Genomic DNA, 288,358 nt, shown 5'->3' with positions numbered 1-288,358 from the left:
TTCCTTGTCTTTGTGAATGATATTCCATCAATTGTAAATTCTAGAAACATTTGTTTGTTTGCTGATGACACGTCGCTCTCGGTTTCTGATCAAAATTTCGATGAACTCGAAATAAAGGCCTTTTTGCAAGCGAGCTCCATGATGCAGTGGTTCGAGGACAACTCATTAAGTCTAAATGCCATGAAAACTTAATTTGTAAATTTTTCTATAAGTTCAGCTGGGAAAAACAAAAACAATTTCCTTTTGAATGATGTTGAGCTCGAGGCAACTGATGAGGTTAAGTTCTTGGGATTGGTGCTCGATAGAAACCTGCGCTTTCATTCCCATATTGACACTGTGTGTAGAAGGATTTCTTCGGGAATCTTTCTTCTCCGCCAACTTTCTAAGTTTGCAAAATGTGATGTTCTAATTACTGCATATTATGGAGTGATTTTCCCGCACCTGATATACGCAGTGCCGGTGTGGGGGTGTGAGTGTGGGAAAACGTATTACCTTTTCCGACTCCAGAAGAGGGCAGTTAGGGCAGTCTTTGGTTTGAAAAGAAGAACATCTTGCAGGCAATACTTTATTTCATCACAAATTTTAACATTTCCCTTAATATACATTTTGGAAACTTTGATTCTCATTAAAAAAAACTTACACCAATACCAATCTTCACTTACACATTCCTATTCACTACGTAACAATTCTCATCTTAAATTGCCATCTCATTCAACTACATTTTTCAAGAGACACTTTCATTACAATGGCATTACACTTTTCGATCTCCTCCCTACCCTCCTTCCGCTGGAGTCGGACTTGAACAGCTTTAAAAAGCAAATCAAAAAAATACTCTTGGCCAAGGGTTACTACAGTGTTCGAGATTGTGTCGCTGATGGGTTTAGTTAGTTAGTTTTTGTTGTTGTAAGAAGTAATTGGTATTGTTTTATTGAAGCAACATTGCCTATGGTTTATTTTAATTTTAGTTCTATTAATTGACATGACCAATGCAAATTTTGTATTTGTTATTTTGGTTCAATAAATGAGTTATGAGTTATTTCGTGAAATTGGTACGTAAAAGAGTTTTAGTAGTAAGATAGGGACTATATGGTGTTGGCGGAGTGATACATACCGGCATTGCATCTAATAACATCAATAGTTCTTTGAATATAATAGTACGGAGGAACATATTTTTGGAGCTAATTTAAATCATATACCAACAAACAATGTACTAAGTTATAATTTGTGAAATATGTGACAGAAAAACCGCCTTCGAATCGGTCATTAAATTTGAGCACGAGCCGAAAAATCTTTTTAGGCCCTACCACTAATACTAGAAAAGACCCGGTATGGATCATAAACGTAAACAAATGACGTTTTTGGCCCGAAAGTAAACAAACCCATATGTTAGTTAATGCTATTAGTAAAGGGGTTTTGTTTACTTTCGGGCCAAAAAGGTCAATTGTTTATGTTTATGATCCATACCGGCATTTTTTTGTATTCATGGGTCCTACTGACGAAACATACTAATCGTTAGTAAGTGTAGGTCAGTAACTATTCTATTCCAGGTCAGTAACTGAATACAAGTGACACACGCTATATGGGATGCTTGAAGGAAACGCGTTGTGAGTTCAATCAGAAGTTATTGCTGAATCTTATAACTCATAACCCTGATTGAGACATTAGGTCAAGATTGGAACAATGTTTATTATACAAGCAATCTGGTCCGTCCAGTAATAACTGTCTTAGATGTGGAATCGTTTGGAAAATATTTACACGGGTTTTCCTTCTACTACTTAAGTGTAGATATAATTGAATTAACAAGAAGTCACAAATTAATAATGAATACTCTCGTTGTAGCAAAACAGCAGACTAACCGAATTTCCAGTTATAGTTTCTTCAAGAATTTTAGTGGAAACGGGGTATTAATGACATAAGGAGCAAGCTAGTCTAGTGGTAGAGCAAAGGGCTTCGGTCCCCGAGGTGCAAGGTTCAAATCCCACGTATCACCAATTGTTCTTCACTCTGTGACAATGCTGCAACACTGACTCAGGCTTAGCGTAAAGTAGTTCGTAAAAATATTCCTAACTAGAACCTAAGCATGTGATGGTATGACAAGTTAAAAAAAAAAAAACTAATAAAGGGGAATTTAAACTAAGAATTTAATAGTGCATTCAGTAAAAACAGGTTAAACATTAAGAGTAATTTAGGACAAACTAAACTAACAACTAGTTCTGGTTATTTTCATATTAGGACCTACAAAGTTATATATTGCTTGTTCTTTTTTAAATTTTAAATTCCCTGATGATGTTTATCGTCAAATTTCGCAAACTTACGTAACTTATTGGAAGGAATTAAAATAATGCATAAATCAAAATTTTAAGAGATCCTTGGAGGGAATTAGCCTTTTATCAGGTAATCGTTACCTCATAACAATTCTACAAGTCGACGACCTCTACAGTACCTTTAGTCAATTTAATTACTAATTATTTTTATATAAACGCTCAACGTTAAAAACCTTCAACATTTCCCTTCAATTATTACAAAGCATCGATTCTCCTGGCCCGAAGCAGCAAATTTATATTCCGTTTTTGAGAGTAATATTTAAAATCGACCCTGCGATCCTCGTGGGCATCATGGGAAGAGCTTTGCTGTCATGCTGTCTAACGGTTTGCTTTTTTAAGCAGCTGTCAATTCTTCCACCTTCATCACAATGTGAAATCGCCAGTGTAGAATCAGATATGAGCCTGGTTTATGTATGATTTCTTTGTAGTGGATGTGAAACACTAGGGGCCTGCTTTTGCATCAATATCCAGAGTGTTTTGTAGGCAAAAAGTGAGGATTACCTTTTTATGCTGCTACCACAAAATTTCAACGTTGTGGAGTTAAAGTAGCTACGTTTGTATAGTAGCTTTGACCATTAATAAACTAATGCGAAGGGAATATTCCATTTTTAAAGTTTGTGAATTTCTCTGAAAATCTAAAACGCTATGCTCTAGCCCGGAATAGTTTCAAACATCTTTTCAAGCTTGGTCTAGCTAGATGGTCGCGTCGTAGACCACCATGCACATCAACTAATAGGATACAAAACACGCTACAATTTGCATGCTAAAAGAAGACAACAAGGAACTAAAAGCTTTTTAATATCACTGGCGTTGATGGAGAAATAACACTAGGTTAGTAGGGGACCTTGGCTGGGTGTGGTCCCTTGGTGGAAAAACTCGTCTTTTAATTTGATTGAACATATGCATGATAAGTCGAGAACATTTTCAAAGCAATTTTTTTTTCCCTTGGAGAATTTATATCAGTACTATTTCACAACAAATTTATAAATTGTTTGCTAAGATCGTTAGCGATTTGCTGTAGTTTACAACCCTGATAAATGTTAATAGTATAAAGAATCAATACAATCGATTCTACACTATTAATTCTATCAGTATAAATCACAAACATTAAATTTAATAACAATAATTTATACTTCATGTTAAACTGTTTGTCTAAAACACTCGTCATTTCTGGAAGGTGCTGGGCTTGGTATAAGTACCAGGTGGATATGTTAATATTCGTTGTAAAACATCTAGTCGTTTGGAAAAGTATTTTTCAAAAGTAATGAAACTACATTAAAATGTGTTAACTCATCTTGATCAACTTCACTATGATAAAGCGGAATTTTAGTCATTTAAGATATGAAATAGTACTGAAAAACTTATAGCTCTAAAGCCAGGTTTGGATGTGGTCTAAATAATTAGATTTATCAAAAGTTATCATATAGGGATTATTTGTAAGGCTTAGGCTACTTACGGTGTCCATTTTAGATTTGAACTTTAATTAAAGCATATAAGAAAAATACCCCCGCCTCAGGAAACTGCAACTAAGCGAATTTCCATTTGCCTGATTGCCATAAAAATAATGTGCGAAATTCTAATTTACACGTTTTTTTTTTTTTTTTTTGGTTCTAGGAAAACATTAAGAGCACGACAACGCTTCAGCATACTAAATTATTTGTTTTTAAGCCCTACAAATGATTTATAGAGAAATTTCAACACGTTTTACACCTACACGAAAGTCCTTATAGTTGTTTATGTATGATTAAACGTCAACCAAACAATTATTCAAATTCTTCACCCACTAACGCAAAAAAGCAGCATGTTTCACCTAACTAAATTACCACGAAGTGTCCCTCTCCTATATCTTATTCACAGCTCCATGAACGGTGAGTAGCCTGTATTGAAATTTTGATGTTCAACACAAATTACTCACCGAGGGGAGATTTATGCAGGGTTTTATGACCACTTCCAAATATGAATCGCGAATGTCCCAAGCCCAGGGAAGACAAGGAGTGGGGAATGGAGATTATGTTCTGGAATGGTGCTGTAAAGATGCTTCGGGATTTATTGGCACTAAGTCAGAAGCTGAATTTCAAGTATTTACCAAGTGTTGTATCTTCTCAATTCGTTGGTAAAGTTTTCAATTCCACGTTTAAAAATCTAAAGTTTGATTGGTTGATTTTGTTATAATGCAAACCATCACTCATTTGATAAAGATCGGCAATCGACAATTTTTAGTATTGTAAATTTTTAGTTTTATTCATCTAATAGCTGTCTTAAACAAACATTCATATTTCTTTCTTTTTTTTATTTAAAATTCCACACAGGTTTCCTCATCTCTCTTGATCCTACACTCACTCTCCTAAAACTTGAAATACACAATACTGAGTCATATTTTTCATAAAATTATAAAATCTGTTAGACCAATTAATCGCCAACCCCCCCATTCACCGATAATCTGCATAATACGCCAGTATCGTCTCAAGTTGACCATTAGACTTATGTTTGGCTGGTCGGACAATGGTTCACTAGGGGGTGATACACCATCCCCTGTACACGGACATGCAGTACAGTGGTCAGTGGGTGTACTTGTAGCTGATGATTACTGGACTCGCGACTGACCAATGGTGAATTATCATCGATACTTGAGGTGAAACATGACCTGTGAAGTGTGGTACTTACAAACATTGATAGATTGTTGAATTGTTTCGATAAGAGGGTATTTCAAAGAAAACCTAGTATAATGGGTGTATGTAAATTTAAAGTTACAACTGAGTGTGATATAATTGCTATAATAATTTTGTAGTACTTATTATGAATATATTACCTGCGTTTCTTCTGTTTGAAAGATACTTATTATCATAGATAAAACATCTTAGTCTATGTTATTATTTACATCCTTCTGTGTTTCTTAAAAGTGCTTAAACTACCTTTCCTTTTTTTACTCCTTGTTATTGTGTTCCTAATTGTGTTCTTTCAAAATATGGCTTACAATATAGGCTTAAATTTAAACAAATTGTAATTTCCGTTTTCCAACCTTTCACTGTCATTTTGTAAACGCTGCAATATAGCTCGTTTCCTATTAATCCTCCTTTCCTGTTTGCAAACGTTTCTCCAACGTCAAAAATCAGCACAAAAACGTATACTGTAGAATCAGAGGTTAGTTCAACATTTAAATCCAAACCAATCAAAAAAGACACTAACTTTTAAGTTTTTTTCTGAATTCATTACAGCCCAATATTTAGTCTTGACCATTGCAGATGGTTCGTAAGTAATTCAACAATGTGTTGCCAGCGTCTGCACAGTGCACAGTCTGGTCTGTTTTATTCGAGGGACAAAGAGTGTTTAGCACTGATGAAAGCAGATAAAACCAGTGGAGCTTGATGGAGCGTAAAGTGAAATGTAAACAGTAAAAGAGATGTTAACTCGGCTTCATCAGGGGTTGTTTGGGAAATTACCGAGTTTCTAGGAACAGACTCCGCAGTGGGGCTGGTGTGAACTGCCTTTGTGGAATAATAAGTTATGAAGGATAAGTAAATTAGTTTGGACATGTTTAGTGTACAATAAGAACAGCGAATATGGAGTAAAAAATTTACGAGTGGTGCTGAAAATTGAAACGATCACGACGATTTTTGTTTAAGTTTCAATCTATCTTGTCTTGTTATAATTGTTTTAAATCTACCTAAAATCGAAATACAGTAGGTTTTAATAACTTAAATGATCGCTATGCTTCCTAATAAGATTAAGCATTATTTCCACCGATGAACAAATAAATAAAGTTTCTGTAATGTCTATATTATTATTAACAGAGCAAAAAAACGTGTTTAAGTATTTGAAAACCAATGTATAATTACATTATTAATTATTATTAGTTTCTTGAATACCTAATAAAGGAAGGAGATGAATTTTTGCATTTATCATGAGAATTTCCAAAATATAGTAGGCCTATTATAGGTTGAGGAATTTTACAAAATGGAGAGAGATCTATTTTGTTTGGTGACCTTGCTTGTTCTGTATTCTATATAGGTTGAGTCTACTGCTAGGACGAGGCAAGTCCACAGTGTTAAGGTTTAATACTTAAATGTTTGGTGATAAGTGGTATTTGAATTCAATTTTTCAGACCAGAAGTGCAACGTTCTCACTACAGTCACGCACCAATACAATAGTTAAAATGATCTAGGAAAACATGTGTATATGAAAAGCAGATATTCAGCTATGTTTTGGTAAATTAAAAACCAACAGGTAATCTTATTAAACGTTTGAACAGGAAGGATCAGGGGCGATAGAACAAAAAGTGTCTCTCTGCCTTTTATAAAACCATGCAGGCTACTTAAAGCCCACTAAATATCCTTTGTCATAAATTGTTCCATATAATATGTAGCATCAGTTATTTTAAAGTAGTTAAGTAAGAGCCTACATGACTAATGTAGTAGTTTCAGTAAAACACTCATATTTGCAATGTGTGATAAGCATTGATCCAGAAATCCTTTACGAATACTGTTTAAAAATTTAAAAATACCAATTTGTGTAAATTTGTTAACCAATCTTTACCAACACGTGACCAAAACACTGCTTTAATATCTTCAAAAGATTTTCTCCGGTAAATCAACGAAGCAGTGCCATCATTTCCAATACAGCTTGTGATCTGTAACGCTGGGACGGTCAGTTATATCGGTCTCTTTGAAGTGACCTCCGCGGATTTGGGATCTCAGCAGCCCCTGATTGAAAAATAATCTGGTCAAGCTTCGCCGGACTTGGGCTCTGGATGTTTCAAAATATAACTAACTGGTGGGGGTGTATGCTATATACTAAACGGAACCCTCAGTTGTATTCATACAAGATCGAAACTCAAATCCAAATATGGCACTATACCATTATTTTTGATAACGTACAAAAAATGTACGTAACTGATTGTATAATCTGTTATGGCGAATGGCTTGGACTTCTGTGTGTAGATCCACATCGGTGTGAAATAGTTTTGACGTATTTGTATAGCTTTCCATCAATAAATCTTTCGTTCTATCATATGATTATAATAATAAGCTCTCATATTGGACACGCGTGGACAAGAACAAATAAATGAATAACTTATTTGCAGCTCCTAGAACTAACATAATAAATTGTTCCAACGATTTGATTTAATACGTGTCTTTAAGCCTTAAACATACTTTTGATGGGACAGCAGAACAATCTTAAATTTGAAGATCAAGAAGATAATACGCTTTTGTAGGTAGGGTACTTAATGTTACTCTATATTTTCAGTGGTCCTGTGTGAGTAGCGTAACACAGGAATTGTATTTTGACTAATTGACGTTTAGTGCCCAGATTCCAGTATAATTTATCAAAGATTTCTTTTAAAGTCAAACCTTTTAGAGTATTACAGGAATTAAAATGCGTTTACTCTATTCTCATTTACTTCTAGCGAGCTAACTTACAACCCCTCCCCCCTCTGAAAATAATTGGGTGTACAGTATTATTTAAAGCAAACCAACAATGTCGTTTTTTTATAGTAAAGAATCATTTTCAAGATGTAATAGAGTGTTCAAAATTACCATTTGACATCATCATTACTATATCACAAACCTGAGGACGCAATCGAATCCCAGTACCCGAAACAGGGAAACTCGGATGATACTAATCTGGGGCAAACATCCGCAAAACTATTAAGGATACGGACACAGTATTATCGTACTAATAAATTACCAATAAGTTGAATGTTGTAGTCGTCCAAAGTCCTCCAATGTTGGAGGGTGGCTTTACCCCAGAGACCTCGAGAAGGCAGAAGCGATGTAGATCATGGACCACTTCAGATATGCAACGACATCAAGACATCCCATCTCACCCTTGGGCCCACAAATGCTATTTTGGATCATGGACTTCTCAAAACATCCCTAATTCTATATATTCACCCCGGTCGCTTCTTTATTGCTTCTGACCGCTCGGCTATCAGCGACATAACTTGTAATATGTGACATAAGTGTAAAGGGAAGAAGTACTAGAATTATTCATTCGAGGCCATTATTTGTGGCGGTAACTTTGCGTCATTTGAAGTATGTATTCCGGATATTTTCCAAAAGTGATTAATTTTTTTCAATTTAGGTTGTTTCTTTAACTTTCTTGAGGTTATTAGGGATCTAAGATATGACAAAAATCTACCTAGAAGTGCCAGGAAATGCAATAGAAGACAGCATGCGTTTAAAGAAATCGTTTGTTTGAGATAAGGAGAAAAAAATATTATTAGCCAAAAAAGGACCAATTATCACACTGCAATTGACACAATTACAACAACCTTGTCTATATAGTTGAACAATTAGACATTTTTAGTACATTCGTTCAACGCTTCAAACACTCTCATCTAGTAAAAAAAAGTGTATAGCCTATATATTTTTTTATTCTAGAAGGCTCAATATCCGAGTATTTAGGATTAAGCTCACTTCCCCTCTAATATGTCCAGCTTTGATAAATCTTCCCATTAATTCACTTCAACCCCCTTAAATTTGCCAGCGTTTGCCAAATTGCTCTTTTATTACATAGTTATAACTTACATGCCTCATCTCTTGAATAAAGAGTACGGGTAATATTGGAAATAGATTATAGTTTTTTCCATTTTCCGGATTATACCGGTTTAGATATCTACATATACCTGAACTTTATGAGTTTTTAATGTTAATGGGGATAATAGCGAGGTTTTGGCGTTTAGTTTTAGAAGGTGACATTTAATACATGGATTTGTTTTACTTAAACGATTTGAAATGTCTCACTACAGCCATAGAATTCACCGGTAAAATTTAATAATACAATTTAGGTTAATTTTACGAATAATTTCGACGTATGTATTTCCACTGCCTTAAATGATGATACACTAATGCCATCGACTTTTAATGCCTTACAGAAAGGATATATTATTTACACAGTCAATTTCTTAAAATATCAACAGATTAGCCAGAAATCGGTTAAAGAATCGTTTGGTGAGAGGTTGATTTTCACCATATTGAAATAATTTTAAGCTTAAGCTCCTAAGCTCCTTGACAAACGTAATATTTTGTTTAACCCGAAGCTACAGTTATTTTTTTAAGAACCCACAATTTTTTTATTATTCTTTTATGTGACGGTACTCATAATTGTCATAACATTAGACATAATTAAGTTTTGATATTCAGATTATAGACAATAAGAGATATATAATCAATTAATTCTATAATGAAAAATGTTATACCTAATCAAATTAATCAATTGATACGTCATCAAGTGCTTCTACGTAGCAAGATATACCAAAAGTTGTTAAGTATATACAATATTCCCCTTAAAGATCTCCTAAGTGATATTCAAAATTAAATAAATCACCAATGAACAAATGTAGTTCTAAAATAATAATTAAATGCAGATTTAAAATCTCATTTAAGTAATGAATCAGACCTCACCCTTATTATACACGCAAAGTTGTGTGAAGCTTTATTGTTTAATTCTACTCACTTTAGAGTGACACGAATATATACTTTAAATAACATATACCGGTACTTTTAATCAGCTACTAATTATTTGAATTGTACAGTATATTGTGTATATTAATTGTGTTTGGTTTTTACCATTGGAGTTTTAGCATTTCAAAAAAATGTCTTATATAGATAACTTTTCCTTAGAAAAACATAGTTTATGTTTTATGTTGATCCAAATTAACTTTTCAAACTGAATATAAGCAATTCTGAAAAATCTATGATTCTTTTCAAAGGTAAATCTACTTATATAATATTAATTTCGATAAACAAAAACTAAATGAACTCATGTGCAATGTGATTTTGGAAGACAGAGAAGCAAATCTTAGACAATGTTGTTGAGACCGAGGTTTAATTTAGAAGGAAGTGATTTGTGAAGAAACATTCCGTAGGATATTGAGGCCAGAGACGCCACCTTGTGTGGATGCCGCACTAGCAGCAAATAGGGGCTCTGTCCCTTAGCACACTGAAACACCTCACAATAACCAATCATTATAGTCGTCAGTGTTCTGCCACTTGATTACATTCCGCATTATATTCCCATTGATTTGACTTTGATTCGTCGTTATCGTCATTCAATTTTAAATCACTGTCGGATTTAATTAGAGGTTTATCACAGTCGCGTTAAAGTTAATAAATAAGTAATGACTAGTAATGTTCTTTTTGGCCTTTGTTGAATATAATTATAGCAATATGAGAGCTATTTCTCCGAATTGTCCCGACTAAATCAACTCGTCACACCAATGTGACAGAAGTGCGACCTAAACACTCCTCTTCCTAGTCGACCCGTATCCTGAGAGACATCGAGTACATATTTAAGACGTCAGAATATATCGAGTAATATAATCGCATCCACCGGACACCGGACATGTCACGTGACTGACTTGGCCGTCGTAAAAATTTTACGTCCATACACGGGGGGAAGTGGATTTGCACAGAAATATAAAACCCGATGGTCCTTGACAGCGGTGTGGTCTTGACGTTATTGGTGTACGAAATTGTCACCTGTGTCGAATTGGTACATGCCGCAATTGTGTGAAACAAGAGCAAAGTGTTGTGTTCTTTGTTGTTGTTTGCAATATCCTCGCTCAAGTACTAAATGTTGATGAAGTTACAGTTTTGGCTTGACGATTCGACAAAACAAATCGAACGACACTGAAATGATTAAACTTTGTTGGTTGTTTTTGTTGAAAACCAACTTGTAAGAGTTTGGTGTTATAAGTATTAGAATTATTCCATGTTCATATTACTGAAGTTACTGCCAGGACCGTGTTTTACTTCGTGTTAAATGTAATTATTTATTGTTCCTCGTATGTTTAACGAGTTACAAGTTTTTCCAATGCTGCACTTTCAACAGAACTTAACAGTACCAATTTGTTGACAAAACTAAAACAGCAGACGGAGTTAAGGAAGAGAAATTTGTCATAAATGTTATAAATTGGTGCTAAAGATTTCTATTTTTTTCAGATTGGATTTCTTACTTTTTCCTATTGAAAACTGTAATAAGAGCTAAATTTTACAAAAAACATACTGAAATAGTTGTACAAAACATACTCTCTTGTACATTATTATCTTTAGCAATCAATATAAGTTAATTTGACCGTATTTCATTGCCGTTATGTAAAATTATTTGATTACTATATTTTGAAATTCTACTAACTTAAACGAGACTATCCAAATTCAACTATTTATTTAGAGACTTTATATGATGACCGTAAAATAAGACAGTACAATCACTATTAAAGCCCCCTACCAAAACTCCAAATTTACGATAGCATGTCTACTTGGCAGTACTAAAAATCGATGTATGAATAAAATGCAATATAATAGTTCTATTGTGAATAAAACCTCACACCTCCTGGTTTTCTACTTTGAATTTCCAGTCTTTCACCAAAGCTCTGACTCATATTTTAACTTCTTTAGGTTTTAATTTTCATCCCACGAATTTGATACTCCAACATGACCAACACGGCACAGCATAATGTAATGGCCTCACGGCATGTTTCGCTGTAGACGCTCCGCAGTATGGACAATGTATATAGATGTGTCGGTATAATGTGTACATGAGGGCAGTATTGGTCACCAGGGGGTAGTGTAGTGACCACAGCCATAGTCCGGCACAAGGTGTAGTGGCGGGGGGGGGGGGGGAGTGAAGAACCTGGAGTATGGTAACATTTACAGTAATCAATCAAAATGCGATATGCTAAAACTAGCACTAACTAAGTCTAACTAGTCTAATCGGACAAAAGTATAGAAATTATATGATTATGTGTAATTCTGAACGGATGATTATATATCTTTCATTTTTTAATTCCAGCTATCAATTCATTCCTTAAACCAAAATAATACCATAATCTAAACCATTCTGGTATCATACAGCCATAAAACGGTACCGTAATGCTAAAAAAAATCACGAAGGAGAATTTCTACATGGATAGTATTCCGAGAAAAGACTGAACACTTTTCACGCAGATATTACTGCAAAATACACACTTTTATTTTAGTTTCATTATTCGTTTGGCGGAATAAGAAAGTGTTTTCTCATAAAACTTTTTTTACTACTAATTTCTCCTTACCACCGAACTGATTTCATAAAGAAAATAAGATAGAAGTGCTGTCGTAAAACTTAAACCTCATTTCCTTCTACAACGGGTCTATTAACAACATGAGTGGTATCAAATCTCACCTGTTATTAGAAGGTCACCTGTTCAAATCCATATCAAGTTGATTCTTTACGGAACTGTATATACAAGTCCTTGAGCATTGGTTATTTAAATATCGTCATGGATAAAGACACGGCTAATTAGTCAGTAACAAAACAGCACAGGCCATTCCCACTTTTTGTTAACCTACCTTGTATTGATTCCAGCTTGACATTGGTACACAAAGAACGAAGCGGTCTTATGATTAAGTATATTCAAAGTAAAATAGTGATAATATTTTCAAATGAGACAATAAAAAAAAAAGTGAGTCTTAACCCAAGGGGTTTTAAATATTGTTCTAATTAAAACTAAAGAACTATAAAACACAAACATTGATCTTTCCTGTACACCAATCGCTAGTAAACTCAAGTTTGTACTATCTTTTATTCGTCAATAAACCAAGACTCGTCCGAGTTTTGAACGAACAATTATAATGACTCATATAACTGAGGAGACTTCTTTAACATCGAACGTCGGCGAAGTCAAACACATTCACTGTAGTTATTGCTTTTACCGGGCGAAGGGTTGATAGTCTGCAAACACATATAAACTATGGACACTATCTCGCCCCCGTAAAACACATTATGACTGTTACTTGGTTTACGGTCAGTCACTACTGCGGTGTAAAAAATGAATGAGGTTTCTTGTATTCGGCATTTCAAATATTTGTGGGATTCAAATAAAGTCATATGTACGCTCAATAGACTGAGAATACATATAAATTGTATTATATAAGAATCACACACTCCGCTATCTTACACTTTAAAAGCAATCATTTAGTTAAATTTTATCTTACCTAATATTTAATTAGGTACTCGTTTGAAGTAATTTAGGTAACAACATAATTTCTTGCAAAAATGGGAATTTTAAAGACTAAAGGCAGTTTTCTCCAACAATTGTTAAAATATCATAAAAGGTCTACATCATTAGCTAGGGAATAAATAATTTATTAATAAAAAACTTTTTAAAACAAAACGTTTTTAAATGCACTAAAAAGTAAAAAATTATTTATAAATATGTGGAGAGTATAAGTTCTTGTAAGATTTAAAACGAAAAACGTGGTGTACATGCAATAGATAATTTAAAATTACCTTCACCTATTGAACTAATGTATTATTATCAATTGCATGCACCCCACGTTTTTCGTTTTAAATCTTACAAGTATTTATACTCTCCACATATTTATAAATAATTGTTTACTTTTTAGTGCATTTAAAAACGTTTTGTTTTAAAAAGTTTTTTATTTGTAAATTATTTTCTACTTTTTAGTCTTTAATGTGTGAGGATGATAAATCTATTTCATGCATCTATATCAGATTAAGATAGAAGCATGTGGGAAATCTAAGGTTTATTTGAGTTTCTTTTCATATAATTATGTATTAGATTGAATGTATGGCCTACCTAGTAACTATAAATATATCAATCTATTTAAATTATTGTTTGCTTTATAGAATCTATCTATACTATTATAAAAAAGAGGTGGTTGCTGTATGTGTGTATGGGAAAAGTAAACTCGAAAAATACTGGTCGGATTGGGCTGAAATTTGGCATGATGATAGCTCACATTCCCGATTAACATGTAGGCATATTCTTATTTCAAAAATCCTTTCGGGCTCCGCCCCAGTGGCTCTGGAGTTTCCCATGTTAACCTTATGAGAAACTAGCAGAGTACCCGTCCTTCGTACGGGGTTGGCATATAAGTATCAAATGCTTATAGCAGTTATGAGTGAGGACATGGTTTAAGAAATTTCGGTTCTTTTTGAAGTTCGTTCGCTACGCTCACTCACCTTTAGGTTGGAGCTCGTTCGCTGCGCTCACTTTCCTTCAGGTTAGCTCGTTCGCTACGCTCACTTGCCTTCAGGTTAGCTCGTTCGCTACGCTCACTCGCCTCCAGGTTGAAGTTTGTTCGCTACGCTCACTCACCTTTTGCTGTTGTCATAAATGTAAAAGAAATAATAGTGCTAGTGCTGCACCCTGTTGGTAATCCTTGTAACTTTAATGCTATTGAACATCACAGAACAGAACCAACTTGTTTAATTGAAACAGCTGTTAAGATTCAATAATTTCATTTCTCATAAGGTTAACATGGGAAACTCCAGAGCCACTGGGGCGGAGCCCGAAAGGATTTTTGGGATAAAAATATGCCTATATGTTAATCGGGAATGTGAGCTATCATCATGCCAAATTTCAGCCCGATCCGACCAGTAGTTTTCGCGTTTACTTTTCCCATACACACACACAGACACCACCTCTTTTTTATAATAGTATAGATGGAATTATTGAATCTTAACAGCTGTTTCAATTAAACAAGTTGGTTCTGTTCTATGATGTTCAATAGCATTAAAGTTACAAGGATTACCAACAGGGTGCAGCACTATTATTTCTTTTACATTTATGACAACAGCTAATTTGCAACCAAAAGGTGAGTGAGCGTAGCGAACGAACTTCAACCTGGAGGCGAGTTAGCGTAGCGAACGAGCTAACCTGAAGGCAAGTGAGCGCAGCGAACGAGCTCCAACCTAAAGGTGAGTGAGCGTAGCGAACGAGCTCCAACCTAAAGGTGAGTGAGCGTAGCGAACAAACTTCAACCAGGACGTGATTGAGCCATGCGAACGAGATAATCTTGAAAATTAAGAAGTTAAACGGGGCAAAGCCCGCGGGTTACAGCTAGTACTAAATAAATAACAAATGACATTATTAACAAAACACCTTTATGTCTGCAATCAGATTGTTTATCTTTATTTTGAAATGTTTGTTTGCATAAAGAATCTCTTGGGAGCAGAACCTGTACCTCTTAACCTCTGCTTTTTGAACTGTCAAATTTAAGTATTTACAGCTGACTTTAATTAATTGATATATTTACATTCTTTCAAAATGTAAACATGGAAAATTTGGAAGCCAGTGGGGCATAGCCCAAGGGAAATATGAAAATTAAATGCTATAATATTGCAGTGTCGTCCACTTGTGAGCTATGTTTCAAATTTCAAGCCTCTAGCTCATCGGGAACTTAGTTTAAAATTGATCAAAATTTGTAGGAGAGTGAGCTAATAAAAACAAGCCCATGGGGCATAGCCCAAGGGAAATATGAAATTTAGATGATATAATATTGTATAGTTATCCATTTGTGAGCTATGTTTCAAGTTTTAAGTCTCTAGCTCATCGGGAAGTATAAAAGTTTTCAAGAAAGCGAGTTAATAAAAACAAGCCCGTGGGGCGTAGCCCAAGGGAAATATGGAAATTAAATCATATAATATTGCATTGTCTTCCATTTTTGAGCTATGTTTCAAGTTTCAAGTCTCTATTTCATCGGGAAGTTAGTATAAAATTGATTGCAAAATTTGTACCGGACAAGAAAGCGAGCTAATAAAAACGTTTTAATAAAAAGATCTCGAACATATGGTGCTACAGTACAAAGACGTATTGTAAAATGTATCTGTCTGTATCCATGCAATCGATATTTTCACACAGTGACACAGAAAAACTAAATAAATCTATCATCATAAGTAAGTTGTTTTAAAACCAAAATATAATGTATTATATTTAGAATCAATAACTAAATAAATTCGTTTTTTCAAATTATATAGATTATTCAATTTATTTAATTTGCTCAAATTATTAAATGCATTCAGTTATTTACCGTCCAACAAATATCATCAACAACAATTTTTTTTACTGGAACTATAAATTCTCTTCCCATTGTGACTACCGAAAAGTAATGAAAACTATTCAAAAACGATAGTTACAATGGTGAAATAAATTCCAACTTAAACATTTAATGGGAATATTTAAATATCGCGAACGTCTTACTGCAAGCACTATTTAATTACCGATAACAAAGATTTATGAGGAAGCACATTGCGGGATGACTGTCCGCGATAATGACCGTCAAGGGTATATTAGGGGCGAGGCTGTATTTATGGCGGGAAAGTATGCAATAATCTGGCGGGATTTGTCCGGCGCGCCCCGCCGCATACTCTCGCTTTATTGTCTAGATTTATCGCTGTCAAATAATCTTTGACAGATTACCGCAGTTAGATTAAACCCTGAGAGGCCAAAGGGTACAAACTATGTGAGGATTCTTAACTGACGGTTTATTTGTAGATATATATTTAATTAGAAAATATACATTAGAGAGAACGATCTGCAGAAAATAAGTAATACTAGTGTACCTGTTGCTCAAAATCGAGCAATTGTCAAGTACCGGTATTATACAGAAGTTATTTTAAAACTACATTAATAACAGTCATAATTTTCGATGAGTATGAAAGACCCAACTAAATACTTTTGTAACTAATTGAAATAGTCACAATATTTAATAGCTCTTTGAAATAATAAACGCTTCTTGTAAATATATTTTAGCATTTTTTGGACCCGGCCTTATTTTTTAATCTTTTCTAAAAATGTTTCCCAAATTGAAGCTGTTACCAGTAAACATTTCTTGCATGTATTTATTTGATCTGACTTTAGGTAGGTTTACTTTACCACTGTTACAACATGATGTGTATATTCTTCATGTTTTTTCTTTTACTTCCAAAATAAGCTGCTTAGCATAACTGGCAAAAATGATTCATCTGTCCAAGTGATTGTGTACCTGGATTCCTTACTGTGAGACCAGGCCTCTCCTCTACTCTTCTCATACGTATAAGATTTCCTATTAATCGTCTTCTCCTCCTGTTTTCAATATTTCTCCTTTAAACTCAAGAAACTTTCTTTTCTAACAAAACTGATTGTCTGTATAGATTTGTCTATAACCTCTTAAATGTTACAAACATCAATATTTACTCCCATCAAGCTGGTGAGTTTATTTATATATATATACAGCTGTTTTTGTTTTTAAATTTGTTTTCAATGTAATTCTTATGGGGAAAATGAGACCTTTGAGAGCGTCTCGTGCCATTTAGGGTAAAAGTTTTAAAATTCTAAAACCTTTATGCAAAACTATGAATTGAGACGAATTATTTGGCACCTCAAACGTTAAAATTGGTCCAGAAATAACGGAGGAGTTTTGTTCACAAAAAACAGCCCTCACTTATTAATATAAGAGATAATTTTAATATTGAAAAATATTTTCAAACCTTTAACTAGTAGTTCAAAAACTGTCTTTAAAGTTCAAATAGTTTTTTATTATTCCCTTAATCAACCTATATGACAACGATGTACTTTTTGTACGTATTTTAAGCTGAAAATTAATGTGAATGCAAGATTTTTGAAAGGGTGATATTTAGGAGACATTTAGTATGATCAATGCAGCTTCCTTACTGACTAATATCTGTTTTTTTTTTATCCAGGACCATTTTTAAAGTCCAAAGATGAAGGACACTTGGGTCCAGTTTCGAACCATGAAAAAGCTTCTGATGTACGCTGTACGTTGTAGGTACGATGTGTAAAGCTAAGGAGTACTCCATATATTTAGCAAACCGGCGAACCTTAGATGGTTGGATAACCCGTAAAACCACACAGCTATCCACCCAGCTGTGCTAACCCTTGGTTTGAAACTGAACCAAACTGTCCTTGGTCATTGGGATTTGAATAATTAATTCTTGTTTAAAAATCTGCTTACTTTATTACTAGCCATTTGGTGTCTTTAGCATACTATAGCTTAGAAATTTCTTATTTCTACCCTAGTCCTTATCTCTCTCCGCAATTTCGATAACTAATATGCAATTTCATATCCCTCTCGTGTTAGGTTTGATATATTAGTTTCACCTACACAAAAAGGATATTCGATACGAGCTTAGGAGTAAAAAAATTGATGTACCTAAATAATTATAACACTAATGTACATATAATTTTATGTTTAAACTCACAAACATTTATTTATTTCCTTAAACTACACGATCAATTGAAGATTTCAAAATAAGTCATTTAAACCTTCCAAGGTTAATATGAAATTCACCCCTGCTTCCGTGGAATGTCCCAGCCCCAACGATGATGGGCTCATTCTACAGACTGATTTATTAAGGGTTGGTATCCTTTATTGAAATAGCCAATGGAGGGTTGCTGCATGTGGGGGCATCCTGTGTGCTATAGTTTGGAAGTATAGAAAATGTCATTTGACAGTGGAAATAGATGGAAAATTCTTTAACGAATCTATGTAAAGTCATTGTTTGACGTAGCATCAAAGTATTCCTCGTCATAATTGTGATAAATTTATACGGTACGTTTGAAATATATCTAGAGCTCAATCGTTCGAAAATTCAATCATTCTTGTTAGTAAAATTAACGTAATATTAGAAAAAACCGAACGTTATTAAATAAAATGTAATATTTGAATGGGCATATTCAAAGATTCTCTTTAATTATATGACTTTAATTTGTAATCATGTTAAAACTAATGGCATGTATATTCTTACTGCACCTGCAACGAATACCAATTCTGAAATATTGTATTTCCACTATTCTGGACTAAAAACAGGTCATATACTAATTTGTCAATGGTTTAGCAAGTTTTATAAATACATTAAGCTTCAACGGATGATTCTATATACTTAAAATATTTTATGTGAAAAAACCATCCATCTTTTACCTTCCACAATTCCTTGTATAAAACATTGCAAAATACATACACGAACACAATTTGAATCCAACACCTTGATTGAGATTTGTAACTTTTTCACCTCGGTGTAATGTTTAAGTAATGAGAGGACTATTGCGTGATTTCTGATCAACCAATTCCCCGAATGAAGTCACCACTCGGGTGATCTGCGGGTTTATTTATTATGCGATGATGGTTGATTCTCGTGCGGGATTGAGCCGTCTCATACAACAAGTTAATGTCATTTTAGTTGGCAATTGAGTTGTGTAATTTCAACGAAACATTTTAGTAGCGAGAAACAAATTTAAAAAGTGATTCGTGCGAACTAAGTGACATTTTAGAACCGGGTTAAATTGAAACTAAGTTTTGTTGTATGGGTTTCCTTTTCATTTCGTGTAACTAGCTGACCTTATTATTGACCTTTGATAGTGTAGAATATAATTGTAAATCTAATCAATTCAAAATATCAGGTCAATACTTCAACGAATATTTCACCGTGAAATAAATATAGCTGCCGTCGTAGCAGCAATTTTACCTAACAATACGATGCTAAACATAATGAGTGGTACATTATATTGTGTCGTGGGCTACGCTATTTTAGGCCATTTAATTAGATTAAACTCTAATTTGTATGACCTGATATAAATAGAGCCAACTTCCACCAACAAAATTTCGAAGGGTTTCAATCTTCCTCTTACTGCATGCATTTAGAGTTTCTCTTTACAAAATTCTTCTTCCGCAGGAAATGTATTATTATTAATCCTCCCTTATGAAGAGTAACAACCAATTGTTTAACAAAACACAATCCCTTATGAAATTATCAGAGATAAGCAGCTACAGTAGCACCGTAGTTACAACCAGGGCAATTGCATGTTATTATCAACGTTTCTAGCTTATCATACCATCGTCCTCAGGGTGTGGCGCTCGCGAAAATTTCCCTCTTTTAATTTAATTGGTCGCACATTCTGGCATCAAACCTCCCTAGGGATTGTATCGCGTGAGTCGGGACACATAAACACAGACCTCCAGCACTGGCCTGGTCAGCATACGACTTGGTCACTGAATTAGGTTGTAACTACTGAACGTGCAAGATTTGCCTTTTGAGGTTCAACCCAAATGTTCTGCATGATTTTAAGACTCAAGTCGTAGTAACGCATGATTTTGGCGTACGTTATATTTCCGTTAAATCGGTGATTTGGTTTTATTTCCTTACAATTATACACGTGCTATTGTTGAAAATTCTATTATCTACTTTACTTTTGTTTGCTGACACAGTTGATGAGTCATCAGTTGCTCACAAGTCGCTCAATCAGTTTGACTCGGTGAAAAAGTTGGTGTATTCGATAGAAATCAGTAATTTACACCCACTCAATCTGTCGGTGGCTCACATCAACTACGAAAATGTTGATTCAAAAACTGACAACCTCTTTAATATGGGAATGGAATGCTCATATCAAAATGCGTATATAAAACCTATTGAATCTCAAAATGGAATCTTCAACTCAGTTAACGATTCAAACTCGGGAGGGTTGGGGCGACTTTAATAGATGAGTGAACGAAGTGAACGAATCTATGTATCGTGTATAGCGGAGTCGGAGAAAAGTTGTCCGCTGGAGTATGTGTGTGTGTGTGTGTGTGTTCGCACCTAAAACTCAAGAACCGTTGCACTTATAGCGTTCAAATTTTGCACAAATAGTTATGACACCAGTGTAAAGACACCATTAAAATTCTAGACGATTCCGCTCAGTAGTAATTATAAAATACTTAAAAAACATTTTTAAATTTGTCCCATAAGAATAACATTAGGAGCTACCTTCTTCTTCTTTTTATTTGTTTACGTTTTGCAACCAACAATTTTGTTGTCTACTTAAGACAGAGAGAACGAATTTTACTCTAAGCTCTTTCATTCATGGAGTAAACAGTTTGGCGTCTATGAATATATATCATTATAATTTCACAGCTTTCAGAATAATGTTATTTAAGCTAATTAAATCTCACAACTTTCATAATAATAAATTGAACTTAACAATATTAGTCGGCAGTTATATACCGTTTATGTTCAGTATTAAAATTTCGCCTTTTAATTAAAAGTATATAGGTATGTATGTATTTAGAACAAAGCAGCTTTTTACATTATTCAATTTAATGTTGGCATTGTATATTAAATATTCAAAAATGTTGGTATATTTTTATACTAAAATGCTATGCGAAGGGGGGGGGGGACAGGTCCCCGACGTTGAGAGTAGTAAAGAAAGCGGAAAGGTGAGCAGTGAAAAGAAAGGAGTACGGAAACCCTTTATGACTGTTAAATTAACGTATCTGTAATACTTAAATGCTATGGAAAGATAGGGAAACAGGTCTACGATGTAGGAAGTAGTGAAGGAAATAGTGAAGGAAGTAGTCAAGGCGAGCGCTGCGGAGTGTATGGGGCCTTTATGACAGTTAGAATAATGTATCTGCAATTCTATAAATGCTATGAGAAGGGAGAGAAACAGGTCCACGATGTAGGAAGTGGTGAAGGAAGTAGACAAAGTGAGCAGTCCGGAGTGTGGGAAGCCTTTGTGACAATTAGAATAATGTATCCGCAATTCTAAAAATGCTATGGGAAGGGAGGGAAACAGGTTCACGACACTTAGGAAGTGGTGAAGGAAGTAGTCAAGGCGAGCATTCCGGAGTGTGGGAACCCTTTGTGGCAGTTAGATTAATGTATCTACCATAATAAAATGCTATAGGAAGGGAGGGAAACAGGTCCAAGACGTAAGAAGCGGTAAAGGAAGTAGTCAAAGCGAGCAGTCCGGAGTATAGAAACCCTTTGTGGCAGTTAGATTAATATAACTGCAATTCTAAATTCCAATAGGAAGGGAAGGAAACAGGTCCACGACGTCGGAAGCGGTGATGGAAGTAGTCAAGGCGAGCAGTCTGGAGTGTAGAAACCCTTTGTGACAGTTAGATTAATATACCTGCAATACTAAAATGCTATAGGAAGGGAGGGAAACAGGTCCACGACGTTGGAAGTGGTAATGGAAGTAGTCGAGGTGAGCATTCTGGAGTGTAGAAACCCTTTGCGACAGTTAGATTAGTGTAACTGCAATTCGAAAATGCTATCGAAAGGGAGGGAAACAGGTCCAAGACGTAAGAAGCGGTAAAGGAAGTAGTCAAAGCGAGCAGTCCGGAGTATAGAAACCCTTTGTGGCAGTTAGATTAATATAACTGCAATTCTAAATTCCAATAGGAAGGGAAGGAAACAGGTCCACGACGTCGGAAGCGGTGATGGAAGTAGTCAAGGCGAGTAGTCCGGAGAGTAGAAACCCTTTGTGACAGTTAGATTAATATACCTGCAATACTAAAATGCTATAGGAAGGGAGGGAAACAGGTCCACGACGTAGGAAGTGGTGCAGGAAGTAGTCAATGTGAGCAGTCCGGAGTGTCGGAAGCCTTTGTGACAATTAGAATAATGTATCTGCAATTCTAAAAATGCTATTGGAAGGGAGGGAAACAGGTTCACGATGTAGGAAGTAGTCAAGGAAGTAGTCAAGACAAGCATTCCGGAGTGTGGGAACCCTTTGTGTCAGTTAGATTAATGTATCTGCCATAATGAAATGCTATAGGAAGGGAGGGAAACAGGTCCACGACGTAGGAAGCGGTAAAGGAAGTAGTCAAGGCGAGCAGTTTGGAGTGTAGAAACCCTTTGTGACAGTTAGATTAATATACCTGCAATACTAAAATGCTATAGGAAGGGAAGGAAACAGGTCCACGACGTAGGAAGCGGTGATGGAAGTAGTCAAGGCGAGCAGTCCAGAGTGTAGAAACCCTTTGTGACAGTTAGATTAATATACCTGCAATACTAAAATGCTATAGGAAGGGAGGGAAACAGGTCCACGATGTAGGAAGTGGTAATGGAAGTAGTCGAGGCGAGCAGTCCGGAGTGTAGAAACCCTTTTGACAGTTAGATTAATATACCTGCAATACTAAAATGCTATTGGAAGGGGGGGGGAAACAGGTCCACGACGTAGGAAGTGGTAATGGAAGTAGTCGAGGCGAGCATTCTGGAGCGTAAAAACCCTTTGTGATAGTTAGATTAATGTAACTGCAATTCTAAAATGCTATGGGAAGGGAGGGAAACAGGTCCACGACGTAGGAAGCGGTGAAGGATGTAGTCAAGGTGAGCAGTCCGGAGTGTGGGAACCCTTTGTGAAAGTTAAATTAATCTATTTGAAATTCTAAAATGCTGTAGGAAGGGAGGGAAATAGGTCCACGACGTAGGAAGTGGTGAAGGATGTAGTCAAGTTGAACAGTCCGGAGTGTGGGAACCCTTTGTGAAAGTTAAATTAATCTATTTGAAATTCTAAAATGCTATAGGAAGGGAGGGAAACAGGTCTACGACGTAGGAAGTGGTGAAGGAAATAGTTGAGGCGAGCATTCCGGAGTGTAGAAACCCTTTGTGATAATTAGAATAATGTACAGTATCTGCAATTCTAAAAATGCTATGGGAAGGGAGGAAAACAGGTCCACGACGTAGGAAGTGGTGAACGGAGTAGTCGAGGCGAGGAGTCCGGAGTGTGGGAACCCTTTGTGACAGTTAGATTAATGTACAGTATCTGCAATAATAAAATGCTATGGGAAGAGAGGGAAACAGGTCCACGACGTAGGAAGTGGTAAAGGAAGTAGTCAAGGTGAACAGTCCAGAGTGTGGGAACTATTTGTGACAGTTAGATTAACGTATCTGCAATAATAAAATGCTATGAGAAGAGAGGGAAACAGGAAATACGTTACGTATATTACCAATGACTTTGGTTAATTAATGGACTAGAAGTTAGGATTGTTGTTGACTGAGATTTGGTTTTTTTAAGAGGTTGGTCCAGGCTCTTTTAACCTCGCCCGTGCGTGGATCGTTTACAGCAAAGCAATTGGTGAGCCGGTACAGTACAAAGGTGAACTGTACTGATAAAATTTAGTGGCAGTGACCAGGATCCGAACTCACGACATCGCTGCCTTGGGCCCGAAGTTCGCGTGACGCTACCGACTTGAGTCGCCGACTCGCCATTATATTATTTGCCCCGACTCACGGGTCGATTTGCCCATACAAATAACGTTATTGTGTACACCAGTGACACCGGTAAGTGTGCTAGGTGTGGGTAAACTCTTTCATTATTGCGCTCATGTTCACTCATCCTGTTACGTGCAGAATAAGCGTACTACTAGTTTGCACAGAATGGCTGCCGGGGATTGGATTATCGCTATAAACATATTCACCCGAGGTTACCAATCGCATCATATCGCCACCTTCTGCCGTAATATGTGAATACGGCGCACCGCCTTAATATCATCTGCATTGATATGCGGCATTCCTACACGGTGTAGAGAAACCTGGGCTGACTACAAAGTACAGTCATATGTCGAGGATTACGTGTGAGATGACTTTAAGCTATATGTGGGTGATAGTAAATAGTTAGAATTATTCAAACACTAGCATAGGTTTTAACATTGAAAAGTATTTCAGCATTTTTTGCCTGCTGCAGGCCGAACCCACATTCGATTTTTTTACGCCACACTACATTGTTTTAATGAACAAGGATTTAGTCCAGAAAACAGCTGTTTGCCACCACCTTAATCAGATGGGGTTTCATTACGTACTACTGCTGTACTGTAATGAGTTTTTACCGGACACCAATCAGATGATTATATTTGGCAATGAGTGGTTATAAAAAAAAAACATAATCTCTCTTACAGGTTATGAGTAGTGATTGTTAGTCCTTTAGTCGGTGGGAATATATAAGGATTAGAAACGATTTGTTTATTGTTAAGCCAGCTTAGAGTAGTATGGCGTAAAATATCGTACGTCCCTCTTCCAAAATGTGTTAACCGAACTAGTAACGTAATATACTATTACACAATGGTAACTTTGTTACAAATTCTCTTCGGTTCAATTCATTAGATGTGGTAATAACAATATATACCTTTATTGGAATGTAAACTATGTAAATAGTACAAATGTAAACATTGTAGGATTTATATTAATTACCATGTTCCATGATGTCTAATCAATGACCATTAACAAACGCTCCACTCTGAGACATGACGGAAATTCACAGGGTTGGGGAACATGTCTAGACTCGGCCTACACATTGGTTTAGTTCCTCTACCTTGGTGTAGAAAGTAAGGCAAGTTGGTTCAGCAGTTTTCGCGTTCATCAACACACAGACATACAGATACCACCTCTCCATCATAGCATAACACGTCATCATCTACATAAATCCATCACTGTTACATCAAATCTCCAAATCCCTTCAAACAGCTATCAGAAGACGCGGAACCAGATGGAGACACCAGAGTATTTTAGAGCTGCCAATAAACCGACAGTAATTGTGTTTGTAACAGCATCTTCCCGCCGGAATCAGATTTGGCGGGAGCGTGTCGGATGTTTTTTGTCAGATTGGCGCGTGGCTAGGTCATTACATAGGATTTTTAATACCACTAATGTCCGAAGCCACTTCCCCCCAGGAAGTAGCGACCCTAACTGTTCCTACGACATTCGATCAGCCAATTATATGGGGAGAAAAATGGAGGCCATTATTTTAATTGTTTTAGAGAAATTAACTGTATTTTTCTTCTGTCAGTCTGTTGGTGAGACACGTTTGCCGAAGGTGGCGCTTCGAGTTTTTAATAGATTGGGCTGCCTTACGTTTCAGGGGTTGTTATTGGTCATTTGTGTGAGATGTCAGGTTTTTCCCAACTAAATTTTAATGAATGACTTTTGTTGTACATGTTACAGAACAAAACAATGTAGTTACAATTTTCCTAAACAGTTCTGCATCCTGCAGCAGAATATACGAGGCGGAAGATTTAATAAGTAAAGAAGAATATTTTCTCTAGAGATAAATTCAATACAAGTTTTAATACTGTTCTCGTTAATGAACACTTTTTTTAAATTATAGGCTGGTAAAACTTAAACGGCCGAATAATAAAACTATAAAGTTATGTGGGGAAATGCCTGCAATTTGATATTACTCGTCTGAAAATTTACAAACTTCCTTTCCCCCATTATGGGTAGCCTAAATAATATGCAAGGGTATTTTATTCGATTTGCCAAAGGAGTTTGTCGTTTTTAAATGTACATAAACATATTCAAGCTGAAATAAAGTACACGTGTTTTGGGGGGTCTTAGACATAAAATGTATGTGTCCAAGTACTTCAATGAAAACTTGAGGAAACCTTTAATAGTTAATAATCTAATAGCTCTATTTTGCATACTTATTTCCAATTACCTTTTATAACCACCATTGAACCATGCTAACAAACAACATTATGCTCTAATTTTAATATCACTACAGCAAACATTTTTGCATCGATCGTTTATAATATAGATTGGACAACATAAGCTATCTCACGTGAAAACGTTTCAACGGTTGAAAAGATTGGAAGCGATGTAAAACGGACGGTTTTACATAACAAAACAAATTACAGACAACAGGAACGGTGTGATAACGACAGTGATAGTTAAATGCAGATTTGGAAACATTTAAGTAATGAATCTGGCCTCGCCCATAGGCTACTCACGCAACTTGAACTGTTTATGAAGGGGTGATAACGGGGTGGTCTGACTGAAAATGAAAGTTTATTTAAACTATTAGCGCAGTTAGGATCAAACTATATATAATATTTTATTTTAGAAAAAAACTGCGGACTTTTTCGATCACGATTAGTAAAATACAAATATTTCACGACGTTCCGAAATCTGGAATCTGATCCCGTTCTCATGTGAAAAATACCTAAAATATAATAAGATTACTACACAGTCACAGCTAAAGCTATAAAATCGCATTACATAACTACTTAACATACATCGGTCATTGATATTTTAATGGTACTGTATTACCAAAGTTGCACCAGTCATATTAGTAACTAAGTAAGCTACAGAAAGCAACACTAATTTATCCCAAACCCATCTCTTAACACTCCTAAAGTACGCTCTCATCTCTACCAAATATTTAGTGGTCTTTTATCACTTTTATTTCAACATTAACAAGCCTTGCATCAGGGCTTAGGCTGAACTGTTTTGAGACAGAATTGATGCATTCTAGCCCCTACATGTTGACAAAAATTCATATCACTATTAGAAGATGACGCACATCACAACATACTTAAGTGAAACCTAACGAATCAAACTCACGGAAAGATGTGGTAGTTTGAAGAAAAGAAATCTACAATTTTGTGTGACTTTGGACCTCAAAATTCCTTCAAAAATGTACTTTAAATATCCTCTATTCTGACGTCTCCTCAGAACAACGTAACATTCTGTCACGACTTAACTTCCTTCCCCGAGAAAGACATATATCGCAAGTTTACCAATCAACTAGTCACATCAACAATGGGGTGTGACTTAGCAAACAATATGACACGCTCACCTGTCTTGTACAATGTACACCCCTAGGAAAAACAAAAACAAAAAACAAGTGGTTAATTACTCAGGAACAATTAAAGTAATTCATCTCGTGCTCCCCTTCCCCTCCCCCGTGGAAATTGGCTGATCAAGTGACGAGCGTTAAGTGTTGGGGTGATTTCCGATGGCTGTTAGGGGATTGTATCACCGGGGCATCTGTTGAACTTGCCGTGGGGTCAAGTCTATGTCATGTTGAGCTACCGATATACTGCAATAACGTTTCGAATAGTAAATGAATACTCGTAGTTTATCGTAAACAACGAGTTAATTGAGTGGGGTTCAAAGAATAAATTTACTTAGTTTATAGTAATTAAATTGAAATAGTGGACTTACTATTATTTTTTTTTTATTCAGTGGACAGAAAGCTCCTTTAATCTATATATATAAAATCCCATGTATGTTTGTTTGTCCTTTATGGACTCCGAAACCGCCCGACAGATTGTAATGAAACTTTCAGGCATTATTAAGCATTATTCAAGGATGGTTTGTGTGAAGTTTGGTGCAGATCCGTCAAAAGGGCTCCACCCCAGTGGCTCTGGAGTTTCCCATGTTAACCTTATTAGTACTCATACTTAAATGGAATTAAATGACCACAACAGCTGGCTCAACTAAACAATTTGATTCAGTGATGTTCAAAAGCACTAAAAAGCTTATAGGTTTTTCCAGCAGGGCGCAGCACTATTATTTTTTTTAATTTATGATAAAAGCTAATTTGCAACCAAAAGCCAGGAGGCGAGTTAGCGTAGTGAACGAGCTAACCTGAAGGCAAGTGAGCGCAGCGAACGAGCTCCAACCTAAAGGTGAGTAAGCGTAGCGAACAAACTTCAACCAGGTCGTGATTTGAGCCAAGCGAACGAGCTCATCTTGAAAAAAACGAGCCTTTGACATAAACCAAATTAGGACAGGACGAAGTCTGTTGGGCCAGCTAGCTATAAATATTTTTATACAGAAGAGTATCATGTTTATCCAAATTTTAAAACGTATCATACATACATACAGCAGCCCTAGAGATCTTTCTTCGTTACAGCTGTTGTTTTGTACAATTTGCAATTAGATAGACTCGATAGGGGATGAATATTTATTCCATTATTCAACTCTTTTACGCCCAGCCGTCACACTCCTCTGTAAGTAGGCTATGGTCTAGTAGATCTAGCCGGTAGTGAGTGTTAAATTGGTCTTATTGGTTTGTATAGTTATATTATTTATTTACTTTTTGGAACATCATAATTTTAATAAATTACAAATGTACTAACAGAAAGTAAAAAAACATCCTTATATATAATACGTGAAGGCGATTTCTACGAAACACTACTCTTCCATTAATAATGGACGGATTTTTACAAACGATGTGTCAAAATTAAGCATTTTTTGTGTAGACGCCCCCTTTCACCAATTCACGTAATAAAAGTCCTCGAGCTGTGCCCCACAGGCCATCAAAATAACAATGTATTTCTTATGAAGAAAATATTTTGTTTACTTAAGCAGACAAATAATTTGTATTAATTACAGCCTACAGCTGTTCTTAGTAAACACGTGATACACACAAGAGCGTTCGTTTCAGTTTCGATAACTGTAGTGGAGTGATTGATTACACATTATCTTTGAGTTGACCCTTTTAAGTGATCGAAAGTTATGATTGATATTAGTTTTGAAATAACGCCTGTAACACTTTGCAGTTGTTCGAATTCGAGCAACAGGTACACTAGTATAATACATTGTTGGTTTTTTAACTCTACAAAATATTTTGGAAAGAAATAGCCAAATGTTGTGTTTTAGGGGTAAAAAATGGGTAGAACCAATTTTTACTCCAGAATAAATGTAGCCTTACACATATGTATTAAATTTTATCAGAATCATAAAATCGGTCCCGGCCCCGTATGTCTTACCATGAGACCTACGGTAATGGATTATTCACTTTTTAAGAAATTTTCTAAAACATATTTTTTTAAATTTGCATATAAATACAAGTAATTTAAAATCACTGCTAATGAATCGCAATAAAAATTGAAAACATTGATTGTTTGGAATTCTACTCCCAGACATGACTGTGAGATACATGACTGCATTCTTGGAGATACAAATTTAATCCCTTAACTCTCTTTGTAACATGCGGTGCAACACAATTAAAAATTGTATTTCAAATTTAATATCAAAGTTATATACTTTCAAACTTTATTAAAAAGTTGAAACATAAATTAAATTTTATTAATTAATCTTTTTTATCCTTAACAGAGAAAAATTTTAAAAGTATAATGCTTAACATCACTAACACTTTACTATAGACTTGAGTTAAAAAAATGCAATGTATTTGTATGTTTTTTTCGTAAATGTTTCCATAGAAACATTAAATCACTTCATTGAAAACTCTCAAACAATCAACAGCACGAACAATTATCTTAGTAAGTCTTCATTTTTTTTTTTCAATTAGAAAGCCATGAGTCGCATTCGTAAGGTGGTGGTAGGTGTGGGCGTAGGGATCGCTGTAGGCTGGGTAGTGAGGAAAGTATTCGGGGGGCCGCCTCCGCCACCTCTTGGAGGTGTCGGGGTGATGGTTCCGCGAGTACTTGAACCTTCCGACAGTTTCCCTACTCCTGCACCTCCAGCATCCTGGGGGTGGGGCTCTTGGTAGGAAGTAAGGAACGTGCTAGATGGGGACTAACCACAGAGAAGAGAATAATAAGGACAAACACAAATGAAAAACAGAAGGAGGCTGCAAACATCCAAAGCCAGGCAGAGGATACGACCCTGAACCCATCACAAGCTCTAATAACGATGGGATAAAATTATCATGACTTAGGGTAACTGAAACACCCTCTAGGAGTCGAAACAAAAATGAGATATACTAGCGGCAAAACAGTTCGGCTAGCAACAAACCAGATAGGCTAGCAGCAAACCAGATAGTCCAACGTCAAACCAGATAGGCTAGCGGCAAACCAGATAGCTAGCAGCAAACCAGAGTCTAGCAACAAGATAGGCTAGCAGCAAACTATACCATGGGATTGCACCTTTACTATGGACTGGTCAAGACCAACTCGATTAGGGAAATCAAGTGCGGGATGTTGAACAGAAGAAACCAAGACTACAAGGTTGGAATTTAAATACCTAAAGGAGGCTCTGGTGGAGGTTCTTAGCTTTGCTGTAGGGTAACCAATAAATACTCCCTTCAATGAACTACATATTTTATTTTTATTTTTGAAGTAGACATAAGGGCTTCTTTAAAAAAGGTAATAGAATATTTTGTTGATTATCTGAGCATCGTCAACACTTTTAAAATGTGTTTTATGACAAGCTGTAAATATTGAATTATGACCATAATATACTGTTCTTAAAATAAATTAATAGCACTAGTTTAAATATAAATTTTGATTACATACCCATGTAATCAAAATTTACATGACATAGATTGGATAATGATTAAACTCAATATATTACCTTAGTGGAGATATTGCATAACAATAATTTTAGTTGAGTGCGGTACCAAAAATCACCATTTTTAATAAAAAATACATATAGAATAGAAATTGAGAACTATCTTCAATGAAGAATTCCCAAAAGCCATATAACCTATAAACACATGTATAGGTTATTTTCCCACTACTGTATATTGAATATTTTAAATTATGTACTGTTTTAAATAAACTATTACCTGTTCAATATCCTTTGATTTTTTTATATCCTTTATCAAAGGATATTGAACAGGTAACAGTTTATTTAATAACACATTTATAATGTATAGCCTTTAAGATATCGCGGTTTAAGTGTAAAAACATTCCCTATCAGATTTTGAGTTAACTTAAACTAGTGGTATTGTATCCCAACATATTTAACGCCAGGTGATAAGTAAACGTAAACCAACAGTAACAGTATGGAATCACAATATTTCAAAATGTACACTAAGTGTAAACGTTCACCAACTACTATCTCCAATACTGTACATCAAAGATTCAACACCTCGTGCCAAGTGAACATGAACCAACAGTACTCTACAATACACCACGTGCCAACTAAACATGGACCAACAGTATTTTATCACAATATCACAATCAGTCTGACTGTTGTAGACAATTAAAAGCCTTGCCGAAGCTGAAGAAGCCCCCACCCAGTTGTACGTGATCCAACTAACTGGATATTGCAGTTTTTACCTCCGTACTGAGAGTATTTACGATTAATCAAATCTAATGGAAGTTTCGGGTCAAGAGGTTCTATATTTAAAATAAACGTTTGTTAAGTAATTTTAATTTCTCATTATCTCAATAGGTAAACTGTTGGATACAATTTTTAGACATTTAGCTCATAAGAGTTAGGTTTTAACCCTCCTAACATGAGGTAAATTTTTAAGTTGTTTTACTTACAGCAACAACACAAATTTTATCCTTATTGCACTTTCCTTTTACCCATTAATGGAATATTTTAACATAACCCCCATAGTCTAATCATCCTCATATAGTATATGAAAAAGCACTTAAAGATGTAATTGATCAGTTTTTTGAGGAGTGTGTTATGATTGTGACTATTTCTTCAACAACCAATTTTTTAACGAGTCTAAAAGTATCCCCGGCCTAAAACTCTCTTTTATCATAAGGAAATATTATATCGGGGACAACTAATTTAGAATACCTTTCTGAAACCACGAAAATACGTCAAATAACACTTGTAATGATATATTTACACTTATACCGTTTTCTCACAAGACGGTTATTAAATATTAAAGATGGTAAGTGGTGACCGATTTCGATTGGACACTCCAATCATCATCAGACCCACTTAGGCGAATTTTGGGCCTGACCCATTCGCCTATTGGGTCTGATAATCGATCACCAATTACCATCTTTTACATGTATTAACCATCTTGCGAGTAAACAGTATAAGTGTAAATATATCATTACAAGTGTTACATGACTATGTTTTGTGCTTTCAGGTAATTTAATAACACGTACTATGCTAATCAAGAAGTTATTTAATACTTTTCTTGAACTGCAGAATAAAACGCTTCAAATAAAGGGAAATATGATTCGCCATTTTCAAATCTCCATCTAAAATTAAGTATTCGCATGTGAGGTGTATGTGTGTGTGTGTGTGTGTTGTGTGGGGGGGAGGGGTGACTGAGGTGTGGGACTCATATCAATGCTGATGATATTAAAGGGCTTGTAATATTCCCGCATGTGCTAACCTCGTATTGAATTTGCGCTCTGAATATTTGCATGGCTATAGTCCAATCCTGTGGAGCAATTCGAGGAAATGAAAATCAACCTTCGCAATCTTTCTATTTGCCTTTTGGCTTTTAACCTATCCATCCTAAACAGTAAGTGTTTTCTTTGCGTAGTTGACGAATGGTAATAAGTTATTTCTTACTGTGATTATTGTTGTTGTAGAAAATAAATGACTAGTCTATTTCAGCAATCCTTGAGTACTGCTGCATTGTAACATTGCACGTTACTTCTTAATTTCGTGTATGTATTGTCAATTTGACGTAGGGAATCGATAAGTGAATATCACAAGTAAATGCATCGCTCTGTTTTAATCCCAAAAGATTTATAAGTTTGTTTTATTTTTGGACTGTATCACCTCTTTGTGCCTTTGTTTAGTTTAAAATAAGTCCCACGTTAAAAGTACTGAGACCTATGTGGACTGGCAAAGTAAAAATACTCCCAATCACAATAAAATTAATGTTTAGATAGCCAAGATAATATATCTTTTTGTGATGTTATTTACCATCATTTCGCCCTAAACTACTTCGTGTCAACAATATCCTCCAAGGTGCAATTTTCATCACGTGAAATGAAGACTGAGCTTGACTGCCTTACGAGAGGACACGCCGGTTATTTGCTTTCCTCCCCTCACTTCACCATCCTGCATCATCCCCTTTGTCGCGTGAGTCCCAGCGCACCGACGGGGCGAGGTCAGATTCATAACCCCTCATTGGCGCGTGTTTTTGAATCAGATCACTCACATTAATGAGTGGACACCCTAGGGACTAACTATGGATGGCCTACTTAGCCCGTCAGTCTTGGTTACTGTCCTACTGTTGGTTACACGTTCAGTAGAAACTACTGTAGGTGTCAGGTTTAGATTACAGTATAATGAATCAGACTCACATTCTAGGGACTAACTATGGATGGTCTACTTAGCCCGTCAGTCTTGGTTACTGTCCTACTGTTGGTTACACGTTCAGTAGACACTACTGTAGGTGTCAGGTTTAGATTACAGTAATGAATCAGATCACTCACATTAATGAGTGGACACCCTAGGGACTAACTATGGATGGCCTACTTAGCCCCTCAGTCTTGGTTACTGTCCTACTGTTGGTTACACGTTCAGTAGAAACTACTGTAGGTGTCAGGTTTAGATTACAGTATAATGAATCAGACTCACATTCTAGGGACTAACTATGGATGGTCTACTTAGCCCGTCAGTCTTGGTTACTGTCCTACTGTTGGTTACACGTTCAGTAGAAACTACTGTAGGTGTCAGGTTTAGATTACAGTATAATGAATCAGATCACTCACATTCTAGGGACTAGGATAGTCTCTGGATAGTCTACTCAGCCTGTCAGTCGTGGATATAGTACCGACAGTTCATGTCCGACTGTTGGATACACGTTCAGTAGACACTACTGTAGGTGTCAGGTTTAGATCACAGTATAATAAATCAGATCACTCACATTCTAGGGACTAGGATAGTCTCTGGATAGTCTACTCAGCCTGTCAGTCGTGGATATAGTACCGACAGTTCATGTCCGACTGTTGGATACACGTTCAGTAGACACTACTGTAGGTGTCAGGTTTAGATCACAGTATAATAAGATCACTCATATCAATAATTTGAGAACCAAGAGACTAACTATGGATGGTATTTAGCAACAGAGGAATAACCCTTGCAAATGTATCGTTCAACTCTTCTTTCACTTTTCGGCCACCTCGCCTCTTGGTGTTGACGGATAGAACCGTTGATTATAGAACCCCCAAGTGAATATAGATCAGTCAGAGACAAAGTGTCCCGTGGTCTAAATGATGGCCGCCACTTGTTCACTCACTTATTGTCTACAGTTATATTTCACCGCAGTTTCTAACAAACGGGAGAAACCGCTCAGCTTGTACCGAATAAACTTCAGAACACTGTTCGTATTTGAAAAGCGAGAGAGAAATAATTATAAGTGCGCTATTTATTAATAGTTCCGTTTACCAATTAATTTAGTTTTTTATCAATAAAATGTTTTCAATATACTAATATTTTTGTGGGTCTAACATTCTTGGACATTACTTCCACCTGTTGTTAACGAAATGATGAAACTAAGTGACGTCAATTACTAGAAGCATGTGTTAAAATGACGTCACAAGAGTTGTCATGTGACGTCAACTTCAGACAGGTCCACTCAGCAGAACCAGAGTATTAGGGTATCAGAAAATGAGAAGAGTCGGTTATGTGATCGTCACACCACCCCAAGATGGGGGATATTTTCGACTACATCATCGGAACGTATTCTACGTATTTATGGCGGTAAAATATGTATTTTTTTGTTTCCAAAATCAAAAGTTCGAAACTGTTTGTAAAATTATGTAAAATAAGTCATTGCTGGTGTAGCTTTTACAAAAAAATTCATTTAACGTAATATCAAACTGTATGAGAAAACTTAATAAATATTAATCGTCAGCTTATTAAATTGAACAAATTCGCTAACCCATTTTAAAAATACATTTACGATGGCAGGTCGCTGGAATAATTTCACTGTGAAGAATAAAACAAACTATCGAGGTACCAATAACATCACATATTTTCTACTTTAATTAAACACTCACTTAGGTTGACGTGCGTGACATTGCCTTTCTGTACAGCTAATTTGTAGTCGAGTTCGTCTATATACTTGATACAAGAAGGGTCTTCTCTGCAGAATCCCTTTTTTACCCGTCCTATAAAACCAATTGTCATGATTTAGATGTAATTTATAAAGTGATTGATCTATTGCTAGCCTAATGAAACTCTAGAAAAGAGGAACCGTTGTCAACACCGTGACATTAAAGAACCTAACCTAACCTAACCCAACCTCACTTAGCACACAAAATTGGAAAATAGCAAACTCACGCATGAAACTACGGGTGATGGAAGTTGAAAACAATATCCTCGCATCGACAAACTAACCACAACCAATAAAAGGGCGGACTTGCGATAACGCGGCTCATGTAACGGCTAAAAGCTTCGAAGAGGGAACGTGAATAAGAAATGACTAGCAAATCGAATAACCCCTACTTGCAAATTCCGCGGGCGCGGCGAATAAAGTCGAAACTCAAAATGGATTTGGAGCGATGGCTCGGTTCGATTTGTTCCCCGGACGACATTTTGCGTTCGAAGACGTGCTTTGGGCGCCAAAATGGCATCGCGGGGCTACATGGCATAAATCATGTATTGCCGTCTTGAGGCATATTTGTTTTGTAATATTGGATCTCCCTAATCTATGAATCCATCAAATCAGGTTGATCAACCTTGGAAATTATTGTTCCACACATTGTGTAATTATGTATTGTACAATTATTGGGTATACAGTATTATATTTAAATCGATATAGAGTGTTTGTGAAAATTAATAAAATAATTACGGGGAGCAAACTAGTGTAAGTGCGTGGGTTTTCTGTCCCTGGTTTCCCGATTCAAACCTTTCCAGTCACCGATTACTTTCAGAGCCTAGCGTTCTAGGATTTGACGGCACAAGGAATATAGTTTTGCATGTGCATTGCATTATACCATAAGGTGTTATGTTATGTTTACGTTTCGTGGCCTAAGAAAGACGAAACGAGATATCAATTTCTGTTTATTGGTGTCTCTGTTAGTGGCACTCAAAATAATAATTTACGCTGCCTTCCTCCAGAAAACTAGAGCCCAAATCACAGTCACACTCGTGATATAAATTAAAACACAGTTCCGTCTGTACGTTGTGTATAAGGGGTGTAGTAAAGTGAACGATTGTGTGATTGTAGGAGTTCATGAGATTTGGTATTAAATGGTAGTTCAATCAAACTGAATTTCTGTCAAGAGATCTAGCATCGCACATTGCCGTTCAGAACCTCCGGAACATTGACAAACCAAATCTGCCACGCCACGTCTCAGGGCAAGAGGGTGGAGTTTTAAGGTTTTGATGTTCAATACGCACTTGTAGCAGAGATGAGCCCCGACTGGGACTATACAAGAAAAGCACCGTTGTGGAGACTCCTATATGTTTTTGGCCAAGACAACTCGCACGAAGCAGCACTAACTTAGACCAGAGAAATTGGTTTAGCTTTTTTTACAGTACAGTACCGATATTGCAGTGCAGTACATCTGTTTGTATAATAAAATAAATTTCATGATTGGACACTGTGCATTTGGTAACATACATTTGGTCACATACATTAAAACCACAACTCGCACCATACACATAATTGAATGTCAGGAATTTGTTTAAATAACTTTTTGATCAAGTAGCTTCTTGATCAGCAATGTACGTGTTATTAAATGTACAGAAAGTAAAAATAAAATACATCTAATAACACCCATGAAACAACGGATGTTACGTGATATTACATGTACAGTATTTTATTTACTTTCTGTGGAGGTATTTTATATTCCGAATGGTATTATTAGTTCAGTTTTTCAAGCAATGACTCATAAAGAAATAAATGATTAGATCACCTTTAAAAATTCACCTTTTACGAATAAAACATTAAAACTGCACTAATTAAAACATGATTAACCAACAATAATTCCCACGTGTTTTAAAACGCCAAAAACATCAAAAACTCAATTCTGGCCACAATTGAAAATGCAACTCATCCGACCGTGACAATCAAAATTAATTTTGTCAAAACTCGCGAATTGAGCGAAGAACAAATTAAAAAATAATTTCGCATAACTGCCACTATCGCTAACGGTTTGTGACAAGCGATCGTGTTTAGTTGGAAAACACGGGGTGGAAACCAATTTACAAACAAATACTATTAAAAGATCAACCGGTCTAGGGCAAACAGCTAACAGGGTTAAATGAAAGCGAAAAATAATTAGCCTGCGATGCATGGAACAAAATTACTCTGCAGCGGGGATCAAAAACTGAATCTAGTTTGCGCTTTTACGTGTCATCATCGCGGGCGTTTTTGAAACGAAATTATTTTCATAATCGAGCGCTAATTTGGTCCAGGATTAGTCCGGATCGCGAGTTGCATTTTTCATCGGATTTCGACGAGCTTTTATCACTTCGGTCAGTAACGCGTTTTGTTGATTACTTTTTAACAGTAGTAATAGAAACGCTATAATAACTTTGCAGTCCTTGTGACAACTGGTCGGTTGAAAATTATTGACACATAAGTGATATAGACAAGATGACAAATTACGGGTGATCTTATTATAAATAAATTCAAAATTAAAATATACTCTCAGTCATTGTGGAGGATGTAAAAGATTACGAAAGTAATATATCCCGCCCTCCATTTTAAGCTCGACCTTGCATGTAACATATATTACTTGATTAATGGATAATATTTGCAAGTAGGCTATATTTGAACTGATTTCCATGGACACTTAAGAGGCAGGATAGATATCTTCGGTTCATGGTTTCTTCCCTCACTATATTTCACCTTGAATACTTCATTCCAAGCTTGTCTTGCAACTGTATCCCGATGCTATCGATTAATCCTTCATCTTGTCAACTGTGTCTAACAAGTTCTTGATGGGTTCTTCTAACCTCAAATCTGCATTTGACAGGACATTGGGCCACTTTAATTTCTTATGTATCGGGTACTAATTGTTCGGAAAGGTTTTTTAGTTTAGGCTGTAGTTATTAATGCCACGTCTGTCACCCCTAAGGAGGGCATAGAACTGTTCTTTAGTGTCTATGAAAATGTTTTTTTTACATTTTACAAACTGCGGACGACCCAACATTATTTCCCTCCATTTACCACACACCACAGAAAAATACAATGTAATCTATACAAACCACAACATTTTTTTAAATTAAAAGTTCTTAAAAAATGTTTTGAATTGATGCCTAATTTTTGTTTAGTCGCACTCATTTACTTATTCCTTTGGGTGTTTGTTGTAACAACAATTATTACTTCATGATGATATTATAGTCTCTGGACTAACATTAAATATAGACAATTGTGCTAATAACTGTTCATGGTAATATACAGTTTGTACCCTAAGGACTTTGGTTCAATTTGTATTAATAAAAGGCAGGTATGTACACAATTAACAAAAGCTATAAATTTATTTATCAGGATGTTTTGCATACACACCTGTTTACTACGTATCTATTATTTTCCTCAGTTTGCTAACGAGCTGAGTGTAAAACGGCAGAGCGATAACCTTCAAACAAAGACACGGCTAGAAGTAACTATTGCGAGGATAACAATTCGTATTTTCCACCAGGCGGAACGCTTAGCTTACGTGTAGGTCTGGAACCAATAAGGATTTACGCTCGCCTGTTTGCTGTGTGAGCCCAACGACCGTCTAGGGACCTGGCGTGAGGACGGGCAGTACGTTGCGTCTAGTCAAAAATTCAATTAAAACCCTGGAAATCATCGCCCCCCGAGCCCAGGCCTCGTCACTCTCTATTTACTGGGGATTTTATCGGTCCGTGACACAGCTACATTCGCCAAACCGTCGCCATCTTTTATTCAGGTCGGCGCAATAAGACGTTTTCCTTCTGTTTAGAACCACCAGAAGTTATGCGTGAGTTTGGCACGCAATGGATGGTTTGGAAGAATGTTTACGGAGATTGTACTGGTTTTAAAGTATGATTAAATTGAATATAGAGTGGCAAAACATAAATTGACCGTCAATATTAACTACTGAACTGCACGGAGAGATTAAGACAATGAAATAACATTACAGTTAAGTATAAGACATTGGTAGTTGCATTATCAACCACGCAACCACTTAAGCCTCCAAGTCGGTTTAGATTCGCATTTTGAATATTCAAAAAATGCTCTCGCAGAATATGAATAACCAATACTTTCGACCCACAAATTTGGTTCTTCCAACGTCTTTATCAAGATGAATAAAATTTTTTTCCTCCTTGATTTTCTTAAGTATTTCCATTCTACGTAAAATTTTAATCTTTGCTAAAAAAATAAAGGTTATCAGTTATCGAGCAAATGAACACCAAGCATCCCGTTCAAAAACACCCTAAAATGTTAAAAATCTATTATTTTTTGTTAAGCATTTAAAACATGTATCGATCTTTGGCCAAAATACATACAACCGATCTTGACATGGTAAACTAGAAATAATAGTCTGGAAACAAAAGACAATAATACAAAATTAAACAATTTGTTAATTTACCTAAAATAGTTTAAATGTCGAATAAACGAATCACTAACCAACTCATGGGCATTACTAAAATATGAAGACACCAAATATTGCTTGCAAAGTCTTCTGAATACACTGCTCAGTTGTGTGGTATACTTGACTTCCTTATACCCGAAAACAAATCGCACTTTCACTTTAAACTGGCGAAAAAGACTTCGGAATGAAAAATCTCCCGCTAGGGGACTTTGGGGCGGAATTATTTTTCACAAAAACTCATTCACGCCCGAGTTGTCTTATTTATTCATATCCCGGAGCCCCCAGTGTCAGCCGAAAAGATTTATTCGCCGTCGGAAAATATTCACTTTGCCGTATGCTGGTTGCTGTGTTAAGTGGAAATGGAGTTTCGCAGCGCTGGGACGGTGAATCTTACGTGACGTTATATACGCGTGTGGTTTACATTATCCGAAAACAGTGAGTTTAACGTCTTTAGATTGCAAACGCGCTTTGAGGTGTTAGTTTGGCAGATATTTTGGTACATGCAAATCGTGAAAGTAAATAGTTTTCAACTTTGTGTTAATTACATAGGGGCTAAACGGTTTCCTGTAGTACAAAACTGAACGAAAAAGTTGAAAAAATTCAACACAAAACTAGACCTACTACCAACCGTTAAAAAAATTGCTTTCTTCACGTTTCGGTGTGTAAAAAAAATGCATAGGTGCTTCACAATATTATCGGGATTAACAAAACTAGCTTTTGCCCGTCGGCTTCACCCGAAATACTAGTTGGGTTTTTTACTACTATGAACCCGCTGAAGTTGTGACTGCGCTACTGAACTAGGCTACCGATACTACATTTGAATTGTTTTACCTTGAGTTCATAGCAGGCAGTTCTGGAAAACTATTCTCGTCAAGCTGTAGCACATTACTAGAAGTTTTTGAAGATACTGTAGTAAAAGGTTGCACAACATCATTGCGAAGATAAATAAATATACCGTAATAGTGTTGACTATTGGATACTGAAGGTATTAATACTGTTGTATTAATAGTCAAAAGCTTATAGTTTGTTTTGACATTAGCAAAATATAAACAAAACATCTGATTTTATCTTAGTCAAAATATGGTGGGAATTGGATTAAGGGAAAGTACCACCATTTTACAACAAACGTTTTCAACGGTTTGGCTAATTGTATTAGTAACAGCTAATACTAAAAGAAAGTTTTAGAATAAAAATTGTCAAATGGTTTGTGAGGTTATTGGTTTTATTCGGTTATTTAATATGTATTTCAGAAAAAGTAGCAAGAGAAATAACCCCTAAAATGTAATAAAGTGCATACTTTAAGCACTTGTATACATATAAGTAAGCATTTTATACTTATATGTCAACCCGTGTCAACCCCGTACGAAGGACGGGTACTCTGCTAGTATGTTCATAAACAAGCAAACTACAACAGATTACTTGTTCTCCATAAAAATAACATGGGAATTTTAAATTTAATTTTTTTTTCTCCGCAACCATTAGGCGCATAATAACGCTTGAATATACTAAATTATTTGTTATTTTAAGCTCTACAAAATTGTTTGGAAAGAAATTGCTAAATTTATGTTTTTTGGTCAAAGTGGGAAAAACCTACTGTATTCTTACCCCATAAAACCCCCCGTAAACCCCCGTTCCCATAGTCCGATCATGCTGGTTCGCAAACTTGTTCGAATAAATGTAAGTTTAGACGTTTATACCAAATTTTATAAAAATCGGATCATTTTGCTAGAGTTGTAGATAATTTAATTCTGAAACAACGATTTTACAAAGTCATTATTATTGCTTGGAGTAAACAACGCACGCAATGATATTCTAAGCAATAAAATAACCAAATGATGCAAGTTAGATGGGCTGTGTAGCTTTTATACTACACATAATCACAAGTTTCTTTAGTTGGGGCGATTTATAAAAAAACCTAATAATAATCTAGAAAACTCGATCCAGAAAGGACTTTGAATCAAAATACAGGAGGCACGCTTTTATTTATTTATTTCCATGTCTTAAGTGTTTTGTTCCCTAGTTTTCTCTGATTAACTATTTCCTGTTGTCGAACATATTTTATCGCGTTAAATTGCTGTATAATTTATAATTAACCGGTAATGTTATATTCATAACGTCGTAAGGAAACCGGGAAATTTAGTTTATTTTAGTTTATTATAATTTGAGCCCATAATAATAGAATTTAACACTTTATAGGTCTGTAATTCAGTATCTTTAAGATAATGCATAGTAAGTATTCCACTACCTAAGGTAGCAGGGTTTCAAACTTTAAAATAAGTTATTTTTTAGAAATCGTGTGCATTTTCCTTTAGCTTTTTAATTACTGTGTTGATTACGCCCTTATTTTGTTCGAAAGAATAAATTAACATATTGTTATGTTTCTCAAATACAAAACAAAAACCACACACACCACAGTAATCAGTACAGTGTAACATTAAATAATTGTGTTGATAATTTTCTTGCAGTTCATAATTCCCTATCCAACCAACATCTCCGGGAGCGTTTCGTAAACTCCAAATTTCACAAACTCCAACGCTTAAAATATTAAATGAACAGCGTGTTTCATAATGTCCAAATTTCATAAGCTCCAAAACTATAACATTCAAATACTCACTGTCTCACAATGTCCAAGTTTCACAAACTCCAACGTTTAGATACCAAATAAGCAGAGCGGTTCATAATGTCCAAATTTCATAACCTCCAACGGTACAGTCTGGGCCAGACAGAAGTCTCTCTAGTGGTTGCCACAGTCAGATAGCAGGCACAACAATAGTCCATCTGCAGCGACTTCTGGCAGAGACTGTACCGTTGGAGCTTATGAAACTTGGAGGTTATGAACCGCTCTGTTTATTTGATAATTAAACGTCGGAGTTTGTGAAATTTGGACATTGTGAATCGGTGATTATTTAAAAGTTATAGTTTTGGAGTTTATGAAATTTGGAGGTTATGAAACTCACTGTTTATTTAATATATTAACGTTGGAGTTTGTGAAATTACTGAAATTTGGACATTGTGAAACGGTGCTTATTTGAAAGTTATAGTTTTGGAGTTTATGAAGTTTGGACATTATGAAACGCACTGTTTATTTAATATTTTAGACGTTGGAGTTTGTGAAATTTGGACATTATGAACCTCACCCACATCTCCCATGCCGAAAATTAATTTTCATGTCAGTGCTGCGCTCTGTGACCAGACGCGCCAACTACTGTTAGTTCCTGAATAGTCTGCTAGGTAGCAGTAGGTCCCAGCATAGTCAATGGTCCCAGTCATCTTCATTACCATTGAAGTATGTCCGTAACAGTACAAGTATACAGCCAAATATTTGTGTTTATTTATTATTTGGCACAGTATTAATTCATTACCTTATTAATATTCAGTTCATAAATATTCTTGTAATAAATTTTTCCATACTGCAATTCACACCTTGGTGCTTATTTCAGTCTAAGCATAGTGAATGAAATCGGTCAAATTGTTATTATGCAGCCTTTTTTAAATGCTTTTAAACTAAATTTTAGAATGATGCTTTATTGAAATATGTTCGTTTATTGAAACCTACCCGCAAATTTTTAAGTTGACTACAGTGTTGCATGGATCCATACGATTAGCAGATGTAATGTTTTAATGACTTGCCTGCTTTGAGAGAATTGCACAAATGGTTGTCACCATACTTTATGAGATTTGCTTTCTTATATGTTGTACATTTAACCATAGATAAAACATACTCCCTTGTGTTGGTTGATCTATGACTTAGGGAACATAATTATGAAAAACAATTGTTTTCAAGCAAGTGTTCTACATTCAACTATCTCAAAACATTGCCAGAAGTAGTTGTTCGTGCGTCTCGGGCGTTTATTGCTCGTCTTCATTTTCTACAAATATCAGGCAGTTTTTGAGAATGAATTCTAAAATTTTTGTAAATATGACATTTTTATGCGAATTAGGTAGCCTATTTCCTTGTAAAACGAAAACGCAAAAATACGTTAACCTTCATGGGCAATAATATACCCCAAGTCGTTGCCAACACAACAATCAATACAACAAGTGTGTTGCCAACACGATGATCAAAAATATTTCAAAGTAAATAATAAGAAAGCATGTTCGTAATAGCCTATTTAGATAAAAATGTTTCTTTGAGAATACCTAGTTATTTAAACTGCAAAATCGTGCAATCGTTTAAATTCCCAATAGCATAAGATAAAGGTTACCTATTTGTTATAACCTTATTTAGCTACGTAAATCAAATTTGTAAAATACTGTACCCATTCGATCAGTGGTCGTTTCCAAATTGCGACCTATATGTAAACTTAAGACTTTCTCTGTATTATTTGATCAGTGGTCATCATCCGATTTTTTCTTTTGTTATTGTGTCTATATTATTTTAACATATGCTAAAATATTCTTGGTTTTAGCGAATTTCCCATATAGGGAATAAGCTATTACCGTAGTACTCATGGTAAGACCCATGGTGGAAGGAAAAAACATAGGTGTGCTATTCCCACATATTCTGACGTCACTCGGATTGCAAACAAAAGATCATCTGATTGTAACTGTCAAATTTAGTATGTATTTGTTTTTATTTGATTGTTATTGTTTTCATAATAATAAAAACAATAACAGCCAAATCAAAACAAATACATATACTGATTTGACAGTTATAATCAGATGATCTTTTGTTTGCAATCCGAGTGACGTCAGAATATGTGGGAATAGCACACCTATGTTTTTTCCTTCCACCATGGGTAAGACCTGGACGCGGGACCGATTTTTTTTTCATTTTGAGGTCCCTAGAGGCCAAAAACACCATCCGTTCAAATTCATATATATATATATATATATATATATATATATATGTCCGTCAGCACGATAACTCGAGCAAAAATGATCCGATTTTGATGAAATTTGGTACAAACGTGTAAACGTACGTTTATTCAAACGAGTTCGCGATCCAGCGTGATCGGACCATGGGAACGGGGGTTTACGGGGGGTTTAATGGGGTAAAAATAGGTTTTTCCCATTTTTGACCCAAAAAACATAAAATTTCGCAATTTCTTTCCAAAACCATTTTGTAGAGCTTAAAAAAAACAAATAATTTAGAATATTGAAGCGTTATTATGCGCCTAATGGTTACGGAGAAAATTCCAAAAAATTGTAAATTAAAAATTCCCATGTTATTCTTATGGAGAATAACTAAACTGTTGTAGTTTGCTTGTTTGTGAACATATTTTGATCAAATTTTGAAAATGTTTTTATTTCTTACTAACTATTCACATTTTACAAAAAAAAAAAACAGTTTTACCCTCCCTGATGCAGCAAACCTAAGTACTTGTTAAACTAATTCTATTTAAATCAAGAATAAATGTTATATTTTTAAGTAGACATTTCAGTGTAAATCCAATCAGTCAAATGGAAATTCGCTTAGTCTGCAGGTTTGCTGCGGCGGGGGTATTGTTTACATTTACGTCGTTATTTTGTAACCATCAGTAACCCATAAAGACAATGTTAAAATTTTAAAAATTTGATTTACTTTTGTGAATTATATAGGCATTATCAAAAATTGAAATTAGTTTCGTCTAAACCTTCCAAACATTTGACAAAACAACCTGTAAGTTTGGCTAAAATATGCTCAGCCGTTATTGAGTAATGTGTTGGAAAGTTTCCATTGAATTCGATCCCAAAGAGCTTCGCTTCACTCCGCTCAAAAAATTGTAATCACAATACCACAGACAATATAATACTTTAATGACAATACTTTACTTTAATACTTTACTTTGAAATGGTGACCGTGTGGGCCAAGCTAGAATATTATCAGTTAACAACCATTAAGAGCATAATCAACTTTTGTTCTAACAAAAAGTAGGCTTGGTTAATAAAGATAAGTAATTGAAAATACTCAACAGAATACTGCGCAGTGAATATGAGAACAAAGATGCATTTCGTCACAGGAAAATCAGCCTTGAGAATATCACCGAATAAGTCACTTGACACCAAAACTTTTAAACAAATTTCTACAAAAACACACTAATTCACATCACGCAATAGATACTAACACCAAGTAAATGGACACGCAAAGCCACTCTACGCGTAGTAACATGAAATACATCATACCGTTCAACGCCACGAACAACGAACAAGACTACAATGAAAATAAACTAATGAAATAAGCATCATGCGAGTAGACGACTCGCTAATCAGCTGTTTAAAGGAAAAGGTTTTGTTTAGTATCCTAACTAGCATTTGAATACACTACAATATACTGTATCAATCAATATACAGTATCATGGATATAGGTAAATAACTCATTAGCAAAAATATTTTCGTTATTATTGAAAAACTTGAATAATTTTTAGTAGTATTTACAATATTGAACGTATATGGTATAGTGTATTTTCGGCTCAGGCTCTAACGCTGTGAATTCTATTATTGCATTGTGCTGTACTTTGATGTAATTGTAATAAATTGTATTGTATAGGTTATAAATAATACTACCAAGTCACTGATAAAAATCGGGCAAACATTCATATTTGTCCTATGGTACCTCACTGTGGGCCAACAGTTTTTATGCTAACAGGTTGCTCTTTACTTTACAAAAGAAGGCGGTGAGGTTAATTTGTAGTGTGAATAGAAGAACACATTGTAAGCCCCTTTTTGTGGGTCTTAACATTCTCACATTTCCATCTTTGTATGTTTTGGCAAGTTTATTGTATGTAAAAGAAAACATTTCTCACTTTGAAAAGATATCTGATGTGCACAACTACTGTACTAGATCAAAAGATAATCGGTCTACACTAAGGCATAAGTATACAGCCACTCAAAATAGTTTTGAGTACCAAGGTGTTAAAAAGTACAATTTCTTGCCTGCATCCATAAAAAACCTGTGTGTTTTAAAATTCAAACATGTTTTAAAAACTACTCTAACCCAGGCTTGCCTGTATAAACATGAAGAGTACTTTGGTTTAGAGTTTTAGATATTTTAGTTGCCAGAGCCATCTTGATTGTTTTGTTTTTATTTTGACGATTGTCATGAACTTTGTAAATAGTTTTAACGACAATAAATCATTTCATTTCATTTCAAGTTAACAGATTGGTAAATGTTAAACAAATGTCAATTTTATAACTGGTACCGCTAAAGAGTTCTTTATTTTTTTAGAAGAACTACGCTGTACAGCACTAACTTGACAATTTGAGTACCTTTTACTTTTACTGTATATCTGTAATCTTTGACCGACTCTGCCGGATAGATTGCGTCATATAATTTTACTAGAAACCTTACATGAATCATATAACTACTATTTAGTCATCATAATGTAGACTAAACTAAGACAATGGTTCTAAGATAACAACAATTATTAACTGGAGAATAGTAAAAAAGTTGGGAAGATGTTTACGGAAGTACTCGAGAAATTTCCAGAGGATTATTATAAACTGCTGTAATAGAATTGAGTAAACAAGGGAATATAAAGGAAGGTAGGTGGGCGAAAGGCAAAGGAGTCATAAAAGAAATAGTAAAGGCATTTTTGTTTAGAGCATGAATAATGTATAGTAAAAACTAAAATAAAGCATGAAATGTATAATAAAAATAAGCCATCGTAGATGATTTTTTAGTAAAGAAGTGAACAGGGAAGGTACGAGATAGGGGATCTATGAAGCAAGTCACATTGGAAGTAGCGCAGTTTGCCTCTGAGTAGGCCTACTCATTAATTTGGTTTACATTGTTGCATGCAATGTTGCCACTGCAAGTGCCACTCTGTACTCTGACTGTTACACATCCCTGCTCTCCTGATACTTAGCCCATGTAGTCGTCGACCTGTGCGACGCTCGGGCCTCGGGGTCAACACCCCTGCCCCCCTCTGACCCCCTAGTACCATCCCCCAGGTGACGTCATACCGTTCACCTGTTAGGTTGTGTATCTTTAACAGCATGTGATATTGTTGCATCCCTCTTCCCAAACTCACCCGAATTGGACTGGTAAGCTTAAAAACCCACTTTTTTCTATATTTTTTTCAGTTTGATAAAATGGAGATTAAAAATGGAAACCCCTGGTGGATCAAACTTGCAAAGTGGTTACTCATTTTAATGTATAGTGCAGGTGGGCTGGGCGACTGAGCCTTGCTCGGTTGTAGTTAATTGAATAGTTAAAATTAAAAAAATATTATAAACAAACATTTTATAATTTACGAAAAAACATTTTTATTACAAACCATTAGACCTAGACCCTAGACATTTGATCACTGAAATAATAGCAACTCTGTAATCCTGTAATGTAAAAATCATACAATTAAACAAAAATAAGATGCATTTTTAGCGAATTTCCCATATATGTGGAATATAGGGAATAAGCTATTACCGTATGTTTCATGGTAAGAACCCCCGGTTAAGGCCCGGACCGGGACCGATTTAATTTTTTGTTTTCCTCGGCTTCGCCTCGATCGTAAAGCTTGACCTCGGGTAAAAAAGAGTCACTTTAGGCCCTAGTGATGAAATATTCTATTTCCTGAAGATGATCTTAGAGAATATGTGGTGTTATAGAATATGATAGGATTGAATAAATTATTAGATAGCCGTGAAAGGGACACTGGCGATTGTCGGTTGTCGTAGAGCAATGGCTGAATGAAACTTCATTATCATTGAAGATGGTATCAAATAAAAATAGCGGTCGTCAAAAATTTTAACAAATTATTTAAAAATATATAAATAAGGCATGGTTTTCAGTTTTAATGTGAATTTCAAAACAACATTCTTAAGAGCGCGATTGCACGGATTAAATAATAATAGTTTATGGTTTGATTCTAAAAACAGAATTTTAAACATAAAAAACCTACAACTATGATGTAAAATTAAGAGGCTACATATTTTTGTATTTTTTGTAAACAAATCAAATTAAAAACAATAAATTTAAATTGCAAAAAATGAATAAGTTTTTGTCAAGACAATCTAGAGAGATTGTATAACAACAGTTTTAGTTTAAATTTTCAACATTTCCCGGGGGCCCCTCCCTATTTCATCCAGAGTCAATGGCATACACACATTCACTACTACATCTACCGGTTGATTGATTAGATGTGATGTACCATTGACTAGTCAATGGATGTACAGTACCAATGAGCGTCTTTGGCGCGTTGTCACCGGATAACACGCCTCCTTGTAAGCTCTGGTCTCCTGATCCTCGGCGACACTGAGGCGCGCAACCAGGGCCACGTTTGGCAAACGGCAACATCGCGCCGCGCCGCGTCATCAGGTCAAACCGCCAACAACAAAAAAAAACTTGGTGGGCCTACTTTATACATTGTTTGCCTAAATAGAAAACTGATTAGGTTTTAATCGATCTCTGATAAATTCTAATTTTGTACTATTGTCTTGTAGCCTAAGAATTTTTCATTTTTAGATTTTCAACAAAAAGCATTTATAAAGTCCTTGATGTTGATAATAAGCGTCATGCGTTTTCATGGTACTGAAGTCACTCGACGGCCACATTCCAAGCGTCATTCCAGAGGTGGCGAGAGTCGCGGGGGATTAGGGCGTCAGAATGTTGTAGGAGACTAGACACACTCTCCACTGGGGGGAACGGAGGCGGACTAGAATACGAGAATTTATTGGAAGCGTTGGGAAATTACCTTTTCCTCAGGGCCGGATTTCCCAATAGGCCCGGTAGGCCCGGGCCTATGGGCGCAAGCTCCCAGAGGGCGCACGGCCGAGAGGAAAAATATTTTTTTAATATCTAAAAATAAAGTAAATAGCCATAGCTTAAAATATTTTGCAAGTTGATAAAAAAAACTCTTGTTAATAAAGCATTATAATTTTGAAACTCATCGGGAGAAATAATTGTTAGAATATTTAAACTATTTTTCAACATTACGCATCTATTTCGTTACAACATTTGTAACGAACATTGGTTATGGCGTAGGCTGTATAGGGATGTTGTCGAGCGCCCGAGCGGTACGCTTCGTATTGCCACTACACTGCCACTATGCTGGAGGGTCAAATTAAAATATATAAAACGTTTTGTTGAATATTAAAAATACGATAAGTTTACCTTTAAAATTCAATAACGAAAAAATATTTATCTGAGTTTTAAACAGGCTTTCGAAAAATTTAATCCCCTCCAAAGCACCAATAATGGTGTCATTTTCTCCTCAGCTCAGACCAGTGAGGATAATTATGGTTGGCCGGACTATTGCTTTGTTTTGCTATGCAAATATAATCTGGATGCAGTACCACCATAGATTAAATATAAACTCAAGTCGCCTTCTTACCATATTGTTAATTCTAAATATTTTTGTTTTCATGTCTAGTTGATGTTGGTAACACTGGAAGTTAGTTTTGACGTAATCTTGTTTCTATTATTTTAGGGATAGTTCTATGTTGTGTGTTTTAATTTCTTTTGATATAACCAGGGTATAACCTATTGTTTATGTTTAGATCGTTTTATTTTGGACAAACTAGGTTTTAAAAATAACCTCAATAAAAAGAATTGATTCAGCTAATCCCTAAGGATGACAAATCTACTAAAGGAGTATGTTTAATCTATGGTATCACATACTGTTATGGAGTTCATGTTTTGGGGCCTGAAATTGGAATCAATGGACACGCTTTTTTGTAGGAATGCTCTGTGTGTTGGTTTTTTTTTTGTTTCGGTCCCACAAGCGTGAGCAATTGCTAAAAGCATAAAATTGCCAAAAGTGTTTAAGACGGCATTTTGTTAAGGCTAACCAAGACAATTCTTCAAAAAACTTGAAATGATAAAATTCTGACGATGAGTGGTGTTCAAGCAATTAACATAGGCCTATGCATGATATAGTTTTTAATAAAGGTTTGTAGAAAAGAAAATGTGACCAGAATAGGGGGTGGAAAAACTATTGGGCCTAGGGGCGCCAAAATGCTAAATCCGGCCCTGCTTTTCCTACAGTCACCCGACAAAGTTGGCTTCCTTGTACTGTTTATAATACAGAAAGCTGCTAATTGCTGCATATTTATACTTTGCCGTACGGTTTATACTTTGCCGCACATCAGGATTCCAACGAAACAACACAAACAGCGTGGTTCCATTATGCACGTAATCCGTGTACGCTTGGAAATAGGTTGGCAACACTTAAAGATAATTATACTATGAGCAGCTGATTGACTATTATAACTACGATTTAACCTGTCATTTCATGTTTATAGTTTCGGTATTTCTGAACTTTCTGGACTTTTCTTTTAAACGTTTTTAAAACCTTCCTACGATCTTAATAAACAAGAAAATACCTTGAAAATTACCTACCATTTACACAAAATTAGTAGTAAGCCAACCTAATTATTTATTTTTATTTTTATTTAATAAACAGAATTATTTTTTCTGTTACTAAACTTTTGTTATATTATTTAATTATCAGCAAGTTTGTTTCGGTTAGGTTATGTTAGTTTTTATTATACAAAAACAATGAAATTGAATTTGAGGCATTTATATTTTTATTTATAACTATTTTTATAACTATTTTTTTATACAAGTATAACTATTTTTCCTAACCACAAACTGTAGGAAAACCTACATTGCTACTTAGAAAAAAGCACTAAAGAACCTTAGGTGAAAATGAGGCGGAGTCTATACAAAATAGTTTACTAATAGACAACTAATAATTACCTGTCTGTACTTACCTAGCAGTTTATGTAGATCTCTATATTTTAGCAATGTTTTAGGCTACTCAGCCAGTTAGCTGTAAAGTGGCTATAATATCAATGAATTTATGCTTACTGTGATCTTTACTCACACTTTCCTCATACAGCAGTAGTAGGAATAAAAAAAAACCTGTAGGCCTATCCTTACTTGATTGTAGTAGCCTACCCCAGTACCAACAAATAAGTAATAAGTAATATTTGGGTATTTAATTCTACAATAATATTATGTACTTCTAACTTAAATAAATCTCATCATACGTTACCTATTCTCGTCCTTATTTTTCTGTAATTCCCGCCAACGATGTAAACTTTCACTCCCCTTGTTCTTCAACCTTCTGGCACTTAAATTAAGTTTTTTCTTTTTTCTTGTCCTAGGATTGGGCATCTTGAAGCACACGAGAAATGACAATAAAGACCAAAACACTCAAAACACGGTGAAAATCAGTGCAAGTGTGCAAGCGAGTGAGAAACACGTGGTCGTGGTAGTCGCCTAGGTAGTCGCCTCAGTTGTCATCTTCCCGCGCGCGCGCATGCGCAGACGGCTCTGCGCCATGGTTTTGGGGATGGGGATGGGATTTTGAGGTTGTAGCCTAGTAGAGCAGTATAAGGCCTTAGCCACTTAAAACCCCTCGGTGCAGAGTAATTTAGTATATTGAAGCGCTGTTGTATGCCTACGGTCAGGAAGAAAATTGAAAAAAGTGTTGTTAAAAATTACCATGTTATTCTTATGGAGAAAATTATAACCGTTTTAATTTACTTGTTTATGGATACACTGTATGTTGATAAAATTTGGCAAATTCATTAATTTCAGTATACTGACGTATGGTCAAGAAACACTTTTTACCTTCCCCGTAGCAGCACACCTAAGCACTCGTTAAATCTAATGTTATTTAAATAGGAATAAGTTTGTCTTATTTCTGGAAGTATTTTAGTAAAAATACTTTAATCATACAAGTTGAAATTTGCTTTGTGAATAGTTTTGCTGCGACAGGGTATTTTATTTGTAGATCCGAGTTATGACTTGTAGTGGTTTTTAACTTGAAGTTGAATGGCTGAGTGGTCAATAGTCTAGCTAGAACATTTGAGGTATCAGATTCAAGTCCCCAACTTGGAGGGGTTAATTACAAAAATTTAAAAATGCTGTTTTAATAAAACAGTACTATTGAGTACTGGGCCCTGTTTCATAAAAATACTAGTCTAGTAATTACTAGTCTAGTAAATACTAGTCCCGTATTTACCTGTCCTACTAATTTGTGTTCCATAAACGTTTTTATACCGCTAGTAAATACTAGTGTATTTTACTAGTCACGTGAACAAACTACTAGTCACGTGACCAACTTTACAAGGTAAACTTTCAAAACAAATTTCTAACCTCAATCACGGGTTTTCAAATCCTTTATAAAGGGTTTTAATTTTGTTTTCATTTGATAGAAAAAGTAAATAGTTGTAGAAACGCAGTGTTTTCTTTTAATTAACAACTATATAGACACATAGGTAACACAATCACACATTATTGATCAAAACGCTCTTATTTATGTTCATCAATGAGCTCGCCGACACGCCGACGCCGGCGCGGCGTCGCGTCGCTGCAATCAACACGGTGGTTGTAGTAGCCAGTTGTAGGCCTAGTTGTGGCTCTCAACAGTTGGGCGGAAGTTGATCTGTTGCTGCCGCATTCGCTGTGATTTGTATAGTTTTTGTTTTATTCTGACATATAAAATTAAGCTTGCTATGAGTGAAGAAAATAAGGCTCAAATTTTGAATGTAATTAAATCGTCTAAGGACATTTTGTTTATTGGAACGATTTCAAGTACCCTTACCAATGTTTTCAAATATTCGAATGCATAAGGATATTTGGGTTGAAAACCATTTAGTGATATTCTAATTTTGAGTCTACAAACCATGAATAATAATCCTAAACGTTTATTGATGTAACAAATAATTGTAACACCGCTACAAGCAATGGAGAAGTAGGTTTTCAAGTATAGTAAAAAATGGCATCGTTGCTACGGCAGGGCGTAGCTCAGAGGTAGATTTCTCGCTAGTCATGTGGTGGGTCCCTGGTTGAAATCCGCGCCACTCATTTTACTTTTTATTCCATTAATTAAACTTTTACATGTTTTACATTAAAATAACAGCTCTAATCAACATCTATTTTTTTTATTACTTTGAATAACAAATTCAGAATACCAAAATGATAAAAGTAATGTTTTTTATGATAACAGTTCATTTCACCGCCCAAAAATCAAATATAGGCCTACACAATTGTTAGTACATCACAAGGTTTTAGCTATTTAGGGAAGCAAATAATAAGCACCTCAAAAAATACAATGCAACTCCTCTTTAAAATTGTCTTACTATTATTAAAATTTAGTACCTATTAAAATACAAGTACCTATATTAACGGTACCTATTAAAATGTCTTTAATAAAACCAAGAGCCTTGGGTGTAAAATAATCTGATGAATGTTGCAATGTAGGATACATTTGTTACATCTTTGTATGCAATACAGTATGCGGTTTTTATTTGGTTTCTCTCAAAGCTTAAAATCTTTTCTCTGTGATAGCTAAATATTTGATATAACCATGAAATTTAACTCAAGTACAATTAGACTAAAATTTCACAGAAATTGATAACTTATAATTATAATTAATTCTAATAGGGCGATTGTACATACATTATAAAATTCTATTTCTCTCATTTTGTACTACGCCACATTTATTGATTCTAATTTTATCTAATAATTATCATTTTAGCGCTCACAGATCTATTTTTATCTTAAATTGCAAACGTGATCCAATTCGCACTTGCAAAAAGAATTTAATAATTCATTTTTTTTATAATTTGAGTAATGAAATAACTCTCTTACCAAAAATACTAGTCTACTTCAAATAATACGGGTGTAGAGAGGTTGTTAGAAATTGGCAAGTATTTACCAGTGTAATTTACAAGAGTAAAACTTTATGAAACACATGGCTGTCTACACTAGTAAAAACCACTAGTAATACTAGTCCCTACACTAGTAACTAGTATTTTACACTAGTAGGTTTTTGAAACGTAGACTTGTAAAATACACTAGTATTACTAGTCCATGGACTAGTAAATACTAGACTAGTAGTTTTATGAAACAGGGCCCTGGTTTTCTAAAAAAAACTCTTTATTATGGTTGTTATTAGAGCAATCTCATACCCGACGTTAATAAACAAACTTATATTTTGGTAAAGTATTAAAGCTGAATCTGTGCAAGCAAGTTGCGTTGGCTGAGTATAACTGTTTACAAAGAGGACAGTATACTCATCTATTTACTTATTTAATACGCAAGCAGGTTTTTTGTGACAATTAATCCGAGCAGCAGGGACACTAGTATGCGTAAAAACGGCGACGACGCAAAGATAGAATAGAATCAACCGAGAGGAGGGGAAATATCGATCGATGGCTGTGGTGGGAGAGCCGACGACAGGTTGAGCCGTTGGCCGCATGGCCGCGCCACTGCACGGCGCCTTGAAGAGCGCTTGCAAGCCTTTCGAGTCTGCTTGATTACATAGTTAGCATTCAACTTTTTAGTAAACTAATTCCAGATTCTTGTTTTTAAGAATCTATTGCACGTCTCCCGTTTTTTATTTTTTCTCTAAAAATTATTTTTATGTATTAAAACTCATGATAAAGAACGCCTCTTTTTACATTTTTCACCAACCTTTGAGCCCAAAATTTTTTAAATTATCAAAATTTTAAAAAACGGGAAACCTACAATAACATTTGACGGAAAATATGACACCAAGATCTTTTAAATCGGTTCACAATTGGGGCTACAATCAGGAAGAACTAAAACCCTTACATTTGCGCGCGCCAGACGGGTAGAGCGCACCCTTAAGCATTGTTTTTTAGGCACGGAAACCACTTCAAATTACAAAAACATACGGAACTATATTCTCAAAACGCGGAGCACATTTCTTGCCGAGGAAAAATAGCGGAGTGATATGGACCGCGGGTACTACTTTCTCTAGGGCACCATTTGTGTTGCCAGCTGAACCTAAAAACGTGTTGCATAGTGTTTGAAAGACTAATTATTTATATGCTTTATAGTGACTGTAGGAAAAATATAATGTGTAACACGAGTGAAAAAGGCCTTTGCTGCACTCGAGATCATTCCACACTCGCCTGCGGCTCGTGCGTAAACATTGCTCTCGTGTGCAGCAAAGTGCCACTTTCACCACTAGTTACACAAATAACTATTTTTGAGAGCAAATTTACTACTCTCGGGTATTTTAAGGGTATTATGAGCGATTAATATTATTATTTTAGTAAAGTTCAAACCGAGGCTTATTTAAAGTATAAAATATCAAAAACTTGTCAGATTGTCCTCTTGGCCATTTTCCAAGTACCGGCACACAAAAAAGTAAAAAAGGTAAATAAATAAAAAATATGGTAATATTTTTATAACTTGTTTTAAACATTTAAGGTCTCAATTAAATTAGCTCTTAAGTTTTCGCAAGCTCTATTTGAACAAAAAAATTATCAATAACACTACATCAGAGAAAACTTGCAATTTTTGCATATTAGCTAATCGACAATGAAGTAAAGAAGACATGGATACTAGCATTATTATGACGTTTTCATGTTAAAAAACATCCTGTAGGCCTAGTGTATTTTGCTTCTATTTACGGCATACTGTATTGACTGGAAATTGAGTACGAGCAAAACTGCGACAATCATTTTAGGTGCGAATACTGGAACAGACATGGTATGGATCATAAACATAAACAAATTATGTTACTGGCCCGAAAGTAAACATTAATAATAATTAGCATTGCTTAAATGGAACTGTAAATAAATCCCAAAGTACCCATGAACTTTTGAGAAAACTCCAAGTCACACCCTCATAAACCATATACTTGAAATGTTTGTCATGACGAGAAACCTTTAAGGTCGTAATTCCTTTTTAAAGGGAACTTTCCATATACCTAATGTAAAAAATACCCCAGCTATACTTATTTGTTTGTTATTCTTTCAATTTATTAGCCTACCTTTTAAATCAGGAGTGATTATTTGTTTGTATTACTGTATTCTGTTTTGTTTATTTTAACTTAACCCACGATTACTAGAAAAGTATTTTTGTATTTACTTATAACAACAACAACAAGTATTTTTCTAGTAATCGTGACTTAACCAATCACTTATGAAAGAGGGTGAAGCCCGTGGGTAACAGCATTGGCTATATAGGCCCTACCATAACCGTTAATGGTAATATAGTCAATGGTAACAGATTCAGGCCCATATTCGGGCCATTTACGTCATTTATTTGTTAATTGTTTATGTTTACAAATACTAGTCTAGTATTGGAGGTTTAGGGTGTCCAAAACGGGGAGCGGAGAAAGTCAGAAATGCATTTTCTTGTGATTGAGAAGGTGATGTAACGTATTAAAAATCTGTAATCCATTTAACATTCCTTATCCTTTTCCTCTTTCTTTTGATTATTTCCTCCCTTTAGCCATACTCACGCATACGCCTCCCCACACTGTTCAGATCCACCCCAACAATCTAAGTTGATTTTCATTGGCCAGTAACAACCTACCCACAATGCCCTGTAACTCTCTGCTCCCCTGATACTCAGCCTGCAAAGCGAGGACCTGTGTGTCGCGTCGCTGGTTGCGAGTGTGGTGCCGTCTGTGGTCCGTGGTCGGACGCTGTACGGTGTCTCCGTCTCCACGACAGGCGATGGTACGTACGCTGCACGCTGCTACTACTACACTACATAAGGCCCGTTTTGCCAGAAGCGTCTCGTGCGTCGGACGCTCAGCGTCTATCGCTCCGCGTCAATCGCTGCCCACTGCTTTGCATTGTTTTAGGTTAGTCTATTTTGCCAGAAGCGTCTATCGCTACAGCCGCCAGCGTCTGTAACTGAGACGCAAGCGTCTGACGCGGACCACTGCTCCTGGAGCAGACGGAGACGCAGTCGCTAGCGATTATTACTGGAATAAGCACGTGTTTAGTTGTTGACTTAACTTTTGTTACCTTAAATAAGTTGTGTTTTCAAGTTTAGTGACATGTCACAAACAAAGTGGGGATTCAATAGTGAAGAAGATGAAAAACCGATTGAAGCCATTTCAGCACACGACTGTTAAGTCAATTGTTAATTGATTTTCAATTAAAATATTAAAATATCCCTCTTCAGGCCTCTTTAAAAACATAGTACGCACTTCTTCCCTAGGTTTGCACAACATTTCTAATATCTCACCATCGTCTAATTCCTCAGCTAACCAATACTTTACTATTTGCTTTTTACAGGTCATTTTCAGAAACACTCCTTTTTCCACCAAAGTAAACCACTTACTGATCAAATAATCGCAAGGAACAGACGCTTCTGGCAAAATAGGCCCGAGCGATAGACGCTGAGCGATTATCGCTCTAGCGATCATCGCTGAGCGTCGGACGCACCAGACGCTTCTGGCAAAACGGGCCTATACAGTGTAGATGGTGTTGACCGACGCGCTGTTGCCGCAAAGCTGTCTGGATGGGTCGCGCTGCGGCGATGTGCCCGCTCAAGTATCAGGGTGGCAGAGTAAAGTAGGAGGCATTATCTAGTTCGCGTCGGTCGGGAGTTTGGTACTGGAGTAGGCTACCGTTACAATTTTACCAATAAATACTTTGCAGAAAAAAAATCGTTGCCCCTTTACAATTCACTTTTTTATGATCTTGCAATACAGTTAAGCTAGGTTTTTCTTTTGTTAAAGTAAAGTCTGCATATCATTAGTTTTCGAGTTAGGCCTGGCGCACTCGGCCAAAAATAAATCGCCCTTGATTTATGTATAGGCGCACACGTGGCGATTTTTTAGTCAAGAAATGGATTTTTTGAGTGCGTTTAAGCAATCCTAAAATGGACTTTGTTGAATTAACCTGTGTTTGTGCTCTTCTAATTAGACCTAAGAAAAAAAGAAGACAACTTAAATATTATGAGTTTATCCGATAGTAAGTCAGAGACTTTTAAATCGACAGTTTTATAAACTCAACACTTTACGTGATGACAGTAAAAAGTTCTTTAATTACTATAGAATGTCTGTTGAAAGTTTTAGTTTTTATTATAACAGCTTAGGCATTTTTTAGCAAAGAAAACAACACAACTCACACTGACGTTCACTGACTCCTGTGGAGAACAACAAGCGACTGGCCGATTTTTTAGTCGACCGTGTGAGCGGACTGATAACAATCTGTACGTTACAGATTTTCGGGCGACAATCGCCTCGCCTACAAATCTGTGGCAAAACCCAGATTTTAAAATCGGCGCAATTCTCGATCGCCTGTGTGGGCGCTTCCATTCAAATACATGATGCACAGATCGGCCGATGAAATAGTCGCCTCAAAATAATCGCTCGTGTGCGCCTAGCCTTATTAAAAAAAAAAAAATGGTGATTTTTAAGATAAATAACGGATATTATTTTTTCACTTTAAGCAAATTTGTTTTTGTACTTTAAGCTGCTTAAATACTCAGAACAGAACGATTATAAGGACATAAATAAAGTGAAAAGTAAAGCCAAAGTGACGATTTTTTTTATAGAGCACGAGAGGTGAGATTTACAATATTTTTTCCAACAAAAAAACAGGAAACCGGAATCAACAATATTCTCATCATAACTAGCTTAGTTTTTATGCAAGAAACTTTGATAAAAATGAAAAATAAAGCCTTTTTAAAAGAATTAAAAAAAAATTGAGTTAAAAATTGAGTTTTCTCTGAAAAATGCATCTCTATTTGGTCATCAACAAGCAATAATTCCGTTTGAATTGAGTCTGCATATATCATAAATTCAGTACCTATATGAAATTTGTTTTTTTACAAACCATAATTTAGCCCTTTTCAAATTGTTTAACTGAAATATATTATAGTTATTGGTAAAAAGTTGTCTGAAAACGTATATATTTATTTTCTTTTCCTGAAAATCAGACAAAATGTACAAACGCCATCGCTTGAATTTAATCAGTTTATTGATTTCGGCACTTCTTTTCAATGAAAAATTGTTCACCTTCAATAAGAGGGGGCATGCACCCTCCATGAGTACGGCACAGGTTAGACTTCAAAATAGAGGACAAGCAGAACCAAATTCCAAATCTTTATGAAAATCGGTGCTGTATGGGATAAATACATGGAAAAATGGTCATGACTGGACTAAGTGTATGTTCTATATCATTGACTAATCATTGTAATAAGCCTATACAATAAATATGGTACTATAAACATACCGTAGTCAATTGTTTTATTTTATTTTAGGAAATATCACCGGAATTCTTTGATGGTAAACTCAAATTATCCATCTTAAAACGATACTACTCTATGCAAATTGTCCTGCTGGCAGATTTACATTAATCAGTAGTAATCAAATTACTTGTGGTTTGTTGAAGCCGCTAAACACCTCTTATATTAATGAATTACCCTTCAGTATGCTCGAAGCCATGGTTGGGACAGCTAGGGACATATTCCTAATTCTCAAACCTTTTTACTATATTTCATGTACGATTGGACTAACTCTATTTTCCATCAAAACACTTAAATTCCACCCTCTTGCATTTGTATACAATATTCTGCTGTCCGTCCCAGTTGGTTACAATATTTGGCTGCTGTTTCAGTGGATTTCCAACCCATCGGATATGCGGAAAACTGCTGTGTTTTTCATAACCGCCAATGATTTGTTCAGTTACAGTCTAGCATTGTTGATTCGCTTGAAAATTTGCATTGATCACAAAAGTTTTGTCAAAACCATTCAAGACATTCGGGCCATCCAATCTCATATGGGAAAAATTGGAATCAAACTTTCTGTAAAGGATATTTTAAATCGCCAAAATGTCTATTTGATCGTGCTGCTGCCACTTTTGACTGTAAAGTTGTTGTTGGACTTCAATGTGGAAAATGGGAACAGCCACTGGGTCGGGTTTTACATCGCTGACTTCGCTAACAACATCATTATCGCTCAATTCATCAGTCTTTTGTGGATATTAAAAAAGTACTTTTACTGCATTAACGAAAGACTGAGTAGTTTTGTATCCGAAGGACTTTCCGATTTGGAATCCAATTCTAATAGATTTGCATACAACACTCCTACACCTACTAGAAGTTACCCGAGGCAAAATTATATCTCTGTTTTGCAGACCTTGAACGGGACAGAGACAAAAATACGAGACATACGAAGTGTGCTGGATTCTGTTTATTTACTCAGTAGGCTGGTAAACAGTCTTTTCTCTTTACAATTGCTCCTTTACCTCGCAAATTTCGTGATTGAGATCACAGTTTCACTCTACCTTCTCTACTCCAGGGGAGTTTATAGCTTTGCTGATAAAGATTTGTTTGATCCAGTTTTCTGGGTGCACATATTCTCCCAGATATTTGTTATTCTCTCAGATTCATTCCAGATAGTTATGATGATTAACTCCAGTGAAAATGTAATTAACGAGGTAAGTAGTCATTTGTCATTTGTGACAAATAGTTTGCAAGAGGCTATGTATATTTGTACAGTGCAACAGCAATTGTTCATCAGTTTGTACAAAGACAAGTTGAATATTTGCTTGCTGATCAATGTGTTTACAGGTAAGACTTCCAACGTTAATCCATGTACTTAATAGTCTTCTGAGACGTCCCATATCAGTTCCACAATTCTTTGGTCAGTCACATCAACATTTTTATGCACAGTGCACAATTTCTTTTACATTGGTCACTGCCTCAAAAACAAGGGCACGGCGCATATTGAGACGCAGTCGGAGCAGTGCAGCACAGCACAGGACAGGGCATTTTTTTGTAAACCTCGTTTTTGCTAGGGCGCGCGCCTATTGTTGTGGCGCAGCGTAGGGCAGGGCAGTGCAGTACGTGGACTGCGCGCACTTGTGGCCGAGACACAAGTGCCTGCGTCGCATGGCTCACCTGCGCCGTGTTGTGTGATGGATTTAGAGGAGAATTAATAGAAGTTGTACGTTTTTATCCATTTTTTATGTTACCAGTTATAGTAAATATATAAAGAGTAATTACAAGAATGAAATCTGGGAGAAAATACGAAAATCACTAAACATTGCAAATTTTTTCGCCCTTTCTTTCTTGTTCTTTGTTGAAGTAACAATAAATCTAGATCAGCACCTGAATCTGACTCAGAACTCAAAACCTAATATTTAACAACATGATCACACAAGAAACTGTAACACTCGTATACGAGAACTGTACAACACTGCTTCCCAATCCGATGTCAACTGTGCAACGCTTTTTTCCCAATGCTGCCCTGTGCTGTGCTGCACTGCCCGGACTCTGCCGCACAGCTCAATATGCGCCTGGGCTAAAGAACGACTACAACCGGCCTAAGCTGTGCAAAACATTTTCAGCATCGAAAAAACGTTTACGATCTCCTTTCATCTTCAATTGCTTTACTTCAATCTCCTCCATTACTTGCGATCCGATGACGAACATTTGACGACATAGAAGATCTAATCACAAAAAGCAATTTATAATTGGCGAAGCATCGATTTTCCTTCACAACATTTTCAGCTTCTATGTTCAGACTAAACTGTTGCATATGGATAGAAACCAGCTAGTATATTAGTAGATGAAATAGAGAACTTATATAGTTGGTTTAAGATTTGAACTACATTGTCTAGTTGCGACAATGGGAGACATCAATTGGCACAAAACTCTTGTATTTATGATGACTACATAATTTTCATAACTTATACTTATTATTTGATTGCAAATAGCTTCAAGTGTTGTACCTCGCTGTATACTATGTGTTTCACAAATTTATCAATATTGATCAAATTGATGGCCAATTTATGAAAATAAATCAAATAACGTCAACAATTATTGGTTCTTAAAAATATTTTCTAATTATTACAAGTGAAAACTATCAATCAACTAAATTTATTTTTACTTAATTAACTGTAAGCTAAAAGAATAATAAAACATTTTACTGCACAATGAACCATTGTAAAAATCAATCAAATCCTTTTAATGTTTACTTTAGACAATCAAAAAGCACAAATATTTACAGAAAATTAGCGTTTAATTGGTCAATTTCAATCAATCCACAATCACTTAGTCAGAATGCTTAATGGTTTTCATTCGTATTTCATCAGTTGTTCACAATGTTGAGGTTTCTTAAACCAACTTTGTATTTATGTTTCATCGTAGGTTTAGTACCTTACTCTCCACACGGGAAGTCCCTTTACATACCCACTACACTGTACTCTCTTTCTCTCATACTTCTCATGTGGCAATCCAGTTTAAAATCCCTATCAATAGCATTCAATGAAACTGTGGCTGATTTTTACCAGTACGGACATTTACTTCCTTTGCAAATCTCATTCAACTTCTTGATGACTTTTTGCTCACTTATCATGGTGCTTTGTCGACACCAAATGTGGATTGAACTCTTCCAAAAACTCGATAAAGTTGAAATTTCCAAGGGAATTTTCGAATCCAGGATTTCTTACCGTGGAACATCTACTATACAGCTCGTCGGAGTTATTTTCCTAGTTTTGTATCAATGTTTTTATTACTTATCCTTCTATTACAGGATGACAGATATAAGTTTGTTGGTCGTTTCTGGCCAGTTGGTGTCAATGGGTGTTAACATCACACTTCTTATTGAGTTTAGCTCTTACATATCTGTTTTAAAAACGGATTTCACACTCATAAATGAAAAGTTGTCATCTCTAGTAGGAAATTTTCTAGCTTTTGATGATCTCAAAACACACCCGACAAGATATAAGGTTTCACACTTAGTAAAATCATCGAGGGAAATTTATCGACAACTGTGTGACATTTGTAGGCTCGTTAATAAGTGTTTTAGTCTCCAATTACTTATTTCGATTGGAAAATCTATTGTTTTGATCACTGTTATTTTGTACACAATATCCCTAACGTTCCTTGGAAAGAGGGTTGTTTCAGGGGAGCCGTTTTGGATGTATTTCACCGCAATGAGTTTGATTTTGGTCCAAAACGCTGCTGAACTCTTGGCTCTGGTGTTTATTTGTTCTTCTCTGTGTAATCAGGTAAAATGACATTGCAAAATGCAATTTAATTTAAATATCATACGACTGCCTGGCACGGATATTTTGTTTTAGCTATCTTTTAAAATTTCCCAATTGTTGAAAGTCGGTTAATATTAAATGATTTTTCAGGCAAATCAAACTTCAGTATTGGTGCACAAACTAATAAATGCGGATCTATCTCCAAATACCAGAGAAGAGGTAAGTTTAATTCCTCTTTTGCAGCAAACCTGCGCTCTTAGTCGGAACTTTGCACTTAAGATCCAATCCCCAATTGATAAACCATTGAAATAACATAAGTACTTAGGTTTACTATTTCCATGCATATAGGCCTACTAAATAGAATTATATTAGTAAACATTTGAATCCCAAAGAAAAGAATAGCCATCCGTAACATGTTGAATGTTAACACTTTTAATTATGTGAGAGAAAACAGCTGAAAACATGAAATGGCATTCCTGTAACATGGTTTAAAAGCTTGGAAATATTATCCTAGGGCATTCACCAGTATTATTAGCGGGTAGACAATATGAGGGGAGGGGGCGGTGTTGGACTTTGCCCTAGACACCACTTAAGCAGGGCCATGGTGTGGATGGGTTGACCATTCTGGGCAGGGGGTTGCCTCGGGAGCAGCGGCTTTGGGGGAAGTCACAGATGCCACAGCAAATGTAGTACTGTGCATAAATTTTGAAAATATGTCCTCTTTACCTTACTTATCTGTGACCACACCCAGTGTTTATTGTTGATATCTAATCAAATGTTATGGCAAGATTTTATTTCAGTTGCAGCTTTTTTCATACCAGTTACTTCACCAGAAAGTATATTTTTCAGTTTGTGGATTTTTCAATTTGGATTTTACACTCTTAAATGGGGTGAGTATATTTTTCTTTGGTATAAGCATAGCCTGCTCTAACACAAGGCTGAGGTGTGTGGAAACGCCATGCTTATTGTCATGGTAATAAAAGAAGTAACAAAAGTGTAAACATAAACATTTCTTACTGTACTGTAGATTATAAATTAGAGCAATAGCTGTTTCAGTTTGACGGGACAGCGGTGTTGCCACTTTTGTCTTGCGCGGCCTTATGTAAGAGGAGGCTATGGTGTTAGTTAAATTAACACAAAAATCATATGTACAGTAGGGCCTACATATTTTTGAACATGAAAAAGATTTTTGCCATTTGAGATTAATATATTATAGTATCTTTGACTATTGAGTATTAAACTAGACATTCCATCCCATGTTAAATTTGTAGCCAGTTTTTTAACCAAAATCGTAGTAGTTGATGTGAGCCACCGACAGATTGTGCTGATCTAAATTAATAACTTTAGTTGAATACACAAAACTTTAAGTCAAACTAACTGATAGATATACAGTAGACTCCCTCTTATCCGGACACCTTTTAACCGGACTACACTCGGCAGAAATGACATCTCTTTAACCGCACAATTTTTATCAGCACATCAGTTTAACCGGAGTAGATCGGCAGGAAGTGGGCGGTACTGAAACGACCGTTCTCGTGAGAAAGATTTGAGACCAGTAATCATGTGTCTAAATACAATGCTCTCCTAAATTTGAGTCAAATACTGTATACAGTATGCATTCAAACGGTATGTTTTAACGAGTTTTTGGGGACATCAGTTTAACCGGAAAACCCATTATCCGGACTGGCCTCGGTCCCGAGGAGTCCGGATAAGAGGGAGTCTACTGTATTGTGATCTATAGCAACTGTTATGACTTCTCAACTGTCAGCAACAAAAAATAAGGTAGCAAATAGCATCTCGGACACTAGTGTATCCTGTGACTCGCCACACAACTATATTCTTTTTTTATAAAAAATTTGCAACAGCTGGTCCATATTAATGGGATGTCTACTTAAGTATCCAATATTCAATGATACCCTAGTATTAATATTGGGATGACAGTATTATATACTATAGTATTATCTTACTACAGTAGTATTATACTACCGGAGATAGTAAAATACCATCCCTGGGCTGATAGTATTAATTTGTTTACAGATGAATAATTCATACTGAGAAAATGCAGACTGAGTTTTTATTTCAGGTTCATGCTATAGTTTTAATGTGGGATTTTGTAGAGTCAAACTTAATCTGATAAGGTCAAATTAATTTTATGGTAAAATATTAGAGTAGTTTTTAAACCATTCTAAAGCCAAACAACCTTTTTAGTGACACATATTCAAATGATTATAAATGCTTTTTTTTATAATCATGAGCTGATTGCAGCTTTGTTTTCAGGTGATAGCATCGGTTGCCACATACCTAGTGATTTTGATCCAGTTTCAGATGTAGGAAACTTCATATTTTTTTTTGTATGGGAGATGCTTAGTACTTTCTTTCCAGTTTGTAGTAGTTGACATAGTAATTGATATTTTGTATGTATTTCTTCAATATATCAATATTAAAATTCTGAAATACTGTTTTTATTTTACCTCATTACAACACAAAGGCCCTTGTTCTATAATGTTCGGTACGATGACGGAAGATTTGACATTAGTGCAATAAGCTTGAAGTTGAAACTATGGTCAAATAAAAACTATACGGATTGGCTTTGGCAGCATTAAAACATTCAATAACTAAGACTTTAATACTTTTACATTTACTTTGGATAAATAATTTGATTTACTTGTACAAATATATAATATGTTTGCACAAAGAATGCAGAGGCAGCCCCATTACTGTGAAATAATCTCCGTCTATTTTCTCAACGATAGATCCTCCATAGCCCTGGATCCCATAGGCTCCTGCCTTGTCCCTGGAACATACAAATATGAACTCAGTGGCTGATCCAGAGGGGGGGAGCGAAGGGGGCGACCACCCCCCTTGGGCATACATATACATATATTTTTTACTGCATGTAATACAGTAGTGTATACAAATTGCGTACAATAATTTGTCACACTAACTTTAGACAAATAAATTGGTATAAAACTGCCATTTTGGAGACTTAGTTTACACAAAATTTTGGGGGGGAGGGGTACCCCAGAACCCCCCAGACCCCCTGGTTCGCCCCCTCCCCTTGTGGCTGTTCTAGATTTGCCACTGTATGAACTATTGTTTGAATTTATGAAAATTAGCTAAAAATTTACTTATAGGCAATGATCTATAAGTACCTGAGCTAAAAAACATATAATAACAGAAAAGAATAAATGTTTTTATCCTCTTATAAAGACTGGTCAAAAACCTGTTTCTATACTGTTTTTATGTTTAGGCAGTTGACTATTGTAACAATTTAGAACTCAGCTGATGCCATTTCATTATAATAATGGGGTGCTTTTTTTAAATAGTCATTGGCTCCAATGCAACGGTTATTATGTAGTTCCTCCTCAAAGTGCTGTTCCTTAGGAATTCTGTAAATATGGGTAAAATGTTTGTGACATAGGCAGTGGCGGTCCAAGGGGGGGGGGCTACATGGGCAAGAGCCCCCCCCCCCCCTAGACCCTGGGGAAAAAAATTTAATGTAAATTTCGTCCTTAAAAAACGCATTGTCACTAAACAGACATCAATGTAGTTTTTATTAAACTTAATAAGCGATGGCAAGAATGGTATTAAGTTTCACATGATAAACTTTGTGGAAAATAGCACAACAAATAAAATACAATATTACGCTATGGAAAGTTGTAAGGTTGTACGCATCATCCAATTTTTACAGCAGTCAGCTGTTGACATGCTTGGGCAAAGGCGAGCGCCGAGCGTGCAAGCGAGGACGGAGAAACAGCTGCCTGATGTACCATAGTTAGTTGTCAAATTGTCTGCTAGCCACTAACTTTACACAGGCATCTATCAGCAATCAGCGGTAGCACCAGTAGCCTATTACGATTGACTATATAAACACTAGTGTAAAATTTTATATAGACAATGCTATTACTGAATTTGATACTATACACATTGTGACAGATCTATGAAATTGGACAGTTAGACACAGATATAGACATTAATAATGGCTTTAGAAAGTCAGGAAACCGCTTTTAAGAGGATATGGCCGTAGCCTACAATATGTTTTGAGATTTATGAATGCAATCGTCATAGTTAGTTTTTAAAATGTCTACTTATTCATGACAAATAAATGGGGAAATGGGAGGTTTTTGCACACAGTTCTTGACGTTAAAACTGGCTGTAAAAAGTCACCCAACGGCTTTTAGAGGATATGGCCGTAGTTTACAGTTTGTTTTGAAATTCATGAATGGAATCGTCATAGTATGATTTTTTAATTGTATATTTGCTCATGCACGGTTTTAGGTGTTAAAAATGGCTTTAGAAAGTCACCAAACGGCTTTGAAAATTCCAAATTTTCCCGGGGACCCCCCTGGTTTATTGGGGGATGCACCCCCAAAGCCCCCCCCCCCCTTGACAAGGTCCTAGAACCGCCATTGGACATAGGTAGGCCTAATGCTATTACATTAAGTGAAACCAACTTGTAGGCCCTTACGTTCTCCGAAATTTGCTAAAAAACGAGTGCTGAGTTTCATTCCTGAGCTACGTCACCCAAAGTAACAGTGGGTATTTCAAGTAAAAGTACCTATTGTTACAGTTATGTTCCATCAATCACAAAATCATAGCTGGTATGTACAGTATATAGGATACTTGGACCACTTTTATTAATTGTAAGTATTATCAAAAAGAACTAGCCTAATTAAAAATTGACAGTTTTTTAGGCTATCCTTTACAAAGATCAAGAAATATCCCTTGCACCATAAATATTGTACTTACATGGGTTCTTCTGTGGCAATGTAAGCTCTTATTGTCTTCTCATCAAGCTCGGCCACAAACACTTTGGTGCTTTCATAAAACTTCCTGAGCGCTGTCGGCGTTTTGATGACTACGCCAGTAAACACTGTATGTTGTTTCCCACTCAACCTAATATACACATGGTTTTAATATGATTGGCCAATGGCCATTGGTTTTAAAGATTTTGATTACCTTTATTGAATCATAGAAAAACAAGTACCAGATATATACCAGGCCATATTGGGCAGTAGGCGAGTAAAATAAAATAGCCTACTTTAAAACCAAAAACCTACATAAAGGACAATGTGCAGGTAACTCCCTCCCTCTTATCTGGACATCTTTTAACCGGACAATTTTTTTTCAGCACATTGGTTTAAACAGACTGGATCGGCAAGATATGGCCCGGTACTGAAACGACATTTCTCATAGAAAAGATTAGAGACCAGAGATAATGTGTCTGACAAACTACAAGCGAAATTATAGTAATATACAAAATGAAAGCTTATTAAATTGCCAGCAAGTTTTTAATTTACTATTTTTCAATATCTTGTATGATATTCATAAAAATAATATATATGACTTTCCTAGTTTACCAGATTGGAAAACAAATTAACCGTCAGTATGAAAAAAAAAATTAAAATCTAGTGTTGAGCAAGGAATTTGAAATCTTACGATAGCTGTTGACTACCTACTGAATATTTCAATTGATCACCCTACTTAGTCAACTAATTGGTTGAAAAATCAACCATTAAGTAGATTAAGTGAGTACTGGGCGTCTAAAAATAGCACAGATACCCATTATAAAAATTATATACTTGTGGGCTGCCTAACCAGCTTCCTCACACTTGATGACTATTGTAATGGGAATTATGTTGTTATAACCATGTTTATTCATATAAGAGTTTCAGTGTCTATATGGCAGTGGAAACCAATCACAACCATTAAATTGAAACAAAGATAAATGATATATTTAAGTGAATTAAAATAAAACATTACATCAGTGAGTAGCATACTACAGTATTGAGTCAATCCCTTGCTATCTTAGTTTGGAAAGGACTACTATCCTCATATTCATTTTTATCCTTTTTTCTCCATCGGACCACTTTTGGGAATAGGTAAGTGTATACAACTGTTTCTTCATCTTCGCAGTCATCATTCCCAGGGACAACATCCTGGTAATTTTGGCATACTTATTGTAGGCTTGCTTTTTTGCCACCGGATTTTGCACTAGCAAAGTTTAATGTGCATAGGCAGAAAACAATTTTCAGAATATCCTCCAGTTAAGTTTCATACTGACTGTACTCTGGGATCACAGAGTTTTTCTTGTTCTTTCCACTCTTAAATCATAGAAGGCAGGTTATTTCTCTGCCACAGCTGAACTTTTGGAATGTACATAGGAGACGATGTTTTAAAGCACCATCGGTCGGAGGAAGACCAGAGATATCAGGCTTCATGGAGACCATAGATTTAAAAATTGACTTGTGGGCCACTGGGGAGTTCAGCTTCAACTCCTCATTTTCTAAGCAACCTTGCTTTTGTTAAACGTTGAAGATATTTTGTCGCATTCTGTAGAGGTGTTCAAAAATATCATCTAATCCTTGTTGAGATAGTTTATGGTGAGAGAAAAAGATGTCCCTTACCTTATTTCTTAGAGACAGGGCCGTCCGAAGGGGGGGGGGGTGGGGCAACCGGGACAAGCTGCCCCGGGCGCCGTGGCTGAGGGGGCGCTGCGAAGCGTCTATTACTGTATTAACATAGTATTAAAATATGCCAATGCAACTTTTGCTGGGGGGAGGGGGCGCCACGACCACGTTTGCTCCGGGCGCCGCCAACCCTAGGGACTTAGAGAAAAAGAGGATGAAAACGAATATGAAGATGGTAGCCCTTTAAGATAGCAAGGGATATTGATTCGATAGTAGGCTACTCACTGGCATAATGTTTTATTTTAATTAACATAAATATGTAATTTCTTTGTTTCAACTTAATGGTAGTGTGATTTGTTTCCAGTGCCATATATATGTACTTATATGCATAAACATGGTTATAATATAAAACATATTTTCCCATTAAAATAGTCTAGTTAGATCAACAAGTGTAAGGAAGCTGGTTAGGCAGCCCACAAGTATTTACTATAATGGGTATCTGTGCTTATTTTAGACGCCAGTGCTCACTTTATATACTTGATGGTGAATGTTCCAACCAATTAGTTGACTGGGTAAGGTGATAAATTAAAATATTCAGTAGTCAACAGCTGCCAAAAGACTTCAAATTCCTGGTTGAACACTAGATTTTAATCTTCTTAAACTTTTTGCTTTAAAATTTGAACAGAAGAAGATAAACTAGAAAGGTCATATATATTTGAGGGGAATTTGATTTTCTATAACTCTATGCCCAGCATTTAGTTTTAGGGTGAACGGTTAAGGAGTAAACTTGTCAAAAAGAACAAAAAACACGAACAAAAATGTATTTTTCTAAATTTTTAAATGTTTGATAATAAAAATGCAAAAAGCATAAAAGATATTTAAAAATAGTAAGTTACAAACTTGCTGGCAATTTAATAAGCTTTCATTTGCTATATTACCACAATTTCGCTTGGACGCATGATTTCCGAGATATCCGCAAAAAAACTTAAAAATGGTACCTTCAGGCCCCCCCTCCCCTACAGCACAAGCTCTAGAGGCGGGGAATTTTGGTATGTTTACCTCCTAACTATACTCAAAAATGTTACGAAGACAGAAATTGTGTTCCAAACATTTCCCTCTATACCCTTTTTTGAGCATTCGTTGCCTAGCCTCATTCAACGTTGTGAATTTATTCACAAACGTACCCATTGATGAAACCATCAACATACTTGAATCTAATCTAGATAAAAATCTATAGGCCTATAGCTAGATAAAAACTCGTCCTTATCAACTGAGGCTAAAAAATAACTTGGTTAATTTCGCTAAAAACGTCTTCAAACAAAATTATTTCACGTTTGAAAATAAATACTACACACAAAATGAAGGTAAATGGGCTCTCCACTTTCAAGCGTCCTTTCAGAATTGTTTGTAAACAACATTGGAAATAAACTTTTATGGTCAGATTCCAACAAACAAAAAGATAAAATAGTTCACTATAGCCAATATGTGGACAACACATTAATTTTATTCAATGGTGATGAAAGGCAAATCAAGATCACGGAAATAATCTGAACAACGTCCACCATAGATTAAAATTCACTCTCGAAACCTAAGCTAACAAATCAATTAATTACTTAGACATCACAATCACAAGAACTAACCACAACCTGGAATTAAAAATCCACAGAAAACTTACGACAACTGACCAGGCCATCCATTCATCACACACCATCCTTTCTACTACAAGACAGCTGCTTACAATAGTTTCGTTCACAGACTACTATTATGCATACCACTTACCACAGAAAACTACAACAATGAAATAAACATTTTGAAACACAGTTTCCAATGGATATAAAAGCTCTCTCATTTATAAACTCATTTGAAAACAGAAAAATAAAACATAAGAGATTCCAGAACCCAGAAACAAAAAATATGTCTCTGCTGAATTTGGAGTAGTACTCAATAACACCTTGAGAAAAGAAATGACAAAGAACAATGTACAAGTTGCATACAAAACATCCAACAAATTATCTTGTATACTCAAATAAAAGAAAAAGACACCTTCCGATAAAGTAAACAACACATTTACAAAATAAAATGCAACGATTGCCCAAACTTTTACATCGGTCAAACTGCTCGTTCTTTAGCCACTAGATTTAAAGAACATCTACCCAAAAAGAACTTGAAATCAGTATTCAATTTACGATCCAGAGGCTTACCCACCATGAAATTAATAGTGTGTATTGTCCAGTATACTGTTGTGTGGATTCGCTTTTCTGTATTTTTTTTTATTGTGACTCCCCATTTAGTGTGCATTCTTTTTTATGAGTGACGAATGAAGGAGTCTAGTTGCGCCAATTGAACAAAAGCTTAATGCTCTTGATAAAGGTGAATCAGTAAATATAAGGAGTCTGGATAAGAGGGAGTCTACTGTACTTTGAAGTAAACAAAATGATCTTGTTTCACAATTAAGAACTCTTAAAATTACTTTTTAAAAGTGAAGTTTAATAGTATAGTATAGTATAGTCATTAATATAAAATGTAGGTTAAAAGAGCCGCATACAACTTGAAAGAAAAAATTCTCCTACAACCTGAATTTATGTAATAAACAAAATTTAAACACACAATGTACTCAGACAAATATATCTGAGGACACCTGGTGAGAAAGATTAAATTAGCCTACTTTGAACTTGGCACTGTGTGAGTAAAGGTGAAGAGCCAGTGACAATGATACATTTTTAATCAACTATTTTCAAGTTACAGGTTATAATATAAGTCAAATGAAGATAACTTTACTTACGACTTACGCTTGTAAATGTGAGTAAGCTTCTGCTTTGTCTTTTGGTTTTCCATAGATCTTTCCATTTAATGACACTACTGTATCAGCCCCAATAATCAAGTCAGGTTTAATGGGATCTCTTGAGAGTCTTTTCTCAACTTCTTCAACTTTATTAAATGCAGTAGCAACCGCAAACTCTCCATGATTTGTAAATTTTTCTGGGGTAAGATTCTCTTCATACGTCGAAGGAATTATTTCAAATTTCAGTCCCTGGAAAGAATATTACTGTATTTGTTGTATTTTCGCTTCCTAGAATTGACAAAGTTAGGTATGACAACAGATTGGCATATTACGGTGTTGGTTATTTTTACTTTCTCCCCCTATACCCTCGTAGCCTATATGGAGAAAGTATTGTTTTCGTCAAAATTTTCGAGTTTGAGTTTTGAGTGGATATATTCGTTTTGGGTCCCCCTGGACCCCAAAAAGTGGTTTTCGAAGTGATGTCTGTGTGTGTGTGTGTCTGGATGTGTACAGAGCTAGAGACTACACCTGTGGTCTGATTTCGATGAAATATGGTATGTAGGTTCTAATCCATGGTATCTTCAAGCGTTTTTTTTCATTTTAATGAAATTTTGATTTTTAATGGGGATTTTCCCATAAAAACCCACAGAAAAACGGAAAAATTGAATTTTCTCAAAAATAGCCCGAACGATTTTTCTTAAAATTTAATATGTTGTAGCCCTTTAAATTCTGAACAAAATGGTACAAATCCCATTTCTCTAAAAATTACGGTTCGAAAGTTATGGTAAATTATGTTATTTTCCTATAAAAACCCCATAAAATAACGAAAAATAGGATTTTAGAAAAAAAAATCCGGGTTTTATTTAACATAGTATGTTATGGTCCTTACAATTTTGATAGTTTGTTTCAATTTTTTAGAAATTTTGATTTTTAATGGGGATTTTCCCATAAAACCCCATAAAATAATGGAAATATAGGATTTTCCCAAAAACGGCCTGATCGATTTTGATAAAAATTTAGTATGGTATAGTCCATACTAAATTTTTATCAAAATCGATCGGGTCGTTTTTGGGAAAATCCTATATTTTAGTTATTTTATTGGGTTTTATGGGAAAATCCCCATTAAAAAACATCCTTAATATCCCTTTATATTCTGAACAAAACGGTACAAATCCCATTTCTGTAAACATTACAGTTCAAAAGTTATTGTAAATTATGTTATTTTCCCATAAAAACCTCATAAAATAACGGAAAAATCGGATTTTCACAAATGTAATGGCCTGAACGATTTTGATAAAAATTTAGTATGTTATAGTCCTTTAAATTCTTATCAAAATTGTACTAATACCATTTCCGTATATTTACTCTCACCGCTTACACATGATAAAGGTTGTTGACAAACTTATGGGAGAAAGTATGTGTCAGAATGCTGATACCGTTTATTTAAATTATAGTAACTAGTAAAACGAAAGACCCAGTGAAACTTTGAGCTTCTTGATGGACCCAAATTTGCCATAAACTCTCCAGAGAATGTACTGAATATAGGCCTACACTCAAGTAAGTGCAATTTCTCTCCTCTTCAGGAAGTGACATGATGAAGTAGGCCTAATTATAAACTTTGATGCTGGGTGACTTTCTAATAACTGTCTACTTTGCACTGCCTTAGTACCTTATAAGCTACCTAGTGTTATGGGGTTTAAGCACCTGAAACCCCCAAAATCAAGGAAGTGTTGACGCTACTAAAGAACGCTGTCAAGTTGAGAGATAGGATTTACAGTAAACCTTGGTTATTGTGTACGAGACTCAAGTCAACTTAAACGTTCTTAACTTACTTAACTTACATCTTAAATGACTAATTATAAATATACCGTAGCCTAAAAAGCAAAACTCTCAACCAACTAGGGGATGCAATGGAAATCTGAGTTTGGGTAAGCTAAGAGGAGATCTACGATGAAACTTGGTTAAATTTAGCAGTCATTAGGAGAAAGGGTAATTGGCCGGGGGAAAGTTAGTTTATTTGAATACGAGGTAATTATTGATGGAAATTGGGTTATTTCCCAGAAATACACCAAACTTGCTACAGCATATTTTGTATAGCTTACATACAGTACTTCAAAATTCTGTTTTATGACAGAAAAGGCATGTGGGGAAGGCAGGTCAAACTCAGACTTTGTGCTAATTCTTGACTGCTTAAGTCCTTTTAAAGGTAGGTTCAGGTTGGACTAATTGGTAATTAGTCAAGTTAAAGTGTAGGTTATAACTTAGTGAACCGAGTTGTTAGTCAATGTTACATCCAGACTGTTTATGTGCTATTGAAACAGTAGGTTAAAAGTGTAATAATACTAACTTAATATAGATTTTAAAAATGCCACACATCAGCTCAATAAGTTATGGGAGGAGCAAGTTTTAACTTAGTCTGAGTTAATATTAGATAGATACAGATCTATATCTAGTATGATAAATCATAGGCCATAGTCCGCTCTTACAAAATTTAGGCGTTAAGGAAAAGGTTTCCTAGGTCCCCCCCCCCCCCCCCCCGCTATTTTTTAGCTTAAAAAGTTAATGCAAGCTTATTGATCTGCTGTCAGCTGTCGGCTGTTGTTTCTTAGTCTTAGTTAAGTGATGTGGAGGGGATTGATTGAACCGCAACCGCCTAAATTTTGTGAATGGACTGTAACTTTAAGTAACCTACTAAAAGACGATTTATACTTCTTACAATATTGTGAAGAATTTCTGATCTTCTAGGGGATGAACTGGCTAAAATTATACGTTTTCCTTGTAACACAGAACTCCTTAAGGGTTCAAGCATTTTGACTTGAGATGCTTGAAAACTGAAAGTCAAGTGTTAAAGTTAGGCCTAAACTTATTATGACTATGAAAAAGAAAGTGTTGTGAGCACGACCGCCTTTAACTCCAGGCCGCGGCGAAGTGGCAACGTCGCAAGTGGGGTTGTAACAGCTGTTTTGTTTATTTACTTATTTTATTTAAAAAAAGAGGTTGGCGGCCTCTTTTAACCTTGCATTTGCCAGACCACATAGACTACAGATCTGTGCGTGGAACGTATCCAGCAAAGCAAGGGGTGAGCCGGTACAGTATGAAGGTGAACTGTAGGCCTACTGATAAATTTTAGTGGCAGTGACCAGGATACGAACCCATGACATCGCTGCCTTTGGCCCAAAGTCCGTGACGCTACCAACACCAACTGAGCCACCGACTCACCACATTGGAAGCAGCTTAAAATGGTATTTGTGTTGGCCTATTTACAAAAGATTGGTTACTGGACTATGACAATATTAACTCCGCTTAAAATGTACAGACATAGATTTTTAATTTATATCGTTTCGTTTTTCAATTCTGTGTGTTTTATTTTCAATATTTTAATAAATTTATGTTCATAAATTTAAATCAATAAAGTGTGAATTTGAGCTGATGTCACCTGTTTCCCATGTTATCTTATGGGACGTCTGTCACTAAACAACACCCTTGCAACGTTGCCAATTCTAACAGGCCATGGCCTGTAGTTAAAGGTGGCCGTGGTTGTGAGTGTGTTGGAAGCTTATAAATAGATTTTAAGTTTTAACTTATTTCGGCTGCACTTTAGTTTAAGTTACGTCCTACACTCATCCGAATGAAAATATCGATATATAGATTATTCGACATATCGATTGATGTATGATGACTTGATATTTCGAATGAAGTAATCTATGGATATACAATCGATATAAGTTTATATTCATTCGAATAAGTGTAGGACGTAAACTAAGTTAAAGTGCAGCCCTTATTTCAAAGGCAATAACAGATCTAAACTCAACTGAAAGGTCCAAACTAACTCAAAGTTGGGCCCACACCTCGCTCATATCAAATAAACCTAGACCTAGACCTACCAAAACTGTAATCTCGCACACAGCTCAACCTAACCTAACCTAGGCATTTATTAACAATCACTCTTTCTTGAGGAATCCGAAAAAATAGCCTAAATGAACATTTAAAACTTCATAAATAGTTCATGCACACACAACATTTATTCGTCAATACTTAATAACAAATCACTTCAGCTTCAGCACACTCAAAACACTTTCATTTCCATAATCATAATAAATTTAAATTAATTTAATTTATGAACTTGACTTTCAGTGTTTCAGTTTTCATTTCTTTCTAGCAGCTCAGCTCAGCGGCTCAGCGCTCAGCTGGCTCAACGGACCGTCGGCGTCGTGAAGTTAGTGGCTCTTTTCATCGGCGCTTTTTCGGATTGTAATAGATATGGGTTCGTACGCCTGCGGTCGCCACAAACGTGTTTTGCAGAGATGTCGGAAACGCAATTCAATGACAATACGGTGCGAAATGATGTTTTTACATTTATATAATGTCAATTATACCTTGATAAAACGTGTGTACACGTTAAAACTAATTAATTGGCGTATTTTAAAAGGCATATTTGAGACCGTACTGTACATTATACGTAGCTATGGCTAAACATAACGCGATCAATTAACACTCCGAACATAAAAAAGTGCATAATCTTTTTCCTAAGCCCATCACACCAACTTTGAGCTATTCTAATGGTAATATACAATGTGTAGAATACTCAGTAATATGATTGAGGCAGTCCAGTAAATTACGAAGTTATAAGGCAAAATCTGTATGGTTGATAGGAATTTGTGTCAGGAAAAAGTGCAAAATCTTTTTCCTAAGTCCATCACATCAACTTTGAGGTATTATAATGGTAATATACAATGTGTAGAATAATCAGTATAAGTATGATTGAGGCAGTCCCCTAAATTACGAAGTTATAAGGCAAAATCTATATGGTTGATAGGAACTCGCATCAGGAAAAAGTGCACAATCTTTTTTCTAAGTCCATCACATCAACTTTGATGTATTCTAATGGTAAAATACAATGTGTAGAATACTCAGTGTAAATATGATTGAGGCAGTCCAGTAAATTACGAAGCTATAAGGCAAAATGTATATGGTTGATAGGAACTTGCATCAGGAAAAAGTGCACAATGCATGTTGACCCTAAGTCCATCACATCAAATTTGAGGTATTATAATGGTAATATACAATGTGTAGAATAATCAGTATGAGTATGATTGAGGCAGTCCCCTAAATTACCAATTTATATGGCAAAATCTATATGGTTGATAGGAATTTGTGTCAGGAAAAAGTGCACAATCTTTTTCCTAAGTCCATTACATCAACTTTGAGCAATTATACTCATACTGATTATTCTACACGTTGTATATTACCATTAAAATGCCTCAAAATTGATGTGATGGGCTCAGGAAAAAGGTTGTGCACTTTTTCCTGACGCAAATTCCTATCAACCATATACATTTTGCCTTATAACTTGGTAATTTAGGGGACTGCCTCAATCATACTCATACTGATTATTCTACACATTGTATATTACCATTAGAATACATCAAAGTTGATGTGATGGACTAAGGAAAAAGATTGTGCACTTTTTCCTTATGCGAGTTCCTAACAACCATATACATTTTGCCTTATAGCTTCGTAATTTACTGGACTGCCTCAATCATATTTATACTGAGTATTCTACACATTGTATATTACCATTAGAATAGCTCAAAGTTGGTGTGATGGGCTTAGGAAAAAGATTATGCACTTTTTTATGTTCGGAGTGTTAATTGATCGCGTTATGTTTAGCCATAGCTACGTATAATGTTCAGTACGGTCTCAAATATGCCTTTTAAAATACGCCAATTAATTAGTTTTAACGTGTACACACGTTTTATCAAGGTATAATTGACATGATATAAATGTAAAAACATTATTTCGCACCGTATTGTCATTGAATTGCGTTTCCGACATCCCTGCAAAACATGTTTGTGGCGCCCGCAGGCGTACGAACCCATATCTATTACAATCCGAAAAAGCGCCGATGAAAAGAGCCGCTAACTTCACGACGGTCCTGATTGGCATTGGCGCCAAAATGTAAGTCGAATCGAATCGAGGATGGTATTTAGATTTTAGATGGATGGAGTTTTTGTGTATTGTTGATGGGTGGCCGTGGGTGGAGTGGAGGGAAGGAAAGGAGTTTAGTTTTCTTTCAAAACTGAAACTTGTCTGTCTGTCGTCCGTCAGTGTCAGTGTCAGTACGTCAGTTCAGTAGTTCAGTTTGAGTTCCATGTTGTTGTTTTGTTTCTGTCTGTTAGTTGAGGAAATTATTTTCACAACAGCCAGCACTCACTCTCAATCCAACAGAAAGAAAAAGAAGCTTGTTCCAGTTTTATGTTAAAGCATTAGAAGCAATTCGAACACCGTTTGAAAATTCAGCTAAGTTATAGACTAGGCCTAAGTATGAACATGGAACATATCAACATAGCCTAATGAGAAAGTTAACTATCCAAGCCAAGCTGGACACACAGCTTGAACTTTCAGACTGAACTATAACCAATAATACTAAACCAAATTGGGATAGACCTATGTTTTTTGCATTATTTGTTAGGCCTATCAAGATCAAAAATGATATCTGAAGAAACAATGGGTAAGTTATATTTTTTTGCTAAAAGGTTAGTAGGCCTATTTATTTTTCATTATTGGTGTTTAAGCTTTTGAAGGTTAACCTTTAGCATTAGGCCTAGCTTTTGGGTAGACTTCCGTAAGATTTTCTATCCGTCTTTTCAGTCTGTCCCAGGTTTTAGTCAGGATATCCTGGGTTACAGACGCTACAGAATTTCTGAATCTCTCCCGCAGTGTGTGTAAACTAGGAACCGGGGAAGAATAGACAGTGTCCTTGACAAATCCCCACAAAAAGAAATCCACGGGGGTTACATCGGGGGAACGAGGTGGCCATTTCGTCGGGACATCACGCCCGATCCAGCGTCCGGGGAAGTGGAGATTAAAAAAAATCCCTCACACATTTAGCCCAATGAGGCGGAGCACCGTCTTGCTGGAAAATTATCATAGGTTGCAGTTCTTCTAATTGAGGAACTACGTACAACTCCAACATAGCCAAGTAAACAAACCTATTCAAATTTTCTTCCGCAAAGATTAAGTTTTGGGCTGGACCTTGACCATTTTCAACCACGATCCCGGGATTTTCACTCCCCCCAAATTCTACAATTATTGTGTCTGTTAACCTTCCCACTTAAATGAAAGGTCCTCGAACTGCTATAGGGGATTGGGTTTCGTAAATCAACAAAACAAACTGTGAATTCTCAAGTAAACTCACAATTTCTAATTTGTTATTGTATTGAATAATAACTAGCCTATATTGTTGTCAATCAGCTGTGTTAAGGTTTTTTTCCAATTTCATCAAATAAAACTTGATTAAATTTCCTTCAAAACAAGGCATTCAAGTCAAGTGTGGCTCTAATGGTTTTCGTACAGCAATGCTATTAAATCAGGCCAAGACTTTGTGGACAACCGGTATAACGAAAATACCTAAGTACAAAAATAATTATTTTTATTTCATTCACTGTATCCTAGAACTGTATTTTTAATATTGTAGGCCAAATTATGTGTCTATTAGGCATTTCTAGGCTATGATTGAAAATCCGAATAAATTGGTAATCTGAACTACCTACGGTCCCAATATGGTTCGGATTTTTGACTCTCTACTGTATCAGTATTTAATCTGTTAATATACTTATCGTAGGTTCTCTGCGGAACTGTTTTCCAATTTATTACTATCGTTTGGATTTAGACCACAACTCAATTTGATGTACATCGTGAAAAAAATGTTGAAGTGATACATCAAACCGAATTGTAATCACTAGGCCTAATATTTAAATCGATAATATATTAGATTAACAGAGATTTTATATTAGAACCCAATAAAAAGTTTTAACAAATGAAACATTTTAAGGCCTAATCGATACGACTTAAGTACTTAAAATATTTCATTCTCAATATTAAATTTAAATACTGATTTTCTGTTATGTGTCTTTTCTAGAAGAGAGCTGCCCACCACTATTTTACATTGTGCACACTGTAATGTTTATAGGTTTGGCTTGGTTAGTTTAGTTCGGTTTAGTTTATGATGATGAAAAACAAGGTACGGTACCATTAAACTCATCTGAACTTATGAAAAAGAGCACTTTAGACAAATTAGACGTCTTTGTTAATTTTTCTCTTAAAAAAATTAGACAAAAGGCTCTCCACTTTTGTTGTTACAAAAGTTACCTTGTTTGTTATAATCATAAACTAAACTAGGCTTATACTAAACTGAACTAAATTAAAATAACCTAACCACCTCAGCACCGTGTGGTTAAGTCCTAACTTTAAAAGACCCTTTGCCTTAAAATATTCTCATTTAATACATTTATTATAATTAATTTCCATTCCAGCTCCTGAGCTGTTATATTCAATGTGATAAATAGGTTTACATACCTTATAATCCGACAAACAGCTCAATTTATGACACAGTTGTTTACATGTTTCGGCTTGTATCCTCCATTGTCAAAACGTTGCAGATGGATGAAGAAAAACGTTTTGACAATGGTGAACACATGTAGCCAAAACATTTAAACAACTGTGTCATAAATTAAGCTGTTTGTTGTATTATGAGATATGTAGGCCTAAACCTTATACCATTCAATACATATATATTGATCTTTTTTATAGAGGGCCAGGCTAACAAGTAACCATGGGATTGCAGTGCAGCTGGAACAGCTTATTGTGCACCCTCATTCACAGGTCCTCATTCTTTGTCAAATCCCAGGTCCTTTGTGAACCATGAGATCCTTTTGACTATGGTGACCCGTTCTTCGCTTTGATCTCCAGTCGATAGACCAAGGGGATCTCATGCGCAGACCTTGTAGGGCTGGGCACATAAATATCACGTCAAATGCTGTCTCCTCCTCCTCTTCTCATTTCCTACATAAGAGACTTTCAACTTGAATTCCCATCTTGTGTAAATGTCCACGGAATACCCAATGGCCGCTAATAAAGCCAACCACCTTCCGCAGGGTCTTCCTACTCAGCCCAAGGGCATCTGCCGCTATCGCACCCGTAGGTGCCTGCAGCATTCTCTTTGACTGTACATTTCCTTCTGTTCTTTCCCAGCTCCTCCGATGTTCTATGCCCATCCACTGGCCAACAGCTCTCCGTGCTGTGCTGTAAGCAATGCCACACGTCAGCTCTGGACCCATGAGCGGGCTTTCAGCTCCTTTGTTTGCCCAATTGTCAGCTCCCTCATTGCCAGCAATACCTTTGTGCTCAGGAACCCAATTAAGGATGATGCTGTTGTTCTTTCCCAGGGCTTTCATGGCCTGATGACAGTCCCATACAGCCTTGGAGATAAAGTCAAAACTGTAAAGTGTCATTAGTGCTGCTTTGCTGTCCGAGTTCATGTATTACAGTGTGGCCTATAAGACCGCGCTTCAAACACACTCTTGCACACTCGGACAGAGCAACAACTTCTGCCAAGAATACAGTGGCCATTTTACCCAGGCTTACGCAGAACTGCACCTTGGGTCTGGCTCTATATATTCCAGCCCCCATGCCTGTTGGCTTTTTCGAGCCATCCGTATACCAAGTGATCCCCCTTTTCATGTATTCAGGTTCACCATTGTCCCAGGCATCCCTGTCAACAATGTTGACATTGTATGGTTTTTCTATATCTGTGATCTTCACCATCCTGTCTGGTAGCATTTCCAATGTGTTCATCTGCACCTTGTCCACAATTCTTGTGTGCTGACTGGAGGTATTATACTTCCAGTTGCCACTGCAAGCAATTCTGTAGGCTGGCATCCTTGCCTCTCCTTTCACAATGACGTTGAGAGGTGGCAGGTTTAGCACTACTTCCAGGGCTGCAGTTGGAGTGCCTCTCATGGCTCCTGTGATGCTAAGGCATGCCACTCGCTGGATCTTTTGTAGTCTCTTTAAAGCGGTAGTTTGCATTACCTTGGTCCACCAGACCACCGAGCCATACACCATCATCGGTCTTGTAACCCTAGTGTATAGCCAGTTAGTCATTTGTGGGCTTAGACCCCAGGTCTTCCCAACAGCTTGTCTCATCATCATAAGTGTGGTCTGAGAGCGTTACGTTGTATGTGCCAAATGGCTGTTCCAGGTGAGCTTGTCGTCGAGCCCTATTCCTAGGTACTTGAACACCCTCTTAACCTGGAACTGATTACCGAAGAGAGTTGGTACTCTAGCGATATCAACATTTCTCTTCCTTGTAAATGGTCCCATTACAGTCTTCATTGGATTGACCCTCAGACCTTCCTGGTTACACCACCTCTATACTAATGCCCTCTGCATTAGTTCCAGGCAAGTGTTCATAAATTTTCCTCTTATTAGGACAACAATATCGTCAGCATATCCTTGAGCGTACATGCCCTGTGCATTGAGCTCGGACAGGAGATCGTCGACCACCAGGTTCCACAGATTTGGTGACAAGACGCCACCCTGTGGACACCCTCTTTGGGCCTTAACCTCTCTCACCGTCACACACAGAGAAGCTTGCGCTCTCCTACTTTTGAACATGTTGCCTATCCACCTCACTACAGTGCTTTCCATATTTCTTGACACCAGCTTTGATACAAAAGAGCGAGTACTAGTGTTGTCAAAAGCTCCTTCTATATCAAAAAAAGCAGCCACTGCTATTTCCTTATTCGAGATAGCATATTCAATCTTGCTAACCAGCGCATGCAGGGGCTGCGTGCAAAGGACGGCTTACCAGGACCCTATCCTTTATTCGTCTATCCACTAATTTCTCCATGGTCTTCAGGAGAAACGATGTAAGGCTGATTGGTCTGAAAGCCTTAGGCACAGCATATGTGTCCCTTCCAGGCTTCGGTATGAATATCACCCTTGAGGTCCTCCATGCTGTTGGTATAACTCCACTGGCTAAGCTGGTCCTGAAAAGACGCACCAAGGGGAGTATCAACTGGTCCCCACCTTCCTGCAAGAACACAGGATAGATGCCATCGGTACCAGGAGCTTTAAATGGTTGAAATGCCCTAAGAGCCCATTTAATACCGTTAAAGGTAATCACAGCCCTAGCTCAAGCCCAATCTTCCATTGCCGTCCGCACCCTAGTCTCTCTTTCCATCTCCTCCTGGACTGTGCTCTGCGGTTGCAAGGATCCTGGGAAGTGAGCAATCTAAAGGCTCTCCAGCACTTCTTCTGGGCCGTCCGTATATGTGCCATCCTCCTTAAAAGCATTGTTCCTAAAGGATTAGCCTGACCTCGAGCTAGTACTCTATGAAGCTTGCTTAAATTTATCTTTAAACCGTATGCAAATTATAACCAACTAGCTGTGTGCCCGTTCTACGCACGGGGATCTTATTGTAGTCAGTTGAAGCCTTCTTATTAAGAACAGAAGTTGGTTTGCATATTTTCAGATAGGCCTATGCTGGTAAAACTATTATATATAAACCTTCACAAATACAGTATCTGACAGTTTCAAGCAAAAACAAATGCTTCGAAATTAAATGTAACCTGGGTCGTGTTGGGTCATATGTTAAATCCAATGATTAAACTAAAAAATGCTTTATAGATCTACGAGGCATAGCCCTAATGTAGGCCTATAATTGAAAGTTACCTTCCACAATGGTTAAAAGTATTTAAGGTACTACCTCAACCTCACAATTTAATCTTTATTCGGGTTGACATTTTTATTATAAAGGTGCTTTTGTCCTTTCCGTGAAACACTGAGAAATGAGGACATTAATGCGTTACCAACAGAAATACACACAAAAATACAGAACTTAATTAGGGAATTTGCTACGCTTTAAGCATAACAAAGTACTTATAAAATTAGTATCTGAAATCTTTGTTAATGTCATCAAATTTCATCATAACAATTTATATTTGCTTGGACCGATGATGACCCGAAATGACGGCTTACTATATAAAAGCTTACTATAGACGATTTAGATTGGTAATTTATACAGTAGAACCTCTTTAATCCGAACCCCCGTAATCCGAACATCCACTAATCCGAACCCCTCATTGCTGTACTCTATACACAGTACTGCAGTTCTTTATTGTATACTGTGTATTTAATTTACAGTACTGTTTATGCACCATGGTTACTACTGTATTAAATAAACACTGTATTTTACTTTATAAAACACTAGCTGTAACCCGCGGGCTTTGCCCCGTTTAACTTCTTAATTTTCAAGATTATCTCGTTCGCATGGCTCAATCACGTCCTGGTTGAAGTTTGTTCGCTACGCTCACTCACCTTTAGGTTGGAGCTCGTTCGCTGCGCTCACTTGCCTTCAGGTTAGCTCGTTCGCTACGCTAACTCGCCTCCAGGTTGAAGTTCGTTCGCTACGCTCACTCACCTTTTGGTTGCAAATTAGCTGTTGTCATAAATGTAAAGAAATAATAATCCTTGTAACTTTAATGCTATTGAACATCATAGAACAGAACCAACTTGTTTAATTGAAACAGCTGTTAAGATTCAATAATTCCATTTCTCATAAGGTTAACATGGGAAACTCCAGAGCCACTGGGGCGGAGCCCGAAAGGATTTTTGAAATAATAATATGCCTATATGTTAATCGGGAATGTGAGCTATCATCATGCCAAATTTCAGCCCAATCCGACCAGTATTTTTCGTGTTCACTTGTCACAAACATACATCCATACATCCATACATCCATACATCCAAACTTTCTCATTTATAATATTAGTAGGATTTTTTCACTTTCCCCAAAATAATGTTGATCAATTTTAGCCATGTTTTTGCTATTGTTATGTAAAAACAACAATATGTTCTGTAATCCGAACTATTCAATAGTCCGAACTACCCCTGGTCCCAATTAGTTCGGATTAAAGAGGTTCTACTGTAATAAAAATTACTAAAATAGGCCACGAACTATTGATACATAAACTGTAATAAAATATTTCCAGCTGAAAAAAAAACTTTTATTCCAAAGAAGACTGATCACCTTCTTTAATAAAATCTAGTTGTTCAGCATGCAAACAACGTTGGATAATTTAAAATCCTAGCTGGTGACAGTTACATACTCCCTACCCTGTAGATAAGAGTCAAAGAGACAAAGTCCCATAGGGTCAGCAGTTGGTGACCAGCTGATATCTAACCAGGTTCAATCCTGAGCATAGACAATCCTGTAGTTGACCAGTTCTACATGTTCCTTGGACCAGCAAAGAACCTTGAGAAGACCTTCTACACTACAGTGGAACTTCAAAAATTCTAAGAAGATTTTTAGAGGTGAGCAGGTGTCCAACAAATATTATTTTGCTTTGGCTGACAAAAAGTTCATTTACATCCAATTAGGCCTCAATTTACAGTTTTCTGATAAATTAAAAGTTAAACTGTCGATTTGCTCTGCTATACAAAAAAAAATAAGTTTGCCCTAATAATTAATTTAAGTTCTCAAAAAGGTCTATTAGTCTCTAAAATATATGTTCATCTTTTTATGTTACTTTAAATTTAACTGTACAAAAATACTGTATTTGTGAAATAATTCTTTAAAAGTTGAGGTTGTTCCCATGTGATTAGTTTTCATGTTTAAACCTTCAATATCATGCAATGTTGAAATCCTAAAGTAAAGTTTTTATAAAATCATAGAATATTTAATTGTTGTAATAACCATCCTTGTTGAGAAACATTAAATTTGTTCACAACCATTTTTGTCTAAAAAAAAATGACTTTCTGTAAATAAATATTTTTATTGAGCTGTTGTACATTAAATTGAATTTTGATTTAATGATAGGTGTTAGTTGTTTTGAATGTCCAATAAAAAAAAAATGTAAATTGTTAAATATGAAATATTACTTTGAAAATGTCTATTTGTCATCTAGCTATTTCTTGTGAATACAATTTAATGAAAATGTTAGTCCCTCTCTAGCCTATCACAAAGTAGATTATGGTTACAATTTATCAAATAATATGTTATATGTTTATAGTGTTTATTTTGTCAGTCAATGTAATATTGTGTATTTAAAGAATATTTTCTCTGTGGTAGATAAACAAGTGCATATATTAATTAATGAAGTGGCAGTTAAACCAAACTAGTATATCAATGAGTTGATTAGCAAACAAAATCTTAATACTAGTATTTTTAAGACCGCAACTGTGCGGCTACCGTAAAATTTGGTTTGTTTCTGAGCTCAGAGATATTTCTACAAATCGGTGAGTGACTTTTCAACTATTATTTCTACGTGTGAACTTTTGATCCAGGACCTGTGCGTATTGTCATATTCTAGGTGTGAACTTTTGATCCAGGACCTGTTTATTGTATCGTCTCAGCGGATGGACTGTTGTATTAATGTAAAATAAGTATTTATTGATATTAGGCCTATGTTTTGCTAATTGTTACAGGTATTTCTCTATAGATATTGATATATATATTCCTGATGCTTTCTTAGGAAAAATAAATAAATAAATAGCTGCATACTTTAACAGTATAGTTTGTTTTCCTGGCAGATCGACACTTTAACATTTACGTTAAGAATTTTGGTTACCTGCTTACTAATCTAACTGACCCACCACCCTGAACTATCTGAGCTAGCCAAAGTTAGGTTGTGACAGCCCAAGAGAAATTGTTACAAAACAACGTAAAGCGTTTAAACAATTCATGATGGTTTGCTGAATAAATGTTTTACTTAAATGCGTTATCGTTTTCTTAGCATAAACAAACATTTTGGAATCAAGAAGGAAAAAGCAAAAATTGTACAGTTAAGACATCAATAAAATTGAATACGCCTGTAATAATAAATAAGGTGCAACACCAACGATAACTAATTTGTAAAGTACAGTGATGTGTTGGTACTTAAAAATGATTCTTGCTGCTACCAACAGTACCAACGGTTCTAAGGAATAAAACCGGTACCAAAAACCAACGTTCACAGTTGAGAACTATAGTACAGCTGACCAATTATATGAGTTAATTGAGTCCCGAGGTTATTGATCTCTTGGTTTTGGATTTTCTCGTAAAACGTTTTAAAACGGCAATCAAAGTTATTTCCCATTAATTGCTTTATTTGTAAACAACTTTTAATGTAAACTTATCGGTGTCAGTTTGAAAAATTAAACTTTTTGTTATTTAATAGATTACGTATTCTCTAAACAATGATTGGTATAGGCTATCTATTAACATTAGAAGGAATTGTGACAAAAATCACACAACGTTGGGTTTTTGGACATTTGTAATTTTATTTCTTAAGTAGGTAGGCCGTGTATTCTAGGGAAAAGTACCGTTATCAAGGATCGTAGTCGAAAAGGTAAGTATGAATAATTGGGTAGGCGTACGTACCCAAGAGATGGGCTATGGGCCTATTGGCTGTATGGTCCAGTGATTGCATCACACAGTGAGTAGGTACTATTCAATATATATATACAGTCAATGGTAGGAACAGAAAATAACACATTAGAAAAGCGAGTTTAGCATCATCTGTAAACCTCTGTTACAATCACCCACTGCAGTTGTGATTTTTTACTTTACACTTTACACAACCGCCATTGAAGTGCCGTCAATGAGTGGAAACCATGTTTCTAAGCTATTGGCGACGATCATTATTAAATTTAAGTTTCCCAGCCGTATACAACACTGATTCGAGGTCTTCTTTCTGGTTATCAAAACTCAAGAACAATTTATACACAAAGAATCTCTGGTTCCTGAACTGGATGATGCCTAGTTATTTAATTTCATTTACGGTTACACTATTACACTATATTATTGCACTTTCGATTAATTAAATCCGTTATGTAAGAAAAATGTTTTAATCTCACTTGGTTGGGATTTGCATTCAAAACGTGATTGAAAAAGGTTGCGGTATTTGTAAATAACATTTGTAAACATATCAGTGACAGCTAGGAAAAACAATCTTGATCCGAACAGCTGTTTGTTATTTCATAGATGATTATGCAATAAAAATTGGACGAAAACTTGACATAAATCGCACAAAACTACATTTTTTAACATTTGTAATATTATTTACAAAGTAGTGGTAATACATATTTTAATGGCTAAAGACAATCTCGCCAATCCAGTGAATACATTAAAATTACTTAGATCTTGATAGGTACTCTCGTTTTCCAGGAGAAGATAGCGTAAAATGCCATCTTGAGTGTTACAGACAACACTTTAAAGCCAAAATTACCCATGAACTTTTGAGAAAACTACAAGTCACACCCCCATAAACCATATACTTAAAATGTTCGTCATGACGAGAAACCTTGCGCAAAATTATCCATTATTTCATAAGTTGCCCTATAAGGTCGTAATTGCTTTCCAAAGGGAACTTCCCATTTACCTAATGTTAAAAATACCTCAGCTGTTATTATTTGTTTGTATTCTGCTTTGTTTATTTCATCTTAACTTAACCAATCAATAGTTTTATTAATACTAATGTAGTAAAATGGGGTGGAGCCCATGGGTAACAGCTAGTTGAGATAAGACTCGTTTCTGCTTATTTAATGTATAAGACGTAAAAAAAACCTAAAAATATATAATTCTGAGCAATGTACAGACAAAACTCTAATTTTATTTATATAGATACAATTAATAAATTAAACTGATATTTCAATCAATTATCTACTGTGGGATCTCTATGGAACTGTACCCAAGAATAATACTGTATTATTTTCTTTATTGGTGTATTTGATTTTTTCTACTTAGACATACACTTAAACCAAGGGTCTTCAAACCACTTTTAATAATTTTATGTTTTATTTACAGAATTGTATGATAGTGTTCATGAACATAGTGGCTTGTTACCCAAATCATCACCTTTAACATTCTCGGGCTTTGAGAGAAACTTTTACCAGGAAACAACAGAAAAAGAACTGAATATCAGTATGTCTAGCAGAAATGGCTATTCTGGTAGCAACGCCTCAGATGATGAGGAGAGCATATCTTTAGGATCTTTAACGCACAGTCACACTAGTAAGTCTTCCCATAGCCTGACCAATCTGTCTGAAGAAGGAGAAATATCAATATCTCCTGAAAAATATTGTACTTCCAATGTGAAATCCTGTGGTGCATTTTCGTTCGAACAAGTCAAGGACATATCTGAAGAAAAAATTGCCAAGCTTAAAGCATTACAAAGTAAAGTCAATGAGGCTCATGCCAACTATAGGATAAACAAATTTGTTTTAGACACAATAAAAACTAAGTCTACTTCGTGGGCTAAGCAAATCAAGGCAGTTACCCAATATTTTGATATTGAAGAAAAAGTTTCTTTGAAGTGCAAAGATGGCGAGGTTATCCATCTTTTAGGCTTAGAAAAAGAGGATCTCAAACCAAGCACAAGCAGATCCATGGCGTTGATAAACAAGTCCGCATTCCATAATAACTGTGTGAAATTAGTGGAATCAAACATTGCTAAATTGAAGCTACAAAAACAAACTTTACAAGGTGAGTAAATAACATTTCCTTATCATTGTAGATTATTTGATTGATCTATACAAAGGTTTAATAAGAGTTTGTATCACAGTTTTATTGTAATGTGCAATGCCACACTTAAATTTAAAAAAAAATTTGATTAATATTTAAATAAAACCAGTTGGCTAGTAAGAATTTTTGATAAGGAATAATTTAATAAAACATAATACTGATAGTTGGTCTTGAAGTAGGACTTGTTCAGAGAGTGGGTGGAATGGAAATCATTTAATTTACAAAATGGTAAGAGAAATATCAAATACCCCCGCTGCAGCAAACCTGGCAAATTTCCATTTTCCTGATTGGATTTACTCTAAAATATCTCCTTAAAAATATCACATTTATTCCCTATAGCATTGCGTTAATGTGTACTTAGTTATCGTGCTAACGGACACACGCACACACACAGACACATTTATATAGATACTAGCTGGCCCGACAGACGTCGTCCTGTCCTAATGTGGTTTTATGTCAAATGCTTGTTCATTTTCAAGATGAGCACGTTCGCATGGCTCAATCACGTCCTGGTTGAATTTTGTTCGCTACGCTCACTCACCTTTAGGTTGGAGCTCGTTCACTGCGCTCACTTGCCTCCATGTTAGCTCGTTCGCTACGCTAACTAACCTCCAGGTTGAAGTTCGTTCGCTACGCTCACTCACCTTTTTGTTGAAAATTAGCTGTTGTCATAAATTTAAAAAAAATAATGGTGCTTGACCCTGTTGGTAAACCTATTAAATTTTTAATGCTATTGAACATCACAGAATCGAATTCTTTAGTTGAACCAGCTATTAAGATTCTTTAATTCCATTTAAATATGAATGCTCATAAGGTTAACATGGGAAACTTCAGAGCCAATGGGGCGGAGCCCTTTTGACGGATCTGCACCAAACTTCACACAAACCAACCAACCTTGAATAATGCTTAATAATACCTGAAAGTTTCATTAAAATCTGTCTAGCGGTTTCGGAGTCCATAAAGGACAAACAAACAAACAAACATACAAACAAACATACATTGGATTTTATATATAGCCTATAGATGAATTTGAACCGATGGTTTTATGGCCTCTAGGGACCTCAAAACTAAAAAGTAGGTAAATCGGTCCCGGGTCCAGGTCTTACCATGAGTACTTCGGTAATAGCTAATTCCCTATTGGAAATTCGCTAAAAGTGGTACAGATCACAACAAAAAAATAATAATAGTAAATGTAATTGTAAAATAATATTAAAAAAATAATATTTGTTGTTATTTTTTTCTATATGTTTGTCTAACAGATGAATTTGGAGCACACAGCATGAAAGCAGTAGCAGGCATACTTACAAGAGAGAAGAAAGAACAGTTTGGACTGTACAGAGATGTGGAAGATTTGCAAAATCAGGTGCGACAACTAATCAGTAGCAGCTCATCAATAGTGCAACAGTTAGCAACACTGAGGCATGACTCCAGTTACCACTTGCAGACTGCCACGTTTGACTTGTTGCAAAAGAAAGCAGTTTATATCAACACCACTATTAGGTAATTGCTCTAGTTTAATCTATGGGGTTTTATAGGTAGCCTCTAGAAACCACTTGTTGCCAAAAGTAGGAGTTAAATAAATTTTCAAAAACAAGCTACTGCTACAGTCACAAAGATGTTTCATTATATGCTTGTATTTCTTTTCCTGAAACATTCTATCTAGGTTAGTTGTATGTGTATGTCGGGTATGAAAAACGGCTAGACTCTAGGGTTGGGAGATACCTGTACTTTGCTATAATAGTCATTAGTCAGGAACATTCCTTAGGTTTTTGGTAATAGATGAAATAGTAATTATACTTTTGTCACCTTTTACTTTCTCGTCCAGTACATTTCAGCCAGTCACTGTCTCGGAGAGGTTTTCAGCATTATTTCTCTTGCTTGTTCTGAGTTCAGACGATCTTACGAAAGTAAAAGTGTATTCTCAGTAATCTATTATCAAAGCAATTAATAGTTATTGAGAAGGTAAAAGGATACACAACTAACTCACCTGAATAGAGTATCCCAGTATGTCAATAGAACACAATATAGAAAGTAATGTAATGTGTACTTTCTATGTGTTCTATTGACCTCCTGGGACTGTTTATTCAGGTGAGTTAGTTGTGTATCCTTCCTATCTTCTCAATTATTATTCCAAAGCCAAGTTGTGTTTTTCCCTTAAAAAAACAAGGTGATTAATAGGTAACACTTAACTTATATTATTATTTACCCTATTACGTTAAATAACACCCACCGATACTAGGCTCTTACTGGAGTACACCACTTGGAAATAGCCTGAAAAAATTGCAACAGCTATTGTATTTTAAGAAATCTTTTAGCATGAAACATCATTGAACCATTTTAATGTTATGTACTCTGCTCAATCAAGGAACAATATATATCTGACTTGATTTGTTTGTATTATTATTTCTATAACTAGTTACATTGGTTGAATTTTTCTATTGCAAGAGGTGAGGTGGTGATGGGAGGGATGAATTAATCTGTTTGGTCAAACAGTAGGCCTACTATTTTCTCCTTGTAAACAAATTAATTAACCTGTTACTTGACTTATTGTTTGACACTAAAAGTATTTTCATCATACTGTCCGGAAAACTGCCGTTTTTAGTTCTCTAAATCATATGCAAAATCATCATTTTCAGGTAACTTCAATTAGGGAACAAAAAACATATTGTAAATTTTTGGTTCGCTGGCTTCAAAATTTGTTTATGGCTTGTTATACATTTTAATAACTATTTGAAATAAGCCTACACGTTATGAAAACATTGCTAATGTTCATAATGTTTAAAACACCACAAAACCGAAAATCATCAAACCCAACACTAGAATATAAATCACAAAACATCAATAGGGAAAGTAGTATCAATTTTCTAGGTTTAACAATAGATAAGCACGTAAATTGGAATGAGCATGTCAAAAAGATCCTGCTAAAGATTAATTCTGGAGCTATGCTCTATTAAAAATTGTCTTTTTATTGCAATATAAACACTTAAAATATATATTTTTTGCTCATGTAAATTCCCATATCCTATACGGTTCAACAAAACAAAGAAATATGGATTTTATTTTAAAACAGCAAAAATGCTATCGGGATAGTGCTCAAGCTAAAGGGGGACGGACGATTCAGCCACAGAACACTTAAAAAATAAAAAATAAAATTATTTTTTACAGTTTATGGATAATATATATATGAAGTTATTTTTATTGCTAAAAAACAAGATTTGTGTGAAAAATCTATGACAAGCCACTACTATAACCTTAGGAAAAAAATGGGGTAGTTGAGCCTCATAGGCTCAAGTTTTACATAAAAAAAACTGTCCAATGCTGGCCAAAGTTATTTTTTTATTTATCCCCAATAACATAAAAAAAGAAACAGATTTTAATAAGTTTAAAAAATTACTCAAAGATGATATATTAAATTTAGCTATTTATTCTATAGAAGAGTTCTCCACCTCCCTGGCATCAAGTTACAAGATATTAAGCTATTTTAATTTTGTATTTCATTCTTAACTAAAGACTTATTGTTATTATTTACTGATATCATTGTAATTGTATTTCTTTTTATCGGGGCTATTCATTGTACAGTACCACCTTTGTACAAAAAATATGAATAAATATGAATATATTTATACATAGAGTTACATATGTGTCCGTGAACACAATAACTTAAGTAATTTTTGTCCGATTTTGATGAAATTTGGTTTAAAGGTGTAAGGGGGAATGAGTTCGCGGACCAGCATGATCAGACCATAGGACCATAGTTTTAAGGATGGTTTTATGGGGTAAAAATTGGGTTTTCTCATTTTTGACTCTCAAAACCAAAAAATTCCTAATTTCTCTCAAAACATTTTTAAAGAGCTTAAAAAACAAATCATGTAGTATAACAAAGTGTTTTTGTACGGTTATTGGTAACGTAGGAAATTCTAAAAATTTATTTATTCTTATGGAGAATATTGTAAAATGTTGTTTGCTTGTTTATGGATATATTTTGAAAAACTTGGCAAATTTATTTATCTTATACTAAGCTATTAATATTTTACGATAAAACACACTTAATTAGTTTCCTTGTAGCAGCAAACCTAGGTACTCGTTAAACCAATGTTATTTAAATGAATTAAATTGAAAATCAATTCAGACAAATGAAAATTCGATTAGTTGGCAGGTTTGCTGTGGCAAGGGTGTTTAACTTGTAATAGAAATATTTCCATGCTTTCAGTGCCTTAAAAGAAAAATTGGATCAGTGTTTGTTTGTGGATGAAAATGTGAAGGAAAAAATGGACCTAGAGGGAGATAATTTGAAGATTCAAATAGCAGAAATGGGAACTGAACTGAAGGCTTTGCAGAAAACACTGAAGGAATATGAGAAGAGGGAAGCAGAGTCTGTCAGATACAAAGATTTAATTGCAGAGTACGGGAAACTGAAAAAGCATTTAGATCTAAAAAGAGAGACTTTGAAATTGCTTGATGAACCAAATATGTCCTTCTGATTGGTTATCAGGAAATGGAATTTTTATTGATTTGTAAATTGTGTATCTTGTATCATAATCTCATTTTTCAATAATTTATACTGTGAAATATTGTTATTAAAAGTTAGTTTTGTAGAAAAATGCTATCGCCTGTTTGTACAATTTTTATTTCACTATTAGTTTTGCCAACAGTGTCATTTGGTCATACTTACTCATACTTAGTTTTAAAATTAAGAAAAATTATAAAATTAATCTTTTAATTTTGTATTATAAAATTATACTGTTATAACCTAACCAAACTTGCTGATAATGGAAAATTGTTTACTATTACTAATAAAAAAAGTAGTTCTGTTCATAAAATAAAATTATAAACTAGGGGAAACTCGTTGAAATTGACGGTTACTTTCAAGGCTTACGTTAATTCATCTAACTGCGATAAATTGGGTGAAATATACATATTTTGAGCATTTAGCATTGTTTAAAGGGTAGTAAGTGTGAAAACAATAATGATATTAATTGCGTTAGTTGCCAAATTTGGTTGATCATTCAATGATTAAAATATTTCCCATACCGTACGTCATTTGACTCATCGGAGTTATTATTAGTATGTTATATGATATCTCTTCCTTTGGAAGAACCTTTAAATAGTATTAAAATCGTATTGGTGGGTCTTTTGTAGTTAAACACTTCTGTGATTTCATCAGTGTAATATGATTTGATTTGAAATGAAAATATTTTTTTGGGAAGAAATGTTCTAACTTCAAAGGGAGGTATGTCCGTTACAGTGTAAGTTTGATTTTTCCTTCGTCACGTTGCTTCAGTTCATATCGTACTTCTGTGCCAATGAATGAACCCTCTAGTATAGTTATGAGAAATTTATTGTGGGGTTACTGTTAAAGCTGGAATTCCTTGACATGGGGGATGTCAGTTAGTTGTCTCAGCCTTATCAATAACATAAAGTTGTCAATATAACCTCTCTACGGAATGATAGGTGTAGTGGAATACTTGAAGTGAAGTTGGCTTTTATTCTTAAACTGTTAGGGACCTCCTAGTTTAGGCCTATATGGTCTTGCGGCTTCATTGGCAACAAATAATGCAAATGACATAGCAATGGGACATTTCCAAAAAGAAAAAATACTGTAAATTGGCTGTTGCGTATTTATTGACGTTTACATATTGTAAATCAACGTATCTTATAAAAGATTATGAGGTCTAGTTTAAAAGGAATATGACCTTTCTGTCATGACAGTAGCTGCTAAAATAGTATTTTCTCTTTGTACCATATTTTACAGCCAAAATGTTATTTTCAATAATGTTACCAACCCAGTGCGCCAAAGTCCGTAATATAGGCAGGTGCAAATAATTTGTCAAGATAGGTACCATTTTAGGCAATGTTTCTATGTTTGGATTTTATTAGACACGATAAGAGCAGATATTTCTACATTAATATTTGATATGTGTAGTATAATATGATAAAATTTAGGCAAAAGTGGTGAAAAAGGCAAACACCAACCCGTACAATAGATATAAGAAAGTTCAATAAGAAATAATTTAAGAATTTCTGTGATCAAAGGATTTTCCACTGATTTCGTAATAGAATGTTATATTGCAAAACATGACATGATAAAGAGGAAAATTAATTTTAAAATCAGAAAATAACATTGCAAATACTTATTTGGTACAATTCAGTAACCCAATAAATATGTGTGGTTTGAAATACAATTTAAAAATGAACAGCTGTTTTATTAAAAAGTATTATTCACATGGCCAAAATGTAAACAACTCTGTGGAGGGATCTTTAAAGGCTTCTGGGGCAGAGCCCTAAGGGATTTTTCTTAGTTTTTCTTTTGATATCTCATCTACAGACCAAGACCTTTCTTTGGACACCTCTACCAAGTTTCTACGCCCAGCCGTTCTCTCAAATTAGTGGGGACAAAGTTTCCAATTAAATATTTAAATTCCCCCATGTTAATCTTATGGGAGAAAATCCAACTTTGATGGCCCGTGGGGCAAAGCCCGAGGATTTTTATTACATGAATTGGTGAAAGGGGGCGTCTACACAAAAAATACTTTATTTTGACACGTCGTTTGTAAAAATCCGTCCATTATTAACGGAGGAGTAGTGTTTTCAAGAAATCGCCTTCACGTATTATATATAAGGATGCCTCAAATTCTAACAAAAGATGTACAGTTAAGAAGTAATCACTTTCTAAGCTAAATTGTTGACAAAAAGTTAGTGCTATTGTAGTCCAGTCAATGAATGATCCAAAAGTAGGTGTAGAGTGCGTGAGCAGGTAACTAAGCGATTCCTTTAGAAACTTGTTCAGGGGGCTTTGGGTGTTAACATACCAAAAGTCCTGACTCCTAGGCGGTGAGCCAGGGGGTGGAGGGGGGAAAAAGGTACGCATTTTGGGTTTTTTGATTATATCTCGAAAACTATCAACTTTTTGTATACTATAGTAAATTATAAAATTGAAGAAGATTAAATTTTCTACAAGAAAAGTATATAATGTGTTTATTTTGGTTCAACAGATTACGAGTTATAACTTATTTAATTGATATCTTATTAAAATACTCCTTCCATAAGAAATACATGTAAATTAGTATGCGAAATGGGGCGAATCCTATCCGCCCAAAGGAAATATAACTGATATTCTGGAAATATTGACAAAATTTCCAGTAATTTGACACTTAATCATGAAATTTTGTCAAAAATTAAAAATTAAATCCCATTTTTAAACGCTCACCCTCGCTTTAATTTTTGACAAAATTTCATGATTAAGTGTCAAATTACTGGAAATTTTGTCAAGATTTCCAGAATATCATTTATATTTCATTTGGGCGGATAGGATTCGCCCCATTTTGCATACTCATTTACATGTATTTCTTATGGAAGAAGATTTCAATAAGATATCAATTAAATAAGTTATAACTCGTAATCTGTTGAACCAAAATAAACACATTATATACTTTTCTTGTAGAAAATTTAATCTTCTTCAATTTTATAATTTACTATAGTATACAAAAAGTTGATAGTTTTCGAGATATAATCAAAAAACCCAAAATGCGTACCTTTCCCCCCCCTTTTTCCCCCCTCCACCCCCTGGCTCACCACCTAGGAGTCAGGACTTTTGGTATGTTAACCCCCTGAACAAGTTTCTGAAGGAATCGCTTAGTTAAGGCCTTTTCACACCGGCGTACTGGACGTACTGTACGTTTGGTACGTTTTTTTTTTACAAATCGCTGTCCATGTTATCATATGGGCTCGTTCACACCGCGCGTACAGAACGTACTGTACGTACAGTACGTACGCGATGGTTTTGTGAGAATCGCTCGGAGAGCGATTTTTCTAAATCATACGAGGCGTACGCGAGCTCGCGCATGCGCAGTGGTCACACCAAAACCACGTGCTCAGCCAGTGTTACTTGTCTGACTGCAAACGAACAAGTGTACGTTTTGGAAGTTTCTGTGCGGTGTGAAAGGACCGCGTACTGTACGAACTGGCCGTACCAAACGTACAGTACGTCCAGTACGCCGGTGTGAAAAGGCCTTTACCTGCTCACGCACTCTACACCTCATTCCTTGACTGGACTATTGGTGGTATTCGATCCGGCTATCTTCAGTTTATCAGCCAGGTATGCTACACTACACCACAGAGGCCGATGGCTCTATACCGTATCGTTGCGGTAATGGTGTTCCCTCAAGAGAAGAGAGTGACGTCAGCCTATCAGAAGCCTCCAAATGACACTGTTGGCAAAACTAATAGTGAAATAAAAATTGTGCCGCCTGTTTATTTACTTCGTGGTTACTGTACCATCTTCCAAATATAGGGGACATTTTTCTTTATACCCTTTCCTCAACCTTGTTAGTTAATTGCTGAATTGCAGAGAATAGTACTATGCAGAGCTGGCCTTATAGGTTGCAGGTAAGCCTGCAGGGCCCAGGGCAAACATTGAAATGAAATTAAATTAAGTTTATTCGTCTATTAGAATTTACATAATTAATTGTGATACATCACCAGTAAACATATGCCACGTCAGTTTTTTACAACAAAATGCATTATGTTATACATTTATTTTATCGTAATTAGTTCAGAGCGGGGCCCTTACTAGTTACTACCGAAAAATAGAATCCCAACAATTGTTTACTTACCAACACAATCTCAGTGTATAATATTAGTTAGTATTAATACTCCCCCTTTTTCTTTTTCATAATTGACATAATAAACGTTAAATTTACAAACTTTTACAACAAGAGCGGGGCCCTGTGTGACATCACTTATCACATTTTTTAAGGCCAGCTCTGATTCTGTGGTTGAAGAAAGAGAAAAACAATCAATATTGGGGAAGTATGTATGTATATATACATAACCTATGGACTCCGAAACCGCTCAACAGATTGTAATAAAACGTCCAGGCATTATTAAGCATTATTCAAGGATGGTTAGTGTGAAGTTTGGTGCAGATCTGTCAAAAGGGTTCCGTCCCAGAGGGTTTTAAGGAGTCCAATGTCAGACTTTTGGAACCACAATGTTTAAAAATCTTACGTCAACATGAAATTTGTTGGTTGAACTCCTCTGCCATTTCTTAACCGATTTTATCCATTGATGTCTCTTCGGAAAGAGCGTGTTGTGTAGATTTGCAAACTGACCTTAAATTTTTGAAAAAGTCCCTTGGGCTCTTCCCCAGTGGCTTTTTAAGTTCCCATTTTATCCTTATGAAGAACATATTTGTTTACATTATGATCAGCTGGATATTTAATTGCTGTTAATATTTAAGCTGCAATTAAAAGAAATGTGTCCTACAAAAATTAAATCGAAAGAACCCATTTCCAAATTATGGAAACATAAAAAGTCATAGAACGCCACCAAATAGAAGAAATAGAGATAACTAGTGGCTTGTAGGGGCAGTAGCCCCTATGTATATATTGTAGTAACTATTTTGTACAAATTATTAGTCCCATGGGTTACCCTACCTTGATTATCGTTTAACATTATTTTATATGATATAATATGTATAATAGTTATTACATACCTGCCTTATGCATTTTGAGGTCTGCTCTATTAAAAATAAAAATTACAAAGGATTTTTCATGCGGTGTGTTTATAATATAAACTTTCTAATCATAATACAACTCAGGACAATTTTCAATAATAATCTTCATGACTATTAATTAAATGTTTATAAATTTCTTTGAATATAGACAAATTCACTTAGATAAAATACGTGGAGATAAATTTTTCTAATAAATGCCAATATTTGTGAAAATTTCCCTTGTAAACTTAAACGGCATATTAGGATCTGTGGATATAAGTTTTATTTTTGGCATGGAAAATTTGTTTCCTTTGCCTACTCCAGTAATTACTACTAACTTTACACTTTTTCTAGTAATACCTAACACAACCAATCGTACTCCATTAACTAATCCAGACCCTAGCTTCATATTTCTAATGAGCATCACTATTGAACCAACTTTTAAAACTAATTTGTGTGGTGGCATTCCAGATCGTGAAATTAAATTTATATAGTCAATTGGTACCGGTATGTTCAACCTCTCTTAAGGGTTAGTATACATATTACAGGGCATATTACATATTACCATATGCTTTAAATAAAGTTAAACCACATGTTTTAATGTAAACAAAGCAGACATGACCTAGATTCCCATGTTATTTAAATGTGAATTATTTTATTCTGTCACATCCTTTTGGTGCATAATTAAGAAAAATGAATAATTTCCCCAAAATTTCATGCCCAGACCTTTAAAATGAGACCCCTCCCAGCTTTCTACGCCCTCCCGTTCGCTCACAATTTCATTGTAAAATTGTGGGCTTACGGAATTAGATATATAGATAATTTTTAAAGAATTTATTATCGTTATTAGCCTATATAATGAAGAACACCTAAAAAATTCAGATTCCTACAAACGATGAACTAGGATGTTGGCCGAAGTGCTACAATTTTTTGTAGGAAACATGGACCTATAACTTTGTGATCATTGCAGAGGAAAGCCTTCTAAAGCCAAATAAATCTGGTACGTCAATGACATTAATCTATGTTTCCATAAAAGTTAAGGAATTTTAGAATTTAATAGGTAGCCTATGAAAATATCCAAGAAACCCTTACTAACATTTTTATTGAAGGGATTAATTATTATTCATGTATAGCTAAGGGAAACAAAAACCAACTGAGCAACATCAGGTCTTTAACTCTGAATTTTCTCAGGTAAATAGAATTAACGTTATTGCAACTAAACAAAAATGCGTCAATTGAACAAATAAAATTGTGACAGACAACAGAGAGTCTAAAAGGTGATGAAAAAAGTGTTTATCTTTATTAAAGAATTACTCAAATTTATTAGAATAAGGCCAAATGGGCGCTCATGACGTCCAGGAGGTTTGCAGGAACCACCTGGGGAATTAAACCCCACATAGCACTCTGGCTATACGAGGCTGTGGTCAGGCCTCAGGTTACCTATGGTTCACTAGTCTGGTGGACAAAGGTGAATCAGGTAACTGTCATAGCCAAGCTAGAAAGCATGCAAAGGCTCGGCACGCTACAGGCCACTGGAGCCTTCAGGAGCAGTCCATCAGCTACTCTAGAAGTCGCTCTTGGGCTGCTACCACTGGACATCTTCATCAGATCTGAGGCCCTCAAGGCAGCTTACCGTCTGAGGGTTGCAAATCTGTGGAGGGAAGGCCTGTCAGGGGCAGGCCACTGCGCCATTGCTAAGACTTTGGCTGAGTGTCCTGTGCTTGACATGACCTCGGACTTCCTAAGCAAGGAAGCAGTTTTCACCAAACCCTTTAATGTTGAATTCCGCTCCAGAGATGAGTGGAAACATCAGGAAGGGCATCTCCAAGATATGGAGAGCTTCGTCTGGTACACAGACGGCTCCCTAATCGATGGAAAATCTGGTTTTGGGGTTTACTGTCGATCACCCAGAACAGAACTATCAGGAAGTCTGGGACAATACTGTACCATCTTCCAGGCAGAAATCTATGGCATCTTGGCTTGTTCCAACCTAGGACTAGCCAGACGGTACCAAGACAAAAGGATAGTGATTTTATCTGATTGTCAGGCTGCTCTCAAAGCTCTTGACTCAAATGAAGTCACCTCAAAACTAGTCTGGGAGTGTTTCAACACCCTCTGCAGACTTGCATCACAGAACTCTGTAACTCTCGGCTGGGTCCCAGGCCATTTAGGCATTGGCGGCAACGAGAGTGCAGACAAGCTGGCAAAAAAAGGTGCGATCATGCCACTCTTTGGACCAGAGCCATTTTTTGGCATCAGCAAAGCGGCCGCTAAACATGTAATCAACAAATGGTCCAGGGGACAACATCTTGAGCGTTGGCGTAATTATCCTGGACAATCACTTGGAAAAAAACTGCTCTCAGAACCTATAGCACCCTCTTCACTCGCTGGCTGCTAAAGCTGGGGAGAGGGCAGGTCAAGCAGGTACTTGCTCTTATCACTGGACACGGCCATTTCAGGAAACATCTCCACACTCTAGGAATTGTCAATGACAAGCAGGAGTGTCGACTTTGTAACCAGTCCGATAAGACTGCAAAACACATTATTCTGGACTGCGATGGACTACGGGCTAGGAGAATGGCTCTGTTTGGTCTAAAGCAGCCAGGTGAGGAACCAGACGCTAACATTGGGCAAAAGCTCCTGCACCTAGTTAGGGACACAGGCATAGGCTTACCCAGTTAGTGGCAAGCGGGATGCACAATAAGCTTCGGTTGACGTGCTTGGACCATGAGTCCACCCTCTTACAATCAATCAACTTACTGCAGGCGACAAATGTGGTACCATGCATAGGTTTAATAACGTAATGAAGATAAACATGGACAACCATGTGGCTATAAGTCAGGAAATGTTTGTAGAAAACATTAAAAAGCAATGCCAGGCTATGAAATATGATACAGGAAATGTTGATTACTGTTTTAAACATAGTGAGCATCTTTATCTTATGTACAGGTTCATATCTCCATGAGTTACACACCGGTAATCTTTGAGTTGACTCTTTTATAAACTCATAGTAAATATTCGTTATTCATTTAAAAAAAAAACTTCCTTCTGTATCCAATAGTCAATGGTTATACCACAGTCTAATATATATAAATGATTTATTGTTAGACTGTGGTTATACCTTAGTTTCCTCCAATAATTGCTCGAATTCGAGCAACATGTACTCTAGTAAATATAATTTAAAATCAGATGTTTACTTTCACCAACTGTTTTGGGGTCTGACTTAGGGGAGGTACGATTGAGGAATTAGTTCAAAATTTCTCCGTGAACAGCGCTGTAGTGGAGAGCATTTTGGCAATGAAGGTTTACTAACCGCAAAAATAGTTCTGTTCATAAAATCTATCTATCTATACTATTATAAAAAAGAGGTGGTTGCTGTATGTGTGTATGGGAAAAGTAAACTCGAAAAATACTGGTCGGATTGGGCTGAAATTTGGCATGACGATAGCTCACATTCCCGATTAACATATAGGCACATTCTTATTTCAAAAATCCTTTCGGGCTCCGCCCCAGTGGCTCTGGAGTTTCCCATGTTAACCTTATGAGAAATGGAATTATTGAATCTTAACAGCTGTTTCAATTAAACAAGTTGGTTCTGTTCTATGATGTTCAATAGCATTAAAGTTACAAAGATTACCAAGAGGGTGCAGCACTATTATTTCTTTTACATTTATGACAACAGCTAATTTGCAACCAAAAGGCGAGTGAGCGTAGCGAACGAACTTCAACCTAGAGGCGAGTTAGCTTAGCGAACGAGCTAACCTGAAGGCAAGTGAGCGCAGCGAACGAGCTTCAACCTAAAGGTGAGTGAGCGTAGCGAACGAGCTCCAACCTAAAGGTGAGTGAGCGTAGCGAACGAGCTCCAAAGTAAAGGTGAGTGAGCGTAGCGAACAAACTTCAACCATGACGTGATTGAGCCATGCGAACGAGATAATCTTGAAAATTAAGAAGTTAAACGGGGCAAAGCCCGCGGGTTACAGCTAGTAAAATTATAAATGCCTCAAATTCAATTTTATAATTTTTTTTATTATAAAATTACTATCATAACCTAACCGAACTAACCAAACTTGCTGATAATGAAATAATATAAAAAAAGTTTATTAATAGAAAAAATAATTCTGTTCATTAAATAAAACTAGTAATTGCTCAATTAAAGTTTTATAATGACTTAATAATAAAATTAAACTGTCATAACCGAAACAAACCAACCAAACTTGCTGATAATGAAAAATCTTCGTCAAAGAAGTTAGTGCCACTAGCGGGATTCGAACCCGGGACTCTCAGCATATCAGCCCGGCACGCTAACCACTACAGTAGACTACCGAGGCCGATGGCTGCAAACAGTATTGTTACGGTAATGGTTTTCCCTCAGCTAATGAGAAGCCCACAGCTGTCATCGTAAGCTCATCTATACCTCCCCTGAGTAAATACCATTGTTTTTTAGGTTTGAATAATAACAAATTCTGTATTAGTCATGATTTTAAATAGTGTTACACTGATTCCACAGAATGCAGCACATAATCATAATACTATTTTACTTTTGGATGAGTCCAAATATATTAAACCTCAATCGCAGCACACCTGTGCACTCAACAACAACAACGTTTCAATTCTATAAACATAAAAAGTAAAAGCTTTTATCAAAGTATTAAACTTAAACAATAAAGGGTTAATGCCTTAATACTTTTATCTTTTGTTTTATACCCACACACTCTTAACATAAATTATTAAGTGAAGTTAATAATACAGTAATCGTGTGTGCTATCTAAGGTATTCAAATACCTCCCAATTTGTCATTAATCCACCACATAAATGTCATTAAAAGAAGGAACTCAAATAATACTAATGTGAAACTTAAATCCACCCAAGCTGTGCAACAGAACCAGACTGTCGATTAAAATAATTACACCAAACTTGATCGACGAAGCAACAATCATCAGAGGTAAGTTTGTAGGAGAAATAGTCTTAATCCCAAGAATACCAAATATTTCATCCGAATTATTTTCAGCTAAAAATCTAGTTTCTGGCGATATTTAAATATATATAGTATTTGTTCCCATGGTCACGTTAATAGCAATAATCACAACAAAAATCAATTGGTTTGAGAACCATTGAGTACAGTATGCCCTGGCTTACGATCAAGCCTTTACCTAAATGACATCTTGGGAGTTGTAGTCACAGTACATCCCTTGTTGAAGGACATATGGCTTCCGGTTTTTTTTCATAACACCAAAAAGAAGATGTGTTTCAAGTGCCTAAAAAACGATGGAGAATTTCTTGAGGAAAGTTCCACTGCCAAAATATTGGAAACATTGTTTAATAAGCCTGAGGAAAACAATTAAGGCTGCCCTCAGCCCTCACCCGCTCTCTGAAGAAATTTTCCATCATAAATTTGGGGCGTTTGAAGTTGTTGTATCTGGAGATCACTCACATGAAGAAGATGTGAGATTAACCAACCCTGAAACTGACGTCAGTCCCCTATCTGTGACAAATGAAGTGGCTGACGCACTCGCTTTATATACCATATATTTTGGTACTCATTGTCCACTAAATGCCTACAGCATCGTTGTCATGGCAGGGTCTTCCGACATCTGTTTGGCTTCCGACCAATCACTTCGAGAAAATTACCAGCACCAAAGCACAGAAAACATGCTACTATAACCACAGAAAAAATACTTAGTAGGCTAGTATGTTTTCTCCTGTGTTATAACCCAGAATGCTAACCGCATGGTAAAAAGCGTTAAGTATGCCACAAGTGTTGCTATGCTGGATGCTGGTGCATTGTGCTGGTGGCGCTGCCTATGAATTGACAGGCAAAGCTCTATTCGAGTATACTTAACGCTTTTTACCATGCGGTTAGCATTCTGGGTTATAGTAGTATGTTTTCCTCAAAGTATAGAGAAAATTTCTACCTATATAAGTCCCATATATAGGGGGAGAAAGTAACATATGCTGTCCAATAATAGAAAATTAATATTGTTATCAAAATCTAATGCAAGAGTTATATCTAATCTAATCCATCAAACAGACTCATGATACTTTCAAGATTTAAAAACATGGGGACAGGTATTAAGAAAATCTACTTCAACAGAGTGATAATGTGCGGATGCTGTGCATACACTCTGAAAGACAACAAGATAAATGCTGCTGTATTCAAAGCAACAATACCAGCTGGGCTTTATGGCTGCCCAGTTGGTAACCCACAGTGTGTGCTGGTAAATGTAACAAATTGAGCTCCTGAAATGGTGGATCCACACTGTTCACGATTGGATCCGATGGCCTATAATTTACTTTTCCTGTGCGGAGAACGGAGCTAAGGGGGGCGGGATGCCTGAAATCGAAGAATACCTACTGCTCAAAGAAATAAATCGGCCCAATTTCAGTTTGCTTCACACAGATTATCGGCAAGGCCACAATGTCTTCAGTTCTTCATATATAGATATATACTAAAAGCTTTGTTACAATATTTTACAGACATGTTCATATGAATTTAGCAAATCGTTTAGCATTCAATATATCAGATAATAAGTCAACACTGAGAACAGAAATGTACGAGAACCTTAACGACGCAATCAGAAATATTTAAACTCAATTTCTATCATGTTTTTAGACTACCCTAATAATCTTACTGCAATGAACTTGAATTCAAGCAGCAAGTTTTCCTCAACGTTGTGTTTCTTACTTCGTGGCTCATTGAGCCGCGCGGGCAAGTTTCTAGATCCTTCAGAATAAGGACTAATCCTTATTGTCCGTAAACATTTTATAATAATGTAAGAGACCATAGACAGAGTCAATGGTTTATTCTAAGACTTTTTTACTGTAGAGTTACATGACTCAAATTATAGCTAACCTACCGTTTGCGTCAAAATGCTATTCCTTTTCCTTGATTCCGTTCCGTACTCTTTTCTTGGACCGGGTACAGCAGAATCGCAACTACCGGAACCGGACGACCACCACGTGCAGTGGAGTTATCAAGCAGAGAAACGTCTAACTTATATGTCATTAATTGTTATTGTTTTGGTTGATACATTTAGTTTCTTATAAATTCAGAACATGGGAAGACCTGGTAAGAAATTAAGATAATTTTACTTCATAATATATTTTATTAGGACGGTAGTTACCCTAAATGTGTCAACTCTCAACAAAAATATTTGCAGTAACCTTAGATTTTAATAATCTTGGTAGGCCTAGGTAATATTCCGATAATTAGGGTAGGCCTAGCCACATTAAAAATCTCCATAGTTTTTAATTAGGCTCAGTTGACAATGTTTAGACATTTCTTTTCTTTAGGTGGCCGGGCCTGAAAGTTATTTTTGCAGGCTAAGTTTACAGGAGGTTAAGCTGCCTCATGGGCATGGCACGTTTTGTTCCTAGTCTCTTTATAAGTTGGGCCTAGGACCAAAACAAAAAGAGGCTATGTTTATGCAAATGGGCCACTTAAGTATTTCTTAATTTGTGATGTAGGCCTAGAAAGTGTTTACTTGTATTATTGTTGAACCATTCAGGGGTAGGCTACAGTTTCTTAACTGGGCTATGCTAATATCGATTGAAACTATCGAATTGAAAATATTGATTAATAATCGATATTTTTAAATATATCTATTAAAAAATTAAACTATCATAACCTAACCAACCAAACTTGCTGATGGTGAAAAAATCGCATGAAGGTTAACTAATCGAATCGATAGTTTCAATCGATATTAGCATAGCCCAGTTAAGAAACTGTACCCCAATTCAGAGCGGCAGGTAACCTCAAAAGTTGTTTCCATTTTTTTTTCTTAGTCAGTGGTAGGGTCATAAGGGAACCATACCTTATTACAACATGTGTCGGGTACACTTCCATATCTGTTGGCACAAACAACCAAATGAGTAATATTGATTATTCGATTGTTTAATTCGATAGGCCTAAGTTATATCGTTTGGTTAGTTGTTAGGTTAACCTTACCTAACTAACCAAACGATATATCGAGTAGGCTAATTGATATATCGATCAATATTACTCATTTGGTTGTTTGGGCCAACAGATATGGAAGTGTAGCCTACCCCATGTGTCAAGGAAAATAACTTAGTTTTTGTTTTAAATTATAAACAGCTAGGCCTACCTACACTATTTGAGGTTTCCTCTATTGAAGCATTATTAAGATAACTTAACTCTGACTCATCCAAATTTCTATAGAAACAACTGTATTAATCAATCTGAGATTCGCAAAATCTTATTTCTGTTTACTAGCCTAACAAATATGCCGGTAGCCTTCTTCTGTAACTTAAAGGGTTAACTTCTCCCACTGTAAGTTAGGGGTTGGTCATTTGTATTTTGAGATAATTCCTTATCAAACCGGACCTCAATAATACAGCTATCGACTTTGCTTAGTTCAAATTTCTACCTGACATAAGTTAAGTTTATCACAATTTCAATCAGTGGCTGCACTTTACTTTATGGCCTACACTCATTCGAATGAATGTATTGATCGATATATCGGTTAGGGTATTTGATTGTTTCATTTGATATATCGTTTGGTTAGTTAGGTTAGGTTAACCTTACCTAACTAACCTAACGATATTTTGAATATAACAATCAAATACCCTAATCGATATTTTCATTCGGTTGAGTTCATTCGAATGAGTGTGTAGGACATTAAGTAAAGTGCAGCCCAATCAGTACTTAACCCTTTGAGTGCCACATAACGATATCGTTTTGCACAACACATCTGAAAAATACTTCACAACGATATAACTTATCGTCGTCGGTAGTCTTATTGAAAAATACATTGCAACGATATATCAGGCCGGCGCGACTTTTGATCATGTGAGTTTTAATGGGCATATCGGTTGACTCGGTTGTTATTATAAGGCAACGATGATTTAAATCGATTTCTCATACGAACGAGGCTCGATATATCGTTCCATGGCACTTTTGGGATGAAAATTTATGCTTTTACTGATTTTTATTCTTGCACACTACGCTTCGCCCCCACAGAAAGCCTGGCACTTTTCAGACAAAGGTAGGCCTACCTAGTAAAAAAAACTCTGGCACTTTTTGGAAAGTAGGCCTACCAAAATAAATCTCTGGCCCCTAAAGGGTTAAGGCCTAAAATAAGTCAGGAATGTGTAAAAAGCACAGTTTTTTGTCTACTGGTATAGTCTGATAATGTTTGTGTTTAACTTAGTTCAAGATAACTTACTCACTAAGATATTTTTACATAAAGCCGCCTGTATTTTGCAAACAGCTCTAAAAACACATTTTTAGACAAAACATTTCACTGTTGCATACAGTTTTAGTGTTTGAAACAGAAATTTTTGTTTCCACCTGAAATCGGTAAAGATCACAGGGAGTTGCAAACTTTTGTTTGCAACACTGGTTTCAGTCACTACGGGCCGTTGAAACACGAAACAGAAACATTTCTCCGCCATCCCCTACGCTGCCACCTCCACTCTCACTTACTTTATCACTCGTACCACCCTGTGGCTCGACTCAAGAAAGAGTGTCGTTACCCTCTCTGGACCGCTATAGTAGTTATCTTGCGCGTGTTAACAATGGAAAATTAACTGAATGAGATGGAGTGGGTAGATGACAACATTCTAAAGTTAATTAGCCTGTACAGAGGGCAGCAAGTCCTATGGAACCAAACTATTTCCGATTACAAAAATAAAAATATGAAAAACTACGTATGGAATGATATTTCATTCAAAATTACATCATCGACACTTGACATCCTCGGGAGGACTGAGCCCAGGAACCATCACATAGGCGAGTCATATAGCCTAATCAAGGTCGAAAGTGTTTAAAACATTTTCATGAAACTTGGAGATGAAACCATGAAATAAAAATTGCTAACTTTTATTTGAAACTACTATTTGCAACTGCTATTTACAATAAAAGTTTGCAACTTTCGTTTGAAACTTCTGTGTAAACGCGGCTTAAAGCATGACTATATTAGCACAATGTAAAACTTACTGCATGTTAATTGTATTAGTAATCCACATATCGCTATGCATGTTTATTTATTGTAAAAATGACGATTTTGCCGTCAATAAATAAATAAAAGATAAGTTGGTAGCCTCCTAGGCCTACATAGATTTCAATGTCAGATAAAGTTAGTACCTATACTTTAAAAAGTTGTGTTGCCGTGGACTTGCCTTTATAACAGATTAGTACGGCCATTACAGTCCTGGAATAGCTTAGTTGTCTTTCTTAATTAATTCAGATGATTTAGGCCTAATCTAATCTGGATTTTCATTACCGGTACATCCAGAGATTTTTATTAAGACTCAGAACCCCTATTAGTATGGGTCTTCAAGGTTGTAGTTGGGTAGGTTTAGTTTAGGCATAGCCTATCCAAATTTTATCCAATAGACTTAGGCTAATGTTCATGAATTAGGTGAAACGAAGGACTGCCTACCAAAATGAGTGATGGCATCACATTTCAACAAGCAACCCTTTGAATCATCCATCAGAAATATGAATGCGCATATTTTATTAAGCTATGCTCTAGGTAGCAGTATGTTTGGTTTTCTCATAGGCTAAACATAAAAATACCTTTTAACTCAGTTGAAATACGAGGCATGTTTTTTAAGTAAGTATGGAACCATTTTTAAATTTCTCCGTTCCAGCACTGCGATTGGCATTTTGGATATTTGTGCTTTGCATGTGCATCTATTGGCAAGGCTGTGCTGGAAATTTTGCAACAATCGGCTGTTTTTACATCCGGTTTCGACCATTCAAAATGGTGCAGCCAATTGAGACTGCCGCAGACTGTGAAGTGTGCGCTGGAATTAGCTGGACTTTTCCTACGCACCAATTCATCAGTAATGACAGATGGCCGCCCAGTGCGTTGCTCATCATGAACGTTGGTGCGGCTGGCTTTAAATGCCCTGACCCACTTGCGTACCATTTTGTGTAACTCATAATGTTCTCACCATGAACTTTCACTAATCTGTTGATGAATTTCAATAGCTTTCACACCTTAAGCACTTAAAAAACTAATTACAGCGTGCACTTCACATTCGGCAGCACCGTTTTGAATTTTCATTTGAACACACAACGTTTTTACTGGTTTATTAAAAAAAACCTACATCAACCAATACTAAGGAAAAAGTAAAGTTCATTATTACTAGTGCATTAAGGCCTATTGCTCAAGCTAGTGTGATCTTGCAAACCGAGGTTTTAGGTTGTAATTGATCAAGACATCGCAACCACGGTTAGGACTCAGCATCTCCGTTCATTGAACTTTTTTATGTTTACCAGTTGTCTTTGTGGCCCAAGTTAACTAAACTTAGTGTCTCATGATTTTTGTTTGAAATTGTTTCAGGTTTTTCACCGGGTGGTCGAGGAGGTGGTGGAAGGGGTTTTGGAAGAGGTGGAGGTGGAGGAGGTAGACCAAGCTTTGGCACTCGTGGAGGAGGAAGGGGAGGAGGCGGTGGTCGAGGAGGAGGCAGAGGAGGGTTCGGTGGCCGAGGTCGAGGTGGCGGTGGTCGAGGTGGCACACCCAGAAGAAGTAAGTTTCTTAATAAACGTTGAGCTCCATTAAAAAAAATTCTTTAAGGAACCATCCTCTATCATTGACTGGATAATGTGTTAGAATGATTTTAATGTCCAGTAACTTTACCAATTTTTGAAGCTCTGTATTTATTATTTATTTTAAATATTCAACTGTCCAAGGATATATCACCCTGTATACCTGTTTAACACAGAGGCTTATTCATGTTCTTATATTCCTGGGACTACACCCCACGGGCCCCCAAAGTTTCAATTTTTCATGTTTGTATGAATGTAATAACCAAATATTTAATAATTGAAATCAGCTGTAAATTACTTTAATTTGACATTTCAAAAAGCAGAAACAAAATTGAAATTGTAAATGTTTGCTACTAGCTTGTGTAGGCTTCCTTAAATTAAGGAACCAAACATCTGATTAAAGTTTTAGTTTATTCTAGGATTATGTGATTTCCCTACGGAAATATTTAAGATTCTATTACGGTTGTGTTAACATCCAAGACTATGTCCCAGAGTTTTCAGTGTTTTAAGGGTATGAAAATCTATATATTAATAGGCAAGCATGTTTCTTTAAAACCTTTTTTCTCAGCTCGTGTGTGTCGTAGGGAAAATCTATGCATACTGTTAGAAAAATATTTTCCTGTAGGTGTGCAGAATCCCATTATAAATTAAAATAGGCTCAAAGATAAGCACAAAAAATGAATTTGAAATTAACAAAAAATTAACATGGGCTTTATGGGTTGCCATGATAGTGACGAAATAACAACGAAATATAAACAGAAAATCAAAAAAAAATTCCAATCACATGTTTTATTTACAGAGTGGGGTGAAAAATAGAGAAGTATGTAAAGTGCAATTGGATTTTTTAGCTAGAGTGGTTAAGTGCAATTGGATTTTTTAGCTAGAGTGGTTATAAGCTGTGGTGGAATATCTTTGAAGATGGACCTCTTTAATACAATCACGTGTTCATACGTGTCAAATCAAAACAAACAAACTGGCATAATATATTCTTGGAATTTGACATACTTAATCTACTTTAATAAAATCACTTAGTCATTAGCTAATCATTAGAGAATATTATCCAAATCAACCAATGAATAAATTGTTATTTAATTATTGCCTTCAAATTAAGTGATGGTTAATTGCTTTGAAAATAATTAAATTACATATTTATGGTCGAGTTTCGACCACTGGACGACCTCTAGTAATTATTTAATTGATGTATTTTTGTAGGAAGGAGTAAGAAAATTACAGTGTATGTACAGGTTTTAAATTACTTGAATGACTTTTTTTTCACAAATTTGAACTACCGTAACAAACACTGAATTTGTGGGTGGTTAAAAAAATACAGATACAATGTCAAATTTATCAAACGAATGTGTTTTAAAGGCCTATTATGTCATGTAGAGTTAAAACAATAAGGTTGTCAGAAGAAGTTATTTTAATTAATCACAATTTGGTACGCTTCTAAGTACTAAGCTGGTGGTAATACCGGTATCTTATAAGTTTGTTCCAAGAGATTAATTTTGGTCCTCTACCTTTCAGGTTTTGGTGGAGGAAAGAACGCAATCATCGAGCCCCATAGGCATCCGGGAGTTTTTATCGCTCGTGGTAAAGAAGATGCTCTAGTCACGTTAAATATGGTTCCTGGAGAAGCTGTTTATGGCGAGAAAAGGATATCAGTAGAAGAAGGCGATGTGAAGAAGGAGTACAGAGTGTGGAATCCGTTCCGCTCCAAGTTAGCGGCAGCCATCCTTGGTGGGATTGATCAGATTCACATGCCTCCAGGCAGCAAAGTGCTCTACTTGGGTGCTGCGTCCGGCACCACTGTCTCTCATGTGTCGGACATTGTTGGACCGGTGAGTTATCAAAGTATTCAACAATGAAAAACTTGGATCCAAAATAAGCCAGATGTGAGTCAACATTGACTTTTGGCTAGGCCTACTGAAGTAGACATCCAATAAGGCCTTTTCATTCCAAAGATGTACCGCAATTGAATGAGCGAGTGATGAAGTGTGTTCAGGGTGTCTACCAACCAGGAAATCCGGGAAAACCGGGAATTGTACTTAAATTTTTACTGGCCATGAAATGTACGGGAATTGTCCTTAAATGCCAGACTATGTCCTTAAATTTTTAATGGGCCATAATTTTATTGATCGCTAGTTGGTTAGGAGCACATAAAAGGTTTATCAGATGTTTGTTTACATTTTCATAATTTATTACTAGAGTAATTATGCAATAAAAATCCCATTAACAATCTCAAACCCATTAATATTTTATCACGACAATCAAGTGTCAAGTCAAGTACTTCCAAGAACTGTTGACTCAGCAGCTAGCTCATAAAAGTTGTATCACTTTTATTCCTTTACAACTTCTTTTTTTATTACTAGGGTAATTATTATTAGATCCCAAACCTATTTTATCGTGAAAATAATAGCTTTATAATGGCTGTTAAATTTCACTTCTTACTTGTACTTTTGGCTTGAAGATTCAATTTGCCGCGGCCAGTGCCTAGTGCCATAAAACTGTTTATGGTTTCATATTAAACATGTAAATAATCTACAGTCTTATTTTGTAAGTTAACCCCTTTTTTATGGACATTTTATCTTTCAATTGACAAAACCACAAGCATTGTTGTTTGCATTAATGTTTTATCACTATGTAGGCCTGCTTGGTTTCAAATTATGTCATTGCATTTTCTGTATCTTTGTCTTATATTGTTGGCTATTCAGGTTTCAATGTTTTTTGTTTCCCATATATTTATTTATTGAGTTGTATGCTTTAAGCAATCTAAATCTTATGAACTAGAATGATGATAGTGACTTTGCTGCTATTATAACCTCATTGTTTGTTACTCAGTTTATATAGGCCCTCCTAATTAGGTCTAGGCCTGGGTATTTTGATTCTTGAAAGAGCTGTAAAATATATTAAGAAAATGTAATTGAGCCTAAGATAAACAACTAATGATTGCTATGTGTCGATATTAACTTTGCAAATGAAAATACAATAATCTTACTCTGTGCTTATTGCTTATTAATAGCCGCTTACCATACCTTGATTTTGTACTAAGAATTGAGTAACAATATGCATTAAGATTTTTTTTCAAAAGTAGTCTAGAACCTAACATTGTGCCAGGGCGAATCATGCCAAATTAATCGGCCTGGATCGGATAAGGTATGTTATGAAGTTTACGTGACCGATGGAGATATTTGTCGCTATCGCAGGAGACAATGATTGCGTTTCTCTGTTACACTATAAAAGCTTTACCTAAAGTATAGGTAGGCCTATGTTTGTTTACTTTCAATAAATTTCTATTTTGAATTTTTTAACTCTTATCTATTATTATTTACTTTTCTCTCTGGTACAACTACAGTGAATAACAAGATTAATACAGTTTGACAAATCAGGAAAATTATTCGGTTGGCCTAATGACACCGACAAAGGTTACGGCAAAGTGTCCTTAAATGTACGGGAATTGTCCATGAATTTTTTATCCAGAATGTAGTAGACACCCTGAGTGTGTTGCAGCAAATATTATATTTGCTTTAGTTTTTGTTGATAGTTGACATACCGTAACATAGACGATGCTTGAGTTTACAATATATTGTACTTGCAGTTAAAATAAACGATATCAGCAATCTGAAACATAGTTTCTCCCATTAGCTTGTCAACAACTGTTATCATGGGTAAGCGATTTGAGTAACTAACTATGGTATTTAATTGTTAAAATGACAAAAATTTAAATAACCAGGGTTGTTAGCGACCGGGAAAATCAGGAATTATGCGTGAATTTTAACCGCCCTGAAAAAACCGCAAACCGCAAATCCACCTATGGTAACGTGAAAATGGTATTATTCAGGGATTTCCTGTGAATTTCAACTATTGTTCGTTTATTTTCAAGGAATTTTGTAGTTCTAACAATTTTAAACAAATTTATCAAAAAAAAATTATAGTGAATGTATATTTACGGAAGATTCAGATTAGAAATTGACCAGATTCGAGAATCGAATCTCGGGTCCGCTGACAGAATACGCCGATTGGCCGCCGGCTATAATAACGCGAAGCATCTACAGTATATCAGGGTAGCATCAGTGTCGATCTACGCATAGCTGAAACAAAGCCAAACTCGGTCTCAAAACACAAGGTCATGGCTTGAATTACTTCCTAGTAGAATATTAATTAATACTGTTAACACTGTTCAAAGAAATGGCGACCATACAAAGTAGGGTATTTTAACTTAAGCCAAGTTTGAATGGAGATGAGTGTAGGGTGAGTGGCACGATCTTGTAGTCTTGTTAGTGACTAAGGCCGACATTTCTTAGACACAGCGGTTAATTAATAGCCCATACAGCTAATGGCAACTGGACCTACAGTTTATAGTGGAATCCGAACCACATTTTTGCCTTGGTATATACGAATCGGTCTAATTATCAGGATAGTACTGCGGATAGTCGTAGTACTCACTCGTGCGGACGTTAATCCACACCAGGGAGTATCGCATCCACAGTCCATGCCTATAAATATCCACAATTCGTTAAACCTCCTAGTAGCTGGATTACAGGACGACGCTACTCCTAGTAGCTACTGAGGCACAACTATTGCCGCCATTGCTGGTATCAACTTAACCTTGACCGCAATAAGTATTTGTCTGTGTTCGCGTTGTGCGTTCGTGTAGCAAGCAATGGCGGAACTGTACTGTAGAATGTAGACACTAGACCGACGACACAACGATTTCAGTGATGAGAATACGATTCCCAATCGACACGGTTGTGCAATAGACACTGTAAAACTTAGCCTATATCACAGAAGAGATCACAGTTGTCAATTGAGAATAAATATCATAAAATAAAAATTGTTGAATAACAATGCATGTTACTTAAAATCTATAAAATCAGTAGCACTCAAATGCAAAAACTCATTAACAGAATAAAGTGGGTGCTTTAGAAGACTATTTGTTACAACAGTTTTAAAATTAGCAAAGGATTCAATATTCTTGACATTATGAGGTAGTATATTGTACAGTTTAAGCCCTATAACTTTAGAGCTTTTGGCTGCTTTGGTCAATCTACAAAAGGGAATGTCAATTTCATGCTTGAGCCTTGTGTTGTGGCTATGTACATTTAGCCGTTTCAACAAGAATACAGATTGTTTTTTTACTTCTAATAGAACATACAAAACATATAAACTAAAGACAGTTAACACTTTTTCATATGGATAAAAATAGGCCTACAGTGCTCTGAGTAGTCAGCTGAAGCTAGCAATGAATTGATGTTTTAGCTTCGACTTTTAGTTTAATTAGGCCTAATTTTGGAAAATACATAGTTATAATTGTAACAATTATTGGGATTTTACCGGTTTATAGTTCTATCATAAGTAGGCCCTAACTATAAAGTAATCATAAGTAACTATCGGCAAATATTACGCGAAAAACGTAGCGGTAAAAACTGCTTTAGTAGGCCTAAGAAAACCATTTTCTACTACGAATTTTGTTTATTTTTAATTTTTCTACCACCAAGGTACAACATTTATGTTAATTTTGGAAAATACATTAGTTTTAATTGTAATAATTATTGGTTTTTTACCAGTTTACAGATAAGTAGGCTAACTATTAACAAATATAACTTGAAAATCGTAACGTTCGGCAGTTCGGAACTGCTTCAGTAGGCCTAGCTCAGTAGTTTATTCTGACAAATGTTAAACTCATTAGGCTAATGTTAAATTTTTACCTTAATTTGCAGTGCTTGTTGAGTGAATATTAAGAGTTTGTTAATTTGCCTTAAGGGCTTATAAACGTGTGTGGGTTTTTAATTATTTACCAATATCCGTTATTTTAATTTGTTTTTACAGCTTTTATTGGGCTTTTCTTGTAAGTAGCCTATATTAGACGCCCGGAATTTCGTACTTTTAAGCCGGGTAAACCGGGGAAAATGTGTGAATTTTGTTTATACATTCTGCTGACAACCCTGAATAACTTTTGAACCATAATTTTTACAGCAATGCACTATGTTGTTAAGAATTATATAATTTCAATCCAAACCAGATATTTTTTGAAAATCCAATTTTCTCTTATTTTATGATTTTGATGGGAAAATAAATAACATAGGCCTAGGCTACAATAACTGTTGAACTGTAATTTTTACAGAAATCGGGGTTCTACCATTTTGATTAGAATTTTAAGGGCTAAGACATACAAATTTTCTTTTTCAAAATCGTTCAGGCCATTTTTGAAAAAATTTCATTTTTCCGTTTTATGGTTTTTTTGGGAAAATCATCAAAAATAAAAATGTATAAAGAAATAAAAAAAAAAAAAACGCCTGGAGATACAACAGGTTACTACCTAGTACCTACATACCAAATTTAATCAAAATCGAACCACAGGTAGGCCTATGGTCTGTAGCTCTGCACACATCCACACATACAGACAGACACACACACGGACAGATTTCACTCGAGAACCACTTTTTTTGAGTTCAGGTGGGCCAAAAACGGATATATCCACTCAAACTCGAAAATGTTGACGAAAACAATAATTCCTCCATATAGTCTGGCCTACTATGTATTATGCGGGAATGTTGCTGGAAGTCAACAGTCCCGGAAGATCAAATAATTTATACCTGTGCCGCTAGGTCAAAAACTACAATGTTTGCAGTGTCTGTAGATCAAAAGTCCCAGTAAGTCAAATAATACAGTCCGAGCTAAAAACGTGGTCTACGTTAAAGCAATTGACTTATCGGGAATTTGACCTAATGCAACAGCAGTTTTAATATAACGAAATACGGTAAAATACAAGTTCAGTTTCGCTGAGTCAACAGTGCCGGAAGATCAAAAGCAATAAAAGTGAACGTCGATTCAGTGTAAAGTAGACCTCCTGCAACGCTTACTACACCAACAAAACTCGCTTTTAGTTACTTCGTGTTTTGTCATAATTAGAATTGAGCTAAAATTATCATATTTGGTACATAGCTTATCTATTAATGCTTCTTGCCAACTGTTTGGTCAACACTGTAAATAGGTATAGTTTATGTATGTAATGAAAAACCTTTCGTCAAAATTTGTGGCATGAAATACACGCAAGGACGATCTGAAAATTTATGGTTATTATATACGTTTGTAAAAGGAGACCCATTTAATTTTAGAACTACAGTATTTTATGAGATATAATGTAGTATACACATCAACTGTGTAAATGTATTACGCCTCGGAAGGGTTGAAACCTGTCCAAACTATCATATATATTATTAAAACGTAAATGGGGGTTTTTCACATTCTGAATCAACCAGTCGACGGATTTTCATTATTTTTGTGTTGAAAGAAAGATAATTTTGAGAACTAGGGAATGTCAAAGCCATAATTATAATTAAGGGTCCCAGTTTTTTTAGAAATTAAGTTTTAATTTTTAAAAAGTCTAGCAGACGACGCTAACCTTCTTAAGCTAGCTTTTAGTACAATATAATTTGCTTAACATAACAGCTGTAAACATTCAGCATTAGTGATACAAATTCAGCATTTGGAAACAAATTTAAAGGCATATTTAGAGTTGACCTATTTATACTATGTGTAATGCTGACCATTGATACATTCAATTCTTAGGTATGAGGATGGCAGATTAATTAAATATGCATAGTAAAATAGTAGGATGTTCAAATGATTTTTTAAAGGAATCTTTGTTCTCATTGATTTGTTTTAGTCCCATATAATTTTTTTTACTAACAGCTGGTTGAATGTAATATTGTTCTATATAACTATTAGGTTTTTGGCGAATTTCCCATATAGGGAATAAGCTATTACCGTAGTACTTATGGTAACACCTGGACCCGGGACCGATTAAATTTTTCGTTTTGAGGTCCCTAGAGGCCAAAAACACCATCCGTTCAAATTCATATATACAGGGTGATCAACTCAAGGAGGCCACCATTGGGAAATCGGAAACGGTAAGAATTAGAGAAAACTTTAAATGGGGGACATTCCTTTATTTTTTGTGGCAGTTAAAAATATGATTTTAGTTTTTTTATCATGTTTTTGGATAGAATATGCAATTTAAAAACTTTTTTAGCCTTGACCTTTTTTCGATAAACCCACTCGTTTAGGAGTACAGCCTATGGAAAAATTACTTCCGTTGTACATTTTACATCATGTAGCTCCTAAACGAGTAAGTTTAGAGCAAAATTGCAAAAAGTAAATTAGTCTTAGAATTGCATCTACATTCCTTAAAGACTAAAAAACAACAAGTTTTCCACTTTTCAAGTTTGCCGCCATTTGTTAAATAATATAATTCATATTTTTAATGAATTTTATGGTCTTTTTATTGATTCTATAAGCATTGGTAGGATTGCAAAGTACTACACAAACATTATTTCAAGGGTAATAACAGTCACAATTTCCGCTGACTTTAAAAGAGTCAACTAAAATATTATACTAATGGACACACAACTAAATGGAACAACTAATGGAAATACACACGATGTACATATAACAGTTCGATATAAGCATTGAGTATACACGTCAGTAGATACGTGTATACCCAATGATATAAGCAACGGTTCTTGCAATTTATTGTTTATTGTTTTTTAGAGTTGTTTCGGACTTACTCACACTCGCATAAGGTTGTCCACGTTTGTCAATGATAATGTAGACATGTTACACCCGTTGTCACGAATATGTTTACAAGTTTTCCGTCTGTTTTTGAATAGCGATACATTTTTTCACATACTTAAGAACCACCTGATTTCGTGCATTACATGTTCGTCTCAATTTTATTTGCTTTAGTAGGCATTCTTTTGGTTGATGAGGACTTCAATAGGTCCTTTGCTCATGAAATATATTACTTAATTAATTTTTATTGTTTGGTAAAATGGATTAAATTATCCAGCAACCCCAAATAGAAATAGTAAATATAGTATTTCAAAAAAATCAGTAACATGTTAATAATGTAGCCTACATTATTTCCTTGAATTGCATAACAGCAATTAATTGAGCTGATCCTTATATAAATAAATCAATATGTTCTTCATAGGCATAACATGGGTTCTTTAAGAGCCACTGGGGCTGAGCCCAAGGGATTTTAAAACGTAAGGTTGGTTTGCAAATGTACGTGACACGCTCTTTCTAATGGGACATGAATGGTCAAAATCGCCTAAGAAATGCGGAAGAGTTCAACGGAAAAATTTCGTGTTGGCGTTACAGTATGGTTGAAAAGTCCTGGATTGGCTATATTTTTTTAACAATATAGATAAAGTAGTGAGACTTGGTATATCAATAATAGCCATAAATATCTACTGTCTTAAGCTATTATCACTTTTTTATCCTTTAAGGGGGGTGGACCACAAAGACTAAGACAAAATTTTTATATAATTTTAATACTATTTTACCTGTTTTTGAAATGGCGACCATACAAATGTATGCATTTTAAGCCAAGTATGAATGGAGATGAGTGTGTGATGAGTGGGCTGTAGGCGGAAAAATACGAACAAACTAAACTATTTATTAACAAAACTTTTTTTGTGTTGAAATTTGAAGACAATGGTCTCAAACTCTACACCGCATAATGCTAATTCATAATGGTTATTATATCTATGATCGATAATGTAGCCATGTTGCTTTGAAATGGCGACCATACAAATGTATGCATTTTAAGCCAAGTATGAATGGAGATGAGTGTGGGATGAGTGGAGCGATCTTGTTGTCCTGTTTGTGACTAAGGCCGACATAATCCTTAGACACAGCTGTTAATTAATAGTGCATACAGTCAATTAATAGCAGCAGAGGTCAAGTTTGGTATCAAATTAAATGTTTTATTCATAAAAATACATTGCCGCAAACCCAAACTCAAACGATGATGATGATAAGTCGCTAAAACGTATCGTTTGAAATTTAACCGCTGAAAATAAGTGAAATAAAAAAGGTTTTGGTTAAATCCATCAAATTGTAATTGGACACTAGTAAATACTAGTGAACTTGTTGCTACCTCCCCCCTTCGGTTTCATGTATTCCTCTCAATCAGTTCAAACCTAGGAGGATTAAACATTAATGTTAATTAATGTTAAATCCTCCTAGATTCAAACCTGAAACACCCAGATCGAAACTCGCCTGTTGTTATTTTACCATCGCCTTTTTTAAATATATTTTTCAAAAAAGAAATATTATATTGATTTACTTTGGATTTTAAAAATGTTAACGTTTTATTTTGTTAAAGATTTATGTTGATACGTAAATATTGTGGTGTAGTAAAGTATATTATAATGTAGTTAAGTGTTAAATTTTGAAATTTTAGTGTGAATCGAGATGAATCTTTGTTTATAACATGCGTCTCTCCTACCTTAACATACATACCAAGTTTCATAAACATCGGTTGGAAAAGTGCAAAGATAAATATTTGTATGTAAAAAATACAAAATGGTGGATATCTGGTTAACAAAATGATTTTGGAAAAAACGTTAGCCTTGATTTTCTGTTTATTTTGACCCAAGGAATTACTAGGTAAAGTATCTCCCCGCTTATTTTAACACCCTGTTTATGATGTATTCTTATAAGTGAAAAATGTAAGCTGGTAATAAAGAAAGATGTTTTATAAATAATATGAATGTACTGGTGATCTGTATATTCATGTTTTTCTTGTCCTTAGAACTATAATTTAAAAGTCCACTCAGCAGTCGCATCGTACGATGTAGTTCTTTCCATGCGTTGCAAAATGCTAAATTTGCCGTCCTCTTCAACCCAAGTTATCTACTGAACCACTGATTGTAAAAAATTAAAAAAAAATATATTTTACGCATCACACTTTTGGCTACAACTTTGCCACAGACAAAACCTCTCTAACCCAAAAACAAAAAAAAATCTCGCATGCTAACTTTTTCATGTTAGAAATCACGATTTAAAACTATTTCACCATACAAATCAATTTTTATTAATTAGATCGGTAAATAGTTTAAAGTTCCAACAAAATAGTCATCGAGTAGGACTAACCAAAAAGCTTTGTGCCAAATTTCAAAATTTTAGCACAACTTTAAGTACACCAAAACACGAAATTATTGAAGTTGTGCGTCGAGAGGACTATCGTTGTTTTTAACAGATTATACTTTTGACCTTCCGGCACTGTTGACTCAGCGAAACTGAACTTATATTTTATCTTATTTCGTTATATTAAAACTGCTGTTGCATTAGGTCAAATTCCCAATAAGTCAATTGCTTTAACATAGACTACGTTTTTAGCCCGGACTGTACTATTTGACTTACTGGGATTTTTGATCTACAGACACTGCAAACATTGTAGTTTTTGACCTAGCGGCACAGGTATAAATTATTTGACCTTCCGGGACTGTTGACTTTCTGCAACGCGTCCGTATTATGCTGGAGAAAGTAAAAATTTAGTTTGGTTTAAAATTGGCGTAGCTTATTCTACAGAAAACAGTAATTTACATGCACTCTCAGACTCAATCCAATTTCATTACCTACTTTCAAAAATTCATAACTGGCTTCAGCTATTAAAAAGAAAATGAAATGTTTTAATAGTCTAAGCTACAAGCTAGCAATCTGTCTTAGCTCCTGGAGCAGGCATATTTATGGAATTTGTTATTTTAATATTTAATAGTTCCAAAAAAGGAACATTCAGTGTTAAGTTACTCTTCAAATTAATTATTAAGCAATTCTGGAAAAAATTGTCTGTTTTTTAATTAGGATCCACTGTTTAGGAAGTCAAAAAAACTCATTCCTTTCATTTCATGCAAAAGTGAATTTTCCAAGACAAAAGTACAAGAATGAATTTTCCTATTTTAAAAGACATCATCAGGATACAAAACCACATCATCAATGCAATTGATTCACAGTCCAACTGAGCCCCTGACTCACCATAATTTAAACTTAAGTTCCTGCTGACTTTAAATAAATTTGTTGGCACTTACTTACTATACAGGGTAAGGGTATCTAGGACAGGTGCAATATCAAATAAAAACATGCATGCAAATTATTTGCAGGCATTAGTCCAACCAATCTAAACATATTGTTCAATTTCAGGAAGGACTAGTTTATGCAGTGGAATTTTCTCACCGATCAGGACGAGACTTGTTGAATGTAGCCAAGAAACGAACCAACATCATCCCTATCATAGAGGATGCTCGGCACCCACACAAGTATCGCATGTTGGTGGGAATGGTGGACACAATCTTTGCTGATGTGGCACAACCTGATCAGGCGAGAATAGTCGCCATCAACGCTCATAGTTTTCTAAAGAACGAAGGTCACTTTGTGATTTCAATCAAGGTTTGTGTGTTTGTAGATTCCATAAAGAGTCCAGTTTCTATACAGGCTTAAATGTATGAAATAATCATCATTTACTCAGACTTGTTAAAGTTTGCAAAGCAACTCTATGAAGAGCATGCAAAGTCCTCTCATCCACATGGGTAAGCGACGCAATTGTGTGACAGATATCCCTGTAGACCGCTAAAGAGAATTCAGGGCATTCAAATCTATAAGCGTTTTGATAACATTGGACCGCCGATGCAAATATGTGGCTTTAGTCTATTATAATGTGACTAGCCGCCACATATATGCCACGGCAGTCTATGGGTAGGAACCGGCCGTTGCATATGTGTCGCTGGTCCATATGAATTAAACATTTTGTACTATTGCGGTAGCGAACGTGTTAAAGCATTTTGTCAGCTGTTTCAACTAAACAAGTTGATTCTATGATATCATAGGAAAAATAATTAAATATAGACCGTCAGCTGTGCTGCGGTTACCATAGATTCTGGTGCACAATGCTGGGAGTGCCATGTAGTTACGGCCTACGCGCTACGTAACTACACGGCGTTCCCAGCAGTGTGGGCTAGAACTTATGGTAACCACTGCACGGTTGATAGTCTATATTTAATTCTTTTTGTCTATGATGATATTCAATAGCTTTAAAAAGTTAAAAGGTGTACCCCAACAGGGTATTAATTTTTTTATTATTTTTCTTCAGCACCATTAATTTTCTTTAAATTATGACAACAGCTTATTTGAACTAAGCAGCAACAAACTTTTTTCTATTGTTTACTGTTTACTTTACTTTTCCATTAAATGGCGACCATACAAAGTATGAATGGAGATTTGTGTAGAATGAGTGGCGCGATCTTGTAGTCTTGTTGGTGACTAAGGCGGACTTATTCCTTAGACACAGCTGTTACTTAATAGCCCATACAGCTAAAAAGGGACCTACAGTTTATAGTGGTATCTGAACCACATTTTTCCTTGGTATATACGAATTGGTCTAATTTCCAGGATAGTACTGTGGATAGTTTAGATGCAGTGGTAGAATATTAGGGCTGTGATAGATGTGTTTATTCTATAGCATACTGTAAATTTAAAGAAATTGTCCCTCTCCATTGCAAACGCAAAGCACAAGTATAACTGCAATAAGCATTTTATACTTATACGCCAAACACCCGTACGAAGGACGGGTACTCCGCTAGTTTTATCATAAAGAAAAGCTAATTGGTTTGTTTGACATTTTTTGAAAAGGAATAGAGTATAGCTAGCCCACCTGAGAATACACATTATGTCTACCTGAAAATACCTGAGTAGTACAGAAGCGATGAAATATCAGTATTAGCAATTTTCTCAGGTAAGCTAGCTGAAATATATTCCTTTTCCAAAAATTAAATAACGTATACAATTTAATTTATTATAAATCGTTTCAGGCCAATTGCATTGATTCAACAGCACAACCTGAAGCAGTATTTGCCGGGGAGGTGAAAAAACTGCAGTCAGAGAAGTTCAAACCTCAAGAACAGCTGACATTAGAACCATACGAGAGAGATCACGCTGTAGTCGTTGGAATCTACAGGCCACCTCCCAAGAACGAGTAGAATAATCAATGAAAACTGAACTTCCTTTTAATTTGTCTTTTCGAACATCAAATAAGACATTTATTTTTAAATGTAGAACTGTTTACTAGAACTTTTAGTTTTATTGATTCCTGTTAAATAATTAAATGACTTTTTTATAAACCTATTTTTATTTTCACCACATGTCTATAAAAATTGTTTACTGAAGAGAAAATGGCTTTTCTCAATACTAGTGATGGTCGGATCCGGATATTGGACTACCGGATCCGAGCTAGAACTGGCACCCGATCGGATCCAAAAAATTCCGGATCTTGGGCTGGATCCGATTTTTCCCTAATTTTTTACTAACACAAAGCTGTCTGTATCCATGCACAAGACTGATTATGTCCCGATTTTTTTACTAACACAAAGCTGTCTGTATCCATGTACGAGAAGACTATCTGCGTAAAAGACTCATTTTAAATAAGGCAAATTTAAATCAGCAGCAAGTTTTATTATATCCAAACTACTTAAATGGTTTTTCTGGAAGTCTTTCAATTATTTCCTATGAGTACATTTTTTTTACTTTCTGGGGAGAAAGTATAGGGGGCTATATCATCTTACTAATATAATATTATAAATGTGAAAGTTTGTGTGTGTGTTGCTCAATCACGCATTTATCTACTGGACGGATTGGGCTTAAATTTGGCATGATGATACCTCACATTCACAATAAACATATAGGTGTATTCTTATCTCAAAAATCCTTTCGGGCTCCGCCCCAGTGGCTCTGTAGTTCCCCACGTTAACCTTATGAGTAATCACATTTAAAGGGAATTAAAGAATTTAGTCAGCTGTTTCAACTAAAATAGTTGGTTTTTTGATATGAAAAAGCATTAAAAAGTTCGGGGCTGTGCGAATCCAGAAATTTTTGTTCGAATCCGAATCATAGTTGTACAGATTTTATCGAATCCGAATATTTTAATTAATCCCGAGTCGAATCTGGGTTGAATCCGAATCTCAAATTTACAGCCATTATCGAATCCGAATCTGAAATTTAAAGCTGTTATCGAATCCGAATATTTAAACCTGTTCAGAGTCTAATCCAAAACCGAGGAAAGTCAGCAGTACCAATTTCCACATTTTTAGACCACATTTTCTGGGGCTGAAATAACTTAGGGAATTGCTTAAAAAAATTCTTGAAATGGGCCAAATAAAAAAGTTATAAAATTTAGGCCTACCTATTTGAAGTTTTGAAATAGGTTAAGTTGGCATAAGTTAGGCATACCACCTAGGCCTAAGTTACTCGCTAAAAGTGATGGACTACCAATTTGTGTAGTCTAAAACATAGGCCCAGCCTATTATACACCTCTGTGTTAATCCTCCACACAAGCCTATGTCTGCATTACTATTACAAGTAACAACTAACACTGTGAGGTTAAGTTTACTGATAGCCAAGATAGGGTTCAAATGCGACCTACACTAATGTGCCTAAAACCTAACACCAAGTTGGTCAGGTTCCTAACATGAACCAGTCAACAGCAAATCGGAGTGCACAAGTAGTTTTTTAGTGTCTAAAAAATTATATTGAAAATTATATTCAATCAGAATCTAGTAAATTTGAATATCGAATCCCAACTCGGATCTATTTCCAAGAAATTCGAATATCGAATCCGAACCCGGATCTCTTACCAGTAAATTCGAATATCGATTCCGAATCCAGTTAGAAACAGTAGATTCGTTCTCGAATCCGAATCGAATCAAAGATTCGGATTTGATTCGTTTTTCGAACTATTCGCACAGCCCTGAAAAAGTTATAAGATTTACCACCAGGGCGAAACACTATTATTTTTTTTGTATTTATGAAAACAGCTAGGTAGGTACTTTGAACTAAGCAGCAACAAAAACTGTTATACGCAATGAGACCTGAAAAGTAGGATTATTTAAAGTTATGTTTTTGTTTTTAATTTCATGAATAATTTGTGATATTTTGCGAATTAATTTATTTTTTTCTGTTGTTTTGGTGAAGTGGTAGAACATTATGGCTAAACTGTGGCCTCCCCCATTGCAAACGCAAAGCTCGAGTATAACCGCAATAAGCATTTTATACTCATATGCCAACCCCCTACGAAGTACGGGTACTCTGCTAGTAGTATATGTATGGAGAAAGTATTGTTTTCGTCAAAATTTTCGAGTTTGAGTGGATATATTCGTTTTGGGTCCCCCGGGACCCAAAAAAGTGGTTTTCGAAGTGATGTCTGTGTGTGTGTGTGTGTGTGTGTCTGGATGTGTACAGAGCTAGGGACTACACCTGTGGTCCAATTTTGATAAAATTTGGTATGTAGGTTCTCATACATGGTATCTCCAGGCCTTTTTTTTAATTTTTTTGAAATTTTGATTTTTAATGGGGATTTTCCCATAAAAAACAGCAAAAATTTATTTTCTAAAAAAGGGCCCGAACGATTTTGATAAAAATTTAGTATGTTTTGTAGCCCTTTCAGTTCTGAACAAAATGGTACAAATCCCATTACTGTAAAAATTACGGTTCAAAAGTTATTGTAAATTATGTTATTTTCCCATAAAACAAAAAAAATAGAATTTTAGAACGAAAAATCCGGTTTTTATTTAACATAGTATGTTACGGTCCTTACAATTTTGATAGCTTTTATCATTTTTTATAAATTTAGATTTTTAATTGGGATTTTCCCATAAAACCCCATAAAATAACGGAAAAATAGGATTTTCATAAAAATGGCCCAAACGATTTTGATAAAAATTTAATATGTTATAGTCCTTTATATTCTGAACAAAATTATACAAATCCTATTTCTGTAAAAATTACGGTTCAAAAGTTATTGTTAATTATGGGAAAATCAGATTTTCCCATTAATGGCCCGATCTTGTTGACATGTTTATGTTTTACAAATTCACTTCTATTAAACATTTTTCTAAAATTAATTGATTATTATTACGTGAAATGAAATAAAAAATGGTTTCTACTGAAAAATATTTATTAAATATGTACACAATACACAGAAATGGTGGAAGGCTAACTTAAACATTTTAATACAGAGAAAGAACAGGCACTTAATAAATTGAGTTTAAAATCAATATACAACATAGTGACTGAGTAAATTAAAAAAAATAAAACTAATTATCTTTTAAAGCTTGTTGAGTTCTAATGACTTAACTAATCAATCCTTGTCTCTTGCATCTAACCTTGGACATTAATGCAATGGAATTATTTGTCACTATTAGAGATACTGCATTGAACCATTGGGTAATAGCATGAGAACCATTTTATAAATCCACTTTGTATTGATGTTGTGGCTATCTCACTTCAATTGTTTTTAAACTTGATTGCCATACAGTTGGATCCATTGTAACTATGTACACTTGAAGTGGAATTCATCAGTGGTGGAGTAAGCATGTCCTTCACTGCATAAATACTCCAAAATTTTCCTGTAAACAAATGTATCTTGAGTCATTTTGGTTGTAAAGTAATAAGTATCAAACAATTCTGAATAAGAATATAAATAATGATTGGCAGTAATGTATTTGTAGATTGGTCTTGCATGTTAAAGAAATTGCAAATACTACATCAATGTAAATTAATAAATCATTTTTGTCTTTTTTCAAACAGTTACCAAAGAGTGTGCTGAATTTGGTAATTTTAGGACTATTTTTGTCTTAATGTCAAAAAACAATGTACAGGGTGTTTACAAAAGAATGCCGGGATTATGGTAACTGCTTGTGTACTATTCAAGGTAACTAAACGTTTTATGTGTCATATTGAAGTTAAAATAGCTAAGTTTTGTTAACCGAGTTCCAGTTACAGTGGTAGCAAAACGGGAGTGCCGATGGAGACCTGTGGGGGTGCGTGCGTTTGAAGGGACTTGACCTGGTCTCCATCGGCACTCCCGTTTTGCTACCACTGTAGGAAACATTGACGTTGCATGCGCAAAACAGGTACAGGGTGGTAGGACACCATTGTGACTCACACGCCTGCTTGACACCAGTCAGCAGTAAGATTTTTACGGCGCAAAAGAAGGCATAGAGTGTAATCTGTGGTTTGCAGAGTTTATATTTATTGCTAAATTAAACTAAATTTAAATCTACTTGATGGTAAAGAAATTTGATGGTGGTTTAATGCGTTTTGTGGCTTTGTAGTGTTTTGAAAGGACATTCACGTGGCTGGCTAAAAACAAATGATAACTAGGTCGAAGGAAGATTTGCTACCGTTCATCCCTACACTGTAGTTTGTAAAGGAAAAAAAATCCTTTTTTAAAACAAATTTACTCTATGGCTTAAAATCCTTTCAAATTCAAATCAGTATTCCCCTAGTAAGATTGGTGACATGTGGACACCTAAATAAAACATTCAAGTGTCTTTGAATTGCGTCTTTAAAAGTAGTCATTCTAGGAATTCTGAAACATTCTGTATATACGTCCGTGAACACTATAACTTCAGTAATTTTTGTACCATTTTGATGACATTTTGGTTTAAAGGTATAAGGCAAGATAAACTTGAATGAGTTCGCAAACCAGCATGATCGGACTATGGGAAAGGGGTTTTATGGGGTAAAAATTGGTTTTTCCTATTTTTGGAAAAAAAAAAACATAAAATGTAGCAATTTCTTTCCTAAGTATTTTTTAGAGCTTAAAAAACAAATAATTTAGTATATTGAAGCGTTATTATGCGCCTAATGGTTACGGAGAAAATTCGAAACAATTGTAATTAAAAATTCCCATGTTATTCTTATGCAGAATAAGTAAACAGTTGTAGTTTGCTTGTTTATGAACATATTTTGTTCAAATCTGGAAGATGTATATATTTCTTACAAAACTATTAGATTTTTATAAATAAAACCACTTTTTTACCCTCCCTGTTGCAACAAACCTAAGTCTAAACATAAGTCTAAGCATTAAACTAATTCTAGCCATTTTATTAGGGAATGAATGTGATATTTATAAGGAGATATTTTAGTGTAAATTCAATCAGGCAAAGGAAATTTGCTTAGTCTGCAGGTTTGCTGTGGTGGGGGTATTTTTATTGAAATGTTGATAGCTTAGTATGAAATAAACATAATTGCCTAATTTGATTAAAATCTTAAGAAAAACAAGCAAACTACAACAGTTTATTTATTCACAATAAAAATAACATGGGAATTTTAAATTTAAATTTTTTTGAATTATCTCCGTAACCTTTAGGCATACAACAAAGCTTCAAAATTATTATAACACAATTTATTTTTTTAAACTCTACAAAATTATTTGGAAAGAAATTGTAAAATTTGGGTTTTTGGGTCAAAAATGGAAAAAACCAATTTTTACGCCATAAAACCCAGATCATGCTGGTTCGCGAACTCGTTAGAATAAACGTAGGTTTACACGCTAGTACCAAATCTCATCAAAATTGGATCGTTTTTGCTTGAGTTATTGCACTAACGGACACACATACACACACACACACACACAAAAATATTCATATTTATATATGAATTTGAACGGAGGGTGTTTTTAGTCTCTGGGGACCTCAAAATGCAGAAGTAAATAGGTAAATAGGGTCTAGGTCTTACCATGAGACCTACGGTGATAGCTTATTCCCTATATGGGAAATTCGCTAATAACATGAAATTTTAAAAGATGAATGTTAATGTTATAACACACAACTTAGTAAAAGAGAAATAACTGGTACAGTATATATCTATAGTAGGCTATTCGATAGAAAATAAATAAAAAATAAATACTTACTCTAGTTCTTTTTTGGGTATTTTAACTGTCATGGCTTCCATGATGGTATCAATATGGGTCCCACCTTCTCCTGAATCACAACTTTGCTGTGAAAAAAATTACATGTAAACAAAACATTTATAGATGGTTGATTATTTTATAAAGCACTCAAATATATTTTTCCTGCAGTCACCCGACAAAGTTGGCTTCCTTGCACTCATTATAGTACAGAAAGCTGCTAATTGCTGCATTTACCTAGTTTGTCGCACGATTTATACTTTGGCGCACACCAGTATTCCAACCAAACAGCGTGGTGTCATTATGCACGTAATACGTGTACGCTTAGAAATAGGTTGGCAATACTTAAAGATAATATTACTATGATCAGCTGATTGACTATTATAATAACTACGATTTATCCTGTCATTTTGTGTTTATATTCTATTTTCGTTCAACGTTTGGTTTGAACACAACCTATAACATAAGTTAGAACCTATAACTATATGAAATAATAATTATAAGTGGAAAGTGGGCCTAACATGTTTCAAATTAATGAACTCAGTGAAAGTGATTGTGAATATATATGTGCACACCAGAAGAAATAGCAGAAACTGCAAAACATGTTTCATTAAACCTGTTACCTGAAAAATCGAGAAAGAAGTATGAACGAGCATACAAACTGTTTTCTTCCTGGTGCGTAGGTAAGAAAGTTACAAAATTGTCAGAAAATGTTTTATTGGCATTAAATTTTGCAGAACATCAACAGTGATTAAGTCTTCAACTATTTGGAGCATTTATTCTATGCTAAAGAAAATAATCAAAGTTAAACATAAGCAATTACAAAAAACTTATAGCCTTTTTGAAAAAATTGTCCGTAGGCTATGAGCCTAAAAAGTTGATGACATTTTCCAAAGATGAGGTTGATACCTTTATTAAAACTGCTCCCGATGAAACTTACTTAATGAAGAAGGTAGTGTTAATATTAGGAATAGCTGGTGCATGTCAGCGATACAAGCTAGCTAAAATGGCATGACATAAATTGTAAATGGTAAAGGTTCAATTTTAATAGTTAAAATCCCAGATTCAAAAACCAACAGAAGCCGCGTCTTCACTGTAACAGACGACGATAATCTTGATATCAGTTATTTGGAATTGTACAGGAAATACCTTAAATTGAGACATTCAGGTGTACCCAACAGTAGATTATTTATGAAGTATGCTAAAGGTGTTTGTATTAGACTAACTGTAGATGTTAATAAAATGGCTAAAATCCCAACTGAAAAAGCTACATTTTTAAATCTGCCTAACCCCAAAAGGTACACTGGACACTGTTTTAGACACACTTCAGCAACATTGTTGAAGCAGGAGGAAACATGTTACGAGCGAAAATAATTAAAAGAAAACATAATTTTTATCACACAATGCATTGGACTGCTAGATTAAAGAAATGCCAACTCGAGAAATGTATTACTGTTTTTTATTTTATTCATAATCTTTCACTTTTTCTTAAGAAAAAACGTTTATTTTCTATTTATCATATTCATACAAAGTATTACTACAGGTAATAGATTGTAGTAGTTTGGTTCCTGACAACGTAATATGGGTATTGTAGGGAATGAAATTAAAAAAGCCAAGTAAACATGATATTTTTTCTCATAATCATCCCCTGCAACACTGGCGACACAGGTGATCGCCCTTTCAGTTAATCGATGTTTTGGATGACAGGGCTTTACTGTATTTATTAACATATTGGGAGGGTTGGTTTAATACCTGGAGTTTTCCAGGATGTGTCAAGGTAATAAAATTCCTGTAAAATTCCCGTTTTTCTGGAATTCCCAGCTAGTAGATACCGTATTATACCATTCACTCATCCTATAGTAACATGTATAAACCATATCATTTTGTGCAGTTTATTTTCATTTTAACTTAAGTTTTTAAGAGTCTGGATGAATTTTTTTTATAAATTTAGGGTCAAGTTTACAGTGTAAGCTATCTTTTTCTTAACAAACACTTAGAGGCCTGGCAATAATTTTAAATAAACAAAAATAATTTAAACAGATTGTTATATTTGGCTTGGATAATTTTATGATTAGTGGAATAACGAGAATTTAATCATAAACATCAAGTCAAACATTTCATCAAATAGACGACATAAACACAGTCTTCTCTAAAGTGTTATGATTATATTTAATTTTAATAAAACTAATTTAAGTATTTTTAGCAAAGCATATTTTGAGTAAACACATAGTAGGTCATCTTACCGACAGTGCTCTCAACACTCTTTGCTGAACGGGTGTTAGAGTCTTAAACAAGTCGTTATTCTCAATTGAAGAATTGTTCATCATTCCTTGAGGCATTGAAGTAGTCTCCATCGGTGCACTTATCTGAAAATTTCCATTATGTATTAAAATCACTTGATAATCATACTGTTAACACATGTAGTAGGTTGTACAGTGTTCAAGACAAATTAAGTTAATCAGCTGTTATTCTGTTTACAGTTAGGTTGTTTGAGAATAATATTTCTTTTTAGAGCCAAGCTGATCTACTTTTTAAACATCTTGAGTTTTCAATGTTTTCCAGCTTAATGTTTTTGATAGGTATTAAATGGTTACGTTCCCTAGTAAAGTATCGATTATCCAAGTTGAAGAGGCTGAGGTAAGGTGTGTTAAGCGGACAGGTTGGATGAAAAGGAGAATGGAAAAAAAAAACACTTGTAAATATATAAAATCTGTTAAATTAAGTTGCCTATTTAAACCACTAACCCAAACAGTTTCTGGGCCATCAACATACAAATTTACAGACAATGTTAAATGTTAAAAAATTAAAGAAAAAAGATACACCCGTCTACTCAGCCACAGGTCTCTACTAAGACGTGAGGGGTAGCTGAGGCTGAGAGGTAGGCAGATATTAGGAGTTGACAAGACGAATGGTATGCAGAGCACTAGAACAGTCCACTCAGCCACAGGTCTCTACTAAGACGTGAGGCGTAGCTGAGGCTGAGAGGTAGGCAGATATTAGGAGTTGACAAGATGAATGGTATGCAGAGCACTAGAACAGTCCACTCAGCCACAGGTCTCTACTAAGACGTGAGGGGTAGCTGAGGCTGAGAGGTAGGCAGATATTAGGAGTTGACAAGATGAATGGTATGCAGAGCACTAGAACAGTCCACTCAGCCACAGGTCTCTACTAAGACGTGAGGGGTAGCTGAGGCTGAGAGGTAGGCAGATATTAGGAGTTGACAAGACGAATGGTATGCAGAGCACTAGAACAGTCCACTCAGCCACAGATCTCTACTAAGACGTGAGGGGTAGCTGAGGCTGAGAGGTAGGCAGATATTAGGAGTTGACAAGACGAATGGTATGCAGAGCACTAGAACAGTCCACTCAGCCACAGATCTCTACTAAGACGTGAGGGGTAGCTGAGGCTGAGAGGTAGGCAGATATTAGGAGTTGACAAGACGAATGGTATGCAGAGCACTAGAACAGTCCACTCAGCCACAGATCTCTACTAAGACGTGAGGCGTAGCTGAGGCTGAGAGGTAGGCAGATATTAGGAGTTGACAAGACGAATGGTATGCAGAGCACTAGAACAGTCCACTCAGCCACAGATCTCTACTAAGACGTGAGGCGTAGCTGAGGCTGAGAGGTAGGCAGATATTAGGAGTTGACAAGACGAATGGTATGCAGAGCACTAGAACAGTCCACTCAGCCACAGGTCTCTACTAAGACGTGAGGCGTAGCTGAGGCTGAGAGGTAGGCAGATATTAGGAGTTGACAAGACGAATGGTATGCAGAGCACTAGAACAGTCCACTCAGCCACAGATCTCTACTAAGACGTGAGGGGTAGCTGAGGCTGAGAGGTAGGCAGATATTAGGAGTTGACAAGACGAATGGTATGCAGAGCACTAGAACAGTCCACTCAGCCACAGATCTCTACTAAGACGTGAGGCGTAGCTGAGGCTGAGAGGTAGGCAGATATTAGGAGTTGACAAGACGAATGGTATGCAGAGCACTAGAACAGTCCACTCAGCCACAGATCTCTACTAAGACGTGAGGCGTAGCTGAGGCTGAGAGGTAGGCAGATATTAGGAGTTGACAAGACGAATGGTATGCAGAGCACTAGAACAGTCCACTCAGCCACAGGTCTCTACTAAGACGTGAGGGGTAGCTGAGGCTGAGAGGTAGGCAGATATTAGGAGTTGACAAGACGAATGGTATGCAGAGCACTAGAACAGTCCACTCAGCCACAGATCTCTACTAAGACGTGAGGCGTAGCTGAGGCTGAGAGGTAGGCAGATATTAGGAGTTGACAAGACGAATGGTATGCAGAGCACTAGAACAGTCCACTCAGCCACAGGTCTCTACTAAGACGTGAGGCGTAGCTGAGGCTGAGAGGTAGGCAGATATTAGGAGTTGACAAGACGAATGGTATGCAGAGCACTAGAACAAGTAGTAAAATGTGTCTAAAGCCTTGTGCATGTCTTCCTCGTACACAGTTTTTGTCTCAACGTGCTTGCGATAGACATACCGCAAGGAAAGGGTACACTTACTCATTCATAATATGTATTATTAACAAACAAGGCCTGCTAAAAAAACCAGGCCTAATATTTTAGGCCTAACTAGTAAAAAAGTGGATTTTCATAAAATTAAAAATGATATAGGGTAATATAATTTGGGTTTTGAGGTAATGGTCTAAATAAATCTTTGAACATGCAAAGCATTAATCATAAGTTGAATGTTACCGTCTGATTGAGCATATCCGACTTGAGGGACATGTGGATAATCTGGAGACAGTGTGCTGTGACTTGGTTGAGATCTTCTACAGGAAAGATCTGAAATACCATGATGTGACGTTCACTGTGTTGCGTGGACACGTTACGGATTGACCCGACCATCGTACAGTACGTGTTCTCTACAACTGGCACCGTGAAGTTGTCATCCTGCAGAACACATGATTAAATAAACGGTATCAGCAATCTGACACATACTTTCTCCCATTAGCTTGTGAATAATTTTTATCATGGGTAAGGGGTGGGAGTAAATATAATGTTTTATAGTGAAAATGTTAAAACTTGCAATAACTTTTAAACCGTAATATTGTTTCAGCAATGGGGCGTTGCACAATTTTTTTAGAATTGTAAGGACGATAACACATAAACTTAAAACCCCCAGTCTATGAGACCCCATTTGAAAATAATGGACCCCGCCTAGAAATACCCAAACTCAAACCCTGGGCCTGTGAAACCCTTCTTTAAAATACATTAACACTGGGCTTATGAGACGGACATGTTATGAACAGACAACCTGTCAAGGTCACGGCACCCACGCAAAATGAACAAACAATATATCAACAGATAGGGGAGGAAAAGGGGGGAAGGTATTGGGGGAATGGAATCCCCCAAATAAACAGTGTTGCCAACATGCGTTTGTGAAAATTCCTGTGTGCCTGTCAGACCGGGGTTTTGGTAAAAGCTAGGGGTGTGCGAATACTCGAATCCTCGAGCTTTTTGGTCGAGCTTTTCATTATTCGGCTCGGCTCGAGATATTTTGAAAAAGCTCGAAGTTCGAGCCGAGCTTTTAATACTAAGTCAAAACAGTTAATTTGGGTCATAATTGAAAACAATGTTATCACAATTCTACGTTGTTCATGCATTCGAGGTTTATGATTAGCACAAACCTCAGCTCAGTCAAGACGCAATGATTATCGATAGTAATTTTGAGGAGATAGGAAAGAGACAAACGACCACCTATCGCGTTGTCTTTCTAACAGCTATTCGTATCGTAATATACAACGCAGTGCAAGTGCGTGATTGGCTTGTCGCTATGACGACACACGGTTGCCGTGACAACCTACAGTGCGCACTGAGCACTGCGCCTTGTGTGGGAGGGGAGATTATACCTACAAACAATTTCAGGAATTCTATTTTGGGACGGATGAAAGATAAGGAAGAAACAAAAAGTGGTCACGTGTGCAAATGTAGTCGGCGACACAATAAGGCTGTAAACGAGTATCGTCGTGTCTTTGTTCCTTGTTTGTTTACTTTTTCAGATTCCTTATCAAACGCCCCTATCTGCTATCTCTCTCTCTCTCTCGCTCTAACAATGTACTGATTAAACAGATTGTGGTTGAAAACTTTTCTACTTATAAGTTTCCCTGCAGTTATTTTAGTTCAATCAATCCTATAACCTTTCTAATGTTTATCAAAATAATTAATTATCTGTTTTGTATTTTATTTCCTTTAAACCAACCCATATTTACCATATGTATTTTATAGAATAAAATGTTTGTTTATAAAGTTTGACTGGCCACACAATTTTGTAACTTTTTTTATTTTGTATAAAGTAACAGTTACCTTGATGATTATATGTATCAATAAGTGGTGCGTGCTGTAGTGAATGCTTTTTATTATCAAAATAAGTAATGAATTATTAATTTTTGATAATAATACATGGGTCATTGAATACCATAATGTGATGTAGTTTCCTATTTGTAACTTGCAAATAGTAATAATTGATAGTTAATTCTGGAAAATGAAAAATAGTGAACGCATTCATAAACCTGTTGTCACGCGGGTGTAAGGGTTTAACTTATTGTTTCAGAGGCTAGGGTGTTTCAAGGACAAAGTGTTGGGCCTCCCGGTTTAGGGGGGAGGGGTGGTGGTGAGACTGCAAGAAGGGGAGGAAACTGGTTTTGGCTATTTATTGATTAGTTGCCGACCCTTCTAGATAACAAAATTGAGTGACAGTGTTGATTCATAGTGTCTTTGTTTCATTTCTTCTTTACTTTGTGTGTTATTCTATTAATTTTAGTGTTTAGGTCTATTTCCTCCATATGTCAATTATATATTTTTTAATATATAAGTTTACTTTTTACTTGTCTCTCCACCTTTTTGGATCCAAACCAACTACCTATGTTCTTTTTTGATTAATACGATTGATAAAACTAAAATATTTTGTGCATGGAAAACAACAAGAATAATCACGTGTTTTTAAATTTATTTTGTATTTATTTATACAAAATAGAATTAAATATTCATAGTAGTAGTTACAATATACATAATAATGTAATCCAGGGTGTCTACTACATTCTGGATAAAAAATTCATGGACAATTCCCGTACATTTAAGGACACTTTGCCGTAACCTTTGTCGGTGTCATTAGGCCTACCGAATAATTTTCCTGATTTGTCAAACTGTATTAATCTTGTTATTCACTGTAGTTGTACCAGAAAAAAGTAAATAATAATAGATAAGAGTTAACAATTACAAAATAGAAATTTATTGAAAGTAAACAAACATAGGCCTACCTATACTTTAGGTAAAGCTTTTATAGTGTAACAGAGAAACGCAATCATTTTCTCCTGCGATAGCGACAAATATCTCCATCCGTCACGTAAACTTCATAACATAGCTTATCCGATCCAGGCTGATTAATTTGGCATGATTCGCCCTGGCACAACGTTAGGTTCTTGATTACTTTTGAAAAAAAATCTTTAATGCATATTGTTACTCAATTCTTAGTACAAAATCAAGGTATGGTAAGCGGCTATTAATAAGCAATAAGCACAGATAAGATTATTGTATTTTCATTTGCAAAGTTAATATCGACACATAGCAATCATTAGTTTATCTTAGGCTCAATTACATTTTCTTAATATATTTTACAGCTCTTTCAAGAATCAAAATACCCAGGCCTAAACCTAATTATTTAGGAGGGCCTATATAAACTGAGTAACAAACAATGAGGTTATAATAGCAGCAAAATCACTATCATTATTCTAGTTCATACGATTTTGATTGCTTAAGGCATACAACTCAATAAATAAATATATGGGAAACAAAAAACATTGAAACCTGAATGCCAACAATATAAGACAAAGATACAGAAAATCCAATGACATAATTTGAAACCAAGCAGGCCTACATAGTGATAAAACATTAATGCAAACAACAATGCTTGTGGTTTTGTCAATTGAAAGATAAAATGTCCATAAAAAAGGGTTTAAATTACAAAATAAGACTGTAGATTATTTACATGTTTAATATGAAACCATAAACAGTTTTATGGCACTAGGCACTGGCCGCGGCATATTGAATCTTCAAGCCGAAAGTGCAAGTAAGAAGCGAAATTTAACAGCCATTATAAAGCTATTATTTTCACGATAAAATAGGTTTGGGATCTAATAATAATTATCCTAGTAATAAAAAAAGAAGTTGTAAAGGAATAAAAGTGATACAACTTTTATGAGCTAGCTGCTGAGTCAACAGTTCTTGGAAGTACTTGACTTGACACTTGATTGTCGTGATAAAATATTAATGGGTTTGAGATTGTTAATGGGATTTTTATTGCATAATTACTCTAGTAATAAATTATGAAAATGTAAACAAACATCTGATAAACCTTTTATGTGCTCCTAACCAACTAGCGATCAATAAAATTATGGCCCATTAAAAATTTAAGGACATAGTCTGGCATTTAAGGACAATTCCCGTACATTTCATGGCCAGTAAAAATTTAAGTACAATTCCCGGATTTCCCGGTTGGTAGACACCCTGTAATCGTCTTGCAATTTGTTTTGTCGTCATTCAAGGTCGCGTTGCTGTTCTGTTATGAAAGACAATCTGATTGTCTCGGTCTGCACTGCATATCTCGTCAGGCCTTCAATTATCCTTTTATTTCTTGTATCTTAATTTAGTTCAGTTCAGTTCTTATCGTGATTATCTACTATTTGATGTCTTGACAATTCTCAATGTTTTTAAACATATTAAAATAACATTGTGTTTATTTAAAAATTGACTGAACATTATTATTATGCACTTTTTTAAGAAAAAAAGTTTAATAATTTAGAAAAGGTGACGCTAGAAAAAGCTCGGCTCGAAAAAGCTCGAGCTCGAAAATTTTTGAAAAAGCTCGGCTCGGCTCGGCTCGAGGTTGAAAATCACTATTCGCACACCCCTAGTAAAAGCGTTAAAGGACCATAACATACAAATTTAAATCAAAACCGCCTTTTTTTCTAAAATTTGATTTATTATTACAAAGGCCTATTAGGCCTATATAGTTTTTTTAATGGAAAAATAACATAAGTTACAATAACTTTTGAACCGTAATTTTTTACAAAAATGAGATTTGTACCGTATTGTGATATGGCAATTGTTTATGGCAAAGGATTTAAAGGACTATAACATACTAAATTTCTATCAAAATAGTTGGGACCATTTTTGATAAATCTTGATTTTTCAGTTTATTATAGGAATAACACCATTAACAATACAATTTAAAAAAAATTATAAAAACGTGTGTGAATCAATGTTTAAGTGCCTACATACCAAATTTCATCAAAATTGAACTACAGGTACGTGGTCTTTAGCTCTGAACACATCCACACACGCACACAGATATCACTTTGAAAACTACTTTTTTGGGTCCAGGGGAACCCACTTCGAAAACCACTTTTTTGGGTCCAGGGGAACCCAAAACCCGGATATATCCACTCAAAAGTCAAACTTGAACATTTTGACAAAAACATTACTTTCTCCATATACTATGGTATATGGGGAGAAAGTAAAAATTGATTAGTAGGCTAAATTAAGAGTTTACACTGTAAGATTCCTTTTTTCACCCGTCTTACTCCCACTCAAACGATTTAGCAGTTTTATAGCTTATATTTTAGTGCAGGAACTAGAATAAATTAACTCATTGCTGACATAAATTATTTTATTTAGTTTCAATAAGTTTGACTTAGATAATGATAATGCAATGGATTTTATTGATTTTGTGGAATAAATTATCTAGGCTACAATTTAATTATATATAAAAATTGCTATAAAAGCTCACTTGCAATAACAACCCTTCATTGAACCACCTATAAAAGCAATAACTACTTGAAGACATGTTTTGTTTTAACATATTTGATTTTTATGCCTTTATTTTAGTGAAATATTTCATAACAGAAAACAGCTGAATATAAACTTAAACTTACATTCTCAGATTCAAGCCATTGTACTCCTTCAATAGCTCCAGTGTTGTCCTCGATGGTGTAAATTACCTTGATGTTTGACCTGTTTATCTTCTTTACAATTCCAATTAGCTTTACCTAAAACAGACAATTTATAACACCAAACAAGAGACATTATTGCTCAACATATCTAGGAACTGACGAGAAATTATTAATAGAAAGATAAACATAATGGAAAAACCCCTTCTGTTTACCATGTCTTTTTTCTTTCACTAAGGGTAGCCTACATTTCAAACCTCGGATGAACAGTTACTTACGGTTAGGTACCGCAAACTGAAACTCAGCACCTGATAACCTGGTAGCCCGTAACAAATTGTTACATTCCACAAACGGAAACTCACTAACAATAAATTATGAAATTAAATTAAATAATATTTTTCCCCATTAGTTAGCAGCAAACAATACTATCTGGATGACAAAAATTGTATGTTGTAGAAACAAAGTGAACAAAAATGTAAAAAAACCTTCAACAGTATAACAAAGGAAAAAGTCAACGTAGGCAGGGCCTGTGTAGACTTGAGTTGCGATAAAATTTATTTCAATGAGAGGTAAAAAAATGTAGGCTATAGGAAAATAAAAAAATACGTATAATTTCTTAGTTTTTAAAATTTTGTCTTGCTTGGAACTGAGTTTTCAGTGTTCTGGAATGAAACTAACGATAAAAAACTCTTTGTGCAAACTGAGGTAATTTATAAAACTCTGGTGAAGATTGATCAGCAAATAAAGTTAATTTTCCATCTGTTTGAATTTTAGAAATTTTAGAAATGGTATTATTAGTATAAATGAGGAATAGAGCAGGTCCAAGAGTCAATCCCTGGGACTCTTTGTTAACACGTTTGCTGCGAGCCACTTACCGGTGAGTGCTCTAGTGCCACGCTAAACACTCACCGGTGAGTGCCGGTATCGCCTACATTCCATTCAATTTCTGAGCAGTAGCACACCAGAATGAACGGGTATTTTTATGTCTGCGTTTAGCAAGGAATGGGTGCTTTATTGTGGTGTAGGTTGGTAGTAAATTTCCCTGTAAAATCCCCCTCTGGTATGCCTAGAACTCATGTTGTCTCGTTTTTTCTCCCTCCTATTAGCAATACAATGGGACCGACTGGTTCAAGACAGTGCTGCTATCTGTGGGTATTTCAGCAAACTACGTCGACTCGAGTCGTAACGCAGAACATCACCGCACGTCATTTGCTATTTGTCAGACCGAAATATTTAAAAGCCAAACGGATCCGATCGACGCTGCGCCACACCAGGGCTACGCTTACCACTTGGTGGGCCGCAGTGAACGTGTTAAAGAGGCGTTTTCCTGGAGACGTGATTAAACCCTATCACACAGTATTCTTTGTGCTCTGTGGTTGCCTGGGCCACCGATCTTTGAAAGCAATGAAGCCAACTGCACAGCCTGATTGGGAGCATTGCCTCCAGAACAGTCAGTTGTGAACCACACTACTAAAGTAGGCAATTACTTATTTATTAGTTTTGAATCTACCATACAGTTTATGCAATTACACAAGAGATGTTCATTAAAATTGGCAATAACTACGATTGAGATTGGCCTGTACAATTTGTATGGTAAGAGTGTGTTGCAACTGTTTATTTACAGAAGATTGAGAGACCAACATTATTATCTAATGCATTCTTGCCCCTTTGCGAAGCACAGGCAAAACAACTAGTTGATACTAATATCGAGAGAGATTTCAAGACACTATGTGTTCTATTATGACAGCTAAGTTATATTTTGAATTTGGTAAAATTTAAGATTACTCCAAAAATTTAATGTAAACTTTTGGGTAAACATGAATGAAAACTTACCATTTGTGCTTCAACATCAATTTGGCCGATTTTAAGTCCAGAGTCTTTACTTTCCAAAATCTGTCGCACCGTAACAGGAACAATACTGTCTGATCTCCTGACCTAGAAAATGGTTGATTTTAATAAGAATCAATTCTTTGCAACTTTCTTAATCATCTTCTTAACCCTTCCCAGACTAAAGGCGGATATACCCGCTAGCATTTTGTGCATAGCAGACGGTAGACGGATATATCTGCCTAACTTTTTGGGCTCCGCGGATGCCCAACACGATGGGATTATTATGACAGTTATTGTTATAGTTGATTGTCAGTACTTAATCTTCATAAAAGTGTCCTTTTATTCAGTTATATCTTTAACCGATATATTACAAATATTTTTCTAGAAATATAAGAAATTTTATAAAAAACAATAAGATACCGGTAATAGTAAGAATAAATAGTAAGAAAAAAATAATAAAAAAAGTATTAAAAAAATTATTTTGGACAAAAGTGATGCATAGGTCAACAATTAACAGCATTCTATAAATTAACTTATACGAGAGGTCGTCCAGTGGTCGAAACTCGACCAAAAATATGTAATGTACTCACTTAACTATTTTCACCCCACACTGTAAATAAAACATGTGATTGGAGTTTCCTCCATTTGTTTTGATTTTCTGTTTATATTTCGTTGTTATTTCGTAACCAGCATAGCAACGCATAAGATCCATGTTATTTTTTTACAACTTTTAAACTTATTTTTTGTGCTTATCTTTGAGCCTATTTAAATTTATAAAGGGATTCTGCACACCTACAGGAAAATAGCTTTCCAACGGTATGCGTAGATTTTCCCTACGATGCACACGAGCTGAGAAAAAAGGTTTTAAAGAAACATGCTTGCCTATTAATATATAGATAGATAGATACCGGTACATAAAAAAAATTCATTTCTATTTAAATAAAATAATGTTGCTGTCTGTATGCATACTAGGCATACAGGGAAGGGTTAATCAGAAGGGGATATAGAACCCTGATGCGTGTTACCTTTTTGTCACCCTGGGGCGTTTCTCCTGTTCCTCCAAAACCAGAAACATCAAAGCCTCCTCCACCCCCTTCATATCCACCATAGCCTGTGAAATAAAAGTGAATTAGCAACTAGGCCCATTCATAGTTGCATAATTTACAATTAGAGATCTTTTAAAATGTAAACAGCCAGAAGGTTTTGTATTTGCAGAAAAACTATAGATTACAATAAAAAAAGTAAATCCAGCACTAGATATGCTAACTAACTTAAAGAGCCCCAATTGTTATTAAGATGAGATTCCATTTGGTAACCATTTAAGACACAGACCTATACCTAAACACACTTCCCGTACTTCATGCTAACTTATGACATTGACTATACCTATATACCGTACCTATAGGTATATACAATGCCCAAGCACAATATGCATACTTGTTATACAATATGCAAGCAATTTTGATATTGTTATTTCGTTATTTCATTGTGTTTCACCCACTACAGTATTTCAATTGTGCAAAAACAGTCTGGAAGTAGCTTAAATTAATGAGTCTGTTCATTATAACCTAACCTTTAACTTACTTGATGTAACCTCACTTCAAAGGACTTAGTACAGTCACGAATTCGCATAAAGTCCGACCTATCTTCCTCACATGTCTTTTCTGACATAAAATGTGATTTAAAAATTGATATTAAGGTTGGGTTAGGTTAGGTTAGGTTAGATTAGATTAGCTGAGTAATGTAATATAAAAGGGCTTCAATAATAACTTCTTTACTGCAATACTTTATACTTTACTTTTATACTTTCTTATGAAATGGCGACCATACAATGTAGGTATTTTAAGCCAAGTATGAATGGAGATGAGTGTAGGATGAGTGGCGCGATCTTGTAGTCTTGTTAGTGACTAAGGCCGACATTCCTTAGACACAGCTGTTAATTAATAGCCCAAACAGCTAATGGCAACTAAGGGACCTACAGTTTATAGTGGAATCCGAACCACATTTTTCCTTGGTATATACGAATTGGTCTAATTATCAGGATAGTACTGCGGATAATATGTCTTGGAGCTAAAGAAAATATTGTTACCAAGCAGGGAATCTCTCATTGTTGGGGTTTCCTTATTACACATGTACCCTAATATCATTTATTAGTTGGTGATACATGAAATTATGCACTGTGGCACGTTTTCACTTTTAGGCACAATGGGATTATATGCACCATGGCACGTTCATTAACAGACCTAGAGGGTTGGAATGAGGACGATCATGTCGGCACTGCTAGCTTCTATTACTGGTATTTTACGAGAGTAAATTATATTTTTTATAATTTATGTTGATGTGATTAATAGTTTATGTATCGTAGTTAATTTATTGTACAAACAGCGCCTAAGTTAGGGCCTATTTGCTTTTTAAAAATCAAATTATAGCATATTGTAATTCTGATTTTGCTCTCATGTCATCGTGTGTGGTTTTGTCTGTTTAGTGCCGGATGTTAACAACTGACAGCTATTTCCACTTCACAAACATTCCTCCCCTTTCAGTGTTAGTCGCCACTAGAACTTGGACTCGTCCACCCCACAAATATGTGAATAACCCAAAAAAACTGAAGCTTGATATTAATTATTTAATTGTACGGCCACTTAGGAACCTCTCCGACAAATACTGATTGCATTTTTGGATTCAGCGTGAAAAAGACTGTAGGTAGACATAAAAATTACACGATATCGCGTTTGTAGACATATTAAATAATTACCAATCCGTTATTTTCGGCATATTGCTAACCTAAGCACGGGTTAGGTTGGGTTAGGTTAGGTTATATTTAGTTTGATAGAGGAGTGTAGTTACCAAACTAACTTAATAATCTAACCTAACCTTACATAACTTAATCCTAACCTGACCTAACCCATGCTTAGGTTAGCAATTCCCCAAGCCCAAAATGACAGATTTTTTTAAAACCAAGGTTAGGTTTTAAAAGTTAGGATTGGTTAGGTTAGGTTACTGTAGATTATATTATATTTGGTAAAATTGATTAAAATGTCCTAACTTAAATAATAGTAAAACATGTTAAAGTAGGCTACTTATAAAAAACACTGATTTTTAACACTTTTTGGCGATGTTTAATCGATTTTCAAGGTGAAATAGGCGTTTGCCCCAAAAGTGCAAAATGTAAAAAGTGTTAAAAATAGACCAAATCATGAGAAAACCCCATTTTTTTAAAAATTTGTTAGAAGCCCCTAAAGTAAACAAATACCGAAAAGCCAAACTAACTTAAATCAGAAAAGAAAAACCCATAATTTATAATAATATATAGGCCTACATATATTGCAGGTTCTCTGCAAAATTGTAGACAAGACACATAATTTAGTAAAGTTAGGTACCGATATCCTAGACCAACGGCTTCTCTAAGTTATCAGGTACCTAAGTTACTGTAATGAAGAAATTTTAATGGCCGTAAAGTTTCTCAACTGGACTAACTTATGCTAGTAACGATTGAATAAATCGATTTGATTAGTAAACCTTCTTTCTTTTTGGGTACTGTTAAGTTACGCCTACTAATCAATATTTTAAAATATAATCTATAGGCTAATAAAATTAAACTATTAGGTATAACCTAACCTAACCAAACAAACTTGCTGATGGCGAATCGCATGAAGGTTTACTAATCGAATCGATAGTTTCAATCAATATTAGCGTAGCCCAGTTAAGAAACTGTACCCTTCTCTTTTTAACACGTTCGCGGCGGCATGGGAGCGATCGCTCCCACACGGAACCCTAATGCCATCCTGGTGGGTGTGTCCGCTCCCAAGCTGCAATGCAGTACGAAATTATTTATTTTTAAGCCAGGATTAGAGCTAGAAACTTGAAACCTCGTACAGCACTGCTCAATAGTATACTGTATTTTGTTGTGGTGTAGGTTGGTAGTATATTTCCCCGAAAATCCCCCTCTGGCAATCTCAAAATTCTACTTTTTGTCCCGCCTTTTTCCCTCCATTTGGCAATACAATTCCAATGGGACCGACTATGTTCCAAGCAGTGCTGCTATCTGTGAGTGTTTAGCGAACTACGTCGACTCTCGTCTTAAAGCAGGACATCCTCACACGTTATTTGCTACTCGTCAGACCGAAATTGGAAAGCCAGTCACACGCGGCAATCGGGTTTGTTTGACGCTGCGGGCTGCACCGCTATGGGGATACGCCCGCCATTTGACATGCCGCCGCGAACGTGTTAATAGGTATATCAATTAAGTTATAAAATAAAACTGTTATAACCTAACCAGACTTGCTGATAATAAAAAGGTCTAGTGAAGGTTTAGGCCTACTAATCGAATCGATATTTTCAATTGATAGTAGGCCCTAGCATAGTCCAGTTAAGAAACTGTACCCAGTTAATGAACTAAAAGATAACTTTATTAGCTTCCTACTTTCCTTGTTAAATTTCTTGAGAGGTTTACTTACCATCATCTCCATTACGAAACATTTTTAACTTGAAAAGAGTAGGTAACTAGGCCAAATCCAAACAAGATAGCCTAAGTAGGCCTAGCAGTGTTTTTAGCCCTCTATTAAAAAAAATAAAAAACTGCAAGATTACTGGTACATATGAGCAACAAATCGATGTTAAGTATTCTTACGAGATACTGAACTTTTTCCTAACAGAAATTATTTGTAACAACTCAAAAGTATGCAAAAGAGAAACGATCAAACAAGAAACCACTTTACTAGCTTAGCTTTAGCGTTGGTTGGCGCTTTTAGCTAGAGTAGAGATTCTGATTCTGATTCTCTCTATTCTGACTTTTTAAGGTTATGTTTGACAAACACACTGATCACTGATTCCCGCGTCTTTCTCTATAGAACTTGCGTCCAGTGGAACAGGAATCAAAGCGTTGTTTATTAAAAACTGCGATAGGCGTTTACGTGGGGTCCCAGATTATCGACATCCCAAAAGATCGACACTGAAATAGTCCCATATTGTCGACAACTCAAAGTATCGACAGTGTCGTTAATATGGGGGTCTGACTTAGGGGAGGTACGAATGAGGCATTTAGTTCAAAATTCCTCCGTGAACAGCGCTGTAGTAGAGAGCACTTTGGCAATGAAGGTTTACTAATCGCAAAAATAGTTCTGTTCATAAAATAAAATTTAAAATGTCTCAAATTCAATTTTATTATTTTTTAATTATAAAATTAAACTATCATAACCTAACCGAACTAACCAAACTTGCTGATAAAGAAATAATATAACAAAAGTTTAGTAATCGGAAAAATAATTCTGTTTATTAAATAAAACTAGAATTTGCTCAATTAAAATTTTATAATGACTTAATAATAAAATTAAACTGTAATAACCGAACCAAACTTGCTGATAATAAAAAAACTTGGGCAAAAAGTTAATGCTACCAGCAGGATTCGAATCCGGGACCTGCAGTATATCAGCCCGGCACGCTAACCATTAGACCACCGAGGCCGATGGCTACCGACCGTTTTGTTACGGTAATGGCTTTCCCTCAGCTAATAAGAAGCCCACAGCTGTCATCGTAGCCTCTTCTTTACCTCCCCTGAGTAAATACTTTAATATGGGATGTCTGTATAATGGAATGTCTACGAACCACTTTGCTGATTGACGTGAGCCAGCCCCTGTATTCTATTAATAGCACCAATGCTAATCACTAGCATAGCATAGATCGAAATCGAACATAATCCAAGTTTCATTGACGGTGGTCAATCACTAGCTCATGTTCTTCAAGTTATTTTTGTATTACTATTTACATCATTTGCTTATTGTTCAACTTGAACAGATTGTAAATTAAATAAAGTTAAAAAAAAAAAGTTTCATTGAATTATGTTTAGGGCAATAGAAAGTTTTTGAATGGTATAGTCTGTGTAACCCTTTTGTACTTAGCCAAACGGTTACATGGGGTTGCCATTATATGCCATTATCCTGTTCGGTAAATTGAAAAAAAGTACATGCCTTCATGATAGTGATAAACCAAATCAAACTCACTCGTCGGCCGAAGCGAAAATAAAAAGCCATGCTGCATGGAAACTTGCTTACTCTTACTTGTTTATGTTTAATGTTTACCCTAACCCTATGAGTGAGGTTATGATAAGCATAATTTTATCTTTAAATTATTTACATTTTCTGTGAAGTACTGTTAGAAAATAATAATGGGGAAGAAAGGCTACAACTGGAAAGCGCGACAAGTGGTTAATACTGTGGTTGAAAATAGCTCCAATTCAAAGGTAGGCTAGGTAACTTTAATTTGTAAGTTTATAGGTTAGTTTGTAAGTTTAATGGTTTAAGTTAATCGATTGTCTATTTTAAAAGTATTATAGTAGCCTACTCAAATGTTGTCTATTGTATCTTTTTAAATATGCAGCTTTTTCATAAAAATATGTTGCGCCTACATTCTCATAATAGGCTAGTCATAATCCGGTACACTAGAACAGTTTCATAAAATGTATCATTAACCCTAGATGGGTTGGGTATTGCACGTAAATTTGACGTGGTACCGGTACGAGTTATTTTTAGCGTTTCACCCCCCACCCCCTCAACCGACAATACCCTCCTTCCGGCAGTACTCTAAGCAGTCATTTGCCTTGGTTGGGTCGTAGTGTGTTTCTTTATGCACTTGATAGTCAGTTTCTTGGAACACATACGTCAAACTTACGAGTCAATACCCTTTGTGTATAGCAAAATGGCCGGCAGTACATAAAATTTACGATACCTTACTGTGCAATTCCTGTTCAATTCCTGCAATTCCTGTACCTTACTGTCCAATTCAAATTTACGTATTGATACCCTTAGCGTCATGCTGTATGACGATAAAACCTTTCTAGGGTTAACCTTAAATTGGGCGCATCACGGAAATTACCTCTGGGTTACAACATTTATCGTTATAAAACCATAGATTGCGTTCGGCAAGGCAATTAGCCACACCCTACGTAAATTATCTCTTTTGCGGAATTGGTTTCGGCTACTCTTTAAAACCCCTTTCCCAGTTGTCAGTCGACCTTGGGGAGTGGTTTGCGTTACCTACTACAGTTCAGCCAAAGTTACTGTGGCACGACCAGAACTGGTCTGGTCCCGGTGACGGGGTTGACAGGGGTAGGCCTACAAGCTACACATCCATATACCACAAGCTTTTTAGTATGTATGGGTTACAATTCCACATCTTCCCAGGGTACCTTCTGCATACCATCTAGGCATTAACTTAGTGGCTTTGTTGTTCACCTTTTTTAAGCTAAGTTATGTGTCTGTTTCCACAGTAGTTTCTTGTCCAGGACCACCCCTAGAAACTTCACTTCTGATTTCCATTCAAGCTCCTTCCCCTCCAGCTTGATGGTTCTCAGGTGGGCAAGATTTCTCTTCCTTGTGAATGGCACAAGTGAGGTTTTGTTCGGATTAACCGTCAACCCAGCGGACCTGTACCATTCCTTCGTTCAATTTAGCCCTCCTTGGATCAAGTCACAGAAGGTATTTTCAAACTTCCCTCTTGCAATTATGACTATCATCTGCATATCCGATACATCGCAAACCCTTCCTGGTTAACTTCCCAAGAAGTTCATCGACCACCAGACTCCAGAGAAGGGGGGACAGTACCTCGAGGACACCTCTTTTCGGTAACACTCATTTGAATAATTCTCTCTCCAATGTGTGTTTCCATTGTTCTTGTGGATAGCATATATATATGGTTAGAAGTGTTGAGGGTATCTCCTCTCAATAACCAGCAACACACATTTTGAGCAGGAAGATCTACAGATAGGCCTACTTCTTTATATTAATTGACAAATGATCAGGCAAGCACTGGATAGAAAATGAACTTTTTTTTTTTTTTTTAAAGAGGTTGGCGGCCTCTTTTAACCTTGCATTTGCCTGTCCACATAGACTAAGCGCCCGTGCGTGGATCGTTTACAGCAAAGCAAGGAGTGAGCCGGTACAGTACAAAGGTGAACTGTACTGATAAAATGTTATCGGCAGTGACCAGGATCCGAACCCACGACATCGCTGCCTTGGGCCCGAAGTCCGCGACGCTACCGACTGAGCCACCGGCTCACTAAACATTTGTAACTGCATTTAACATTGTAACTGCTATAAGTCTGTGCCTTTTTGGACATAAGCATTTGACAATAAACTTACCTCCCATTTGGCAATAAGGGAGGTGCAGGAAAAAAAAGGGGTTGATGGAATCATAAACAGGTGGATCAGTAATACACCTATAATTATATATATACAGGGTGAGTTTTAAATGAGTTCCCCCCCTACTTTTTTCTACATTTCTTAAGATATCAACTCCGGACCACGTCAGATCATTGTAGAGTAGTAAGTACTTAATTTTGACTGGGTATACATTTTTGGCCGCCATCTTGGATCCGCCATATTGGATAAAAAGTTGTTTTTTTTCAAATGTAAAGGTAGGGTTGTGACTCATTGTTTCAAACTACATTTTTACGCTGAAAACGATGCTGCAATCCGTTTAAAAAAATCTAGATCCATTCTAAAGTTATGATAACTTTTTATAAATGTATTTTTAGTCCATTTTAACATTGTGCATACCGGTACTAAGACCATAATCTCAAAATAATGCTAGATAAAGATAAGTATACACCACCATTATTTTCACTTGGTTATGATGGATGTATTTTTTTTTGCCGCCATTTTGAAATGTGAAATTATTTTAAATATAAAGGTGGTGTTGTGACCCATCATTTTGTACTACTTTTTTATGCTGAACTCAATGGGGAGCGAGCTGGCATAGTGGTTAGAGCGTGGGACTTTAGTCCCTGAGGTCCCAGGTTCGATCCCCGCCAAGTCACCAATGAATTTTATCTAGACCTAATTGATAATGCCGTCAACCCCTAAGTATAGCCTGAAGTAATGTGAAAAACAATCCCAGGCTCGTGCCTAGCGACCTCGGACCAAAAAAAAAAATCTACCATTAGGCCTATACTGTGGCATAATATTCTAGGTAGCATTTAACAGTAAATATGATTCTAGGTACAATTGGAACTGACAACGAAGAAAAATGAGCATTATGATGATTGTAACACACTTGTTATTCCATCAAAGAAAAGGAAAACAGTTAAAACTAAAACCAATGGACCTGTTGTGACAAAAGTTTTATCCAAAACTCAGAGGAAAAAATTGGAAAAAATAGTCGAACGGAAAAAGAAAAAAGAAAACGTAAGTACTTTGGAGCCATCTATCTATATAAATAAAATTAGAGTTTTGTCTGTACATTGCTAAGAATTATATATTTTTAGGCTATTTTTACGTTTTATACATTAAAGAAGCAGAAACAAGTCTTTTTTATATTTCTGTCTGTCTGTCTGTCTGTCTTTCTTTCAGTCTGTAACACTCAAGATGACATTTTATGCAATCTTCTTCATGAAAACGAGAGTACCTATCAAAATCCAAGTCATTTTAATGTATTCACTGGATTGGCGAGAGTGTCTTTAGCCATTAAAACATGGCCTCACTACTTTGTAAATAAAATTACGGACGTTCAAAAATGCAGTTTTGTGCGATTTTTGTCAAGATTTCGTTAATTTTTTATCACATAATCATCTATGAAATAACGAACAGCTGTTCGGATCAAGATTATTTTTTCTAGCTGTCACTGATATGTTTACAAATGTTGTTTACAAATACCGCAATCATTTCTGATCAAGTTTTGTAAAAGCAAATCCCAAACAAAGTGAGATTAAAAACGTTTTTCTTACATAACGGATTTAATTAATCGCAAGTGCAATATTTTAGTGTAACCGTAAATGAAATTAACCCTTAGAGTGCCAGGCGAGAAATAAAAGTAACGCTCAAAAAATGCCGATGATTTTTCCCGAAGGTCGCGCTAAAAATGCCGAGCGCGATCTGGCGATTTTTAGGTTAAAATTTCGTAAAAATCGAATTTTCGATATTTCGACCAACGAAAATCGATGTATCGCATCTAGCAACTTTCGACTCAATGTTAATATATGGGTTAAAAGAATCCGAGTATTTATTCGGTTGTTATGACAGCTGTTCGATCATTACGAAACGTCCGGTCAACCGGACGTTGGCACTTTTGGCTCGTTCTAAAAACGTCCGGTCGGCCGGACGTTGGCACTTTTGGCTCGTTTTAAAAACGTCCGGTTCCCCGGACGTTGGCACTCAAAGGGTTAAATAACTAGGCATCATTCAGGTCAGGAACCAAAGATTCTTTGTGTATAAAATTGTTCTTGAGTTTTGATAACCAGAAAGAAGACCTTGAATCAGTGTTGTATATGGCTGGGACACTTAATGATCGTCGCAAATAGTTTACAAACAAGGTTTCCACTCATTGACGGCTCTTCAATGGCGATTGTGTAAAGTGTAAAGTAAAAAAATCACAACTGCAGTGGGTGATTGTAATAGAGGTATACGGATTATGCTAAACTCGCTTTTCCAATGTGTCACTTTCTGTTTCTACTCACAGTGTGATGCAATCGCTGGACCATACAGCCAATAGGCCCATAGCCCATCTCTTGGGTACGTACGCCTACCAATTTATTCATAACAACCTTATCGATGACGATCCTTGATACCGGTACTTTTCCATGGAATACATGGCCTACCTACTTAAGAAAAAGTTACAAATGTCCAAAAACTCAACATTGTGTGATTTTTGTCACATTCAACTGAATACTATAAGATCCCTGTGCGTAGAACGGGCACACAGCTAGTCATATCTAAGAACTGTTAGGTTTCTATTAGGCTACATTTAATATAATTTATAACTTTCATTAGGTAGTTACCATTTGCAAGTTTTTATTCAATTAAAAAGTTTTAATATCATCTACGAATAAAACTTTATCATTCAAAATTCTATTTCTGATGGAAGCTGAAATATTTTTTTCAGCGCTCAACAATTTTAGAAGCTCTTTCCAAAGTACAAGCCCCTGAAGAATTGCTAAACAAACTAACAACAATAGCCTCTTTACAAACTAAAGGTTTGAAGCGGCATAATAATGAAGAACAAAAGGCAATCAATTCAATAGCTGGCAGCAGGAAAAAAAGGATGAAACTGTTGCAGGAAGAGGCTAAAGGACAAAGTTCTCTCCTGACAGATGACCCCAATATTGTTGGGTTTGATGTAAGTAGGAAATTAAAAAATTGTTCATCAATAAATAGTCTAAGTGGTGTGACGCTCGCGTCACAGCCGAATAAAGTATTCTGACTTAGAATGGTAGCACGCACAAGAAATCTCTGGATTTAATTGAGCCTCAAATCGATCCTACGAGCCTAGTACCTATTGCTACAGTGGGTAAATAAATATGACTAAGTGGGGTACGTGTAGAATGCACTTGCCTTTTACGACTTAGTTTTATGAATAAATCCTATACTTCTCATCAATTAAATGTTAAAACTTTGGGTAGGTCAGTTAAAATACTCAAGAATTATTTTATGTTTTATGTATTGAAGCAAGTGGAAAGGTGTGCTTACTAATTGTCGTAATTATAATAAATGGTCCAGGCTAATGGATCAGCTTGTTTTAGTTAGTAACAAAGCTATACAGGTAATCTCACTTCAATCTACTCCAACTCATTAAATTATGTTATATTAATAATCTGATACATTTTGCCAGTTTTCTTAAAGCATTACATAATATCGACAATGCTTAATCAGTTCTAATATCCCTAGAGCTAGGTAAAGCTTAAAAATGTCAATACTCATGAAACATTGCCATTACAACTTTTAATGACAAATCTTGTTTCATGTTTGATGATTAGCCATCAGACACAGATTCCAGTGCTGATGAAGATGTTGATATTAAAGAAGAGCCTGAGGACATTGATCAAGTAAAGGTAACTAACACGGAACTGCAAAAAGATTTAATAAACTCAAATGAAACCAAATCCGAAAATTTAAATAGTGTCACGATAGACATTACAGACGATAATGAAATAAACAATAAAGTAACACATGGGGATAATACTTTAAAGTTGAAAGAAGAGAAGGATAAGGTTATCAAAGTTGAAAGTGTCCCTTCAATTTTTATTCCTGTTAATCGAGATGAGAAAATTCAAGAAGGACGATTGAAACTGCCAATCCTTGGAGAGGAACAGGCTATCATGGAAGCCATCCGGGAAAATCCAATAGTCTTGTTGGCCGGAGAAACAGGCAGTGGGAAGACTACGCAGGTTCCACAGTTTTTGTATGAGGCTGGCTATGCAAGGTAAAGCATTTAGTTAGTCCATCAGTATTAGTTTCTTAGACAATATAACCAAATAATTCTCATAATTTGTTATTAAAGGAATAAAATGGTGTCATTGCAACAAAAATTTAGCTATGCTAGTTCTATTACAGATGTTGTAATTGGTCAAAAACTCTTTCATAGAGTAAACGGACCAACTAATGCCAAAGTTGTTGTTTACTTTGTATGTCTCTTTTAAATACTAGGTAAACTTTTAGTTTGTAGGTAACTTTTTGATAAAGTATTATTAGTGGCAAAAGTTAGTACTTTTATATTCAAACTTTGGTGAATTTCAAAGGATTTTTTAGCTGTCTTTGATTTAGAAGGGAAGCACGTTAAAAACTTCATAATTATTTTTAATATTGTTTTCTAGCAACAACAAGCTGATCGGAATAACGGAGCCGAGAAGGGTTGCGGCGATAGCTATGTCTAAGCGGGTTGGTCAGGAGCTGAATATGAGCGAAGATAAAGTCTCCTACCTGATAAGATTTGAAGGAAACACGACACCAAACACGCAAATCAAGTTTATGACGGACGGTGTACTCTTGAAAGAACTGCAGACTGTATGAACTTTTTTACCCATTTATAAAGTTTTGTAATATGCCTACCTAGATAATGTTTATTTTCCTTAGCCAACAGTCCTATATTAGTGCAGTACTTGGATAATAATTTATATTATCTCGCCTGGAATATCTGAACTTGTGATGTCTCTGTAATTTAGTGTACAAACTCTGATTTTTTATACAACATTTTTGCAACCGAACCCTGTAATTATTTAAATAAGAGCCTAAGGGCTGCTTTTCCACTGGGTCGCAGCCACCAGAACTGTAAAATTGCATTGTGTCTTATAGAGCTCTTCACACAAGTGGGTCGCAGCGACCTAGCTATCAGGGCTGCGCGCACCGCTTGCTTTGTCTTCTGACTACCTTCAACAGGGTTCCACATTCTGGAAAGTCAGGGATAGTCATGGAAAAAGATTTTGGTATTTGAAAGTCATGCAAATAGGCAAAACGTCATGGAAATTCTCAATGATGGATGGATTGGAGGGGACTTTTCAATGCTCTAGTCGGGCGTAACCCCAACTATTTTAGCATTTTTCAGGGTTTTTCACAAATGTACGACAATTCAATTTATTGCAACTGTATTGGCTCAATAGGTACAAACAGGTCCCTACTTTATCTTATAATTTAATTAATATTTTTGTAGGATATTGTTGCAACGGTAGTGTATACTAAAATGTTACAACTTTATTATTACAACTCAAATAGCAATATAGCACAAATATTATTACAATGTTTTGAGTTGTCTTAGTTCGTGAGAAGTTTGTGAGTCATGGAAATCAATGGTAATTGGTCATGGATAGTCATGGAAATTAATAAAAAAATTTTTGTGGACACCCGTGTTCAACTTGTGACTCCCACTTGTTTGAAGCTGCACACAAGCCTGTGATACTTTCTTGGTTTGCGGCTGTTTATTTTGAGCTATAACATTAGCTATATTATTAGAGCTTTCTTTGGTTTACAATTAATTGCTTGTTAACGGTGATATGAAAGAATAGGGTACCTAATAAATTTCTTGATAATAATGAATGTTTGTCATTAGTAGGTAGGCCTGTAAACCAAAGAAGAAAGCAACAATTTGATTCCGAATCATGCAACATGAAACCGAGTACCTTTTTAGCGAGAAGGTCTCAGCCAGTTGGTGGCAGCCAACATGTGTAAAGGGACAAGCGTGGCTGCGACCCTAGTGGGAAGGCGGCCTAATATGTTTCTTTACCTAAGAAAATACTTAAAAGCTTACTTAAAAACATCTTTGGTGTGCTAGATTCTGATCTACCATTTGTTCATCTAACATACCTACCTGATTTATTAGCCGTACTGTTGTGATAGTTGATTGATTTTAATGTTTTCTGCTGACCAACTTTACAGTTATTAAATACTCCTGTATTTGACATTTTGGCCTCTAATCCCGTTATAAAAAAAAATGCACTAATCTAAATTTTAAAAATCCTCATAATGCATCGCTCTCGTTGTTCACTCTGCAGTAGTATTAATTCAACTTATTTAATTTCATAAATGTGAAAGTATGTGTCTAAAAATGAAGTGAAATAATTAAATTTAAATAATAGTCTAATAAGAAAAAATGTCTCGGAACATAAGTTTAAATAAAAGTTTTAAAATGTACAATGTCTCAAATTGATTACAGTTTTGTACCTATTTATAGCCTCATAGAAATTTGTTTCCAGGATTTTCTGCTGAACAAATACTCAGTCATTATCCTAGATGAAGCCCACGAGCGCAGCGTGTACACAGACATTCTGATTGGTCTGCTATCTCGGATTGTACCTGTTAGGAACAAGCGAGGGAACCCTCTCAAACTTATAATCATGTCTGCCACTCTTCGACTTACTGACTTCACGGAAAACACTCGACTCTTCAAAACTCCCCCTCCAGTTATCAAGGTAAAGATTATTTTTTGACACAAAAACATTTTTTCGTCTCTTAACGATCTATTGTTTACACAAATATAACTAGGTAGTAATGTTTGACTTGTTGCTTACAAGTACAAATTTACAATTTTACCAATGCTGTGTAATTTAGGATCTGTACAGTTCCTAACAAATGAAATGTTTGTTGAAAAAAAGTTCAATGTTGGTTAGGTCATGTAAATTTATCTCTCTGAACACTATGAGTTAGAAAACATAAGCATAAAAAAAACGTCTACTCATAGAATCAGGGCCGGTTTAACCCATACGCGAACTACGCGGCCGCATATGGCGCCACGAAAAAGTGGCGCCAACAGAACAATTTTTTATTTATTTATTTATTTACGGCAGCGTACAGCGCGGCGCCTTTGGGTTTCATTTCATGACTCATGCTCGAGATAAGCAAGCGCGCAGCGCCCCACCACAACGACAACAAGAAACTTCTCCCTCCCTTCCCTCCCTTCTACTTCTGATAACTCTCCCCTGCTAGAGCAGAGCATTACATTGTATGTATTGTATTCTCTTTTAGTTGTATGTTGTATACGTACACCTGTTCTGAACCAGATTGATACCGACTCAGCAATTAAAAAATTTGCCAAGATCAAAGCTAGGAGAATTAATTTCTAACTGCTATAAGAGTTTTTGAACTGTTCAAATTGAACATTTTGTATTCTTTTTGTCAAGGTAATAGATTTAGTTTTCTACATGTTTAATGTGTTCAATTAAAAATTCCTATCTTGTCATCTACTTACACCTGTTTTTCATTGTAATAGGCTTTATAAAAACTTATATCGTATCCAAGTTATCCTGTAAAAATTGTTTTCACATTTAGAAATAAATTTTTAACTTAGGTCGTGATGCTCGTCAAGCATGTTGTCACGATAGACGACGGCAATGACGTAGGTATTTATTTATTTATTTTCCAAGGAAAGATTAAAACAAGCAGCTGATCACAAACGGTCCAAACATTACGTAATTGCCTTCTTCTATAGTAACGTCATGCTTGACGAGCATTACGGACTGTTTTTTTAGTGTGGCCTTGGTTTTGCTAAAGTTTATATGATGAGTAAAAGTGTAAAAATGTTAAATTTCTGGGAATAATAAACAGTCTTTTATTGCAAGTATTCTTCTAACCTAAACTTTAAAAAAATTTCTTCCCAAAATCGTTGGGAAAAAATTCACAAATATAGTTAAGCAATGTTCATGGGTTGTGGGGGGAGTGGGTGAGGTGGTAAGGGGGGATTCTAAGTGGCGCTGATTCGGGTGCTCGCTTAACTCTGAAAAATCCCTAGAACCGGCCCTGCATAGCATTCTTATATTACGGTTTGACTGAAAATAACACGCTTGCTAACTTTTCAGGTTGAATCACGACAGTTTCCTGTAACGATTCATTTCAACAAACAGACACCTCAAGACTATGTGAAGGAAGCTTATCGCAAGGCTTGTAAAATACACACTCAGCTGCCTGAAGGAGGGATACTCATATTTCTCACAGGTAAACAAATTAATGTTTTGTTAATCATATACTTGTGTGTCCGATTACATAAGCTACACAATACATATTGCCAGTGCACTAATATTAGATAAGGTAAACGGTAGTGATGGGTCGGTACCACTTTTTCAAAGCCGGTACCGGTTCCTAGCCAAAATCGATTCTTGGTTCTCGGTTCCAGTACCAAGGGTACCTTATTTTAATTTATAGGATAGGCTACTTTTTGTTCTAAAACAAAATATCCATACAGTATTTCAATTTCATAGTATTTTGCATTACTATAGGTTAGTACAAAACTGAAGGGATTAAGAAATTAAAACTAATTTCAATTTGTAAAAAAAAACACTAAAATACCCAAACACATTTAAATCAAAATAATATATAATGTAGCAGAAGTGTTAAAAATATTTGATGAATTGGTGATGTGTCGATACCAAAATTTATCGATTCTTTACCGATACCTGAAAAAACAATTCTCAATACCAATATCATATTTTAAATAGTTTTACCAAGTTCACTGAATGGATTGGTTATAGGCCTACTGGTATTTTTGAGGTAGGCTATTAGGGTGTTTTTCAAGTAAAAAATGTATGCAGCAATGAAACATTCTAACTAGCCAATTTCCAAGTGTAAACCCTTCTTATCACATCAAATAACTACCATATTTAAGGTACTATATAGAGGGGTATTCTGAGATCACTGCAAAATTAGAAACATCTTTCTCAATTACTGAAACATCATCACCCACCGTGTAGACATCATCATCATCTTCTACGATCACGGCAAAATCACGAACATCTCCTGTGGCCGTGTAGACAACAACATGAACTCCCGCGGTCACGGAAACGTCTTTGTCGTCGTCCATGATCACGGCAAAATCATGAACATCTCTTGCGGCCATGTAGACATCATCGTCGTCTCCTGGGATCGCGGTAACGTCATTGCCGTCATCCCCGATCGCGATCGCGGCAATATCATCTCCGCGGTCATGGAAACGTCATCTTCGTCTTGGTCGATCGCGGCAATATTGGTAATTTTTCGGAATTATCGGTACCTACCGATGTTTCACCATCGGTTCCGGTTCTTTTGCCAAGAACCGGCGGAATCGACATTTGACGTGAAGTACCGAACCATCACTAGTAAATAGCTATTCAAAAGAAACTAATGATTACCAGCCTAAACTCTCTCTTAAATTCATACAATAAGAATATATCTTTCAGCTCTTCACTTACTTGGGACATAGCAATTACGGACACACGAAAAAAGGTTTTTGCCTCCATACATTCATTGAAAAGATTACAGAATTTTTTACCACAACACACTAAACTACATTTGATCAAATCACTTGTACTACCCCACTTCATTTACTGCAACTCATTGATCAATGACATGACTGTGATTCAGGCGGGTATGCTTCAGTGGTCACAGAATTATTGTTTGAGATCTATGGTCTGCGACGTATGGAGCATATCACTCCATACTACCTTGAGGCACACATCCTGAAATTAAATGATCAACTATTCATTAAAATTTTGACATTGGTTTTTTCAATTTTGAAAACAGGCTCCCCAAAATATTTCAAATCCGATTTTAAATTTGTGTCTCAGGAGTCAGGGTAGTTCACGAATGTCTCGTTATTCTTCGATCACATTGCGTATACCTCATCACGTGACCACAGCTTATGGCAGGGCTTTTGTTGTTACCGCTTGTCGTCTGTGAAACGGCCTACCCCTGCACATTAAGACACTTAAAAAACGTTCCCAGTTTGTGGCTGCACTGAAAAAGCTCTATTTTGAGAAGATGGTCTCGGCTAGCGTGTCCTAGGGCTATTTCTTTGCGCGTTTGCTGATGCGTGTATCCAAGAGTGTGTAAATGTGTTTTTCTATCAATATTTTTACCTTTTTGGTAGCCTAAGGTGTTCAAAATTACTTATCTCCTGCGAGACGCGTTTCGCATTAATTACAATGCATCTTCAGTCCCTGTCACAGGTCTCAACAATGCCCATATAAGTGGTTGTCACAATTTATAAAACATATTAACACAACCGTACAGTTCACGAAACACATACGTATATACAATTTTTCGACCATGGTCACACACGTACTGTACATCAAGCGAGCGGGAGAAGACACGCGAACCACCACACACACAGATCACACATCACAGGTCACGTTGAGACCTGTGACAGCGACTGAAGATGCATTGTAATTAATGCGAAACACGTCTCGCAGGATATAAGTAATTTTGGACACCTTAAACTACCAAAAAGGTAAAAATATTGATAATAAATAGGTGTCTAGGCTAATATCTACAAAAAAAAAGTGTTTTTTTTTACTGTTTTGTTAAATTTGTATGTTTTTCTTCTTTTTTTTCTGAGAAATGTAGGTACTTGAATTAATTGTTAAATATTTTATGTTTAATTAGATTTTGTTTTCCCAATGTAATATTATTTTTGTTATATTTTTGAATGTCAGGTTAAGTGTAAGAAAGGGCAATGTGGCCCTAACTTTGCCTGAAAAAATAAACGATTTTCATTTCATTTCATACGCACACTGATGAAATATTTCCTCGGTAAATATTGATCCAAATTTGACATTTTATTTATCTAAAATATCGTACTAGTGTTTAGTATAAATGCTTCATTTCTAAAAAAATTACCCCAAAGAGCTCAAGTTCCTCAGTTTTGCTATGATACACCCTTGGTAGATAGTGCCTTTACGATAACCTTGTAGTCTTCATTCATGTGTCTTACATTGTTTTTTTAACATTTTGTCTCGTAGCTGGCTGTTTAGTATGTGTTTGGTTAATGATGTATTTTACTAAAACCCATACAGGTTATGTAAGGCATGTACTTTTGAAATTCTGACTCATTGGTTATGTTTCCAAAAGTTATAAAAAACCTTTTATGTAGTTATGAATTATTATTTGAATTTATATTTTAAGGTCAACAAGAAGTGAACCTTGTGGTTAAAAAGTTGAGGAAAGCTTTTCCGCTGCGGTCTCAAAAGCAGAATAATCTGGTCAGTGACAAAACAGAGGAAAAAGACAAGGAAGATGTTGAAGAGGATGAGGTTGATGAAGATTTGAAAGATGCTATGAAAAAAGCAAAGCAATCAAAACGGAAACTAAAGAAATCTCCTGCTCCTTTGCCAGTGATTAATTTAGACAAGTAAGTGCTCCTAACCATTTTTAAGATTGGACACTCGGCAACAAAATGAAATACATGAGAAAAGGATGAATTCATATTTTACAGGTTTTAAGTTGCATCTGAATTTAATGTACCTGGTACCGTACTTTCATAGGTTTGCAATTTAAATGCTCATTAAGTCATTATAAAGACCAAACTTCTTCAGAATTTCAATAATATTACCTCATAATTTTGTCTGTCAATAGTATTAAATCTCACAGATTAATGTTCCAGCTATGAACTGAACCCTCAGGACGACACAGAGGGAGACATGTTGGATGATGGCTCTGAAGCAGAAGAAGGGTGGGAGGAGGAGGAGACGTTCACTACAGTACAACCACTCTGGGTCTTGCCTTTGTTCTCCTTGCTGCCCAGTCACAAACAGGCCAAGGTAAGTTTACTCCCTTATCAGGCACATTTTGATAATTAGACCTTTTATGGTGATTCTCTACTACTATATTTTAATTTAAGCTCTATGAACAAAAAAAAATCTTAAGTTTAAGTTATTCCTCTTTTCTATGGTCGGGGTTTCCTCCTCGTGGGGAAACAGCAGGTGGGGGCGGGGGTAGGTGCATTGTCCATTGTTGACAAGCCATTTACGCTCCTGTCATCATCTCGTAGTTGCTCTTGTTTGTCTTTAACAACTTTTAAATACATCGAGCTGACATCCACAAAGGGTCTTGAAAGTGGCTTGCCTTCGATCGCCATGATAAGCGACTCCCCCGTATTTTGTTTCCTCCAATCAGTCTCCTTGTATAGAATTATAGATGAATCCAACCAACAATATGATTTGTTTCTAAAACGCGATAGCATATCTTTGAGTCATACTTATCTTTGTTTTTAACTTTAGACCTCGCCTAAAAGCATGTCATGTTGAAACAGAAAACAGTACCATTTAATTACCTAAGACAAGGGGTAATTTATTTTATTATAAATATGTGGTTGGGTAAATTCATTGGATCCTTTTTTAGATTAAATAAAATATGATCGGCCATAGCCTGATTTCATGAATATCATTTTGCAGGTTTTTGAGCCCCCACCAGAGGGTTGTAGACTTTGCGTGGTTGCGACCAACGTTGCTGAGACTTCCCTGACCATCCCTAATGTGAAGTACGTCGTGGACTGCGGCAAAGTCAAGACACGGCTGTACGACGCTCACACTGGCGTGTCTACCTTTGATGTGCTCTGGACCAGCAAAGCGTCGGCCAATCAGAGAGCGGGAAGAGCTGGGCGAACAAGTGCTGGTCATTGTTATAGGTGGGTGACAATTACAACTTTGTATTTCACTACCCTCTGATGACTGTGTTTCTGATGTACTTGTGTGTCATTTCAATTTCACATACTGTGAAGATATTGAATTTTTGAGTGAAAGTGTCAAGTTTATTCTGGTTTTGGTAGAGAGTAATTCATTGTGACAAAAGGTTTTAAAATTAAAACTATTCCATCTACTTTATGTATCATTGTGGGAGGGATGAGGGAAAGGCTCCAAACAACATTGATAGTGACACTACTAGACGCTTGTGGTATTAAACTAATCCAATGGCAATTGATTGTTGAGTTGGCTGTAGAAATATCAAAAGCAGTGGTGGGGGTTCTTGGTTCTTGTGTGCATGCACATCCCACTTGCCTTTACTAATTGACACAAACTAAACCTGAACATAAAAAGTTGTTTGATGATGACGTCAAAGAAATAAACACCAAATTTACACTTGCAGACTGTACTCCTCGGCTGTGTTCAATGATGAGTTTTGTGAGTGGGCTGTGCCGGAAATGCAGCGTCGGCCTGTAGATGAGTTACTGCTGCAGATGAAGTCTCTCGGCATTGATAGAGTGGTCAACTTCCCCTTCCCCTCCCCCCCAGACGTCACGCAGCTACGGACTGCTGAACACAGGCTGACACTGCTTGGGGCGCTGCAGCCGCCCAAGAAAAAAGGTGGGAATGGATAATGTGAATGGGTAAAGTGGCTTAGTAGTCTCTAACACGTCCGGCCCACATCATAACTAGGTAATGCTGAAAAGTGGAGGTACTAAATAGCAATTAGGGAAATGGTACTGTAAAATTTGAGGATACATCGATCATGGAAAATGTGAACATTTACCTCAGTCTGAGAACATAAAAATCACCTCCTGTGTTTGTAGCAAAATCTTGAGTTTTTTGTGCAATTTCCACATAGGCTTATGCTTTTTCCAATCACAATAATATCACAAAAATAAAAGCTTGGCTCATTTTCCAACTTTTCTGGCTCGGTCCAGCTTATAAATCAAGTCACTCAGACTACAACTTTCACTAACATTCACAAATGCAACTTAACCGCAAAGTGAGGCAACTAACCTGGACAATACAAAGGCACAATGACTTGTGGAAATTGCTATAAATAGACAAACAAATGTATTACTATACATACCACTCCCAGATTACTTAACGGCCTTGCTAGCCCACAGCAAGATTAAAAACAGAATATATTTAATACAATTTTGAGTATGTAGCATCAGGTGTCTTGCCAATCAAAGCTAGCCTCTAAAACATTAACCTTTCAAAGTAAACTTACTGCTAATAATTTACAACACATTTTTTTCAAGTCATTGACTATGTTGCTCTGTAAATTATAAAAAAAATCAAGTTATTATTACAGATAATTCTTTGTTACAGATGCTTGCAGTTCCAAGTTGACCCCTCTGGGACAGACCATGTCTATGTTCCCTGTGGCTCCAAGGTTAGTGTTGTTTTCTTCTACTATCTTATAACTAGTAGCTTTTCCTGTGCTTTGCAACCCCTTATTACCACAGAGTAAAAACATTTTTTCTTCAAAGCTACCCGAATCGTAGAAAAATCTCTAGAAAAACAATGACAGAGACTTTATTTATATAAAAGAAAAATTATAAAGACAGATTTTTCTGTTATTTTATGGCCTTCGCTGGGCTATTTCCATAATTTGAGAAGTGTTTTGTGTGATTTTGTTGTAATCAATATCTTTATTCTGTTAATTTTGGACCTCTATTACTTATAATATTTATCTTTTAATGGGGTTTCCACTGCAGGTTTGCCAAGATGCTGTGTCTGAGTCACCAGTCAGGTCTACTTGGTTACACATTGGCTATTGTGGCTGCATTGTCCGTTCAGGAGTTTCTACTCTCTGGGGACAAACACTGGCTGAAATTACGACGACAATGGGCCGGAATGGGGAACTCATTGTTGCTTGGTATGTTTATTTATAATTTTTCCTTAGAGGTCCCTAGATGCTTAAATTATAGTTAGATTTTTTGCACTCCCCAATAAGTTAATTCCCTGAGGCAATCCTTGTTTAGGTACCTAAGGAAATCTACCAATCAGCTTCCTGATGTAAACAAATTGCCAAAGGTTTTTGTTCTTAACCACATTGAGCTCTTTTCTTGTGGTGAAGCAGATGATCTGTCTCCTTTGACACTGAATGAGTCTCCGTCATACAACACATGAGCTTCATACGCTTTGTAACAACCCATGAATGAAAATAAAAATACATTTTCATTGAGGCAAATATAAGGATCACAGGGCTCTTTCTTAGAAACCAAATTGTTCATCCAGAGATACAAGATCTGGACTCATTCTAATAAATTGAGCTTGATAATGAGACAGTACGGTATCAAATGCTTTGCTAAAAAATTTTTCCCTATATTTCATCTCAATAAAAATAGGAAGATTATTTCATGCGGATGTTTACGATCTCATGTCCAGGTGATGTGATGGTGCTGCTGAGAGCAGTAGGAGCTGCCGAATACGCCAACTCCAACAGTCATCTGGAGAGGTTCTGTACCTTGCATGGTCTGAGACACAAAGCTGTGGTAGAGTGTCGTAAGTTACGACTACAGTTGACCAATCAGCTGAATCTACAGTTGCCGGGGTTGTCTCTTGTGGTGGATCCTAAGATGATTCCTCCCACCGATACACAGGTTAGTCTACCATCAGACAATGGACCTATGTCTCATGTGAGAATATATTATAAAGTTATTAGTATTTTTAGTGAGGATAGCAGGCTTACCTGAATAGGAAAGAGTCCAAACTGCCACAAGAAACATAAAACGTTACACTAAGAATAATATTGACTAAGATAAGAAAAATAATAAAAAATTGTCTATCAAAAACTTTAACAGACACAAGCTTGCTATCTCTAAACTAAACTCTTTTTGACCAGGGCTTGAAACATGCTGTTTTTTAACTGATTAGATTCATAGGCCTAATAAGTAAAAGTTTCCAGAACAAATCTGGAGCATTCATATTCAGTCTAGTTAGGACTGTTTTCTCTTCTTTGCGTATCATATTTTTAAAGCACATGTATTAATTGCAGTTTTTGTTTTAAGGCAAGACAACTACGACAGATAGTGCTGGCAGGTATGGTGGACCAAGTTGCCCTCAAACTGACAGATGAAGAACTGACTTCCAGAGGACTACGCAAGGGCAAACCTGTCTACCAAACACCCGAGATGGAAGAGGTTTGAAACGGTTCCATGTTATATTTTCAGTATAAAAGTAAAAAAATAATGTTTGTTGAAATGTGGAATAATGATGTTGTTGGGGTTGGTGCTTAAAAAATAATATTGTTGCTTACTTGGCTGATTCATTGTGGTATAAAAATGTTACCAACTTTTTGACAGTTACATACCCAAAATGAAAGCTAAAATTTATTTGTCAGGTTTTATTTGAAAGAGATCCATGTAGTTACATAGCTACAATAATTTAGTGGGTAGTGTGACAAAATAATTCATCACCACATACAGTAGAACCTCGGTTAACCGAGCCTCGCTTAACCGAGACTCCGGGTTAACCGAGGCCGTCTCGAACGATTTTTTTTATTTAAAAAGCAAAAGAAACACGCACAAACTACGTACAGTAATGAGCGTTTGGGTGCTCCTTTTATCGCAATACGCACGCTAGCCTGCAATGCGTTAAAACTACTGTACAGTAAAATGTTGGCAACTGTTGTGTTTCCTCGGCCAAATATTTGCCTAGCTTAGCGCTTATCTTTGCCGAATGCATACGGCACTGTCACCCGACACCGCTCGCCAGAGCAGCTGCAGGTGTTGTAACCCGCCGGACCAATGCGAACTGTTTCAATGCCGAGACGCGACTGAGACACTCGCTCTCCCCACCACCCCGATTCGACAAAAGTTTTTTTTTACAGCGATGAATCTGATGGGGCGACTGAGAAAATATCACATACAGAAGGTCTAAGAATGATCGAGGGAGCACTGGCATCACTGAGCTATAATTCTAACTGGAGGTAGCACTGAATGTCAAAGATGCGTGTCGCCAGCCGCCATGTTTGCGTGAGGTGTGAGTTAAAATGAAGCCATGTTATTGGATGAAAAAACTCACTGCTATGCAAACCTAGTTATAGAAGCCATGTTATTGGATGAAAAAACCTGCTGCTATACCAACCTAACAAAATCAGCGACACGCTTTTGACAGACTTCTGCAATGGCAGTGCTACCTCCAGTTATAATTTTAGCTCAGTGACTGGCATACATTGAACAACAAGAAACCGCAACAACAAACGATTTAGTTTGGCTGCGACGCTGGCGCAACAGGGCGGCTAGCCTAAGATCCTCTAATCTAAGTCAAAAAACAATAACTGATTTCTTTGGGAAAAAAGATTAGCTTACTTTGTTTATTTTTGTACAATGTACAGTAAATTAATTTTCATTTCTTTGATTTAATTTTGTAAACAGGAATACTGTACTGTAACTAAACTTCTGTACATTGTGTAGCCTATATCATACGTATTCAGTTGTGCAATAAATTGAGTGTTATATTAAAACAGTGTTTAGTATTGTGAGTGTTACCGTTTCCTCTCACGTTTTATTGCGTACTAATAACATTTCTTGTACTAATAAACTAAACAACAGTTCAGTTAATAACTTTTGTTCATGTTTTAGTATATCTTGAGCTATTTTTAGCCCCGGTAACGATTTTTAGGTTACGTTCCGTGTTATCCGAGGTTCGCCGTATCCGAGGTACCCTCGGTCCCAATTACCTCGGTTAACCGAGGTTCTACTGTACACACATTTTAGAATGTAACTGTTGAAATTTGGGGCAAATGTCTCTCTTGTTTACGAATTCATGCACTTGAAAGAGAATTGATGATTACCATTATAGTAAAAACAAAATATTTTGTTATAACAAATATTTTAAAAAGACAATACCATTACTAATTACTGAAACACTCATGTGATCTCTGTAGGTTGTGCACATGCCGTCAACCTCTGCATTATACAAGGCTGCTCCAGAATGGATTGTTTACCAGGAAATATTCCAGACAGACAAGATGTACTTCAGAGGTGTGTTTTAGAGCTGGAGATAATCTATAGCGTAGATTGAACATATTTCCTTACATCTTGATGGTGTTAACGCACAAGGGATTTTAAGGGTTGTTGGGATAGCAGACTTACCTTGATTTGGAAAAACGTCCATCTTGACACAAGGAACACTACACACCGTTACTGATATGTGCTAATTCGTATTATATAAACCCAAAATGTTTTTGTTGCTCGTTTTTGTAAACTGATCTCTTTACTAAATGATTGTACACTAGTAATGTATCCAGATTTTAAATTGCAAGGATGTCACCATAGAGTGCAAAATCCAAGGTTACGTATTTTTTGGCGTACTTGAAAAATCTTTACAGCTCAAAGTTGATGATTTGATTACAAATGATGAGGAGGAAATGAGGATGAGGACATCTCTCTTATCTACCCAAACCTTATTGAGTGATCTGTCTGTGTCAGTAAAAGGATCATCTTCAAATGGTCCAAAGTCGTTTGGTCCACAGTTTATATTGCCGTTCGTTTGGTCCAAAATCGTTTGGTCCAACAGTTAAAAACTCGTTCGTTTGGTCCAAAATCGTTTTATCCAATTTCATTTGGTCCAAAGTCGTTTGGTCCACAGTTTATATTGCCGTTCGTTTGGTCCAAAATCGTTTGGTCCAACAGTTAAAAACTCGTTCGTTTGGTCCAAAATCGTTTGGTCCAACAGTTAAAAACACGTTCGTTTGGTCCAAAATCGTTTGGTCCAAAAGTACAGGCCAAACTAGAAGTAAAATGTTGCATTGTAGAGTAAACTTATGAAATATACTGTACGTTTATATTGCCGTTCATTTGGTCCAAAATCGTTTGGTCCAACAGTTGTAAAACAGTTCGTTTGGTCCAAAATCGTTTGGTCCAACACATTAATACGAGTTCGTTTGGTCCAAAGTATAAACTATTGCGTCCCTCACATTGAAGGCGTTCAAATATCCGCCGTCGTATACAATAATAATATTAATACAATTTTTGCTTTAAACATGTTGACTTTCTATGTTTTTAACGTTAAAGACACCATGTTTTGTTGTATTCAAACCACTAAAGCGTACATAAACAAACTTAAAGCTCAATAGTGTATCATACGGTTGGAAATCTTATAAATTAACAGTTTTTATCACATTTGGCGACCTTCTAATATACAGGGTGTTCAGTGGACCAACATGTTTTAAATGTTTATCATACACCTTAATTTGTATTGTTGTACCGGTACCTATTTACAATGGAGTGTTTACTATTGATCATGGTTGTCTATAATTCTTAATCAAAAGGTTAAAATAGAACATGAAAATTACATTAATTAGCCTACTCATATTTTCTGGACGTCCACAATTTCCTGGTAAAAATTTTGTCTTACAGAATTATATATAAGGATCTTATTTTCTTATTTTAAAATTGATGTTCTTCTGTATAATGTCATGTTTAACAATATAACGTTCCATTACGAACAGTTATATAATCTTAATATTACAGTAATTCTTTCAATCATTTCTTATTGCATTATGTTATATCTATTGTACCGGTTGGTGTCTGCCTTTTTGACTACTTTTGCCGATATTTTGTCTTATTATTCAATACTGACAGATCATCACGAGATTATTGTTATACATGTGTATTTAATCATTGGACAATTTCCCATTATGTAATACGATACAGAATAATAAAAGTGCAGAAGGCTTTTACAGTCTATGAAAATGAATGTTAAATAGGCTACTTTTATTTATCATAGACATATCATTAAGGTACATCAATTATAAGTCTACTCTTTGTGATATGCATAATTGTCTGAGACAAACATTCAGGCACGTTGCCCATATTTTTTTTTTAAATAATAGTGGTTTTCAGTAACTGGATTAAATTTTTAATAATTTTATGAATAAATGCATGATAAGTTATAGAAAGTTATTAATCCCAAATTCCAGTTTATTACATACTTTTAGAGAGTTTACTTTGATGCATTCATTCAGCTTAGTGAAAGAATACACAATGGAGTCAGTGAATGTTATTCAACTAAAGAAGTGATGCGCATGTTTACTGGCGCTACTCAGCAACAAAAATCATTGATCTCTCAAAGTTACTTACCCAGATGGTGACATCAAAAAGGCCAAAACTCCATACTATAAACAGTTTCTCAGACCAGAGTCAATTTAATGTGCTTGAATTGTGGCATTTATTAATTCGGCTTATATTTCTCGTAACCAACAGATTGTTCATCTACAGAAGAAGTTCATTGTGTTCTTATCGTGTCTAATAACATCCAAACACAGAAACCTTAAATTACAGTAGTACCTATATCTTGACAGATGGTTTGCAGTAGCATCTGAGCCAGCAGAGCCACTGGGGCGGAGCCCGAAAGGATTTTTGGGATAATAATATGCTTTAATTTTAATCGGGAATGTGAGCTATCATCATGCAAAATTTAAGCCCAATCCGTCCAGTAGTTTATGCGTGATTGAGCAACACACACACACACAAACACACACACAAACTCACAAACTTTCAGATTTATAATATTAGTAAGATTAAAAAATAAACCATCTGTTTAACATTAAATGCAAACTCAAAGCAAAGTCAATATTTATCCACAAATCTAGGGAATTAAAACGCGTTGTTTTAAGATTGACTGGGGATAAAAAGTAAACATTACACAAACACATTATATATAAATAAATATATGTATATGTACGTGTATAGAAATGCAAACATATCAATTATTTAGAAACATATCACAAAACAACAAATAATAGGCCTCGGAAGGCAGGCGGTTGGGTTGACGACGTAACGGCGATTATTTGAACACCTTCTATGTGAGGGACGCAATAGTTCATACTTTTGGACCAAACGAACTCGTAATAGAGTGTTGAATAAAACGACCCGATCGAATGGTCCACAGTGAAACGTACAGTCTATTTCATAAGTTTACTCCACAATACACAATTGTAACTCTGGTTTTGCCTGTACTTTTGGACCAAACGATTTTGGACCAAACGATTTTGGACCAAACGAACTGTTTTAAAACTTGTGGACCAAACGATTTTGGACCAAACGAACTGTTTTAAAACTTGTGGACCAAACGATTTTGGACCAAACAAACTGTTTTACAACTTGTGGACCAAACGATTTTGGACCAAATGAAATACTCCCCAACTGGATCATAAAACGATTTTGGACCAAACGAACTGTTTTAAAACTTGTGGACCAAACGATTTTGGACCAAACGAACTGTTTTACAACTTGTGGACCAAACGATTTTGGACCAAATGAAATACTCCCCAGTAAAATATCAAAATAGTATTTGATTATACATATTGTAAAGATTTTGTGTTTTTTTTTGTGTCAGAGTGGACTTGAGCCAATTCAGATAAGATTGTAAGGCTGACAAAAATTCTCAACATCGAAGTTGTTAATAACCTAACCTAACTTTATTAGATGTTAATTTCTTAGGTTAAGGATGTAACTTGAGCACAAGGGCCTTTGTTTGAGATATTTTGTTCAATTAAATGAAATGAAAGTGAAAAATTAGCAGGCTTACCTGAATGGGAATGAATGCACTCCAACACAAATTTACACTTTTAAAACACATCTTCGTCACACACTACATTAAGTGCCAATATCGGCCTAAACAATGTTGATATTATAAGATTTAATTATTAAGTTTTACTGCTGTATGTTCTGACCAGTAATAACAGTTTATTAACCACTCCAATGATTTGTTTAATAGGAGTGACAGCTATAGAGCCTGAATGGCTGCCGGTGTTTGCACCGACTTTATGTAACTTGTCGTCTCCGCTCACCGAACCTCCGCCCAGATACAACGAGGACACTGGCGTGGTCTATTGTCACTTCTCTGGCTCGTTTGGTGAGTGAATACTTTCTAATGATGCCCTCAAGAGTGTTAAGCTTGTACAGTTCTCCCTTTTTTGTCATAACCCTCTCAGGAAATGTTGAAATACGGTAGTGCTTGTTTTTACTATTATATGAATGAAAAACTAAGGTGCAATTAATTTGGTATTATCTTTTTACAAAAATATACTTTACTCAAGTAAAAATGAAAGAATTTTTGAAAAGTGATCATGAACATGTACATATAAAGTTCACTATTGATTATCCTAGCCCTCAGGTTATCCAGGGTCATTTTAGGCCTAAATATATAATTTTTTTTTTTTTTTGCCGGAAGCCTAAAATTAATTACCAGTACGTTATTAACGTATGATTCTATTTAAAGAAAAAATATTCAATTTGTGATTTGTTAAAATTAATGCTTAATAACCGTTGGCAAGCTGGACGAGCCCTCTGCAGAAAGTGAACAATAGCAGTGGCATTTCCGCTCTGGCTCTACTGGCTTGCATCGCCTTTTATCAGTCATTGTCGTTGCGATGTTTTGATGTTGATGTTGACTTGATAGTGTCATGTAGAGTATGGCTCCAAGGTCAAACTCAAACGCCTTTTTGTGTTTTTTTAAAACAGTACTGTGTCAATACTGTCAAATTGCTCAAAACTGTATTTTATTTTGATCAATAATTTCAGGCAAGAGGGGTTGGCCACTGCCGGTGACCGAGCTTGAATTTCCAGAAGGTCTTGATCGCTACAAGTGGTTCGCTGTCTTCTTTCTCAACGGATCTGTTTGTCCAAAACTCAAAAAGTACTCCAAAAATCTCCTCTCCACGCCTCAGACCATGGTCAAGTCCTGGGCAGGGTGAGTTGAGATGATTTTTTTAGTCCATTTTAAGCCAAAATGAGAATTTATTTAACATAATGAATTCTACTGTTTAGGTAATGCACTTTAATGTAGTTTTTACTTGGTTGAAAAACAATAAATAATATGTGAAAATGTCAATTATATTTGGTTTTGATACCTACCTTTCTTTGAGGATTCATTAACTATGAAATGTTTAGGAGTTATTATAAACTAGCTGTGTACCCGTTCTACGCACGGGATCTTATCGTAGTCAGTTGAAACCTTCTTATATTAAGAACAGCAGTTGGTTTGCATATTTTCAGATATGCTGGCAAAACTATATATCTATAAACCTTCGCAAATACAGTATCTGACAGTTTCAAGCCAAAACAAATGCTTCGCAATTAAATGTCACCCGGATGCTTTATAGATTTATGAGGCATAGCCCTAAGGTAGGCCTATATTTAAAAGTTACTTTCTACAATGGTTAAAATTATTTAATGTACTACCTCAACCTCACTATTACCTTATAAAAACAACTTATTGTTATTTAATAGATTATGTATTCTCTAAACAATAATTGGTATAGGCAATAACAATAATATAGGCAAACAATAATTGGTATTAACATTAGAAGGAAATGTGGCAAAAATCACACAACGTTGGGTTTTTGGACGTTTGTAATTTTATTTCTTAAGTAGGTAGGCCGTGTATTTTAGGGAAAAGTACCGGTATCAAGGATCGTCATCGAAAAGGTTCTTATGAATAAATGGTTAGGCGTACATACCCAAGAGAAGGGCTATGGGCCTATTGGCTCTATGGTCCAGCGATTGCATCACACCCACACGGTGAGTAGGAACTATATAGTCAATGGTAAGAACAGAAAGTGACATATTGGAAAAGCGAGTTTAGCATCATACGTAAACCTCTGTTACAATCACCCACTGCAGTTGTGATTTTTTACTTTACACTTTACACAACCACCGTCAATGAGTGGACACGTTGTTTCTAAGCTATTGGCGGTGATCATTATTAAATTTAAGTTTCCCAGCCGTATACAACACTGATTCAAGGTCTTCTTTCTGGTTATCAAAACTCAAGAACAATTTCATACACAAAGAATCTCTGGTTCCTGACCTGGATAATGCCTAGTCATTTAATTTCAATTACAGTTACACTATTACACTATATTATTGCACTTGCGATTAATTAAATCCGTTCTGTAAGAAAAATGTTTTTAAACTCACTTGGTTGGGATTTGCCTTCAAAACGTGATTGAAAATGGTTGCGGTATTTGTAAACAACATTTGTAAACATATCAGTGACAGCTATAAAAAATAATCTTGATCCGAACAGCTGTTCGTTATTTCATAGATGATTATGCGATAAAAATTGGACGAAAACTTGACAAAAATCGCACAAAACTGCATTTTTGAACGTCCGTAATTGTATTTACAAAGTAGTGTGGCCATATTTTATGGCTAAAGACACTCTCGCCAATCCAGTGAATACATTAAAATGACTTGGATCTTGATAGGTACTCTCGTTTTCCTGGAGAAGATAGCGTAAAATGCCATCTTGAGTGTTGCAGACAGACAGAAAGACAGACAGACAGAAATAGAGATAAGACTCGTTTCTGCTTCTTTAATGTATAAAACGTAAAAATAACCTAAAAATATATAATTCTGAGCAATGTACAGACAAAACTCTATTTTTATTTATATAGATTCTGAACACATTTTAAGGAAAAGCTGTGTAGCCACTCAATGAGTTCTTTTGGAAACTTGAGTTCAGCTAAATTGGCTGGGAAAATAAGACATAAAGAATTACAATGGTTTAGAATCTTTACAAAATGTCTTTAATCTACCAAAGACATCTTAGACCAGGATGAAATGTCCTTTTTACTTTGTGTGACTTTCTTAGAGTTTCTATTATACCCTGGACTCTAATTTTGTGACCTATCTGAACTTAACTCCTTTCCAATAATAACTCCATAAATGTTACTTGTTATTTATTTTAAAAAAATAATCCCTGGCTATTGAAAACAATCAAAATGCAAGTGAGTTTTAAAAATAAAGCTATGTTTAATTATTCTTATTTTTAAGCACTGTCTCACACAAACATAATTTACAGATTACAACCAAGGACTGAGATTTTATTGAAGACACTTGTTGCTGCCCAAGTAGATTCAAAGTCGTCTCTACTTGAAAAATGGGAAGACGAACCAAAGTGTAAGTAATTTACTTCCTTTTAAGTTTTCAACAAGAATGTTTAGCAAACTCTTATCCGAATGCCAAACTCTTTTCCTACTTATTGATCAAACTTATCACTAAGCATAGAGTTTAGTAATTTTGACAACGTATGGATTGTTAGTGTTCATAAATATTTGTACTTTTCCCAGATCTCCTGAACGCTTATCAAAGTTGGCTCCCCGAGTCTGCCCACAATGAAGTTGCAGTTTTGTGGCCTCCTTTATAAAATCAAAACCACTCCTAGCCAATATACCTGTCTAGCTCTATCATACAAATGAGTTTTTAATCATGAGTTTTATCGGAGAATCTTTGTAATATATTTGTTAAAAGTGTTTACAAGTTTATTTTTGTGAATTTGTATAGATGTAAATACAGTTATATTTTGACTATTTGAAACGTTGGTGATTCATGTGTTTTATTATCCTTTTATCTGAACGAGGTTGGCAAGCCTGCTTGCCTGTTTGTGTCACGAGGAATTGTCGCTCCCGGTTAAATTTAACTTTCAGCCAATTTAACGTTGTGCAACTTATATATTTTTGTGGTTAAAAGTTAACTACTTGTGTTTTTAGTTGGTTTCTATGATCTTACACCCCTATGGACATTGTAAGTAGGATTCAATGTGGTTAATGTGTCACTAACCAACAAGGCTGAGAGGAAGGAGCTGACCAAACCTGATTGTCGACCGGCAAGCGATGATTCACTCACAGCGCTGCCAACTGTACGACTGTGACTAACCTCTGTCTGACGGCTGACCTATCCACCCTACTGTCACGCTGCTGGATTTTCGCAGCGCCTTCAATTGCCGTGATACTAATCTGGCTACACATCTGTTTGTGTCTAGTATTATTGACATTGAAGGAAGTAGTCCAAGTTGTTTTAAATTATTTTGACAATGGATGACAGTGGAGCATTAGTTTACGAGACATCAGAGTCAGCAAACGATTTTTATGAAACCAGTGTTCTTAATCTTACTACCGAAATTAATAAGATTGAAGCAAACTACCCGGAATTGTCGTTAGAAAATCTTTCCCTGCACATCTCAAAGTTGTTAGAAAACCTTGAACATTTAAATCATGACAGGGTTAAAACATCCAAAGATCTAGAACAAAGTATGACTGACATTCAAATCTTGTCATCAAAATTAAATATTGAAAAAGAACGTCGACAAGAAGAAGTTAATTGTTCCTTTAAAATTCAAGACGATGCTGCTGTAGAAGTTGACAAATTGAACTCGCGCATCGGGCTGTTGGAAGAGAGGCTCCGACAAAGAGACTCCGAAATATCGTCCCTCATGACCGAGAACAACTCTTTAAACGGAAAATTGACAGAATTGTCGAATAAAATAAAATCATTGGACTCTGACAACAAGAAACAATTAGACATTTTAATAGACTTTAAAGTTAAGAATAGTTTAGCCCAACAGGATATTCTTAGCTTAAACAAAATGTTAAAAGATAAATGGGTGGATGATAGCATAATTACTGATTACTTTCTGTCCTTGCAAAGTTATGTAATTGAAGGTCAATCCCTTTTTATCACCCCTGCTCTCTCACAGCTAATAAAGCTTGACAATCAAGATGTTATTACAGACATAACTAAATCTGTCGAGTACTCCAATTGTAAATATGTATTTATTCCTGTTAATAATAGCAATGATCTGGTCAATGGGGAATCAGGTTCTCACTGGTCTCTGTTGTTTATTGACAAATCTCAACAACACGCTTACCACTTGGATTCTCTTCCAGGGTCTAACAATAAGTGTGCGAAGACCGTTTCTCTCAATCTAAGTATACCATCTGAAAATGTATTTTCAGTCCCTTGCTTTAAACAGAGAAATGGCTTTGAGTGTGGAATCAATGTGTTGGTTCATGCTAAGACCATTTTGCACTATTATTGTTTAAATTTAGTAAATAAACCCTTTTTGGAATGGTTTGGTTGTCAGCTTGCACCATCTGATGTTATTAATCAAAACATACATCAACCTAAAGCTGAAAGTGGTATTGTATCTTATACATTAAATGAGGTAAAAAGTTCTACCAGTTCAAATGAATGTACAGGGGTAACAAACAATGGCAATAAGTTGTCTGTAAAGCTTAAGCGTAATAGTTCTGGTGATTGGGTAGTAAAAAAACACAAAAAAACTCGACTAAACAAACAACCAAAGGTACCTGAAACATGTTTTGAAAATCAAAATAAATTTAGCGTTCTTGCATCACTAGACAATGATCTTTCCCTGGAGTGTCAATCATCTCCTCCAAAAAAGACACCCACTCCTAGGGTGACTCCTGGAAAGACTGTCCCTCCAAAAAAAATGTATCTACCTCAAAAAAACCATTTCCATCCAAAACAAGCTCCATCGGGCAAACTCACGCTCATGTTCCGCTCCCTGTACCCTCAGCCCGTACCCTCCCAAAGCCAGTGTCGATTGTTGTGTGCTCAGATAGTCACGGGCGCCACATATCGAGGCTGCTAAGAGAAAATGTAAAATCAGAAAGTGTAATTACTGAGTGGGTAAAACCTAATGGTAAGATGGAAAACATTTTAGAAACTGTAAGAGCATATTCTTCAAATGTATGTGATTATGTCGTCATTATGGGAGGGACAAATAATATTGTAAACGAACGCTGCAGCTTAGATTTTGTCTTAGATTTGGAAACTACTCTTGGCAAAATGTCTAGTCAGAAAGTTATCCTCGTCGGTCTTCCTGCTAGACACGACAATCCCTCCCTCAATACATCTGTGAATAAAGTAAACTCTGATCTTCTTAGTCTTTCATCTAAATACAATAACGTCACTTTTCTGTCCTTAAGTTCCATCCCTCGTTTTGCATTCACCAGACATGGGCTACATCTGAATTTTAAGGGCAAGCATATGTTGGCAAACCTCTTGGCAGATTCAATGAACCTTTCTAAATGCTCTTTCCCCATCCAGACACCTTCTAATAGTCAACTCTATCCTAAGCCTCGGCTGAACCACGAATCAGTGACAGTCTCCAAACAAATAAAACCATATCCTGTACGTTCTTATATAGCTGAGCAAAGTAACAACCACAATACTCGAACATTTGTCTCCAAACATTTTTTAGGGGAGGCTCGGAAACCTGTGGGGGTTCCTTGGGCACACTTCCTCAGGGAAACCAGAGAAAGGATAAGGTGATTAACTGTCTCAAAATAGCACATCAGAATATTAGGAGTCTAATGCACAAAGTAGATCTGCTAGAAATATTTATTAAAGACGAAATTCCTGATATTCTGTGTTTGTCCGAACATTTCTTGAAAGAGCATGAGATAGAAAATTTAGTCTTAGGCAACTTGACTTATGTCTCTGCTTTTTGTAGAACCAAAATGAATGGGGGCGGTGTGGCAATATGGTGCTCTCCCGGTATAAAACACCGACCACTTGACTGTAAAGCGTTTAGTGTAGAAGGCGAGTGTGAACTTTCTGCAATGTCAGTAGAAGTTAGTAAAAAAAGTAAAATACTTGTTGTAGCAGGCTACAGACCACCGTCAGGTCACCATGATCACTTCTTTGAATTTATGAACGACTGTTTAAATGAATATGCAGCTAAGCACAACAAGGTTTTTGTTCTTGGAGACTTTAATATTGATCTATCTATTGACAGTTTTTCTGGTAGTAAATTTACTGCCATCATGGCGTCATTTGGTCTGTACAACACTATCCACTCGTATACAAGAGAAGCCTCAGGATCATGCACCTTAATTGATCATATATTTACAAACGATCATGATGGCACAAAGAGTGAAGTTATTAAGACTATACTGTCTGACCACAGTGCCCAGACTATAACAACGAACATAAATTTATCGAACAATGACAGGCAAGTCAAGTTTAAGTATGGACGGAGTTTTAATACCTCTAATATTGAAACGTTCAAATATTATCTAAAAAATGAAAAATGGGATGAGGTGTTCCAAGTGACAAAAACAGAGAATAAGTACAATGCTTTCATAAGCCAGTTTAAGTACTATTTTGAGATATGTTTTCCAGAAAAATTAAAAAGACATATAAAAAAATCCAATTCACACATTAAAATGTCTGACGAACTTAAAAACTTAAAGGAGCAATGTTTCATATACCACGAAAAAACTAAACATTTACATTCGAATCACTTTTTAAGACAATACTACTTTAGAATAAAAGATAGATTCAGGAGAATAATAAGAGAAGAGAAATCAAAGGCCGTATTAAATATCATCGAGGAATCCGACAATAGAACCAAAGGAATCTGGAAAGTTATAAATAATAACAGACGGAAAAAAGGTGAAAGGGGTATAGAAAGTATTAATTTAAAAACTAGTTTTGGTGGCATTGTTTCTGAACCCAAGGATGTTTGTGAGAAACTCAATCAATTCTTTATTAAAACGGTTGGAAGTCCGTTATGTGTCACAAACAACGTCCAAAACAATAGTATAGATAGAAATACAAGCTCTTTTTTCCTAAGACCAATTAATCCAGATGAAATAATAAAAATTATACAAAGCCTTAAGAGTAAAAGGTCTGCTGGAGTAGATGGGATATCACCAAAACTAATCAAGTCAATCTCAGACTTAATTTCAACACCGTTAAGTCACATAATAAATAGCTCGTTTGCCGAGGGAAAGTTTCCTAGCCAGCTAAAATTGTCTTTGGTAAGGCCAATCTTTAAGAGCGGAGATAGAAGTTCTTGCCATAACTACAGGCCTGTAAGTCTAGTTTCGACGTTCTCGAAGGTTTTTGAGAAAGCAGTAATTAGTAGGCTGTGCGATTTCCTAGAGAAACACAATATATTAGTTGGAAAACAGTACGGCTTTGTAAAGAATAGTTCCACAACAAAGGCCATACTCAGCCTCATAAATAAAGTAGTCAAAGACATTGATTCGGGACAGTCTGTGGCTGGCATGTTCATTGACTTGAGTCGTGCTTTTGACTTAGTTGACCATGGTCTACTTCTGGGAAAAATGCATGATGCTGGCATTAGAGGCATTGCTCTTGATTGGTTTACATCATACCTTAAAGGAAGAAAGCAGTATGTAGCAATCCCTGCCATCGATGAAACAGGTCTTCTAAAGTATCATCGTTCTGCTGACGCCTCAGTCACGAGAGGTGTGCCCCAGGGTTCCGTCCTCGGACCGACCTTATTCCTTCTATTTATAAACAACTTGCCCACTTGCGCAAACAAGGCAAACATTTGTCTGTTTGCCGATGATACATCTCTTACTGTATCCAGTCATTCTACAGAAACACTTGAGCAATCGATTTTTCTTGAATCTAATAGCCTGCTCCAATGGTGTGAGGATAATCATCTTGTCCTAAATGCAAAAAAAACCCAACTTCTCCAATTTAGCATTTCAAATCATCAAACAAACAAAAAGCAAGGAACATTTAGCTTACTGTTGGGTGAAAATGAGATCCATCCCTGTCAAGAGGTTAAGTTCCTTGGTGTGGTCCTTGATGAAAATCTTAACTACCACAAACATATCAAACATGTCACAACAAAAATATCAGTTGGTATTTCCATGCTACGTATGCTTAGCCAAACAGTAAATTCAGAAGTCCTCCTGTCTGCTTATTATGGTCTTGTATATCCATATTTATCCTATGCTGTCCCTGTCTGGGGTAGTGAAAGTGAAAAGACGAAGTTTCTTTTCCGACAACAATTGAAAGCCATCCGCATCATATTTTCCCTACCTAAACGACAATCCTGCAAAGACATTTTCCAAAAATTCCGAATTCTAACCTTCCCATCCATATACATTTTTGAAACACTATCCTTCACCAGAAAAAATATATCTTCTTTTTGTTCACAGATCAACAATAGATATACACTTCGTAATTCTTCCGACCTTGCAATTCCTAAGCACTCAACTTCCTTCTTCCAAAAAAACTTTCAATACAATGCCGTCAAGCTTTTCAATAACCTTCCTCCTTCCTTAAAGACCGAACAGGATTTAAATAGATTTCAGAAAATACTGAAGAATTTTTTGCTGGATAATGCCTTCTGCAGCGTTCGTGAATTTCTTTGCCCTAGAACTGGTGGGGTAAATATAGTAGCATAGTTGACAGTTTTAATTTATACAAGAGAGTTTTTTTGTTATGTAAATATTGTATTTTATTTTGTTTTGTTGACGTAGCTAATGCATTTTATGTTAATTTTGCTGAATAAACGACTTATGACTTATGACTTATGACTGATTCTCGCTTACTAATTAAAACTTTGATTTAGCCTTGTGTGGCTAACAGAGGTTGTTTTTAGGAAGTGATCGGTTTAAACTGGCTTATTTTAAAAGAATAAGTAAATGGACATATAGATACACAAAAAACATCACATAGGGTAAAACTTGATATCTTCCTTGAATGCAAGACGTTTTCTTCAGTGAAGAAATTAAGTCGTGTGATTTTTTTGTTCGCCTAAGAAGCCCTCAGAGTGTAATTTTCTGAGGTAGATTTGTTACCTGTTCTCTTATTCTAGAAAAAAACTCCTCTATATTAGAATTCGGCCTTTGCTGCAACACAGGCGTCATCTAAATTTTTCCTACAATATTAGAACATGTTATCACACAATCTGTTTAGCGCAGGAGATAATACAACTTCAATAGTACAGCCCTGATCTATTATAGATTGGATCAATACTTGATCCAAAGTCAATGGTTACATGAAGGGAATGCAAATGAGGTAAACAAATTAATGCTCAATTAACAATATATATTCAGTTTTAATGCTGTTATTTACAACGTAACTACAATAATTATATACAAGCACAGCTCTTTCATTATATTTACTGTAAATTGCAGCGATTATGTGCGCTAATATGTATAGTTCTAGAAAATATATTTTTCTAATAAAATTACAATCAATCAACAAGTTATAGTTTTCAATGCTTAACAAAGTTTAGAGAAATATTTCTATCACAAAATGGTGTTAGTTACAATTCTACTTACAATTATTCTGGTGAAAAAAACTAGTGGAAAATTTAATATTAGGCTAAACAAATTTTAAATCAATGATTTTCAGAGATAGTAAGATGTTCTATTAATCATTACCCTGAACATTTGTTATCTAAACTGGTCATATATCACAGGAATCTTAAGTTAATGATAGTGTATTTAATAATTTTACAATAAAATAATTAAAGCTGATGTTTACAAATTAGTATTTAATATTAGCAAACTTACTTGATCATACAAAACCCTGTAGTAATAAAATGTCCTTGTTTTTGCGTGTTAACTTATCATTTAACTCTCTTTTTGTGTGTAGATTGAAGTTTTTGATATTAAATGTCTTACCAAGCATATAAATCTTTTGTAAGATTTCTTTGAATAGTTTTTCAACCTCAGTTTCAACCGTTGAAAGGATGTGTTCAGTAATAACAATAAGTGTAAGTTGGCAATTTTAAATTACACACTACAATGTTTTCTCCTCAAGTCTGACTCACAAACTTCATCACAGAGACCCAAGGCACAAGTACAAACAACAATACAATTTATGGAATGATAGTAACGTTAATATTTGTTGAGTGTTTACATTTTTTAAACACAAATAACAAATCAAATTACACTTAAATAAATACATAAATATGTTACTGTTACAATGACACAAATCGAAACACAATCGAAATAACTAAATCTCACTAAAAAATGTTTATGTTTACCTGACTTCCTTCTATTGCATGTGAGGCTAAAATATACTCCAGGACTATTAAAAAAGTATAAAAATACTGACTCGATAAAAAATCTTAAAAACGACTAATACTATTGCTTGGCAATAAAATTTATAAATAAAATGAGTAAAACATTGACATTGTAGCAATGAATATTAAAATCTTATCCTACGTTACTCTACGAGATTTTGTAACCGGTTATGCTTAGAGCATGTTTTTTTTTTACAAATGTACAAAGTTGAGTTTTTTAATTACAAACACAGGTTAAGCAGGTCACCTTTGGAACAATCCAAACAGACGACGAGACGTTCGCTTACGCTCGGCAGATGCTGGAGTGCTTTGACCACTGGACGACTGTTCAGGTTCAGGATTGGCTAGTTTTCTCCTCATTTGTTCGTCCAACAAGGATTGCATGTCCATCTAAAATGAGGGAAAATGTTGATTTTAGTTCAACTATATTGAGTCAATTTCAAAGTGCATTATAAAATTTAACTCAAAACAGCGGATTTCTCAAAATTTATTTAGGCTAAGTTTATTTTAATTACATAGTAATCAACATGAAATAAGCTGTTTAAAAGTAAAATTAATTATTGCATGAACAAATTTATGAATAACAATAGTATATTTCGTACCTGGGGCCGAAAATGAGGTTTTGCCGGCTTGAGATAGTTTTTAAGTTTGAGACGAAGTCGAGAGCTGCAAAACCATTTCGGTCCGTGGTACGAACGCTAATTTTCACCACACTATATCCTATTACCACTATTCACCACAATAATAATGCACACTGATATTCAACACAACTACAACTTTTATGCAGAGAAAAAGTAAAAAAATAAAAAAAAAAAAAAAAAAAAAAAAAAAAAATTTGAGGAATTTAGCAAAAATAATATCAAATAGTTGCTAGGCAACGGTGACAATAAAACAATTCTATTGCAATGCTATGGATACTGATTGTGTTTATGTAAGTAAGCGGGCAGTTGATTTTGTGGCCCTAGGAATGTAAAAACCTGCTCGGTCCCCAAATAACGACGACAGCTGGCATGGCCAGCAAAACGTAACTTTCAGCCACCAATGAACGTATGTAAAACAGCTAAAAACATCATAGTGTGGTGAAAACAATGTTTAAGTTTGACAACAAAGTAATTATTAATTTATGAAGATGATCAACAATATGTTACTAGTGGAGAGTATTTTTGATTGGCGAATTTTGGGTTGACAAAGCACCTCAATAGGTGTGTTTTGCTGCTCAGCCACAAAACACCTATCCTCAATGTTGTATATTTGTTGAGCACAATATTTCTTTAGTTACCACATTCCAAAAACTAAACAAAGTTTAACGTGCAATTCGTGATGAAAGCTGTCTTCTTTAAACAAGATTACATTGACAACATTTTATCTCATTAAAAAAAGTACGGCTTTACTCACTAGTTGCACACATAACTATTTCACTCTCACCTGCCACTGATCCAGTTGCTGACTCAACTCCACCTTCTGCTGAATAGCCTCCATCAGCTGACTGTTGGCTTGCATCAGCTCAATGCGAGTGTGGGCCAGTTGCAGCAGCGTGGCGTTCTTGCGCTGCACTGCGCCGTCGCGCACCTCGAACGCCTTCTGCACCATCTCATCTTTGGCCAGTGCGCCGGCATCGTGCAGGTCCGCTCGTGCTAGGTCGAGTGCCTCTTGCGCACCTGACAGCTCAACCTCCTTAACGCTCAACTGGTGGAAAATAGTTGAATTTACACCAGAGGTTATGTTGGTTTAATTTACACTAATTATTTAAAATTACATACTTGGTCGAGTTTACACGGATTATTTAAAGAATGTTATCTATGTAGTATTGGAATGGGATGGAGTTTAGCTATACTCCATTCTATGTTAACCATGCAGTGGGGCGAATCTATAAGCCATGGATTTCAAATTGCGGTTTCAGCGATACTGGCCATTCTTATATAACAAATATGTTTGTTTTACATTAAGTAGACTATTTCAAGGTTTTTAAACAAACAATTTTGTTTCAACTTTATCATACAATTTTCTGGCAATACTCTCTGCTAAATTCTTGTAAACAGTATCATATTATTGACTGGTTGTAAAATTTCAAATAGTAAAAAAAGAAAAATGTGACAGGATATTTGTAGATTTGGTGCATATCCTAAAATCTCTAGTTTCTTCTGTTTGATATTAAAAAACATCTAGTTTCAAAACAGACTAAAGGTCCAATTCCTATGCGGCAAACTGGTACGACTCTAGTCTACAGCCGCGCATCTAGAGCCGTACAGCTCGAAACGTTGTCTTAATTCCTATGCCGCGACTCCTACGACTAGTGCAATTGCACTCACCGTCATGGAATAAGCACAGTTGGCAGCAAATATATTACTTGGAGAAGAGGAGGAAAAGGAAATATTAATGTGCATGGTAAAAAACAATGAACAACCTAATCCATTATTCATGATACGGCGAAAAGAGGGGTTTCAGAGTATTCTCATTCAGAGACATCTTCTTCAAGTATTGAGGGTGATTGGGGTCGAAAACTTATGGGTGGTGACGAACCAGTTCCATCAACTCTGAATCATCTATGAAGGTACACACCTCAAACTCTGTATGTATAAACTCTACACTACTCTCCGTATGTATAAATTCTTTACAGCCGCGCGACTGAAGCGACTGGACTGCTCACGGAGCAGTCGAGTAGTAACGACTCTGATCTGATCTATGATCTGAAGACTCTAACAACTCTGTCTGTAGACGCTTGATTGGAATTGGACCTTAAGAATAGTTGTGTAAAAGAAAGCCAGAACAAAATAACAGTGGCAGTGCATTAGATAGTGCAGGTCTATTGCTATGGTGAAAAATTCTATTTTGAGGTGTTCTGTTGTTTTTGAAAGACCTTGTTATTTCTCCTAAACACTTTAGCAGGTATGATCTGAGGGTAGCATGAAATGAATAACAGTTTATTAAATTCCTAGTATTAGTTTGTGGTACACCATCAATTACAGCACTTAGTAATTCAAATTGCTGCTTGTGGCAACTATAGTTCAGGTTCTGCTATTTAACCATCTAAAGGCAATACAAGGTGTCTTGATGTTATTTACCTCCACGGTATTGGAGGTCGTTATTGATGATAAAAAATACATATAAAACACACACATTGAAAGACAAAAGTTAAACATTAAAAACTACCGAGTACTCTGGGACCCAAGACAGGTGTGACACGACCGGGAGAATAAGTTCAAACTACGACTTCCACCCGGTCACGTCGCACCTGTCTTGTGTCCTCGAGTACTCGGTTGTTTTTAATATTTAACGTTTGTCTTTCAATGTGTGTGATTTATATGTATTTTTTATCATCAATGACGACCTTCATGTACAGTAGAGGTAAATAACCTGAAGACACCTTGTACGGCCTGAAGATGGTTCCTTAGCAGAACCGAAACTGTAGTTGCCAGAAACAGCAATTTGGATTACTGAATGCAGGTACTGAAATCATTATAACTATTCAAACGTAATCCGGAGGCTAACAACTATTAAAAATGAAATTTCAGCACTATTATTGTTTTGTTTATTTGATTTTTTTTAGTATGTCTGTCATTACTTATTAAATTACTAGGGCATTATATAAAGTACTGAGATTAATTGATTTAAGCTTCTTATGTTAATGGTTTTTTACACTTTTTTGTCTTTGTACACTTTTTTTAGTGTATGTAGCTTTGATTTGATTCACTTTTAGCTGATCGCAAAATTTTACCTATCCAGGATTTCGTTTCATCTTGTTTTAAAACTAGTGTTATTAAGTATCCATAAATTGTTAAGTCAACTCTGTTGTCAGATCAATTTGTCAGTGAATTTTACAAAAACAAAGTGGTGACACAAACACCAGTCAGGAAAAATGAAATTGTCTATTAATTAATTGTGCATAGCAAGTAGCCAAAGTGAATTTTATTTTTATAATCTTTTCTTTTATTGTCATGATTTTTAATAAAAACAGTATCAATAAAACAGATTGATTATCCATTCAAGTAGAGTCAAATCATAATATAAACATCATAAACTCATTTCTTACTTTTCCGGTAAGGTCCATGATGGCTTCTCCTTGTTTCTTGATTTCTTCTTTCTTTGCTTCAATATCTTTGGTCATTTTGTCAACAGCCTCCTGAGCCCGATGGAGTTCCACCTTCAAACAAAACCATTACCTTGTTAAAAAAAAAAAAACTCAAACTTAATTGATGATAAACCTAAAAAAAACTAAATAATTTTTATTGTAAAAAAAGACTTCTTGCAGAGAAGTTTTGAAAATATTTAACAAATTTCACTCATTTCTTACATACTTAGAAAGTAAAAGCAACCTTGAGATTTTTTTGCAAGGAAAACACATGGTGTTTATATTCCATTTAACATTCTGGCTACAAAGGAGTTTTGCAAGCCAACAAGAGAGAATATTAGAGAAGCCACTGAGGAATATTTATTTTGTCACTAAGGTTTATTTCATTGCAATTACAGTATTTATCAAAAAAGCCTGCACACAATTAAGAGGAGTTTAAAAGTCTTTGCCAAGTAAACTATTAACAATGTTTCATGCTTTTGAAACATGGAAAACTCTTAATTGATGATTCATTAAAACAGAGTTTACTCAATTCAGTTAGCGAGCAGTTTAACCTGCCTGTCTACTGGCCTCGTGTAAACACAGCTTAAAGTCACCAATTGAACTTTTTTTTAAATAATTTAGTGTCCTAAAACCTATTTTTGAAAATGCTACTCAGAATGTAAGAAAGTGGCCAGTCAACATAGACTATTTCAATTGTTTTGTTTCTTTTATTTCTATTTGTATATTGATCAAAGCCTCTGCAAAACATAATTACAAACCCTGTCTCAGAACCCAAGGGATTTCATCCGAAATTTAATGTCAGCTACAATACACAGTGAAGCTCACCTCAAGGTCCGTAACACTAACACTGCTATTGTTGTAGTCTCCAGTGTTCAGTTCCCCTACCAGGTCACACAGTTCTTGCACCACACTTGTCAACAGTCCAACCTGAAAACATCACATTTGTTTAATATCTTCCTCGATCCTTACAGATAATAAATAAGTTAAATAAGTTTTCAAAAACCACAACCTTTTTAAGAAACTCGTGTTACAATCAGAAGTGCAGTGCTCTGGGAGTTCGGGCTAGAATTTTGCTAGTTTTAAAACAGGAGATAAAACCGTGTGGACAAAACCAGAATTTTGTTTAAATATGCCAATATAAACAAGTAGGCTTAATCAAATTGATAATATTGATAACCAAACAAAGATTGATAAAATTGATCAATTTTTAAACTTACTTTGACTTGATGTACAGTGATGTCAGGCTTCATGGGGATGTCTGTCCGATGTATTCGATGTTTCAAGTCTTGACAGGCAGATCTCACTCGATCGTAGACGCTCACAATTTCTAGCTTCAGCTGTAATTGAAAAATAAAGTTAGTTGTCAACTGTTGTCGTGATAAGGAGTTTCATCAACCTATGTAACATTCACATCCAGTAGGCCTATGCTGTGATATGACAAAATTGTTGAGTTTTGGAATGTAACTCTAGAAGAATCTGATCTGGACCTAGAAGGCATTTCAAATAGCGGGTAAATTAATTATTGTAGCCTATTATAGCCTATTTATTATTAAAAGAATTTGTTGGATTTTTGTGTACAGCAAAAATGACCCCTAAATAGTAAATTTCATTACTAGGACCGAAAGTGGCATTTTCTGTCGTGCTCAAGCGAAGTCGAACACAGGGAACCCCAATTTCATGTGCGAAGCGAAGCCGAGTATGTGAGAGCTATTTTCACGTACGAGGCGAAGCCTAGGACGGGAATAATGGAGCAAGTGCCAGATAATAACTTTCGGTCCGAGTTATGAATGATACTTTTCATCACGACGCAAAAATACACAAACACAGATTAGCAGACCTCAGTAATATTACAACTCTTTTATTCCTCAATTAATTTTGTTTAAACATGAAAATAAAAGAATAAAACAACTTTTAACAAGACGTACAGCTGATTCAAATCATTAAATTAAAACAAAACAAAACACTAGCCTGCGTAGAGAATAAATGGAGAACTAATTGAGAGCAAGGGAAAGTGAATTTAGAGCGAGGGAAAATCAGCTGATTTTCCCTCGCCTTAAATTAGAGCTTGGGAAACAACTACTTTTATTGATGTCAGCTGTTATTGAAAATAGTTACTTTCGTTACGGAGTAATGAAATATATATTTTTAAAGATATCAATCATCTAAACTTTTTCAAGTTTACATTATTTTTTTACATCAACACAACAGATGGTTATGATACAATTTTGTTTAAGTCCGTACAAAAATGGGGTTGTCTGTAGTAAGTTATGTTTCATTAAATTAAAGTAAAATGTTGTAATGTAATTTGCAATTATTTACGTTAGATATTGTGTTGTGAGAGGATTTTGTGTCTAAATTATATAATGTTTTATTGATGTTTATATTGAATTCAAGTCTTGTATTGTAATGTTAGTTGTGCAAAATGTAAAGAAGAAAATGACTTTTTGTGTTTTCATAGGGTATGCTTCGTTAGTATTTGTAATTTTTCTAAGATGCATCAAAGAGGTCACGCACGTAATAAAAATAATAGGGCTCGCAATGCAAATAATGGGGATACAATGGGACATTGTAGTCCTCAGAACTTAATTAAAATATTATAGCATGCGATGTTCTCTCTTGTCAACTACAATGTAGCCAAAATTTGGATGTAGTAATTTTTTACGAAATCAATCACAATATTGTATTGTTTAAAGATGGAATGAATGACAATTCATAATCGTTTTCATCCTTATCAAATATATGACGCTGTTTGGTAGTTAGTATTAAGGAGTGATCTAAAATAAATTGTTTTCCTGCCCTGTCTAAAAGACTAATAATTTATTTTGTGAGAGGATTTACAGCTTAAATTGGTCTCAAACCATTGGGAAATTCTTTATAAAATGTTTATAATCTTTAGTCATACATGGTATTTCTACTAGCCACGAGGACATGGACTCTAACCAGTAGACAAGTAAATTTATGTTGTTTAGTAGGTTACTATTATGCTTTAAAAAAGTGTTGACATTTCGGCCTGCAAGGGATATTTTAGTATGATATTTTGATGTTGCCGCACCTGATGATGGTCGTCTCCCAGAGGTACAATACTGTCGTCACATTCCATCTCACTGTGTAGACTTCGGTTGCCTAGAGACGTGTTGTGACTATGTAGCAATGTCAACCTGTCTCTCTCCGGACTGTTCTCACTACGCAACTCCTCTAACTCTCTCTGATTGGCCAGTAGCTGTAACAAGCAAACAATCTTTGTTGGTTATGAACATTTGGAAAGATAGGTTAAAAGGTTCACAATATAAGAGCATCCTAGTTTCAGGTATTTTACTCCTCCTCCCACCTGCTCATAACCTGCTTATAATCTAGAACACTTTAAGAAACCAAATCAATCCGCTTCAAGCTCATATTGAAAGACTGCTAGAGACCTTTTCTAAAATAGGGTTAACTTGAACTTTGTAACTATCCAAATATCCAATAAAATCTTTGTGAGGCACTTGCGTTCTCCATTAACATGTAAAAAAGTATTGTTTACTGCCCATTTGCCAAAACATAGATTCTGAATGTGGTTAGTTTCTAGATTAATTAGTAACTAATGGCTTTCTTCGTTCTTTGCAATTATTGGATATGAACCTAAAATTGTAAAAGTAAGTCGCCAGCCCAGGGGGGATTTTTCATTTAGCTATGACAATTTGCTTAGTGTTTTCTCAATTCTTCTCATGTAGACCTTTGTCATCTCTAGAGTTTAATTCATTAGAAGTTCACTTGTCTTTGGCAAAGTTGGCAAGAAAAAGCCTACCTTGTATTAAAGTACAATTGCAAGATCTATTTAACATCCACATAGACATAAGGTTGAATATAAAATAAATACCTCTAGTTCTTGTTCTCTGGTAGTTTTCTCCAACATCATTATCCTATCTGTTGCCTCGTCCAGGGCGGAACTCAATGAATCTCTCTGAGAAACAACATTCTGAAGCCGCCTTTCCAACTCTCCTTTCTTTTCTGACATTAGGTATATCTGAAATCAAACAATTTGTTCAACTTCACTAGCTTTACAATTTGAGGAATTTTAGTAAATGAATAGTTTCAATGAAAGAGTTACTGCCTAGATATAAGCTCATAAACAAGGGACTGAGTATGGAAAGTCAACATTGGCAGATTGCAGGTGACAATTAATCAGCTGTTCTAATGTCAACATTGCGCAACTGGGTTGCTAGTTAGTAGTTATGTTTCTGGTGGGACAAATAGCAACAATTTTATTAAGAACAAAACGTATGTAAAATATTCAATGAGTATTATTTTCGAGTTTGGTCTGAACTTACTTGTTAATCTAGGAAGAGAATTGTATTGACTTAATGAATTTTTCCAAGCTTTTGACTTTAGAAAGACTTATTATTACTATAACTATTTAATTACACAATATAACATGTTTATCTCTGCTTCTATTCTATAATTTGTTATAGAATTATTGTCAGCTATAGCATCTTTTATATTCACCAACAATCGAGAAAACACAAAAGACAAAATATTAAAATTAATCATAGCGTAGCACACTTAATGATAATTTTAATGCAGTTTATTCATTCTGGTAAAATTATCCCATTCAATTCCTTCATATAATCACTGTATATTCATGCATAGTCTTAATTATCTTCAAAATAAATTTAGTTCCTGGTAAAGAATCATATCACAGTCTTGACTTGAAGTCAAGTTAGTTTGATCAAAAGTAAGACTGAACTTGGAGTATCATTTTTTAGTCCTAAGTTACGTTGTTTTCACCTGCTCATTTCCATTCCGAATCTAAGTAAAGCCCTATTGCTGACAATAATGTATTTTGAATAATAATTAATGATTTTTAGACATATAGGGTAACTTACCTCATCCTTAAGTACTTCTAAGCTTGACTGGTGATCCTGCAGACTAGACTTCCTCATATTCCATTGATCTCTCAGACCCTGTAGTTGTAGAGTCAGCTGTTCTTCTGTCTTGCTTGACTGCAACATAAAGGTATCTTCCATTAGGAATATCTTGCGTTGAAACTGAATGTATTATCTGCATGTGTAAATTACAACACCAATGGATATTGTTACAATACAAGTTTATTGATCATAGAAGAATACTTTTTATTTCTTCAAGGGCGATTAAAGTACTGTTCTCGTTACAGTAATTAAGTTTCAATGGTGTGTTGCTTTTAACTGTGCCTGAATAATGATGTTATATTGTATAGAAGTGACAAATAAATAAAGTTATGTCTTATAAGGAGTATATAATGAAATTGCTCACTTTTGCAGCATTCAAGTTTTTATCACTGTGTTGTAGAGCTCAACCTCAAACAAAAAAATTAATAACTTTAATTTCATCAATTAATTAGATGATAAAAAAAAGCTTAACTTTTTTTATAGAATGAGGTCCTGAATGATTTTGTATTGGGTTATTCCTGAAATCATGTCCTAGATTTTTAAATAACTAGGTGAAAGCCGTTGAAATCGACGGTTACTTTCAAGGCTTACGCTAATTTATATAACTATGATAAATTGAGTGAAATTATACATATTTTTATCATTTAGCATTTTTTTAAAGAGTAATAAGTGTAAAAACAATAATGATGTTAATTGCGTTATTTACCAAATACGGTTGATCATTCAATGAATAAAATATTTCCCATACCTTACGTCATCGGCGTTATTATTATTATGTTAACTGGTATCTCTTCTTTTGGAAGAACCTTTAGATATCATTGAAATCGTATTGGTTAATCTTTTGTAGTTAAAAACGTCCGTGATTTTATCAGTGCAATAAAGATCAATCTATGATTTTATTTGAGAAAAAATATCTGTTGAGAAGACACGTTCTAACTTCAAAGGGAGGTCCATCCGTTACAGTCAAAGTTTGATTTTTCCTTCGTCACGCCGCGTCAGTTCATATCGTACTTATGTGCCAATGAATAACCCTCTAGCATAGTTTTGAGAAATTGGTTGTTGGGTTACTGTTAAAGCTAATAAGACACTTCTGCACTTGTATTATTTTGTATTGTATTACACAAACAAAGATTTTTACAATGATTGAAATCATGTATGACAATAATCTCATGAACCTATGATAATCTGTCTAGAATAATATGATAAAATATAGCCAAAAGTGGTGAAAAAGGCAGACACCAAACCCGTACAATAGATATAAGATAGTTCAATCTATACTTCTATCTATACTATTATATAAAAATCTAATGGTGTCTGTCTGTATGTGTATTACTAATAGGTGCAAAAACTACTGAACCAACTGGGTTTAAATTTTACAAAAATATAGTTACCATACCAAGGACCATTATAGGACTATTCACACTTCCATACTGACCGTGGGCTTTGCCCCTTTGGCTTTTAAAGTTCTGAGATGAGGATTTTAAAAGTAAATATTGATTGGTCTCCATGGCCGCAATGAGAATACTCACAATGTTTACATTTGCTTTGACATTTCAATGTAAACAAGAACTGCCAAATTGCATATTTCACATTTTAAGACAGCTGATCCAATGAAATTTAATATAGGCTAATATTTCATACAATTATGTGGTTGGTTTATTTAATCTAAAAATTTATCAAAGATCATTTATTCAAAAACTATGTCAATGATTATAGAAATAAAAAAATATTCTAAAAGCATTGCTCAGGCTCTACTTTTGATTTTTAAGGTGTCTTAAGTGTTATGAAAATAATGTTATATATATATTTTCATGGAAACAATAAGAAAATTACAATGTATAGATGTTTTATATGAATTTGGAGTCTATTTTAAGTAAATTCGAACTGCTTAACATGTGTTAGATTAACTTAACATAACTTTCACATCACATTGTTTTTTTTATATGTATATTTAGGTAAATTTAGTTATTGTGTTTTGCTAAACCAATGCTTAAATTAAACTAAAGAATATCACCAATAACTAAATTGTATATCGTTGATTTTTCTTATTATCTTAACATAGCTTTCAGTTCACATTTACTTTATTTGATAAATTTGTTATTTGTGTTTTGTCACATCACTGATTAAATTAAACCAAGGAAAATATAATAAAACTAAGCAGTACACAGTGTTCTTTTGTTTCTAAAATCAATGAAATATCTGTTACTATGTTTACTTAATGGTAAGTGTGAAAATGTAAAGGCAAAATAGACAATGGAACTGATTAAAAGAACTGGTATGATATTAAGTTGTTTGTTTATATTTTTGTAGAGTAGAATCAGAGATGCAATGAAACACATACTGTATTTGCTATTAAATTTTTTTGTCCTTGGTCCTTGATGCTTTGATAATCATATTAGTTTTTTCTGCTGTCGTTAATGCTAAATTATTTGTTTAACATTTTTTTATAATACAGATATAGTTTCTTTAACATTTCAAAAGACTATTGATAAGGCACAACAATATTTCTAAAGATTATAACAGCTGACTTAGTTTTGCTTGCTAATGATTTATTGTGAGTGAAGAAACTGAAGATGGAAGGATTTGCGATTTAATATGAAGAAGAGTGAAATTAAAAAATGTTCATTTAAATTTAAAAATTAGTATTTTTGCAGCTTAAAAATTGAAATTTAAAATGTCAAAAATAAAGAAAAAAAGATGTGTAACTAAGGGAGATGAAGGTAAATCATGTATGTGAAAGTTTTATTCGAAGATTTGGTCAGTTTTTCTCATATCAGCCTACACAAGATTTAAAATTAATCAAACCCAAAATGGTGGTATCCACTACTTACCAGATTTAAAAGTCATAACTTAAACGTTTCTATTAAGGCCATAAAAGTTGAATTTTGTTTCTAAAAGCGTTGGTGGATGTGTAACTTTATTAAATGCAACAGATGTAAAGATACAAATGTTTCTATTTTGTGTCCTCTTCCCGTTGCAAAGCACGGGTACAACAGCTAGTAAGACATAATTGTAAGAGTTACTGTGATAAAAGGATTTTCTACTTATTTTGTAATGGAACATTATATTGCAAAACATGACATGATACAGAAGAAAATCAATTTTAAAATCACAAAATAACGTTGCAAATACTTCTTTTGGACAATTCACTAATTAACAGCTGTTTCATTAAAAAGTATTATCCACATGGCCAAAATGTAAACAAATCTGTGGATGGATCTTTAAAGGCTTCTGGAGCAGAGCCCTAAGGGAATTTACTTTGGTTTTCTTTTGATTAATGATCTACATACCAAGACCTTTCTTTTGACTCCTCTACCAAGTTTCTACGCCCAGCCGTTCTCTCAAATTAGTGGAGACAAAGTTTCCAATCAAATATTTAGATACCCCCATGTTAATCTTATGGGAGAAAACCCAACTTTGATGGAAGATCCTGCCCAAACTAATAAAGATTTCAAAAAATCAAAAACACTTTGCAAAACTACAGATCAGGGCCATTTTTTTGACACTTTAATCATCATAATCGGTCTAAAAATGTGGGAGGAGTTCTGTTTACAAAAATCGGCTTAGCGTATTATATATATAGATAGAAGATTGAATTAAAACTACAGCACTTCTAGTTATTTCTATTCTACATAAAATTGTATAGGTAATAAAATTATGTAATCAAAAAATTAACCAGCAAAACTATAGGATTTATTACACAATAATATTACTCAGCTGAAATCTTAAACTTTTGAGAAAATCGTAAGCTGCAAACCTGTCAATCGCATATTTGAACAAAAAGGTCTTGATGTGAAACTTCCCCATAAAACATCAGTTTTTCGATAAACCCTCTCCTAAGAGCATGCCATCATTAAAAGAGTTGTATTCAAACACATTTAAAATATTGAAGATGCACCAGCTGATAGATTTGTTTTTATTTATAGTTTATTTGTTTACTTTTTCCTTGAGTTAATAATTTGATTCTATGGTAATACTGTATTACAAACAAGTTTCAAAGGTTTTGGTTTGCCACACAGATTAATGCAAATACACAAGAGGTTTTCATTAAAATAAAGCAATAAGTAGGATTGAGATTTGCCTATGTCATTCCCATGGTAAGTGTTTGTAGCTGTTTTTTTTTTAGTCTAGATTTAGATACCCACAGTATTCTTGCTCCGTTGCGAAGCACGGACAGAAAAAAACTAGTAAGTCATTTCACGTTGACTATCATGGGAACCTTGTTAATCCTTTTAAACTTTACCTACCTCTTTGATTTGTGTGGTCAGTCTTTGGTTTTGCTCGGTCAGCTCAGAGATAAAGAGTGTCTTTTCCTTCTCCGTTGCCTTGAGATCATGTTCCGTCTTCTCCAGTGAGCGTTGCAGCTCGCGGATGTCCGCTTGTAGCTCGATGATGCGGGTGTCATATTCGGCTTGGCTGGACACAAGCTTACGCCGTAGTAGGTGACGGTCCTGCTCTATGACCTGTGGGAAGAGAAAAGTTGTTAGTGTTTTGTGTCTTTGTGTTTTAACTAACACCATGCATGGTAATTTCTTATGGAATAATTGCAAATTGGAATTCAATGTGGTGATTGATTGATTGATTGTGAAGAAGCTGACTGTGCCCCTAGACATGTTAGCCACATGTAGGATTTGCAGACTCTTTTGTATGCTTACGAGTAATCTAAAGTATCCGATACATTGCAGCATCCTGTTTATGAGGTTTGTCCAATGTAACACTTAATATTTCCCAGCATACGACTAAAGATGGACTTCCAAAACACCACGTATTAGTGTTATCACATAGCTTAGCATCTTTGGTAATTGGAAGGATTTGAACCTATAGCTCTACAAACTAAAGTCTTGTGATCCAAAACCAGTTGACTTGAGGAAAGGTCATATAACTACATACAAACTATAAGTAGTAGTTTCAGTTTCAAAAATTTAATAATATATTACGTTTAAAATAATGCATTGTATTTTGCAGTACCTAGTAGTGCAATCACCGGGGGAGTAAGCTGGTAGAGCACAGGACTTCGGACATAAAAATAACTTTAATTCTTCTCCCTTCTCATCAAATATAGGTCAACGCAGGTCAGTGGCAAGTGAAATATTTACATTCTAGAGCGATAACCTTCCACAGGTCAAGGTATCGAGCTACGACATGCAAAGAGGAGTGGCCAATGGCGTGTTGTGTTGCCAGGCAACCAATGCTAACAACTGCAACTTGAACTGGCCCTAGCTGGCCTGACAGCTGTACCCTAGCTATACTGCTAGCTACAGTAAGAACTGATCTGATGAGACATAATGTGTAAAATGATTGTATGTATTTCAATTTAGCATTGAAAGATAAGTATGGAACAAGTCGTATAGTGTATTGTATATGCTTGGACTATAAGCGAACGATTAAGAGTAGACAACACTCCCATAGTAAAGTTGTAGCAAGTAAAAGAAAAAGAAATAACTTCTGTAAAGGGGGCTCCTAATACTATGACTGGGACGGGTGGTGTCGTCCTGTAATCCAGCTATTGGGAGGTCACGAATTGTGGATATTTATAGGCATGCACTGTGGATGCGATACTCCCTGGTGTGGATTAACATCCGCACAAGTGAGTAGTTGCCATTAGCTGTATGGACTATTATCGACAATGGAGGTGAGATTATTGCTTAACAGGATCTCCTTGAAAGCCTAGTGATAGAACATATTATTCTATGAAATAATTTAAGCATTATATCTTTGATAAAGGAGCCAAATTCCCTGTTTACAGCACATTCTTATATTATTTGACTTGTTCTTAGACCATTACGCCATTACTTACCTAAATTTAAAAGAAGTGTTCACATTTAAACACATTTATAAACATCACAATCAGATAAAACATCATATTATTTTTTATTATCATTGAATAACTATTAACAAATTATATTCTATTAATGTTTTAGTATTTTTTTACAATTTAGCTTTTCTTGTTTATCTTGTTGTAACAAAAATATCTGCCACCAATATTATGTCTGTAAAAAATCATTTAATTCGTAAAAAGGATTGATCAAAATACTAAAAACAAAACATAAATCACGTATTTAAGAAACGGTCGTAAGATAATGTATTACGGAGAGATTGAAAACGCCGTGATAAGCTTTGAGGCAATCGAGAGGCAGCCGTGTGCTGCGGCTATTGCATACATGAAGATTGCAGGCGCTCTCCATTGTAGGAAAAACTCATTTGTACAATATAAGCATTCATAATATTATTTGCTGATGCACAATAATAAAACACTTCTGTTATACAACTTTTATATTGCCGTACTAATTGTATTACATCGTTGGATTATATGCTTTAAATTCTCTATAAATATAAATTATTTGTAAAAACGGGATTTCAGTTTCAAATTTATTGTGATTTGAACTCAATTATTTATCTACATATAAGATTCAGATTATTCAGTCATTAACTATTACAACAGTTAAATACGAGTATAAACACATAGCTGTGTTAAAAGTTTTCCTTTTCCACTGAGACTACCGAGAGTGCATAGTTTTATCGATTTATAAAAAAATCTATGATAAAATGTGGTTTATTTAAGCGAAAAGATGTAAAAAAATATCAATTGAACAATAAGTTATCGCATTTATATTGTCATGAGCTATCCCCGATTCATATTCAGAGCCACTATAAGTTTCACTTCACATGATTCACTTCACAAGTTTGCTTCAGAATTTCCTTTTGAGTTGGGGATAACCTAAGTAGACCTACGCATGTATGCTTTATAAGGATTTAAGGATTATAAGGATATTTTTCTCGACTCATCCAGTAATTTTAGTGAACTTTTTTTTAATTTATGGCTAGGATATTATAACAGTTACGGTAAGTATACAAAAATTATATAATACTGTAATTACATTTTATAATTTTGCATTCATATATATGTCGAATATTGATAAATCAGAAGTGTAATTCAACTTAACATGACAGTCAACAACGATAGAAAGTAGGATAAGATGAGAAGTACGCAGAATTGACAACACAGGGAGGGGGAGGGGACTGACAGCTGTGACGACAATGTCAATGTTACTGCAATAAGATCAGCTGTGCAACAATGAGTCACCTGATGAATAAGTTGTTTACGCGTTTCTCAAGCACCTTTTACTGAATGTTCGTATTCGAAGACGTTATCTGAATCTATAGCTTATAGAGAGCCAGTAAATTACTGAGTATAGAAATGTATTTTGTGACATCCTTGTTGGAAAAGTCTTTCATGAATAACAAAATAGTCCACATTTCAAGAGGGATTTATTAGCTATGTATATTAGGTATTATAATTTTAAATTGAACTATTTTCATTGGTCAGGGATATTTATTTGTCAAATACGTGTTAGTGTATTTACTGTGGTTACATAATTATTATTGATATATTTATGAAACTGTCATATTATTAAGGAAAATATTTTCTTGATTGAATACCACACTAATTATTTTACATCACCGGCATTATTCTACAATATATTTTAAAAATATAACCTTACATCAACACCTCATAGATTTATCACGATTGTGGGTCACCCGGAGACAATTTCACGGTACATTCATATCCCTCAAAATCTAAGTGCGTTTGTATTTACTTCGCTTACAAATTAATTGTTATGAAATTTTTGTTAACTACCGCTCTTCTTTTCGTATTATAAGCAGAGTAAATTTCACACTTATTAGTATAGCCTAAATAAGAGAGTCTTGGCAACTCACTTAAGCGTACCGCATACAATATACCGTACAATGTACAATAATACCGTATACAGGCTTCAGATACTACAATAGAAGTTAAATTGCTGTATCCTAAAACAATACAACGTTATTTCCAACAAACACGAATCGGCCTAAAAGTTTTGCAAACACACACATCTGGTGACTACTTATTACCGTCGTAAACTTGATCAAATCAGTGTCCATGGCCAACAGAACAGAGATCGAACAGTAGTAGTCTGTGCGTGACAACAATACATGGAGCTGCAGTATCCTGACACTGCCAGGCCCTGAATCCGGGTCACCTAGCAGACGGTTTGGTCAACTGTTTCTCAAGGGTTTAAAAGGAAATATTTATACTTTATTTAGGTGTACAAAATATCTAATTCTTTAATCAGAATATAGCATATTTTGGTTTATCTAAAAAAACTATCTTTGTGGTATTGTGTAAAATTTGCGATTTAACAGGAAATGCAATTACTTTTTTAACGTAGTTATTGAATAGGTGATATCCAATATGGACAGAATTTGAGAATAGCTGTGGTTGTAATTACTAAGGATGATACTTTTAATGGTTAAATTATCAAACAAGGTTTCATATTTCATGAAAGGTGGTTTCATATTCAAACTAATAATTTCAGTAAGGTCCAGTAGTTTGAGAAGTTTTGCCGACATTCAAGTAGACGAGATATTAATTGAATGAGTGTTGAATGGATAAGAAGACAGGTTTATTACAGACTAAGAACATCGCTTTAGCCAGGAGCATTTATTAAAAAAAAATCAAAGAACAGGTCCAGTTTCAACCCAAGGAAAAATTTTAATTTAGGATTGATCCGGCGAACTACTAATCAGGCGAGCTATATTCACTCAACTGCCATGCTTTACAAAAATGGACCCTCTTCCCCTGTTGCACAGTCTCATCTTTCTAATACGAATGACTCGACAGTAATTCAAGGTAATTGAATCCATTAAGGTAGCGCAGAAAGTGAATAGCTTCAGGAAACAATGATAGGACACAGTGAGACAGTGAAATCCGGGGGAAAGGGTATCAAATCTCCGATCCGCGTGAGACTGGTGGCCTACATGACGTAATGTCGTAGAATCAGCTGACAACAGTGACAAAACACTCAGGGCTGCCAACCTAGAGCGTTGGATATCTAGGAACAAAGTATATGTATGAAAGTGATGTTTCAGAAAACCCCTGTTCACGAGTAACAACTCGCTTTAAAAGAAAAACAATACAAGTCAGAGATTAAATTCATTTTTTTTTTATTGAGAAGTCTTTTGGGCAATTTATATAATTGAGTAAAATATTTAAATAACTTCTTGATCATGAAAGAAGAGTCAGTAGCCTATGATTAATCTGTGCATTAAATCGTAAGTAAAATAAAGTTTTAACCCCGTATTTTATCAAAATCTTCATATTAGAAGTTTCAAGTGGTACGATACAACAGTTTCCGTGTAAAACATATATAATTAGTTAAAAGAATGTAATCAAGCTGAAAACAACACAAATCTTCTTCACTAATCACACGCATATGCATACCTCTGCCATCAAATAACAGCCAATTTCCGTAATTGCACCTCTAACTTGGCGTCCCCTAATTTGACTATTCCGTGGAAGTTTTCGGTTTAAGAGTCTTCCTTAGTGGAAGCCATGTTGGATTTCTTCCCCATAAGAACAATGTTAACTTTGGGTCCAAATATCTCATCAGCAAATTGTCATATAATTATGGACAAGGAGTTATATTTAAGGAATTGCGGTCCTCTAGAGATTGACGTTTTTTATTTCACAATTTTTAATTTTTATAATGAATAATTGATTATTAATTAGCTTAAAATTAAGCTAATTATTGAAAGGAAATGATAATGGATTTTCGAAATTCAAAAACCTCAGTCACGAGTCTATTATGTTAAAAATACAAATTATAAATTTCAAAGCTATATCTTAACAAATAACGCCGTTACGTGTCCACAAATGATGTAATGTTTAACATTGTTCTTATGGGGAAGAAATCCAACATGGCTACCACTAAGGAAGACTCTTAATGACCTCATACGACAATGGACTATCGGGGAATGCGGAAACTCCGTGTGGGGGACAACAGCGGGAAAAGTGCATTTTGTAATTGGTACACCTGAATGTGTAATTGGTATACCTGTAATAAGGCTTTCCCCGGCGGAAGTAAAGGCGTGCGTCTGCGCATGCGTGAGAAGCTGGTGTTCTCTGAGGTAACTGGTCCATTCCACTGTTCCGTTTCCAAACGTTCCATCATTATCGAGGATGGGACCGATGTTCGTTACGTTTGTCGTGGGAGATTGGCCTTTGTTAGCGAGGAAATGGTCACGATTTTTCAGACTGTATTTCGTGCTGTCCATTGGAATATAGATATCGTTTTGGTAAACTCATAAAATATATAAGGACTAGGTGAAACCCGTCGAAATCGGCGGTTACTTTCAAGGCTCAGGCTCAAGCTAATTCATCTAACTGCGATCAATTATAAAGAATAAGTCGCCTTACCGGAAAAACCCCGGCGACAGACAAAGTGTATCAAGAGAAGGTCTGGGACCAAATTGTAAAGCTTTTGGTCTGACTAATTCTTCAGTTTGTCCAAGTTACAATTGCTGGGTCCACCGGGTTCAATGGTTCGATCGAGTAAGAAGGAATCATAAAACATGTGTCCACTAGGATCCATATCACCCGGCACTGGTACGTGAATTGTGAAATTTTCCAGATCACGAAAATTTTAAATTATAATAATTTTGTGACTAACCAGCGAGCTTTGTGACAGCGCTATACCGGGAAGTCCTCCCTATTTCCTAGAGCAGTCCTCGGGTTTCCTGACCCTGAAAGGCGATCAAGGACGCATTAACCACGGCACAGAGAGGCAGCAATAAACATAGAGTTAATTGAAAGTCATCATTCAATACTTCTGTAGCGCCAAGGAGACAAGTCTTTATTGAAATGAAATGAAATGAACATCCTTCTTTATTGAGGCGAACTTAGGACCTCACGGTCCTTTCTTACAGTTAACCTCTATCTTTATTGGCAAAGAAAAAAAAATTAAATATCGTATAGTAATGTATCGATTTTTGAACGCGTATTTTTAAATATCTACATGACACTGTGGTTGACCTTGCTGCAAGAAACTTGGCATAGGGGTATCGGATATTCGTTTTATGATAAGAAAAGTTAAAAGTAAATATTCTAGTACAGTAGGTACAGTAGGGCACCTCCTTGAAGGTTCCCTTCAACCTTGAAGATTACTTTTTCAAAGTTTAGTGACATATCGAAAAGTAAATGGCTGGTGGTATTCTAGAATTCTCGCCCTTTCTCATGGAGGTTGCCGATTCGAAGCTTAGTTTGGACAGTCAATTTATTTTTAACATAATTTATATCTTGGGTGGTAACACCGTTGAAAACTAAATGACTGCGTTCTCAAGAAGAGAGTATAGAGTATCAGTGTCACTCTTTCTTCTTCCCCCCGAAGGTTAAATATTGAAGGGCGAGCAGAGACTTGGGGTTCTTAGTTTCTTCTTACGGTGATCTTAGGACGTACGGGTTTATTATGACCATTCAATTAAAATAATTCGAAATGCTTCTATCGCTTGATACACCAAAACGTAGATAACCTAAACTGAAACGAAATCCTACTTTTAAACCAACAGGACAAAGAGATGTGACTGGTAAACTCATCTAAATGCAGAGAAGGCGAGAACAGATGTGACGATAAACACAACACGACTACGAAATAAAACAAAATGGCTGCAGATACATGTCAGGCTCTGAGATTTCAGAATTTAGATAGACAAACATTAACATTATCCTATTACTGTATTAACATTAACCTAATTGAACCATTTATGTTCCTCCTCTGATGGTGTTATGAACAAGTATTGCACTCACTGAAAAGTTACTATGAAATAATGAGAAAAACGTGTAGTCGGCATCGGCCAACTCAAACGTTACCTACCCGACAAGGAACACACATCCACACAAACTTTAGATTATACAAAATGATGAAAAGTGTATACAAAGGCAATGAAGTTGTTTACAGGAGGAGAAAAAAAAATCAGACATTTCGGACGGTTTTGCTCTTCTTAACTGTATTCATGCTATTGACTCAAGAAGGCAAAACGTTAATCAAATACTTCAAGAAATCTCAAACACGAAATCTGACAAGGTGTGCCTCAGTAGAACACGCAACCCGGGAAAGGTCGGCAGTCGCGCATACGGAGGTAAATAATGGCGGGAATAGCGTGAGAGGGCGGTAAACATGTGATGATAAACAGCTGATAGTAAATCAGCTGATGAGGTGTGGCGCGAATGTGACGTCACGCGAGGATGGGAGTTGGTTAGGTAAATTGATGAAGGGATGCATGTACAGAGGGGGATGATGTGAAAACAGCGGTAGGGAGTAAAAGTATGTAAAGAAGTCCTGCAAGTTTGCGCCCTTCAACTGTAGAATTTATATACTTGGCTGTAAGACGGAATATGATCAACACAGAGGAACATGGAAGTGCCAGATTTTCGGACGAGGTCGTGAGAGAGCCTCCCAGTCGAAATTGATTTCCATAGAACCGATTTGGACATGAGATACTACCCTTACGTTTGACAGGCAAGAAATGGAAGTTCTTTATCTAACCCACTAAATCACGTTCTTTACATTTCGGGTTTATCACTCGAAACGACAACTAATTTTAAGAAAACAAATTGAATTTGACCCTCTTTAGCAACATAATGATGGTTTATCGGGCCGAGCTTTTTTCCGATCCAAAAAGACACCACCAAAAAAGAATATAGATCTGCAATAAGCTATATAGTATATAAGGATACACAATGAATATAGATTTAAATTTCAACTTAAGCAGTAATTGGAACAAGCTACAACAGTTTCAGCATCGAATCTGTCAAACTAAAGCCAATCTAACATGGAATTGTACAGTAGTAAGACAACAGAACAGACAACGAATAGTAGAGGTTACAGCAATGCTGTATCGCCGGAACTGTGGATCTGAGACGGTGTTTTACCGCTAGAATGCGTGGTTCAAACTAAAGCCAACCAAACATGAATCGAAACATTAGCAAGACAACAGAACAGACAACGTACAGTAGAGGTTACACCAGGGGTTGTCGCAATGCTGTATCACCGGAACTGTGGATCTGAGACGGTGTTTTACCGCTAGAAAGCGTGGTTCAAACTAAAGCCAACCAAACATGAATCGAAACAGTAGCAAGACAACAGAACAGACAACGTACAGTAGAGGTTACACCAGGGGTTGTCGCAATGCTGTATCACCGGAACTGTGGATCTGAGACGGTGTTTTACCGCTAGAATGCGTGGTTCAAACTAAAGCCAACCAAACATGAATCGAAACAGTAGCAAGACAACAGAACAGACAACGTACAGTAGAGGTTACACCAGGGGTTGTCGCAATGCTGTATCACCGGAACTGTGGATCTGAGACGGTGTTTTACCGCTAGAAAGCGTGATTCCTAGTCAGACAACCATCTAGTACCTAGACCACCACCTCCACAATGTTAACATGATTTAAGTATAAGACCAAGTAGTCTCATTTTGTTTATAAAACCATAGTTACAACTACATATACAATCAGGTAGTAAGACAAAGGGGTGCTCTGGAATCAATAATCATGAAAGTTTGTCAGCTTAAGGACCTTAAACAAAATCGGACAGCCTCGAGTCATTGACTATTATTGGATACTAAAGCATTAAGTATAAGTGTTGTATTTATAGTCAACGATTGAGTTAATAGGTACGTAATTATTATTAGAGTTGTGAAGAGTTTGACTAACTACGTAGAAGACTGTAAATAATTAGCTCACACCTGCAATTAAACTATAGGTAGTTTAAATGTTTGTACAGTATTGGGACAACAATAAAGTAGAATAAAGACAAATATATTCACCAAGGGTTAAAATGATCAAAAGTTTAAGATATCTAGAGCTATGAACCTTAAAACCATCGCACATTTCTAGTTCAAGTGCCTTTGTAACCTAATAAAGACAATGTCCAATCTATGATCATAGGTATTAGTCATAGTTATAGAGAAGTAAATTTACCTCATTCACCAAACTACTTAAATTATCCACACTTCGTCATTTATTAAATACAAATTTTACTATAAAATTAAAACGAACTTCACCTTGAACCTTGAATCAACAAAGAAAACAATAAACGACAATAAAAATTCCACACACGGCGAGGTTTTGAAAGTGGTTTTGACCTCAGTTAACTCTCGCGGATTATCTTGGGATCGGTTAAACACACAACACTCTTGTTTTCACCAGAATTCATCATAGAGATACAAACTGACAGAAAACAGACCGTTACACGTAACGCGCGACAGAACACGGACCACACGCTACCGAATATTATTACACGTGTCATGTTGAATAAACTAATGTGCTTATTAATTAAGTGTAAACTTATATAACAAATCAAAGATATATTTTTAAAGAAGTAGAGAAGAAGCATAGCAATATCAAAACCAAAGCAATCGAAACCAGTTCGTGTCAGAAAAGCAACCTGTAATTCCTAGTAAGGATATTCTCAGAAAATGTTCGAAACACCACTTAAAAGGAATTATACTAGGAAATTATATAAATTAAAATATCACTGCGTGAATTACTGTGAGGTTGTGAGTTCTAAACTAAATTAGACCGCAACACGCTAGCGGTGTACATCCGGCACACTTTGGGCGGTTTCCTTTTCATTAGAACACTTTTGATAGGCAAGTCTCAAAAAGAAAGTTTTCGCAAGGTAACACCCACCTTGACCTTGTTTCTTAAATGTGAAATTTAATCTTTTGTTGAATTGGAGCACAAGTACGTAAATGTACCTACTTATAACCTACTTTGAAAGTAAAATGGTGTTAGGAAAAAATGTTTATGACTTGTAGTGGAAAGAGTTCTTCAAGAATCACAAGAAAATAACTAACAATATGTATACAACTTGAGATTATAAAATACGCAAAAACACAAAATTCTTTAGGATGACTCAAAATGTTTTCGTTACAAAACAATTCGATAATTATTGTACAAAACAAGCCAGTTAATCCTCCGTGACAGCTTTCAACCTTCAATAGTCGGAAGACGTCGGTGTTTACATCAAAGAAGCACGTCGAATTGGCAATTGGTTATGGTTCAATCACGAGTTTAAATAAAAACTAATTAGCTAAGGAATATAGTCACAAACAAATATTACCTCACTTCCTTAGATGTTTTCTCGTGAGATTAGTTGTAAGCAAACAAATAGCCTTGTTTTTGACTTGAGGTATTGATCTTCCCTATAAAGTGATAGGTGGATTTTTAAGGCAAATGCTTAAATATACTTTAAGGATATGGGATATTTTGGAACCAAGTTTAAAAGTGTTCTAGTAGCAATCTGTTAGCTGTAATATCTGGTCTAAATAAAAACATGAAAATAATAACTTTATACAAAACTATCGTTATTTTTCTGGTAAAATCCTTTGGACGAACCCAAATAGACGACTGATGATAACTATTATATAATCCTTGAAAATGAAATAAAGGATCAAATGCTTCAAAAATATTTTTAATACCATGTACAATAGACATCCAATTAATACTTTAAAGAAAACAAATCAAAAACAAAAGAAAGGCTATTATTAATGTTAATAATATTTATAATTGAAAAGAAGTCACCTATTTTTTACACTTAAATAGATGGAAATCTGAAGAAAACCTCAAGTAAACCACAAAACGATGTACAATCCTTACTTAAGTAAATTGTAGAAACCTTTCTAATCCGGGATCTAAACCTTTTTTCAGAAAATCTTACTACATATTATGTGTATAACTATATAACTATATAATACGTTACTTAAATAAACCATATAAACATTCTTCAACTGTATATTGCCATTTGCATAGGCAATATTCATCCAATATTCATTCAACTTGAATGAACCTTACAAACAATTTCACAGATTAATTTACATTTTAAGGTATATTCCTAGGCTACGAATAGCAAGTTTTACTTTAACAAAGCCATTCTGTAATCTCGTCGAGCCATACAAGACAGCAGTCTAAGTGGCAGATCCACTAAGCCAATTTTCACCCAGTTAATTGCAGAATAATTGCTCAGTTAGGCAATTATTCTTATGCTGATAGTTCCATTCAATGCTGATGAGCTAGTGTCTTTGTTGAAGGCACACGCAATGTTTGAGTAACTTATGAAGAACAATGAGGAGCGTAATTTATGTCCTAGGGCGCCGAGTTCAAATCCCGCCAATCACAATGTTTTTAGTTATGTCATCATTTCTGACCCAATGGTTCGCTGTATTTTCTAGGTTAAATATTTTTACTTAATATTACTAAATGCTTATAAGTTAAAAGCTTATGTAAACCCAATCTAAAAATAACGAAGAATATTTAATTTGCCAAAATTAACAGTTATTTCCGTTGTTCGAACGACTACCTGAACACAAGCTATGAGTCATACCTAGACGTATCAACATCTGTTGGAAAATAAACAACAGCTGTCGCCTCACACACACACACGCACACATGTGATCAATGAACGTAATTACACGACAAAACGTCCGTAACAAATTACACCTGCTCCGAAACGGAAGTAATGCGTTATTTGTGTCTGCAATTTCTAGTGTATAAAAATCCAGGTGGTAACGTTTGGTATTTTTAATTGATTTTTAATCTAACTAATTTAATTTTAATAACTCTTATTTTGAGGATGCATTGCATACTGGTCATGTACTGTAATTATAATGCGGAACTTGCCGATGGTTATCAATTTGATGTAATTATCTGTTTGTTGGCAACCTACCTTTTAGGACAAACTTTTGAGTAAAATTTATGATTAAAAAAACCTCTAATCTTCAGAAGTGTCAGGTACACACCTTTAGAAAATCCTTTAAATATTCTTTTAAGGGGGAAAAACAACATGAGTAGATTTTTGTTTTTTAGTCATAGATTGATATGTTATATTTTATTATTTATGTTCTAAAAGTGTTATTAGATTCTTTATCATTTTGTCGGGACGTTTGTCAATGCAATGTAAAATAGTCATGACAACATATATACTATTTATGATTTCTTAAAGAGTTTTAAAAGAGCTGCATGTTCATCTTGAAGATTAAAAAGATCTCTTTCATGACAAGAACTGACCCTGTCTTGGAGGAGTTCTACGAAGTTCTTCTACGAAACACTTCGGGGATAAAGAGGAACTCGTAACATAATCTTAAAAAAAAGGCTTTTTAAATATAGTTTTTTTACAAATAAATTATTAATATATATTTACTTGCTTCTATATCAACACGGCATTGGAACGCCACCTTTATCAAAATTCAAATATCCAAATAGTTGCCAAGGTTTCAAATATGACTTCTAAAGTCTTCTACCTCCCGAAGAGAATCCAATCAAAATCACAATTCAAAACATGGAAAGCATTCAACTGAATATCACATTCCAACATTGGCCACACTTTCCCTGACGCTTGCTGTAGGAACCAGCGACAGTTGGAAGCAGGTTCTGTTGTGAACTCTCACTTAACCGACATCTGGTTTATCCGGACTCTGACTTAATCAACTCAGCTGTTACGAGAGGTACTCCATCACTGCACCGAACGGCAAAGCTACTTTTACCTTGCGTAGTAAATACGGAATTGAACGTTCATTTCGTTTGGAGATCTAATTTATTTTATATTGAAGTTGTCCTTATTGATTTACGATCTTGTAATTTATCAGTATGACATAGAAAGTTTAACTAGGTACCTTGATTATAGCTTACCTATTTCAGCTTCTGTAATAGGAGTAGATAGATTAATGTGTCAAAAATATACTTAGTTATAATTGCAGAACCTAGGTTACATATGGAGCTCTGAGCAATTCTTATGAATTCGGTTGTAAATTAACTAATAAATCTAAAACTGTACTTTTGTGATAGTAACTGCAATTGCATATCTATATGCGCTATTTTACATAGTTTCTTTTAGCACACGTTTTAGGGCACGTGTTTTTACACATTTCCACCCTCAGAGCGTCAATGTTGAATAGGACTCGCGCATCGTTAGAGCGAGACTTCGATACCTGAAGTCCAGGGTTAAAATCCCGCGTAACACTAGTGGCTTTTACCTATAAGATAAAGCGACGACCTTCTAATAGCTCATCTCTAACTGTAAACCCCTATCTAAAAAACAAAGGATAGGTTTATGTAACTATAAAATCCTTTGGGGAATTCCTTTACTAAACGCCACACTGACTGAAGAGCTTCAATAGCAAAACTCCAACATCGTAGCTTAAATTTCGAAACCGGTTGTAGGCAAAAGGAACCGACTATCACTTCAATCACTCAATATCACATTGGAAGATCCCCTAGTGGGTCATGTTGTGTTCTAATTTTCCGCATAAAGAAAACTAACGGAAACATTGCTCGGTTATGAAGCCAAGTGGGTCGATGAGTCACAGCCATGGTTATCACAGCGGATCATTGTTATCAGCTAAGACAAGGAAACCTTCAGCTTCTTCAAGATATGTTATCCGTGGAAACAAAACAAGGTGAAAGCAGATTTGAGATAGGTCAGGAAGTCACTGATTATTTTGCCAGTATCCACGGTTGAATCGATTTTCATACTGTTTTGGGTCGGGTGGGTTTTATGGTCGGTTAGTGGGTCAAAGTCACTGACTGAGTGCTATTTTGCAGAGATTTTACTCAGGATAAATTGGTAAAAGATAAGATATAAACGTAAATGATAAAATATATGAACGCACACTAAGAATGTCTGATGTTGCGATTACTTATTTAGCCAAGAATCCTGGTTAAGGCTAGAGAAATCAATGAAAAGCTTGAATTGTTTAACTAGTTTTTAGTTAGGGTCGTTTAAAACAAAATAGATACTTTGGTATTATACGGAGGTCACTTATTTTACAGCGCGCTGCGGTGGTTATGTTAGGTTGGGTTATCATAAATGTTTGTAGGACCTCCTCGTTTCGTTATGAATCGACCGATACCAGATGAGTCATAAACAATTTATGATAACCCAACCTAACATAACCGCCGTAGTATAATGGCCCATCACAAAATATTTAAATATTTTGGAGAATTTTAAAGCAAAAATAGTGCTAAAAGGAGAGTAACGGGGTTTAACATTTCAACATTCATCGGGTTCGTCTGATTAATGATTGAAAATATACTTACAAGCAACTTCTAGGTTGATACTCTCGTTAAGTATTTAGTGTATCGTTTATGTACCTGAAACAAAAACACATAATTAGTATTAGTTGTAAACCTTTGCCATAAACAACTAATAAAATTACTGTATTTAGGCTGTATTACCTAGACCTAGAGTTATGATTCAAAATTGAAATCATTTTTCAAAATAATCTTTGACATAATTTCTCAACATGATCATCGAAATAATATATAAAAAAATAATCTGCAAATCTTTGCAATCTCATAGTTTGTACTGAAGAGATCCAAGATGACTTTCAAAATACCAAAGACAAAAGCAGGAAGGAGCCGTGTCGATGAAAGCGAAGATGGAGACATGAAAGAGACGCGAAGACATTCAGAACCAGATTCAGTTTCAGATAGAATTGAAGATAGTCACGATTTTGTGTCACGTTTGTGTCACTGTAATGCATATAGTTAGTCTCAGGCCACTGGGCTTGATAATATAGTTGATACCGAAAACACTGGATACACTGACGATTGTATGCTTTTCATGATATAGGTGTCGTTGGTTCTTAATGTTATTGTGCACTTTGACTGTGTATCAACTACCAAATGAATAGCCATTTTTAGAGTACAAGTTTGATTCAGGCTCTGATTAAGCCATGGTAAAATGTTGTTTTATTTTTTTAAGATTATTTTTTTATTTTGTTCATGCCGAACTGAAAAGGTAGCTTTTTGTAACTTGAAGAAAATCTCCAGCCTCATCAACATTCATAGTACTACGTAAAACTCCCTAACGTCAAAAATAGCACAGTCTGAATCTGAAGCTCATTCAATTAAATTTCTCTTAGAGTAAAATGCTATTTCACTGAGTGAACAACCCCCCCCCTTACGATTGATACGTATGGATAGAATGATACCTAAAGTTTTACCTCTGACGAAAAAATAAAACTTCGGTAATATGAAATGGAATGATAAAATATAACTGGCTACATCTGATTCATATTGGGAGGGGATTCCCAACTCAAGTGACCCAACACAATGCTTCGCAAATCTCACAAAGAGTAAATATAACCTCAAAAGTAGTATACTCTATGAGAGATTAGACCTATGTGCCTTTCAGTAAAAATTTCTGCAGATAGTGAGGTGTTTTATGTTGACGAAATTACTACTCCATGATCCAAAATCATGCTCAACGCAATACGAAAAGAAAGAATTACTAGTACAAAATACATAGTGGTACACTTGCTGAGAAGTTCATTTCCTATCCTCAAATCGGCTACAGATGGTTCACAGATGGATGGATACTTCAGTATCATAAGATGTAAGTCAATGATAGTATCACTGGTTCTAACGTCACCTATAATGATGTCGTCAGTGGGTGTAATCTGTCAACTCATGACGTCACGAGTTGAAACAAAAGCGAATCCGATTGCTCAAACATTCGGGACTCACGACAAGGTGAATAGAACGGATTACAAAATTGGAAAATAAGCAAAGAAGCGGTATTATGTAATGGTCGTAAACTGATGGCTAATGTTGTGAAAAGTAGTTTTGATGTTGTTAAGTTTTTGTGGTAATGTCATCTGAAACGCAGCTATTCAAGAGAGGATTGGTGTCAACCGGCGGAATATACCCAATATACCACGATATCAAAGCGGAACGTCTCACGTATTACATAAAATTGTACAAAAGATTGAAAGTTGAATGTCAAAGAATCCATTGATCTTAAACTGAAAATAAAGCAAAACACATAAATGGTAAGTTACAGTAGTTTAATGAAACTAAATGCTGCACTACATTCAATGTTGTAGTTATATTAACTGTATTAGATTATACCTTAGAGCTACCAACTCCTGTGATAACCTCCTCTAAAGATTTTAAAAGTTAAAAATATTATGAATTACAAAAAAATAAATATAAAAAAATAAACTGTGGGTTTCTTTTAGTCATCAAATGTTAAATGATTATTTTAATAATAAGATTGGGGATAAAGTTACAATACTACGGAAGGTTTTATGTTTTATGTTTTTAATCTATTATTACATTAGTTCCACGTGAAAAGCCCCCAGATACCCTCACTATTTCCTCCAAGCAGGTGATCACGGGAACGCTCAGCCAAAAATATGACAACGGTCTCTATTGTTTTCTGGTGTTTTACAAATGCTATCGCTTCCAGCCGTGTACATGAATGTTTCAATAATGTTTTAACAACTAACAAAATAATGCTTAGTTTCGGGCCAAAAACGTCATATTTGTTTATGTTTATGATCCATACCGGTTCTTTTCAATTATTCGTCATAAACGAATACTTAACGAATAGTCCAGTCAAGGAATGAGGTGTAGAGTGCGTGAGCAGGTAACTAAGCGATTCCTTCAGAAACTTGTTCAGGGGGCTTAGGGTGTTAACATACCAAAAGTCCTGACACCTAGGTGGCGAGCCAGGGGGTGGAGGGGGGAAAAAGGGGGGGGAGAAAGGTACGCATTTTGGGTTTTTTGATTATATCTCGAAAACTATCAACTTTTTGTATACTATAGTAAATTATAAAATTGAAGAAGATTAAATTTTCTACAAGAAAAGTATATAATGTGTTTATTTTGGTTCAACGGATTACGAGTTATAACTTATTTAATTGATATCTTATTAAAATACTCCTTCCATAAGAAATACATGTAAATTAGTATGCGAAATGGGGCGAATCCTATCCACCCAAAGGAAATATAAATGATATTCTGGAAATCTTGACAAAATTTCCAGTAATTTGACACTTTAATCATAAAAATTGATCCAAAATTAAGGCGAGGGCGAGGTAACAAAATGTCGAGTTTTGGTGTTTTTTTATTGGAAATATAAAAAAAACCTTAAATTATTCCATTTTTAAACGCTCACCCTCGCTTTAATTTTTGACAAAATTTAATGATTTAAGTGTCAAATTACTGGAAATTTGATCAAGATTTCCAGAATACCAGTTATATTTCCTTTGGGCGGATAGGATTCACCCCATTTCGCATACTAATTTACATGTATTTCTTATGGAAGGAGTATTTTAATAAGATATCAATTAAATAAGTTATAACTCGTAATCTGTTTGAACCAAAATAAACACATTATATACTTTTCTTGTAGAAAATTTAATCTTCTTCAATTTTATAATTTACTATAGTATACAAAAAGTTGATAGTTTTCGAGATATAATCAAAAAACCCAAAATGCGTACCTTTTTCCCCCCCTTTTCCCCCCTCCACCCCCTGGCTCACCACCTAGGAGTCAGGACTTTTGGTATGTTAACACCCTAAGCCCCCTGAACAAGTTTCTGAAGGAATCGCTTAGTTACCTGCTCACGCACTCTACACCTACTTTTGGATCATTCATTGACTGGACTAGAAGTATTCTCAGATTCGTCATAAATTCAAAATCGAAAACACATGACACATTTTAAAGTATACACCTGATGATGTGGTAGTTGCCACGAAACATGTCGTTTACCAACAACAAAAGGATATTGTAAGGTAACAGAATAATTTTATTGATACAATTTCTTCATATTCCAATAGATGTCTCAATGTTACACAGATATTCAAGAACGTATTCCTTCCACATACATTATGCAGCTATCTGTGCTCAAAGCCTCAATTATTCGCTTTTATAGAGACAAAGAAGCGTTCAACAGCTCAATCTTTAATATTTCAATTTCCAGACTCTTTGAACGCTTGGGGCGTGAAATTGAACCGCTCTGTAACAGTAAAGTGGGATTGCGTCACAGCACAGCCTCCACAGCTTCTGAAGCGTGTGGTCGGAGGAAATTATGTTTATAGAAAAAGGAGAAACGAAATTCAAAATTATCTTTGTGATGTCGTAGTAATGTGCCTGAATTTGTTTGCTTTAAGCCGATAAGGTAGGGTTGGATTGTAAAGTGCACTCATTATACATAACAAAATACAGTTATAGATATACGGTAAGTAACCCCACATAGGTATAAGCAAAACTTTGTGTAAATAGCATTGGGGTCCGCTCTTCTGGAGTAGGCTTTGAAACGAGGTTTTGCACCGAGTAAAGTATGTACAACTACTGAAAGTTTAATTTGAGACAAGTACCGGACTAGACATGTGCCTACAGTGCTGAAATTTTGATGACGACTCGTATGGTGAATGATTTCTCAATTTGAGCACTACCTGGGGGTTAGCTCAACCCATTAAGTTGCTAGTTTCCTTAAACTTTTGAAGTCAAGGGATCATAAAATAAAAACACTGTACTTAGCCAACCAATCTTTTTAATAATTAGAAGCAAAATGTTGGTAACATTGGAAATAAACGAGTAAAAGAAATACTAAAGAAACACGTTGGGTGGGAATATAATTCCCTAGTTTGTTAATTAGTTAATCACTCTTAACGAGGATATTCCGGAGAACGTTCGCTTCATGATTAATTAACATTACAACTTAACCTGATGAGCTCTAATAAAGTCGCTATTTTCATGAGAATTATGTACCGTTTGTATCGTTAGGTAGTCGGTTAGTCACGACTTAGCGGTCGTTAAATAGAACCACGTTTGGTCGTTAAGTTAAAAATAGAAATGTTAAATTGTGATTATGCTCCAACCCAGGCTATCTGTAGGTACATAACATTAAATGAGGCTCATTAAAGAAAAAAAAGGTATCATATACAATTAAGTAACAGGCTTATATACATTATTATAACGCTTAAAATGAGACGTTTGGTGAGATAATAGTATTTAAATGTCACTTTTTACCTCTAATAGCGTCACTTGTTCGGAGCAAAACGTAAGACGAAAATCCAAACAATTAAATAATAAAAAAAACAATGACAGGTTAAATGCGCAAGGGAATGTTTTCTCTGATTGAGAACTAAACTCCAGTAAAAGCCATGTCATAATGTATTTCATTGGTGACAGTCAACAATCAAACTGTATCCTATTTAATTATGCAATATATACACAAAAACCGAGGATTGCCTTTTCCTCCCAGAGGTTACTATAACTCTAATTACCTATGCAATTATAATAATGTACAGGTTTTCATCGTATCCATTGCTCCTGATCAAACCCTAATATGGCCGCCTGATGAACGGAAGTGCCGAGAGGAGTCTCGGTTCAATTTGGTGTTCTTGTAGACTTCCGGGCGCGTCTCAAGGTTCAAATATGACCTCGAGGTAGAGTCGAGAGTTAGAAGTGGAAGCTTCACAGAAGAGCCGATAGAACAATCTTAACAATAAATACCATAAAATGTAGAATATAGTGTAATTCTACAGTTTATGGTATTTATTGTTAGTACGGAGTTTCGTCCTAGCGTAAATTATTAATTACCTGCGTTTTTATTTATTGGTTTGTTTAGCACAAAGGACGTTGAAACCTTAGGTCACCTCCATAAAATACCATTTGAATTCCATTTCATATTTTTGTGATCATATATTTTTTACGTGTTTTTTGGGCCGAACAGTTCTTGATATTTTACTTTTTGACGCAAACCGTTTGTTAAATAATTGAAGCTAATGTTAATTGGCATCCAGGTCCAAAATCGATCTGTGGAATAGAACCTGAGATGTTCAGTTTTGAAGGCGAGCCCTATAACCGCACGACTACACAGACAAATGGCTGGCTAGTTTTAATGCTAAGGAGTACAAAAATTAATTGCATATGGATTGTAAGGGAGGGGCGTGGTAACAACTTTACCAATCATGTTTGTGAAATCAAAACAAAGGAGTTTAACCAATAATTGCATTCTGAACACACCTTACCTTTCTACTATTTGTAAAAATCATTGACTATAGATTCACACTCATGAATTAGAGTTGTTATACACTTGATTCTTGTGGTTTCTTGTGACCCGATTTAGGTTTAAAAACGTAGCTCAAAGCTAGAATGCAGGGTGTGCTGATGAAAAATACAGTTTCCTTATTCATACAGCAACTATTTAATGGCTTCACACTGAAAGATCAAATTCTTGTATTATACAGCATCTTTTATATTCCAATCAACTATCACAGTATAAAAAATAAAATAGTAAAATATAATTCAACAATATAGTGGAAGACACTACGATAGAAGCTAAGTCAACTAAGTCCTCTTCTAGTAAAACTAGATATTATTAACATTAGACACTTCAATGTCCCTTGAAATGTTCACTTCAATGCCCCAAGTCTATGGTTCGACGTAGATAAACCCTACAAATTACGCCGGAGACGGTAATTAGCCACGTCTAAGTGAAAACAAACAAAGCTCGAGACTGTTCTGTGAAGTGTCGGTGATGGCTGGCAGAACCGAGTAAACAGCCAATTTAGACAGTGAAAGTCCGATGGAAAACCGGGCTTCTTGTGCGTGAAGACGGTGTAAATATTCAACTGATTCTGTAAGTCTCCGGGTAAAATTAGTGGAAATAGTCCTTAAAACATTTTCAGCCAAGAGTAGAGCACTTTTAACACCCAGCCAAGCAGTTCACCCAAAAACAAGACTTTGGAAAAACAACTTTCAGCAATCGTTGTATATGCCTGGGAATCTGGGCTTATTCCCCATAACCTTTGGAGGGGAAGAAGAAGTCAAACCGCAGACCTATATATTAGTTTAACCAACTACGATTTGACACAATAGTTAAAGCCACTGTTGAAAAAGAGAAATTTGTTAATAAACTCATGTGTAACCTGTACCACTTTTACTAGAAGGTGTACTTCCACAAAATCGTTTAAAAGTCGCATGGGGTTTTCTGCGTTCATCGCGTCTTCAGATAAATTCCCTGGCAACCGTCTAGTCTAATCGGTCAAGTGACATCCCCAGAGGCTATGCTGACTCTACAGTATTCGTGCTGAAAGTACTAAGTGTATCAAGAGGTTCCATTACCAAATGCCAATTGCGCAGATGCACACGAAGCATTTGCTCACGATGGATATCTATTGTTCGTGTGTCTTTGACAACTACGGTGTCTGATACCCGAGGTCCTACACCAAAGACATACTTACTGAAGAAACTGAACGTATTATGCACGCCAAACCGTAGAAAGCTTTTTCGTGTCCATCTCGACCCGAATGATAAAAGCCCACGATTCACAAATGGATCTGTCTATTGTTTATGTGTAGGACACCCTAGTTATTTTGTCACCCGATCCTCACACCAAGGCTGGCCTTCTTCAAGACCTTGCCTCAGTAACTCTACCGTCTGTGAACATCTCGACACAAGGGTGTTACGTCAATCAGCCTTCGCACCACTCCAGGAGTGACGTCTTATCTGTACCAGCATTGACTACAGATTTCATTCCTTTGCAGGACGCTAGGCTCTATACGTTTGATGCCTAGTGGTTCGCAACATCATCACATAGACAAAGGCGTTGGTGATTGTCGGGAATTGAACCCAGAACCTCTGAGATTGAAGCGTCACTCTACTAGACCGCGTTGAATGTCAGAGTATACCAGCTGTTGCTACACATAACACTATGGTGAAACAGACATACAATACTTGGGTTGGCGTTGTGGCTGGTTTTGAATTTTCTAACAGTTTTCACAACAAATACGCCGTAGTGATTTTTTAGTGACATGTTGCATAAATTAACTATACTAAAACGGCCTGTCTCTTAATTAATTACATTATACAACATATTATAAACATTTCTCACAATTCGCTATGAGAGAAGTAGGGAGGCGAATATAGATATTTGGCATTATTGCTTCGTAGCAATTCGCTGTCCATCCATTAGCAAAGTACCACTCCCATTTCATTAATCTATATGCTATCTTTTACTGTTTCATGTCCAAGGGTAACTTATGTATTTATTTAACCTTCAAACTACATTTGTGTTACATAAGTAATTGTGTAATAAACATAAAATAAGTTAGAACATTTTCACTTTTATAAAAGAAATTCCGTTATAGTAAGCCTATAGAACAGTATAAAACCACAAGAAAACTACCAGTGCTTAAGTCTTACCCATTATATCGAGACACATTTAAATCATATATTAATTTCGTAAGAACGTCAAAGTTAAGTGGAAAAATAAGTTTACGTTGTTAGAGTATATTGTATACTACTGTAAACAAAATAATTTAAAACAATAACAGATAAAGCAATGATTTAAAAGACGCTGTTACTAGGGAGTTTAAGAGAAACTAGAGGAAATCAAATTAGATACACAATCCGGAGGAACAGTGATTACATGTATTAGAATCCCTAAATTGATTACAAAAGTGATTATTCTTCATCCTCATAATCCAGTAAGTTTTCATTTCACAAATTTTTATCACCATTCAGCTAACAGAGCCAGGCACTAAAACAGTGACCATTGACCATCCCATTCACCAAATGGCTAGTGATTCAACAAAACTGCTACCATTAGTTGCATCATAGTGGAATGATTCCACTACTTGAATGGACTTGTGAAATTCAAACAAAGCCTCTGTCACTTTATCTTCTAGAGGGTGACTTCACACTTCAGAGCTGAGGTTGAGGTAGATGAATATTTAAACAAGTGAGTCATGGTGTGGTAATGTCTAATTTATGATGATGTGAAGTCATGAGCCCATGAGCGAGAATGGAAGAAGCAACAGTTTGAGTTCATCTAATGCGTGTAAGTAAATGCTTTTCCTGCAGGGTTATTACGTTGTTTAATCGGTGAGAGATATTTATCAGATCTGTAAACTATGATGGTAGCAGTTTGGAATGGCCTTATTATTGTAAAGATGAGTTATATTAAATCTACAACATAAAGGTAAGAACTTAGATGAGCTTAAAATAATACTGTATTAAAGTTCAGTTCCAATCAAATAATAGTTTAGTATTGACACAGAATTAACGGGTGAATTTCTCTCCCTTCATTGTATCGTAATACTTAAAAAAATACAGTAGCATTTCTTGTTGATACATTGACCTCTAAACCTCTACTAGAATAGAGGTGTATAGTCAATGATATAAAGTATGTGTTTTTTAAATAATGGTTTAACTTATTTGCCTTAAGTTGGGTCCAAACAAGTTTTATTTCAAGCTGTCGTGGGTTTCAATGTTGTATCAACAAGGAAACATTTACTACTATCCTTTTATTAAATTTTCTGAGATACTTTATAACGTTTTTAAGTCGAATATCATTAAATAGCTCTCCCTTCTACCATGCATATATGTACCTGTTATTAGATAGCATCATTTATATTTGGGGGAAATGGTAACTGGTGCTATTTTTTGGATCGAGTTCGGACAGGCAGTTTTGACTTGAGATATGAAATTATTGGTTATTTCCAACATAAATTGACGATTTTAGACACAACATTTACCCTGTGTTTATTAGTGCAGCTCTAAACGCCTGTAATAAGCAGTATGGCTGAACTATTTAGCTCATGCGATGAACTTTAACATCGCAGTTTTACCAATCGATCAGAGCAATTTGATTGTCCCAACATGCAATCCATGTGCAGCGATCCGTGCATGATGATAGTCACTACAGAATCATAGGAAGCCGTAACAGACTTCGCGTAGACTCCTTTCCCTGTTTACGATTATTGGGTTGCAATGTATCATGGTATGGACATAAACGATCAAGTAATGGTTATAAAATGCTATGCAAGTTAATAAGGATATTATAACCACCACCTTAGGTGAACAATCAATCTTGAACTGAGATCAGTGAAAAAAAGACAAAGTAAAAGGAATAATTGTTTTGGTAGCCGAGAGGTTGTAGTATTGTATTGTTTGCCTTGAAATCTTATTATGGTTGCTGGTTCGATTATAAGCAGGTTCGATTTTGATCCAGATGTTATTTCGTCATCAGGCTACCAATTAATTATGATATTTAACAAAAGGTTGAGTTTATAGAGTAACAAGCCCAGGGTTTGAACCGTTCCCTAACAAAAACACAAACTGACGTTTGGCCTTCATCACCAATTTTGTTAAAACACACAAAGTAGTACTAAGTCGAATGTATAATTTCTTAATAAAAAAAAATAAAATAAAAAACTTAAACAGTAAGTGGTGACGATGACGACTATTTTTTTAATATCATACCTTTTACTTTATTATGGTTTTACGAATTAAAAATACCACGTGTCGATAACAAATTACTACTTACTGTGAAGTTTCATCCGCGGTGACTGGTTGAACAATCCAGGTTTACATACTAAAGATGTTTCAAAAGAGTGTCATTTTACAAATCAATCAAATATTACGCCAAAAATAAAATATCACCACTTTGCAAAATAACGAAACCACTACAAACATGAAACCACTTAACGCTTTCTGCCCCAAAAAACTTGAATTGGGTCTTTCCTTTTTCCCTTCGCGAAACCGAACATATGTTTCTATTTTTAACAATAAATCTCCACATGGTCCAGCTGGTATACCCCGACACGTGACACACACCCTCACCTGGCGGAAGCTGCGACCACCCTGACACACTTCCGGGCACACGCCACCCCTTATCTTCTGTTTCCTCCTTTGACAGTCTCATCGTTATGTCTCCACTCGAGGAGGTCCCGGATGGGTGCCCGGGCGTAGCCCCCCTGCTCCTGGTTCCAGGTTGTGTATGCATTTCCTTCCGGTTTGATAAAACGTTGCATGGCGTTGAAACGAGATAGGGGTGAACTCAAAGGTTAGGGGTGTTGGTTGGGTTTCCGGTGTAATTTAGCGAAGTAATATAGGGAAATTTAGGGTGCGAAGCATGATAGCGGGGGTAAAATAATACCTGAGGATCGAAATGTATTATGGCAATTATTTTAGTAAGGGTGAGTTTGTTAAACGACCTCATAACTCATATTTGAGTATGCCTACTACATAGTATCATTGACTGTTGGTAAAAGTCCTTATACCATTTCCCACCTTAAAATTGTAGCCAGATTTAAAACTGAAGTAAATTTATTGGAATTTATCCACCGACAGTGCGCTCAAGCTTATGGTAATCACTGACTATATAGTCGATTACACCAACGTTTTACCCATCCCAAACTGAAAGGACAAACATTTTTTGTTAAAACTGTTATGTTTAACAATTGTATTAACATACAAAATTAAGGGGGAAAATGAAATCTTTTACTGTACACGACTCTGTAAGCAGTAATGATCAAATATTTATTTGAACATAACATGTGAACAAAACCTGGTTCATATAGTTAGGCTGCATACTTTAAGGAAAAGTCAATGGTAGTATATTAATCCTACCCGATGATATCTACGACATAAATGGTTACTTGTATCATGTAATTTTAGTAGTTGGAACTAAATGCAATAAAAAATTAAGCCTGACGATACCAAATCCTGCTGATTGCTTGTTTGTATCTCAATCCAATAAAACCCAATCAGAACTCACCTCCGTTTTCTAATCTGCACATGACGTATTTTTAATATTAGCAGATGGGAAGGTTTGAAAATAGTACAAACAAATTCTTGTGTGCCCAAGAATTTTCCCCAAGACCAATTCATTGATCTACACGTACAATGGAACTTCATAGTTGAAATAATACCTCTTCGGCAGTAAGTAGGGTTTCTACTATACGATTTTCCTCTAGGAACACCCATGTGATAGTTCAAGAGTACAAACATCAGAATACTCAATTACAAAATAATAGCGCATTGTACTTGTTTACAAAAGAGAAATGAAATAGTGAAGATTTCTCCAGTTACAACCGACATAAAGTAATGCCAAGATCATATCTGGTATTACCTGTAGCCCGGGGAGACGAGGCCGGCACAGTGGGCTCGGGTAGTCACTAGACAATAATAGTGTTTAAGCTCCCATCGAAGATATTATCAACCACACATTACTGCCTGGGTCATTGTCATTGCCAATACGACACACAGCTTTCTACGTTTGTATTGCTACTGCTTCCAGCTCTTGAACTTGAGAAAGTTTCATTGACACTGTAATTGTCGTGCATTTTCTCTTGTTTGTAGTAATTTGCTTACCGGTTTTTATTCCACGATAAACTTGGTTGAAAGTACGTGAACGTGCTTTGACTATTGATACATCTTCAGTATCAAATAATCAATGGTATGCTTACGTGTAATGCAAATGTTGCTTTATCACAAAATTGTTAGATTTTTTAGAATGATAAGTCACGTTGGCACCTGAAATAGTCCGGAATCTGTGCGATACTCGCTACGATTGGTCATCATTCGTTTGCCAACCAATAAACGCTATATAAAATTGCCTAATTACTTATTGCTACGAAAGCAAAAACTAAACATTAGCATTATATTAGTATAGCATATTGACATTTCCACCAAGAGATTTAGTCTACATGACGAATTTCTCTCAAACAATACAACAATTCCATTCTCATTTCCAAATGTACAAGTTCAGGCCCAACAGTAATGTTCAGACACTGATGATCGCTGGACCATGCCCTGCCCGGTGGCTCGGTAACCAGAGCGCGCTCTCACGCACGCACATCGCACAGATCTCTGTTTTGGCGGGAAAGTTGCTCACAACCCAAGACTGCGGTTGTCAAACAAAACAAATATACGCTCCAATTACAACTGTTTGTACCAGAGTTAGTGAGATGTGCTTGCTGTAGGCATAATAGGAGGGGAAACGGTTTGATATGCCAGAAGCTGGATTGTGTTCATATGTCCGAAATATCTACATGGATGGTTTTAGTTGGTCTACTTGTGCTGGGATTAGTTGTATTTTATTATTTATTAAAATCACTGTAACCAAGAACACTTAAGGATCAGGTCCACACCATCTATCTGGTACAGTATTGATTCCTGATAATTCAAATCCAGGAATCTGAATACATTAATCGAAAAATATGACATTTTTATGGTAAACCAAAGATTAGAAAACGGTTTGAACGGAAAATATACATTTTAAATCCTTTTATAGTCCTTAACAAGTTTCTGAGTCACAAATAAGTAATTTTTGCCAACATAAAACAGCAAAAGTGGATTTATCGAGAAAGCACTTTACTGGCGATGATATTCATATTTAGACCTTAATCCTTATAAAATCTTCGTTATTCGTCCATGCACCTCTCAATTAGGCCCTATGTTTAAAGGAATCTATACTACCTTCTGTATCCAATAGTCAATGATACTACCTACCCAGTCTGATCCTAAAATAGAAGAAGAAACTGAATCCAGTTGTCTTTGATCGTACTGTTCTGGCTCAAGAACAGATCCAATATCGTCTGATTCCGTCAAGCCTCATCCTTTCACCCTTTACTCCCCAGTGTGTCAATGTAGAATGAATGATGAATCTAAACTCCCAACCAACGGCAAATACCTTGTCGTTGATCTGGTAGCTGGGGAGGGGAAGTGTCAAAATCCGTCAAAAGGAACAGAAAGTGTGACAAAAAGCGTGTAGAATGACTAGAGGAAGGCCGTCGTATTAGACATCAGTCACACAGCTGGCTGCAAGGTCGCCAACCCGGGACATAGAGTAAGCAACGCCATTGTCCTCACACAGAGTAACGGGTTGGAGGTAAAGTTTGGCGGGGCCGCTGGCTCCAGAACATCCGAGGATGAGCTGATGTAGACCACAAGCGGGAAATGGACAATGATGAATGTTTTGCATGCGAGAAAGATGAAAAGTGGCTTCAGCGACAAAGGTTTTGGAATGAGTTTTGATTTGGATGCAGAAGTAGACATGCCATCTAAATGGACCAGCTTTGGGCTGTGGCCCCTTTTTGTATTAAAATAAATCATAGCTTAATGATGAACTCATAAAGTCTGCTGCTTGATTGATTTTCTTCCTTAGTTTGATGCTTTAATATTTGGATAAGGTGTAGATGGTATAGTTTAGAAGACCGTTCCCTAACCAAAAACGCTAAATACTATGCCGTAAAACACATGACACATACTAGATGCTAGTAATTATGAACTAGAAGAGCACCAACTCTTACACAACGGAACATGGAAATAAACTTTTCAACACGTTTATTTCCTTTATATAAATACATCCCAAAAATCTGCTCCTCATCGCGCAAAAAGAGTCAATCGTTTCCAGCATCATCAAAGATTATCCCAGACACTATTCAAGGCAACCTACTAAGTAAGTTGCATAATGTCAAAATCTTCAAAAATACGTGTTCAATATTTTGCCGTCGATAAGAACTCAGAAGGAGAGGAGGGCAGTAAACAAAGCGATAGAAAGTAGGATAATGGAGCAGCCAGAGCCGGGAAACGTACAATAATTATACATCATGATCAACAGAAGACTGCAAGAGTCAGATCTCTCAATCATTGCCTCTGGGTCTGGGTCGCACGCTTTTGCCATTTGGAAGAATTGCTGAGAGTCAGTGAAATAGATTGACCCAAGTCAAGTAAATCATGAAATATGTTTATTTTACGTTTTCAGATTACTTTACTCTGGTTGAAGTTGTGATTAACAAACCATTCATGTAATTTTCGCAAATTCAAAACAATGTCCTTCGAATACAGCTTAATAAGAGGTATTGATTAACGTACGTTGATGTTAAGCCATTGATTAAGTTTATTGTACCATTGTATGTATGTCATTAGCCATACTTACAAACGTAAGCAATTCAGTTCATTTTAAGAATTACATTCTGCCAACCACTGATAACATTTTAGAATGTACTCGTGCCCTTTGAATGTCTCAAAGAAACTGGAGATGAAACAATAAGTCCAATTGAATCTTGCATTCCATGGTGTACTTCCGCATGGTTCGCTCATTCATTAATGTTTACAGTATTAGGGGCATGGATTGTTGCGCATTTACATAATAATGGTAATAGTCGTAGCTATCAGAGCATACGACGTAGCATGAATGGAGGAATTCACCCGACAATTGAATTACGTCGTCATTTACACGCTCTCAAAAATAAGGGTATTTAAATGTTTCAGAACTCCAGAGCGGGATTAATGTTGAAAATATATCTTTCTAATCATCAAAGGCTGAAGTGTCTCTTAACAGAATGTACTTTTTATTTTATTATACGTATGTGACTTTAGTCATATAAATTAAACTGCATGGTTCGTGTTTTGAATGTGTTTTAAACCCCGTTTACAGCCGTAAAATACTTAAACTTACACTAAATAATCATGAGGGTCTTTATTCCAATCTGGTACTACCGTATTATTTCATTGTGACATTCAATGCAGAGAAAATTGTTTAAGTGATTTTTTTCCGGGCCAATAATTGAATCACAGAGGGAATGTCAGAATCCTAGACATCTTTTCGGGATAACGGGACATGTGGAAAACCGGCGCATTTCCAGAAAACCGGCAGGATACATGGTAATCCTACTTGGTTAAAGAGCTTCTTTTGCTTGTCAAAGACTTTTTACTATCCCTCATAGTCTTCAATTCCATTCCCAAGAAACGTGTTGAAAATTTTGCAGCTTAGGAATTAACTAAATATATTCTTTTCGCAATAAAATAGAAAAACGTTGTGAAATAAAACAATATTTACAAGAAATAAACCCAAATGCGTCACCCTTGTGAACAAACAGCTTGTCAAGCCTATGTAAATTATGTATATAATAATGTAAATACCTACTTCTGAGCGTAGAAACCCAGAAGAATAACAGCTGATCACCTTGTCATCAAGCCCGGATCTGCAGAGGTGATATCACAATGAGTCACGTGACCTTCGGTGACCCCATTCTTCATCTCTCTCACTCATATGACGACTTATCTCGCTCTCTCTCATACAACTGGTTACGACGCCCTCACCAGCAAGGCGGAGTAGCTGACTCAACTAGCGAAGGAGTGAGGTAGGTAGGTGTTAACTTTCTTGTTGCCAGTGTTTCCATTTTCACCAGGAATATTAAATGGCATGTGGAAGGTGTTAAGGTGTATTTGGAGATTATCCGGGTAGTTCAGGACTAAGAGGAGGAACAGTGAAAAATTTAAACTTTCTATCTTATTTTGAGGTCTGAATTTGATATACACAATATTTTGATGCTATATAGTCGCTGTCATAACTGGAGCTATCAAGTGTGATAATTCAGGTGGTTCCAAAATCCGTGGTTAGGTTCCAAAATAACCATGAAGTGATAGGAAATGGCAGATGCCATCGGTATCACACACATTAAAATATCAATAGCAATTAATTTTGTTTCTTTGACATTGATACCCTCCATAGATCAAATAAAGTGCTGAATACAGTTCTCTAGGCACAATTACTCTAGCACTATTACACTATAACTGGCTGGGTAGCTGAGTGGTTATAGTGCTCGAATAATAATCAAAAGGTCGCCGGTTCGATCCTGAGAAAAGTCAGTAGCTTTTTGGTGGTTCGAAACTGAACCCAGCTGTTCCTGATCGTTGGGCTTTAAATAAATGATCCTGACTAATAAAACCGCTGATCTTAGTCAGTAACAAAGCTACACAGGTCATCACACACCATTCTACACTCATCCCTCACTCATATTTGGGTTAAAATACGCACCTAGGTGGCGTCCCCATCTCAATGATTGATTGATTGATTGATTGATTACTTAATTACTTCCATAAAGAGTCGATCATGGGTCTATGTTCTTCTTCTATTCTCTCATGTACGAAATTTCGTCTACAATAGTTTGCTTATAATGTCCTGGATTCCTTTCGTGCTCCGGACAAAATACCTCTCCTACTTCCATAATGATTCGTTTCCGATTCACCTATTAATTGAACAATACCCTATGATGGTTTATTTTTTGTTGTTATGGATACATTTCATGCTCCAGACAATAACTTAATTCCAGGAACATTACACTTTGCTATTTCCATGCAGAGCCATATTCCCTAGCAAAGTAACATTTTTACCAACAGATCCCTTAAGGTACACATTTAACACACTTAACACTTAACTTAGCTAAGTAATCACTTAAGGTAGTTTACTACAATATCTTGGATAATCTTTGTACTTATACTCCTTACTACGTGACAAATGATGCTCCTTATACTTCAAAAATATCCACTTCAACGGTTTGTCAAAACAGGTTTGATAAATGTAATGCTCATACTTCCATTATCGCACCTTTAACACTTTCATATTGACTAGGCCTTCATCGCGGGTTCATCATAGATGAAAACATACGAAACAAGCAAATACAAATTTAATAAATCATACAAAGTAAATTAAAGGCATACAAATGTTCACTTGTCGTGGGATTAGTACAAGTATTTAATTTTTATTTTATGTAATTTTTCATATATGTAAACCTATCATAATTATTTTACGGACAAAACTGTGATTTAATTTGTATAGATATTTTTAATAACAATGATTTTAACCACATTCATCCCTAGGGAGCGTTGTTTAACTTGTGCTTACCCAAGTCCAAAAAATTGTCCAAACATGGCTAACTAAAGTGTCATAATCACTAATGAATCCAATGAACAGTTAAACGAGTTACGATCAACCGATACTTAAATTCAATTAGCCGTCAATTGAGTGGGTTTAAAACTGGCAAAGTATGTCAAGACCTCGATTGACGAAGCCTACCTGAGACTGCGGCAAGTCTTACCTTACCTTCGGTCAGAAGCCGGACAAACTTTATACATCAGATGTCATCCATTAAACTACAATGTGCACTGGCAATGCTTCTTAAGGCTCAACATGCTTTTGATAGCGCTTTAGGTTCGCTTGATGTAGATTCGGATAAAGATGATTCAGGTTGCACAGAAACTGTATAGGTAACTTTTAGCGTTATTTATGTTTCACAACACGATGTGAAAGTAATAAGTATGAAGCGGTATTTTTTTAAGTGATTAAAAATATGCAGTTTTACGAAGTTAATTAATATATGTATATATATCCTTTTTACAACCTTATCGACCTAATGGTAAAGTAGAATTAAAAGAATTTGAGAGGCTATAATTATACAAAATATGAACATAGGATTACATAAACGTTGGATTTTATCACCATTATTAATCAATATTTACCCACCAAAAGTCTACCTCAAAACTACGGCCCTAGTGCGATATAATAACAGGAACATGTTAACGCGTAAACGTAGGTTAACATTTTGCTAAATTTCGGCTGATTTGGTCCAGTGGGATTTGCGTTGTGGGGAGAAAGTCAGACAATAGAATTTATTTGAGTATATTAAAATATAAAAAAAATTAAAGAAAACGTCATATTAGGAAATTAGGATCCTAAAAAACTACACATTTTATGCTCCAAAACAAGATGACTTAACTTTTAACTAAAGGTTTGCAAAAAGTTACGTAAAAGTCGACATTTCAAATGAAATCTTTCTTACCCAACTGATTGAAACATTAAAGGTTTCCCAATACGTGCTGCTATGTTTACTTTCAACAGCTCCATAGACGGTTTGGATCACCGCAATTGAGAGGGCATGTCATAATGGGCAATAACAATAATTGCTCGAAATTACCTAAAACATTCCTGCGGAAGGACACGTGACTGAAGGGAACGGAGTACCACAAGGTTGGATGTTGGGCCTTGTCATTATAACCGGCTCCGACCTAGGTATTACCGAGCTATCGTGAGTTCAAATGATGTTTGAAAAATCAAGTGGCAGCATTGATTGGCACAAGGTGGGAATCAGAATGAAAAATGTTTTGGAATGCTGAGAATGTAAAGAAGAGCTCATTTATCGAATGTGTGGGCAAAAAGTACATACTTCGTGGTTTTTAATCTAGCGAACGAATGCAAACAAGAGATAGACCTAACGATAAACCAACGATTAATAAGGTTCAAAATAGGCATAGCGTATCGTAACGTTCTGACTTGGTTATTAAGATTCTACAATCACCAGTAGAGTTTGAGTTACTTGAAACAAAAGTTAGGGTTGAAATTTCTTTATATGGCGTTGATGGGCTTTTGGACAACATATTCTTTTAACACCAAGGATCTCACCCTCTTATCCTCTGCTCTGTGCTTGTTCTTCGGAATATAAACAAAAATAATTGCGTTCATATTCATGAGGTCAACTCTTTAATCCTTTCCATTTTCCAATGAGCGTTAAGGATTGCATTACATTAGTACATAGTTTGATAAATTCTACGACTAATTACTCTATGTCTATAGAGCATCCAGAAACGAATAATATTTTATTTACTCATTGTTGTGGCGAAGAGAATAATATCTCCTTATGTATATCCATTTAAATGCATTACCTTATTCAGGTGAAAATTATTACAATTTTGTTTAATAGTATGAAATAAGATCTTCTGTTTTATAACGTAATATTCAATCAAACCACGTCCTCCTACGATCAACCTCAAGCAATATGATAACCTCCGACGAAAACGCGTCTATTGTTTTCAAGGCCGGGTTCAGATTGCAGCTAACCACAATATTTCCTCGTCCGTTACACCCCGAGCAGACGTGACTCCGAGTCTATCTTTTGTCAGTTTCTTACACCACAGTTAACAATCGTTGCTCAACAGTGCGTCAATGCACGTGCCCGCTAACTATTGTCAGTGGCGTGCTGTGCGCATGAGGACTACGCAGGTGTGCTGTGGAGGGGGGAGTCTTGGCACGCATCCACGTCGACGCATGACTGTTACCATAGAATACAGAGATGGATTCCCTCATTATTGTGTCTATACGCTTGAGTGTTAGATATTTAGAGTAACAGATTCCATTCATCTTCTAAAAAAATGCAGGGTACTTGTAAAACTTGAAGAAACATGGTTAGACTATAAGTTTCAACAAAAAGTAGGCCTTTCATAATAAACTGGAGGCAGAGTTTTGTATTTGAAGTACTACTATAGTTTAAAATGCCAGTACTAATAACATTATGAAGTGACAAACTATTTAAAATCACCTCCGAATTTGTTGAAGTTTATGTTTAAATATTTAAGGACAGTGTAATCATTACGTTTAAACATTCTTCTCTCTAATTTTGATATAACTTTTTTATACGCCTGCTCTAGTCTCCCCCCCCCCTTTTAAACCAAGCTTTTTACAGACTGAAATAACAATGTCAGACTCAAAATATTTCAAGATTTAAACCACTGACCGTAAACGTCAGGTACTTTCCCATCACGAAATCTCTTCCACAATCGGCGAAGGGCGATTTCACGAAAGGAAGAGAGTTTGCGTAAAGATCTGACGGAGACGAAGACGTACAGCATCTGTTAGGAGCTGACGCAAGTACTAATTGTGTTGTTGGAGACAATGCTGGTTATCTTGGTCTGATCTTCCCGCCACGCACAGCAGAGTCGCACAGTCATGCGTCGACAGTCATACGTGCCATGACTTCCCCCACCACTGACAAAGCTGCGTAGTGCATCTGCGCAGAGCTCACGAGACTGCGCATAGTTTTAGTATTACGCAGGGCCTCACATTCAAGGGGGTTACTGTTCTCACTAAAATTACGAGTTATTTGACAGAAAACAATTACCATCCTCTCACTGATGAGTCGTTTAAAGAAGAGGGCCACCCCTATTAAAATTCCCCGTCTAATGCCAATGAAGGAATATACGATGTATATAAATGCAATAGACAAAATTGAATAGTTTTATGCAAATGTATATGAAAAGAATCAAACATAGCAGAACCTGTACATAAATTCCTGTATCTGTATGCACAATAGTGGTTACCGTGTCCGAACCTAGAGTCCAACCTTCCTCAACCTAATGCAATCAACCAACCACTCGCAATCGTTAACGAACTTAGCTTAACCTAACAAACCTTGGCCCAAACCCAACAAAACATATCCTAATACAACCCTATTTACAAGTAGTAAAAATATTAAAATGTAAAAAATATAAATTTGTTTGGTTTAAACTACTACTCTATGTTAGTACTGACTAAACGAATGAACATGAATCGGCTTAGCCGTAAGTTGATTATGCAGGGAAATCAGGGTTTTGATACAACATTAATTTTAAACACCTTTATTACATTAGGATATAGCAACATTTACTTATACAAGGATTTTCAATCGCAATTCACTAACACATTCAACTCTGAAGATGGATTGATCCACAACAACCTCATTGTTTTAAACGAGACGAGACCTACTACAATTAGTAAGATTTATGGGGGACTCAATTCCCTAGCCATTGTACGGTCTATCGTGCTCCCACATTAACTAACCATCCTTGAGGTACGCCGACATTGAGGCTACCACCTGTATGTTACACAGATATCACTCCATTGTATGCTTATCATATGGAGCTCCTAACACGTACGAATATGATTGTGCATCTTAAGAACATCTCCGTAAGGCCAAGGTTTTTTCACGTCCTTGCTCTAGTGATAGTGTGGAAGGTCGCTGAAGAGTAAATTTGTAACTTCGTATCCTCATTCGCCATACAAATTAGTGAGCACCGACTTTTAAAATTATTAATCGTGTTGCTCACGATTACATAAAACTCACCAAATTGATATGCCAATATCGAGTTTATCCTTTGGAAATGCTCGAAGGCCAAAGGGCAATCGTTCACTATATAACTCTTCGTTAGAATTTCAACCCTTTTAGTAGGTTCGGAACCTACCATGTTTTTAGGACCCATCCTCACTTGAATTTACAGAAGTTGTGCCTACATCGGAACGAACCCGGTTGAAAAAATTCTACCCCTTACACTGAGTGTCTCATACATAGTCCCCTAAAAGATGGTTCGTAATACTTTTACAGATAAAGATTAAATTTTAAATATAAATAGGACAACAAGATAGGCCTAGCCTTAAGCAACAACAACCTAGTCCCGATAGGTAGGCCTACTTATATAAAAATGAAGTAGCTGGACTATCAAATCAGTTAACCTATCAGCTCTATCATTTACCGTAATCTAATTAGTGATACCTTTGTACAAAAAGTGACTTTTACAAAGCCGTATGCAACTAAGGTATTCTGCTGGACCGAATCTTAGACGTAGATTTAAACCCAGTTAAAGCACAAGGTAAGTCACAGCAGTAAAGAGTGTATTACACATCCAGGTCAGCAGGCGAGCGCAATTAACTTTACCGGTGGCGCAATTGAAACTGTCTAGTCGCAACTGTAAATTGCCCTAGGGTTATGTTGTATTTACACTGTATACAGCCTAGTTAAACTAATGTCTGTAGAGCATTTAAACCTTGTTAAGCTAATTTGAGTAGCGTCAGCATAGATTAAACATTCTTAAACGTTCTTGTATCGTCATCATTGTGGTTTAACTGAAGACAGGACATGTCTCAGCTTAGTTTAAGCTGATAGCGTTTTGAGGTTTTATAATTGTTTGTTGTTGAAGTACTTCAGATTACAGACTAACTTTGATTAAATCAAATCTTTAATTAGGCAGCTTTTATATCCTCTGTCATTGTTACCAAAGATGTATAGCTCGTAACAAACACGCATCAATACATGCGTCAGATTTTAAAATTATGATCAAGGTATTCTTGCAGTTTCCAAAGTTAATGACTAGATATTTTGGTCGAGATTCGTGTTTGTTAATGCTGTTGATTGCATTGATGTCGATTTAATTTTCTTTATTACTGCTGCAAAAAATAGGAGGATCAGCAGCTTGCACATACAACGTGTAATTGATTACAGTACATTGTCATATTTGGTTGAAAATCCCTCTAGATCAAAAATAGAAAATTACACTGAAATACGGAAAAGACCAAATCGCACCCAATTTAACTGAACTAAAACCACAAACATTGAAATAAATCATAACTTTATTTTCGAATACAGCAACAATAAAAATCTAAAGCTAGATCAAACCTTACAACATAAACTTCTTCGACATGTAGCCATTACTTTACACGATATAACGGCTTCCCTTCAATAACGACCTGATAATTTAACATCAACCAAGCGTGACCAATGGTGCAAGGGGAAGTTGCATTGCTTTTTAATGTCCAACTAAACTAATGGTTAAGTAAGAGTTGAACACGAGAGAAAACGTAATATGGTTGGACGCAGAACAAAGACAAATTGGAAGATTAGACAATTTTAACAAAACGTAAAGATTAAAAGAACATGATTGAAAATGTGTTTAGGGATAGGTTAAAACATTTGTTCAAAATGTCTAGGTCTCATGCTCTCTCTTAATTTGGCATCCAATTCTATAACATTAAAAAATGAACAAAACATCTCACCGTATTGTTGGCCCGTTTTCTGGCCTGCCCTAAAATTATAAACAATTTCTATATTTGCCAATGTTAAACACAAGGTTATTTCCCTGGGACTAAACTGTAGTTGTCTGTCGTTTATGGATTTTATCATCTGTTTATCAAAATTTAATCATTTGAATTGAAATTAGATTTAAAATATTTTAAAGTTTGTATTGGGTGGGATTTGTCAATTTATATATTATAGCTATCTTCTAATCACCACAACACCAACACACTAGCACTAAAAATTCATTTCACATTTTACATTTTAGGTGCATTTCAAAGAATGCAGACCATACGTCAATTTAACTAAATAGTTCGGACACATTTTGTTAACATACCAAAGTTGGTACAATATAGTAAAACAGGCAGAAAATTTGTACTGTACATTTTTTATATTGAACAGTTTTGTATTAAACGTTTACAAGTTACAGCCGTGTAGTTAATTGAAACACGTGCACAGAAACACACGTGAGTAGGTATTTATTTGTTGTGCACTTGGAAATGATAACAGATCGTTTGATATGAAGTGTGAGGTTGGAGTTTTGCCTTTCGATTATTTAACATAGACATGCAGATATGTTACTCCAATCACATGTTTGTGTTTAGATTCGAAGCTAGGTTTTTTTACTTTAAAATTATTGATTTACTGTAAGAGCAAAATCTTTTGCTGTTGCCACACATTTGTCTAAAACACAACCACGCAGATCAGGCATGTATTATTGCCATTATATTTTTTTTCCTAGGTACTCTCTAGATTTACACATTTATCTTTTGTAAAGTTTTTTCAAGGGTGAAAGCGAGCAAAAGTGTTAACAACTCAACATATAAAATAAACATCTCGAAACGTATTTGTAAAATTATATTTACTTTATTTTTGACATCATCAATACATATAGTTGATGTACCAACATTTTTAATGGTTGAACGTAAAACATTTTACATTAGATTTGTTTATCTGGCGGGAAATTAACCAAACACATGCGGCAGTAAGTTAGTTTACACCAGCTGTTTTTGTGACGTCAAACTCATCAGCTGATTGACTTTTGTTTGAACAATATTCAGACAAGACCTCACCAGCTGTGTGCCTCATTGACGTTTCCAGCTATTAATTTTTTCTCTTGATGTTTTGAAAGAGTTTTTGAACAGTGCACTTAAGCAATGTGATACTTTGGTACCACCTGTCTCAAGATTTAACATGTTGTGTTATTTTTTACCCTTAACAACATATTTTTTACACTCATTTATTGATGATGATATATAGGTTGTTTTTAAATTAAAAAAAAAAAAAAAAAACTTTACGTTAAGTCAAATGTTTCCTTTACACAGTCAAAGATTTTCCATTTATTAGCTAATGATGCACAGTGGTTTCTTTTGAGATGTTGTTTACTAAATATTTACTATTAATTGGATAATAAAACACATTTTAAATGTTTACGGTTTGGCATTAAACTAAACAAACGTTTTATTTTTGTCTGAATTTGTCATAACAATTATCATTAGGAAAATGAGTTTAAGATTTACGTGTAATCTAACAATGGATTAAGTATTTGATTTGGCAACATTAACCAACATTGTTTATTTATAAAACGATTTTTTACGTATTTTATGAATATTAGGTCCTATGGATGATTAAGAATTGTTTAGAACTAATAGCAGAAGATGTATAACCTTTAAGTGATGAAACTAGCAACATCTTGATGTATTAAATTCTATAAAGTATAAATGTAAGCGCATATCCATATTGCATTAGGGTAATTCTTTTTTGGGCTAGTACAATTTTTAAGCAGCTTTTTTACCTAAAGAGGTTGGTCAGTGAGTATTCCATTATAAAAATCAACAAGCATCCGAACCTACCGTAGTTTTTCATACAAAAGCATCACCAATTACAAGTCTCTCTTCCAGCCAGTTACATAAACAGAGATAAACGTCAAGTACTGTAATACTTGTAACAGAGGACACGGTCTAGCGACTTGTATCAGACCTGCCTCAGGTGTAGGTGTAATAGACCTTCAGGTGCTAAAGACCTTTCATGGAGCCCAGGGTCAAACCACGGTCTGCTGGTCAACGGATATTATAAGACAAAACACTGAACTGAGCCTGATATTGGGCCATTTGTAATGTTAAGTAGAGTTTACCTAATTTGTCAATACACATTGAACATTCTGTTATGAACTAGTTTCTTTTAGATTGACATCGCATGAAAAATATTGTGTAAGTGTCATGGAGCTTTCAAAGGTTCAAGATTTGTTAAGATTTGACACCAGTGGCATTTTGTTAGAGTATACTGTTTTTGTTTCGACTCCTATGAAAACCTCGGCGACTAATTTAGCTATATGATCGTTTATTTATGCACGTAAACCATTTTCCCTGACAAAAAAATACCCAGTATGAAATCGAGTATTACTACACGTTTTCTGACACTTCCTAAAAATTAATCACGTTGTGCTGGTTGTGCAATTCTCACCCAGCCTTCAGTGATATTGCAGCTCTCATCTTGTATTTTCACAAAATCTTCCTTGACTTTTCCCTCAAATCACATTTTCGTGACGCCTATCGCTGTTGACAATGTTTCAAACAAAGTGCCCGCTGTTACCCGGTCTCGGATCTATCTATTCCGAATTACCAACCTTTCCCTGATTGCACAACTCAGTTCCATTGTCACTAATGTTCTTTCCCCGGTTTCCCTTTTGTAGGCCGTGTTGGCTGTTCCATTCCCAGGCGCCTCCGCTTGTCACTTGCAATGTGATTCCCACAGATATGTGGGTCACGCAGTACTTTTACTGGTCGATTTCGGTTGTTGACGTGTTTCACCTGATGCAGCTGTTTAGAGTGCATCGGGGATGAAACCGTGTGAGCTTATGATTGCATACGTGATTTGTGCAGAGTTCTCTTCTAGATTGTAGGAAAAAGAGATGATGGTCATGTCAAATTTGATGGTTGATGGAAAAATGTATTCAAATCGTTGGTAGAAACTACAGTAACAACCAAAATCTTGAGCACCTTTAGTTTGTGTCAACATATTGCCTTCGGCAGCATGATAAGCTGACTGAAAAGGCTGCATTGCAGATTTCAAGGGTTTATTATGTCCCTGCATTATTCTTGTTCGAATTAAATCTTTAATTTGACCTTTTTTAACAACTGAGCGGATAAGGGAGTAAACTAACTAGCAGTCTTCACAGTCTAAGCCCTAATTACTCTAAGGCCGGGCGCGCACTATCCCGACCACGACCACGACCACGACCAAACGCCCGACCAGTGGTTGTCATTCACCATGCGACCAGAGCACGACCCGACCACGACCCGACCAAGGCAACGAATGTTTTACAAACTTCAGTGTCAAGATGATTGTTGAAGAAGTAGTTGTTATGGTGCATTTGTATTGTAAGTAACGTTAAGCGGAAGAAGACACTATACTGGGTATATCCAATGTTAACTGTTAGGTCTGAAAGGGCATTTTGCAACATTTTATGAAGAGCTACGTCAATATGAAGACAGGTTTCAAAAGTGTCAAAATCCTGCGACATTTTATCAAATGAGTCACTTCACAGACCGGCGCAAAAAACTAGTGCTTACCGTTTGATTGATCTAGGAATACTGGGGGTTGAGTGGTGTACTGGTCGGGTCGGAGGCAAGTCGGGGGTAGTGCGCGTCGTCTCATTACATTGTGTGCTATTTTTGGCTGCAACGACCAGCGGGTCGGGCCCGACCAAACTGGAAAATTTTGGTCGTGCGACCAGGGCCCGACCAGGGTCCGACCAGTCGACCAGTGCGCGCTGTTCCATTTATTCCTATTATAAAACTGGTCGTATCCGACCAGTCGGAGTCGTGGTCGTGGTCGTGGTCGGGATAGTGCGCGCCGGCCCTAAGCAATAACTAGCCGTTTTTCTCAAGTTGTTTAACGTATCCGAAACACAGTGGTTATTGACTTTATCGTAATTGGACGTGTTGATAACGTCTTGGAATTTGGTGCAAGAGAGAGAATGTCATAATGTATGCCTAATTTGGGGAGTTTGGGTCCATTTCCAATAACACTCAGGCCCTGGCAATTAGAATAATAACTCTAAAACCCACAACTATAAATAAAACAAACCTACAGTTCATAGGTAAGTAGAAAACCCCAATCACGTAAGTCGTGTGGTAAGTTAACAACGTCAATTCTTATGACATCCACCAAAACCCAGGAACTAAAAGAAATGGCCCCGAAACCCAAAACGATAAATAAACAAGAAAGATCCCCAGACAATATTGAAATACTTAATACATATAATTACATCATAAACCTTATATAATTGACAACTACACTGTAGGCGACGTACCATGATAGTATAGACTTAGCTAGAAGCCATCACGACTCTAGTATCGCTACTTGGCGAAACACGTAACTTATCATTAACACCCTGTGGGTCAACATAGAGAAAGTTTGCATTACGTTTGAAACTGATATTTATATCGATTTGCGGTTATGTAATGTAATGGACGAATGGAGCGGGTGGTATTGAGTAATTAACAATGTTGATTGAGTTATTAGACTTGCGCATTCAATCGTGATTCCTAATACATATTGAACATTGAATTGAGTAATTAAAGATCGTGGCGTTGATTGAGTTTCCATCTTTGTGCATTAAAAGACTCGTAATACTGGAGTGGATTGGACTGATTGGAGTGAGTAATTTAATGAGTATCCATTATTCGATCGTCCTAAATTTGAGGATTGGATTAAGTAATTGAAAATCACGGCAATTGAGTCATTATCTTTGTGCATTTCATAGCGGGTTGTAAGTCTGGTAATTATGGAGTTACTGTAGTTACCCTGTGCATTCGATCACTATTCCTCAAATTAATGTGGATAAGATTAAGTAGGAATAAACACTATGCTATTAAGTTACTAACGTACACATTTGGTATTGGTTCGTGCTCTATGGCCCTTGTACAGATCCAATCAGCCAAATAGTAATTCGATTACTAAGCAGGTTTGCTGCTGCAGTTTGGTATCTTACCGTACTATTATTCTTAGATAAAAAAATTAAAAGTGTACAAGTCGCGCAGACAACGTAACATTCGCCGTATTGGTACATCCATTCAAATTTAGATAATTGTATACTGTAATCTAAATACATTTTGATAAGCACCTTAAGGTTAAAAGTAGGCGTATCGGAGAGGCGGGCTAATATATCGGTCAAGGCAAATTGGTAATTTCGTTTTGGCAAAGTCTTACAGTGGTTAGCCGCAGAGATTACATAAAGCGTTATAACAAGTAGGCGATCAGTGATGTTATGATGGATGAATCTTGTATAATCTTTGACTAAAGACACACCACTGTAATTTAAACATCCCAGTATGTCAGAACTACTGAACCATTTTTAGAATTGAAAATCGAGCCACCTGCTGGACTTACTGCTGTAAACTAGCTTACTTATTCTTAACCACGATGGTTTTATCTTGTTAAACTAAAATCACAAAAAATAGTATAATTCAGTAAGGAAGGCGAATTGGTAGGGTAGTACTTTTCCACAAAGCAGCAAAATCAAACCGGTGAATTTTTGGTACCAGGAGTATTCTCATCTTATCGTTGGATTTTTTTATGCGATTATTATGTCCAATAAGCATTGAAGAGGTTGATGTTGAACAAGAGTTCCACATTTTAAGTCAATCTTATAACGCGTTCTTTAATATTTAACTAAGGTCCAATCAGTAGTTCTCGAAATAATCGTTTGATTTGTTCGCTGATCAAGTGGCAAATAACAACGAACAAATTGTTAAATTCAACACTCGTTTTACTTATATTGGGCAAAAATCTTATATCTTTAGCTGATCCGTATGGAAGACAAATATGCGGGGGAGGGTGTGTAGTTCATCATATATCATATTGTACACAGTAGTATTTAGCATTTAAAACCCAAGCACGGTAAACTAGCGTCATAATGGAACTAGACAAACGATTATTTAAACTACTTCGTGGAAAATCAATTCAGTTGTGCATCGATTTAGCGTCGATGGCGTCAAAAAATAATGTGTATTAATAACGCTACCCTCTTTACCTTGTGTAGTAAATACCAAGGGAAAGTCAACCATCCTTACCTGAAACAGGGAGAAAATGATTAAATGTTGCACTTATTGTAAAAACATGATAAATTTTGTTAGTCACTTGTGGAGTGTTTGGCCTATTTTATTTTATTTTATTTTATTTTATTTCCAACGGCAGCAGCCAATTTACAAAGATAAACATGATGGTTGAATACAACAAAATAGGTAAGCAAAATTTGATGATAAATATAAGTTAACAAAGATATAACAGGTTATAAATATCCAAAGCGTAACAACAAAAAAAAATTACATGCTATTACATGCTATTACATACTTGACCTGTCCAACATGCTTTAACGTGATGTACTCCGGCTTAGAGCACAAGAAACCTTACAGAACATCGATTCTGTTCACTACATAGTGGACAAGGGCATTACAAAGGCTTATCACAGACGTCGTATTACAACTGACCTGTATAACATACACTGCATGAGCTTCTTGTTCTTACAATACTTGTATGCATTGACTTGTAATATTTGTTTAGACGTTCCATCTGTATATAATAGCGGAAAAGGGGATTTATAGGAAATTAAAGGGAACTTTACGGCAGATCATCCAGTCGGTAACTCAAATAATGTGTTTTGTTTATTGTAAAATCGACTAAAGCTTGAACATGGGAATGGAATGTCACGAACATGTTCAGCATATTCGATTATCATCGACGAATATTTATACTATGCCTACATGTATTTGATAAATATAATATAACTAGAGTTTTAATCCCTGCAACCACCATTGTCTTTAGGCTACATACCAAGCCAAAAGCCGGGACTTAGTGCTTTAAGATTAAAGACCGCCTCAAAATGTGGGCCAATTAAGTATGCGAACTGTGTAGATAACTCTGTATAAGGTGCTTATATAGAGGTCTCTCTCTACTAAAATGAATTTAATAATTTGCCCAATGAATGGGGCAGTTAAACATTCTATTATATAAAGATTTGACGAAAAAAAAACACGAGTTAGGAGACGGAACTGTAGGTGTAGAAAATCGTCAGTTTCGTATTGCAAACTTCTACAACTAGAATCCCCTTCCAAAACCTTTCATGTTCTCCAGTTTATTACATAAACAATATTATACACCAACCAGAGTTATCATTTTATGTTGTTAATTTTCACCGCTCTGAAATGTCACAAACAACCAACACTGCTTACACGTTTTGAAATAATGTGGTATACCGACTCTAGACTCGAAATTATACATGAAGTGGTCGGACTTTGCCAAAGTGGCGTCCATGACACGCATACAACGGCACGACGCAGCACAGCTGACTTGGTAACAGCTGACTGATCACGTGACCTTGAGGTAATGTTAAGGGCGTGTCCAGACCTGCAGGACAATGGCTAGGTTGTGCGATCACGTGCTGTGGTAAATGGTAAGTAATGGTGTCTGAGTCCGAGTAGTGATATGGTTGTATATTGTACGACACTCGGTAATGCGATGCGCTAGATGAGTCATAGGCAGATGTGAGTGCAACATACCGCAATCCGACGAGTGTCAAGTTCGTCGTGTGGTTTCGTTTAGAAAGACACTACTCCTAAAGTCGCTTTGAAAAGTATATGAGGCTTAGGAACTAGTCCGAAAAGACGAGGACACGTAGGAATAATAGCTATGTACAGACTTACTTTTTGAAATTCGCTACAAACATAGACATCTAAATCCAACTGAATTTATTTCCGTACACGTCGGTGTTGATCCAATTAACCAACCACATCCAGTTAAAAACGTTACTCTATGGAACCAGTCACATGTTGTACTCCGTGCCTCCCCTCCCCGCCAAATGAAGCCCCTCGGCCCTTGCACGTTGTCTGGACCAGCTGTTTACAGTCAGCTCAATCCACGTGTGTCGGGTGTGACAGCTGATTCCGCACCAGCTGATTCCTCAAATCCTCCACACGAGACTGGGCTATTTCAGAGTCTGTTGTGCAACTTCTATTTCCAATGGATGTTTTTGTGTTAAACAAATTGGGAATGCTGTAGAAAGATTTCTGGGGTCGGAATTGCTGGGGTGGTTTAACTACGTAAATGGTAAACAAACAACAATATACTACGAAGTCTTTACTACACCAAACTATTTAAATTCAAACGTTCTTTAGAAGTTCAGGACAATTATTTTTACCGGTGGAAATTAAGAACTGATCGAAAGGTATAAATTCTCCTCGATTAATCCTACTAATACTGTAACATAATAATTCTAATTTGGATGGATGGATATATGGATGTTTGTTACAGTAAACGCGAAAAATACTAAACCGACATGGTTGAAATTTGGTATGATGATAGCTCACATTCTCGATCAACGTATAGATATATTCTCATCTCAAAAATCCTTTAGGGCTCCGCCCCAGTAGCTCTGGAGTTTCCCATGTTAACCTTATGAGTACTGTATTCATATGTAAAGGAATAAAATAGTTTTTCATAATTTCTGGACTCAACTTGGAGCTCCAGACAAGACATAAGGACAACTCCAGTGGTGGACCACGATCTAGTGGAGTTATTCATAGTTTGTGGTGACTCAAGATGGAGCTCCAGACACAATATAAGGACAACTCCAGTGTAGCGCGACCACCAGGGGTCCGCCACCAACACCGACACGACCGTATCCGGTGTTCAATCGTCAACTTCCGGCGAATCCTTCACTTATCCTTCAGGATATTCGGTTCCTCGCAGGATAACTCCAGGAAGGTCAGTCCGTTACTCGTCAACCGATCAACCCGGCTTTGGCATATTAATGAGTGAAACTGGACCGATTTCACAACTGTATATGCGACCTGTTCTACAGTCGAGACTATTTTACTTTGAGCATAGAAAATACTTTTACTCTCAGTGATTTGGGTCAAGTAAAACTTAGATTTGCGCAATAGTTATATTTTAAATGTTTCATAGGAATTAAGGAATGTTACATTAAGTTAATTTTGGATTAGGTAAAACCATCGAGGTAATACATGCTATGAATTTTGATAGTCAATTGATCCCCATGTTGCGTATCATTTTATCACTTCATAATCTGCAGTAAAAATATGGAGTAACTGCAATAGTAGAACACTTAGAGAAGCTCATTCATCTCCATCCTTCGGGTATTTTGATTCCGGATGTTGTTTCATCTGGTTGGGTTTCTCTTTGAGTCAAAAACTGGCAACTTGGGCCATATAGATCGGATGTCTACTTCACTTCAGTATTTCAATAAAGTGCACCGACGAAGGTTATTATTATGAAGGTGTACATTTAAACTATACGTTGGTAATGCTATAAAAATTAAGGTAAAATTCTTCAAATTATATTGGCAGCAATGAGTGATGGAGTATAATGGAACAACAGTACCGAGGTACACAGGGCCTTGCAAAGAGAAAGCGCCTCGCCCGTGTAAATTATATTGTCCGTGGCCCGAGTTTTCAACAATGGATTCTATGGTTGGCGCCTACCATACCTATTAGAACTATGTCAGACGTCTATAACTGGTACAGTAGTATATTATGTAATGTTTGAACGAACATCTTACCTATTATGTAGGCTATCTGCTTTTAATGAAGAGCGATCGGGTAGGTTTTCGAAGCTTACGTCCTGCAGAATAATATGCCTATGAATAGGAAGTAAGGAACTTTCTTACTATTCCCTAAAGCCACAGTAAGAATGATTTTATAACAATGTAGTTACATAGTCAACTTCATACGAATCTCATCACCGAAGGTCACCACAATAAAAGCTTACAATATTCAAAGATTTTTTAAACCCACATACATTTGCCATGTACAAATAGTAGTTAGAACCGCTTGTTGAAGGGTTTTTTTGTTTTTTCACTACGAGTTATCCCATTACTGTTAGCATGGATTATATTCAATGGTGGCGTTATTCGTCCATACAACTGCATGTATCGGAAGCAGCCTAGTCACATGATCGTCGGCACGCGAGGTAGCTAGTTGCTAGTTCCGAGTACTTGTTGACAGAGTTGGGATCGATGTTCACCTCTGACAGCTCAAGTTAATTACTGCCACTACTCATGTCTTTGGATATTACCAGTAGATTGTAATCCTATTCATTTTGCGATCATCTTTGAAAAAAGTTCAACGAGCAAGCTAGTGATCATAGTAATTTTGTTGTATTCAAATCTGAGCGCATCCTATAGCAAGCGGGGGCGATTCTTTATTTGCCTCTTTGTTCTCAGCTATCTTATCATATGTTATCTGAAGGTCGACGTTTGATAGTAATAAGACAGGGGTTTGGACTATTCCCTTATAAAAATTTTAATATGCCAATACGAACAAAATAAAAAATTAATACAGTATTTCCATAAAGTTTTTCAATCTTATCAACGATTTTTTAATTAAAAGTCTAATCACTATTAAAAGCCTGTGACAAGCAATCAAGCCCGATCACTTAGGACAACAATTAAACTTAAACTTAGGACAAACAATTAGGATTAAACAATTAAACTGAGGACAATAATTAATATTAGTGAAATAAACCAACCTACTCCCAAAGTATACATATTTTTCAATGAAAGTATCCAAACAGAATGTGTGTGTTTATTGTGAAACATTTCAATGCAGTCCAGGTGAATAAGACATTCCCACTGACAGCCCAGTTCACAAGCAGCGATGGTAGAGGAAGCTATTATTGTCAAAGCCAAGTGTTTGTCACTAGACCTAAACTGTAACAGTCCTGTGAAATGGGCCATTGTGAGTACAGTGTCAAAATAACACACCTCACACCGCGGCGGGCGGTACAATATGAAAAGAGTATACCAGTAGATTCAAATAGAGAAAATGTAACAAAATTGAAGGGGTGTCGGTGGCTCAGTTGGTAGAACTGAGAGAAATAAAATATAGTATCAAATAAGGCAGTGGAAATATTTTGGACTTGAATCATAGAAAAGGCTGATCATCTTCTGACAATGCTAACGATGTGTACTTGGCTATCAACAATCATCGAAAACCACTCGAGTGTTAATGGAGTATTTAGTTCAAACGGTATTTGAGCAACACTTACTTATCGTGGAAAAATACAATAAAGATATAACGATTTCACAGTGATCTGCTATTTCTTTCAGTGTGAAATGTGTCAATAACACTTAAAGAGTTATGTAATAATGCTTCCTAGATTTTGATTTTGAAATGTTGAAAGGAAATGTCCACGCCAATTTGTGTGTTGGTTTACAAAGATGTTTACATTATTACTGTGACACAATGTGAATGTTTACTTAAAATAAAACTAGCTTTGAAAAATAGTGTTCCTAGCTCATGCCCGTTAGTAGAGACATTTACTTGACTTGACATGAGCCATAAATAATAAGACACCCATTAGTCGCAAGAAAATAATAGTTTGACTTTTAGGGTGAGTTTAATAAATAACTAAAAACCTACTCTACATTGCTAATAAGCTATTAGTCAACCTCAAAGTAGCAGAGACAACTGCACATCTTACGCGACACAATAACAGTACATTCCCCCGGTAATAACATTCCAGCGGTGTTGGAATATGGTTAAGAAGATTGTCTTGAAAGTTTCTTCAATTCTTAAAGAGCTCTTTAGCTTTAGACTCCTCTACTCAATCCCTAAACCTCACCATTGGTTTAATAAACTCTCTTAAATGACATTCAAGGAGAGTCTTAGATTCGTATTGAATGTTCATCACATCCAGGTAATACAAAGGGAGTTTGTTTAGAGACGTAAATATCAAGATACAAAACTTTTCCCTGATTCATTACAGCAATTGTTATGTTTTTACATGGATTACGTGATGAACAAACTGCTTCAAACCTTTAAAAACGCCTCGAATTAGTGCCACATGATCCTTTTAAGCTACGAACACAAAAACGTGGGAGGCGAGAATACGAAAAAAGCTAAGAAGCATCAATCAATGAAGAGGGACAGGATTAGCCGCGGGGAGTAAATCTTCGATAGGGGTGGGCTAGGCGTGAACTGAGGGGTTTGAAAGACACTACAAACAAGGTTTGGATATGGGATTATTCCGTTGACTCATTGTTAATGGTTGTATTGAACCTGAAGAAGGCAAACGAAACAAAAATTAATGTTAACACGTAATATCTTTATGGATAGGCACTGAAAGAACCAGCACAGCTTGTGTTTTTAAATTTTGGTGGTATCGAATGCCAAAAGTGTATTATTCAACGTCAATATATAAATATTTGTTAGAGTAATAGAGACAGATTTTTAAAATCTTGGACGATTAACTAAAATAATAAAATACTCCATGATCACTCGCAAAGATTTGGATTGTGAGTTAATGTCCACGAGGTGATTCATAAATATTTGTAAATCTAAAAATCTATTTAAAATATGAAATGATAAGGGTAACCGCGCTATTGTCATAAAAGACAAACATGTATTCAAACCCTTTCTGAAATAGCAAAAAAATCTTGAACTCTCAGCAGCATAAAGATTTATTTGATTAAAATCTTACATTTAACGAAGATGCATATTCAGCAGGATCTTCGGTTGGTTCCTGTGAAAAGTCAGTAACTTGTCTGTGGTTAAAACTGGACTTTTAAAATCTTGTTCCGTCTAGAAGATCGGCTAATCTTTACCAGTAACAAAGCTATCAACTAAAATCCACACTTATCCTTCGATATTTTTAGCCTTAAAATACAAAATCTGGCGTTTGCGTCTTATGATTCCAAATAAAATATTAACTCACGTTTTCACCACTCTTAACATCCCGAATTTCCATCAGAAACCACCTAGACATTCCCCTTTAGGTATTAACGACCCAATATTCATCACCTAGACCAACCGCGCACTTCCGTCACATTTTAATTAAATCTAAGTGACTTATAACTTACATAGTTATAACTGCGCAATTAAAAGATTACGGATACCGAGGTAAGTTCACGGATCAAGCGGCACTTCTTGTACCGTGACTAGTTGGGTTGCTTAACCATCGTAACAAAGCCTACACCTTACGTCCACTGCAAACATTGCTTTCACCATTGTATAATGTATAATGTTGGAATTATCAAAATTTATACTTAGAAATACATCGAGAGTGAAAATGGTTGCGTGTGAACATACGAGTGAATTTGTGTGAGAATCGAAAGTGGAATTATTGTAAATTATGAATTAAATTAATAGTTTTTTAGCCTTTTTCAATGAGAATAAAATTCTCCTCTCTGTGACTTTAGCTAAAAAGTTAGAGGCAACTATTATAGTTTATATTAACAGGGTGTTTGAAGAGTGCACGATTAAAATATTACACGATCCTCCTACGATTTCTTATCAAGCGCCCAACAATCTCGAGTACACTTCTTTTTTAACTATTGAGCAAGATCAGCATAATAAGAATTGAATTTATACTAAACTGACACACCGTGATGAATATTATAAGGCAAATGTGAGTGTTGTAGAATTATAGAGATGATATCATCGATACCCTTGTTACTGACTGGCTCTATAGCTTGGGTTATTTATTGAAAGCTCAATGATCAAGGAAAGCTGCATGCAAGGATATCAATGATAACTGACAACCTTATTATTGGTATATTTGATACATAAAGGATTTTTCTGTTATTCTCAAAATGTGAGAAACGTGTTACCATTTACTTATTTTGGCAACTTAAATAAATCACGGTATAAACTGTGCCATGCTCATCTTATTACCAAGTTCAACAAAGGTTTCACTACATGAGTGTTGTTCGTGTGCATAGCCCCATAACTGACTAAATTGGATTCCCAACCACAAAAGCCACACAGAAGACAATCAAGCAATTCCAAGCCAATGAAATTCCTTCTGATAAATTACAGGAGAAACACCCAAGACTGACCGCTGCCACAAACCACGTGACTCTACTGGTTTTCCGCAAGGATCCATTTTAGTTCCGGTTATGTTTGCACAAACAGGATTGCCTGATTAAGGAGTTGCCTGAACGCCAATGGCATCGTCAGGCAAATGTCAATGTCAACGCCTGGCCCTGACTTGCCTTATGGATGTATTTCGTCACAACCTCTTCATAGAACTTTGCAAAGTCGTAACATTGCCTACATCACCTACTGAACAGTTCCAATTCCTTCAGGGTTTAATCTGCTGACCCATGCTATTGCCTCTTGACCTCTGTCAGTGGGAAACTGGTGCGATGAGTTGATTTAGTTTGATGATTTTGTATGACTAATTGTCCGTTTGGTTTTGAGCTTAAGTAATTCGGCTCTTAACAATTTACTTACGTGATTTGTTATGATTAAATGTTTTCAAGCATTTGGCTGATCCAAAAATCTTTTCTCAGCAAAACTAGTTATTCAAAGAAAAATGAAATTTAAACTTGACCCTTAGAAATGTAAACAAGTCAATTTATGACAAATCAAAGAATGTTTAATTAGTTTAGACCTTAGCATTATAGATGAGGAGAATTTTCATTTTCCATTGAATGCAGTTATGAATTTCAACAATTATATTTTAAAGTTGCACTGCTGGACAAGTAGAGCACTGATTTGTCCCTAAATCCGCTCGATTATCATCACCTGAGAGTAAACTGACTATACAAATAATTTATAAACAGTTTTGTAGTAGTAATTTAGACTGAATCTAGGATTCGAATGTTCTTCTGTAAAACGGAAAGAGGTTCTTAAACTCACAAAGAATCATCAAAATAGTACACCGAGTTGAGAAACCTTTCACACCGCTCATTTAGCTATGAGACAACATTCCACAACTGCAGTTTCAGTAAAGTCTGCAGAAGAGGAGAGAAGATGCAAACCAACACAGCCACTGACCGCACGAACCGCAGTGAATGCAATCCAACCACATTGCCACAGTGGTTAAGAAGATATATCTGGACGTTGACTTCTTCAAGGCCAACCTCTGAAGGTCTGGGATCGCCGAAATAATTATAATAGCAGACATCAACGTGGACTGCTGAGTGCTGGGGATAATATAAAATAGTCTCGTAATGAATGAAAAAAACTTGGAACGCTACGAGACGATTATGAAACTCGCCAAAAGGTAATTTGTACTCTTAGAGTCATGCCACAAAGGGTATACATTTTTTAAGTTATTATAAAAGTGAGTAAAATGTGCGTATTATATCAAGTTTTCCAAACTTTACATTTGAACAGCACATAAATGGAGAAGATTGAAATGTGAATTAGAACTAATTGGAATATTATAGTAATTTTTGCAAGCACTTGGATTTGATTTAGTAAGAGCCGGTTCAAAAATAATGAATAACTTCTTGATCAGCATTGTACGTGTTATTAAAAAGTAAATAAAGATACGTCTTATAACACTTAAAACATATATTTACGCTTATACTGCTATTCACAAGACGGTAAATATACAAAAGATGGTAAGTTGTGATCGATTTCGATTGGACACTCCAATCATCATCAGACCCAATAGGCGAATGACAAAAATAATGACCAATAAATGTATAATAGTCTAATGGCACGATAAGATAATACGTCTAATACAATTAATTGTTAACACTGTATTCTACAAATTATCTTTAAGACAGTACGTTTGGTGCAACACTATAACAAGCAACACTTTATATGAATTTTAAGTTTTGTTTGATACGTGTTCTTCAGCATCCATGAGAAATACACTCCCAAACTGTTAACAGAATTTCGATTCAATTATAAACCTCGATAAATTGCAATTGGTACAATCGGCAGTCTTTGACCACGTAATTCATCCATTGGTGTCCCACAAGGATCCATTTTAGCTCCACTTGTATTTACATAAACAGGATTAAATTGGATAAACAGGATACGCTTCGGTAAATGCATTCATCAATGAGTCCAGTTAGTTTGCCTCAAATTAATATTTCATCTGAATAACTTTGACAGTTATTTTCTTTTCAGCCGTCTTGCAAATTCCTCCAAATATGCTCATCATGAACAATTAATAAACCTCGTTTACAAACTCTTTTCCTCCTCTTCAGTCTTGTCTTCAGACTGGTTACGTCACAGTAGCGACCGTGGACATGGTCACCCTTTCGCCGCGCCAATCGCTGTAGACCGATCGGTTTGGAGGCTCGACTTGTGCAACGCGTTGAGTCATCGGTTGAGACTGACAACGCAGAGGTTACTTGAACTTTATCTCAATGAAGGACAGATCTGGGTCAAGTTGGCTGCTGGAAGAATAGTGGCAAGGATGCTGAAGAAAGAATAATGAAGAAAAATATACATCCAGTGCATTTTGAACGATCTTTGCCTATTCCTATTAACGATCTGGTTCTTGTATGTTTTCGAAGGTTTAAATTTTGTGTGTCTTCTTAATCTATCTTGATACAAGCGTAATCTGAAAATGTCATTGATTGTCGTTTTGGGTCACACATTTTAAACTGGGAATGTTGATTGTTAAGTCTCGTGGGAATGTAGAGAAGAACTTATAGTTTATCAATAATACTACTTAAGTCAAACTAATAAAATATTAACACAGAATAAAAATCCTTAATACAGTCATGAATAGTATTTGTTGGGTTGAAGATGGACAAAATGAGTTTGTGGACAAAAACTGTCTTCCAATGCTGGTCCAACTTGGCGATAGAAGTGGACTACTTACAAATGAAGCACAAAGATTAAATTTAAAAAGGCCTTTTTTGGAAGATTTTTCCGAACAGCTTATGGGACACACTTTTAGATTTGTTTTGAAGAAAGAAAGACAGAAGATGACAAACGCAGGCTTTTCAGTCGAAAATTTCTACTAGAAATAGAACGATCGATTCCTATTAATACAAATCCATTGAATTCGATAAAGGGGACTACATCGTGATTCAGATCCGCCCAAAACCTCAGAAAGTGGGCAAACGTTCAGGTCAAGCGACCCGCTGCAAAAACTCGAACCAACCTTTTTGGGGATAATCAATGTAGGCGGAGTGTAGTAATTCTGTACTGGGTGGAGTGGGTAGACCATCTACTGCCTGAGTCAGAGAGACAGGGAATAAAACTGTAGGATTAAATTAAATATAAAGTTTCTGACGTGAGTTCCTGCAGCAAACTATAGTTGCAATATCATTTAGACAAATTTATAGGACAATTTATTCTCAGAAGTTGGGTCGCCCTTGCATAGTGCGACATTTTCAAAGTTATCTTTATTCTTTGCACCATTAGTTTTAAATACCACGGCAGCTTACGTGAAAAAGATTAGGCCTACATGATTTACAAAAAGTCGTTCTTTAGTTTGGGTTGGTAATAAATTAAGTGTATACTACAGAACTACGATGCCACTTCGTCGGAGGCTCAATTATTCATTTAAGTTTATTTTACACATTCCAGATTGGCTTCACTGTTTCCCATGGATTACTAATCTAAATAGGATTATTTTAAATCTATGTTCTGTTAAACGTAAATTGCACAGTTCAAAATTTAAAGTACGGCAAACCCATGAAACGAAATTAGATTAAAATATGTGCAACCTTTAATACAAACTAGGGGTCGTCCAGTGGTCGAAACTCGACCTAAAATATCCAATGTTACAGGCTTCTCTATTTTCACCCCACGCTGTAAATAAAACATGTGATTGTAATTTCTTCCATTTGTTTTGATTTTCTGTTTATATTTTGTTGTTATTTCGTCGCCGACATGGCAACCCATAAAGCCCATGTTATTTTTTTTATAATTTCAAATCCATTTTTTGTGCTTATATTTGAGCCTATTTTAATTTTTAAAGGGATTCTGCACTTCTACAGGAAAATATATTTCTAAAGGTATGCGTAGATTTTCCCTGCGATGCACACGAGCTGAGAAGAAAGGTTTTAAAGAAACATGCTTGCCTATTAATATATTGATAGATCTGTTTATACAAAATACAAGTGTTGATGGAAATCAAGTGCATTAGTAAAGTAGAGTTAAAATCGTTTTACCTTGTGTAGTAAATGTGAAGGTAAAGCCAACCATTCATACCTGAAACAAAGCGAAAAGTCTAAATGCTGCGCATAGTGTAAACATATTAGCCTATACAATATTATGTTTTTGACAACGGCAATCAATACCATTTGGTAAATTTTACATGCGTCAAAAACAGACCATTTATTTTGTTGGTATATTATAGTATCATTATTTAAAACTAAAACTAAGAAATTGAATATGTCAGAAGAACTCTACTAAATCCACTGATTTTTGAGTTTTGCGTGGCCCCTTGTCCGGGGTTTTAAGTTCTAAAGCTAGGGTGGTTACTTTAATAACTATTTCTTTATGTGGAGTGTGCTAACGTCGACTTAATATTGTTGTCTTTTGCAAACAAGATTGCAATGCTCTCTTCATTCTATCTTTAAAATACTAACAGACGAGACAAAAACAAACCATAAAAACATTTCCCGATCACTAGGGATATAATGTAATCATGTAATGTGGTTTAAGATATTCATACGCTTGGGTGAATTTCTCCTTTGAAAAAAAAAAAACGTTAGGTTCAACAACGAGTGTGTTGATATTGAATAGGCCTAGTAACAAAAACAACAATGAAATGCCAGCTCACTTATTAATTGTCATGACACATTGCGACCAATGGAAGGTCAGCCGTGATAAGCATCTTAATTACTGAAATTAAAACGTTCTGCATAGTAAAGAGATAGCGTACTGACTAGTCAGCAATGTAACAGCATTTTAGTAATGCGTGTATCGTGTATTTGCCCTTTTAAATTTCAACTTCTTGTATATATTTATTTAGGTCACTGTAGTATTCTGTATTTACTTTCAATCAGTGGTTAGTGTTCGCCAAGTAGTCAAAAGGTTGCTGGTTTGATTCTCAGGAAACCTAGTAGCTTTTTGATGGTTCGAAACTGGACCTAGCTGTCCTTTATTATTGGGCTTTTCAAGTGGTATAGTGGCTAATGAAACAACTGATCGTAGTCTGGCTGATGTAATAAAACTGCTAATCTCACAAAATTCTAAAACTCATTTGGGTTAAAATACGCACCTAGGTGTCGTCCTCATCTTAATTGGAGATACAGTATAGTAATAATATTAATCAAATCATATACCAGACAGAAAAATAAATTTTCACAACATAAAGGTAAATAATCCCATGTTAATTTGATAAAAAAATCTCAAAATAATATGGATGCTCATTTTGGGGACAGAGTTTAAATTTTGAAATTGGTTTGCACGTAAATACCCCGACGGGAAACAATTTGAAAACATTGACCTTACCTCGCTAATTCCTAAGCCCATTGGAAACGTGAATTGATTCCACTACACATGCAATTTATGTTAAGCTACGTAAGAACAGGTCAAATGAATCATCTCGTTTGGCTGATAACTTTTGTTAACTAATACCCCCCCCCCCCCCCCACCACAATAGACAGTCTCAATTTTCCTACCCCTGTCTCAGATACAAAATACTACCCGGAAGTACAAGGTCAAGAAGTGGTTCCGAGTAACAGGTTCCCGAGGGGTAACGCAACAATATACTCAAGTTCCGGCGTTGGAACTGTAACGTGTGGTTCCTTTGTCGTCTTCCCCTTCCACGCTTTCTGGGCTAATGGCCTGCTATTGTGTTCCAAGATAATTAAACTAGTCCTACTTTCTCACCTAGTTTTAATTGTCACTACTTTTGGTGTACAAAGTTATGTAGGATAGGAAATGTAATTACCCTTATAATGTCAGTTGATTCTGGTTCGTGTTGGGATTTCAATGTGAAAATGTCTACGAAAAGACGGATCTTTAATCACTTTATTCAAACAAGGTACATATAGGCGGGCTATTGGGACAAAGTGCATGTGGTTTAGTTCGAATCACTGGTACTCAAAACCTCTTGCGATTGATACAATTACATTAAAAGCTGAATTTCGATAATACAGCAATCGATGTTCGACACACTCAGATAATCCTAGGATAATCGAGTCATCGGTCTCATGTGATTTCTGTACAATACTGAAGTACCGTAACTGCGTTGTGACAGGAGTCCTGCCTCTTTCCAGTCGCAGTGTCCTGTCCGATTCTAGCAGTTTTTCCTCAGTGCATAGAGGGGAGTGTAGTGGAAACTGAAGTATATTACTTTGCTTTTTTATTATTCATTAATATAAGCTACCTGATCTTTTACGCTTCAATCTCATGTAATACAGGCAGCGTGGAGGATGTTAACGATTCCTTTGCATTGCACAAGTTCAACAAAACTTTGTTTCTACTGATCTCTTCCTATTAGCATGTCAACTAACATTAAAACATCGTGCAGCCATGTTATTTACCCAATGAAGTAATGGTAATGTCTTCTGCCGAATTAAAATAAAAATATCGATGAGAAAATGTGATATAAATATATTTCACTGTAATCACGTGTTTAGACAAAATTACCAATAAAACATACTTCAACCCATAGAACTATCTTCATGTCTCCCTCTTCCATCTCCTAAGGTTAACTAAGCCACAACAATGTGTTGAGGAGAAAGCATATCTAATGTTGGTCACCTGTATGGACACTTCCTACTGTCTCTACTTATTCACTGGGTTACGTCAAGACAGCTGACTGATGACGTCATAATCAGCTGATTTGTCTAACTAGACCTAATGTTGGCACAGCGCACAGGTGTACCAACTTGTAAACGAAAATATAGTTTTCATCAAATCCAATCTCTACCAACTCCGAATTTAAATGGTTTGCAAAAGTATGTTTGGAGAACCAGTAATAGAAATAAGTCAAGATACATTAGACGATGAGTGTTAGACGTTGCTGACATCATTACAAGGCCGTTATACAAACGCATTTGATGATGATAGTCATTAAGGCCAGCTTGACGAGCTTCGGGAACTACGACTCGTGTATAGCTTTGTTTCTTAGACTCGACAATAAAAGGTAACAGTACCGTCAATAAACAGTTAATTGTGCAAAGTATAACATTTTCTAAAATACCACAACGCTACTATTACTTTACACCTAGAGCAGTATTGTTGGTTAAGTATATGAAGCTTATTAGTACATGTCAGCAAAAATATCCGATCAAAAATCCAAGTGACCTTTGTTAAGATCGAGATTAAATTTAATCAAATCAAAACGACATGCAAAAACATCGATCGTTCTTCACGAACTCAACTCTTGCTCTTTAATAAAATTAACCTGGCTTCGCTAGGTCCAGTCCTAGAATATAGAGTCCAAATAGAGCATATCTAAAACCCTATTTATTGGTGCTAGGTGCCTAGGTTAACGCTCATGCATGGTGGACTTATCGTTCACTACCACCCTATTTAGCTTATTATCTCATTTTCAGTCTCTTAGGCAAAACTTTAGATCCGTGTTGGCCATGAGGTAGACAAAATTAAAACCTATACTAATTCATTACAATTTGTTCACATTTCATGTACAGGCGATAACGGAATCTGTGCTACTTTTTATTGACATCTATGATAAAATATCAACCAAACTCATTCCCGCGAATGATCTTAGTCGGCAACACTGGGGAAGGGAAGTACACGAAATGTAGCAACAAAAAAATCCAAAGACAAATTACGAAAGAAAGCAAATCTCTCTTTGTCAACTTCTCTCTCGCCTTAACATCCTCTGACTTTCAATAAATCTATGCAAACAAAGGAGCCCCAAGCATTTCACCTATCAAACGAACATTACGCATGGAACTGCAATGCTAGATATACAAAGCGGGGATTATGGCGGGTAATGGCCATAATGGATCAATTTTGGCGGCAAGGAAGGCCTGCTACCGGAAGCTCTTGCTGGCAAACTCACCCACGCGGGAAATAGAGAAAGTACCTGCATGCGATTCATGCACTCGTGCAACAGCGATCCGGAGAAGTAAGTGCATGGAATTGCATATCAGGGGAAATCCAGCAGCAGTGACTATACTACCTATCTGGATTATGTTGTTCACACAATTTAAGGAAGCCGAAGTAAGGTCTGTAGCAATCTTAATTAAATGAACAGACTGTGATTGATTGTAGAAGCAAATTATTAAGAGTGAAGCGATTTATGGTATGAATAATTCGTTTGAAGGCACAGTGTCTAGATTATAATACCGTGCGATAAAACACCTTTTCTAAAATGTTTTGTTAAAGAACAAAATAATCAAATTACACTCCCGAAGGAATTTTAACATTGTATACAAAAGCCTACAGAAGAATCATTACTGTGTTTTTCAAGTTCGTAATTTTGAGGGATAAATTAGTGTTTTAATCACAATACGTTTCAGGAGGTAAGAGCACTTCTCCAAATTTCAAGTTACTTAAATATCTAAATTTACCCTTGGAAAACCTAGCTAAACTTCTTAATTTCTCCTCTCACGCGAGTGTGTTGTAGTTTTTTCAGACTAGCTTGGAGGCTTCAGAGTGATGAAATATTTAGGGTTTAGTTATTCTTATTAGTAATTTCTTTTGTATTTTGGATTTAGGTTATGTAATACATAAAGAGAAATCGATGTGTGGGGTGAAATTAGGTAGTTCAGACAGTACAGTTTTCCGCTTGGGAGGAGTTCCCTACTTCTCGAAACTTAGTGTGTTTAAAACACATAGCGTAGGAAAGGTCTACTTTATGTAAAATTGAAAAAAAATCATTAGATGAAAAACTTAACCACTCAACTGTAGAACTAAACACACGATGTTTCCACATGGGTGGTTGAATGATGTGAGAAAGGGTGTGAACGCACAAGGGTGAACGCAGCCATGAAGATGATTGCTGCCAGGGAAGGGGCCAAAGTACAGGAAGTCCCTTGAAAGTGTGAATCGGACCTCAAACATACTTCTCATGAGAAATCGGGACCTGCTTCTTCTCACTGCACTTGTGTCGAAGACTGATAATTATGGATGCAATCATCTCAATCATGGGATAATTATTCTCGTCCAACATGCATTGAAGCCGTAACCAAGGTTGATTTCAAGATGAAACCCAACACTGGAAGATTGTTTAATGTTAACTGTTTGTAAATATATGTTTGAATAAAAGTTGCGGATATTTTCCATCATTGAATATTACACGAAGTTTCCAGATTTGAAATCTGGCACCATCTTCAGTTGATCGAAGTGATTTTTTGAAGTAACTGACAGTAAAAAAATGCCAAGAACATAATTTACTATCTTAAATTACTTAGGATACTTATTGGCAATAAAACTTTACCACAGTCCGGTTTGGTTATAAAGTACATATCAAGTCGTGAAAGATAACAAAGACGGCACTCAGGAATAATTTGAGCTCTGCAATACTTCTATACCTTCACCGATCTAGACCTTTAGAATCTGGTTCACCTCGAGTAGAGTAGTAACCTTGATACAAACAGTCGCTTTGCTCCAGGTCAAACTGCGGCTATCGTAGAACTTAACTACACTGACAACAACCAGTGTCATGTGATCTACAACTGATCTATCAGCTGATCTTCAACTTGGATCTTCTTAACCATGTAATGTAGGTAAAATGGACTGTGACCAAAAATAGTCTGTACAGTTACTCTACTCCATAGCGACACGTGTGTAGGACGGCTACAACACAGTATAACTGTACCAGTAGTTTGCAATCTACTGCAACGTGCACAGTGAAGAACGTTGTAGCGGAGACGTACGTCGTACATCTCTTCTGTTATGTTCCTGCACTCATAAATCACCTGACAGTTCCTTTCTAATCAGCTGTTACAGCGAAGAATCTGCTCTTTGTGATATAACACAAGAGATACATTTCCGTCACTTTTTCCAGGTACAATCAATCATTTACGTAACTAAACAGCCAATCAGTACTGAACGTTAAATCTACTCTTATTATTTACTTGAGTAACTTATTTAAGAAGTTGTGCCGAAGTTGTGTATGCTTGTATAAGTAACCCTACTGCTTGTATATGTACAGTAACCCTAAGTCACATTCGGTGAATGTAACAAATTACAAGTATATCTTTGAAATCTCAAATTGCCACCTTCTTTTCTCAGAAAATTACATGCAGTAATTAAGCCCGCGACTCTCAAATTATGCATATTTGAAGCAAAAAATCTGAATGAGACTTTTAATAAGTTAAACTAATTAGACTCTCAAATTATGCATATTTGAAGCAAAAAATCTGAATGAGACTTTTAATAAGTTAAACTAATTAGCCTAAGTCGTTGCAATTAGATCAGAAACCAGTTACTAAATCGTAGGAATGGAATATACCTAATACGTGAGTTTTACGAAAAAAATTGCCAATATAGAGATCAGCTGATTGCACGAATCTACTGTAAAACTGTAGGCAGTATTTTTATCCATTCCACGGTTGACTATAATCTGCTGATATGCGGTGACCAAACAGGTACAATCAAAGTACAGTAGTCTTTCAGTTTTTATGATGTGCGTGGGCTAGTTTCGATCAGCTGTTGACCCATGGCAGTCAGTTTTTTTGCCTCTGTACTTATACAATCACCAATCAGCTGATGTGCGTGGGCCAGTCCCGATCAGCTGTTGCAGGACGGTGTTTCGTTGTAATTGGCTGATGCAACCTCGACATGAGGGAAAGCGCTGCCGATCTGGGCTGGTTTTGCAACGCACTCGCGATGTTTTCGCACGTTACGCCTGTGTTTATGGTCGGCGCCCTGCCCAGCACACAGCAATCTACCTCTCTCTTCTTTTACGACCAGGTTATCATTACAAGTAGTTATCTCCTTGTAGGTTTTCTAGTTACACTGTTTCAGTTCAGAGTTGCTGGATTAAGTGGATTAGATCACAGGGTCTGTGATTATATGTGATAATCGTAACTACCAACGCAGTTTCATAGTGGAAAGTAAACTGTGAGAAGTGAACGTTTGAGTCTGCACGTTGTGTTTAAGGTGGATGAGTCACTAAGTTTAACAACAAATTGTAGAAACATTAACATTGAAGAAAGAGTTGAGATAAGGCTAGAGACAACAGACAACTGCACAATATTATGTTGGATATAAGCTTATTGTACTACTGTTTTGCATCGAATTAGCCGAAGACTTTAAATGTATATACTGTACTGCAAGAATAGGCCTACATCTCATACTGCATTATTGTAACCATCTAAAGGTTATTCTAATTTCATAATACGTTATACGAGCGTGCTAATCTCGGATAATTTTCTTTTTAAGAGTAAATTGTTCACAATAAGTGCGCTTTATCCTTAGATTCAGAGGACAAGCTATGGACCTATAACTGTAAACTGAGACAGTTACATTTCATAAAAGTAGTTTTAATCCGTGGTAAAACCAATAAACTAATTAATTGTAACCATTGAGACGTAATTGACAAAGACTGGACAGTAAAACAATGAAATTATGTTTAACTCATCAAAGAGAATTACAGTACATTATGGTTTATTTAAAAATATATGGTTCAAAACTGCATGGTTCCCACCTTCTATGCGGATCTTACTCAAAAGTAAAAAAAAAAACACACTAGGAACTGATTAGGCATAGTAATTTTCGATTAGATAATTTAATATCATCAACATATAAATTATACTCAAACTTCTCTCTTCAATAAAACCTGATTACGTTATGGCTAGCCTCATTCATCATTGCCTCATTGGTTTAGCGATTTAATCTTGATTACTGGCAAGTCTATTTAAAGTAAATAAATGACACATCACAGCACGAAACCTCTCATATCATTTGATTAAAAGATAAACATGAGGCATTCTAGCACTTAAAATATAACAGACAAAATATAAGCTAACAAAGTCAAACTTTCAGTAATTTCTATTATAGGGCTATAGCTTGTCATTGCTTTCATTATAGTATTACTGTTTATATCCAGATTACTTTTTATCATCTTAAATTTAAACCTAACACGAACACAAAACATCACGTCACCTTTCTAATCTCAACAATGCCAACTATCAACAGATCTTGAGATAAAACTGAGAAACACAAATTTCTGATTTCGACAGATTACAATCCAACCAGTCACAAAGTCTCAAACCTAATCCAAATCTATTTAAATGGTTGTGTAATCTCAGCTCAGAGGTAATCTACATTGAATACACACAGTTACAATGAGTTCATTGAACATGAGACTCGATGTCAGCTCAGGTGGACAATGTAGGAAGGAGAAAGTCCAGGGATTATTCAGCGTAGGATGTAACCCTTCCTACATCCTCCTGGATCTGGAGATCTTGTGGGTGAAGGAGTACACTGGGCGATAGCAGTAATACACCAGTTACCACAGGGAGGAGGTCAGTTGTAGGACAAATGTAGGAACATCGTAACTAGGACAATTTAAAAAGTATATAATAGTATGTACAAGGTGTAATGTATTTTGAATTTGGTGTAAACTGTGCTTCTTATGTGTACTAAGCTAAGTTTGCTATCTTCCTTAACGATGTATACATAGCCTAGCCACCTCTACAGGCCATTTTACGTACGATCGGAAGTCCTATATGGATCCTATATAAAAGATTTAATTTAATTTCTATTATGTGGGTTTAAACTCTATTAGCTTATATCTACGTTTTTGTATGGGAAATATCTCATTTCCAATAGATATAATCATTATTTGAAATGCTGATAGTCGATTAATTACATACTAGTGGAACCCCGTCGAAATCGACGGTTTTAATCTTGAGGTTTTATGTAAATTCAGCTAACTGCGATAGATAGAGTGAAGTCATTAAAATCTTAGTTAAATGAAGGGAGGATAAGCATAATAATAAGTATGACGATTGTGTTCCCTAAAAAACGTGATTGATGAATTCATTTAACACAATATTTCCTACCTTTTTATCGGCTTTAGGTTGCCCAAAAGGTTTTTTAGGAGTCTTTATAATTGTTTGTTCATGAGTTTGTTTCATGTCAAAGCCACTTTCACTATATGGGAGAATGAGTTCATATAATTAGTCTATCATGTTACGGAAAGAGTCAATATTTATTACTAACAACTAATTCCATCCGCTTTAGAAAAAATCATTCAGATTGTATCCAGATTTATAAATAAATCTTCATCTTTGGTCATAAAAATACAGATTTTATCAGCATTTAAATATTTTTTTTTGTATTTGATAAAAATATCTGATTCTCCAGATAGCAGTAAAATTCTTACTTCGATCTAAGCAATTTTAATTCGTTCTCTTGCCACATCGACCCATGTATTTAATCATCCTGTTCTTACTTGATAATTCATTAACTTATGGGGTAGTTTTGCCTGGCCATATCGACCACATAAAGCTGTGCATGTTTTTCGTGGATGGAATGAACCGTAATTGTAGGAAATTTGACCACAAATCTTGAACATTTGCGGAATCAAATCCATAACCTAGTCCAGCCTTGGTAACAAATTATGCAATTGCGATGAGATGTGATGATACTGTTGTGTTTCCGAATGTTTTGTATGTAGTGAGGTTTAGATGCGTTGTTCGACCTAGCTACATGTGTACATCAAAGTCAAAACCCTGTAGGCCTACACATTTTTTTAAAATACCTGAATTGACCTTAGTTCACCTACTTCACCAAAACCATAGATGAAACATACTCCGTAGTTAGTCAATTCCAAAACTTGAACCCAGCTCTCATCCTCAACGTAAGTTACTCATCTTTGACACAATTTTCAACCCGATTATCGAAAACTTTCATACCAATAAATGAATTTCTGGTGTTCTTTCTTGAATTCAAAAATAAATGGTGATTGAAAGTAAAAAGGCAAGTGCCAACCTTACAATATATATAAGCTAACCCGATAAGGAATAATTATATGTTCCTTTGAAAATGATATGTCACATTTATTTCATAATTTAAAATTTTCTAAGAGCAATAAAGCATAGATTTTTGAACAAAACATTGAAAACGTATCATAAATTCATCATTTTGTTGAAACTATAAAAAACTTGCCATGCAGTGGAGAATCAGTTTAAAATCATAAATAATAATGTAAACATTGAATTTTGACAGTTTCAGTAGACCTTTGAATACAATTTTAATATTAACAGCTGGTTCATTAAAAGTAGTGTAAAATTATCCATATGGTCATAATGTAAACAAAGTTGCTGAGTGAACTTTAAAGGCCTCTGGGGCAGAGCCCCAAGGAAATTTACATCGTTTCTCTTTCGAGGGTTCACCTACAGACCAATACCTTTCTTTAGACACCCCTACCAAGTTTCTACACCCAGCCGTTCTCTCAAAATAGCTTTGACAAAGAAAAACAGTTTCAAATTAATATATAGATTATGAGTCCATGTTGAACCTGGAGTTTGAGATCTAACTAGCAACCTTCAGAGTTGAAGGTGAACACTACTATACACACTCGGCTTCCTGACAATTATTTTTATAGTTTCAAACGCATTCAGCTACATTAATTTTAAAATTCTGGATCCCGTTATCAATTCTGTATGCTAAGCAATCACTGCTCACATAACTACAAAATATAATAATAATTCCAAATTATAATATATCTTACACGAATGCTGTATTTATATTAAATAACTTTTTGATCAGCATTGTTCGTGTTATTAAATATACTGAAAGTAAATAAAAGACGTATTTATATTGTATTCGGAGATATGTTTACTTAAGTGTCACTATTCACTCCGCTATGATAACCCAGGTACGTGAGTAATGAAATATTATCAGTCAAGTTTAAAAGATAACAAGTCACATGCGTACTTCACAGCGATGTCGTCATCCCTGGCTTAAAATGTAATCGTAATATGCAATAATTATACTGTACAAATATGTACAGACAGCACACTTGAATCATGTTTATGCTTTGCTGTTTGTGCACTCTCTTTATGCATCAATTTATTTTGGGACACAATTATTTTAATATAGATTTGATGAGAGCACTAAATTGACATCTTCAAAGCAGGTCAATACGGTCGAAGATGCACTGCTTAAAAATCACCACGAGTTACATTGTAACCATAATAAAAAAAATCCTATGGAGAAAAGGATATGTGGGAATGTATAAAACGGTTGTATAACCACTGTTAGTAGTTTCAGCGCCTCGACTAACATATAATAACTGATCCATTGGTCCGAATCGGGCGACAATTAAAGAAATGTAGAAAAGTTTCTCTGTTGCGTAACTGTATGTTGACCTACAAAACACTTGAACTGTTAAATGTTAAATAAGTGCTAGAACGGTCGGCCGGTAGTAACGTGAGGTTTCGTGAATCTTTGATCATAATTTATCTTACGTAAGGTTAGGTTGATCTGGTTTCGCAACACTGGTTTGATATAAGTAAACTGTGTACTAAAATCATGTTGCGATATATTTGTAATTTATTAGTTTTCCTATTGAGTAATCGAAATACATATTTGAAGATACGGTACTATTAATATTTATACCAAATTAAGTAAAATTTATACTTTGCTAGGAAAACAGTCTACTGCATGTTTAATTGGACATCCCATCTTATATTTGAGCTATTGCCAGTTTTTACATAGAGTGCATATTCAAATGATGCAGTTATTGATTTTAGGACTGCTATTGATGTTATATTTTTCATTGATTTATTATTACCACCCCAATGACCGAGATACATAAAAGATAGTACAGTTTATCACCACATGTTTTGTTAATTTCTCATGATTAACTGTATAAAAAAGAAAACTTTACAACGTACATGATGTTACTGGTTCAAATGAACTCATTTTTATTTAGATTAAAACTCTCAAAATCTTTAATTGAAACGAGACTTCTACTTAAGAGTAGTAGATAATCAAGGGAAAATTAATTTGGTTTAATCTATATATATAAAATCCAATGTATGTTTGTATGTTTGTATATTTGTATGTTTGTATATTTGTATGTTTGTATATTTGTATGTTTGTCCTTTATGGACTCCAAAACCGCTCGACAGATTGTAATGAAACTTTCAGGCATTATTAAACATTATTTAAGGATGGTTTGTGTGAAGTTTGGTGCAGATCCGTCAATAGGGCTCCGCCCCAGTGGCTCTGGAGTTTCCCATGTTAACCTTATGAGTACTCATATTTAAATGGAATTAAAGAATCTTAACAGCTGGTGCAACTAAACAATTTGATTCTGTGATGTTCAATAGCATTAAAAAGTTAATAGGTTTACCAACAGGGTGCAGCACTATATTTATTTTTAATTATGAGAACAGCTAATTTGCAACCAAAAGGTGAGTGAGCGTAGCGAACGAACTTCAACCAGGACGTGATTGAGCCATGCGAACGAGCACATCTTGAAAATGAACGAGCATGTGACATAAAACCACAATAGGACAGGACGACGTCTGTCGGGCCAGCTAGTTTTGAATAAAATCCCAGTTAGGCCTATAGACAATGATCCGAGTTATGCTTGACGATGATTTTTTCATCTGAGCTTTTGTATTTAAATGGTTTAAGTAGCCCATACCGGTACAGATTTTAACGAAGTTATTAAGTATATTAACAAAATGCATGCAACAGTCCACCAAAGAGAAACCTGTAATTCAATCGCATCAACAATGAACATAAACACGCACACGTCACCTTCTCAGAACTGCCACTGTACAATGTACAACTCTATGTACTGTATACTCTATGTAGAGTACAGTTTATACTCTATGTACTGTATACTTCCTAGATGTGCTGGCGCCGTCAACACGTGTTATTTACAGGGCTAATTAAGGCAATTGTAACCTTGTCCGAACACTAGACTCCCAGTGTGAGAAAACATCGGTGTCAAGTAACTAAACAAACCGAGAACAATAAAAAGATAGTGAACTTCCTTGACGGAAGTGAAGTGGAAAACTGAGGGGAACATTTGAATACGACTACAGTAGCTGATGTAATCATTTGTTATGCGGTTGGTAAAAATCGTAGGTAGATCTGTAAGGCTTTTGAATTAACTGAAGATAATTGTTGATTATTTACATTTCTGTCCAATCACAGTCTGATATGAACAGTTCGCTTTAAAGTTTACTGTTGCATTACCAACCGAAGTTTACATTTGCTATTTTAACAAAATAAAACAGTTCATCTGTAAAAAATGTTCTTCTTTCATTAGACCGATTAAAAACATCAAAACAAAGAATAAAACACACAATGAAATATTCTCAAGAGAATACGTTTGCCCATATCATCACACTCGACAACCAAACATGCACCCCATTAATTATAACCTAAGATTTTTCAGTATAACCAATGAATACAAACCCTTTGGTATAACACAGTTATCGGATTCTACAGATTCAACAATTAGCATCCAACATCGGGAATGACTCGTAAGAACCCAAGAGTTGATAAGTTATGTAGGCCTATCGTCAAAAATACCTTTATAATATTTGAACAATCTATGGATAAAGATAACGTGTTCTAAATAGTGTTAAAATATTGAGTATAGCAATCAGTTCTTATTAATGAATATAAACGAGGCTAATCAATAAAAGTCGGAGGGGATCTCGTATATTATTAACTAAATTCAAACTGCTTTATAACATGTATTATGTACACTATAGTACATGTGAATCGTATTACTTAATCTGTATAAAATAATGTAATACACGTATATATTTTTACAATTTATGTGAGCAGTTATAAATAACTCATTGTATTAAGAAAATATGAACATACAATATACATTTAGTTAAATTCTCCTCAATTTTTTTTTTATTTTAACAGATTTTGAACGTCAAATTTTAACACCAGAGTCTACGATTATTTATATTATTTCCCGTTTGAAGAAGAAAGGCCAACATGATTATTATTTACACAACGGCGTATGTTAGTTTTGTTGCATCACATGGGAGAAAGATAATAACATTGGACAGGGGAACGTGAGAAACTAGTAGTTGATAACAGCTCGTGCTGATAATGACCCTTCAAGGTCACTGACGCCTGCGGTCACGTGATTATAGATAATCAGCTGATAACATGACACCAGCTGACTGAAACCTCATAGAGGGATAAGCATGGAGTAACGTTAATCTCACTAACACCATTGATTTTTGTATGCTAAAAAGTCCCCATAATATGGATAAAGACCAGTTTTATCCAGTTGATACTAGTAGACCACAGAGTGTGCTATTAAATTGTATTTCTTCCCTTAGTTTTTTGGAAGTGGAATAGTTGGTCGTGATTTTTACGAAGGAGTTCATAAAAGTGATAAGATTATTATTACTGCAACTAATTGTGTAACTAATTTGCAGTGCCGCATCTAATTGTATAGTCAATAGAAGAACTACAGTACAGAACTACAGGTTCACCAACTACCATAATTAACAAACGACTAGACAGTTAATAACCATTTCACTTAAATCAATATGAAACTATAGGGCAGTAATTTTAGTTGTCGACTTACGTACTTGTGTCTTACTTTAGACTATGTTTTACAGTATCTATGTCTAACTACATGATATCAATACTAGTACTAGAGCACAAGCAGGATTTTATGAATTTATATTTTACTCTGTAAAAATCTTTTAAGTTGGTGAAGTAACAATAGAATAATAAAATAAAATAAATAATGAACATTATAGCACCCATAAATATAGTGCAGAAATAATATAATTTAGAACGATTTAAGCGGAATGAAGAATCTAGACGATCGCTCAGGAGCTGGTTACTTCCTAATTGTTTATAATAACTCGTTTTAGTTGGTTAAAATATTAAGATAAGTTGAATACGAAGAATTAAATAGTAAACAACAAACTATCCCTTTAAACCGTGTAAAATTGATCAAGAAAAGTTTATCTATGAGGGAAAATGTTAAATTTGTGGTACGAAGAAATGAAATCGACTACAATAACTATAAATGAATACTCATTGAACAACAGTTTCATTTTCAAGAAACTTCATTTTCGTAGTCATGAGACACTTGTTGCACAGCGGCTGACGCCGTAGCAAGTACAGTATCTGCAGCTATTCCTCTGGAGAAAGTGTGTTTAGAAGCGGCCCCTGCCCATATTACAATATTATTTAGGTCGCTGCTTTGTCAGCCGGTTTGAAAAAGGCCAAGGTTTCACAGATTCGCGGAGACAAAGGGACAAAACCGCTACAGGAAGTACGATTGTCGGAAGTTGTGTTAAACAGTAAAATTGTGGTTCGGCAAAAGGGGTTTTGGGGTTGTAGCTAAAGTAAGTCTTTGTGGGTTAAACATGTTCAAATAGAACAAGTGTAACAAAACAGAAGCTATAAACCATGGTGCCTACTATTTTAATAAAAATGTCTGCTTCAGGAGGATTTCGATCATTGACCCAATGACACGTCACAAAGAAAAGTTTTTCATATTTTATAATTTAAGGTTGCTTTAGCTTGACGACTAAGTGACTTGTCGGTCAAATGGTGGCTTCCTCTATTTATACAAGTTAGGGTTAAAATACAGTAGATAGTTCCTGATAAATATGCAATGCCATCTGATTATGTAATCATTTTTCAACGGCCCGATGTAAACATTATTTTTCAGCAATTCTCACAAATTTAATAACTTTTTTCAATACGTAAAATAAATAACAAAATCAGAATGTTGATTTGCGTATTTTTTTAAGTTGTAATTTAAATGTATTTAAAATCGTTGGTTAAAAATCCTACATGGCAAGTTGTCTAAATAGAATAAATTATTATTATTTACGTCTTTTTAATAACGTAAGTTCTGTAAATCTTTGGCAAGTTTAGGTTTGATTGGTCGTTTAAAAATGTGTATAAGACGCTGAAAATTAAAATTTTAGACTGTAATTTGATTTACTCTCTAACTCATGTGAGGTACTAACTGAAATAGTCTTTACTATATTATTGTAATTATTTAATAATTTTAAGTTTACCTTAGAGAAATTGAAGTCAGCTAAAAAATCGCACAGCAATTATTGTATTGAAGAGTGACATGCGACTGACTTAGTCACAATCTGTGTTACTTGAGGAACGTTGTTATACAACCTCTCGCGTTACAGTTGTGTCATTGACTAATAAACTTATGCAATTATACACCAGAAACTGCCGCATTGCGATGTTTTAGCACCGGGGCATCCATGATTGACAGATGCTGTAAAAGTCCGGGCATTCCTTGCTAACAACTGTTGGGTGATTTCCGTGAGGTTCGAATAGTTATACAGAATCAGAAAAGTATGCGGAGTTACTTAGCTACACAATGAATGGTTGTTGGAACATTAGACAATGAACTAACGTTAAGTAGGTATTTTATTCCCATGTTGAAGCTGTTTCGTTGGACATAAATATTTTTAATTAGATTTCAAGCAGAATATGTACGTTATTACATTTACATTTATTGTAACAGTGGCAGAGAGTAGGCCCTACTTCGACAAAATACCTCTTTCACGCTTACCCCTATTTGTCCTGTGTAGTAAGCCTTGATTAGAATTTGTTTTCATACTGTACCTTCATTTAAAAGTGCAACTTACTGTAAAGTATAGTAGACACCAACTGTTACAATGTAAAACAAAAGTGAAATACAAATTCAATCGTAGTACACTCTAAAAAGCTCGTTAAACTAAGTAAAGTTGTGTTTATACTTTATCGTCCTACTAGTAGTAAACAGAAAGCGATTAGAAAGGTGAAACAGTTTGCATCTAGGGCGTGAAAAGAGAACTTTTAACAACAATCAAAATACATCACGTATTTCAGTTCCTAATGCACTCATTTGTTGTGAAAGGGATTGTCAAGTCAAACCACTTACATGTACAGGTATTACAAAAGGCTTCAGCAATTATCCTACAATAGGCATTAGATCCTACATCATGTGCCCAAAGTGAAGTTGAAAGGAAACTTAGAGACAGCTAGAGAGCCCGAAACAAGTTTTTACTTTCCAAAAAACGCAAGCGTACGAGTAAAGTAATTGAAATTTGGTGTTAGCCACTCACTTCAATTAAGAGTTCCTAGAGGTTCATTTGCCTGCTAAATTGAATAAATAGACTACTCATACATTCTATTGTAAAGACTAAAGTTAAGCCTTATTTGAGTAAATTTAATCACCCGATTACGGTTAAGTGAGTTGCCCGGATTATTCTCAATGAGCCAAACCAAACCTTGCATAGCCATGAGTTTATAGTTTGAGATTTATTTTGCTTTTAAACAGCATTTAGTTCGAAAATACATTGGACTTATTAAGATTAGGCATGCACTGGTTAGTACACAAGTCAATTTAATTTACTTCCTAACAAACCCTTAAACAATTGGTAGAGGTGTACACGGCAGAGTGAAGACAATAAGAGGCTGGCTCTATACCCTTGATCTACGTACATTATGACGTAAGCAATGACGTATACATGATATCATGTTACTGCCTGTTGTGCCTTCGAGGAACACCCTGTGTACTTTCATTGTTGTGCCTACAGGGAACTATTATAGTTAAAATTGCTAATACAAATACGTACAAGAATAAGTAGACCAACACTGTTTCACACAATGAGAAAATTAACTTTGGATCTACATGTGCAGTGTGTAGCAGAGTTTGTAATAAAGAAATCGTATTTGAATGAGTGTTTAATATAGTGTGCTAACATATTAAAATACAATGTGCCTCTTAGTTGAAAAAATATACATTTGATGCGCACACAAGAGGGAATAGATAGCAATTAGCATTCAAAGTTTTTAGAATCTTCCTCTTTGTCAGAACGAAAAATAAGTTTAAACAGGGTCCCCACAACGCCCCAGCGCTATGTCAGTAGCTCAACTAAGTTCTCAATCCAAAACCATAGACTAACCAACCCAAGCCACAACCTTGCAACAGCTTTAACATAGAGTGGAATGAAATTTAATCTTAAGTAGTTTGCCTGAACATGCTTTTTGAAGGTCATAGTTGAAAAGTAGGTCTCCAGAACATCATAGCAAACCTAATTAAATTGTTATCGTCCTAAATAAAATTTAGATAAACTTCAAACATTCATTGTACAACATATTAGACAAATCCACGTTACAAATAACATTTGAACTGGAAAAGTTTCTAGTTTATTAAAGTGAATACACTCATTGACAACCTAATACTAGTCGTAGTATGGAAATCTATTTGCTTATGTAGGACCTACTAAACAAAAGAATCATGCCAGCTGCATATATAAACTAGATAAAAGTCATAGTTAACTATTTTAAAGAGGTCAAAGCTTTCTGGAGTAAACTCATCCTCCAGCAAAGCTCGGTCCCCAGTTACTATCTATAGAAACGCCAACAGACGGACACTTGACTATCCACTCTACGACACACAAATTAGATTTACGAGTTGAAAATAAAAACAAACCGTGTTCTTTGAAGAATTTACGACGCCCGTGTTTGCGTACACGAAGACTTTATTGCTGACTGTGAAAGACGAAACAGCTGTTCTACGTGATGAGAGATCTACGTGATACAACTACACAGGGAGTCGGAAATAAACTCTTTGACCAAAATAGAGTCGAAGATTATGATTTAGAGCTGCAGGTTTAGATATTTAGTTTGGACGTCAGAGGTTTTTCACCTCTGAACTAGTTCCAGTGCTATTGTCATTCATATTTTGCTGGGAGTAATGGAATTTTCTGTGGAGTAAGACGTTATTTTGTATAGATCATCACCGGCCGATATACAGTGTTATTGTTGAAGTTGAAACTATTATAGCAGACACTAATATTGTTTAGTAACGTGAATAGGTTTGGTTCACACCTTTCAACACAGACTTCAAAAAACAAATAACACACCTTATGGATCAAGGTGCTATAACCAACTACCCCCTATAACATCTAAAATCAAACACTCCCATCTTTAAAAAATTTAAACTTTACCTATCCGCTACGCTGTACTACACAATAAAATAATTCATTGAGGAACACACGTACTCAAAACACAAACATAAAAACCCCCAAACGATCGTGGCGATGACACCAGAAGTCAAGTAAGCGGTAAGTAAGAAGTAGGCCTACGTAAGTACGGCAAGTAAGGTTGCGTAGTTGAAGCACGGAATGTTCTTAGGGGTACGTGTTCGAATCCTGCAAATCACCAACACTATAGAACTGTTCAAATTGAAAGCCGATGCTCTTGCTTTCCCGTACTTTCAGACTACTAGCAGTAAATATAACCAGAAGAGAGAATACGTCTATAAAATCATGGTCGAAGTGCCATCGCAGGATCGCTACACTCGCGAGTTGCGCTCCAACACGATCGCGACGCAAAAGCAATCCCGTTTAGCGTCGGACAAGGAGGTTAGAGGACCAGAGACCAGACTAACCGGTTTCCAACAGCATCCTATCACGATCACAGCCTTGGTATCGTTAGCCATCGGAATATACAATGGCCAGTGTCATCCTTGCTTCTGCATCCACTGCATCTTTAATGGATTTGATTCGAGGAAATTGGACGACTAAGCCAGAGAAAGGGTAATAGAGGGTTGCCAACTTCTTCTAACCTATATTAATATTATGTAGGGTAATGAGTTTTTCAAATTAGACTAAATAATGTCCATTATTTTTGTTCAGCTCTTTTTCGACCTGTTTATAACTATGTCCAGTAAGTTCTGCTAAGGATTCAACAAGGGTACTTAAATAGGCAAAAGGGAAAATATAATCAAAGTACGTAGCCTGTTGTTTTAACAACTACGATGTTGATTTAACTTTCTCTCCCTTAGGTACAAAGAAAAGGAATTGTATTCGTCAATCTTTTCGTGTTTAAGATTTGGGTGGAAATATCCATTTTGCCGCTCCTGAACCCCAAAAAGTGATTAATTCGTAGTCAAACTATTATGAAATTTGGTATGTGGGTACCACCGTGATGTATCAGTTTGGCCCTCCTGAGCCCCAAAAAGCGATTATGTTAATTCGTAATCAAACTTTTGTGAAATTTTGTAAGTGATGGGTACTACCGCGATATATATCAATGGATTTTTATTAAAATTTAGTGTGTTGTAGCATTTTTAACCGTAAACAAAATGGTACACTCCCAAACACTAATCTTTTTCAAGGCTCATAGGGTTTCTCCCGGCGCTAATTCAAGGATGTTCAAAGTATGTGTCAGTTTGAAGATAGGCTACCGTTTGTTTTCTATGTGATGTATTATGTAACTTGATTTGTGGCCAAGGAAAACGAGGAAAGTTCAATGTTGGAACAGAGATGGTACAGTATCATATGCGATAAGACTATAAATGTCACCCCCAACCTAAAGAACATAACGAAATGTAGTCTAAAATGTACTACATAATATAACCATTCTGAAAATTAAATCTTATTTGTTCGATAAATATTGAGTTGATCAAATGTATGCATAGAGATGACGGCATCAAACCACTGAAATATGGACTTTTGCTAAGGTTAAAATTCTCGTGAGGCGGGTTGTTGGATGGATTACTCTATGTTGCCAAGTTATGCTCTATGGCGCTTTTGCCAACAGGATACGGAAGTAGCTTGGCTTGTAGCGGTAGGCACGGAGCTGGAGAATGTTAGGTCGATAGAGCCCCGACATGCTATCGCTACTACTGTTATGTTATAACTGACTCAGATAAGTCTAATGGGCATCTGCTCACAACACAGCCAGGCCTGCTTTGGTGGCCGATGTAAACACTACGTTGGCTATATACACCCCTCTAAAATTAGCAGAAATCATTCAAACGTATCTTCTGATCAATTGTTATGTCTTTGTTCAAACAATATTTAAGCTATGTGCGCGTACGATAACAAACGATCAATCGATAATCACCAATACATGCTTAATCAGGCCGGGAGTTCTTTTAGTCAGGGTCACTTCCAATCTTTTATCTGCAGCCTAAATTATGTTTCACGATAACAAAAGGAATGAACCCATCAGTGAATAGCCTAGGCATTTTCTGGCAGCTAAACCAATGAAAGGTTGAAATAATGTTTTTCTAACATCAATTACCTTCTAGAAAAATTAATTTTACTATCGTAAAATTAAACGATACATGCAAAGTGTATTGTAAAATATACCAGCAATACAACTTATTATTTGCGGTTCCCCGTATAATTACAAGATCAAATGTTTCCATCGTAAATCGGTTTCACATTTTTTACTGTAGCCATTTTAGAATTAAATTTACATTACATTATCATTGCAAATTCATGAATGAATCAAATTGATGCGCTCCTAGACACAAGACAGACAGTTTTGTAAATTAAGGAGAAAATCAATCGAAGATTTGACTAAACTACTGTATTCAATAGTCATACTGTATATAGTTTGTAGTTTTTGCAGCTTATTTCTGTATTGTTTTTGGTTTGCTGTGTGACGTGTGCTGTAGTTAGATTGATGCGTTATACTCCGTTCAAACAGCCGTGGCACCTGACGGATTAGGACACCCCATTGAAACCCTTGGGGCCTCCTAATCCCTCAGGTGCCACGGCTGCTTGAACGCACTATAGTCAAGATTTGGACTTTTTTAAATGACAATGCCTATTGTATTATTTGTACCGAATGGCTAATAAAATCATTTATCATTATATGATTAAAATAACAGAAAAACATTGGCTGTATTTTAGTTCCAAAAAAACTTTGTCAAAAGACAACGTGCCGGTGCCGCATTGGGGTGTTTTTATTTACTCCTGCGTTGTCTTGAAAATAAAGCCGGGTAGTAATTGTTCAATTCTGCAGTGACTGTTGTGATCAGTCTGGGGAAACTACTGGAACTACGTTCGCACTTTGCAGTCACAGTTCACGCCTGATTGTAGCCTACCCAACCGTCATGTCATACCCCATAGTCGCGCCCGACACTGGAAAGTTAACAGCTCAACCCCTGTAGCCGATTACCAGACAATCGATTGTTTCATACATTTAAGTATATAATATCCGTTAGTTTGAGCAAGAAACATAGCTTGAAAAAGTGTTCGAGACTCTAAAATCCAATCTTAAGAGACATAGGCCTACATAATCAAATCCCAGATAGCACGTAAGCTTGATTCAAGCCTTGAATTACGCTTGCTTTTACTTGAAATGACAGCTTTGAAATGTCACTTTAGGATTCAAACTCGAGTCAAGTGTCAACTTCGTGTAACACACTTGAATTACGCTTACAGTGGATTGAATTAACAGCTTTGAAATGTCACATTATATTCAAACTGGATTCGAGTATACACAACACACTACCTTTACGCTTGCACTTGCTTGTATTAACAGCTTTGAAATATCACATTAGATTCGAACCCGAGTCGAGTGTAATATTACCCACAATGCACTTCCATTACGCTTACGTTGGCTTGAAATTACAGCTTTTAAGTATCACGTTGGATTCGAATTGGAGTCGAGTGTAAGTTACCCACAATTCCGAGCGGGAACGACGCTAACGGTGGGACCGACACTTGAAGACGCCATCGGCCATATTGGTTTATTGCTTTGTCTTTGTGTATTTGTTAGTGAGTGAGTCATTCTCAATCTCTCTCATTGTGAAATATCGATATTGTGGTGCTGAGTTGTTCAAGTTATTATATATTGTTGAAGCTGATTTTTTATTAAGTTTCAGTTTCATCTAGGCCTATTTCTTCTTATCCATCAAGGTAAGTTCTTACAAACTAAGTTAAGTAAACTCAAGGATTGTGACTAACAAAATCAAATCGTCTTAATTACGAGAATAGCCTAGGAAGAAATTAAGTAAACTCAAAATCAGTGAACATTTTAAAGGAACTAAGTATAGCCTAAAGCCTAAAGCAAGCCACTTTTGAGTTGGTCAGCCTACGTGCAATGAGTAGCCTAGCCTGAAAAAAAAGGTTAGAGGCGAAGTGTACCTATTTAAATATGACCGATAATTTGTTGTCAACTTATCGGCCTACCTTAGTTTGTTTGAGTTGTTTGTATGCCTAAAAATATTTTTTTTAACCAGCTTGGATATCAAGTTCTCCATATAAGATAGGTATTGTGGTTTGGTCTAACTTAGGCATTGTCTTCACTGTTTAGGATATAGTATAGACTATGGTAAGTTATAGCCTAGATTAGCCATAATGGGCCTAAGTTACATTGTAGACTATTCTATAAAACTGGGTTTTTCTATGCGGGGAGAGAGTAGCAAGGAGAGTGAACTCCTCTTGTCTTAAATAGTTTAATGCTACTGTTTTCCTAGAAGCGGAGCGGAATGCCATGTTAATCGATTTTCCGCTCTCCGCGCTCCTTTTCCGCGTCTAGGAAAACCCGGCTTTAGACTTAACTTGCCTAATTTTATATGCCATATTTTATACCATGATATTTTAATGTGTAGGTGACTTATAACTTAGGGTAGGGACTTAAAGCTAAGTTACTTCAGTAGCCTACTCAATATTTAAGCCTACTTTGTTAGTGACACTGTCAGATAAAATGCAGTAACCTACGTTTAATCGCAGTAAGAGTCTGGTCAGCTTTCAGGCGATGAGTTTCTGATATAGGCTACAACATTTCTTCTCCATTAAACTAAAATTGGCATTACGTTAACTTACTTTGATTTAGTCCGCTTAACTTAAGGCCTATTTTGCTTGGAGCGACTGTAGCGATAGTCGCACAGCGATTATCGTTCAGTTACTATCGCTGTTACGGCGGCCGTTTTGCTCAGAGCGATTGATTTTCAGTCGTCGCACGATTTTTCATAGTTATTTTAATCCTACCAGCACTCACAATGGTGAGGCCACGAGTGCGTGTTGTAACTTTTTAAAGTATCTCCTCAGGGAGGAGTTAGAAGATGAGGCTCTACTTGACCCTAGTGGAAGTATCAATAGACGATTGATAGAAAATACGTAGTGATACGTAGGATTTGGGACAGATACTTATCACTAGATGTCACTAGGTAGGATATAAATAGAAAACTGTAGTGATGTCAATGAAAAAAATATATTTATATCAATAAAAACAAATTAGTGATATCAATAAGAGTACATGAATGTCGGAAAATAAAACTTGGAGTCTAAATAAAAAATATTTATTCATACAAAAAAACTGATACAGTATTAAAACCCACAACTAAGTAACATAGTCAGCTAGGAACAGTCAAGCATTTTATATTTAAATTTGAATGGACGAGGATTACCTAAAAAAAATGTAAACACACATATGAGCAATGACAATGCAAAGTTTGCTGGTAATGAAGAGTCGCCTGTTTCTTCTACCTACAATTAAATATAGAAAATGAAATTAATGTGTAAGGAAAAATAACCAAAACAGTACAACCTTAACAGCACATGAATGGAAAAAGTAATGTGAACAAAAAGTAAATTATGGCTATTTTAACCCGTATTATTAATGTGCTTACTGAGTGAACTGGACTGTTTTGAGGTTCTGTGCATCAGTCATGGCGCGATTATCGCTCAGACTGGTACCCAAGGCAGTGGTCCGCGTCTGTAGCTAGCGACTCTTGCGATAGTCGCTCCAAGCAAAATAGGACAACGCAAACTCCGTCAGAGCAGTGCCCAGCTACTATCGCGGAGCGATTATCGCCACGTGACTATCGCTGCAATCGCTCCAAGCAAAATAGGCCTTTAAGCTACTTATTAAAATCAAAATTAAGAAAAATGCAAACAAACTTAAACCTAAATAATAAATAAGTAAGTTACTTATTTAGGTTTCAGTTCGTTTGCATTTTTCTTAATTTTAACACGTTCGCTACCACAATTATATGGAATTTACGTTCGCATAGACCAGCGACGCAATTGTGCGTCGACTCGTTTCTCACAATAGACCACCGACGCATATTTGCGTCAGCTGGTCACATTGAAATGGACTAACGACGCACATTTGCGTCGGTATTCTAATGTTATTAAACAGCGTATTTCTTAGCAACGGTCTATTTTAGAGCCCGGATTTTATCATATCGGTCTAGAGGGATATCTGCCGCAAATGTGCGTCACTTGGTCCGTGGATATGACGATTGGTTACGTCACACAACAGTTGGCAACATTGTTGTTTACATTGTGTATTCCGCGACATCACAGAACAGATGTAAACGTTATAACCTTTGCAGTTTTGGCTAGTGTTTAGTGGAGTTTCTTTAGTTGTTTATGTAAAAGCTTGAAACAACCAAATTTACAACGACGCTTACGTGCGTCGCCTGGTCTATTGAAACGAAAATGTAATCTTTTTAACTGGATTTCGTTAAATAGACTGACCGACGCATATATGCGGCGTTTTAAAATTCGCTCATAACGAAAAATAAAAACAATATTTATTGCTTACTAATTCACTTAAGGTTATTATTAAGTCAATTAGTCCATTTAAACGATATTTATCTTTTGGTCTGTCGGCAATGTTATTCCTATATCACTTGGTCTGTAAGCAACGTCATGATCATTCCTTTTAGTCTGTAAGAGTGACCGGACCGACGCAAATGTGCGTCGCTCGGTAGCGAACGTGTTAATCCTTTAGCCTATAGCAAAATAGGCTAGTATAATATAATATACAATACATATAAAAATAAATTTGATTAAAATGTTTTTTGTGGACTCAACAAAAAATGCTTCCGGACCACACTTTGAGAAACTCTGGCCTAAGTTAAACTTAATATTTTACATCGAATGAAATATTTTAATCTGAGTCAAACATTTAAAGTTAACTTTACTTCAGTATTTTATGGAAAAATAACGTAATCCTAACTTAACTTAATATTTTATTATAGTTAAATTATCGAATAAAAGTTGCATCTGATGATATAAAATAGGCCTTTTGTAGGTTTATTGCAGAACTGTACCTGGGTGTTTTAACATAAATAATTTATAACTAAAATAACTTAGGTCTAGGCTTAAGTTTAGACACAGGTTATGTAATAAAGACCTTCTAAATAAAGTTATACACATCGGCTTACAGCTGGATTATTTTTACCAGAAGCGGTTAAGATAGGCACTGTAGGGGTGGCACAATTTGTATAACACCTGCAGAATTTAAAACGGTCAAAATGAGAGTTAAAAAATTAAAAAAAATTATAATTTGTGTAATATAAAAATTAAACTGTCATAACCTAACTAACCAAACTTGTTGATAATGGAAAAATCAAATGAAGGTTTACTAATAGCTACTGACTTATTTACTACCTTTAGTCCATCAGTGACGTTGAATATTAGGATCAGTCTATTTTAATCGCCCTACCGGCGCATGTACATGTCGATCAGTAGCGAACTTGTCAAACAGTTGATTTATTAAAATATTAAGGAAATATGAAAGTAAAATCTTGAACTTTGCTTCAGAAATTAAAACTAACCCCAGGCTTGAAATGGGAAGACAAACTTTAGGTCTTAGGGGTTAAATGTAGGCTACTATTCTGTATTAAGTTCATTTTAAGTATTTTTTTTTTTTTTTAGCTGCTGCACAGAAAATGTTTGGCATAAGTGAAGCCACGGAAGCCAAAGTTACAAGCGTTGATGCTAACTGGCTTCAACAAGTCAAAACCAGATGTGAAAGAAGGTAAGGATAAAAAATTTTCACCAACTAACTATTCAACTCATCATTAATAGAATTCCATTGGTAGCCTAATAATACTGTACCGTGGACTAAATTATACAGGGGAGGAGACAGTTGAAACTGACGTGTCCTCATACTTGTTACATGAAAGTCTACTGCAAAATATATAAGCCAATAATGTTAATTCTGTAAAAATAGCCAAACTATAGACACTTTAGGATTACTATAAACAAAACATAAGATGCCAAGATTATACCTTTTAAATCTTTTGATCTTTAGACATGTGATGAATGGTCTCAAATCTATCCTAGAAGACAAGTTGTTTCAGTACCGCCCACTTCCTGCCGATCCAGTGTGGTTAAACCGTACTGATAAAAATTGTCTGGTTTAAGAAATATATCTGCTGAGTGCAGTCTGGTTACTAGGTGTTCGGGTAAAAAGGAGTCTACTGCATAATGGTTTTTCATAAAAATGTTTTCAGCGAATTTCCCTATAGGGAAGTAGCTATTACCGTAGGTGGCACGGTAAGACCTAGACCCGGGACCGATTTACTTTTTCATTTTGATGTCCCCAGAGGCCAAAAACACTATTCGTTCAAATTTTTATATATGTACATATATATATATATATATATATATATATATATAGACTTATATATATATATACGTCCGTGAACGCGATAACTTGAGTAATTTTTGTCCGATTTTGATGAAATTTGGTTTAAAGGTGTAAAGCGTGATAAACTTGAATGAGTTCGCGAACCAGCACGATCGGACCATGGGAACGGGTAAACTTGAATGAGTTCGCGAACCAGCACGATCGGACCATGGGAACGGGGCTTTACGAGGGGTTTTATGGGGTAAAAATTGGTTTTTCTCACTTTTGACCCTCAAAACACAAAATTTCCCAATTTTTCTTTAGACCTTTTTAAAGAGCTTATTAAACAAATAATTTAGTATATAAAAGTATTTTTGTTCGATTATTAGTAACGGAGAAAATTAAAAAAATTGTAAATTTAAAATTCCCATGTTATTCTTATGGAGAATATTGTCAAATGTTGTAGTTTGCTTGTTTATGAATATATTTTGATCAAACTTGGCAAATTTATTTATTTTGTACTAAGCTATCAATATTTTACTCAAAAACACACTTAATTAGTTTCCTTGTAGCAGCAAACCTAGGTACTCGTTAAACCTAATGTTATTAAAATATATTTAACTGAAAATCAATTCAGACAAATGGAAATTCGCTTAGTCGGCAGGTTTGCTGCGGCGGGGGTATTTATTGTTTATCATTATGATCACTCAAGGACTCAGGTACTGTATAAGCTAAAAAATACCCCCCCCCCGCAGCAAACCTGCCGACTAAGTGAATTTCCATTTGCCTGAATTGGTTTTCAATTAAATGTATTAATTTAACATTAGCTTTAATGAGTACCTAGGCTTGCTGCTACAAGGAGGGTAAAAAAGTGTGTTTTTTAGTGAAATATTAATAACTTAGTATCAAATAAATAAATTTACCAAGTTTGGTCAAAATATATCCATAAACAAGCAAACTAAAACATTTTACAATATTCTCCATAAGAATAACATGGTAATTTTAAAATAAATTTTTTTTGGATTTTCTCCGTAACCAATAATTGTAAATAAAACACTTTGATATACTAAATTGTTTGTTTTTTTAAGCTCTTTAAAAAGGTCTGGAGAGAAAATGGGAAATTTTGTGTTTACAGGGTCAAAAATTAGAAAACCCCATTTTTACCCCATAAAACCCCCCGTAAAACCCCGTTCCCATGGTCCGATCATGCTGGTTCGCGAACTCATTCAAGTTTATCCCGCCTTACACCTTCAAACCAAATTTCATCAAAATCGGACAAAAATTAACTTACTCAAGTTATTGTGTTAACGGACATATATATATATATATATATATATAAATCTATATATACATATATAAAAATGTGAACGAATGGTGTTTTTGGGCTCTGGGGACATCAAAATGAAAAAGTAAATCGGTCCCGGGCCTAGGTCTTACCATGCCACCTACGGTAATAGCTACTTCCCTATAGGGAAATTCGCCAAAAGAAAAATGCAAGTATTTTTATTCTCGTAGAGGGGTTTTCATGTTTCATAGCAATGCTGGGCTTACCTGGGTTAATTTATACAGTAAATGAAAGCTTATATATATTTGTAAAGTATGAGCAAGATTTGTAACAAATGTCTTGGCTATATTTAGGATAACCAACCAAGCACTATCACTAGTTTTATACTTAAACGATAAAATATAGAATCCCGCAGATTCACCTAATTATTTTATAGAAGTGATAATGCCGCAACGCCTAGGTCTCGCCTGAAGTAAATGTGAAAACAATCCTGGGCTTGTGTCTAGCATTTTTTGACAGTAACAATGTAATTGTGTTTTATACATATTAATAATTAATATTAATATTATTGGGAAGATCATATATTGTATTTGTTTATCATTGTAGGAATAAATTAATTTTCACTAAACAGGCCTACACTGGTTGTGAGTTAAACTGCGTTAGTTAAAAATGTTGCTTACTTGCCTATTTTTTTATACCAGAGATACAAAATTAATCATTTTGGTTAATTTATCCTTAAATTTAATATTGATTCTATTTTGTTTTGACTTTTTTCAGAGGGAAAAAACCTGCCACTGTGGACAGTGGGGAAGAAGTTCCACTCAATGGGGATGAAGATCTTGTTGAATAGATAACTTACTCTGTATTATTAAAATAATCGTAAAATGAGGAATTTTTGATGGAATTGTTTGTTGAAAGTTAAAGATACGAGGCATTTTTAAATGTAAATGTGTTATGTAAATCTTTAATATAAATCTATTTAGACAAATTACCTCTTGTGTTTTATTTTTAATTTCAAAGAATTCTGAATTCTACGTACTGAATAGTAATAATATGTAAAATTGTAGGGTTGAAAACTATAATAACTCATGTTTTCTTCCTCTTTTATAAAAATAAGTTTTTAGATGGTATCTCGCTTTTTTATTTAGAGAAGTGTATTGGCATTTAACAACTAGAGGCATTGAAGTTATTAGATTATGTTGTGATTGTGAAAAATTATCTGAAATATTGGAAGATTATACTGTGCTATGCATCTCAACCTAAAAAATATGAAATTTGTATTACATGTGTCAAGACTGTGTGAATCCTGGTAAAAGCATATGAATTAAATTTTCAGAAATAAAAAAGAGCTTGTAAGTGGCTAAAAAAGAATTATTTCTTGTACTCTTCAATTTATATTAAAATTAGATGTTTCAATTTTTATTCAAATTAGGTATTTCAAGTTTTATTAAAATTGAATCTTTCAAGTTTTATTCAAACTGGAAGAGCGGGAACTTCGACGCATGATTTTAACTTGAATCAAGTTTACAAACCCGATCCTTCAAGTTTGCAGATTTGTCAAACCAAACTTATTTCAAGCTTGAATCAAGTATTTTTTCAATTTATATTTAGATTAGATAGTTCAAGTGTTATTCAAATTAGATGTTTCAATTTTTATTCAAATTAGAAATTTCAAGTTTTATTCAAATTAGATGTTTCACGTTTTATTCAAACTGGAAGAGCGGGAACTTCGACGCATGATATTAACTTGAATCAAGTTTACGGACCCATCCGAGCAAACTTGATTCAAGTTTGCAGATTTGAAAAATCAAACTTGTTTTAAGCTTTAATCAAGTATTTTTTGCTATCTGGGATACAGTGTAAACTCAACAAGACCCTCGATAACAAATCACTCTTGATATCGTGTCATTTTAAAATGCCCTTGATTTTATATTAGTCTCTCCAATCACATGTTATTGTAAACCTCGGCATCGGCAAGATGTCACCCTTGAATGCTTAGAAGGTATATAATTCTTCTTATTTGATAATCCCCAATAAATACTTGCTGTCAAAGTTCTACGCTGTGACTGTGTAGTTAACTTAAACTAAACCAGGCTATTCACCATATAAATAGAGTTATGAGTTTTCTTTCTCCCTACTTCGTTTCTGCGAGTACTCCTTTAACTTGTATCAGAGAAATAATTCGCCTAACCCTTGTTCATTCCTTCTAGACGCTTTAATACAGACATGTCAAAGACTTTCTTCATATGTTGCCCATCGCCGACACTAAAACTAACGAACATATAACTAAAAATACAAGCTTTCGACCTCCCTACCTCTAGTTTCTGCGAGTATTCCTCAGCGAGTCTCTCGTTCTGGCGGCTCAACTCCTCGTTCTTCTCCAGGAGCGCCTTGCCTAGCTCTGCAGCGAGGATGAGGTCCTTCTCCTTCTGTTGGAGTTGAGCATACACATCCTCAGGGTCCGCCGAAGGCTCCAAACTCCTGGACTCCACGTCGTATATGTAATCCTCCAAGGCGTACTTCGGCTTCATTTTGTCCCTGTGCATCATCCCCCTCTTGAGATTGATACTGTTGCGTTGTTTGGTCGCGAACATCGACCCAAGGCCTAAGTCACACAACACTACCTACCACATAACAGACACCGTTGGAACAGTTCACTCGCGCACACGGACATAACCAAAACAAACAGCGAGACAGTGGCGCGGCGCGGTAGACGACCAACCGTCTTGGCTCAGGTGTACCAACCTAATGCCAATGCCGCCTTCTCCACCCCCTCCCATTACCAATCACCTGTGCGACAGTGCTGCCAACGACGGAGCGCGCGGGAGTTGCAGTACTACCACTACCGCAGCGAGTACAACTCTCGGTTTCACCCTTTCCCAGCAATCCCAGGGCTCTACTACCCCCTATTGTCACTATTGTCCCATCGCCACCACATCAGGCAAGGATCAAATTTGTTTCTATTGTAGCAAATTGTCCTATACAGTAGTTTAGGAAGTAAACTTTAAACTGAAAACTAAAATTACACAAACACCTCAGAGGCAAACAAAACTACTGAGGGAATGTTTTATTTAGCCAATTGTTGAATTTTTCAACTATTCTAACGGTAAACGGTACCAAAATATAAGAAAATCGGTTCATAAACAATGGAGGAAAGTCATTTGAATATACTGTGTATCAAGCAATATCTGCAGCCATTGGGTAGCATCACTGCTAAAACAATAAAACAATTAGCCGGTTTAATTATTGGCTACCTAATAAGCGAGAATATTGATTAGCACAGTATCTAAAAAATACATTTCTTATTTTATTAAAGATTAGATAGAAAAAAGTTAGTATCGTTAGAATATCAAACTAAAAATGACAAACTAAAACGTGACCCAGGGATTTTTTCAGATGTAGTTTTTATGTTATTTAAGTTTAAACACCTTAAGGTCCGCACTTGATATAAAACTTATTTTCAGTACTGAAACTAACAATATATACAAATATTTCTCCCAAATAGGTCTTTGCATTAGTAACGTACCCAATTTTTAGTGTGTTATTGTAGTTTTTTCGTCCCAGAAATGACACCTCAAAAGGTCGGTGGAGAGGACACCCTGTCCAGGGTGTATGTCCAGCGACAGCTGGACCTGTTGCTGCCGTGGCTGACGAAGTGGCGAGTCAAAGTCAACGCTGACAAGAGCGAGGCCATCTCCTTCACGAGGTCGAGGAGGCAGGACGATGGTCAACACCTCCACCTAGACGGGGCCGACATCCCATGGAAGCGCCGGGTGAAGTACCTCGGCGTCCTGCTGGATCAGCGACTCACCCTGACTCCCCACGTCGAGAGGGTCTGCGACCTCGCCAGGAAAGGTCTTGGCGCCATCCGCCCGCTGCTCAGGTCACGGAAGTTGTCGACGGCTGCAAGAGTCCGACTCTACACGGCCCTGCTTCGGCCTGTCCTCACGTACGCAGCCCCTGCATGGTACCACCTCACCTGCAGAACCGCTAGACGGAGGCTGCTCGTCGTCCAGAGCAAGGCTCTTCGGCAGGCGACAGATTCACCCTGGTACGTGAGGAACTCCGTCATCAGGGACTCCACAGCAGTGACAACTCTCCGAGACTTCGTCGACGGCCTTCGAGCGAGACTTGAAGAGACGGCGGATGACTCTCCGTGGGAACACATCAGGGACCTGGTCGCTGAGGATGTTCCCCAGCTTCGCCCCCGGATCGACGACTAACTCCCAGAACGACGTTGACGTCTACAGGTAGCTGAGCTACCAGGGCTTGGACCCACAGGAGTTGACCGAAAGGAAGAGACTTGGCCCCAGACTGACAAAGGGGACACTTCGCCGGTCTCCGGGTTTTTGGTAAGGCGATTACTTTATTAATATTTAACTTTATAATTTTTGTGATTGTCCAGGCTAACTTAACCTTTTAAAGTCAGTGATTGATTGATACTAATCGTAATCAATTTTATAATAATTGATTTCATTTATAATTTGTGTGAATAAATATAGTGACTATTAAATTCCTGTTTGAATATAATAACGTGTCAAAGAGAATTATAATTATTAGAGTTTTATATATAAATTTCATTTGCTTAGGCCTACTTAAATAGAAGGAGCCTGTAATTATTTTATCATCCATTTTTATTATTGTCTTTATTATTATCTTTATCATATTGTCCATCCACTTTATTTGAATAATGATTAAACATTCTTATACCTCTCACTAAAGTATTTTTATTATTTTCAATCGATCCCGGTTACGCCCCCGGTCACAATTTCAATCGTGGCAAATGGTGGAGACAGCCGTGTCTTAAGTTTTTACTTAAGAATAGTTCTTTTTTTGTGTACATCAATGATTTATTTTGTTTGAGTTACATCTTATATGTCTATAATCGTTAGGCCATTGTTATTATTACCTGGACAATCGTTGTATTTTTTATGCATGCTAGAAAGTAAGTAATTTCTATTTAGTGTTGTGTTTTATAAAAGTATTATCTATTTTTTATTTTGGGCGCGTGATAAGCGATTTAAGCCGTTTGATACACCCTCGTTGAGAATAAATAGCTTGACGACAGTGAGCTGCAGCTCATGCTTAATTCTCGTTGTTAGGCCTCTGTATTAATCTAGTTTTAAAGTTATTAGCCACTCTTTCGTTTTATACGTCTTTTACCAGGTATTAGGGCTCGGTTATAATTCTTATTATTAGCTTATTTACACGAATATTTTTGTTTTGTATTATTGAAGATTGCTTATGCGTATTATTTAAATGACGATTGATAACAATAACGCTGTCTAAAGTTGAATTTTATATTTGTTTATGTCTTTTATTTTGTACCTATTGATAGGATGCGATAGGCTTCTATAGCGAGTTAAAAATTTGTAATGTGTTTCTTTAACGTAGGAATGTGTGGATTGATTTTGTTACATTAGCTCTGTGAATTATTTTATTTAGATAATTTTTTCATGTCATATAACAAAACTATGTGTAATGGCGAGTAATGGACGCACTAAGTTTATCAGACATTAAAAGCTGTAATAGAAAGGAGGTATTAAACTGGTATAAAAATTTAGGGCTAACTTATCCGGTAGACGCTGATCTAGACTATTTAAGAGGAAATCTTAGATTGTTAAAACTGAAGCACGATCAAGATTCCAAACTTACTTTGTATAGTTCACCAAGTGAGTTCCACACTTATGATTCAGTTAATGAGTATCATAATGAGATAACTTTAGATAATAGACAGCTAACCCCGCCCCCGTATATCAAAATACCGACATCCAGACCTTAGGTGCCGGCTCGGGATCGCATACCGTCGACCAGACCAACAGTTCACTTCATACGCTTGAACCTTCAGAAGCCGTCACTATGAATAGGGAAAAATCTCCTTTTTATCAACCTGGAAATTTCACGGGAAAAGCTGGTCAGGATATTAACATATTTTTCAACAAATTTGAGCGTGCATCCAAGATAAACGCATGGGATGATAATAAAAAGGTCTTATATCTTCCCATGTATCTGGAAAACGCTGCACTAAGTTTATTTGAAAATCTTGAAGTTAAAAACCCCCAGGCTACCTATAAAGCTTACAAAACTGCTTTCTTATCGAATTTTGCACCGGTTGAAAGCAAAGAACTGCTTATGCTAGAGCTAAACTCACGCGTCCAACAACCTAATGAAACGGTAGCAGAATATACTGCTGACGTTGAAAAACTCTGCCGGCTGGTCGACTCGACAATGGACGAGTCCAAAATCTGCGGTCATATTCTAAAGGGGTTAAATCCTGCGATGTTACAGCAAATATCTATTTTGGATAATACCACTCTAGGATTGTTAAAGGCGAACATTGCTAAATTTGAGCATGGTAATTACTTGTTAAGGCGTAGATTTGGGGTATTAGAACCTAAGCAGTCCAATCATGCTGATATTGAAGCCAAATTAAATTCTCTTACTGAAATGGTGCACGAGATACATGTTTCTGCTAAAACCGACAGAGTTGAACGCTATGGTAAAGATAGAGTCGACGACAGATCTCAAGACGACAGCAGGCGATCTCGTAGGGATATCTCGCCCTATACTCCACATAGCTCTCGTAGCTTACCACGTCATGAAGAAAATAGGTCGTCTAGTTCCCAAAAGTATCACCGATCACCTGCCAGATCACCATACCGCGAGGAGAATAGGAGACCAAGTTATCGCCATTCCCCCGCCCGAACCAGCTATAATAATCGAGATGAAAGAGGACGTAGTCCTTACCGATCTGAAAGCCCTTACCACACATCAAGGTCTTATACTCAGCTTAATTCGTATAGTGATCGTGACCGATACCCCCGCAGGGAAAATGTTCATTATGGGGGTCGACCTGGTAAACAGGTGCATTTCTCTAACTTCCCCAGTCAGCCTTGTAGGAATTGTCATAACATGGGACATTTCACTGTTGACTGTCGTGCCCCTCGTTATCAAAAAAACTGATTAGGCCGGGGGATGATGAACCTCCCCCTGCTGGCCAAATACCTCGGAAGTTTAACGACAGTGTACATAGCATAGATAATGATGAGTGTAACATTTACAATCCATGCGTGCAAAAGCAATATCAGCAAAAGCATGTAAGGTTCCTTTCTGACTTTACAAAACAAATGAAAGCGGAAAGTGTTTGCAGCTCAGTTGTTACTCGGGGAATCAAGAAAAGATATCCTTTGCACGTGAACGGATTAATGGAGGGCGGTGAAGTAGCTATACTCTTAGATTCTGGAGCTAATATTTCATGTGTAAATAGCAAGGAGCTCAGGGAATCAAAATATATTATCAAGCCAACTAACGCACTCCTCACTACGGCGGGGAAAACCCATTTAAATGTGTTAGGTGAAGCAGAAGTGGAATTTCGCATAGACTCTAAGTGTTTTGTACATAACGTGTTTGTAGTAGAGGAACTAAATTGTTCTTTACTGCTAGGAAATGATTTCTTGTCTCAGTATTGTACAGTACTCGATTATGATAAGCGAACAGTTACGTTCTCGTGCCAGGGTCAACGTACAGAGTTGCCGATGCTAGGTAACTGGACACGCACTTCAGCGCGAAATGATGAGTCAGCCGCTACACGTAGTGCCCCAGTACAAATAGTCTCAGTCGATTTATTCGATGCTTCCCAAAACTTTACACTAAATGCATCCAACGTGACTCATACTTTGGAAACACTTTTCCACGAGCCCCAAAACGTGACTTTAAGCCCTATTTCTAATGGTATCTCTGATGTTGTAGAATCTGATATTCTAACGATAGTACCTAAATCGGACCCTCTACCTCCTAACTTCTCAGGAAGTATAACTGATAGTGGCGGGAACAAAATAGATATAAACCCACAGTTAACGCCTTCTCAATTCAAATTAGCACAGGAGCTAATAAATTCTTACAGGGACGTGTTTGCTAAGGACGATACAGACTTGGAGGAAGCAAATATTCCCCCGTACGAGATAAGAGTTAAGTCCGATGAACCCGTAGCCCTACCTCCCTATCGGTTAGGCCCCAAAGAAAGGGAGGAATTAGATAGACAGGTGGACGGTTTATTAGAAGCTGGTGTTATTGAACACTGTCAGAGCCAGTATGCGGCACCTACTTTCATGGTGAAGAAACCTGGGGGGAAGTTTCGTTTAGTACATAATTATAAGAAAATTAACGAACTAATAGTGGATGACAAATATCCTCTCCCCCGAATAGATACTATCCTTGAGACTTTGGAAGGTGCGTCATTCTACTCTCAAATGGACGTAAATCAGGCATTTTTTCAACAGCCAATAGCCCCCGAGCATAGGGATTATACAACTTTCATAACCCACAAGGGGTTGTATCGCTATACCCGTCTCCCTCAGGGAATGAAAACTAGTCCAAATGCTTTCCAGCGATCAATGAACAGGGTTTTTGCGGGATTGCTGTATCACGGAATAGTATTATACATTGACGACTTGGTCGTGTATGGTAACACTTTTGACTCGCAGCTTAAGAGTTTAGAAGAGACATTCAAAAGACTTAGGACCGCTCGTTTGAAGCTTAAGACATCTAAATGTCATTTTTTCTACACTAAAATTGAAATATTGGGGCATGAAGTACAGCCCAATGGTATAAGGCCCCTCCAGGAAAATATTCGGGCCATACAGGATTTCCCCCGTCCCCGTAAAGTCAAAGACGTGCAGAGTTTTCTGGGTACTGCGTCATACTATAGGAAATTCATCCCCAAGTACAGTGAAATGGCTCATCCGTTAACGCAGTTAACCAAGAAGGAGCACTGCGATTCGCGTAGTTTACCATGGTCAGAAGAGCATGAAACTGCCTTTAAGGCATTAAAAGATGCGTTGACTACTCCACCCTTACTAGCTCATTTTAGTGACA

At 35.7% G+C, this 288,358-nt stretch overlaps 7 protein-coding genes across 11 annotated transcripts; 4 read left to right on the top strand and 3 right to left on the bottom strand.

Moving 5' to 3' along the window:
• Positions 1-66,014: 66,014 nt before the first annotated feature.
• Positions 66,015-76,776, bottom strand: LOC129004693 (probable bifunctional dTTP/UTP pyrophosphatase/methyltransferase protein). 4 transcript variants are annotated; one of them, XM_054433253.1, is made up of 5 exons: positions 76,507-76,776; positions 75,339-75,453; positions 72,630-72,871; positions 68,180-68,326; positions 66,015-66,224 (listed from the first exon to the last, which is right to left on the bottom strand). In XM_054433253.1, the coding sequence occupies exons 2-5, from the start codon at positions 75,429-75,431 to the stop codon at positions 66,092-66,094; spliced, it is 615 nt and encodes a 204-aa protein (XP_054289228.1). In that variant the 5' UTR covers positions 75,432-75,453; positions 76,507-76,776; the 3' UTR covers positions 66,015-66,091. The 4 variants fall into 4 exon arrangements, with proteins under 4 accessions (XP_054289228.1, XP_054289229.1, XP_054289231.1 ...); XM_054433254.1 differs by having other exon boundaries at positions 76,658-76,769; XM_054433256.1 differs by having other exon boundaries at positions 76,751-76,769.
• Positions 76,777-78,745: 1,969 nt separating this feature from the next.
• Positions 78,746-94,489, top strand: LOC129004655 (uncharacterized). Of its 2 annotated transcripts, none has more exons than XM_054433206.1 (4): positions 78,746-79,133; positions 89,254-89,931; positions 91,230-91,470; positions 94,181-94,489. In XM_054433206.1, exons 1-4 carry the CDS (start codon positions 79,112-79,114, stop codon positions 94,449-94,451), a joined length of 1,212 nt encoding a protein of 403 aa, XP_054289181.1. In that variant the 5' UTR covers positions 78,746-79,111; the 3' UTR covers positions 94,452-94,489. The 2 variants fall into 2 exon arrangements, with proteins under 2 accessions (XP_054289181.1, XP_054289183.1); XM_054433208.1 differs by lacking the exon at positions 78,746-79,133 and adding an exon at positions 79,544-79,604.
• A 6,322-nt stretch (positions 94,490-100,811) lies between these two features.
• On the top strand, positions 100,812-101,861 carry LOC129004668 (uncharacterized). The gene has a single exon (XM_054433224.1). The coding sequence runs from the start codon at positions 100,812-100,814 to the stop codon at positions 101,859-101,861; it is 1,050 nt and encodes a 349-aa protein (XP_054289199.1).
• A 4,535-nt stretch (positions 101,862-106,396) lies between these two features.
• Positions 106,397-124,939, top strand: LOC129004709 (rRNA 2'-O-methyltransferase fibrillarin-like). The gene is made up of 5 exons (XM_054433278.1): positions 106,397-106,529; positions 110,773-110,958; positions 112,503-112,816; positions 122,967-123,212; positions 124,631-124,939. Exons 1-5 carry the CDS (start codon positions 106,517-106,519, stop codon positions 124,796-124,798), a joined length of 927 nt encoding a protein of 308 aa, XP_054289253.1. The 5' UTR covers positions 106,397-106,516; the 3' UTR covers positions 124,799-124,939.
• Positions 124,940-127,749: 2,810 nt separating this feature from the next.
• LOC129004652 (replication protein A 32 kDa subunit-like) lies at positions 127,750-147,075 on the bottom strand. Its single transcript, XM_054433203.1, has 8 exons — positions 146,769-147,075; positions 143,337-143,422; positions 142,315-142,416; positions 140,467-140,580; positions 135,230-135,427; positions 132,750-132,872; positions 130,510-130,595; positions 127,750-128,218 (listed from the first exon to the last, which is right to left on the bottom strand). Exons 1-8 carry the CDS (start codon positions 146,788-146,790, stop codon positions 128,143-128,145), a joined length of 807 nt encoding a protein of 268 aa, XP_054289178.1. The 5' UTR covers positions 146,791-147,075; the 3' UTR covers positions 127,750-128,142.
• A 1,309-nt stretch (positions 147,076-148,384) lies between these two features.
• On the top strand, positions 148,385-175,338 carry LOC129004689 (probable ATP-dependent RNA helicase kurz). Its single transcript, XM_054433250.1, has 20 exons — positions 148,385-148,549; positions 151,305-151,490; positions 153,184-153,417; positions 154,055-154,500; positions 154,892-155,081; positions 156,764-156,979; positions 158,363-158,498; positions 161,439-161,664; positions 161,917-162,073; positions 162,707-162,939; positions 163,398-163,615; positions 164,333-164,396; positions 164,722-164,882; positions 165,395-165,609; positions 166,018-166,149; positions 167,898-167,994; positions 171,734-171,871; positions 172,540-172,708; positions 174,824-174,921; positions 175,092-175,338. The coding sequence occupies exons 1-20, from the start codon at positions 148,475-148,477 to the stop codon at positions 175,166-175,168; spliced, it is 3,468 nt and encodes a 1,155-aa protein (XP_054289225.1). The 5' UTR covers positions 148,385-148,474; the 3' UTR covers positions 175,169-175,338.
• A 6,296-nt stretch (positions 175,339-181,634) lies between these two features.
• Positions 181,635-282,217, bottom strand: LOC129004701 (bicaudal D-related protein homolog). Its single transcript, XM_054433267.1, has 10 exons — positions 281,800-282,217; positions 195,853-196,068; positions 191,564-191,680; positions 190,558-190,704; positions 189,754-189,921; positions 187,919-188,038; positions 187,527-187,628; positions 186,660-186,770; positions 184,055-184,315; positions 181,635-183,019 (listed from the first exon to the last, which is right to left on the bottom strand). Exons 1-10 carry the CDS (start codon positions 282,076-282,078, stop codon positions 182,873-182,875), a joined length of 1,668 nt encoding a protein of 555 aa, XP_054289242.1. The 5' UTR covers positions 282,079-282,217; the 3' UTR covers positions 181,635-182,872.
• Positions 282,218-288,358: the final 6,141 nt, after the last annotated feature.

This window comes from Macrosteles quadrilineatus, unplaced genomic scaffold, assembly GCF_028750875.1.
Source record: "Macrosteles quadrilineatus isolate MER2022 unplaced genomic scaffold, UCM_ALF_1.0 Scaffold_10__1_contigs__length_6754688, whole genome shotgun sequence".
Lineage (NCBI taxonomy): Eukaryota > Metazoa > Arthropoda > Insecta > Hemiptera > Cicadellidae > Macrosteles > Macrosteles quadrilineatus.
The sequence above is the reverse complement of the archived record's forward strand: the minus strand, read 5'-3'. Positions and strand labels throughout refer to the sequence as shown.

Coding starts and splice junctions, on each gene's coding strand:
- LOC129004701 (XM_054433267.1), bottom strand. CDS start 282,078: ATGTTCGCGACCAAACAACGCAACAGTATCAATCTCAAGAGGGGGATG. Junction 189,922..190,557: donor CCAGAGAACAAGAACTAGAG/GTATTTATTTTA, acceptor TGCTTGTTACAG/CTACTGGCCAATCAGAGAGA. Junction 187,629..187,918: donor TCACTGTACATCAAGTCAAA/GTAAGTTTAAAA, acceptor TGATGTTTTCAG/GTTGGACTGTTGACAAGTGT.
- LOC129004652 (XM_054433203.1), bottom strand. CDS start 146,790: ATGTTTCGTAATGGAGATGATG. Junction 135,428..140,466: donor AATGGCTTGAATCTGAGAAT/GTAAGTTTAAGT, acceptor TGTGTTCTGCAG/GATGACAACTTCACGGTGCC. Junction 130,596..132,749: donor GAGTGTTGAGAGCACTGTCG/GTAAGATGACCT, acceptor TTTTTTTCACAG/CAAAGTTGTGATTCAGGAGA.
- LOC129004655 (XM_054433206.1), top strand. CDS start 79,112: ATGATATCTGAAGAAACAATGG. Junction 89,932..91,229: donor ACAAAAACAAACTTTACAAG/GTGAGTAAATAA, acceptor TTTGTCTAACAG/ATGAATTTGGAGCACACAGC. Junction 91,471..94,180: donor TATATCAACACCACTATTAG/GTAATTGCTCTA, acceptor CCATGCTTTCAG/TGCCTTAAAAGAAAAATTGG.
- LOC129004693 (XM_054433253.1), bottom strand. CDS start 75,431: ATGCTTGAACCCTTAAGGAGTTCTGTGTTACAAGGAAAACGTATAATT. Junction 72,872..75,338: donor CAGAAATTCTTCACAATATT/GTAAGAAGTATA, acceptor TATTCTTTCCAG/GGACTGAAATTTGAAATAAT. Junction 68,327..72,629: donor GCTTACTCACATTTACAAGC/GTAAGTCGTAAG, acceptor TGTGTATATTAG/GTTGAGTGGGAAACAACATA.
- LOC129004668 (XM_054433224.1), top strand. CDS start 100,812: ATGACGTCCAGGAGGTTTGCAGGAACCACCTGGGGAATTAAACCCCAC.
- LOC129004709 (XM_054433278.1), top strand. Junction 112,817..122,966: donor TGTCGGACATTGTTGGACCG/GTGAGTTATCAA, acceptor GTTCAATTTCAG/GAAGGACTAGTTTATGCAGT. Junction 123,213..124,630: donor ACTTTGTGATTTCAATCAAG/GTTTGTGTGTTT, acceptor AAATCGTTTCAG/GCCAATTGCATTGATTCAAC.
- LOC129004689 (XM_054433250.1), top strand. CDS start 148,475: ATGGGGAAGAAAGGCTACAACTGGAAAGCGCGACAAGTGGTTAATACT. Junction 155,082..156,763: donor TCTTGAAAGAACTGCAGACT/GTATGAACTTTT, acceptor ATTTGTTTCCAG/GATTTTCTGCTGAACAAATA. Junction 165,610..166,017: donor TTCCTCCCACCGATACACAG/GTTAGTCTACCA, acceptor TTTTGTTTTAAG/GCAAGACAACTACGACAGAT.